Source organism: Idiotropiscis lumnitzeri, chromosome 3, assembly GCF_059441095.1.
Source record: "Idiotropiscis lumnitzeri isolate Australia: NSW breed Sydney's pygmy pipehorse chromosome 3, RoL_Ilum_1.0, whole genome shotgun sequence".
NCBI classification, from domain to species: Eukaryota; Metazoa; Chordata; class Actinopteri; order Syngnathiformes; family Syngnathidae; genus Idiotropiscis; species Idiotropiscis lumnitzeri.
Window position 1 is genome coordinate 18,912,689 of NC_142393.1, and position 219,124 is coordinate 19,131,812.

General features: G+C 40.0%; 3 protein-coding genes across 12 annotated transcripts; 1 reads left to right on the forward strand and 2 right to left on the reverse strand.

The window, feature by feature from the left end:
- Nucleotides 1-60,061: 60,061 nt before the first annotated feature.
- On the forward strand, nt 60,062-134,446 carry cntn3a.1 (contactin 3a, tandem duplicate 1). Of its 4 annotated transcripts, XR_015842509.1 has the most exons (24): nt 60,062-60,492; nt 73,855-73,998; nt 80,274-80,406; nt 85,406-85,581; nt 91,876-91,971; nt 101,404-101,607; nt 101,902-102,004; nt 102,603-102,787; nt 104,898-105,037; nt 109,630-109,762; nt 112,308-112,458; nt 118,347-118,474; nt 121,192-121,367; nt 123,255-123,372; nt 124,522-124,680; nt 124,800-124,949; nt 125,351-125,421; nt 125,698-125,932; nt 127,739-127,854; nt 128,097-128,283; nt 129,345-129,457; nt 130,784-130,952; nt 132,465-133,055; nt 133,142-134,446. XR_015842509.1 is itself a non-coding variant. In XM_088290233.1 (23 exons), the coding sequence occupies exons 2-23, from the start codon at nt 73,944-73,946 to the stop codon at nt 132,557-132,559; spliced, it is 3,093 nt and encodes a 1,030-aa protein (XP_088146359.1). In that variant the 5' UTR covers nt 60,062-60,492; nt 73,855-73,943; the 3' UTR covers nt 132,560-134,446. The 4 variants fall into 4 exon arrangements, 3 of the variants coding, with proteins under 3 accessions (XP_088146359.1, XP_088146360.1, XP_088146362.1); XM_088290233.1 differs by having other exon boundaries at nt 132,465-134,446; XM_088290234.1 differs by having other exon boundaries at nt 109,633-109,762; nt 132,465-134,446.
- A 979-nt stretch (nt 134,447-135,425) lies between these two features.
- Nucleotides 135,426-176,989, reverse strand: LOC148340228 (band 4.1-like protein 1). Of its 7 annotated transcripts, none has more exons than XM_088290538.1 (24): nt 176,773-176,989; nt 164,271-164,359; nt 163,928-164,077; nt 155,463-155,567; nt 154,380-154,422; nt 152,669-152,744; nt 149,490-149,708; nt 149,320-149,407; nt 149,096-149,248; nt 148,411-148,508; nt 147,856-148,031; nt 147,079-147,326; nt 146,541-146,579; nt 145,707-145,736; nt 144,541-144,696; nt 143,368-144,273; nt 142,404-142,454; nt 140,901-141,305; nt 140,525-140,740; nt 139,869-139,928; nt 138,935-139,024; nt 138,779-138,859; nt 138,555-138,668; nt 135,426-137,295 (listed from the first exon to the last, which is right to left on the reverse strand). In XM_088290538.1, the coding sequence occupies exons 2-24, from the start codon at nt 164,340-164,342 to the stop codon at nt 137,290-137,292; spliced, it is 3,582 nt and encodes a 1,193-aa protein (XP_088146664.1). In that variant the 5' UTR covers nt 164,343-164,359; nt 176,773-176,989; the 3' UTR covers nt 135,426-137,289. The 7 variants fall into 7 exon arrangements, with proteins under 7 accessions (XP_088146664.1, XP_088146663.1, XP_088146665.1 ...); XM_088290537.1 differs by having other exon boundaries at nt 149,087-149,248; XM_088290539.1 differs by lacking the exon at nt 145,707-145,736 and having other exon boundaries at nt 144,541-144,699; nt 149,087-149,248.
- An 18,719-nt stretch (nt 176,990-195,708) lies between these two features.
- Nucleotides 195,709-215,094, reverse strand: edn3b (endothelin 3b). The gene is made up of 4 exons (XM_088291067.1): nt 214,647-215,094; nt 214,337-214,553; nt 206,556-206,714; nt 195,709-197,403 (listed from the first exon to the last, which is right to left on the reverse strand). The coding sequence occupies exons 1-4, from the start codon at nt 214,696-214,698 to the stop codon at nt 197,349-197,351; spliced, it is 483 nt and encodes a 160-aa protein (XP_088147193.1). The 5' UTR covers nt 214,699-215,094; the 3' UTR covers nt 195,709-197,348.
- Between the last annotated feature and the right edge of the window lie 4,030 nt (nt 215,095-219,124).

Consider the following 219,124-nt stretch of genomic DNA (forward strand, 5'->3'; position numbering starts at 1 on the left):
TTAATCAAGGATATACTTTACATGATTCCAATGAAATAAGTGCTGAATATTTTATTAGCTTGAAACTCTTTTTCTTTAGTTGTTCAGGACTGTAGAGAGCGATATTTTAAAATGAAGTCGAGTTGCCGTTGTTGTTGTTTTGGGCCTATCATGTGGTGCACGGCAGATGCATATTTGATTTTTTTTTAAACTGACTTGATTAAACATAACCTTAAGGGAAGAAGAGAACTGTGAAATTGTTGTCAGTCTTTACTGAAGCGTCTCCCATGGCACCAATTATTGCAATACCTTTGCTCTCAGGGAATATACATTAGCTTTTGATTCAGGACTACAAAAACAGAAAAATATCCAACTAGCAAAGATTGCGGATGATTGACTGAACAGCCTGTCTAGAATGCAAAACATTTACGTGAGCTCCCTGATTAACTCTGTTATTTCTGAACCTTTCTGAATCCAAACTTAACTATCACACCAGGATGGCCGAGTGGTCTAAGGCGCTGCGTTCAGGACCCAGTCTCCCCAGGAGGCTTGGGTTCGAATCTTGAATTTCCCCATTGTGGGACTAATAAAGGGAATATTTTTATTATTATTTGTTATGACATACCTGTGTAGCTCAAAGTTTTCTGCTTTAGGTTTTTCCTTGTCACTTGTTACGAGGCAGAGTTTGTGTGCTCAATTGTTAAAAAAAAAGTCGGAAATATAATCACACCTAGTAGGGGCTTAAGGTGTCAATACAACCGAAATAGGTTAAGGAAATTGCCTCAAAAACAACACACATTTTGCACTGTATTACATTCTTTCTCAGTCGCATTGGTATATTTCTCAGATCATTGAAATTTGCTTGCTCTAAAATAAGTGCATTTTGAAAAAAATATTCGAACAAATATCAAAACACGGTCCCACACAAAAGCTCGTGAGACGGACTGGGGCCACGTGGGCCGGCCTGAAATACTGACAAGAACTTAGTGACGGTCTGACGAAGCCCAACTCTGCATAATACACAGTACACACTGCATCTGTTAAAAATCCAGAGCAAATGTACATGCACTGAAAATAAAATAGAGTGATATTTATGTGAAAAAAATGTGGCGAGAGTCACAATTCAACTGGCAAAAAAAAGGACAACTTACACAAACATTTTGCACGCTTATGCAATCATCAAATAATTATCAAATAAAATTCTACAGGGACAACCAACATATTCTGATCAATATTATCTAAGCGGAAACTGCAGAGAATTGTACATAATCATTTGCAATCTTTTTTATTTTGCAAATTACTCACTATTGGGGCTTATGTGATGAGAATTGAGTCGCGGTAATGAATCATTTTATTGAGCCCGCAACATCTTCCATGTTCATGTTGGATGGTTTTCCGTGTCCGTTTTGAGCAAACAGCCTCTCAGAGTTAAGTCCGTCTATTGTCTGCTGATTCAAAAATACCCAAAGCAGACCTGGCATAAAGCAGTCTGGAAAGCACTCGCTGGCTCATGGCAAGATAAAGGTCATATAAAGCGATAATCCCGCTATTGTCAGGGATGACGCCCTCATCCGTTTCAAAATTGCTTTCTACCCGCCAGATGCCAAAACCCCAGAACAACAACAACAAACCATTACGCTGGTCAAAGCTGCCATGCGGGTCACACAAAAGTGGCCTTTTTTTACGTGAGGACATGCAGGAGACCTTTTCACAAGCCCTAGTTGAGAATCAGCTCAGGTCGCGATGTTAACATCAGTTTGATTGCTGTGCGTTTGCATACGAGAGCAGAAGTAGTTTTAGTCATACTTATCTGTTTAACAGTCAATTACAACAAACTGTGAGCCATGAAGTCAGATGGATGGACGGACGGATAGATAGGTAGAACTATAATTTTTGGGTTAGAAATGCTGTACAATCGCAAATTACAGTATAATCAATGATCATGATATGTCTAATTTTCAAGTATTGTGATTTGAATCGAATCGGGAGGAGTGTGAATCGATCCCACCCCTACTAAATATTGATATTAATGTTTCTGAATATTATTGTTTAGCATCATCTTAGCCAAGGGTAAAAAAACTCCAGTTGCTCGAGAGCCATATCCGGCCTAATTTAGAGCTCTCCCTACTCCACCACACCTGATTCTAATGACCAGTACTTCGACAAACTCTGTAGAAGCCTGAGACGATCCTGATCATTTGAATCAGGTGGGCAAGTGGGGAGACCGTTAAAAGGGGCAGCATATGGCTCTGCAGGAACCGGACTTCCCTACCCATGGTCTAATCTAAACAGTGTGAATCGAAAAAGTATGAAAATTTGCTGATTTGATGGTCTAGGTAATGTCTTTCAAATCCTTGAGTGAAGGATTTCAACACTTTTTACAGTATGATTAGTAAAAATATTATGCAACATTGTTGGTAAATAGCGTCATTCAAGTCATATATTTTGTATTGTAAAATAGTAAATATTGAAGCCATAATTCATTTAAAATGATTCATATTACAGAATTCCCATTTACAATTGAAGTCAATTTAGGTCGATTCATGACAAAGAGTGGCATAAAATCCAGAATCCTTGACGGGTTTTATGTGGTACAAATTTCTATCCGATGATATCTTCAGTTTAGAGACTGCAAGGTTTGAATTTTTGTCGTAAATTACCTCCATCATGTAACTCAGGTTTTAGACAGGTATGATACTGGTTTGCTGCCATGTGCATGTCTGATGTTGCTCACCGTGGTCGAAAGAATTCTCAGGGAGTTTGTGTGAATGATCTGACGTATGAAAAGTTAGAGGGAACATTGCTTATAAAAGAAAAAGGAAATGAGCAGCTTACCTGCTGTTGCAAATTTTTTTTTCTTTGATAAGTCCCCAAGATATGAACACAATTCTGAGAGGCTTTTCGTGAGATGAATTGTTCATAAGTCATTATACAGTATATAAAATTTCATTCTTCAAGGGTTTAGTTGATTTACTTTTTTCCAAATCCAACACTGCGTATCCAAAAATGACACAATCGAAGCGGCCACATATGACTGGAGAGTCGGTCCCCTGGCTGGAGCTCCGAATTTTTGAAAGTCCATCCATCCATTTTCTGCACCGCAAATCCTCACAAGGGTCGCGGGTGTGTCCACCTTTGAAATTTCACCAAGCCAACCTCTGGGGGTTCTCACTCCGCTTCCCATCCGACATTGGCTCTCAGTGCCCACATCAACAAGTGCACGCCCCACCGGCCTACGATTTATTTTACTTGCAGGATGAAACTCACTGCTCTCGGGACACAGAGCTCCATCTCTGGCATTGATGTCCGAACTGGCTGCTTGCCTATGGAGTCTAAAAAAAGTTTGCGTTCCCAAATGTCTCCAAATTTTTCTGCACATCCCAACTCTTCTACACTTTAACCTGTAAACATAAAAAATCGATAATCACAGTATTTACGATTTTGTGGAGGTGATATTGGCTTTTCCTCAAAGGACTGCTCATGCAATGTTAAGAAAATCCCAAATGTCGCTTTTAATATTTCCGCAGATTGAACCGTTTTCAGACTTTTCAGGCTCATAGTCCGGAAAATACGGTAACCTGAATTTCTGTGTAGGTCAGAATTAACCCTTTAATACTCCCCAAATCTTTAAAGAAAAAAACGAATATGCGTCATTGCCGTGCGTAAAGAATTATTGGCTGAATTATCACTGTCACCATAAATTCAATGTCCACTTCATCCTTCATGTTTCAATTGGGATTCAATATTATTAAAATCTAAAGTCATGACAGTCGATTCAATCTCCCAGCTGCTAGCACTCTCCCTCCGCCCATCGTGGTTGTGGAGTGAGGACTGGCACAAATAATTGGTCTCACCCCAGGCGCTGGCAATCCATGCCATCCCATGCCACTTTTTGCACGCACAGACACACAAACCCATCTATCTCGGTTTAAAGCAGATCACCCCCTCTCTTAACAGTCAATATGATCAGTGCCGATATTTCGGCTAAGTGCCTTGGAAATTGCCTGGTGCGAGGAAATCAATAACCTGTTCGCCCCAACACCCTGAGGCAAAAAGCACTCATCGGCTTTAAACTTTCCGCGTCATACGTGCACACGAATGCAACATTTGCAAATGTTGCTTCACAATCGGACTGTCCAGTGTAGAATGATGGCGAGTGAACGTTACACACATGAACATCTCACCCATAATGTACGCGGTTGGGTTCACAGCAAGGGTAAGTGTGTGTGACAGGTGTTTGCCGAGGTGCTCTCTTAAGCAGCCGGTGAAGAATCGGTACGCAAAAGCAACACTATGACGAGTTATCGCAATGTCACCACTCTGTCTTCTGAAATGGACCACCAAAAATCTAGTGGGAGAACGGCCTCAAGGACACACTCGCAACACTCTCACCAGTAAAGAAAAAAAAAAAAAGAATTGAGCGCTTAATGTTGTTTCATGTTCTGCACTTTACTACTCTGACTACATTTTGGGATGAAGAAAAGGAAGTCAGACTCAAAGGATGTGACCTTGACAGCGAATCGGAATGCTACTGTAGTCTTTTTTTTTTTTTTTCCAGTGGCCTTTACTTGCCCATAGCGTTTGAAGTCAATATGGGCTTCTCATTAAAAGAAAAAGACAAAAAGGTAAAGATGTTGGTTTTCAAGAAGGTGTTCTTCACAGTTTCAGAGCCTTTCATTTATTGAAAAAAGACCAATCAACGTGCGAAAAAAAAAACGGATCTAGTTTTCGTGTTTTATATATATATATATATATATATATATATATTTATATATATATATATATGTATATATATATATATATATATATATATATATATTGCTAGTTACCGATGCATTTTGTCTTCCAATCACTTATTTTCATAAACTTCAACGACAATTTTAACCTTTGGACTGCTGGGAAACAAATCCTAACTAAACTCAACTAAGACTTTTGTAGCACACCACATCACTCACTCAGTGCTCAGACATGTCAGACTCGGCGCCAAAATAATTGGAAGAACACCCCCGACCGACTCGGCATCCCATGGGTCCACCTCGCCTGTTTGTATCATTCCTCTGTCACCCAAACAAAGCACGCCACTCACCTTCTGCTCAAATTGAATTTGTCTCACTCAAATGCAAATGTAACGGGACGACTCTGCAGAGACAGAATCCTTTTAGAGGGCTATTATTTCCACGCTAAACTGCTTTACATGCAAGCCCAGACATTTTAAAATGCCAGAAAACATTTAAGAGTGTGTGTATGAGTGCGTGCGTGTGCATGGGCATGAGTGTATACGCGTGTCTGCGTAGGGGTGTGTGCGTACGTGTAGGTGTGTGTGCGAGTGTGTCAGAGCAGGAGTAGGCAGGAACATTCAGCCATGTCAGAAACTAATGAGACATGCATTGATAATATAATTGCAAAGTCAGGTTGCCAATGTCAGAGAACAGATTTAGTGAAGACACGGGCAAGACAAAGTGGACGCAGGGATGTTCACTTGCACAATGCCAAATTGTGCTTCCATTGATAAATCACTGAACAAAAAAAAAAAAGCCCAGACGCTGATGTGAGACAGTTTTTTAAGGATACTGTCCGGCTTCTTTTAGCTTCAAGTTTGATTTGATGAGATCGACTGCAAGCGGGATGAGATAAGAGACATTGAAGTGATGTGTGGGTGTTGAATAATTCTCACCTTTCTTCCTTTAGCCCAGAGTTGTCAGAGCAACAGCATGGCACGGCGAAATTCATACAAAAAAAATATATTTACCTTCTTACAGTTTGTGAAAAATGGCATCCTAAACTTGATGACAAATGACTTCGATTTGTTTGTGTTCACAGCAGCGACGCGTTTCTCAAATGATAATTTGAGTACGTGAAATATTTTCGAACAACCATTCAGAAAATGTCAAACAACCTTGTCTTTTCGCGTTTTCATTGTGGAGCAGAAAAATAAGACCAATTGGATTTGTTACATCAACCACAACGCATGAGACGTAAGAACAAGATCAATGCAACTAACAGGATTCCCTTTTCTCGTATACGCAACAGCAAGAACGCTACTGGATTCTCTTCGATAGCTAAGGCAGCATTTATCAATTTATTCATCAATCTCCCTCAAACAAAGCACGAGCCATGATGAAGATGTCAGAGGCAGTGGGGAAGAGTGTTTTGCACCTTAAGATGTATTTTAGCTCAGGCCTTTCTGTGTGTGGGGGTGTGTCCAGCCTCCGTCACAAACCTCGCTGGGAAAGGTCCCAGTTTTCCCGCATTCCTAAAACGCGGGAATATTCTAAAATAGCGTTTGGTTGCACTCTAATAGGTGCCTTGTCTCATTTATGTGCCAGATATGTCATCTACGTCAATCAAACGCTCCAAAAATGGGTGCCTCTTCAGTTCCTCAGGGGATTAAAGTGGTAGTAACTGTTATTACGGTATATCAGTTGATAAATACTATATTGTTCACACACAGACACAAAAGAGTTAATTGTGGAGACGGTTTGAACTTTGTTGCTAACCAAAATCCCCCCCCCCCCCAAAAAAAAAAAATCCAGTCGATGAATTAACACAGTGGTTCTGAAACATGCTAAGCTCTCCCATTCCCACCATCATGACCGACAATAAAATAGAGTACATGAGCATAAAAGACCCAAGTGTTCACGAAAAACAAGAAACTTTATGAATGTACCAATATGTAGTGGTACATTCGCTTGACTTTAGTGAAGGCAGTCCACCATTTTCTCAGAGTCAGCCAGGATACGCTCCAGCTGAGTTATTAGTGTGAAGCGCTTTGAGTACCAAAGTTAATAAAAGCAACAAAACGTGATGGCCCATTTTATTCCGAGCAACCCTGAATAGTCTAAAGTGTACAGAAGAGGATGGACAACAAAACAAAAAGCATAGTTGAGCATTAAAACTATACTTTGATTAAAGCAGTTGTTGGCAAACTACGGCCCGAGGACCACATGCGGCCCGTTAAACGTTTTAATCTGGCCCGCCGAACTTGAAAAAAGTTAAATGAATAAACCTTGTAAATGTTTTATTTTCTAAATACTGTGGTTTTTCAAAGACATTTATATTGTTGTAATGCTTTTGTTGACTTTCATTTAAAATTAAAAGTATTTTTTTTTTTATCCGATGAGGTGAGGTTACCAAAACATTCCATCCATCTGCTTCTGGTCCAGCCCCTCTGTCAAATTTTAGAACCCATTGTGTCCCGCCGATCAAAAAGTATGCAATCCGGGTCTATTCATGATTGCAGAAGCTTACAACAATTTTGGTAACGAACTATATTGTTAATGTAGGACTACTGTGGCATAAACTCACTGTCGCATGCTCTTCCAATCAATTTGTTAATCACCCAATTAATCTCTAAAGGTTGGCGAGCAGTATCTGATCGAATATGCTTGAGGTAACTGGGATCCAGTTTTCTTGTCAACAAATTAAAAGTATTTTTCTTCGCTGCCTACCAGTAATCGGTCGTCTGGCATGCTGTCCTCGTTAAACCGGGTTATTAAAGCCGCGTAAGGAACGGACGAGCAAGCCAGGTTATTAGACGTTCTCAAAAAATACTGCATTGTCAATTTTTATCTCTGCAAAACAACTATTTTAAGCTCGTTTGTTCCTGCATTGTACTTTGAAGGAACACAGTACCTGAATTATTCATTGCGCCTTTATTAAAACACAGAGATTTGCATAACACACGGGGCGGTGGAAAATACATTTGGGCTTTTGATCCTCGTGTAAATGTCAAATGATTTAGCCCGCCACTGGACCGTCAAGCAACTAGGGAGCATCTCAAAATCTTGAAGTAAACTGATTACACCTTAGATTTTAGCGAATAATGAAGAAACGTTCTGCTTCGTAACACATAACTCTCGCACTTTGAAAAAGGATAAGTGAGCAAATAAAGCATGACAAGTCAAGTCAATTTAGATGTACTTGAATAATTTTCCAATAAGATGCAGGAAATAGCATTTACAAAGCTGCCAAGACAGCAAAGAGTCAATAGAATTCGTTCTAATCTCGGCCAACTAAAAAAAGTTTTGTAAACTAAGAAGACATCCACTTAGCTAGGCCACACCCACAAAACACTGGCTGTATGTACTGTAATAATAAGTTTTTTTTTTCTTTCTTTCCTCTGATTGGACTAGCACAAAATCCTGATGTCACTTTCTGAAAATTGACGTGGTCACCATGTCACCCTAGGTTTTTATTATTGTACTCGCCTCCTCGTGCAAAACACATTTTTCCTTTGTTCTGTGCACAGAAAGTATGCGTTGCCTTGTGGGTGTGAATACTTTTGTAACACAACATGAAACTTCTTAATTGAAGCCACACCCTGCAGTTGAAAATCCAGTCATGGAAGAAATCATTGGACAATACTAGTTTCTTGTTCATTTTAAAAGCAATAAAAAGTGCATTTGTTTAAACAAATATAATGATGACAACAAACAGAGTTTAATTCAAGAGCTCAATTTCTCCGTTTTTTTTTTAATATGTGTGTTTGTGGACTTTTGCATTCTTTTGAAGATAGTTTTGGTTCATGTTTGTCTTGTTTCCCTCTTTCTTGATCTCGTTGACTCATTACGGTCGGTTTTCGTGATCGCTTGTTCTTGTCAGCTTTGTTATTTGTGCCTTTCAATCATGTCTTGTCCATGTGTACCTCTTTGTCATCCGCTGTCTTCTTTCAGTTTTTTTTCTCAGCTCATTAATTTGTGGTGTTTTTGGTAACTGATGTTGGGTTAATTTTATGTATTTATTTTTTTAGGACCTTGTTTGTTTAGTGTATATTTTTTCCAGTGCTTTGTTTGCCTTTTTTTGGCAAGTACATCCTGCTCTATTGCTTCCCTGTTTTTGGGTTCAACTTTGGCCTCCACACTCAGCCCCACAAATAAACCCAGCTTTAGCAGTTTTCTTAATAATAACGTAAATAACTTGTTTTTACATCAATATCTCTGGTATTGCCGCCAAAAACAGTGATTTTAGGCATTCCGTGTTGTCGTTTGTTTGTTATGTTTTCGGGCAGTACACCCTGAACCGGTTGCCACACAAAGATGAACAACCACCCGCTTTCACACTCTCACCAAGGGACATTTGAGAGTGTTCAATCAACCTGCCATGCATGTTTTGGGAATGTGGGAGGAAACCCACGCAGAACATGCAAAACCCCAAGCAAACTCCACACAGGAAGACCGGAGCCAGAATCGAGCCCACGACGCCTGCACAGTGAGGCCATCGTGCTAACCAGTCACGACCGTGCCGCCCTGAAGAGAACATTGTGATCTAATATTTTTTCCATGACTATATAAATGTCCCTTGGCAGTTGCCACTATATGTGGAAATACACTAAAAGCCACATTTCAAATTGTCCAATTTTTCTTCTTATTGTGTTGCTGACACAAACAAAAGCAAGGCATATTGTCTGTTCATACTTATTTGATTATGCCAATTTAGTTGTCCCGTTGTTGCAAAAAGTGAACTAGTGAGATGGCGGGTAATGGCGAGTGCAAAAAGCATCAGCCCGAGTCAAATAATCACGCTGTCAAATCTAAAAACCAAACGGGACACAGGGATGAAAGCCCACATATTTTCCTCTTTTCACTTCCATTCAGCTCAGACTGATTGCTGTGATTATATACCGGCTTTGCCCTTCGCTCCTCCGTGGAAATTCTTGATCCTTTCACAAGCTCTGCACATTAAGGCTGTACGCTAACAAGCACTCACACGCACACGCTGGAACAATGAGCACAGATGGGTATTATGTGTTTAGTGAGCTTTTCTGTCTAACTGTCTTCCTTTATTACTCTCTTTTGTTAAAGTAGTGTGCCAAGCCCTCAAGGCACACTTGAACTACCTCGGTATTTGTGCTGACAACAGCAATCACAAGCGGCGTTGGTCGTCTTAGTCGAGTATGTTTTTCTGACTCCTCTGTAAATCGCTGCTAATTGTGAAGAAGCATTTGTTTTATTTAGGAAGACAAAAGAGCAGCAAATAACCGTAGCACATTTAGAGAGCATACGCCTGATGTCTTTGATGATTCTTTTTTTTTTTTCAGCGAGCACTTTTGGAACCCAGACGACACGAGCCAGGCTCCTGAGTAACTGTTCGGGATTGTGTGTTCAATTCTAATCAGTGAATTGCAGCAGTTTATTAATTGGCAAGAGCTTTTCAAATGATAATACAAACATGACTGAGGCGGTGAGCTAAAATTGAGTGATTTGCATAGAAAAGGAAAGTAAAATGAAGCTTTTGTGGCGGCAGTGACAATTAAAATGGTCCTCAGATATGTTGTGTGACGTCTAGGGTGTCCTTTTTTATGTTACAGTCACAAGAGATTCTTCTCGCCTTCGTTGTCTAATAAAATACAAATGTTAAGCCCTGTTTACATTTTAACAGTTCTACGTTCCGGTTAATGATGTGCTTCTCCTGTCCTGTTGGTGGCTATAATGTGTTTTATACCAGCAGAAGTCGCCGCCTCAATTGATTTTGCGTGATGTCATGTGTGGGTCCACATAAATTAGCCGTCCAGGCCGAACCAGCGGCCACTTTTCGGTTTCCCTTGAATAAATGCGCTCAGTACTTATATGGAGCTCTGGACACCATGTGACTATTATACACCACATGCAATTGTTTAAAGCAGTCACATTGGAAGTATAGTAGCACCGGCCAGCATGCCAAGGACTAACATTTCCGTCCAGTCTATTCACATCTTACTTGGATGAAAAGCACACAATGAGATACGCAAGCTTGACGGGTGAGATATTACTGATCTACAAAACACCAGGGGTGCTTTTTTTCTACTATGAGGGCAGATTGGGGGAATTCTCCAGCCGGATCCCAGATATCTGCAATTATACTGTTGAGTTTCCCTCTCGCGATGCAGGTGAGTTCTTGCAATCATACAAAGGCTTGAAAAATGACAAGTGTAAAATTCGAGTTTGTTATGCCCCTTAATGTGTGATTAATATGCCATCAAAGCGAGCAGCTTCATGGAGGTCGTACTGTTTTACGTTTGTTAGCATCTGCTGATTCGATCATTGGTGCAGCAACAGGGTTGTGTGTGCGACCACTGTTGGTGAGTTATTAAATTTAACTGTGGAATATCTATAAAACCATAGCAGCACGAGCAAACGTGTTTACAGCATGAATACATTTCCCCCCAAAATGTTGCGTGTGGTATGAGGTTAGCTTCTCGCTGGTCTTACACCTGTCATGATCTGTTTTGTTGATTTAGGTTTTTGACTTGTTTTTCATGTTTTGCCTTGTGTTCTTGTGTCTTCTGTCTCGTCATGCCTATTGTGTCCACCTGGGTTCGTTTACCCAAGCCCAAGTGTTAACCAATCAGCTCCCTCCAACCCCTTGTGTCTTGTCCAGGTGTTCCTTGTTGTCTCGTTAAATTGTTTGTATTTAATTCCCTGTTTGCTGTTGGTTCATTGTTCATGTCGGTTGTCAATGTCTCCTTTCAAATGTCGTGTTTCAGTAGTCATGGTCGTTTTTGTTTTGCTACTTTCTTAGTTTTGTTGCTTTATCCTTATATTTTTTTGTACTGTTATTTTTTAATGTGTTTCTCAGTGACTTATTTTCCTTTTTGTTTACATTAAAATACACTGTTGAGTCACCCCTACCTGGCTTCCCTGTATTTGGGTCTTCCGCCACGCAAAACCTGACAGAACTATTGTAATTAGCGCTATTAGCATCTGCTGATTCAGCCGCCGAGGGCCAACACTGGATCACATCTTTCGCCATGATTTATAAATGAAAATACAATCAAGTTCCAAACTGATTCTATCATTGAGTCACCTTATATGAAACCACTTTTCATAACTGTTCACCTTTTAAAGTCAAGTAAAAACCAAAGCATACAAACTCAACATGATGAACATGGCAAATCATTTTTGCTGTGCATATTTTGTTGTGGCAACAGCAGTATTTTTGCTTCTGAATTAGTTTCTGTGGTTTACATCAATTTATTACTTTCAGTTTGGTAAATTTAGTTGCCTCTTGTATTTGTGTGCATGCTGTCCTTCCCTGAACATTGAGTGCTCAGTTCAGCAGATTAGCTAACAGTTCTCCTAATGAGAGGCAAAATGTTCTTGCTTCAAGCTGTTTATTTTTCATAATTGTTCATTCAAAGTAGCTTCAATGCAGCAACACTGCTGTTATCATTACTCTAACATAAGTCTATTAGCTTAATGCTGACATAAAAACGGAAACACAAAAGACAAGCTAGCGCATATTAGCACGTCTATTACGATCATTGTAAATGATCACATGACAGCTGTTGTGAAATGCGCCATATAAATAAAGTTGTATTGTATTTCTAGAACTGTAATGTAGTAGTATTTATTTGTATTGTGCGAGGTAGAAGTTACCATGACTAATGCGTTATGCTAATAGTATAACACTCACTGACATGCATAAATGTCATAAAAAAGCACCTTGTGATAAATGTAAAACAAAATAGACACCATTTTGAAGACTATTGACAGACAGTAGGTGGAACAAGCAGATATTTACAGTCACAGTCATTTGCTGTGACATCGTGACATTTTATACATAATGCTGAAGGTAGGTGTTTGTACAATATGTGTCTTGTTTGCAAGGAACATAATATTTTGTAATGGTTCTTCCTGAATAACTTGTGTCTGTGCGCATTGATTGCTTGTATTGGCTGCTATGTCAAGCTTCACCTGTAATGTTAATGTTGACATCTCAACATGTCCAGGAAAAGAAGTTCGGGCCACAAAACTCGACTTGTCTGGGCTCATAATGCCTAACTTCTCCAAACTTCTTCGCACTCCAGTGCTTGTTCACTGCATCTTTCTGGCCAAATCACCTCATTTCATTTGCTTCCATTATACCTTATCACGCCTCATATCTTCCGTATGACTTCACCAAACGTAATTTGCCCTCTGTCTATGCGCAAAATGCGGAGCGACACAACGGGGGTACCGCATCCTCAATTAGTGGCCACTCATCCTCCTCAGGAATCCATCAACTTTTGCCTACCTTGGCTTATTCGCACTTCACCCTTCTTCTTAACTTCACATTTTCTGCTTGAGAGACATCTTTTGACACGCGCAATTACTGGAGAGCCTTATGCTGCCCTTTACCATCATACTTATGCAGCTTTGATGGTGCCTAATTCAGCTCTTGAGAAAATGTCTTGTCAACTGCAGTTATGCCCACATGCTATTTGATGTGCTACAGACTCTTTACTGTAGAATAAATAAAAATCTTTGTAAACATGAGATTCAGTAGCGCTGAAGAAAAATGAATCAACATTATGGTTAAAAACACGCGCTGAGCAGAAGATGATGGCATATTTATGAAACACGTCATAAAAATTTTTTTATTTCATTATATTTCTTCATTATATTTGGATTAGCTTTTTAAATTTTACAACACAGTGCTATTTTCTTCATGCTTCAAAATCACGAAACAAAAAAAAAAAGTGTGCTTTTTTTGGGGGCCTGAAGCGCAAGACATTTCAATTTATTTCACGGAGAAAAAGAATTGAGTTACAAGTTGAGCACGGACTGCATTACATTAAGGCAAATGTTTTGATTTTTCTTTGCTTATGATTCCTACGAGTCTGAATCAGAGGGCAAATATGCAAAGAATAGGAAATTCAGCACATATTACCAATTATTTAAAATTTTTCTTGAAATGTATTGGTTTTCGAGGGGGACGTTCTGTCTCATGCAAATGAGCCATTGCTCTCGCACCGTTCTTTACCATAATGACCTGGGGTGAAGCTATTGTGATTTGCTACTAGGCAAAAGCTTACTTTTGCTCAAACAGTCAGTGTCTGAAGAGACAGGCGAGCAGGAAAAGAGCGGAGAAATTAGGAGCAGCTGGTTTTTGGAAGATTATATGATTAAAATGATGTGTTTTGTAATTTACATTTGCTCCAGTAGCCCAACTATTACACGCTACATAAGCCATTAAAAAAAAAAAACAAATTTTCAACAATATGTTTTCTTGAATGCTGGTTGACTTAATTGTGTATTTGTTTGGTCCAGGTAGAAATTATTTCTAGTCGCAATACAATTGTTTCAAGATCTGAACAAACTAGTGGACCCGGAACAGTTTATGTCTGAACTTCTTCCAAAACAATTTATTAAATAATCCAAACAATGCAACATCCTCGTCTTACTAGGCAAAATTCAAAGGGCACAAGGACTTCCCAGTGAATGTTCCTCTGAACCCATTATATGCCGTTTCCTTGGCAACTTGGGGCAGAGGGCTCACTTTCACCACATCGCAAAGAAAAGAAATGGTGAGGTGGCCAACAGAAAGACTCACATGCACACGCACTCCATAAACTGTCTAAACATGCTCTATCATCTGAAAAGGATGTGGAAAGAACAGACGACATTTCTTGACGGCATAGCGCACTGATGGGCCAAAAGCAGTTTGCAAATGCATGGAAGCACATTTATGTGTTTTATTGAGTCTAGTGGAGTTATCATACCACAGCTGCAGATGTGCATTTCTTCACAGGTTTTCTTGCGGATAATTTTGCCACAGAGGAGTACATTTTATTACTCTTATCAAAGACTCAATATGTAGAAGCCCTGAAGCACAACTGCAGTGTAACATCCCATTAAATGTAATGAATTACCTTCTGCCGTGCATACCCAGTATTCCAGTCAACCAGGTGGGCTTGTCAGCCTTTTGGGTTGGTTTATTCCCACTATTGCAAAGATCAGTCACGAACAAGATGGATGAAGATGGTAAATCTTATTGTCATTTCTATTATCTTTTATTGAAAGGCCATGCGTTTGTCTCTCCCCGGACACGGGCAGCTGAGTAGTTTAAGGTTTTTGGGAGGGCCTGCGTGCCACTGAGTGGAGTGTAATCAGAAAACAACACAGAGGGTCATAAAACTGTTCAGCACTCGCTCTGAGAAATTTGGTGGCTTGCGTCTCTTTTTGCAGAGTAGAGGGAAAACTTTCCTGGGGGTTGAACACAATTATGTTTGGTCACAGGGGTAATGTACAATACATCCAAAACTGACCCGGATATCATATTAGCCGAGTTACCTAATAACACACACACAATGTGTTTTCTGAGAAAAAATGTGTGCAATAACATGAGAGGTGGGGAACTTCTACTGACATTTTCGACTGCTTATCCTGTTTGAGGTCATTGTTGAGCTTGAGGCAATTGGCTGAATTTTCAGTTTCATTCAGAAGATGGTGAACAGCTGCAATTGAATAGAATTTATTATCGGCCCCTGATTTTATGTACATAACTATCTTACTATTAGAATCAACAGGATATAATCAGCTTGGCTGTCGCCTAGTGATGTGTTACTGTTAAGATTTCCAGATTGCATTGTGAGTGATGTCCAGCTGTACTCAACTTGCCTCAAGGTTCTAACTAGAACAAAATGTTTTGTTTGTGAAAATATTGCAGGTGTTCTAAATATTTAACAAAATGAAAATGAGCATTGACATGGGGTCATGGTCTGACATTGTGCTCGCGTTTTCCAAACGCCCCCCTTGCAGACGGCATGGTGAAGTGTTGCAATATCCGCCTGCAGTCTGGTCAGAGATACGAGCACCTTCCTCCTCGCAAGGGTGACAAAGCAGAATCTCTTATCGTCCTGTCGTCTTTGTGACATCTGGCTTTTTAGAAGGGGAATTATGGGGCCACGAGCCGAGAGAGCAGAGATGCATGGATACAACGGCGGCCGCTATCACAGCAGCTGTAATTTGGTGCATGCATTATTCAATAGTGCTTTAAGATCTGTGAGGCTTGGAGATTATTTACACTTTGAAAAGTGGAGGCAGGGCAATTGCAGACATGTCCTGCAGAGCCCAATGGTAATATGTCACCATGTGAGAACAGATATAAGTGTGGTAAATTTTGACATGTGTCAAAATGTAGAGCATTACAGTTTTTTTTCTAGCTTTGTACACGTACCCATAAATATTTTTTTACCAGACTGAAAAAAAACCGTCTGTTTGTTTTTTTATCATTATCATTATCATCCATCCCTATTCACAGTATATCACCGCACTCTTGCTTATAGCAACACTATTCTCACATTGCAGTCCATCTAAAATCACTTCACTGTAACTTTTACATCTCTTGTGTGCACTGTGATGCTAATCCAAACACGATGGCAAACTTGTTGGTACTCATTGCATCAGCGATGTGGCACAGCTCCTTCGCAACAGCATACAAAGGCTTCGCTAGTTAATGGTGAAAGCTGCCTTGTTGGGTGTCTACCTCAAGAAGACAGCAGTCACTTTTGTTTTGTCGAGCTGTACAGGGTGACTTATCAGACTATTTTTGTAATTGTGTCAGTGTGTCCAGAGTCGACTTACGTTCATTATAGTAATTGTCATGGCAGGCAGCGATGACTCCCATCCACGATGTCCACTGAGCTTGGCCCACGCACTGTGGCCGCTGCTCAAGTGCACACTGTGTTGTCTACGTGTGTGTGCCTGGATCTATTTGTGCCCCAACGAAAGGCCTTCCTTACTCATATTACTCAAGTTCTGGCTGTCCTTCTTTAGCTAAATCCTCCTCTTGCTGTCTACATCATTTTCGCCTCCGTCTGTGTCAGAGTGCAGGATGTGCCGATCGGGCCGTGGCGCTGTAAGCATAAACATCTCTCCATCTCCACATGAAGACAAAGCCGGGGGGGTGGGGGGGGCATTATCAAACGGAGGGATAAACCCTGCATTCAGTTCTCAACTATAAATAACTCCTAGCACCTCCTCATTGGCATTCATGCGGTGAAATGGCAGCATATGGAAAATGAAGTGCTGTCTGTTTGGAGTCTTATTTGCTTAATAAAACATGACAAAATAGGATTTTTTACACTTTTTCTTCTGCTTTGTTCCCGTTGGTATTTTCTGGAGGAAGCAAGCAGAGCATTGCCATCAGCTTCAATTAGCTTTCAAAATAATAATAATACCTAGCACGCTCGCTACCTATCTAGCAAGCTAGATGGCTAGCTAACTGACCCGCAGTTCAACTTGTATTCATATGGTGCCGAGTAAAATCCTTGCCTGTTGTTGGAATAATAAAATAATGTATGACCAATATTAATAATAATACGCTTTCTTCACACCTGCGTCCAACTGCAGCGTGGTGTGTGGTAGGGATTTAACATGTTCAAATTTTTTGTAGTTGCTATGGTGATGTTGAGTCAAAGTTTTACTGAAACGTCATAACGGTAAAATACAACACATGCTAAAATCCAAAACAAAGCATGAAAATAAAAAAGAAAAAGTTTGCTAAATCACCATCAAAACTACATTTAAAGACGCATAAACCAATTTCATTTTAAAATTTGCTGTTGACCAGAGCAATTTTGGGGAAGCGAGCAACTGCATAAGAGTTCTGTTCTCTGCGATTTAATGGCTCCCAATCTACCCATCCAATCCAACATTACATTTAAACTAACATTGCAATTTTTTTTCCATATCCAGCTTTCTTTTTACCGATGTATGTGGATATAATGTATATAATGTTCAATGTTGGCGGTGTTTAAGTGTGTGCAAGAGACCCCGTTACAGTAGTTGCTTATGTAATACCATACCAATCATTTATTACTATGTATAGTGCAGTCGTCCTCAAGGCATGGACGCTTCAGTTGCTATGGTTTCAATAAAGTGACTCAAATGAATTAAAGACAAAAATACGTTTATGTATCCACATTCTTATCGAAAACCTCACATACATGTTACCGGTTTTTCCTTTTCTCATGCTCCTGATCACTCTTGTGTTCTAATATAAAATGTTTTCAAAATGAAATTACTATCTACTTTTTTTTCTAAAATGTTACCAGTGGTGCAAGTTGTTAACATGTGTGCCTCAATGTCTGTTTGCATTGTCTTTCTTCGGGTACTCCCTCTTTTCTTCCATGTTCATTGATGGCTCAGAATTGACCATATTCTTGGTTGTACAGTCGCTTAATAAGAACCAGCCCTTTAGAAAATAGATGGTTGGATGAGTTCTTCTGGCATACTTTTGCCTTGTAATATAATAAATGAATCTAAAAGTAAAAAAAACAAACAAAAAAACCCTGCCGTTCACTGAAAAAATGTGTGTTGAATTTATTCCATTTTAATTTGTCAAGTGGCTACACATCGAAACTGGATTTAGATGTATTTTTAAGTAGATATATAGTCTAGTTCAAAAACATTTCTGGATCCAGATGTTTTTATTCCGTGCAACTGCTCAATGAAAGAAAAATTAGCAAATTGAACTCACGGTTCTTTTCAGTGCTATTGCTCACTGAGCTGAAGTCTTTGCTGAAGTGACATCTCATTTGTCCTCAGAACGTACCAAATTTCCGATGTCTGTAAAAATCTTGTGACTTCTTGTGTCAGCATATGATGCTCACAGAAGGGATATTGGCTGTCGGCCTGCATGTATCTGTCAATACTCATCTTCTTTCCGCAACTGTTAAGTGGATCCGCACCGCTTTCCCAAAACAAAGAGTGACCCAAAGACCCTCGAAAGTCAGCGCATATTAGCATGATCAACCTTAGTTTACCCGAGAGAAGCTCGCATGTCCTCGGAGGGTTTGCGTTTCAGCCGAGCTGCAACTTGAAACACAATCTTTGCGAGGCTGAGCCATGAAATGTGCTGCCTGTGAAACCTCTCCTCATGAAAAATTAATTGAGTACTCGAGTGTGCAACATACAGTTGAAACACATCGCCCAGTGGGCAACATTGGATTCAGAAAAAAAATGAGTAAATACAACTACCTTTAAACCCATCTGTTGTGTTTTCTCTTCTGACATATTCATTTTCAATATTTGAATATCCTCAGCACAAAGTTACGTGCTCTAATAAATAAGAAATACGATGCCTTCCATCTATTATGAATACTCTTGTTTCCCTCTATGGCGTGGAAATAAATGAGGAAACTGGGCTGAAAACGGACAAAAGAGGCATTTGGATATGAGCAAACTGCCTTCGCTCTGGCTGCTTTTGAATCGACAATCAGTCACTTTGTTGGTTTGATATTCTGGGATGCAAGGTCAGAGATTTGTCTCCTCCATTTCATCGTTTGTATTTTTGTCAGGTCTTTGAGAGCCGATGACGAATGACGCCGACAGATCGACAAGCCGCAGCCTCAAGGCGCAAGAAAGATATGATTTATCCCCCATTATTAACCCATGCCATTTCCTTCCATTCAAATTCTTGGGAAAAAAAAAAATCCAACCTATTTTCTCCGTGCCATTTCTTCCCCGAGTGCCATTTTGGATTGTGCCCTGTTTTGATCTATAACCAAGCAAAGGATAGATTTGCTGTTCGCACAAAAGATGGCACCTGCATAGTGTGAAGAGTGAGATGAAATTTTTTGTTCAAGTAAAAGCAGCTGGCACTGCACGATGTACATGGACTGACTGCGGACTGTCGGTCGCAAGCATGGAAGACATCACATGAGTACAAGAGGTCCATGAAGGGGCAAGTTAAAGGGTGAGTGACATGTTATTTTAAGCTTTCCACTGTTAATTAGAAGTATATATATGACTATATAATGCCTTTGGCGCAATGGTGCTCTAATTTCTAAGAAAGTCACCAGGCAGACGATCAGACACACAGCTGTTGAATGGTCCGTTGCCTCAGCAGCCGATGTGAGCGCTCATAGCGCTAACTTTCCCAGATAATCTTGTCGGGCATCCTGCTGGAAAGTTTCCATGTCTTTAGTCTGCTGGGGCGGTACAGGGGTGGCTCCTCAATCTGCTGTCGTCGTTTTGTTGGGTTGGGTGGGGCTGGTTTTTGGAAAGTACAAATGCTCAGAGATGAGTGAATGACAGAAAACAACACTTTGGGAATTAACATTTTAACGTGGCTAAAAGCTAAAAAAATATATTTTGCAGGATACGGACCTTTTAAGTATGTGTATCCTTGTTGTTGTTTTAAATTGAACTTTTTTTTTTCTGCTAAGTTTCAAAGCAAACCAATTTCCTCAATGTCTGTTATTTGTCAAGTCTCAAAATATAATACAGGGATAATAGATTCATGCAGCAACAAACCTGTATTTGCCCAATTCCAGCTGCCTTTGAATAATTGAATGTTTACTCCAGAGTTCCCCCTGCAATAGTAATACATTTTCAAACCAGCATTTCAGAAAGAGATGGTAGCAAACAAAGTACTTTTTCTGGGTAAGCTGATCGCATAAAATAAACACAGAATTCACATTTTCGAGTGGATACAATAAGTGTAGCATCATTGCCAGTGGCAATACAGCATAGGAGGGGTCATGGCTGCTCTTGCAATAGTAGTCCATGAAGAAGTGCCGGGGTACACATAGCAATATCAGATAGACTATTTGCATTATTACTAGTCAGTGTAGCATCCTGATTCTATGAAATTATTTTAAATCCTGGTTTTCAATTGGTTAAAACCGTAAGTGAACAGTACGTCTACTTACAATCACCACACAGTATGAAAAAGCTATTTACAGTAGTTCAGCCAAAAAATAAAAAAAGTAAATAAATGGCGCAAAAACACCCCCGTCCACTATACGCTTCACAAAGTGCGTGGGTGTTTTATACTTGTCTGGCTTCAGACAGCTGCATGAAAGAATTCCAGAAGCTACTACGAAACAGGAAAGCACATTACTGGAGGATGCTGCAGGTCGACCACCTCTATTTCTCTTTGGCAGCCCGAGCGTGTTCTTAGTGAAGGTAACAACCAGAAACATCCATTGCAGCCATGAACATTCAGAGCACCTACAAGCGAAACTTTGTGGTTTTGGAATTCATTATTTGATCTCATTTTTGTCTGGACTTTACTGATCGCCACACACCACCAACCAATTGTAACAGGTTAGGATTTGTTATAGTGTGGTACCTGGTTCGACCACAATGAGTTCAATGATGCTCGTTGAACTTCACCGTCGGTCGACTCAAAACAACATGCACCCATCCATCCATTATCCAAGCCTCTTCTCTTCATAAGGGTCGTGGGGTGCTGGAGCCTATCCCATCTATCTTTGGGCAGTAGGCGGGGTACACCCTGAACTGATTGCCCGTCAATTGCAGGGCACACAAAGACAAACAACTATCCGCGCTCACAATCATAGCTACGGACAATTTACAGGGTTCCATTAAGCTACCATGCATGTTTTTGGAATGTGGGAGGAAACTGGATTACCCTCAGAAAACCCACGCAGGCAGGGGAAGAACATGTGTTCGACAGATAAGAATGATGGGCCAAGTCATGTAAATGTGAACTCACTCACTTCACAATACCCTTTGATGGGTATTTTTTTTTGCTCGTCTCTCATCACAGTTCCTTTCAGAAAAAGTGTTTCAGAAAAATTGGGAAAAAGCAGAGTTCATCATTTTATGATGGCTGAAATTAGTTCTGTTGAGGTGATTTTTGCTGTCTTTATTAAATATAATAGGTTCAGCAGACCCAAGGAAACAAAAGTAGAATAAACAAACTGGTCTGCCGACTGTGGTTCATTAATGACTTATGATATGTTTACATCTGATTAGAAAATGACCTGATTCCTGGCATACAACTGCCAGGTGTACTTCACTCTCTCCCAATAATTTCTCCCCTATGAAACATGATTCTCACACAATACAAAATTAAATGAGAAAACAAGAAATGAATAGAAAGCCCCCTTTATACTATGACATCCTCTCAGTCAGAGTGAACACAGCCGTTCTAAAATGACCCATCTGGGGTCTGTAATTCCATGTTAAGTATGGAAATAAAAAAAGAATGCTGCAAAAACGCCCTCAAAATCAACCATAAAAAAACATGTCCTTGACACAGTTATTTTTTATAAACAATTGTGCCTCTCAATGGGAACCACTGCGTTTCAAATCACTATCCACACGCACAAAAAGCTTCCTCAGTTGGGCATTTTAATAAGAGCGCAGAAAGCAGGCTAATTGCTGTGCAACTTGCTTGTTACCAAAGCCCGAGGACACAGTTGAACATTCCGAATATGTGTCTCCAGAGTGAAGGTAGGTTCACTACAGGAGATGTGGCGAGATGAGATACGGCTCACAGCAGGAGTTTCCTCCAAATCCATGAATGTGTATCTAAATAAGATAGGCAGGTGTATATCTTATATCCATCTGCATGATTATTCTAAACTCAGCAGCAAGGAATCACATTTTCCTTCTCAATCTTTTCTTGGTGTGCTGTGGCATGGACGGATCATTCTTCAGTCCTGTATTATAAACAGATTGGGGATGTGCATCTCCATCAGTGAGGCAAATTAGAATTAGAATTAGAATTAGAAATATATTTATATATATATATAAGTAAAAATGTTGGAATTCTTTAATTAAAAAACAAAAAACTGTTTTAAGGGTGCCTTCTCCACCATTATTTTCTCCGTAACCATTTAGGGGTGTTGTGACCTGCAACTGAGACCTAGCGTTAGGACACTAGGCACATTTCACTCCAAAATGGCTAAATAATCTTGAGAATTCATTGTACCTCACAGATTAAAGGCCCTGGGCCAGATACAGAAAATCAGTCCAAAACAACCGATCGCTCTCCATGTTTGATGCCCGATGCCCTCTGGCAGGCGCTACAGGTGCATCAAATCAAGGACCAATAGACTGAGAAACAGTTTCTTTCCAAGAGCCATCTCCATTCTAAACTCTCACACACACACACACGACCACCCTTACCTTGCAGAACAGCAACGTGATGTGTTTTTATATACCCTATTCAGTATTATTTTCCATTGCATTCACTATTCTCTTATTTATCTAATTTATATATTTATCTGAATTATTGTTGTATTGCACTGGAGAGGGGAGCTCTCTAATCTCGTTGCACACTTGAGTACAATGACAATAAAGGGATTTCTGATTCTGATGTTTTATAGTGCAAAGTAATATTAGCCTGCAGGCCTGTTTTAAAAATAGGTCACCAATGATGGGACATTGTGATTTCCTAGGAATTCGGCCGAAATTATCATTTGAAAATCTAAATACTTGCATGAATTTATAGAAATACCTCTATTATGGAAAAGAAGACTCACGTGATTTTGGTGTATTCGAAGAAGGTGCAAGCATATGAATCACCAACGCCGGCATCAACGCCATCAAGGAGACTGTGAAAAACTAAACATAGCAGGACAGGCAGATTTCGAGGAATATGATAATTCGAAACATTTACAAAATTTGTTTTTTATTTGTTTATTGTTTCCATTTTAATTTGTTACCTTTTCGTTTAAAAAAAAAATCTTTTGACAAGCTGTTGACTGCTGACTGTTCAGGATCCATTTTGAACACCTAGTAAACTCATTACCAAATATGGCCCCTTGGCTTATTAGGCAGTATGATTTGTTTTTGTTTTGATACTTCCATTATATCAATTCTCTTTATTTATTTATTTATTTCTAATTTGGAGGTTTGAAGGCTTCTGTGGCCAGCACATGGTGCTTTGAGCAGACACTAATTGATTTAAAGACACTAATTAATTTTAAAGTTCCAAGGCTGTGGTTTGAATGATAAATAATGTCAAAACTCGTTAACAATTAACACCATGTGTAAAAATAGACAGGTGCTATGCTTTGGCAGATGTGAAAGCAGATGGTGATAACGCTTCAGATTGTACGTAGGTGGGACGTCGCTTTCACTGTGTCAAGAAATCAATGTATTGCCGTGCACCTTATATAATTACTTCTGTTTAATGATAATAAAGCAGTTTATATAAAGGGTATGTTATTGGGAAAGAATTCTCACATGGTACTATCAACCTCTTTTATATGACAATGGGCTTATGACATGAGTCTGTGCACACTGGTGGAGTTTTAGTTCTTTTGGTATTTTGCTGGTGCAGCACAGATACAAGAGGGCGTGTACCACATTGTGAGCCATTGTGGGAGGGAACACGGCCAACTCACAACCAATCGACGCATATCCCAGGGCATTTCCTTTAAATTCAATGCTGAGAGAGGCGCACGGTCTGCATGGCGGAAGGACTTCAGGAGTCCATGCCGGAGATCAGCTAAACAAGTGCATTTACAGTCAAAGGAATTGCAAGAAAGTTTGCACTTGCGGAGGATGTAAAGTTGGCTACTATTTGAGTGGGCACTTGGAGACTGCCTTCCACCCACGATCATACGTCCGTGTGTGACAATCACCACTGCTCCCCGTATTTGTTCCGCATGCTCTGTGCAGTTTTCCTTCTAATTTTCCACGTGTCTGAGCATTGGCACAAACTCTCTGAGCGTTCCTTGGACCGCAGTGAGCACCATCCACTTGACCTATACGTATATGAATGGACTCACAATGACGTTTACTCGGCGCAGCGAGAAGTGAAGCCACTGGTGCCACTTGCTAAGAGCACTCTAATCCATTGATTTCTCCACGGGGTTTTCACGTTTTTGTCTGTCTCAATGTCGGAAATGCCACAGTGTGTGGTGTACTGTTGTACAAATAAGTCGGGACGAAGCACCACATGCACATTCCATTGGTAAGAATGCAATTATGCAAAATAAATAAATAAATTCCAACTCCAAACGCATAGAATTTCCGCTCACAAGACACAGACAGACAGACATGGCATAAAAACATTTATGTCTAGGCTCAGGCACAATGACAAGCAATGACAGCACAGAACGCCCCTGGACTGAATGAGGTTGTGTTTGCTGTAATGTTTGGCGTCAAGTCTTTGTTTCCCCGCCGTATGCCCTCTCATTGTCTCATGATCATCCATTTTTGTTCATGGTGGCCCAAAACAGGGCTGTGTTGGGTGTCGGGAACATTGTGTTAACATAGGCTTAGCCACTCACGTTACCAAACCGTTGCACTAAATTAAAGACTTGAAACCTCCATCTGACGGGAATTTATTGTCAACTTGACAAGCAGTAGGTGGGTAGACCTCGAACTTTGCTTGTAATAACACCGCGCTGCGCTTGGACTATGTCGAGCTGTAATTCAAAGTGTCAAAAGGAGCTGGTAGCTCGTGTCAGTGTCAGGGCCAAAATATCAGTTGCAAGATTTTCTCCACATAGCTTGACGTCCGTACATCACTAGGATGGACAATGGCGCCAAAGAAATGCTTGATTATACGTTTGACTTGATCTCAGAAAATCGTGAAAAATGTGTTACTATTACGTGAATTTCCTAAATATTTTGAGCACATTAGTATCGAATGAATTCATGGACTTGATGAACCTCCGCATCGTTTGCACACTTGTCATCGGTCAGCAATACATCTCGAATGGTACGCATACATTCCATAAAGAATCTTTACATATTTGTCTCGTGTTATTTGGTTGTAGTTGCTTGTTACAGCAATACTAGAGCAGCTCATGCTACCCAAGACAAACTTCTTGTAAGTAACAGACTAATGACATACACTGTGCGCTGCCATATTGGACATTTTTGACCGGTTAACGTAATAACTGTGACGTGTTCCGTGCTGTGACACGCTACTGTGGGCTTGTTTCCTGGTACTGTACAAAAAAAAAAAAAACAACGAAGGATGGCCATAAATAGCCCTTCCAATCATCTCAGGTTTCATATTCTGACTCAGAGAAAGAAAGAAAAAAAAGACATTTATTGCAGAAGTGACAGGCCAACCCATGTACTGTACGTCAGCGTTCAACTGGTTTATTACGGTGGCAGAAAAAAAATGCAATGGATCCATTCACTTATAGGCATGTGATAATCATAGTTTCAAAATATAATAGAAATGAAACTCGCAATATTTTTAATTTTATTCACGTTATAAGGTTGGCACGTTATAAGGCCTTTTCTAGTGGCTGCATAAACAAAATACATTATGCCAATTAATGTCCAAAAAACGTGGCTCATTATCGCCAAAATGTATGTTTATGTGTAGGCATGTGATAACCATAGTCTCAAAATATTAGAAGAAATCTCTCAATATTTTGGATCATATTAACATCGCTCACGTATATGCATATAAATGGCGCTACGTTTATGGCCTCGCACAAGTAGCATCATCTCTTCTTTTTATGCTGCCAATCAGCTCATGGAACCAATGTGGGTGAGAAAATATTTTCTGGCTGTCGAAACATTTGCTTTTTTTCCCAACCGCTGCTCCGCTTCATATACGGTAGTTATTGTTTGCCAGTCACCAGCCACCAGTTTTATTCCTTTTATCTTCGTTAACTTCATGTTTTTCCCTTTTCTTCGGTTAGGCGGGGCAGCACAAAATAGAAGAACCTGTGGTTTGTTTGATCCAGCATTGACCCCATTTGTTTTTTTTAATTGGCAGCAGGATAGTTGCCTTTTATGTCTGGGTTAGCCACAAAAAAAAACAAAAAAAAAAACATCGCTAATGTCATTCTTCCATTTACTCAATTTGATACTCTGAAAAATGTTAAGTTATTTCCAAATAGAATTACAAACTCTATCAACAAGCAGAATGTTACCAAAGCGTCTAAGACAATCGTATAAAAAATTAAAAATCATTCCCTCTCAAAGCATTTAACTTCCTACTCCCAAAAATAAAGATACATTTGCAAAAGCTAAATCTGTCTTTTATTGTAAAACCAAGGCCATAAAACGAACTGTTTTGTCTTCAGTAAAAAAAATAGATCATCCATTATTGTTAAATTCCTGCAAACCCAAAACCCTGCTAACATAAAAAACTAATGGCCACTCTGCCCATGTCTGTGAAAAGCGGCTTGGACGCATACATCTTTTTCATTATGAAAGGTTTTCTCATCCTGTCAGATAGAGATCCCAAAGTGCCTGTTACCATCTTGACGGACAGTGCGAGCATCTCAGTCGGTTATCCTTGAGGGGGTTCACCCACTCCTGGGAAAATTCTCAATCCACGCTAAGTCTTTGGTGAGAGGGTTTGTGATGGAGTTTGTTGGAGTTCCACTGCATGTCCTTAAGAGTCTGACCGCATAAAGGAATGAGTTTTTGTTAGTCCACAATTTTCCATTAAATGAGTGTTCCTTTGCCGAAGCACTCAGACGTTCTGGAGCCAAAGTATGTGGAGGTATTTGCAATCGGCGCTGTAACATGTCCAATGCCAACGAAGCAGGAGCAGAATTTTATTTGTAACAAGGTGACTCCTTCCTGGTTCTCCACCATGATTTCCTCACCACATTGCTCCCATTTTTCCATTAAAGAGCCAGTTTGTGACATTACATTGCAATAATATATTAATATATCTCATGAGCCGTTTATAATCGAGAAAAAAAAGTCATTGGTCTCTTTGTCCCCTTTTCAAAAACTGCTCCAGTTGACAAAACACCTTCTATTAAATTCATGAAAAAGGGCATGCTCGCAAGTGGATGAGTGGCGCTGAACGACACAAATTGTGGTGCCACAATTGGATTACTTTGAAATCCTTAAATTAGAACGCAACAGTCCACTACCTGGCCACTTGGGTGTTAATAAAACATTTGACCATGTGCTGAGTATTTTTTTTTTCTGGCCTAGTTTGAAGAGAGATGCGCGAGGTTACTGCTAAAACGCACCATTTATCAGATCTCTGGGAACCATAATCTAATTATCCCTCCACATCTTTTTTACACAATCCCAGTTGTAGGGTCGCCGTCCAAACAAGTCACTCTGGACAGTGTGGAACTTTTTCCCAAAACGAAGTCTGGGAATAGGTTCTGTGATCTGCAGCATGGTTTCCACGAGCCACCCCGTTGCACAAGATCACTACTGTGACTTTTGTGACAATGCTAGGCCTGTAGGGGGAGCTAGTGAGGACGATATGCTGAGCGCATCTGATATTGGCCTGTTGGTGGGTGTAGTGAGATTATTATTTTAGTGGTTAGCGGTAGAATTAGAAGCTGGAACACATGTTGAGTGATTAGTAAAATGATTGACGATTCCAGAATAGGTTAAAATTGTCAATAAATAAATACATTTGAGTTTCATTTGACTTTGGAATGTAAGGATCTTGGGATGGCTGATGGACCTGACCCCCCTTTAGACAAAATTTTCTGGCCCCATTTTCGGCACACCCATGTCATCGCAATGATGATGACTGGAGCTTTTTGAGGCTTGTAAAGGTGTTCAGTTTGGCAATATTCGTTACTCATACATAAATCAAATTTATTATTATTATTATTATTGTTATTATTATTATTGTTTTTATTATTATTATTATTATTATATGACACCAGCATGGGACATTCCCTCTGAATCGTTGTAGAAATCAAATCACCTGTCATTATTGCGGGGGCGGATGTGTGTCTCACATTGATGCCCGATGTGGATTCAATGCAAATCCAATTGCCCACACCACATGCGTAGCCGACCACATCATACTAAAGAGGAGATGTTGCAGTTTACCTCCCAATATCATGCACGAACCCAAGCAAGTCTAATTTGTGTTTCGGCAATTTCAAGCACGGCGTACTCGAGTGTACTGCGCCTCTGATCGCCCTCATTTTGATGTAAATGAGGGATTCCGCGGGGATTGGCTGGAAAAAGACGTTTTGCATCCCACAGAGGCGCACAAAGGCCCAAACACCCCGTTATGTCCAATTCTACCAGCGCAAATTCGGGCAAAATACCAAAATGAAGAAAATTCCGTCCATACGCACAGGTAGACTGCGCTAAACTTGCACTCAGCGCAAAAATAGGGCTCAGAGAATCAAGGGGCTTTTGAGCGATGTCACCAAACGCCTAAGTCTCTGCGACGTACTTAGCGTCTTGAGACTATCAAGGCCTGGGATGAAGGGGTACACCTTCTCCTCTTTGCAAGTTAGGTGGTAGTTTTGGAGTCTTTGGGCGGAGCTGGTGTTTGCGCACGTTGGGTGAGTGCTCATAAACTCTTAAGAGAGCAATGGCTGGATGGTGATCAACTTAAAAACCTGTAACACAATGTCTGCATCTCTGACTGTGGAAAAACGATTAAAAAGAAAAAAACAAATAAAACAATTAAAAGAAACTGCTTCACACAAATGGATTTTTTCTCTCTCTAGCCAAAATCCCTATTAATGGTTTAAAGGGACAGTTTGGCTTTTTGTGGTTGACCATGCAGCAAAGTGGATCTAAATGGCACGTCAATGTAAGTAGTCGATGTGGTATTTGTCTCGCTCTGTGGCAGAATAAATTCCTAAAGATTTTTTTTTTAATCACAATTATGCCTATTAGCAAGCTTTTTAAATCCAACAGATAAATTACGGGTGTTTAAAAGAAACAGTGTTCCTTGTCTTTGTCTTGGTTAACATATCTGCACAGAAAACCTCGAGAGGCATTTTAGCTCAGTCATGTTTCCCTGAGCTTGAACATATTCTTTAATTATGTGCTGTCCCCTTTGGCAGACACAAATCATTTGTGAGCAATGGAGCTATGACATTTTAAAATGAGAGAAAGCAGGACGAGTAAGCCTTACAGTGGGATTACCTCCTTATGAATGATTTTAACTTACATGAAGGGATGGTAAGTGATGCTTAGGAAATAATACACTTAATTCTTGCCACATGTTTTTTTTTTGTAATCTTTTTATTAATCTTTTATTTTGGTGCATTCCAAATGTCACATCAGATGGGGGATTACATTTTGTCACAATGGTCGGGTGAAAGCTTCATGCACATTCCGTTTAACCCAAGGTTAACACTGTAAAATGTCACAATTTCTTGGTCATGTTAAAAAACATACCTTCTAATTTATGCTTAAATAATTTGTGCCTAATCTTTGGAAATGTGGAAAAATGAAACATTTTACAACAGCTTAATGACAAAAAATCTCCTACAAGATCCGTTTCGTTGAAGATAATATCTGTCGACAAAAACAGGGACACTTTATCAGCCCATCCTGAAAGCATATCAGAAGACAACACCCACCAACTGCTCCCCCCCACCCCCACCCCCTCAGTGGAGGCATAAATAGCAGCCGAGGTTGCTGATTGATAATTATCCTTATCTCCAAATGTCTCCCGTTACGGGGAAACAAATAAGGCCAGCGGCGCGTTGGCAGACAGAGGTCAATGGGAGGACTTCTACGTTTCACACGCCACACGCTGAGAGATAGAGGTGCCACCGAGTCAGCGTCTACGACCCCTAGGTGAGATCTGAATGGGATGATAAAGGCAACTGACGGAGAGAAAATTGGCAGATAATTACAAAGGCTAGAGGGGCACATTTTGTCCCCCCCTTGTCGCTTTCTCTTTGTCATATAACACACATTCATCACCCCCCCCCCAACATCACCGCCATCACCACACTCGAATAATGCAACAGCTCAGTCAAGTCAGTGCGGCATGCAACCTCCACTGAAATGACCCGTCAGCCTTCGTCTAATGACCATTTTCACAGATGGAAGGATTATACCACATACAGGGCTCAAAACATTTAAAAGACCACCAACTAGTGAGGGGCTCACAAATTTGCAATTACCAAAACCATCTCTGTGTTTCTGTAGTTGTTAATGCTCCTGTATGTATGAGATATTTAAATGAAGCACAGTGGTAAGTTATCATACTTTCTCGATTGTGTTTATTTTGCTGAAACTTATTTGGAATTTGTCATCCACACGTTGGGTATTAATCCTGACATGTATCTCTCATTGGACACCATCGCCTCCATCCCCTCGGGTGTGCTGGAGGAGGATCCGCATTTGAGCTCGAAAGAATGCAACCAAAATAAGTTATGACTGAAGAAAACGATGTGTGTGTGTGTGTGAGTGCGCTGTTGTTCTACCGACTCTATGGTAAAGCAGACACTGACGTTATTCCCTCAGAAGTGTTTTCTTAATCCCAAACTTTGTTTTGTGTTTGCGCTTCTCACTGATTCAACTTGACAGAAGTAAGCTGGACACAAATCAAGTCAGTCGTGTTCTGTTTCACAAGTCAATGTCGGTTTCCTCTTCACCCCAAAAGGCTTCTTGGGAGTCACATGGATCCTTGATAATGTTGGTTTCAAGCTTAAACTTGATGTTACATTTCTCTACATTGTTTTTTTTTTAATTGTCCCATTAAAACTTTGCATATTTTGCATATTAATGCAAGGCAAGATCCCGTCTCTCATTGAAGCGCATGCATGGTTGCTACCAAATAAAACAGGAAACCGACAATGCAGCCCCAACCACACACGGAGTCCCCCACTCCTCATTATTTTATTTACTTATTTATCTTTTTGCAATTTTGAAATGGCATGCAGGACAAACATACCGAATAATAGTCACAGAATTGTTTTTGTGGAAAAATGTGTTTTTGCACATAATGTTGATTTGCTGTTCAGCAGTTTTGTGCCATCCTTGAATGGAAATTTTGATGCATGAGAGCTCTTTATTTGCAGTATGTGGTTATTTTTTTATTGTTCAAGACCATTGTTGTTGAAGGCTGGATCATTTATACATGTTTTGAAAATTGAAATAAGAAAAACTTAAATATATTATGATACCTTCTGTACATTATTTTTTTTTTAAAATGGACATATGGACAAATTTTCTCCGGATTTGGCAATTTTTACATACATCTGATTAAGAAGTGTGCTCTCTTAAGTGCCCCCTCATTAGCGCTGGTGAAAAATGGTAACTCCATCATTTACTGTAAATTGAGTCCCTGACCTAAAAGCTCATTCAGGTAAATGCACCGTAATCCAAAAAATCAGCCAACAACCTTTATGAGCAAATGCATGAAAAACAATCAAGATTAGGCCCGAAGTTTTGACTTAGTTGACTTATATGTGGAAACAACCCCCTTTTGTAGCACACCCAGTGTTACAGCTTGGTTGTGAATATGAAAAAGAGAGAATGGCAGAGGCGGATTTACCAAAACGCCGACAATACAACAAACTGCCAAGAAAATACTTTATTTTAAATCACAAAGAAAATCGCCAGAGGCAAAGTCAATGGAAAAAACAAACACACACAACAGTGAGCACTAGAGACTTACGTACACTGGGGGAGACGCAAATGAAAGGAGTTCCTTGACTGGCAGACAGGAACCAAATGAAACCGATTAGAAAATAAGCATGCATAAAATGTTTGCAGGAAACCGACCAATCTGATAAATGCAGTTTTTCAATGTTTTACTGGTGCAGTGACAATTTGAGACTGTACAGTGGAAAAGCATCTGCTGTGTTGCTAGGCAGATTTCATATTACTCAATAATAACTTCCCCAACCAGGACTTGACTGTGAAATGGCAAATTGGCACTATTGTATTTATGGGTTTATTCAAACGCAATCATTTGTTGGGTAATGTCCCTAATGCAAAATACTGAGCACACTCCTGAGAAGCGTTTATTACTCTGCTGTCGTCAATTATTGTATTGGTGCAGTAATTGCAGCTATTTACTGCTGGATTTTATACCATTATACTTCAAGCCTTCGCAAATCTCATGCGGCATGCCTCATGTTACTTGTTGCCTTGACGCAACTTTGTAAATGTCCTTAAACTGGAATTAAAAGGGGATTAAATTAATCTTATTTTAACACTTTTTGTGGCTATTTCAGAGTTTCTTTTTTGTAGCATCTGGCAAATAAACTGCAAAAGAAAACTCTTGGACAACCTTGGCAACACTTCTTTGTTTTTCCTTTGAGTTCCATTGTTAAGACGAATGTACCGGCCTCAGGTGGCCTTACAAGATATAGTCAATTAAAATGATCTATCTCTCTTATTTGAATCTGGGCAAGGCGTTATTGACAAACAATATTGATTGTTGCTTAATCGAATATTGTAAAATGCACCAATGGACAAAAGCAAAGTGCAGCTCTTGATCTTTTTCCTCTCGGCCGCTCTGCAATTTCTTGTTAACAGTCACCAGTATCTCCTTGATTTTGATGCCATTTAAAAGCGTCCCTAACATGATCGTGGACCATAAAAATTCCAACATGCCTCTGCCTGCTACTGATTCTACCTGAATTCACAGGATGCAAGTCAGAGCACCTGATACATAATTCAACATGAGCAGACAGTGAGTGACACTGATCCATTGCTTCGATCGATAGCTTTGTTGACAGAGAATCCAGATGAGGCAGAAGTGCTGGTAATGATAGGTGGCTCACTCCATTATGCTAAGGTTGAGAGTGCAGCCTTAATTGTACAAGCAACACTCACCGCCTTCTTATGGGAAGCTGTATTGACATCCAACATATTGGATTCCATGGTGCAGCAATCAGAGCCGGCCGGACTTCGGTGTGAAGCACGACGGGGAGCGAGCACAATTAACATTTATTGATACATGACTGCTGTAAGCCTGTTTACCTAGTGAATTAAACCCACTCATTCCAGACTTAATGGTGAGTATGAGAGATAAATAATGGATGCCCGGCCATTCACTCGCACTTTAGCATGCATCAGGAGAGCCCTTCACCACCAATTTCCACAATTTCTGACATCACTTTGACCCAAATGAAGTCATGACATTCTCCCTCGAAACCAAAACTCATTCCGATCAAGTACTTTCCAGTGGCCATTTTAAAGGCTGTATTAGTGAAATGTAATGAATTTGAAATGGGTAAATTTAAAATGATTTACACATAAGAACATATTTTTAATACTGTTTAATTAATGTCTGGATAATGTTTGTCCTACAGGTTATGGCATACTGTACTCTTCCTCCCTCAAAGAACATGTGAATGTTATACAAATGTTGCCAATACAGACCTCCACCCAAGATTAGGATTATGCCACCACTGCCCCAAATAGAAAATACACTAGTACTTACCAAGTAGTAGTTTATTTTGATTTGATGGTTAATACAGTATTTAAAATCCAAATAATTCATACGAGAGATGAGCATTTCTTCAATACCGATGGAAGGTTATTGCTACTTTGTGTTTTACTCTGAGTTAAGCGCTTTGTTATAGGTGCAACTGTTATGAGATGCACGATTCAAATAAAGTATTGTATTGTGTCTTGTGTCTGTTTGCAAAGGCGACTCAAGGATAAAAGCGTAGAATTTTCCCCCATTCTGCCACAGGGTATTGACTTGCGCAAGAAAAAAAAAGTTTTTTAGTATTTTGGTCTACATTATACCAATATGTTCTAAAAAAATATTTGTAAATTTAATGTTTATTTTTGTTTATTTTATTTTTTTTTTGCATCTACGGTGCACTGGGGCTATTGACTTGCACATACAAGTCCATGTTTTTGGCATTTATTCTATATTTTATCAGTATGTTTGAACAAGTTTGCCAGTACGTACAATTGCGGAATTGTGGTTAAAATAACAATGACGTAGTGATAGACTGACAATGACGGACTGACGATTGACTGACTGGTGAACGTTTCTTTAAAATTATGGGTTTTTTTCTTTGTTTTTTTGTGCCTCGACTTGTCTAACTACGGCATTAATATTGCGTTTGTGGAATACGAAATAAGCAGAAAAATCCATCTGTTGTTTTCCATCTCAGGGGGCATCCATCTGGCCATTTGATGTCAACTAAAATGTTTTAAGGAACATAAAGGTCAATTTATGGTGAAAGGTTGAGACGTCAATGAAATTCCACATTAAAGTGCTCGAATGATGTTTGTCTTTTTTTTTTTAAGCAAGGAAAACAAAGTTTTGTCCTTTTGACAACTCCAAATTGGTAGCTACTGACAATCTCCAATTTTTTCTAGTACATTTAAAGATGTTTAAAGGGAAGCAAAGTAGTGTCTTGGTTTTCCCATATAATTGTCGGCATGCAATTCTCTTTGCTTACACTCAAGCTCCTCCCGCCTCAGATCCAGTCAAATACTGTACTTAAATAAACAATAGTGCGCTCGTGTGTTGTATTTTATTTAGATCACAGCTGCCGTAATATAAATAGACACTTTCTTGAGTCACCTCGACTACAGAACAGGAAAATGAGTAAACAGAATTTTTGTACTACAGTCATCTTGCTGACACAGACAAGATTCAGTAGCTCAGTTCTCATAAAAGTACTCTCGCTGTCCTCATTATGTCATTTCTGACATCATGAAGCTTTCCTTGTTCTGGCTTGTCAAAAGCACTCCATCCATGAGGGGCCACTGCTATCAAAGTGTCATGTCTGAAACACTAGCACAGCCTTGCCGTGGAAGAAAAAGCCATCTTTAACATGTACGTATAGACACAATGAAGTACAACGGATATAAAAAATCTACATGGCCTTGCCAGGTTAAAAATGAGCCCCGAATAAATCGTTTCAAAACATTTTTCACCAAAAATAAGAGCCATTACCTGTGCAACTAAACTGTGAGTAAAGAGCAGAAGTAAAAAGAAACAAGTCTGACAAAATGGTTGCACAAGTGTGCACACCCTCTTTTATCTGCACATGACGATGTTTCAGAATTCAAACGTACGTTTAATGGGAGTCACCTCACCTGTCTTCCCTCTAAGCTACCCGCACGAGCCGTTGTATATTGCTCTCACCCTCACTGTGCACAGCAAATGTATCCAGTGCATAAAAAAATTCTAGTATGTATATTTTATTTCTTTGAAAGTCTATTGATGATGTACCTCAGGATGGTTGCAGCAGAAGGAGTTCTGAAGTCTACAAAAGCATTTTGTCTAGCCATTGACGAGAAAAATGGATCCAAACTTAATCTTCATCACGTAACAAGATAATCAGCCAAAACACACTGCCAATACAACTAAGGACTTCAACGGGGAGAAAAATGGAAGGTCTTAGACTGTCCAAATCACTCACCGGACCTTAACAGAATAGAGCATGAATTTCACCTGCTGAAGAGGAGACTGTAGGGAGAAACCCCTAGAAACAAACAGTACATGAAATATGCCGCAGTAAAAATCATTTCAATTCTGCGATTGGCTGGCAAGCAGTTCAGGGTGTACCCCGCCTACTGCCCAAAGACAGCCGGGATTGGCTCCAGCACCCCGCCGCAACCATTGTGAGAAGAAGTGGCTCGGTTCATGGATGGATGGGTCATTTCAACTTACGAATGCAACAGTCTGGTGAAGTCAGTGGGTCACGGGCTTGATGCAGTTATTTCATGTGATGATTTTTTATTCACTTCAAGTTAATTTAATACAGTGCATTCCAAGACGTTTGCTCACTTGCAAAGTGGGGGGCTTCAAACAAATGCTTCTCTGTCCTGAGCTGCTTAACACAGTGGTCCCCAATCGGTACGCGACCGCGACACAGTTGGTACAGGGTCGCACAGAGACAGCCCAAAAATATATAAATAAATAAATACATTTTAGTGATGTCCCCAGCCTTTTTTTGCATCACTGGTCGGTTCAGACAAGTCCTTCCTGAATGAAAACCATAGAAATGTCCAAAGGGAAAAATGGAAAATCAATTAGATCCTCTGCATAAACAGCCTAAGCCAACACAATTATTTGGAATATAATGAAATGTAAAACAAAAAAAAAAAAAGTGTTTTTATACCAAAACTTTTACATGTTTTAAGTCTGTTGTATTGGCCAACTTTTGTAAACCTCAAAAGGTTGCAATTGTAATAAGAAGAGTTGAAACTCAATGTCATCTTGTTTAAAAAATATTCCAGGTATTAAAAATGTATTAACTGTATAAAATTTCACTTAAGGATTTCCTGAGATAGCCTGCTGTGACATGCCATGCTTTGAAATTTGGTGTTAAAATCATGTGACATCACTGGGAATTATTCAAATACTCCAAGCTTCTATTGGGCGTCACATTGGTGGTGGATGCCTGCCTGAATAATGTTTCTCTCTTCAGCTCTTTCGTTTTGCTGCTGCTGTTTTCCCCGTGACCTACTATCTGTCTGTGAAAACAAGCCCCTCCCTCTACCTTTTCACTGCAGCTTTTTGCCACAAAATCTGCCAGGCTTTATTTTTACATGGAAGAGCTTCATTTTCATTCAACGCGCACCACTTCAAAATTTGATTCTAAATCATCAGTTATTCATTTATTTATTTATTTTTTTCATTATCTGCACGCACGACAACGTTTTAGATGCCTGGATTACAGGCAATATTTTCAATTCAAGATTTTCCTGGAACGTAAAAGGCAAAACAGCATGTATAGTACATGAGGGCGCCATGCTCTTCAAATATGCACATTAGTTATTGATGTTGAGTAGAAACTGTCAAAGTAAATGCTGGAGCTCATCTGACATCCTCAGACTGCTGAAAGTAAGGTCCATGGGTCATGATTATCGATGGTAATATGCATTTGTCTCATAATAATCAAAGGAGGTTTGAATTTCTAAATGATGAACAATATTTATTCTTATCGGTTGACTATATTTACATTTTTTTGATACTGATTCTGTTGAAATCATTATGCAGGTACTCCCGTTATTAAAGAATGCACCTAGACTGTATATACTGTAGCCTACAAATCAAAAATAATTATTTTGAAATATGTTATGCTAACTTAAATCATTGTGGTGAACCTCTGACTTTCTCAGGTTTGTCTTAATGTGCTCTTAATTGGTTGAGACCTCTTCCAAAATGTTTGTGAAAGTTTTCAGTGGTTTGCCGGGCGAGCTTTTTTATTTAATTAAATGAATGTCTTGAAAACATAACTTGACATTTAGCAACAAAGCATGCAGCTATTCTGCAAAAGAAGAACAGAATTGAAAAAAAAAAAGGAATAATAATGTGCTTTGGTTCGCCTAACCCTGAACCAGATAAGCGGTATAGAAAATGGATGGATAAGTCTCAGTGTAGTTGTTATGAGCAGAAGGTGACATGAACTTTTTTTGCTCACCAACCACCGTGTCTTGTGGTTTCCGAGAGTTACTAAACACTCAGTGCTGTCGCGAGCCGCAATTGTGTTTTGGGATAATAAGGGTTGCAACCAACTTCCACATTCAGTAAAATATCTCAAAGCAGTTCCATCCGGTTCAAGTGACAAAACAACGGTAGAAATACTTGAGGTCTCCACTGTTATTTTGTTTTGCACAAGATGCTTTCAAGCGCGACCAAAGATGACCATATTTGATGTGTATGCTTCATATTTTACACCTGCAATATAGAAAACAAAATATCTAAACCATCATGTATCCAAGAAGTGTCCGCTAATCTGTTTGCTCACACAAGCATGCATAAATCAGGCGATGTTAAATATGATTTATCTTACTATGGAATGTTAAAGTTAACTTCAACTTGATTTACAACCTTTTGGAAAATAAATGACCCCTGTGCACACTCAAAACAAGACGACATAAATGTTTAACGCTACAAGTCCTTATCAAGTATTCAGTTCTAATAAGGTTGGGTGTGTGGTTGTGCGCCTTCTATACCTGGGGTATTAAATTAAAATTCACCGAGTGTGCACAGATCAGACAGAAAGATGAGAGATGAAGCAAGTGAAAGCTGGACGCGGCGTGGAATTTGATTCAAAGACAGAGTAAAAATGTAAATATCCAGATCGAGAAAATTTCTTAAGGCAAAAGTACGGAAGATCATTCAGGCTGCGTTCAGACGGATTCCCGCTCAAATCCGATTTTTAGGGCTGACTGTCCACACTGGTTTTAGCAAGTGCAGCTGACAGGTTGCTGTAGTCACGACGTCGGAACGGAAGCATCATCCGGGATGTCGTGTTCGACGTCATCTAATTGTAACGACAACAAATAAATGCCCTCGAGCTTTGCTTGTATGGCACCTCCATTTTTCCACCTTGGATGGCGCTCTCTGGTCTGGCGAATTGGGTCTTGCGTCGCGTAGCGCGACGTCACGCACAGTCAAACCCGATTGTAGTGTTTGGAGCCATTCAGACTGAGATGCATCTTGTCTAAATCCGATATGAAGCTACCTCCCAAATGTGGTTTCTATCTGTCTTGTCAATGTACTTTTGTGACTGCTCAGACTATAAAAGAGCCGTGCTGTTTCAATCTGGAAGGGCTAAAAATCTTTGTTTTTGGCAGGCAGTCTGAACAAGGACATCGTGTCTGTTCCTTTTGATAGATATTTATAGGGTAGGCTAACCCCAAGAATGTCTTTACAATAATATCCTCTACAGCCCCACTAGTCGAATCACATTATTTTTTATTTTGCATTTGTGTGAAATGAATTAAGCAGCAAAATCGAACAAACAACCGAGGGGGCGGCCATTTTGCCACCTGCTGTCGACTGAAAATGACATCACAGTTGCTCAGCAAACGACCAATCATGGCTCACCTGTTCCATGAAGACTTTTGACCTTATTATTTCGGTACAGAGACTTATACAACAATGTATAATTGCTGATACAGGAACTACAGTTTATCATAAGTTTACATACCCTGTAAAACTGAAAAATATTTTTATAGTTTTTTTCGGGTTTTTTTTAAAATTTTTTTTTACAAGATTAATGAGGGCTCAAGGACCATCTCATTATTTTCTTTATGTTTTGTTTAATGAAATGGTTTATATTTTAGTGTGAATCCCATTAAAATAAAATTTTATGTTTTTTATTATTATTTAAAGAGTTTTTAACATGTCCCGAATTTTGCTCGTTTAATAAAACTTGTGAACACTCTTGTTTAATGTTCTCACAGTAACTAAATAAAAGTAGGGCTGCATTTCAAATTAAGACTAATAAGTCAATAAAAAGTGGAAATTGTTAATTTCCGCTTTTGTTGAGCAGCTCATCTCAACAGCGAAGTCTCCTACAATTTTCCACATTTTAATGTTAACAAATCTTAACTAGAGAACAGTTTTAGAGGTTTAGTTTGTTCATAACCTTTACGTTTGTCTCATAATTGCGATTCATGAATATGCACTCTTAATAAGCACACCCAGTGGCAACTTAATGCAAACTATAAACAAAAATGACTTTTTCATTTAAATTTTTTTGGAGCGCACCATTTGTTCCAGATGTTGTCTTCCTTTATTGGTCATTTTCATCTGAGTGTTTAATTCAACTTCCACGCTGAGTCTCTTTCTGGGCGTGCAGTCGGTGATTATTGTTATGAGATCCAGACTTGATCGGCGGAGTCAGGTCACATGTGCTGGCGTAACCACATGGACCAACATAAATGTTAATTTCTTTAAAATTTTGCGTAACATTTGCTCTAACTTCTGTCACCACTTTGCGTTTTATTAAATAACACATTGCGAATTGCTGCAAAAAAAAATAAATAAAAAATACAGCGGCAGCTCCTTGCTTCTGACGCTTCTTAATTGATTGTTTTTAATTAATTGTGACAATCAATCCCTTGGTAGGATATTGTGCACCAGAGAGCGTAACAAAGTCAAACAGTGCAGCGTCCGCATTAATACTGGCACAGGCTTTTCTTACTGACCTTAACAATGCATAAGTGGACACAAGTGGCTTAATTTGGCTGCATGGGCTGATTGGGCTTGCTCGTAAGAGCAGGAGGGCTAAGAACTCCATCTCTTTGCATCAAAGTTGTTCTGCCTATCTAAACATGCTGTTGACACTTGGTCCATAGGGTTTAAATGTAATACCTTTTAATGATCTTCAGCTTTGTATGTGACTCTGAAGAGGTCAAACAATGTAGAAAATTGATGGCTGTGTGGCAGGAAGTTTCAACCCTCAGTTGACTTTACAAAATTGTGTTACCATTTTGTTATGTTAGGTTCGATCAGTTTTTGTTAAGTCAACATCATAGGCGCCGATGAGGTACCAAGCACCTTCATGGTGACTACACACGTGACTTGAAAGGGTCACTCGTGGATACCGCAGGGCGGCAGTGATGATGTCAAGATTCCGGATTTGACGTCAGGATTCCCTGCTCGTCCAATCAGAGGACAGAATGCCGAATTCACATTCAGTGCCGTTTTTAACCAGAAGAAAGCTCCACACAGACAGTGCCCCAAACTCAAACTTTCAACAAACATGCTCTAAAATGTCAAAAGAATGTCCAGGACAACATTAGTCGACACCCGTTTATACAGTTTATCAGCAAGAAAAAGTTGATTTGGGGGTGAGTATCCCTTTAGGCACAATACTTAGTCATGGTGCTGAATTAAACACTCCAGCTGTGAGTGAATAATATTTCAATAAAAGAGGTGGATGAACTCAAGTCTGATACTACTACCATGGAATAATTACCGTCTACAGATGACAATAAAAATATTATTCTTACTTTGTACTCAGGGATCGGTTCTTAATCCTCTATTGTTTAGCATCTACATGGTTCGGCTTGGTGACATTTTATGCAAATGCAAATATAACGTTAGTTTTCACTGTTATGCCAATGATACCTTTTTATATATGCCGCTTGAATAATAAACCCGCACAATTACTGTAATCTAGAGGCATGCCTTGCTTCGAATAAACTGGATGCCTTTCAGTTTTTTTTCTTCTTTACTCCGCTAAAAGCAAGACGTTAATATTGGCCCTGCTTGTCATCGGCACCGATTTCAGGACCCCACTGTGAGTCTTGATAAATGAACAATAACGCAAAGTGATTCAGCAAAAAACCTTTGTCTTATATTTGTTTAAACTCTCTCTTTTCAAAAGCACATTAAGAATAATACAAGAACTGCATTTTTTTCCCACATCTACAATTTCACTAAAATCCATCCCATTCTTTCTGCTTGTGATGCATAAATGTCATAATTCACGCGCTTGTTATGTCTCGCCTGGATTATTGTTGTCGCTCTCTGGATTCTGCAAGTGACAAGATTAGAGGTTCGCCATCTCCTTAGAGGTGCTGCTACGGAGATTTTTTGCAGTAACTAATTGGGCCTTCACCGAAGACATCTTCCTCTGACTGAAAGAGGGATTCCTCCATTTGCAGCCCTTTCTCAAGATTTCACATTTTTTTACCCAGATGTTTATTTCCTGAGTATTTCCTTGTTTCATGGGGATTAAGATAAGAGGACCTCAATATTATTGGTCAACTGTGGGCATGTGAAGCCCTTTGAGACTTTTCTGTGATTAAGGGCTATATAAATAAATTTGACTTGACTTGACATTTATCTGTTGAGAGGAGCTCTGGCGCTATTTTATTGGGCGCATTTGTGAGCTTGTCGACCACAGCAAACAGTATGCGTGTAATGTTTAGGGTCTTATTAATCATTTCATAAAAGTGTTGTTGTCTAGCTTTTACTCGCACTTTGTTAAAATTACAAATATAAGTTTCTGTTCAGGTCAAAACTGAACTTGGAGGTTATTTTTTTTTCCACATACGCTCTGCTTTTCTGCACTTTGATTTCAAAGTCATGTTTGTAGTGCACCTCCAGGGTGTTTTAAGTCGACATGAAATGGTCTTAGTTTTAATAGGGACACCAGCCAGGATAATTGGAGATATTCCAGGTTGATTTATCCAGCAGTTGCTGGAGACACAGCCATGAATTAAATTAACATATTGCATGTGTTCTCGTTTATATATTTTTTATTTATGAACCCAATGGTTGCCTGAACATTTATTTGTAGTTCAAAGAACACACTGATATGATCTGAAATTGTCAGATCTTGAACATCAACCGATGAAATGTCAACACTATTAAAGATATTGATGTAAAAAAATGTTGAGTATGTATTAGACTTTTTTTTTAATAAAGAGCAGAAGTATCTCCTTTAAAGTTCTTTGGCATATTTTTCCAAATTGTTGAATGTTAAAGTCTCCATTTATGATCATGTTATCATAGTCAGTTCCAGTTACTGACAACATTTCTTCAAATTCATTTTTGTCTTGGAGATCTATAAATGATTAAAATGATAATCTTTGTCTCACATTTGACTAAGAGACAGGTATTTTCAGATGAATTCCAATCACCCCATAAAATTAATTTACATTGAAATCAGGATTTTAATATGGCACTGCCACCTTTTTGCCACTGCAATATTTGTTCATGAAACTAAAATTTTTTGGTGTTGCCTCCTTGAAAATGCTGTTTTGGCAAAATTCTGTTAGCCATATTTTGCTGGGGAGAATAATCTCTGGTGGTCTGGGTAGCACTTAGTTTTTATCTATAGCTATTATACAGTTCCTGGTGCGGACTCTTCAAATGTTCATCCCACTTTAGATTTTTGTGTAGTTCTTCTCCAATCTGCCACCTTTATTCTGCAATATTAAAAAAAATAAAATCAGATTTCTTTTTCCTGACACCTCCATCTCGGTACGTGTTTCTAGTTTATCTGTTGGAATAATGAACCGCTTTTCTTGTAGCTTCACATTCCAACCCCCCCGTCTACCATGAGAGGGGAAGATAAGAAAATGAAAGGCATTCAATTAATATTTCAATGAGAGTGGGAGGGATGGACTTTGGTCCTTGGAGGCCAGCAGAAAAGTGGTTGACCACAGGAAACAAGTCTGATGAATTAGGCGCTTCTGATAAGAGAAGCAACTCCGCCTTGGAGCCTAAGACAATGCGGAATGTTGCTGAAGGTGACAATGTGTTGATGAGGAAACTCAAGAGTGGAATGGAAATGTAGATGAGGTGATGATGTTGCAATGACATGTCTGAATTTTAAAATTTTTTGAATGACTGCTGAAAGAAAGTGTACAATGAAATTGATATGTCCCTGAGAGAATGCAAGAAACGTGCTGTGATTGACTATGCCTGTGGATTGTCTATTCAGATAGAAATTTATTCTTCCAGTTAAGCTGTGGTGTAAAGGTCTCAGCACACATCGTGGCCGACTTTTGGCTGACTGTCGCGTTCCTAAAGTGACGGTAGACACAATTAAAAAGCTCAACCCCGATGACGACTACTGCGTACCTTCTGAGCATATTTGAAAAGTAATACAGCTCCATACCGTCGTGTCGGTTTATAGGCCGTAGTAGTCAGTGTTCCTCATTCCAAAAAAAGCGTTAACAGGAACTTCAAGTCGAGCATCAGAAATCAGAAATCCCTTTATTGTCATTGTGCACTCAAGTGTGCAACGAGATTAGAGAGCTCCCCTCTCCAGTGCAATACAAGAATAATTCAGATAAATATATAAATTAGATAAATAAGAGGATAGTTAGTGCAATGGAAAATAATACTTGATAGGATATATAAAAACACATCACGTTGCTGTTCTGCAAGGTAAGGGTGGTCATGTGTGTGTGTGAGAGTTTAGAATGGAGATGACTCTTGGAAAGAAACTGTTTCTCAGTCTATTGGTCCTTGATGGTGCATGGTGGCCTCTCGATAATCATGTTGATGAGCTTCGCTTTCTTCTGTCAAGGTAGCTATATGCAAGCAATGAGAGATCAATTAAGCGCAAAAGGAGCAAATCCTACGCATCCCTTCTTTGGATACCTTCTACTTTGCTATTTGGTTGCTTCATCACTTCTGTTTCACGTCGTGGGCTCTGATTCACGAGAGTAACCAATCAGAGTGAACAAATGTCACCAACGGCTTCAACATGTTGAATCAGGCGAAAATTGCACGCCGAGAGCCTGCCGAGGGCTCATTGTTCCGACGGTCCGAGTCACACTAACGAAAAGCAATTACCTGACGGTCAACGTCTGCTTGGTATGTTGCGCTCTTAAGAGGCAAGCACGTTCATCCATTCATTTTCTGTATCACTTAATCTGTTGAAGGCACAAGTCCACTTGGACTGACGAGTCAATCAAGTTTGTACTTGCCTTCATTTTGTTTTGTTTTATTTTGTTTTACTCAGATCTCTTTAGGCAGGTCGGCATTGCAAACAAGAATCTGTTCTTCCCTGGATAAATAAAGATGAAATAAATGATTTGGATGGAGTTAGGTATTTTGTTCTAACTCAAACACTACCAGACCGAATGGCGCCTAAGAAAGAAAAAAAATGTTCTCGTGACACTCTACCAACATTTTCGTCCAGTTTCTTCTCATCTCTTCAACAAAAGCTTGCAGACGTCTTGAGGTTACAGACGTTGCAAGAATGGTTTTAATGTGGTACAAGAAGCCATGCTCAGTTAGCAATTTATTTATTGCTTTGGGAATGTTTTATATCCGAGAAATAATACCAAGAATTGATTTTCATTCAGATATTTACAATAATTATCACTATATACTACTGCATAAGTGCCGGTAAGTGATGGGCAACGGAGCATTTTCCACATGCATACATGTTTGTTATTTTTTGTTTGTTTCCCCTTTGTTGGAGGATAGAATTTGTTTTGGGTGCATTAAGTCAGACTTTCTTTATATTTGAAAAATAACATTTTGACAGGCACGTATCACAAACGCTATTACCTGGGGCATAAACACAACTTTCAATGGTATTTAAACAGCCTCTCAGGGTTAGAGTCATATTCCAACAAACTGGTGATGTTGCAAGATCTTAAAAATGAAGTCCCGAGATATTTTTGCACAATACATGCAGTTGTCATGCACATTCACAGTTAATAAAGTTCTCGGAAAAGTACTAAGTTTTAAGAATAAAAATATGATGCTGTACACTTTTTCATGTTTCTTCAAAAGTGGGTCATTACTTAGCCATAATGGATTGTAAATTCCAGGATGACAACAGACGAGAATGTTTTTGTGATCAAAGAGCCACGTTTAGCTCGTTACCGTCATGTTGGTGGTATTTCATGGTGAGAATCATGAAAAAAATAAAAGGTGCAACAACAAAATCACATGGACAATCGGGGTGGATGGTGCTCTCCACATGCTCACTTCACACCGGCATGCAGATCTTGCATTTTTTTTAAAAATGTACTTGGAGCATGCCAGTGTCCTACATGGACTGCAGCGAATCTGTTATGATTCCGCCATGTAAACTGTGTGCCTATCATGCGCTGAATTTAAAAAGAAATGTGGGGGGAGCCTTTTACACTAACCTGGAAGAAAGCCAGCTGTGTTCACGCCCACATTGGCGCAAATGCCCCGTTGTACCTGCGCCCAGCTACGAAAATCGCCCAAAAAAAGAAAATTGCACACATTTAGACTGCACAATTCACTCACCTTGTGCTGGGCACAAAAAATAGGGCCCCTAACATAAATCGGGCATTGGCTTTTAATCCAAAATGTAGTCAGAAAACAAATCAGAGTATTGTTTGCCTTTACGCTGCATGATCCACCCAATGAGTTCCACAAAGTCCCCTTGGGGCATCTCATCCCCAAGTCTTAGGTAGTGAACAGTTGATTGGATTGAATGGGGTCACAAATAGTGAGACGATTGAGACATCGACAGCAAATCAAAAAAATAAGCATGAGGCCTCATACACTCAATTAAATAAAAACCTTCAGCAAACTTTTAAAAGAGCTCTGTCTAACATGCCGAGTAACAACATACATTGTACAAAGTTCCAACATATTTTCCAATAACGTGCATCTACTGGTAAAGTTTGAAAATCAAGACTGGCTGCTGGTGAAGCGCAAATACGCTTACCAATTAGTGCCTCTCTGGCAGCTTGCCTGGGCGCATGTCCCAAGGTTTTTACTGTATGTGCATATTTCAGGCTTGTGTAGGCATTTATTGCACATATCTGCGCTATGAGACACACTTATGATTCACAATTTCTTTTCACCAACTCGCAAGCAGCTCAGCTCATTCGAACAAATTATCCTGGCAATTAGAGCAGATAAGATAAGACGAAATTAAAAACAATATTTCTGTGTAGTACCAAACAGAATGCTAATATTTGCATTTGTAGAATCAAATTATGTCAAATAGAATTGTGTCGGTATCACAGCATTCATTTTTTAACCTTAATGTTTATTGCCTCTCTGGCACGGTATCGAGGCATGCATTGCAGTGTTGGACGAGGGCATTAATAGGACGAGCATGATAGATAATGCTTGTTGGATTGCATTCAAATAAATACTTGTCCAACATTTCTTTTCTCTGATCAGCAGCGATGTTAGTGTGCAATCCACATCTTTTTTTCAGTACACAGTGACTGCTTCCTTAACCCCTATCAGCCGGGCCGGCCCCTCCCCTCCCCTTCCAACACGACTCTCCCTCTCCCCATTATTCTGCTCCATTGAGTAGAAATCTACTTGCACCCCTCTTGTTCTCTACTCAAGCAGAATGGTTGGGAGTGACAAACCTCATTATAATGTTCCTCAATGAGCGCTCCACCTTTAGCTGCATGTTGTAGCCCGCGGGGTGGCTCTTCTCCTGAGTGTTCTGACCCACGTTTGCATGCTCTCAGTTTGACTGTCCACTCCAATGAATCAGATGCCCAAGTCACGTTTTGTCCTCTTTGCTTTCAGACTGTTCCGCATGAGCTGAACGTCTTCAGGGGGGAACTAAAGTGACATCATGTACTGTAGCCGTTTCATTAGCGAGCAGCCTCCGTCGTACATATACGTTATTAAATTCAAGGTGTGTTCTGTGAAACAGTGAGCTGTGAACTTTGGTTTCATGTCCCACATGTGCCGATTGTCTCAGAAAATGTGTGAAAAATAATTGAGTGGAATTCGCAGAGTAGTTTATTTAGACTGATTAGTGCAGCTGTAGCAAGTTAGTAGCAAGCAGTCCGGGTGTTATTCGAAATAAATCAAACAACATGTGCCTATAAATTAAGTCTAATGCATAAAAATGACAATTTGGGTGAATAATGCCTTATTATGCAGAAACAAGACTCTTGCACAAGCCGCAGTCCACTGCAGTCTATATATTCTCAGTATCCTCCCAAGTGTGTCTATGTGAATTAGAGGTGATTTACATTTTAAACTTGCAATAAGCATTAAGTATTAATCCATAAAGAAGCGTGCTTCAGTCAGTCGAGGGCTGTTTATTATGACAGAGCACTGCTTGGAGAACGCCTCCCGCAGATTCATTCAAGCCATATTAACATTTAAAATCCTCCGCGAAATGTCATAATACTGAGCTCATAAAAACAATCATGTGCTTTTTATATCATAAAGCTATTATAATGTTGATTGCTTAGAACAACTTATCATGAATCTTTGTTTGTGACCATTAAAGCCAAACTACAGTGCCATTAATGTCAATGGAATTCAAGACGTGCAATTCATATTGAGCGTGTGTCTCGACAACATACAAAACATTGTCAGCAGCTCATCCGATTTGGACTTTTGGATGCACATCGGTGATATGATGCTGTTTGGAAAGCATGTGGTGACTTTGACCTTTCCTAACCTTGGCAACACGACGATGTAACCAACTGGGAGGCAAGCTGTCTGTCTCTCACTAATCCCTTTTATATAAGTGGCAAGGCCACAAATGTTACCGCAATATTTTTTTTTTTAAGATGGAATGAGTCATTATGTTATTCTGTCACTGTCAATGTTGCACATTTAAAAATCAGTGCTTTGTCATGCCCTTCAGTCTTAGATTCCACAAAACGACCTCAGTTTAGAGGACGCGTGTGCAATGGGCACCATCGCTATTGAGGACACCGGGTAATCCTGCCGACACTCATTCGTGCTGCACAATGTAGTTCTGCTGTTCCCAAATGATGACGCCCCTTCCGGGCATCCCTTGGTTTGTCCTCTGGGATCAAGTGTCCACTCTACTCGTGAGCATGTGAGGAGTGTGGCACATTGGTGACAGGTGGATTGCTGAGTGTCCCAGGTGGGACGGGATGTACACTGGAGCTGTCACATAGTTTCGAGGGATTAGTCAAATGACTTTGCAGATCTTAGAATAGCGAGCTAAACTAGCATATTTGCGCATTTTGCCTAAAGTTGTGGTTCAACATCAACTTTCATGCAGCTAAAACAATTATATAAAGGGCTGTAACGCGAGTTAATCGTCGAGATCTTAGCATTGCCATGCTTTGATCTTGCTGTGACCTTTTCACATAAAAGCCCATTTTGCAGTCAAAAACTTTCAACAAGGTAAATAATAGCACACTTGTCCTGATTATGCAGCGCAATTTGTTTTTGTTTTTTTGGGGGTTTAATTTGACATTGTGAACTAAAGATTCTGCTATTAAGATGAAAAAAAAAACCTCTTTCAAGCGCTAATGGGTGATTTTGAATAGTCCCATTGTGATCAATAGTTCAACAAGAACAAGAACAATCAATTTCCATCCAGTGGGGCAGGGGCATAACTTGGGTTGCCAGCAGGGGAAACAGTTTGTGCCATCCAACACACAAATATTTTGCCATATTAGCTTGCTCACCACATTGGATCCATTAAAGCACTGTTTTTGAAGTACACATACCGCAAGCTTTTATAGGTCAAACTGAAAAAAAACAAAAAGGGAAATATCTCAAAAATCTGACATGCTAAAAAAAAAGTAATTAGTACATGTTTAAATTCAGCGTCACAAATATGTTAAGGGACACATAAATTCACCTCTGATTTAAAATTTGTTTTTGACAAGCAAAAAGAAAGGGAACATATATTATATTATTTAAAAAAATGTAAATGTGAAATATAAAATTGTTTATTTGAATACTAAAATAACGTCACGATCATCACTGAAAATCAACATTTTAGTTCATTTAATTTCCAAAAATATAGAATAATTGTAATAATTTTATAGTACAGTGAACCCTCGGTTATCGCGGTTAATGGGGACAGAGACCACCCGCGAAAACTGAAAATCCGCCAAGTAGCGGCGCACCTTCAAAAATGCTTAAAAAAAAAATATATATATATATATATATATATATATATATATATATTTTTTTTTATTTTTTTTTTTTTTCACTCTCTCTCTCTACCCGTATATATATAATGCTTGGAACTGGCGATAGAAGTTTGTATGCTTTTGTGCATGTGCTACTACCTGTAAAATCCGCATTCACTGAAGCTAAACCCATGAGAACTAGACATGCCCATGAGTCTGTGAAGTGTATACACACACACGCACGCACACACACGCCTACATTTGCCATCTAAGGCATAGAAGACAATTGCAGAATGAATTAGCATGTTGATCATACCCACAGCCGTCGAAGTGTCAAGCAAGCGCATTGTTCTATCTAACGTGCGAGTCACCTTCAACAAGACAGCAAGTGCATGTCGTCGGGGCATTTATGCTGTCTGCAACTATGATTCTTTGTTCTCGCCGCAAAAACAAAGTACTTGGTCCTTGGAAATGCAAATGTCTGTGCCTGCTGAAAAGAGGATTAAAGGGTTGAGAGAGCTCGCCGACCATTCGCGTTCAAAATTGTGATGCTTTTCCACGCATGAAATCGCGAAACATTCCTAAAAGCTTAGTCATCCGCTGACAGCAACACACTGTGTCTAGCATCGAATATCTTGAGATTTCTTTGTGCATTGTCCAATATTTGGTGCTGATTAAATATTGATCTCTATACATTTTTGAACATGGTGAAAAATGTTCCCTTGAGTTAGATTATATGGGGCGTTACTGGAGGCCACTCATCATTTTTCTGATACCAACAGTTTGACTCAAGAGGCGAGATTACCACATTCATTTCTCTTGTAGCCTCTCAATATTCAAGCTGAGTAATCAGCAAGCTTTTCTCTGATGACCTTTCACTACATTTATTTTTCCGCTGTGCTAAAAGCCATCAAGGTTGAAGGGAGAATATCTCATGCCAGTTACATTATCCCGTTTAATCAAATAGTCTGTCTCCTTATCATGTTGGAATGGTTTATTTAAATGAAAATGGTTAATCATATCTGAAAACTGCCAAAAGTAATAGAGGGGTGTTTCGTGTCTGCTCATACTTGTAGTATATATATGGTAAGACCTATTGTCTCAAAATTGCTTCAACACTTTAAAATTCAACATTTACCGCAGGCGTTTCAAAGCTCCGTGCTCAAAGTGACATTTCCAGGCAGAATACAATACCCAAATTTAACATGTGAATACTGTACTCGTTTTTGTCCTATCCTTAATATTTCTGAAATCAATAAAGCGAAGCTGCTTTCATTCTCGACATTATGCCGCCTTGATTACAATAGATGTTGCGTTTAATCATTTCTCTTGGGTGAGGGATTTTACTGATTGTGAAAAATGAGAATTGGGTTCAACTATAGAACGGCAGCTTCATCAGCATCCTTAACCCCGGTTCATTAAAAGCTCTTTTATTCTTCACTAAAAATGATAAAGGATCTCCTACCATGTGCCTTGTTGCCAAAGTCATTTACGTGTGAGGGCATGACTCATGATCGTCTCTGAGTTTCATTTATTTGAAAAAACTGGACCGAGGGACTGAGTTTGTTGTTGCTTTAACAACTAAAAAGAAAAAAAATCTAATATTTAGTGACTGATATGGCGAAAGTTCAAAGAAATTGTCTTCTTCAGAGTTTCTCAGCCTCGCACACCAGCTCGGCTCCTTAATTTGTAGTAATATTTGTTTTGCCCTCATAATTAAGCACCAACATTTGCAAATCGTGATGAGTCTTTGCTGGTGAAGTCGCTTACCTCAATTAGGCTGTATATTTACTTCTACATGACATGTTGGAAGATGCCCCCAAATAAACAATGAAGGGGAAAGTGAGGTTTCGTTATTAACAACCGAATAGTAATATTAAATCTCAGGCGGAGGAGTGCGCCAGTGCAGCAGTTTGTCAAAGTGTGCGATCAATAGACCTCAGTCCAATTCTCACAAGTGAGCGATCCCACTGCAAGGATTTAAAGCTGCTGACCTAATAGCCCTAGTGGTGCGAGATTGACTGAGGAAAGTGGACAGGAGCATGGACATATACAATCATGGCAAACGCAGAAGAGATGCTAGTGATTGCTGCTTCACTGATGCATACGCCTCAACCTTTAATTTAATATTACTACTCTGGTTAAGAATAAAACACCATCAATCCCAATTTAGCTTTCTTTATTGATTTTGTTCTCGCGTTCATCGCTAACATAGATTGTAAAAGTAAAGATATATCCAGGAATTGTCTGAGCAGAAGTCTTCTTTTGTAAAATGAGCCTTAAACATTCAATGTGCCTCACTTGGTGTTGTACGTTGTCTTTAGCTTTTTTAAATACCCTGTTCAACACGAATTACAGGTTTACTATTTTTTTTTTTAATCAGATATGCAAGTAAATAATTTCTAGATACTTTTTGGTGCAAGTTTATCTGGTTTTAATAATCTAAATAATAATAATAATAATAATAATAATAATAATAATAATAATAATTGATCATTTCTGTTTTAATGGTTAGGTTAAGCAACAGTGTTTGGGCATTTGTCAGGCAATACTGCACCTTTCTGGGCGTTCCTGGACATTAGACCAGATAAAAACAGGTCTAAGTTGTGGCACAGATTCTGAGCTCTGTGAACATATGTGGTGGATTTAATCTTATTCAATGCACATTTATATGACAACAGCATGCATCAATCCCTCTTATTATCATCTTCAATACATTTTTAAGCGCACAAACCCTGACCATGGCTCAATTACCATGGCCGAATACAAAAATAGGAGATAAGTATAAGAATTTTCTTTTGTCTACTTATAAACATATATACTGTACACCTCCAGTTTGAACAAGTCAACAAGACCACGCAACTTTTCTTTGATGTTATTTCATGCAATGTTGCATTCAAAGATTGTACTGTGTTGAGGTTGATATCAGTCATCTCTGTACTATAATGCCACAGACATCCACACAGAAGATGTCAAGACTTTTTTTTTTTATGTTCCAGACCTATTAAATTGTGTTTGTTTGTAGTGCACCTCTAAAGTGCCCTTCTAGTTTGATACGTTGTTGTTGTTGTTCATTTATCCTCCCACACATGCACACATATAGCATAATGTCAGAGCAGGCTTCAAGTCTCCTTTAAGCAGATGCTGGAGAGGTGTAACAAATCAATGCACCCAGACTGGGAAAAGAGAGACTCGTTTTGGATGACTTTGCGTGCATTATTCATTTGAGAACATAGAAAAAGTCACAATTGCTGCCGCAGCATAGCTAACCCGGGGGCAAATAACGTTAAAGCCAAAGAAGTCAGTAAACATCAGCGCAGAAGTATATGGTGACTGCTGGTGTTTTAGATTCTATTGAACAAATTGAGACCAAGCTGGCCTTGAAGGTCCTGTAAATTAACAAGCTGGAAGACATTACTTAAGTAATAAACATGTATTCCAGTCTTAATACCTAAGGTGTGCTGACTGAACAAGTGAGCAAAACAAAGGGCGGCAATTGGCTTGCTCAGGAGACCACTTCATCAAAATTCTTACAAAACGTATCCAAATCATCCTCATAATAGTAAATTCACAAAATTTTCAAATCGACGATCTCACATGTTCTGCATGTTTGTGCTCTTTAATCAAATAGTGTGTGTTCACATAAACACAACCTGAACGCATTGCACTCATTTCTGTCAACTACAAATGAATGAAAACACCTCCAGGCTGTGTTTGAAATACAGTACTATGTGCTGCTGCAGATATTTTTTTACAGCAGCATTGTCAGAGATGATGGTCTTCAAAGATTGAAGTCGTCATTACTGTACAGAGCTTCCCAGTACGGCCACAATTGGCAACATTGATCAGAATTCGATGTGGACGTTTTCTTAAACAAAACATCCCCTTGAGATCACTTGGAATACAGTATTTTGTTTAAAGGGCCAACCTGTCACAGAAGTCACTGTGCTGGCGATGTTTAAAGTAACTTTTAATATGATTAACATCCATACACATACGAGTAGAAGTTAACCCTTAAATTACCATTATCTTAGAAAAAACAAAAAACATTTTGACATTAACTATAATGGTGAATGGGTTGGGGTTGCAAACGTAAAATTGCCGATGCACCTCAGTGACCTAATTTCTTTACATCAGCGGTCCCCAACCACCCTTCCACCACCGCCCGCACCCGCGTTGCTGTATGCTGAAATCGAGCATTTATTTCTCTCCTATTACAGTTAATTTATTATTGTGTTAGCGAAAAAAATTTTGAATTCCATGGTATATTTTTGAACATTTTGGTCAAACTTTAAATCGTACGACTTTTGGGGAGGTCAAACTTCCGCGTGGTGATGTGTGGCGACGAGTCCACAAACTGTTATTATTTTCGCGATTGTCCACTTCAATCATGTTCGGTCACGTCACAAGGTGTGTGGCGGGACTTACAGACAACATTTCCTTCCCATCTGCCTGGGGTACATTGAGACAGCTGCTTACACTGCAAGGCACAACCCTTCGCAATTTCTTCCCAATGTGTCAAATGCGGCAGCTGGACCTGGATACGTGTGACAATAATGAACGCACCTGATGCTTCTGCTGTAATGTATTCGATCCGGTACTCAACCGACCTGCAATCATATTAGTTTTAATAACAAGCGTGTCGATAATGATTACAAATTAGCCATACACCAACAAAAGCTACCCAGGTCCGACTGTTGAGTTTCTTTCCTCTGATCGTAGTCTATGTGTTCATAGATCCCAGGCAATGAGTTCATGCCATTTGAAATAGCATGAACTGATTAATCTTCAAGTAGTCTGGGTTGTAGCCTTCTGTTAGCGGAACATCTACTTCGATTTCATGGTTCAAGTGCTCAGCTTTTTTGCTATAAGAAGACAGATTGGCTCAAGGTTAAATGCTTTGGCAGGGCAGTCATTAGTGTGCAGCAAGTGAAGGCTGGTGGTAAGAGGAAAAGAGAAGAAAAAAAAAAAAAAAACAACGTCTTGATTTTCTTTTAGATATCTCACAATCACACCACTTGGCCTGTGGAGCAAACGGTCTCAAGTCAATAGCAACGTTCTCCTACCAGAGCAAGATAAAAAAGAATAAACTTTTCTTTCATGTCAATTATGGGCATTGCATCATGATAATCTTCTCGCAGTCTATAGAGACGAGACAAGTATGAGAGATAAAGTTTTATAGAAATGGTTGCCAATTTAATGCATCAATGAAAGCATCAGGCCCTACAGCATTAATCCAGCATATCATTAATTTCATGATCTCTTTTATTGATGTTGACTTCTTTTGGGCAAGGCGATGCTTAGATAAAGGAGTTATGCTCTCCAAGAAAATCATTGAATATGTTTTATAGTGAAAAATGCAATATCAATAAAACTTTTATAAAGCAAAGATGCAATGCATCAAATGTGTGGCTGCAGCAGAATGAAAATGCAAGAGGCTTGAATTTCACATGATGTTTACAAGGTCATTTTGTACTTCACAAAAAGAATAGAGTGTTCAAGAATTAAAGCTTTCAAGCTATCTCGTGAGCAAACGTGCTTCCCCATGCCGGAGACTTGTGATGTTGTCCTCCAAAACGTAACATGCGACAGATAAGAGAGCAGAAACCAGAGCTTGTTTGGGACTCACTTTCTGCCCTGGAGTTTCATGGGTCAGACCAGCCTCTTTAGTTCACAACCGTTTAATGAAGTTCAAGAATTTTACCCTTATTAGCAGAGCTGGGCACTTGACCCTTTTTTTTGCTAGTAAGTCCCCCGCCCTGCGGCCGCTTTCGCGCGACGGTTCCCGCCTCGACCCTCCAGCCGTATTCCAAAAAAATGCTGTGCCTGGTTTCAGTAAAAATTGTGTTTAATTACTCAATTGCAGACAGTAGCTGGAGTCTATTTATTTTTTTAAACAAGGCATCTATTTCAAAGACGCTCTTTATTTGTACAAATGCTTGCTTAAAGATGGCGGTAGACACGCCAATGTGTTGATCACTGCTGATTATAATGGCAATGGAGTGTGTCACTGCCTCACATTAGCTGCTCGTTGTTGGATTCTTGCTTCCTATCAATACTGCAGTGCAATTACAGTGCGAACTCATTTAAAAAATATTTGTGTTCCTTGTTTGTTTCGTTGATGAATTCACTGACGTGTCACACGTTGCCCTGTGGCCATTATGTCAGGCTATTTCGAGAGCACATCTGCAATGCTTATATCTCATTGAATGTTAACCAAACCTTGTTGTAGTAATTTAGTAACCTGTACCGCTAGAGAAGAGGTTTGATTGAGTTTGAGGGGTGTCGATTTGTGGCTAGGTTTTTAATTGTAAAGTGAATGACACATCACACAGAATTACTGCGACGAGTTTCAGTTACATTTGATACCTTATATATATATATATATATATATATATATATATATATATATATATATATATATGTATTGTCTTCCATGCAAAATCTCACAAAAAAAGCATATTTTGTACCCGCCATACTTGATATATGGTGGTTGCAAATATTTTCATTTCTGCTATAACTGCAGCTTTAAGTACTTTTTGTGCATAATTTAAAAAGGCATCTGGCCCTATTCAAAGTCCTGCTCTCAGCAGAAAGTTGCTGTTACTTTGCACAAGGACATTCTTATCGGCCATGACTTCAGGCTGCTGGCACGCGCCAAAGTCACAATGAAGCCTGCCATTACTTTTTTTCTTTCATTTTACTTTTTTTTTTTTTTTTTTTTACATATCTGCTCTCCGAAACCCTTTGTTTCAAGCATTCATGCATGTACACATTACAAGAAGTACAAGCAGTTGTACACTTCTACAGTTGCCAAACTCTGTGTGCATTTCATGTCAGTGCTGCTCGACAGCATCATTGTGGATACGCTCCTGCAACAGGACATTGTTCTCATGAAGATTGGTTTGATATAAGACACCCTGACAGGTCTATAGTCGCTTGTTGTCAATCAAAGGCAGAAAGCAAAGGTGTAGTGGAGAGATGAGTTTTCCTGACTTGTCTTGTAAGAACAGTGCTTGAATGAACAGCCTCTTTCACACGGGATCCTGCAATATTAGCGCATCAGAGCCATAAAAGGAGATCCAGAATTAATCATTAGTTTGTGTCTTTTCATACAGAATCCTGCCTTACAGTCGGATCATCAAATGCTTGACCGTGTCAATGTGAGATTTAATGTATACAATCACGTTCATCACATTAGAAGGGAAACGTTGAGTGTCAGGTGTTAATCCGCATATCACCGTCCCGGGAATTTTGCTTACTCGCAGGTGCTGGTATTGTTGTGATTCTTCGTACAAATGTAGAACATAATTACATCATTCCAGTATCTCTCTGCATGAGATAATGAGCTTTTTTTTTTTTTTTAGTAATGATGCCGCTGCCCCACACAATCACACTGCCGGCAACAAACAGTGTTGCTCTTGCTGTGCAGCAATCAGCGCAGCTTCCTCCCCATCTACACCCTGACCCAACCATTCACTTTTCGTACGCAGAACCTAGACTCATAGCTGAACATCATGCTTCTCAACATTTTCAGGTGCTGATTGTCAGCACCCCGATGGAGGGACTGAAATCTAAAAACAGAGAGGAGCAATAGAATAAGAAGCTTGCTTGGCATATGCTGTGAAGATCAGACACATTTTACAATGTATTCGATTTTGCTGTCCTGAATATCTGAACAGCGTGTGGTCTCAGCAGTTAGTATCAAATTCAGATGATAACAGATAAGATCAATTTAAAGCAAGTGCAGGCTTGTTATACGCATCATTTAATCGAGTGATATAGCCTGGTATTAGACATCTTTTCAGGTCCGCGTCCTCCTGACTTCATATGCACCGATGTGAATGTATCACAAAGGTAATTTAGCTGTTGGCTGTCCTTTCACTTCATTAAAAAGGAATGGTATCACACAGGGACAGATGTATGGTGGGCCGACGTAACTCTGCCAATGCCCATTTGGGCCATGTGACAAGTATTGTGCTCACACAAATAAAGATGGCTCAGAATAAAATCCTCATTTGCTCATAAATTGCACTTGTTTTAAAAATGTAGGTGGATATGCAGATGCGGTGTTGTGATCTGAAATGAAACATGTTTTCATTACAATTGTGCAAGAAGAGTCGCCGTTTGAACTGTGCAAAAAATAAGGTGTATTTTCATGTTCGGAGAGAGGGAGCCTTTCAAATGCATGTCTGTCTGACTCTGACACCCATTTTAACACGTCAATTATTGCCTCAGGAGAAATCTAATACAAGTAAGAAAATGACAGCCTCCAAACATGAAAGCAAAGTGAAATAAGTAAACTTCTTTTTCTAGAAAGCATGATATTTCGGTGCGAACAAATATTCCTGCCAAATTTGTGCATGGAAATCAATATTCAAGCGGTTTTGTTTAAGGCTGCCTATACGATCAATTGTTGCTTGGCGTGCCATAAGTAGCGACGTGCATGGCTGCTTAAAAAATGCTGTACACGTATGGTAGGTTAATCCAAATGTTTTTTTTCCCCTTTCTTTCTTCTTTCTAAGGCTCAGCAGGACATTAATTAATTTCTGCTGTAATTATCATCTCCCGTTGGCTGGAGCAAAAGTTGATTCTCTTAAATCCCACTCAACATGGAAGAATTATAGGCCAGAGGCACGGCACATAAGACAGTTCTGTCTACTTAAACATAACAGGTTGTTAGTCTGCAAAAATGTGTTCAAGAGTAGAAAAATACCTAGCTTGACTGGTATCAACTAATCGGCACTCATTTCAAACACTCCCGTATTTTATTTCTCGCTGGCATGTCTAAAAGATTGGTTTCTCTGAGCGTCTTGACACATTTTTTAAAACCATGTTTATGTTTAATAAGTCTTGAGGATGAGTGGATCAGATCATGATTGGATGAAAACAAAATACTTGAGAACAGCAAAAAACAAAAAGTAGTGTTAAAAAGATTTTAAAAAAAAATCAACAGTAACGTGGTACAATTTTCCTGATTACCTGATCATGTAGAAAAGGAGCAAAGAAAAAAGCATAACCTTACCCATTCCTACCCTAAAACTCTATTTCATTATTGATATATTTTATCAACAATACCCAACATCATTCACACAAATTTGATACCATTGATTGTAGTGTGATGTAGAAATGCTATTGGACTCGTTTATGATCTCAATGATAGAAAATGATCAAAGCCTTCATGTCACCATCCCCAACTGCTGTTGTGTGGTGTCTCTCAGGGGTTCAATCCCGGGTCCTCTACTTTTTTTTTTTCTTTGTATACATATTGAATTTTTATTTTGGATAATCATTGCACGCATATTTAATTTGGGTGACGGATAAAGGTATATGATAAGTATTAAAAGAAATAGGACCAATGAAGACTGTGGAATCCTATCAGGGCTCGTAGATTTGAAAACTGAAGCTTTTATTGTTGTACCATACCTTAAACAAAATGTAAACCGAATCTGAATGAAGAGGTGTGACTGTGAGTGTGAATGGTTATTGTACATGTCCTGCTCATAACTGGTGACCAGTACCCCACCGCTCTGCCAATGTCAGCTGGGATGGACCCCCCATCACCCTGAACAAGCAGTAGAAAATTAATGAAGTAATCAGGAACCTTGGCTTTGTGTTACTGTTTGCATCTTTGACTATTCTACTCACAGTAGCTGCAAAGCTCTGTGATAATTACTGTATCTGTGAAAGGTGTGAAATAAATAAAATGTACTCACTGTCAAACGTAAAAGCACTAGAGGGTTATCAGAGGTTGACTGCCATAGTCATCACATGAGTGACACCCAAAAAAGATCTAAAGAAAGAAAAAGACCATCTGCCGGGTGTTGCAAATTGATTAGGTCAGTCAGTACACGCACAAACTGTCATATCAAACAAATCCCAAGCAGCAGTGCAACAAGTAAAAGAAGCATCCAAGAGAATAATTATAAGGTATGAAAATAATATAGAAAGGAACACATTGGATTACAGCATTGTCTTGTTTTCTATTTCCACTAAAATTTTAGTTTTGAGGGGTCCTGTCTACTGCAGCTTGAAATATCTTTGGAAACATCAGCAAACACAAACCAACCCCCCACATGATTGTTGAATTATGTTAAAACTAATAATGCTGTTAGCTAATTGCAATTCTGACTACCTTTTGGATTCGACATGATAATGCATTGAAGACTGTGACCCAGTCTCACTGCCAAGCTAGCTATGGGCGGAGAAAAAGAAAGTGCTTTCTCCTCATCTTACATTTTATCTTCAGTTTATGCAATAGGCAAATCATAATATGTAACACGAAAAAAATAATAAACACATTACCCTGATAATGCAAAATAGTGTGAATATTTAAAGTGTCTGCAAACATTACACCGGATATGTGAACAGGAACACGACCTCCTCTGATGTAATGTAGTAATTTATCCAATAGATGGCGGTGTTGCTCAGTGTTTTTACTGCTTTTTCGTGAAGATTGCGCAATTTAGTTAGGCTGCTGTCTGGCCCATATATTTGAACGCAAAATGAGCAAATTCAGAATTTATTTTCACTGTGACATTAATATTGAATTAAAAAAACATATAGTGATGACAATTCTGAAAATTTAACTTGTTTATACATTTCAGTATTCTTCTTCTTATTGTTGTTGTACTAGTCATGATGTAGGTGATGAAGACTCCCCCGCACATCCATTATGTGGTTTAACTGTTATAACCTGCCACCCGAGGGCAACTAAAACTTCGAAACGCTGACCTAAATTGTCGGAATTTAAATAATGAATAATATGGTGTTGGGAGAAACCCTTTCCAGAAACTTCAGATAGTTTATAATCTGAGGTAAGAGGATTAAGACTCAGCCTTGGGCAGAAAAATGGATACTGTACATCAAAATAATGTCAAATGCTATACGACTTCCTGCTCCTTGTCCCGTGTGGAAGGAAGTGACAGTCGTCCCGCACTCCACGCGCTTGGTCGCTGGTGCCCGACGTCAGACGTCTAGCGAGCCCACCCACCCCAACTAGTGTCAAACCTCAAACAGCCGCACGCGACACGCGCTCGATCCGTGGGAAGAGTGGAGGACCCACCTCCGACAACCACTGCTGGGCTCCGTCACGTCACGTTACGTCGCGTCACGGACGAGTCCGGCGCTTCGCAGTGCCGAGGCGGCAAGAAGAAGACGAAGACGAGGACGAGGGAGCGTGCATTCGTTGGGGTCTCGAGGATCAGGAAAAGACGCCTGAGAAGAGTTTGGTTGCACGCTCGGTGCTGCTGCGAGGCTGAAAGGAGATGTGCGGCGCAACATGGATATCCGAGGAGGGATAAAACTCGACAAACATCATCCACTCGGACTCGCGCGGGTAAGTACTATATTTGATTTAATTAAGCCACCATTACTTTATGTTCACTGACTGCATGCTATCCATCGTTTTATTTCCCCATCTGCCTCATTAGGGTAGCGGGGGGTTCAGCAGCCTATCCCAACTGTCTTTGGGCGAAGGGGTGGGTGTGGGTGGTTTACCCTGGACTGGTCGCCAACCAATCCAAGGCACATAAAGACAAACAGACAAACATTCATTCTCTCCTAAGGGCATTTTAAAGTCTAATTTAAGACAAGTGCTTATCACCATGCTTCGTAGACGTACAAAGTTTCACCTCTGTACACAAAAGAAAACATGTTACAATTAAAAAAAAAAAAACGAGGAGTGGGGTTGCAATAGTTAGTGTTTTTGAGAATTATTTTTATTTCCCATGGGGAATACTGACAAACTGAGCGCACACGCTGCATATTTGTATTAATGCATGCATCTTTAATTGCATGGCTTTGCAACCAAGCATCATCAGACAAAAATAGGTAAACTCATAGAGGTTGGGCATATGTTAATATATATCTTTGTTTATGTATCACGCTTTCTGTGAACGGTCACAAATCCACTTATTGCTCTAAAGAACTGCTGGCAGAACTCATTTGCTGTCAGTAATCAGACAGGGATTGAACTGAGTCGGTGCTCATCATCTCTCGCAGTCTTTAATTGAACTGAGCTCCAAGCTTGACTGCAGTTAAGATTGTCCAAAACCCGTATGTCAGCAATTTCATTGCAAGTTATTCTCATGAAATCCTCGAGAATGCCTGCACATCCAAATTGTGCCTTTAAGTGTATTCGATGTAGCTCAGAATTGATCACTGAGAAAAAATATCATCCCTGTGGCAATGTTTTTTTGTGTGTGTTTTTTTTTTTGGTCAGGCTTTTTGCAGTCTATAAATACTGAGGTTTAAATCCACTTTTTTTTTAGGATGCATTCGTTAGTCATCCCACGGTTTTCAGAAAATTAGAGCATTCTAACATCTTGGAAATCTCCTTCATTGCCACACTTGTAATGATGCCACCATGTCTGAAATAGGAGGATGAAACAACAGCGTAGCATCCAGAAAAGAGCATGAAAAGTGGAAAAAACAGCATTGTTAAATAGTGCTAGTCAGATTAAGTTGCCGCTAATCACCCTGTTCTGTGGCAGAGAGAAACATTTGGAGTACCACTCATGTTCGGACGGCGGGGATTATCGTCTAAATTTAGATAAGGTCATTTACTACCCCACGGAGTGTTTTTGCTCTGGGTTAGTACTTTTGGTTATTTTGGGCAGGCTCTGTTGCTTTGGCTATATCTTACATGAGTACTACTCGTTTAGTTTTATTTCACATTGCCATTTGCACGGCTGTTTGCATAAACTAACACACACTCACAACACGCACACATGTTTGTCACGCAATAAGATACGGGGTAAGGAACTCTATAAGTGATTGACGCAACTGGAAAACAAAAATAAAAGAACCAGAAAATACTTTCCAAAATTAAAAAAAAAAAAAAATTAAAGATCTGGTTTGTTCTGACAGCGGGAGATATAGCACATGGTGAAGCAAGCTTAGGACTGCAGAATTTCCTACAAGATCAATAAAGCATCTACTCGGGCTGGGCAATATGGCCCTTAGGCCATATCTCAGTATTTTTTTTTTTGTCTGAATAGCGATAAACAATATATATCTTGGTATTTTCTCAAAGTTAAAGTCATAACAACCCTGTGTCAGGTGGTGCTTGCAGGACATGCGTCTTAAATACAAAGATAAAGGGAGAAAGTGTTTGGGGCTGGAATCTGTGATGGAAAGCATATATGGAACATGTGTCACAGACGCTTCCAGGACCGGACCAGTACAAATTTGACCACTTAAATTGATCAAGCCATTTCACCGCATTGTCCTTTGCACGTCAGGTTCAATCGTTTCCGTAAGGAATATCTTTACGCAATAAATGAATATCCACGTCTGAATGTGAACTCTGCCATGTTCACAGCCATCCAACTAACTAGTAATTTGCTTTTCTTAGAACATAGTGTAAGCACATTTTGAGCATGCATCATCAATCAACCACATTCATTGACGCCCGGCGAGTGCTATGTACCCACTCAATGCATTTTGGCGACGGAGTGGGCGCTTATCCATTCATTCAGTTATGAATACTGTTACGTACTAATGCAAGACACAAAACGGCCAGTTGGGTCTCCAACTATCAAGCAATTGCTAGCGTAAAACGCAAAAAGGTATTTATTATACATGTAGAACCGAGTCTGGTGTGAAGCGCAGTCTAAATGTGTGCAGGGGTTGGCTCGACTAAGTTTTGGTATTTTCACAGACGCTTGGAAGCATGGTGATTTTAAAAAAGGGGGGTCTGCACTGTTGTGGGTATGAACACAACCCACTTGATTTTCTGCCATTCAAAGCAGCTCCTCTCATTCCCTTTAAACAAAGTCGTACTGATAGTCCTTAACCAGCACCAACACCATTAGGGTAACCACAACTCATTAATATTGTCGCTATGGTAACGTAACAGACGCCAGAGAACAAATTTAAAGCCCATGAATAATTCCGGCCACTATAAAACTGAGGTATTGTGTAACAACAAACGTGAAGCCACACCTTTTTGTAATTATATTAGCTCCTTATGAAATGCGTCAACATGAGGCACCACAGAACAAATGTAAAGTGCATGAAAATATATAACTCAACATCACGCTAAATCAAGAGCCAGTCACTTCATATTGTGCAGAGCGGGCTTCGTGCGTGGTCTGATTTTTACTCATTTTGCTGTCTTTTAGTTTTAAGATGAGCTTTACGTGTACGAGACAATTGGCATCTTGACATGTGCCTAGCGTCTCTCATAGACGGTCACTTTTAAAATTAAAAAGTTTTTCAGTCTTAGATATTAAACAAACTGGAAGTACTCTACGTTTTTGTATTCTTTAATCTGTGGGGCCCGATGACATGAATCATAAAGTGGTCCACCCTTGTAATGCCAATTCCAAAGATGCTCTTAACATTAAATATTAAACATTCAACAGTCATCTTTGTAACATTTCAGTCTGAAATTCTTGATCTCGATAATATGAAACAATGACAGAAGCAAAACATGGCACAATCATTCCTCGTCCCATATCTGTAACCCACACAGGCTTCAGAATAAATCATGTTGTCTTTGATAACATCACGCATGTGATTGACATGATATAAACACAGCTCGGCACCGTTTTTTTCCTAACCAGCTGCCTTCCTGAGCCCAGTGGCGCATATCCTTCTCAGGCAGTTCCTTGTGGAGCCCTGCATTGGGATTAAAATCCTTCTTTTGCTTTGAAGTCCAACGTTGAAGGTCTCTCTTGGATGTGCTTCATTGCAAGAAGTAAAAATGTCCGTGTCCTTTCAAGCATTGACTCCATGAATTTGTTCACTATTTAATAAAGCATGCCCAAGAACCACACAAGCAGAATATCATCCGTGACTGGCAAAATAGCAAGCAGTAGTCTCTGACTGCAAACAATGTCGTAGTTGTCTTTTTTGTACAGACTATAGCAGTTACATCTGTTGCTTAACCCTGCATTAAAACGTTTCTCAGATCATGGGTGGCCTTGCATTCTAACCACCCCCATTAAGTCCTCTGTACTAAAAGTACCTATAAATCAGGGTTGAGCAATATGGCTGAAAAGTCTATCAAAATACCAGTATTTGTCAATAGCCATATATATATATATATATATATATATATATATATATATATAGTTATATAATTACATTTTTATTTTATATTAATTGAATTATTATTATATTTTTATATCCATTTATTTCTTTTTTTTATATTGAAAATAAGAAGTACCTGGCAAAAAAACGAGGGAATTCAGGTAACGCAGCAGTGAAAAAGTCAAATAAACTGGTCAATATAAAGATGAATTACATGCCTTTTTAAAAATAATGTGCTTAGTAAGGCTGGATTTTACGGTTGAGAGGTTTTTCTCAACATAAGTATTTTATTTCAGTCAATATTGATAATTACTGATTTTTTGGGGGGGTGACTGATTTTTTTTTTGGGGCGGGGGGTGAATATTAATTTGATTAAAGATAAAATTAAAAATAATTCATTTGATGAAATTAAATTAAGCACAACAATCAAGAGGAAAACTATTATTATATTATAATATCTATCCATTATCTATACCGCTTCTCCTTACAAGGGTCGCGGGAGGGCTGGAGCCTATCCCAGCTATCTTCGGGCAGTAGGTGGGGGGGACACCCTGAACTGGTCGCCAGCCAATTGCAGCACACACAGAGACGAACAACCATCCGCGCTGACACTCAAACCTAGTGGCAATTTAGAGAGTCCATTCAACCTGCCATGCATGATTTTGGAATGTGGGAGGAAACCAGAGTTATATTATAATATCTGGTAGTAAAACATTTTCAAGGAACAATGATGTGTTCATTATAATGTTGTGCAAAGTGCAATGTTGTTAACATCCATTTAGCTTAGTCAGTGCACCGTAAATGTTTCTTTTTGGGGGACGCTATACACCAAAGCAGCATTGTTATGCAGTTACATTAACCTTCATTTGTTCTTCATGCAATGTAATCAAAGCCAACTAATACTCGACTTCCTATTTTTAGCTTTTTAATTTTTTTTTACACATTTTTTACTTGCCTGAGAGATCAGGACAAGCAAGATCTTTACTTCGACATCAAGTATCCATCTGAAGGAGTGATCTTCTATTGAGTTGCAGTGCGGTGGCTGCTCATTTGTTTGAATGAAGTTAAGGTTAAGCCACACTTTCACTCAGTCTACGTATGCCACACGCTCATGCGCGCTGGTGTGCCTGCTCGCACTCACTTCTTAGGTGGTCTGGCACATCTTCGCACTGAAATCACACTTTTATGCCCCAAATTTTCTCATAGGTGCTTGTTGTGGCACAAATCTTGCGTCACAAAATAACACAAAACATGAAACATCATTGGAAGATCTTGCGAATTTTTCATTTTCTAACAAGACACATGCATAAATGTAGTGCATTTCAATCCATGTTTGGGGAAAATATCAGCACATTTCCTGTCTTGTAACTTCCAATACAACAATTTCATTGGAGGGAAAATGGAAATGGAAAACACTTCCACAGTCCTGGAACAACATCAAAGAAACATATTTCCATTTGAATAGGAATAGAGCGTAATTGGCCCCTTTTTCAGTATTTGGTGAGAAAGTGAGGTCTGATCCGATGCTGCACATGGCTCCTGTGAGTGTGCCAGCAGGACTCAGTGAAAGGAGCTGCTTCCCTCACTGAGACGTTGAAGTTGCAGCCTGTCTCCTGCAGCTTTTCATCTAAACGCTCACTGTGCCTGCTCCCTCTTGCTACATTCCTCCCCTGCAACATTTCAAACTGAACTTTGAACTGTCAAAAAAAAAAAAAAAAAAATCCCAAATATGGCTTATATAGGGAATGATGGCAGGCAGCACTCAGCTCACTAACAAGCACATTGAATTTCCTATGATTTTTGTATGACAAAATATTATTGCTTCAGCAGCTCAACACTTTGACGCAGCAGTCGGAGAAAATGGTTTCATGAGGAGTAGCAGCTAACCTTTGGTTAAAACTACCAATCTAGAACTGTAATGTTCTGGCTTCAAATCCACACCCTTTGCATTGTCATGTAGACATTCTAACCAGTCGGCTACCATGCCCCTTTATCTCAACCAACAATACAATGCAATATATAAAATAATAAAACTAAATTGTGACGTTTCACAACTTGGGGTCACGGGTTCATTGTTGAATTAAATTAAATGTATGAATTAAAATTGCCAGTAAATAATTTATTCCATCCATGCATTATTCAAGATGCTTATCCTCAAATTCATAAAATTAATTGTAAATTAATATACACATTCTCGATGTCTATTCTTCGCACTGTACATGGAAACAGCCAAACAGTTGGTCTAGTGAAGCGTCCTCTCTGTAACCAATTTCATTGGTTGTTTGAATAACCAATAAAATTGCTAGTCCCATAACCAACCAAATTGGTCAAGTTCCGACCAATTTAGTGCATAATGGAACCAATATGATTTTTACAAACTCGATTGGTATTTTTATTTAATTTTTTTTAACCAAACTGTTTTTAGAGTGTGGCAATCTTCAAAATTCTGACTTTAAGAAGCTTCCAGAAGACTGCCCCCCAAAAGTGCAAGAATTCCAAGCCTATTTGGAACGTGTCAAACGACAGTGCCAATTTTTTGTGACTATTTACAAGGCAATTATAAAGTCTCTTGAAGACCTATAATTACATGGATTGACGAAGCTGCAGCAACCCCATGAAGTTTATGCCAAATAAAATAACTATCAAGTCACCCGGAATATAAATTTATTGTGTACACACACATCCTTTCTCCTGGCCAACCGGTAAACTTTTTCATGCTCAAATAAAGGGCGTCCATAAATGTCATAATGGAATTACCCAGCTTTATCATAATAGAAGATAATTGTTTTACATTTCATACTCAGCCACAGCTTTTTATGTTTAAATGTGGACATGCAGATGCAAGCTGCCTCACCACACACATACACACACAAAGTAATTTCAACATTTAAATAAGATATAACCAGAACAATTCAATTGAAAAAAAAGCAGGAGAAGAAATCCAGATCTGTTCAGCGGGATATGCGTGTGGTGTGAATGCTAAAAGATGGGCACGATTTAAAAAGACTGCAGCTATTGAATATTTTGGTATTCATATATCCAACAGCGGCACAGTGGTCGACTGGTTAGCACGATGACCTCACAGGTTGTGGGATCGGATCAGTTCTGGCCCCAGCCTTCCTGTGTGGAGTTTGCATGTTCACCCCGTGCCGGCGTGGGTTTTCTCCGGGTACTTTAGTTTCCTCACACATTCCAAAAACATGCGTGGCGCTCTAAATTGCCCCTAGGTGTGAGTGTGAGATTTGACATCACGTCACTTAAAGTAAAAACACCTTGATTGATTGTCTCCAAAAGTTATTTGCACATGTGGAGGAATGCGCTTATCTGTAAGCTGAAAATATTAGAATAAAAAGCACAATATTTTTTTCATTTTATTCAAGTTGTAAACCGCTGCTTATAAAGAAAGCAATGTTGAGCCGGCTCTCACGTATAAAAATAAAAAATATTGTGAGTTTTATTAACACATTCCTTACACACGTCCTCATATATTTTGGTGAGGATCTATCATTGTTTTTTGTACATTACGCAACCCTAATGGAACGGTTGTACACCGTTGCACACACACTGGCTGGCTGCGTTCGCCAGTCCCTCCTGCAATACATATCTTTTTTTTTTTTCTTGAAGAAAGAATATGTTACCAGACATGGGTAAGAATTCTATTCAAATTATCGAAATATGCGATGGCGCCATATGGGATATTTAGAGTAAAATAGACCTGGAAACAAGGCCAAAATGAACAGTTACATCACACGACCACTAGTATAAACATTCTGATCAATATTGCGTTTGTGGAATATGAGTTAAAGTGCAGAATTCACCCTTTTTTAGACATCTCAGCGGGTGGCCATTTTGTCACTTCTGTCAACTGAAAATGACATGCTAAGTTTCTCAGGGCTCAGGTAATAACCACTCATGGCTCAGCTTCAGAAAACAGGCAGCGAGCGAGAGACGAGGCACTTTCGAGAGAAAACACAAAGCGTCAAATAAATGAATTCATAAATAAAGGACTTGTCGAATATTAAATAAATTGTTGGCAAATTTGACCAAATAAATGGTGACTACTCTTCAGGTCACAGCAAAAATGTACTATTTGATTTAGGTGGGAAAATTGGCCGCTGTTTGGAACTTAGCACCTTGACTGAAACACCAATTCCATCTGATGAAAATCAAGCCCAAAGCGTGATGCTGTCGCCACCGATCTTAGCCATGTGTCTGGTGTTCTTCTGAGGATTTGTGACGGTACGTTGTTATTTGTTCAGAATTTTCTTCGAAGGACAGATCCAGGTTGACTGAACGCATGTGGGTGGCCAAATATGTGGTGGCCTGACTCAATGTGTGTTGTGATCTGTAAATCTTCTTCTGCTGTCTACACAAAGTTGATATTGTCTTTGCGTATCTTGTCCTCTATGTGCTCCTGCACCAACATGAATTTCCCTTCAAGTGACAACATTGTCTGATTCTGATACAGATCTGGTAAAGGATCTGACGAAATCCTGAAGGGAAAGTGTATCTAATGGCAGTGAGAGTGCAGCCATATCATTACGTGGCTGTCTTGTGATCACAAATATTGAAAGACAAATGAAGCTGAAGCGCTGTCATTTTTGGACATTTGCTTTCACAGCATCTCACAACTGCGAGACACAATCTGATCGGATGCCGCTATCTGGACCGGTCTGTCACGGAGCTGCTGCTGTAGCGCTTTTGATTCATGTGTGTGGGGTCAGGAAGGGAAATTTCACGATTACTAGCAATCTCAATGGGAGCGGGGGCAGAAAATGAATTTTAAATAACCTGCAGGCACTCAGAGCTGTGGGATGGAGGAAAACACTGTTGAAGCGGGTGTCTGCAGATCAAGTGAAGTCACAGCTCAGGTGATAAAAGATGCAGCATCTTGTGCCATTTTTACTAGTCTTGTCTCGTTTCTGCAGCGAGTGGGTGTCTGGTCTCATTCATGATTCAGTGCTTGAGGGTGTGCGCTAGACTGAGAGTGTCTGTACGTCGGCCCGGTATTTCAGTGTGAATTTTTATCTTCATCTGGACGAGGAGCACCTTTCTATTAACACACTTTTGAGCCCTGAAAATTTGATAGCAGCAGAGTGATCAGTTGTAGTGGAGAGGGTTAAATCAACTGGCATCACTGTCTGACTCAACTACAATTTGCGGTTTGTCAGCTCCAGCTGCTGCCGTCAGATGAGAGGAAGAAAAGAGGTCGTGGTCTGACAATGCTCAAAATCCTGTGTGCTTTTGTCTCTGGAAATTGGAGGCTTTTCATCAACTGGAAAGAATGTATTACAATGTCAAGTAAAAGATGTTTAAATTTTAGCTTCAGGGTGTGGAGGGGCGGTGGCTCCGTATGGAGGCCGTCATGTGCCAAAACGTAATCGTAGTCGGAGGGTAGGGGGAAGGTTGTACAAACAGCCCTGAAATTGATCGGCTGCTCTTCGGATGAATCTTCCAAAATTCTAGGCTAAACACGCCATTCTGATTAATATTGCATTTGTGGAATATGTTTTTATCCATCTGAGAGGGCATCCATTTTGCCACTTGTTGGTGACTGAAAATGACGTCACAGTTTCTCAGGGCTCAGGTAATGACCAATCACAGCTCACATTTAGACAATAGGTCAAATATTGTCAGCTTAGCCATGTTTTACTCATCAGTCAGAACAGCTGTGTGTGCACCACATTAATTGCTACACTGCGCAACTGTGCTGAATTCCATCTCTGGTCTGTGGCTATCATAAAGTATGAAGAGCAAAAAAAAAAAAAAAAAAAGCAACAAATAACCCGTGGCCAACCAAGGACTGGGGGCTTTGAAATCTGAGGGTCACAGCCTGAGTCCGGTTGCAGACAAAACAAACTATGTAACTCATTGTTGAAGAGATGCTAATCTCTTTCCTTGAGCATCCCCAGACTCAGCTCAGGGACGCTGCCACTGTTTCATTCTTACATCTGACCTTGCATGCGCGCATGAATGTCCTCTAATCTTCTGTATTTCTTTCATTTTAATTACAGTGTATGTAATTTTTTATTTTTCTTGCGGTATTATGTGTATATTACTCAAAGTATTTGGCAAAGCAATAAAAACAAAACCAAGACATTTAAATCGGATAATCAGTTTTGCTTTAGAAGATATTTGTGGATTCAATTTAACTCAATCAAATTGTTCCAATTTATTCGTTGAGATACTTATTAAATTGTCTTTTACATATTTGAAGGTAATGCCACGTTTACAACAGCCTACAAACTGTTCAGTTCATTCAAATTGTAAAATGACAACTAGAAACTCATTGTATAATACCCACTCGAACGCAGCCGTATCGAATCGTAATCCCGCTGAATTGAACCGAATCAAGTCTTTACAGTTTCAAATAAACTTTCCTTGAATCGTCTCACACCTCATATATCGAGAAACATATCGAATCATCTTTTATTGGAGAGAGGAAAACCCCTAATGTCCGAGTTACCACAGCCACAACCGTCTGGCCACAGTATTAGATATGGATACAGTCTCTAAAACATCCATTTGTGATCGTATTGTGACGCTCCACATTTGTAATAAATAGGTCTTTTAGAGCATCATGTTGTTGTACTGTATATGTTTCTTTTAGTAATTTTAGTAAACTATGTTTCGTTTTGCAAAAAAAAAAAAAAAATATATATATATATATATATATATATATATATATGAATGTAGCCTTTAATTGTTATTTTGTATTTATGTGAAGAGCATTGAGTTACCTTGAAATGTGCCGTATAAATAATGCTGTATTACTTTGCCTTGCCTTTATTGATGCCCTGCACATTTTTACCATTCATTCTTTTTTTTTTTTCTTTTTTTTTTACTATTATTTAAAAATGCTTCTATTGAGGTTAGTGAGTGAATAAATTGTAAAAGATGGATTCTACTACCTATAGAAACCATGACCAAACTTTTACTCTCTATTTAATGAGCACTTCATTTCTCACTCATATGTCACTTTATCGAAGGGCGAGTGAATGAACGAGTTGAGGAGGCCATAATAGGGTCAGAAAATATTTAGCAGTCACACAGCAGGAATCATATTCCATTGTAAAATCATCGGTGTCATAAATCATTGGAAAGGGACTGAAACTTGTTTGAATGTCGATTCTTTCACTAACTAGCATCTGATGAAGCAATCACACACACGCATGCGCAAGCACACATATCACGAATAATCAATTTCTAGATTAAAGTAAATCATTGCTCTTATGACTAAATCATTAACGATGATGTTAAGCAACTGCTGTGGACCTGCCATCCGCCACTGGGCAGCATCTTTGGATTTGTTGGTGACTTTTATCCACTAACTAACATTTGCCTCATAGCTGCCACCCTGATGAGTAATGGGGATCAAAAGGTTGCTGTTAAAAATTAGAACAAATGTGATCATTGTACCTTCCAAGCTGAAAGATCGGCAAACGCAAGTTTATGTATTCAAGCGGACTCTTGTACACGTGTGGTTAAGCACCCACGGATTTGCTTATTGGCTGATGTTTTCAATAGCGGCTGGACAGCGGACAGCCACGTTACATCACGAACATGTCCGGAACAGTTCGTGTAAGGATCTAAGTAGCTTACTGTAGATACAAGGGTCACCCCGCCTCTAGGCCAAAAGTCCGCCGGGGTTGGCTCCAGCTCTTCCACCACCCTAATGAGGACAAGTTGTATTGAAAATGGATGAGGTTCCAGTGGCGGCTTCTGTTGAATTTCAAGTCCTTCTCCCCTTTATTCCTATACGTGGAAGATGTATTCAGCGAAGCGCTTGCAATTATTCCCCCTCGAAGGAGAAGCGCTGCAAAAATAACCAAGAACATGAAAAGGTGATTTAAATTCTCAGTGTTTTATTATTTAAAGCTAACATTTACTCATGACATTGGCATTGTAATAACCGCGGGATATGTTGGAGCAAAGATGACACTCTGGAGCTAATCTCCATCGTGAGATTTATGGACTAAATGTTTTACCTTTTAATGGCTTTGTAGACTCCGAAGTGAGTGTATTATATGTGAATGTGACAGGAATGCAGTGGATGTATTCACACTCGAATCAGTATGCTCTCATGATTTTCAAAGATACTTCTGAAAGTGTAATATTTCAGTCATCTTTTTTTTGGACTGCTTTGCTTCTTGATAGACTTGACACAATATTATTGTTTTCACCTCTCTCGTTATTTCCGTGTGTGTGCAGTCAAAGAAAACGGGGCAATCACTCTGTTCAACGTCGCGGCGAAAGTCACTTTTGCTCATTTTCTCACGCTATTTCATCTTTTCTCACTTTATCACCAGCCTGTCTCACACAAATATTTAATCTGCCGCTTTATCAGAAATTATCATACTGGAGCTGTCAACATGGTTGGGGTGTGTTCGACTAAAAATAAATAAAACTGTTATTGGCGACAGCAGGAATGTGTCTCATTATCATGGCAATTTCTTTTGTGCCTTTGCATCAGAAATTAGTCCCCAAGAAAATGTGACTCTTCTAAGGAAATGGGAATAGTTTTGTGCTGTCAGCAATTTGTAGCCGAAATGTAATCTCTGCATCTAAGAGGAATTTGAGGAGACGTCCAGTGCTTCGTTACATGTTTGACAACCATTCTCCTTTTTGTTTTGTCTCAGCAGGTTTCTGCATAAGCCCGAAATCCCTTTCATTTTTATTTTGCAGACATGATCCCTGCTATGCAACGTTAAGCACACTTGAGCCTTGATTCTGCCTTTGTAGTCTCTGCCCGGACAAATCGTTTTTGTTTTTCACACCTCAATGCTGAAATTGCGTCTAGAGCGACTAATTGTCATATTATTTATCTTGAAATGCCTTGTCAGAGAGTTTTGAGAAAAAAACAATCAAGTCCTTTTTGAAAATCGTTGGTCTTTAAATGCATCAGTAGGAGCAGGGCTGCTTGATTATAAATAAATATATATATATATATATATATATATATATATATATATATATATATATATATATATATATATATATATATATATATATTCATTGCGATTATTTTGTAATAATTGAAACAATTTTTCAAATGATTTTTTGGGGGGTACAACCATATTTATAAATGGAAACAGACAAGTCAAATTTATTTTATCTTCTCAATTAGTAGATTATTATGCCCAACCAAATTCAAATACTGTTTAGATCGGGGGTGGGCAAACATTTTGATTGGCGGGCCACAATGGGTTCTAAAATTTGACAGAGGGGCCGGACCAGGAGCAGGTGGATGTGTGTTTGGGTAACCTCACCTCATTGGAGAAAAAAAAATACTTTTAATTTGAAATGAAAGTGAACAAAAGCATTACAATAATATATGTGTCTTAGAAAAACCACAGTATTTAGAAAATAAAACATTAACAAGGTTTATTCATTTAATTTTTTTCAAATTTGGCGGGCCGGATTTAAACGTTTAATGGGCCGCATGTGGCCCCCGGGCCGTAGTTTTCCCACGCTGGTTTAGATCAATCTCATTCGATGCATTTTTTTCAAGGCAATTAGTGAGTCCTAAAACAAAGAAACTTTGTTGATTTTATTGATTAATTGATCTTCTTCACAAGCAATTAGGGAAATTTAGTCCAATGCCCATCTGTATTTTTAATTAACTTCTAATGTCTCCTCTTCCTTTTCTTCTTTTTAACAGGGGACAAGTGTAAGTGCTCGAAAGGACAAAGAAAGATTTTCATACATTTAGGATTGGATTTAAGATTGCCTTGGCCTGAGACCATAAAAATGGAGTTGCTGTGGAAACTGGCACTGCTGCTGTCGCTGCCGGACTGCCTGACAGGTAAGCCTCCCATGAACGACCTATTTATATTTTGTATGTGTGTTTGGATATTAACTATGAATAGTTATATATTGATTGGTAGCTCTTGAAACTGCTGAATAGATGGCACTTGAAAGTACGCGGAAACTCGCGCCTTTCTAGTAATCCCTCTAATTTGAGGACAATGTGAATGTCTTTTCACTGGCCTCTTCAAGCAGTGTCACTTCAGTTTTGGGGCTTTGCTGAGAAATAGGCAGAGTACCCTCCCTGCAAATTTCTCCTCCCATTCTTGCAAGTTGAACATGTGGCCACTCATTTTAAAGGGCACTTCAATTATTACCCTAATTGTGATTGCATGGCTAGTAGCACAGAAATCCTTCTACTGATCTTGCTTTTAATGAGAGACCTAATTTGCGTCGCTTACAAAATGTTCAGGGTCAAATGTGAGTTCTCCTAATGCCAGAGTTTGAGGATGAGAGCAAGATAAATTAGAGCTTTGCAGCACGAGCATGGTGTAGCAAAGAGTGACTAATCTTTCGTGTTGTCTTGTTCCAGATTACCCGTTCCCCCCTAGCAGCTGGGCTGTAAAATAATTAGCATCTGTGTGTTTTACTCCATCACTTTGTCTCTGTGCTGCATTTTCACACCTACGTTTGCCATTTTGGCAATTAGCACGGTGTGTCTGTAAATCCAACGCGCATCAGACGATGCGTCGTTAAGTGTCTTCAAGGAACAGCGAGTCAGTAGCGGATTAGAATCTGCCCCGTAAATTTGCCTATCTTTATTATAGATCCTCAGGCATGAAGTCCAGTGCAAAAAAAACGGGATACGGTCAAGAACTAAGAGATTTGACAACTGAATGAGAGCATTCATGACAGTGCTGCATAATACACAAGTAGCAGTCTTGCAAAGTGCAAGTTCTAGATATATATTTGTTTTCTTATTAAAGGCAAATGACTTCTTTTGAAAGAGTTTTCATGTCCAAGCTGTGCTGTTGTTTGCAAACATTGACTATATACAGTTTACGATCAATACCTGTGACTTTTTTTGTAATAGCAAATTACACAAAAAGGTTTAGATCACTGAAGCAAACACATTCACACATTTAATTTGCATACATCTAAATTGGCTCTTCTAAAAAGTGCTTATGATGGTATATGGAAGGAAATGTGTGGAACTGCCTTTCACTTTTAATTCTAATTCTACTTTAAGGACATTTTCAAAGGGAAAAAAAATAATTCTCTTCTTACTAATGACAAAAGACCCGTGATAATGATTGATGTGGTTTCTGTTCCGACAGTATATGAGAAAAGGTTGGGCGGTTGGCCATGGCGAAAGCCTGCTGATAGCAGAATATATTAAAGCCCTCAAAGCCTTGGTGTTCTAAGAAATACATTAATAGTATTTTAGAATGCATGAGCACAATACTGAGTAGAGAAAGCACAGTGTCATGATGTCAGGTATCTGCTTGGAGGGAGGTTATCCACCAGGCAACCGGCTATGTGGGCGAGCAGATGAGCCAGGAGGAAGTTGTTCCCATAGAAAGTTCATCGGGAGTTAACCAGATCCCTCCCCATTCTTTCCCTCCGGGGGCTCTTGCTGGATATGTGTTTGTGTGTGTAAAGGAGCAGGGAGGTGACGTTGGAGTAGGTCAGAAGATGCATTTTGACCCATATAGTGAGGGCTAGCTTGCATAGCTTTCGCCTTCTTTAACCAGTCATCAAGTGAAAGATGCTTCAGCATTATGTTCACAACCGTTTAGAGGAAAATGACTGGCAATTTCCGTGTATTCTTTACTTTACTCTTTAAATACTTTCAACCACAAAAATAAAAATGAGAGATGAATTGAATGATGCACCAACTGTTAAATGTTCAAAAGTGAGTGTTCTAAACTTCTGTTTCCATGCCGGTGTTATATTGAGCCAAAGTTTTAGCAAGAATTTAGCTCAACTTTCAACTTGGATGTCATGTTAGTTTTTGGGCTGCGTCTTGTGGAGACTCAATCAACAAACACGTCTGCTGGTTGCACACACTGCACTCAATCATTGCACTCACTAATTGATTCATTGATTAAGGAGCAGAGCCGCTGCTTCTTATGACCAAAGAGAATTGCAGCTCAGTCTATAAACCTATCACCTGTATTACCGTAATTTCCGGACCACAAAGAAAATTTGATTGAAAGCCATAACAGCTGAATTCCGCCGTAAAAACAAACATGTACATTATATATTCGGTGCTTTGCTTTAATAGCCCCAGGGTTGCCACGTCAACATGGGATATTTGCAAAGAAAAATAAATTCCAAATACAGCTTATGTTTTAAACCAGGAGTGTCCAATACAGCCCGTCACAATTCTCATCAGCCCACGGAGGGTGTTGCAGTCGATCACGTCATTAACTCAATCTCTGCCATCCCTCTTTGTTTTATTTTATTAATTCTGGTGCTTGTCAATGGAAGTTAATAAGTTTAAGTGTAGACTCTCTGCACCTGTTGCATGCACATATAAGGAGCCAAACTGGCAAAACTAGCAGTTTCCGTTTTCTACTGTCTACTCTAAACTTAATAATAAGTATCAAAATAATTTCGGGAACAAGCGAGCCAAATATTTCTATACATAGTGAAAAGGGGATTTTGTGGTGGGCCCGGGAAGCGAGCAATGCGCTCGTGTATAAGTTTGCACAATGAACCGCGGGATGATCATTTGGACTTGGTCATTTTATAAGCACCTTGGATGCTGAGAAAATGTGGCCTGTTCTAAATCAATCAGCAACTCGCGCTTGAATTGTTAAGTGTACTGCCTGATTCACTGGGCTCTGGCACTCCTTTTTTGGGGCACTCTGTAGAACTGAACCGCACATTTCAACAACGCTTTGAATTACGAAACAGTCGGAGTGATGCAGTGCACGCTCGGGAGATTATTTCCAAATGCGCCCTTGGTAAGGGAACAGGGGTCCTCTTTGCAGTGTTGTTCTTTGTCACAGTTTTTGTAAAATAAAGGTCCCCCAAAAATGTTCTCAACAATAAAAAAAAAACAAAAAATCTCAGATTTCTGTGGTCTTCCAAGACAACTTTTACTTTGAACAACAATGATCATTTTTCTTCAAAATCTATTTATATTTGTGCAATTGATGCTCTGTCAGTGTGAAATAATGTGCCGTTTTTGATTGAAGGAATGGAATGGAAAAAATAAACTAAAAAATTGATTATTATAATAATTGTTAGTTGCCGTCTTAAATACCAATGCTGCTAAACTTTTCTTTAAGATTTTTCATTTGATTTTTTTTTACTAGGTTTTTGTGAGAGCAAGTTAATTTAATGGCGTTTGGATCTGAGTTACAGCAATTAACTCCTTAGAGTTAATTGACTATTGTAATACAACCTTTATGCAACCCCGTGGTTACCCATGATGTGTATATTGTTCATCTTGACCAAGTTAGAAAACGGTTGAGCCTGATTGTTTATCACCTGAGCTCTGAGCAACTGTGATGTCAACTCAACCTGTCTCAGGATGGAGAAATCCGCAGTCCATTGTCAACTAGGAAGGGATTCCTGATTCATCTCACAAACGGGCTTTTGTGACAAATTTGTCACATGGAAAAGATTCCAAAACTCAACAAAGTACCCAAAATAATGATAGTGGATTAAAAAAAAAGAGGTTTTAACCCTTTGATTGATGGTTCAATTAAAGTCGCCCCAAGTTGCTTGTACCTGACAGCTAATAACCTCCTCACCATTGTTGAGGGAGTAAAAGAAAGGTATATTGCTTTAATCCGATGACAAATGGTCCTTGCTGAAGCAGCATGTTTTTCTGCTTATGTACACGGTCAATGGAAATAACAAGAACCAAGAAATAGCTTTAATCTTCGTGTCCCACATACAGAGTTAAACAAAATCAATGATATGTTTCCCCAATGAATCTGCAGTTGGCGACCCTTCATAAAATGGCTGTTATTGCATTTGGTATGTACTCGCTTTGATTTGCGCTAACATGGTGCGGCATTCTTGGATATTGCCTGAGAATATTGATCCAATTTCTCTTTTTACAGACAATATCGTAAGTAATGCTGAAAATCCAAATCCAAAGTTTTCACTCTTGGGCATTGCCTTTTTTTTTTTTTTTACCAATAATGCTGTTATGACCTTAATAAATTGAAGAAAAATAAAGTTGCCGTAAGTATTTCAAATATTTTGATTAGATGGGCTTCAACCTACCGTATATCGCTCAAAGTAACTTAATCCTTAAAATAATATTTGTCCCTCAACGAGAGATCCCAAAGGTGTCTGTTATCGGTCCGAACATGGGGGAAAGATGCTTCTTAAAAGTAAGATTGGAATTTTTTTATTTGATGCATAAAACCTTGAGCTGAAACGAATGGATTTGGGACCTCTCAAACGGCCGATAACTCCCCCACAGCTGACTCCCCGTGTGCCTGTTTATTCATGCTGAGGTAAGCTCGAGGTATTCATTTGCTGTCAGCTACTATTGAATTTGAGATTAGTTTTTATTTCAGACTCCAAAACGGCTCCTGCCTTCCACCCACTATCGCAAGCTGAGTTTTTCCTTCCTTATGGAATGCCTGCATATTATCGCAATCTGGCAGCAGGTGACTGATAAGAATGGAGGCGACCTATTTCCTTTAAGGGATCTTTCATAATGACCTCCGTCTTCATCCTGCTCTCGTGTGTGGGGAACTTTCTGTCAGGATTTTGGATCAGTGCACTAGCCAGATCGATTTTGCTTTCTCAGCCCGGAGGTGCTCATGGCTAGTCTCGCCATGTGATTCTGGGTTAACCCCGATTTACATCTTCAAATAGGTGACAATCTGTCAACTCTGGTTACTCGTCAGATAGATTACCACAATACACCTCGCTGCCAAAATGAAATTCTCTTGGTTAAAAAAAAAAAAGATTCTTTAGCTTGTTGATTTCAGACTGATCTACCGCTTGCAGCAGATAGATATTTAAAGTTTGAATGCAGGTAAGCTAGCTTTTCTGAACCTCACTATCGCATCCCAGGAGGGAAAAAAAAAATGGGTTTCAGGGTGTTTGCATCAGTACTGTGAACAGAATCTTCAACCACAGCCCCAGAGCTCAATTTCTTCATATTTGTTCAACCCTTGTTCAATATTATGTCAAAAGTTGCAAGTTGGTGCTCCCAACAGACACTTCACAGGCGCGTGGTGGTATGACCAAATAACTAAATTGGATGCTTTGGAGTTCATTTTATTGATGACTTAAAGGAGGAAACAGTTTAATCTTGTATCCGAAGCTGGAGCACTTTCTGACTGACTTTGGGCAACCCACTGCGGACTAGTCGCTAGTCACTCACAGGGCACTTATAAACAACCAACCATTCATAATTTCGACTCACACATACCGTATGGGCAATTTAAAGTGTTCGGTTAACCTTACATGAACATTTTTGGAATGCGGGAGGAAGCGGGCGCACCCTGAGATAAACCACACAAGTACACAAGCATCTCCTTGTTAAACTGTCCTCTCTCGAGGTACTTTGACTGACATGTTTCATGGAACAAAAACCATAGTGAGCAGGCTTTTAATGTAACTTTCTGAAAGGCTTTTCCTTGCGGGGGTGAACAATCGGCACACAAGGCCCCTTTGTCAAACATCTCCACCTTCTCAGAGTTATTTTTGTGGATAAGCCTTGTATTCTGGGTGCTCCAGAGATTTAAAGGAAACTTGTTTTTCATACAAATAAGTTGTCTTACCTACACGGCTTTCTCATTTTTGTAGCATCACATAAATGCAAATGCATTCTCCAAACGTCTAATGAATTCCCTTTACAATTATCCCAAGCTACTATTGTTTGCGATGCAATTACCATGAGCCTTGTTGACTATTGTATTCACTGTTGCACCTGTCTAATTAAGAAGGAAGAGAACTTTGCATGAAAAAAATGACGCAGCTTTTTTTCCCCCCTGGATTTAATCAACATTTCCTCAAAAATATTGGACTTGATGTTGTGACTTAGACAGTTTACACTTTGGCTTAATCTGGACAAGCGAGGGAAGTGAAAGTGTCAAAATATGCATTTGCAGCAATAAAAGCGTCCACCGCTCTTGAAAATATGTGAAAGAAATGCACTAATGTAACCTTCTGGTATTTTAAATAGTTAATTTGATTTTAGCAGATGCAACTTCATTAGAATTTTTCCTTGTGGATGCTCAAAATGATCTTTTCTTGCACAGCATCATTTTGCATACTTGCACAACTCTTTTTTTTTTTAGCTTACTCGAGGCATCCGTACTGATATATTTGTGTTGTGTCTCCGCATAGGTAACAGACTTTTGTTCAGGCCTGTGTTCACCAAACAACCCGGCAGCGTGGTGTTTCCCCTTCAGCCTGGAGAGAATCAGAGAGAGGTGGTGTTTAGCTGCGAGGCCCAGGGCCATCCCCCGCCCTCCTACAGGTAAAGCCTACAGGCATCGCTTCATGTTCTGGTTAGCAGCAACCGCTCGGAAAGGACTCGTGTTGTAGAACAAAGCGTTGTATGTTGAAGGCGTGCTGCAGGACAAAATTAAGGACATTGTGCTTGGTTATTAGAGAGAAATTCTGAACACCGTCAAGTGAGGCACTCAGGGCCATATTCTCCAAGATGCGGAAAAGAGAACCGGCACGCAGCTGCGCTCTTTTCTGGCTCGACTTAAGCCGGTTATTTACTCAGCTTCGTGCCTGATGACTCACTTTGGGTTGAGCAACCATAAAATGTAGGGATTCCCGGTCAAATCTGTCCGCGTGCGTCTTCTCCTAACGACTTGATTACATGTCCTCTTTTGCACTTCCGAGAGGCTGTCGTAAGTCCGTGCCCTGGCAAGAAAAACAAAAAGTCTGCGCTCCGGCAAGGTGAAAGATTTTATATCATTTGAAGGTCAGATGTAGTAACAAAATAAGCATCACATAAAAATAATATTGTAACAGAGATTTCGAGAAAATTATCAAATGTATTATTGTTTTTACTTTGTTTTTCTGGTCTTTTTTTTTTTAATGCAGTTTCATGCCGTATGCCAAGTCTGGCACTTTGACTTAAAGGCTCAGCTTTCCGGCCGGACCAATCACCCACATGCCTTACTTACAAAAGCAACAAGCAAAGGCTATGCCTGTGAAGTGACATTCTTACACAGAAACCTCAACCAACGTCGAGAGACACACATTCGCACAAAACACAACATCACATGGTGCATTATTTACAGAAGCAAACATGGCTTGTGTGGAGGGCCTCATCTCATTTTCTTTCTAACTTTGATTCAACTTTAAAAAAAATTTTTATGTGGGCTTGTAAGAGCCCCCCCTACCACAGCCCGATGAACGCGTCGTGTGTAGCATGCATCGTGACGACGGCTCGGTGAAATGTTTGTGAGTGAATGTTGAATCAACTGCTTTCATTCACTGTGATTAGCTCCACTGATTCACTCTTTGAAAATATGCGTGTTCTCAAAATGTTCCACAATTTTCTCCGAGTGAAATGAATATGTAACGTTGAAGGAACCTTACATGTTACCTTCTTATTGAAATAATTACGAAAACCTGTTGTTGTCAAGGAGAAAAAAGATGACAATGAAACAAAATGGGAGGAGGTAGAAATGTTTTGGGGGAATGCGACGATGGCGCCGCGATGCGCTCATTAGACGGAAACTTCTGTTACAGATTACATCACGTCTTTCATTGTCAGAAATGCATCGACTGTGTGTCAGATTCACCACTAATGTCCGCTTTATGCTTTATGTCTCAAGTGGGATGACTGCTAGCGCTCGTATTACTTGGTTACCATCACAACAGAAAACTTTGAAGTACGGATTATTTTGATGCGTAACGATTTGGTTCGATACAGAGGGATTGCGATTCGATTCAATATGGTATGGCTTCGATTGATGTCTATGATGCTCGTTGTCATTTCACGATACGAATATGGTTACCGTAAATGAGGCATTTGTTTCAAAGATATATCCCTCCAATGAAAGACGATCTGATAACTATCTTGATATATTTCAAAGTGAAACGATTCAATTTGGTTCGAATCGATGCATCTCTTCAATCAAAAATATTTTTCCGATTCAAATTGATTTCCCGAATACAATTTTCTGATACATTGTTTTCTGATCCATGCCCAACACACACACACACACACGCACTCACCCCCACACACGCAAATAATAAAACTGATTATTAGGCAAGGTTATTGATCAATTTAATACTGACGGGTGGACATTGATCTAATGGCGTATTACCCTTAACTTACTGTGGTCTCTCTTTGTAATGACCATTTAACTCTAGAGAATCCTGCATCACACCTTGACTGTTAGGAAGAAAAATGTTGCGTCAATTTCTTCCCATTTCTTACAAGAAATTGAATGTCAACCATCCAAGAAAGGGAGTATTATTTTTATTTTTTTTTACCTGTTATTCATTTTCACCCCGTGGTCTTGAGTCTCAGCATTTTAGTTTGACAGCGATCAATGTGCAGTACCTCTTTTACGAGAAATGATGACGAATGAAAACAAACCAAAATATGTTTGTGTCAAGCCCACAAACCATCCTTTGGGACCACATCGCTTTGGCAGTTCTGCACATTGTAGTTAAATGCAAATAGGCAAGCTTATAATGTGTAATAGATTGAAACGATCTCCCTTTTACAACAACTTGTTTAGTCAGTAATATCCACGTCTGCATCCTGGTTGTTATGTTTAATTGAAATGATTGTGGGAAATCTCATTACGTTTTTCAAATGCGGTACGCATTGAACATTTTATTTACTTATTTTGTGTGGGCAGTCAAAATCAAACTCATCTTAGATATAACTAGAGTCTATTTTTTTTTCTGCCAAAGTGCATGCCCAGCTCTACCGTCACATTAAATGTAGCTTTAATTACAGCAAGTGCCAGGTGGCAACTGATATACTCCATTTAGATTGCTCACCAGCGGATGTGCTTTGATGCTTCCCTTTCATGGAGGTGACTTTTATGGATATTCAAGTGATCGTTCAGGGTTAAATGAACAAAACATATTGCTATCTTGACTTTGGCAGCTTTTTGCTTTTTAAAGGTCACTATTGTGAGTGTTGAAAACGGCTTCTGGATTTTGTAGGTTTTGAGTCCCTCTGTGGATCGCCAGGAGGAAAACAAATGTAGGTAGGTCTATTTTTAGCGGCACTAAGGACAAATTAATTTGTCTAAACCTCCCCGATGAAGACTGCTACAGTGCATGTAAAAAGTATAAACAAATGCCAAGGGAAATCATTTCCCAAAAAAATTCCATCATTACTGCCCTTTAACCCTTATTACACATTTACTACACACTTAGAACTAGGGATGACAATTAACCAATCACTTTTAAACGTTTATTATGCGGGAGTCACCTCCCATCATTTAAAGTGCCTCTGATTAACGGCAAATTAATTTCAGTTGTTTTTATATTTTTTTTCTGACATTTTTGTAGTCATCTTACAGCACAAGTTGTGCAGGGAGATTCCACACAATCGGATGGCACTCATTATTCAGAGGTATGAATAATTTGAAATATACCATTGGAAACTATGAAGAGAATCCAAATGAAGTAGAGAAGATATGGCACCACCGTGATGTTACCAAAAACTGAACATTCCTCCAAAATTGGTGAAAGATGAGAAGAAAACTCCCCAGAGAGACTGGCATGAGGCTGATCCAACATTGAGGGAGCTGCAGGAATTTCTGGCAAGCACTGGTTGTTTAGTACGCGTGGCAACAATTTCACATCTTCTTCATATGCCTGGGCTGTGAGTTAGGGTGTCAAGACAGAGGTCTCATCGCACGAAGAAAACGCACACGCACACACACAGTCTTAAAATTGCCCGAACACATGTGGGGAAACGTGTTATGGTCCAGTGAAGGTAAGTTTGACTTTTTGGCTTTATTCCAAAATGTTAGTAATTATAGTGAAGCATGGGGGTGGCAGCATCCTGCTTGCAGCATCTTTTTTTTCCTGCTGGTAGTGGGGGCTTAGTGGAAAATTGTGATGAGCCAAAATACCAGCACAAAACTTTCTGACTTCTGCAAAAAGACAAAAATCAAATAAAATCAGTAAATTCAAATGCACGCTAGTTTCCATTTAACATACATTTGTGAATGTATGCAGACTTACGCAATAACATTACCACAGTTGTTTATTTTTGCTACTTGGGATTTGAGTCTGGTAAAGATGTATTTTTTTTAATTGAGTTTTACAAGTTACTAAAAAAAATTATTTATTGATTTTGTACGTCACAAAAATTTGGCATTTGAACTGATGGAATTTTTTTATCCACCGTATATCGAGCCCTGGCTTGCCTCAAGTCGTCATCGCCTCCTGACGATTTGTCTCATATGGAGGTGCTCCAGCTGCAACAGCAAATCACTAAATCTAATCACCTAATCTGCTGTTGAGCACTGGTCTGTTGCATATGTCTCTTTATCCCTTCCCTTTTTCGCTCCTGCGCTCAGCTCTTTTTCATAAACCATTTCAATTGGAAAATAGAGGGAGATTAAAATAGAAGCCTGTCTTGGAGAGCCAATCAAGACAGTAGTAATCATGGTAATATTGCTGTAACTGTCTCGTTTTTCTCTCTCTCTCTTAGTTGTAATTCAGAATAAAAACTTTTTTTCCACAATTAGTTGGACACGGAGAGGAGTGACTGAAATGAATAAAAACATTGCAATAACACTTTGGCGGTATAATTTGTCTACTTTATAAGACATTTCACGATGAGAAGAACCCCAAATTTATTGTGGAATCAGTTCAACTTTTTTTTTTTTTTTTTAGGTCTTAGAAATAATCAGTAAGCATTAAATTTCCCACACGCCCACACATTTGCACACATTTGCCGCACTCGAAAAGCTAGCATTGTGGGACGGTGGAAGGACACGTGCACATGAAAGAAAAAGAACATGAAATGTCAGACAGGTTTAGAGCTTTTCATTTTGAAGGACGGCCTCTCGCTAAAAGCCTAAATACACCGGAACAATCTTTAGTAAGCTGTTTTGTTGGTCATTTCAGGTGAATGCACTTTGGTTTGATGGCGGAATCCCAAATGAAAATGTGCTATTATTTCTGCCATGTCGAGGTTTTGTTCGTTGCTTTCTTTGTGTGCAACTTTCCGTTTATGTTTTTTTACTTATGAGCATGCAATTTTTTGTAATGGTAGGTAGCGTTCAATGTTCTAGAAGATTGGATTTTGATGAGAACCCATGCAAGGATATTATCAGTTTTTACACAATTCAATCGAATTTCTTCAGCTTTTAAAGCGGTCAGAAGTTGTTGAAGCTAAAATCTCTTTCAAATTGCATATTGGGAAGCAATTAAAAAAAAACAAAAAAAAACAGTTACAGCGTTTCTTCATTCTTTTCAAAAATCTACTTTATTTTGACTCATTCGGTCTTTCCTGTTTCTTATGTTCACAGGTGGAGACTGAATGACTCTTTCATCTTGCCGACACCGGGGTCACGATATTCTCTCATGGGAGGAAACTTGCACATCACCCATCTGAGTAAGGCAGACGATGCTGGCATATTTCAGTGTCTGGCATCAAACTCCTTCGGCACAATCGTCAGCAGAGAGGCCAGTCTTCACATTGCATGTAAGTTCATATGGGGAAACTTTATTTGGGAAAACAAGTGAAATTAAAACATCTTGCCATTATTAAGAGAAAAACAACACAACCTCATGAGAATTTTCAGAATGAAAGTTCATAATGTGATACATTCAAACGAGACCATTTTCCAGCTTCACTGCCTTTTTTGCAGTGTGCTTGGCAAGAACTCTACCAAAAGAGGCTCTGGAAATGTATTTTTCTGCTGAAGGCTAAAAGGGGCTTGGATGAAGTATATTCGGTATCTTTCATCAAATTCATGAATTGAGAAAAGAGGTTTCAAGTTGGGCTGCTCAATTATGAAACTAATATGAATCACTATTATTTTAATAATAATGGAAATCACGATTCTTCAACTGATTATTTTTATGTGATACAAAAAAAAAGAAATGTATAAATGTAAAGACTATTCAGACAAATCAAATGTATGTTACCTTAAAAAATGGCACAAATGTTTAAATTTGAGTATGGTTTTCTTGTATAAAGAAACTGCATTGGAGTTGGACTTGTTTTACACTTAGAAATTGCCTTAGAATAGAACTGTTCAAACATCGATATAAAAAATTCAATGGAACACTCAAATATATATATATATATATATATAATAACATACACTGTGCATAGTCGATTTTTAACAATTACAACAATTTTGTAATCGTTGAATGTAATAATCAGCAATTGTAATCGAATTTTGATTAATTGCACAGCCCCATTTTCAAGTTACCCTTAATTATTGGGTGATCACACAAATCATCTTGAGACAAGATGAGAATTTTTGCTAAGTCTATCTATGTTGTTTGTTTGTTTTTCTTTTAATTTTGCATATTTCAAATTTGGCTCTCCTCAATTGAACTTCAGATGTTTTAAGTTGGGGCTGTTGTTTGCCTGAGTAAAAGTTTCATTGGAACAGATGTAGCATTTTGCTGAAAATAGAATGACCCAGCGGGATTCTCTAGGAAATGTCAGATGTGATCTTCCCGCAATAACAACATTCTCCATTGAGTTAATAACGGGAAAACACAAATCAGCTTTTCATGTTTATATAATTCACGTTAGTGCTCCAGCACTTCACTTGAGTGTCTGCTTTTTCTTAACTTGAGATCCCATCGATGAAGCTTGTGTGATTGCGCGACGGGGCCTTGACAGAGCCCATATAGATGCTGCTTTACAGGCCTCATCCGTCACATTTTATAAAGGTCTGAGGCATCTCTGATGGCAAGGAGTGCTCGGGGCCTGCTCTCTTGATGGGCGATCGGTATCAAATGATATCGATTAATAGATGGCACATCGTGACGCAATACTAATGTCTGTCTGTCTGTCTGTCTGCCATAAACAGTAGAAGATGCATCGATGATCTCTGGGTGAACGTGGGGTACCTCATGTACCCATCTTGGCTAGGTTTGGTGTCCCCAGTGAATAGTACAGATTAGTGCGCTGATGTTCAATCTGGTTGTCGGTCAAATTCGTACCTCCTGTCAATTTTCAGACATGACCTGAACTGCATTTCATTGTGATGGTTCTCATCCATCTCCTGGGCCAGACCAGGGACTCGCTGCTTTTTCAACAGATGGGGATAAGTTTCAGTGCTGATATGTCATACATCATATCTATTGGTCCTGGTTTAACTTAATTAAGTGTGTTGTGTGATTGAGCATGTCTCCGGCCAAGGAAATAACTCACAGGGCTGCAGCCTGTTATGAGAGTCAGTCTCGGGTCATTTGTAACACACTGTGAGTCCGAGTAGGGCAATATGCGTTTTTCAAACACCTCGAGGCTGACGATTCCCTCGGTTACATGTTGTGTTAGACAAAGCCGACGCTTTCCAGCCCCCCCCAAGTGAAGCAAGGGCTTGGATCTTTGTCCGTATCTGATAATATAATCAAGGCTGGTTTCTTGATATCACAAGAGGGAACTTATTTCTCAAACCAACACTACATCCTCTTTAACAATGTCTTTGTGTTATGTGACTCCCCGCAGACACTATCAATGTCTAAGATTTGCCTCGCCCAATGATATATTTGCAAATCCAATCCCATGGATGTGCAGCTCATATGTACGAGTTAAGAACATTTGTAATCCTCTGCCAGATGGATGACATAACAGTTTCGCTTTACCATCTGCTACAGCCTTAAACCTTGGCAAATATAACCATTCTTGATCCAGATGACAACAATGACTTAATTGTTGTTGTTTTTTTTTTTTAATAGAGTCTATATTTTTGTTACAAATCTCTGGATTGAAGAATCTTGGCGATTGTCTCGTCCGATTGCGTTTCCTAATCTGCCTTAGTTATTTTGGCGCTAAATGGAAGACAAGAGCAAAATGACATCAACAATTGCAGTTTGTGCAATCCAGGCATACCGCATTGGGTCACTGTCCTGATAAGGAGAAATGCACAGCCGAGTTAGTGAGCTGCGTATAAATCCACAAGGGTATAACACTTTGTTTAATGAAGGGTGAAATGGCTGCATATATGAAAGCAAAGCAGGATGTGACTCGCTTGTATCTAGCTGCCCGTGATTTCTTCGATCAAATTTAGTCCAGTAATTACTCCTGCTTTGCATTCTTCCCGTCTTACCCCGACTATCTTACCTGTGTAAGATATTTGTTACTTCTTTTTCCTGACCTGAATGGCATCAGCTGTGCACTGATTAGACAATGCTTCATCCATAAAATCAGGCCTCTTTTTAAGTACAGTTTCTATGAGGGAGCCAGTGTTTCTTTAAATCAAATGAAAGTAAAAGGCCTGAATTTTTAGTCCAGATTCGCAGAAAGAAGCAGCATTGTAAAAAAAAAAAATGTTTTGTGTTGAAAGACCATTTGGTTAGCATCTTACAAAGAAAGGAAGAAATAAACAATCAGACATAAATTATACAGTATGAAAATGATGAGCTCCTTTCAATCAATCTAATTTCTTAAAATGTTATCCTTTCGGGCTTTGTACTTTTTAGTTTCACACCATAGCAGTTGGAAGATTGTATGTTTTGGTCCTTCATGTCAGTGTTCCCCAAATTTAAGAGAGACTCACTCGCCAACCATCACCTAACATTGATTTTCACGTCAAGTGTGCTGTGTGAAATGATCTACTTCATTGAATTTATTTCATCAGATACAGATATATTAATTTATTACAATTAACACATTTTGTTCATCTACATTTAATATTTAAAAAAGTCCAAACAAAAACTTTACCTTTGTCCTATCTATTGATTGAATTGTTATATTGCGAAAACAACCCAAATGAGTTTACCCTCTAACAGAATAACTTTGATTTTTCTTTTGTGCGAGCTCATTCATTACATCGGGTCACATTGCCCAAAACAGCTAATTCACATTCAATTTCATGGATCTGAAGGCACTCAAAATAGCCCAAGCAGTGCTATGGAGAAGCACATGGAGGTGCAGAGCTGTGATAGGCTTGATAAGATGATCCAAGGGTGCAGAACAGCTTGGCTTGTCAGGCATTGTTGGCTTTTAGTGTGTCGAGCTCATTTGCACCCCAGCATATGTGACATGAATGTTGATTAGGGGGGGGAGTTGCACTCTCAGACTTTAGGAAGTTTGATATTTTTCTTTTTTGAAAAGCAAAACCGGTAATCAAGACACATGTGATCATGTCTATGTTATTGTGAAGAGGGGTTGTTACTTACTGGTGCAGTTCACGGTGAACTGTTGACGGAAACATTAAAAATGAACTATACAATTATAAGCATGCATTGGCAAAAATGGAAGTTTTGCTTATTTTTTTAATGGCATACAAACATATTTTGTAAATATTTACAGAGACATATTCCCGGAAAAATGATTGCTTACAAAAAGTCATTTTGACTCAAAGGGATCATCCGACCTGGATGGTCCATTTTTCAATAACAAGCTCAATTACGTAAAATTAAATTACGTATTTAGATTTTCAATTTTGCCAATTTATTTTGGAGAAATCAATAAAAAAAATTAAAAAAAACAAAGGCCTTTAGCACCGCCTGATGAAATATGGCCACGCCCCCCATTCCCCTTCCTCTATGACTTGGTTTGAGTCAAAGAAAGGACAAAAGTATTTTTCCAGTCAAGCTCATTGGAAATACGTTGCTAATTTTGTCAATTGGGATCAATCGACCCCAAAATGTATGTGGACATCTCTACTTTGGCCCACTTCAATCAAGACAACGAGACAGCTGGGCGCAGACAAGACAAAAATACAGTGTATATGACGCACATATTTCATGTCTTAAAATATTCAATCATATTTACGATTTCGTATGCACCCTGGACCAAATAGTGTTGTAGTGATTTCCCGAGTGGCACGCAAAGCTCGCCGTCAGTGCTCATTCATTCCGGAGAGCTCAGTCTCATTCATTTGGTAGCCCCTCCAAGTTCACGACTCCTCGTTCACACTGCGGCATTTGAAGCCCTCCGGCGGCCACCCAAAGCTGCCACCCCCGAGGGCGGGGCTACGATTGGTCGGGCGAGCTTCGACTTTGCTCCTGGAGACCTCTCAAAAATAAGTGACCTGTTTTGCCAGCAGCTGCTTATTGCATTTATTTTCCTTTTTTTTATTACAGAAAACTATTTAGCAAATATATATTGAGTCGGTGCCAATCTTTCCATGATACAAAGCTGCAGTATGCCAAGTCAGGTCATGCTGTACCTCCCTAAAACGGTGCAACCAAATCCAACTGAAAAAGTTGATCGCACCCACGCTAGCGGTGCAAAAGTTAATGTCGAGCCCTGCATCATTGAATGTAAGCTTTAACTTTAAAAACGTAGGTTACACGCTCGACATAGACTTCACTTTTCAGGAGGTGAGAGATGAAGACTTGTAAGACTTTTAAGCCCCAGTTTTAGCACATTAAGTAGATTGGAAAATGTAGAACACAAACGATATTAACTGATGAGGGTTGGAGAGAGGAAAAAAAAACCTAATGAATGAAAATGAGCAGGAGTCGGTCTATTAGTCTTTCTGTTTCAAGCATGGTTTATCCCCTCTGATCTCGACCTCAAATGCAGCAGGCAAGTTAATGATGATCATGTGATCAACATTTATTTGCCAGCTTAACTGTGAATAATATATATTTGTTATTAAATCAAATGACTTTGTCTACCTTGTATAATTTTAATTTAGTTTGTTTTCAATTTATTCCATCCATTCAATAACCTCCCACTACCTGACATTGTGCGTTGTCGTGTCTTATTAGTGCAGAGTATGCGTCAGTCTAAAGTTGCTTTGCTCTTCATTTGAGGTTCATGTTTGTCAGTTTTCTTCCCTGCGATTCTTGTGTTTCGCTTCTTCACAATCATTTCTGGCTCAGTTTATACTTTGCTGTCGGCCCGATTCTTTCGTTCTATCAATTCCTTGTCTGCCTTGTGCTGCTAATGGCTTGCATCGACTTTCTCCCCGTCTCTGCGACGTTGTCACTTTCCAAAGCAATTGTGTCATTACAGCAAGAAAGGACAAAATAAATACCACATATTCTCTTGAGCTTCAGCCCAGATGGAGGGATCTACAGTTGATGCCACTTGAGTGGGTGTATGTGTTCCTATAAATAATTTCTCTCAAAGAATATCATCATGGGTCAGCCATGCTGGAAATGTTCCGTTTGCCATGCATGCATCTAAAACAACATGCCAGTGCAAAATAGGAAAACAACTTTAAGAAAGTGTTAGAAATGCAGAGACCCATTTATTTTCTCATTTCACAATTTTTCAATTCAGAGAAGATTTTGTCATTTTATGGCAGCCGCATCATAATTTTTGGTCTGCGCTACCTGCAATATGGCCGAGATACAGGCAAAGGGGCAAATTGTTCAAAGATTGCTGCCTCAATAATGTTCTTCGTCCCAGCAGGTTGTCAACATGTAATTGGTCTTTCAGTCGTAGTCATTTAATTGCCGCTGGTCTTTGTGCAGTCAGTGTATGAAACACGGAAAGTGATAACAATGTGCAATTGCAATTAAATTCACTCATGTGTGACTTATACAAGAGGAATTGCTTTCTGCCCCGGTCAGAAGTATTTAAACACTTTTCAGGGCCGTGTCCGCTTCTGCGCAAACATTTGTGTCTCGCGAAAGGATTCAAGTGCTCTGCGTCCAATCACAGCCTTAAACGATGGGCTTAGAAACAGATAGAAATTCATGGAAAACGACGGATATGACTGACAGGGCTCCCCCCCCCTGCTCTATCCATAAACAACTTGGTATTTCTTGTTTGCCTCATATGCGTTTTATAGCTTCTGCAAGAAATGAAATGATTATTCCTCTTTATTGCTTTTTCTCTCTGCGTAAACAGACTTGGAGAATTTCAAGACTCAAAGACGAAATCCAGTGAGGGTTCGTGAAGGTCAAGGAGTGGTCTTACTGTGCGGCACACCCCTCCACTCTGGAGGTAAGATGTTTTTTTTGTGTGTGTGTGTTACCAATAAACACTATGCAGAACTGTAATTAATCAGTAATTAAATTTATTACTACCATTTGTCATGATTTGGCAATCTGCGGTAGAAATCTTTCTTCGGGAGAAAAAGAAAAAAGACGAAGCGAGGGTTTTGAGAAAAGACATTTTTCAAATAAAACTTCAACTTTGACATCAATATTTTTTGTTGTTATGACAGTTGAAATAGAAACGGACAGAAATTTGCCAAAACTGTGTGAACATTGTGTACAATACAGGCGCGTGCGTGTGCTCGAAGCATATTTTGTTTCTAGGGTGGTAGTAGCACACGACAGGATACACACCATATTGTTCGACACCCCGATGCAAGGTGATATATATATATTTTTTTTTATACAAATCAAGTGATAAAAGTCAGGGGCAAAAATGTTCTAAGTTCATTCACTGAGACGCCAACCAGAATCATCCAGAAATCTGCTCTCTGCATGACCTGTACAATATAGAAATCAAAAAAAATATTAAATGTCTTTCGTCGTTGCAAAGTAAAGCAAATAATATATTTTTTCACCTTTGCTTGCCCTGCCAGCAGGAGGAATAGGAGTTTTTGTTGTTGTTGTTGCAATCACACACACGACATATTTCTGCACATTCATTTACACTGGTTTACACCAACCATTTGTTCCTTATTGCACGGCATCCAATCTATCTCCGCTAATTTTATTTACTCACTGGTTTTAGTTTTATTGTGCATTGCTATCTGTAACTCCACATTTACATAATTCATATTTACTGGCAACAGATGTTCTAGAAGGGCTGTGTATTAATTCATATTTCAAAATTGATTTGATTCAATTCACAGGAGCCCAATTCGATTGGACTCATGGTTCACCGTTCATTTTGATTGATTTTGTATTCAGTTAAGAAATTATTTCACGCAGTACCAATTTTAGTTTAATATGGAAGACATTCTAGAGAAATCAATGCTGCAAATAGCAGAAACATCTCGCTCTAACTTGGTGCGTGAGTAAAAATTTTAACATTTTCATTAAGATTGTAACCCAATGCAGTTACATACATGTTTTATTGAACATGATCCAATCAAAACAACAAATATTTAATTCACATCAATTCCAACCATAGGGCAGCATATGTAAATAAAGTGACATAAACACACTTTGTGCATGACATTCACATTGTTATGACTGTCTCACCAAGTTTCAGTTCATTGCTGTCTTTTTTTTAAAAGCCCCAAATCTGCCTTCAAGCTTGTTGGACGCTGATCTCAGTGCTTCTGCCATGTTGTTTTGATATGCTACTCTTGCGTAGTGACAAGATCTTGCGTAACCCCAGAAGTCACACAAATTTATGAGGAAAAGATTGATTTAAGGTTTGATGAATCGATATGGGGCTATGAAAAGAAAAAAAATGATATATAGATTTTTTTAAACCAATATCACAGTGGATTCAGTGAAAATTAAGTTTTTTTTATTACTATTTTTTGATTAGAATTTACTTACAGCCATCCACATTAAGTCGACATGAGTACTTTATTGCTAAAATGCATTATTTTGCAAACATTGGACTTGTGCATTTCACTGTGAAGAGGCATTTATCTGAGCCGCAGGCTATTTAATATCTCCAGGAACACAGATTTACAATTTTATGCTCTCTAGTTTGTTAGCCTAACCTACTGATTAGGCTCTGGGCTATGTTCAGGACATGCAGAGAACATATGTCCAAAGTTGATTGGTCATTACTGTTTTTCAAAAGGTAAAGTCTGCAATGTTCAAGGTGCTAGCAAGATTAGAATGTAGCCACGGTTCGCTCCATCCCCACTTTACCCGTTTCCCAGACTAAAGCTTTGCCCCTAACAATACGTGGTTCCACTTAAAATATGCACTTTTTATAAGCCAACATTAACCAAAGCTGCTTTGTTGGTACCATATTCTTGTTGGAAAGTTGCCAATGGACTCAATGTTGGTAGCCAGAGCAGCTGTGCTCTAGCGTAAAAACTGGCATATTCTGATTTAAGTGCCAGCGGAACCCCTTGATGCTGTTGTTTGGGAATTTGATTCATCTCTCTGCGCCAAACTGAGCTTTTTAGCTTATCGAGGGTATTTCATATGACATGTGCCTTGCATTTGTGACAATTTGGTGGAAATACATCGTTTGAACCTTAAACTTTAGTGTCATTAAATTTGGGTGAATTTGATCGAAGGCATAGATTGGATTGAAGATGTGTGGTGGATGTCATTGTATTTGACTTATATGATTTCCATTGCACCCTCTGAATAATTATTATTTTTCATTATTATCATTCATTCATTCATTGTCTGAATGACAATTTTTATTATATTTTTAAATAGGTTTGCAAAATATATATCGTCATCGCAATAATGGCCCATGCAATATGCGCATAGCAAAGGCATGCAATAAATTCCAAATGGAATTACATGCTTTTCTCTGACTTTGACTAATCAGATGCAAGCTTAAATGTGCCTCACCATCCATTAGGTGAACGGTAACTTGGGAGCATAGGCGCTGATGATAGTTGCTTGTTGGTCTTTTCCAATCCTGATGGGCAGTGTCATAAGACGATCACTGATGATCTGAATGTCTCCTTATTATTCACATAAATACAGCCAAGATTTTTCAGATCCACAAATATAATTGTGATTTTCACGTGCTTTTAATATTTTGTGTGTATTTATTATGATTTAGTATTTGGAAATATTCACTATTGCTTGTCGAATTTGTGTTTGTGGATCAGAAGGCACACACGTTTATTTTTTAGTCAAAAGTCACACAGTGACAACATTCACACGTCGTTTTAAACGTTCATTCCTTCAAAGGCTAACCCTCCTCCGTCCACAAGAAGGCAGTGTGGCTGTCTCCATTCACCAAGCAACGGCTCGTTTTTCATTTAAAAATTGAAAATTGACAAACGGGAAATGAGCCTTGATCTCATCTTCTGTCGTGTGTTGGGAAACAAAATATGTCAAGGTAAAACAGGCTTGAGGGAAACAAATTCGTCGTAGTTTGTATTCCTTGAGCTTGTTTCGTCTTGACACGGAAGACGTTCTTCCAACGGTGCCATGTTTCGTTTCGGAAGCACGGCTTTCTAAGCTGTGACTGTCTGGAAATGGAAGTGTTGGCGATTTTCCATGGCGCACTTAAACGCAGCAGTGCACGCACACCAGCGTAATAACGTTACCTCCCCATCCAGAACTTCACAGACGCGCAAAATACATTTCAAGGTTTGGAAACAAGCAGGACTCGCGTGCCCCTAATTCAAACAAATGCAGGTTATGAATTATATTGTAGATATAGTGAAGCCTCATCTCTGAGCGTGGGGGGACGGACTTCTCAGCTTTTGGCGCCAGGTCTGATGTCCCCGGGTCCCTGCAATCGATGCGGGGCTGAAAGGCAGGACACCACTGGCACCTCCCTCTCCGCCATCCATGCGGGGATGGATCCCGCCTCGCCATTTAACACTTTCTTCGCCTCCTAAATCAGCAGGCAGGTTTTTCAGTTACACCACTGTGAAATTGGGTGCACCATAAAGCCCCGATGTTTATTATTTTGTATGTTTGCTGTCAAAATGTAGCGAGCATTAGGATCCACGTCGGGCACATTCAAAAGATGAATTGTATCCCGATTATTCTCTTTGTTCTCGTTCACGTCCTTTTGCAAATGTCATTTCTTTGAGACTTTACGATCCAGGCTGGGTTCGAAGTCATAGCACGGCGTGCCGCAGTCCTTACGTTCTTGCAAAACAACTGCACGGAAGGAGCCATGATAACATTTACACAGAGTATTATTTCTTTTTGTTCCTTGTATTTGCATACTGTTTATTTCAACTCAACAAAATGAAAAACATGGAGGAATGTTAATCACATGGAAAAAGTGGTATCAATCGCTGTCTTTAATTAAAAGCCTGTACTACAAAAAAATAGATGGATTACGTGCGTTTCATTTTTTTTTGTTTATATTTTACTTTCGTTTTTGGTTCACATATTTTACTGTCACAATATTATTGTCACTCAGTCTGTCAAGTATTATTTTGCATACTGAATAAATATTCATTAAATGTAAATATCATTGCATAAAAGATCCCTTCCTTTTGGCCACTGATTTCATCATCTTGCATAAATTTTGCCCCAGCCTGCTTTTCGACAAGCAAGTAGACTGCTTTTATTTACCTCATAAGTCCTTCATGCCTTGTTGTGACGGATCGTAGCTTTTCTCTTGAGACCCAGCACAGAAATTGAAATGATCCATTTTCTTCCAACATTTTCAGCTGCCATCAAAGATTATGACAAGTGATGGAAAGGTTTCCTATCAGTCAGGATTTAGGTCTTCAATTTTCAGCGTCATTTCTGAAAGCCTGCTAATACTGGCAATCATAATGATGCACCTGAGAGTTTTTTTTCCCTTTGTTTCACCCCCACCACCACCTCCACACACACACGCACACACGCACACACGCACACACACACCCCCACACACAGGAAAGGGGAAAGAAGTATAAATTGAATTGTTCATGTGTATTGTGGTAAGGCATCATAAAAATATAATTTGATATTTAAATCGTTTCGGTTTTTCAGAGGAAGACCTAAAATTGAGAATCGCAGCAATTGACAACATGTGTCAAATGCATGCTCCTTCAAGGTACGATGGGAGAACAATGCTCATCACAAATGTGATCACGTGTGTATGAAAGACAGAAAAGACATTTGACTATAATCTCAAAGTTCCGTAAAAAGTGAGAAACAAGCTCTCATAAAGGCTGAAAGGACATAATTCATAAGCACCAAACTGGGTCTTAAACAGGGATCTGCCTCATTTCCCCTTTAAAAGATTTCCGTATCCCATGCATGATTCAGGGAGCCATTACTTCACTTTCACGACGTCTCAAAGCCCTTCTGACAGCTCTAGAAAGTAGTTAGATGCGGTCAGAATGCTGTAAATCTGTGAGCTGTATGTATTGAATTTAAAAGATGTTCACAATTCTATAAAATAGTAAACTACTATTTGTCAAACATGCTTTTCTGCATTTAGGTTAAATGTTATTTGTGCCATCTTTTGCTTTTTAGAAGCTCTGAATATGTGTGGTCGGACAGAACCTAATGCATCCGACCTCTTTTCACTAATGGAAGGAGTCCTTTTATATCTACTCAAGGCTGAAATCACTTGTTCTCTTTTGGGATTGCAGCTACCTTCAAACAGGATGTTTGCTGGCAACTAACAACACATATAGCTTGCAGGGATTTTTATGTGCGTGACCTAAGCCATTTCATGGAGGAAACGTGTGTGTTGCGAATACAGATAGCTATGGGAACCAAATTGTGAGTACAGTGAGTCCAAGACCTGCAGAAGTAGCGTTTGAATTAAGGATAGGGTTGAGATGTAGGACGTCAAACTCGTGTTAGGGTTTAGAAATAGGGTTTGAAATAATGGTTTGGGTTTAAACGGTACGGTTGCAAATCACGATTAGGCTTTATATGTAGAGTTTCAAACTAGGTTAAGATTTCAATGTAGGATTTCAAACTAGGTTCAGGGTTGAGAAGTATGGTTTCAAATTAGCGATAAATTTGAGAAGTCGGATGGCAAACTAAGGTTAGTGTTTAGCGCTAGTGTTTCAAAATATGCTTAGGGTTTAGAACAAGGATACAAACTAGGGTCAGGCTTAAAGGCCTCAACACAGCAATCCAACGTCGGTTGTCGGAATATCAGTACACGGCGTCTGTTTGGTGTAGTCTTCATAAAGTCGGCGCCGTTGTTGGGGCGTCGAGGGGGCGTGTTCGGCCGATTCAACATGTACATTTGGGTCGGGCGATCGGTTTAAATGAGCACTGTGATTGGCTGTTAGCTAGCCAATCACTGCACTGGACAAGAACAATGAGAGACGAAAGCGGAAAAACAGTGAAAATTGAAGCTGTTTCTGAAGAACTAAATGAACTCTGCTCATTTTCACTTTTGTTCTACGGACAAAAGTCACAATATTCACAAGCCTTTAGACGTCGCGTTTCAAACTAGGTTTCACATTTAGAAATTGAGTTCCAATCAATGATTAGGTTATATACACTGATACAACACACACTAGTGTAAAACCAGTCTTGATTCATGGTGTCCTTGGCCTGTCATGTTCTATTTTCTTTCTTTCTCTCATGCCATTACAGGCGAATTGATGCTGCGTGTTCATTATACACAAGCTAAATGGAATGGCAATAAAAATATGTCAGTCCCTGTCATGTATTTTTGTGTTATTCCATTAAAGCTCTTTCACCGAATGAAAAACCCTCAGGTCCCACAGTCTTTTAATTTTTTTCTTTTCATTTTGTTTTTCAAAAAATCTTTAACCAATCAATTAGGGACTCCTTATTTGTTTTTGTTGTTGTTGCTCTTGGTGTTCTTTGCACCTTTTGGAAGATGTTTCAAAAGTGGCATTAAATATGAAAGATCTTGTTAGAATGAGCGCTACGATGTATTATTTAGACATCGGGAGGATTTTATAACTGCTCCCGCTGTGAAACCAATGCATCAAGTGAGGACGTTATATTGATAAATACTCGTTGACAAGGGTGGACATCAAGATAAAGGAGACTGTCATTTATATATAATTTCACATCATAATAATCAACATAAATGCTTGACTCTCTTTTTGCATGAATTCAGATGCCTGGTAACGTTCATTTCCAAATGGCTTTGACACTGTTTACTAGGACAGCGTTAAAGAGCAGAGAATGACAGATGACAATGGTTATTGTCCTGCTCTGGCTCAGCTTGTCTCGTACCTTGACCTTCTCCCTATGCACCCTCTCTCTTACAATATCGTCTGAGATCCATAAACGGTCAATGATGTAGGCCTTGTTGCGTGCATTTTGCTATGATCATAATTATTGCATAACGAAAATGCATAGTTGGCTGTGTAAGGTACAGAGACAGGATAACTGCAAAAACACGGGCACCACGAACGGCATGGCTGGTAGGCCGACGACAATAGATTCTATTGTATTGTTAGAAGTGACACCATACTGATGAGGGACTCTGAATAAGAGATATAGTTAAGTAGAGCACAATGGAAGGCAAGCATCTGAAAGACAACAGCACGAGAAACAACGAATGACAGTGAGTGAATACGACCGAGACAGCATGGGCGCTGGCCGAGGTTGATCGGTCTGACACAAAAGGGTGAGGCTGATGTCACTAGGACAATGTTATAAAGGGGACTATGAAGAATGCAGGAGGACACTACCCCTGGACCAGAATAGTCCACCGAATAACATATTGTGCACAATATTTAATCATATATCTACGGTACAAGAAAATAATGCAAAATGGCCAAAATATCACACGTTATAAGTTGCTGGCTCAGAAATTGCCTGTGAGAGGAAAAGAAACTGTCACCACTATTAACTTAAATCACTATGCTGTGCCTTCTTCTGCTCCTGAAAAAAAAGGGAATCCAGCATGCATCAGTAAAATTTCTGTCAGTTTTTAATTTTAAAAGAAATTTGTTTGCATGCTGGACGATGTTGTACTTTTACACAAATTCTGGATACACAAGAATGCTAAGCAGGTTATGCTTCTGTATTATATTGGAAGCTGAGAGACAAGTGTTTGAACACAGTGTGTTGTGTGTTTCAGTAACAAGTCAAAGCCCACATGTCCTCTTTCCCCTAAAGGAAAAATGTGAGAAAATATTTATCTGGTGTAGGCGTGTCTAAATCACAATGCAATTATTCCCTCTACTACTCTTTGTTTTGAAAGGGTTATACTAAGGCTGCCTTCGGGAGAAGGATATAATGTGGTGCCGGGCAGTCCATCTGGGTGTCAATGTGCCGACACATCATCTTTGTTTTTTGTAATGTAATGTTGCTGTTGCAAAGCCTCTCTTCTACTTGGTTCGAATTGCGGGGAGGAACTCCATTTAACGAAACATGAATAGTTGGATGTGGTGGCACCCTAATTTCATCTAAAATACATTGTAGTCTAAAAAGCATCTACTTCCTTCCTCATATTTATCCCACTCAAAGTAAATCTTTCAGATCATCAAACCAATTTTAATATCTTGCAAGGACAACCCATCCAAATACTGTATAGAGTGCAGTTTCTTAAAGATTATATCAATTAAGGTGAGAAATCTGTTGCTCCCTGCACCTATAACTTTTGTTGTTGGCGTTTTCCACATGATCCAAGAGTACTTCAGGGCGCGTCCTGATTGCCGGATGTCTGCCTGCAGAATTTCTTGGTTGACAGCAGAATTCATTGTTGCTCATTGTCGTCAAGTTCTTGACGTATAGCAACCCCAGACCATCACGCTACCACGTTTAACTGTTGGCATGATGTTCTTTTAAATAACTGTAACGGGCTGCAGCCCTTTAAAAAAATATATATATACTTTTGTTTGTCTCCAAAATAGCTCTTCACAAGTCTTGTGGATGATCGAGATTTACTTGGCAAATGTCAGATGAATCATCTCTGTGCTCCTTTGCTAGTCTCCCCTCATTTCCCATTTTTTTAAATTTTTTATTTATTTATTTATTTTTTTGCCAAATATCTTTCTCATTAGTTGAGTCGCAAACACCGATCTTAACTGAGGCCTTTAGTTCTTCGAATGCCGTGTGTTCTGTTGCTTCCTCCTAGATGAGTCGCGGTTGCACTCTTGGAGTCATTTTGTTTGGCCAACCACTTCTGGGAAGTTGTTTTCTTCATTTGTGGATAATGGTTTTCTGGAGTCTCAAAACCTCGCAAATGCCTTTGTAACCTTCACCAGACTGATTTATATTGACTTTATTTTTCATTTTTTCTTGATTTTTTTTGGGGTGAGAAATCATACATGTTTCACTTTTTCACCAAGGTCCTGATTGGTTTCTAATTACATTTTGTATTTAATTATTGGGCTGTCTTTGTGAGCTTGATTATAATTGACTCGATGATCTGAAACGTGTTACCTTTGATAAATATGCACTTTATTCATAAAACAGGAAGGGGTCATTTTATGGGGCATCATCCAATTTTTAATAAAGCATCAGTAGTTCAAAAGTGAATTTATTGTCCACTGTGGGTACTTGGCTGCTACAAAATGCAACAGGTTTTATTGCTGTAAAATATACTCTAATCATTACTGTAAGCAACATAATGAAAAAGATGCCATGGTTAGTATTGCGGTGTAAATATTGCGACGACTTCAAACATCCACAATTATCACCATAACAGTGAATCCAACGCATTAAATCATGCATTCAGGATTAGGAGAGTAATTGCTTCTTGGTTATTCATTTCACTTTCAAATCACGGTAGGCTGGCGCTGTTTGATCCACTAATTGCTTTATCACCAAAGGCATGCGTTCAACCTGAAATGGCTGCCGATGAATCACATTCTCTCTGCACTATTCAAATTGTGCACCTCACAACTGTTTCCAGGTCTCACCTTCACATGGATCTTCAACGAGTACCCGTCGTTTGTCATCCAGGACACGCGGCGATTCGTGTCCCAGAAGACAGGCAACCTCTACATTGCCAAAGTTGAACCCTCCGACGTGGGCAACTACACTTGTGTGGTCACCAACACAGTCACCAGAAGCAGTGTTCAAGGACCACCCACACCCCTCGTGCTTCGAGTAGATGGTAAGAGCAACGTCACACGCAGAGGACCTTGCATACATTCAGATTCTGATTACTTTACCGTTATAGCTCTGTAATGTTACATATCATCATGCTGATAACATTACTGCCTAACTAGAGTGTGTCTCCGAATTAATTACTTTTCAATCAATTCTTCAATATGGGACGAGTGCCATTGAGATTTCATCTCAGTACATTATCAACCATCGGGGCATTTTGTTTTGATGCTTTTTACTTGACATTTTCAGGCTTTAAAATTGAGTGACATAAGGTCTCAATTTGTCTTTGAAACACCAGGTGTAATGGGTGAATACGAGCCGAAGATTGAGGTACAGTTCCCTGAACTTGTTCCAGTCGCCAAGAGCTCAACTGTCAAGCTGGAATGTTTTGCACTTGGAAAGTACGTCCCCCTGCGCGTTTTTACTGTAGTGATGATGACTCAAAATAAGTCGTTTTACTGCAACAATAGAATGTGTCCGCTAATATATGGGAAACCCTGTGAAATTGATTGTATGGTGTCAAAATTGGTCACAAATTTGACACGTTATGATTAATTTATTGGAGTTACCGCAATAGAAGTGTATGGAAGAGAGCGTCCGGGACTCCCCGGTTAAACATGGCGGCTAAGGTCTGCATGTCCTCAGTCAGCCGAAGCAAGGTACTTCAGCAGTTAATGGATGCGTAGCCTCTAGTGGCACTGAAAGTGCATTGCCTCTGTTCCTTTCTCGACCATGTATTTGACAAGGAAAGATGCAAATTCAGCTAATCTGTTCATTTTATTAGTGAATCATTGACATTGGATTGAAAAGGAAAATCAAAGTAAAGCACGGACCAGATAACTAAAATGGATTTTTTTTTAACTCCACACATGCAAGGGAAGCGACAATGTGGCTCTCTATCCTACTATGACAAATAACACTGCAATATATTGTGATGACAATAGTTTGACGGACCCCCGCTAAAAACCCCAAAATGTCCTGTTGCTTACGTCAACATAGCCCAGTGCCAACCATCAGTTGGAGAAGAGTCGATGGGGCTTCTTCAGGAAGAAAAGTGGACATCAATAAAGCCCATGGAGTCTTAGAGATCCCTTACTTCCAGCAGGAGGATGCGGGGATGTATGAATGTTTGGCTGAAAACAGCAGAGGAAGAAACTCTGTAAAAGGAAAGCTGTCCTTCTATGGTAAGTTCAAGTTACGGGAACTACTGGCTTTAGTGTAAATCGTTACCTCTTTCCTTCCTTGCACTTGTCGTCCAAAAATATGTACGGTTATAGTCTTTTTTTTTTTATTCAAAAACTCGACCCAATGACGTATAGAAGGTGTTAAAAACCTCAAGGATTCACCGATACTGAGCAAGATTGAAATATGTTGTCATGAAACATGTCACTTTTATTAGAACCTATAAAGAACTGCATCACATATTGGTATGTGGCAGTAAATTAACATATTCCCGATAGCTCATTTCCGACAAGCTGTTTATTGTATCGGCTTCTAACATTGAGCGCAGCATGCACAGATTCATATCACCATTCAGGGAGAGGTGATTTGCCCCTCACCAACACTGCACTTCAGGTCATATAAGGAGTAAGCTTTTAATGACCCTTGATGAAAGATTTTATAGTTTTCCTCCCCATTATCCTGCCATTTCTGCTTTGATGATGTCTGCTTATGAAGAAGCTCAGTTGGGATTTGCTTGAATGAAATCATCATATCCATATCTTGTTCCTGTACGAGGGGTGCTTCTGATATGATAATAGAGGACTTTCTGGCACATGTGGGTGCTCAGAAAATCTGAAGTGAGCATTAAAAATGCTGTCCTGACGACAAAAATTTGCAGGGTGAAGTCGTGTCTCATTTAATTTGCGGTTCTAAATCGAGACGTAATGATGTGTTGTATTGCTCTTAGATTAGCGACTTTTCTGCGGCGTGTGTGCCTGAACACCTAGTTAATTTTGTCACCAGCTGGGTAGGGACAATATGTATTCAATAGAGGAATGGGATCTTTGAAAAATTCCAGCTAATCATGGAACAGAACCAATCAGAGCGACCCTCTCTGTTTGTATGCAAGCCAATTTTCTTTTCGGAATTGAAAAAATTAGACCATATATTAGAGGTTAAATCTATCTAAAATGGCGCAGAGTCAATGATATCTTGAGTTTGGGTAAAAGACGTGCCATTGCATCTTTCTTTCTACTTATTTACATTTCTTCCATTTGTAAGTGATTGTGTGTATTTTGTGTTTTTTTGCCAAAATAATGACAAGTTTCAGGTGCAAAAGCATCACTCCAAATATTTTGCGCTGCAAAGGTACAACACACTGGGAAAATACATGGACTTCTCAGCAAAGTTGGCATTGATTAGACAGCAAGTAATGGCAAAGAACTTCATTGAGCTCTCTATACGACACATCATGTCAAGGAGATGGACTGACTTAGATTCCTCTCTCCCCTTGACCCTGGCAGGGTGTCCTGTATTAATGTGTCTTCGCCAAAAGCGCCATCAATCTTTTTATTCTGTCACCAGAGATTAGCTGCAAATTATTTATGTGACATCGGCATAAATACAGAGGCATTCTTGGAATTTTAGATGACTCAAATAGTAAAAAAGGGAATAAAATGAACTTGAAGTTTGACCATTTGTGGTTTCTTTCAAAGTAAAATTTCGAATTAAATAAATTACATTTGGAATATATTGTCTAAACTGTCACATCATACAATGCCAACTGATCAGCCAATATTTAAGTAACATTTTAATGTTAATTATCATATAACTATAAGCAGAACCAACTAGTGCGATATCAGACGATTGGAAGCAATAAAGACAATTTTCGGGAAATAGCATTTGACTCACACAAAGTTAACGATTTAGCTACTCACTACTGAGCGCAAGTGTAAATGGTTGTCTGACTTTTTGTACACATCACATGTGTTGCAAATTCTTACAAAGATTTTTGTTGAACTTCAAATTGTATGTCTTTGAGGTCCTATAATTTCAAGGCACCGCTGCACTTTTACCTTGCTAAAACTAATTTCATTAACGTCAATTAACTACCCCTAGCACTAGAACTAAGACATTTCATCTTTTTAACATTTGAGCTGCAAATTGCTTCTTTCAGTGATTTTTTTTAATTCATTTATCTGTGTTGTCAAGTAAATGTAAACTTTGGGTTAATTGGAAATGGATTAATATTTTTTTGTCCTTGGATGAGGAGGCTGAAGAATGAAGTGCCTGCTTTGTCAGTTAAACTGTTTGTGGTTAGTTTGCATATTTATTATATTTGGTTTGTGACAGCTGCTCCTCATTTGACTGAGAAGCCCCCAGATGCTCAGAAGACTATTGATGAAACTCTGGTCTGGGAGTGCAAAGCCAGCGCTAAGCCGAAGCCCTCGTACCGTTGGCTAAAGAATGGAGAGCCTCTGGACCTGACAGAGGTAAGGAACTTCTCCAGAGTACTGATTTGGATGCTTTAATTGCTTAGTTCTGCACACCCAACAGTGCCACAAAGATGAAACGAAAGAAGGATGAAGTAGTCAAGGAGACCAGATGCAGCCGCAAAATGAGTCCAAATATGCGCACTGTTTGGCAAACAAAAATTGCAATGATTCAAAACAAGACGTATTCCAAGTTTTGCTGTGTACCAACTGCTGTGATTCACAGTTCCAGCTTTGAGTATTTCATTAGTACAGAGTTGGAAAAAAGTAGTACCACACTGAAGCCACATATATAGCACTCTATCTATACCACAGATAATATATATATATATATATATATATATATATATTTTTTTTTTTTTTTAAATATATATATTTTAAATATATATATTTTAAATATATATATATATATGTAAGACATAGGTCTTTATCTCTTCCTACTCATTAAACTATAAACATATAATATAAACATAAAAAAACAAAATAAGAATAATAATCCATTGAGGCATTTTTAATCCACCAATGACAACAATAATAGATTTTTTAGTTGCCCAAGTGAATCCAGGTAACCTCCGGGTGATTAGCCAATGTTTCTGTCTTTAATGACCGATGTTTACTTGGATTGAGAACTGAGATGAAATTTGGAAAGCAGAGGGATTTTAATTAGAACTTAATCACAATGATCACACAAAGTACAAGAATGTTCTGCATCAATTATTTTCACCAATGGGCTATTAACTGGGAATGGTAATTCCTTCCACTTCTGCAACTTGCTATATAATATGTATGCGATCCTTGAATCAAGGCATTAGCATATTTGCTCTCGACTAAAATGCATATTTTGCCCCCGCAAAAAAAGACATCCAAATTCAAGGTACCTTAGGGTTGTGAAAAAGCTGTACTTTTATTCCAATATGAAATGTCATATCTATCCATCCATTTCGGCTTCAGCTGGAGCCTATCCCAGCTATCTTCGGGCTGTAGGTGGGGGGACACTCTGAACTGGTTGCCAGCCAATCGCAGGGCACACATAGACAAACAATCATCCACGCTCACACTCATACCTGGGGGCAATTTAGGGTGTCCAATCAACCTGCTATGGATATTTTAGGTACGTGGGAGGAAACCGGAGTAAGCGGAGAAAACTCGCACAGGCACAGGGAGGACATGTCATATGTGATATTATATATTTATAGATGATAACATAGTGCTAAAGAAATAAGAGACGTGTCACAGACCATTTTACTCAACACACTTCTTGAAACGACATCAAGGTCAGAGGAAAAACAAAAATCTCAAAGTCCAGCACACCAAAAATGCCCGTGGAGAACATATTAATCAGTCCTTATTTTTGTGGGGAGTTTCATCACACCACCTCACCACAATAACATCATTTTCGTGACATTCATGACAGCCTGAGTGTATTTGTCCCAAAAATGTTCAAGGCGAGGAACGAGGAAACGGCTTGAAATAAAAACAAAAGTGTCTTGCTTGATGATTTTGTATAAAAGTAGGTCCCCCTGACGTCGTCAAGTATTTTCGACGCCCAAGTCTTTTTTTGCCACTTCATCCACACTGCTGTAGCCACTCTGTAAACATCGGCATATCCGGGACATTCTTCTGTGCTTTGATGTCGTGAGATCACGTGGGAGGGCTTTGTGTGACAATTGGACTTGAAATGCTTCTTGCGGTCAAGAGATTTCCTCTTGTTTAGCACTCACTTCAGATGTCCATCACTTCTTTGGAATCTGTGCCCAATATCAAGAACTGTCTTTGTATTTCAAGCAAATTTCAAAGTAATTCAACACACCCATGGGTGAAAATGCTGCATCTTTGTTGCTTTTGTTTACCTGGAAGATGACCCGGAAGTACGTAATAGCAAATTTAAAAATAAGCGTTCCCTTGCAAAAAAAAAAAAAAAAATATGTTATTTAGCAATCTTTGCAAGGGAATGCAAAGTTGTTCTTTTTTATACTTCATTGTCACCCAACGAAACTCTTAGCAAGGTAAAATAACTAGCTTCTCTTTACACAAAAAATAAGAAATCCCAAATTTTTAAGTCCTATGTGGATAACACTTGCATTCTTTATTGTGAATATCAGCAAATCAGAGGAGCGTATTATACAAAAAGAAATTAATTTTGAAATTAAATTCTCTACATGTGTGGAATATACGACTCTGTGTTACTCTCGAAAAGTTACAGTTAATGGCTGCTAATACTTAATCCCAATTTCCAGTTGTCTTCTCTGTGGATTTGAATAGTGCGTGTAAGAACAAGTTGCGGTAATCAAAACCTGCTCGAAACCCCATTTGGAAATAATGTTCAGCCAACACACGTTTATTAGGCGATTAAATCCATTGTCTGGGACTGTATTGAATATTTACCACTGAGTTCATTATTATAAATTGTTTTGTCAGTCTTATCAAAGGTCATTTCTCTGTTTGGAACTCTTAATCAAAAGAATCCCTCATGATTGATTTGTAAACACGTTTGTAAATCTTCCTCTGACAGTCTGCCCAGGTAACATATTTTCTGTACATGTGACTGTATTAATGAGTGGAGGTGTTACCATTTTCAAAATGCCACCGTCAACAGCCGCTGCATTAAATCAATTTCCAAGCCCAAAGGTCGGTGGTGTCGAGCGAGCGAGAGTGAGAGGGAAAAGTGCTTTGGGGCCAAGGCGAGCATTTGTTATTTCTCATTAGAATGAATAAGTCTTCCTACCCCTCTTTTTCTGTCTTTTATCTCCCTCTTATGGTGTTCACTTTCTCTGTGGTTCTCTATCAAGACCAACGTATTGGCTCTGTTTTTTTGTGCCCGACTCCATTAGAGTAAAATGACTCCAAGGAGGGCTGTCAGTTGAAAATGTCACCTTGGCGATACGAGGACCCACTCACTGTACTCGATTGTATTTTGCTTAACCACAGACTTACTGACTTGAGTATAAGCGTGGACCTTGAGTCCGAAAATGTCTGAGTGCGCATTCAGTTCGCTTTCCAAAGTCAGGTGGGCCAGTGCCCCCGCTGTTTGCTTTTTCAGAGCAAAACGTTCACCAGTGTTGTTCTCAGAAGACAGTTGGCCGTAATTGATGTTGCCTGAGAAACAAACGAATGTCAGTTTTGTCGCTGCCGTTAGAGATTGCTGAGTCTCAGAGCTATGTTTTTTTTTTCATTTCATTTTTTTTAATCAGGGCAGGGAGTGCAGAATGGCAGAGTGACACCAGTGCTGCACTTACACAGATCTTTTTAATCTCTGTCACCCCCTGGGCACTTACAATACGTAAGCTCAAAAGGACCATCTTTCATCTATTCAAAGTCACAGTGACACTCTGTCTCCCATGAACACACATAGATGCATCCTTCCTTTGCCCCAAACCATGCATATTGTTGTGTTTTATTTGGAAACTGCGGCTTATCCAGCCTCCCCCAGGCACCAGGTCACCAGCATGTCCATCATGTGACTGAGCTTTAGATCTGGCACCGGTTTGAAGCTCCTCAGCTGTGTCGCTGGCAGACTTCAAGCAACTAACTTTTCAAGTGTCAGATCTGGAGTGATTCAAGATGACAGACTCAGACATTTGCCACACAGTCATTGGTACTACTGTGGGACCTCAGAGGTCATACACAATTGAGTTTTGTTGTATATTTGCTGTTATAGCTGGGTTTTACATGAAGCCATGTTTTCTGATTAGAAAGGATCCGTTTGACCAAACAGAATGAAAATGCTCCAAAAAACCAAACACCTCAATCGGAATCAAAAGGCCAAATCCGAATGGAATTTCATTCAGATTGATAGAGGTGATATATATTCTTTTTGTCAATCAGAACGAACGGCATGAAAACAGTTAACAGGCAGACTGCGTCCGTTCTGCGCATGCTCTCTCTTGACGTAAATGTGTAGTGACGTCGTCATATACGCGACGTGGGAACTTGTTTGAAAGTACTGCTAACTTGGTTTTATCAAGACGCTTCTTTAATAAGTGTATTTAAATTCAGGAGTAAAAAAACACTATTTGATAATGTCAGCAAAATATTTGGTAATGGAGTGGGGAGGGGCGGGGTTTCCATTAATTTACCATGGCTATTAAGAATAAAGAAAATGAGCATTCTATTCAATTATTACCCACCCCAGGTGTGGGAAATATGTGGCTAAGACCTGAATGAAATCAGGCTATTCATCAGAAAGAACCTAAACTGTCCAAATATAGCGCTAATTACCTACCTTGCGGGAACGTGTGCTCTCGTATGAGCAACTACTTCATTTTGTGATGCCACTGTGGCACTAATTGGGCTGTTTATAAGTTTCCTCTCTGGATGGTTTACATAAATTCAAAGGTCAGTTCAGCAAAGCAGTATATCATCTGCATAGCTAATTGCCTTTGTGTCTGTGTCTCCATTAAAGATGTCCAATTACAAAAAAAGGTAGTTGGACAATGTCTCTACCAGAGCAGAAGACTGTGTTTGACACTATATCTTGGGCATTGGCAAAGTTCCAGGCTAAAGATTTAGATCAAGACCTACTAATTCTAATAATGTAGCAAATGTATTATCTGCACAGTGATTGTAAATGCCTTCTGTGTATCTGTCTTAAGCAGGACCGGATTCAGGTGAATAACGGAGTGTTGACCATCAGTAGTTTAAATCTGGCAGACATCGGCAGCTACCAATGTGTGGCTGAGAACAAGCATGGAAGAGTGTTCACCAACGCTGAGCTTCGAGTCATAGGTAAGATGACTTTGTTGATCGCTCAGAATCTTTTCAGATGAGTTGTGTCTCATACTGTCAAACTAACTGAGACTGACCTCGTTCGGAATTTTATACACTTCATTAGCATTTAATGTTAGTTATGACAGCTTAAATCAATCACCTGTTCTTCTAAAGCTTTTTTTCTTAGGAACACGGATAGTGGCATACTCTGTCATTTTGGAGACCAAAGATTGCACTGAAACAAACATTTGTGATGTGTTTGAAGGTGTGGCACAAAAGTTCTAGGACTGGTGTCAAAAAAGTCATATTCTGAATCCAAAAGTTTTCCCTTATCAAAATGACAATCCCCTTGGATCGTTTCCCAGCTTGCTCTGCTACACCATCATACACTCTTGGAAGGATTCTTCGGAGATCCTCTGCAGTGCTGTTGTCACAGCCATCTTGATTTCATACAGTGTTCATAACAGGTTCCCATGATGACAGTTTGGACTTGAAATCACCCAGGTTTCGGTCGGACGAGCTACAGCACGGCAATGTTCTTTTTGGAGAACTGTTGGATGTTGAGAACATTATGTGTGCAGGTGAATGATCCTGCCTCAACTCTCGCCTCTCACCTTGAGCTCCTTGTCTGGCCCACATGGAAAGCCAAAACTCGTATTTTGAAATATATATTTAGTGACACCATTCCTGGAACTTTTCTGTCACACCTTGTCTGTCTCCAGCGCCAGATTGTGTGCAGACTAGGAAGAGCTTTGCGCTGAGCGTGAACGCATACAAAACGGCGAGGGACGCCATCATTTCAGTAATTGAGGCCTTAAGGAGCAGCATGGAACCCTCCCTCTCATTCTGCACTCTTTCATTTTGCCTCACAGCCCTCATTCTTCATGCATAATGTCCACTTTCAAGGAAATGCATGGAATTGGAAAACCCACTTTCTTTCACATTAAATGTCCTCTTAAAATGATTGTCGGTGGCTTTATGAGCACGTGTGAATGTGTCTTTCTTAACGTATTTCACTAGGGGCTGTGAGAGCCGGCCTACATAATAGATGAAGTGACCTACATGTTTTCAGATGCCCATTCACTCGAATGTCCATAGTAGCTCGCTCACCTTCATTGCCACCGAATTTCAGACCATCCTACTAAGTCTGAACAAAATTGAAATCCTAATCTCAGACAATGTGAAATGCTGCGATTAATTAAAGTGTCCTCTAAGTTCACTAATCAGAAACGGCATGATAGTCGTTGACAGGTCTCGCGAACCGTTTAGCTCCGAGCTGGTCGTGTCGCGTCCACATCACACAGTCAACCATCCTCCCAGAGTCACTGCTTTCTCGGATGCTAAGCTAACTTCAGTTGCGCAATATGTATGGATAGCAGCTACGAGCTGCACGGAGCAGATGCTCTCCTCCGCAAAACTAATCCTCACCTCTGCGCTGTCAAATAAGATATACACTTGTAACAAGTAGTGCTATGATTAAAGGCTGACGAGGAGTCGCATGCAATAAAGCGCCGAAGAAGAAAGAACGCGGGAAGTTGGAGGAGCTAATACTGATTGCTAAACTAATGTAAATTGCAGAGGCGTGAAAAAATAGAATAAGTGCTTAGGTCAACAGTTCACTATTCCCCGGGGGTCTGGCTATAAATTCAGAGCGCTAGCTGTGAACAGTAAATTAGTATTACAAATAAGTATATAGAGATAAAATGAGACAACAGCTACATAGTAAGTGCACGCTCGAAAACCGGAAATGAATCGATTATGAGGCGCTGAGAAGTTCAAAAGTATATTAACTATTTATATCAGCCATGTTGTTTGCATTTGTTTTGCATCACAATGTACTGACTTCTGCGCTTTACACAGTAACAGGTGTCAAAATGACTTTCAATTAAGATTTTCACAATATCAAAATCTTTTTTGATCATAAATTTAGCTTTGCTGAATAATTAGTCTGTGTGTTTATTTGGGCAATTGATGTGATCATATTTTAAGTAAATGTTTACATGAAAATACAAAATTTGTACAGGATATAGTTGCCTTTCACTTTTAAATAGCCCATTTACTTCCATTATTCCATACAAGTTTAGTATGAAGGGATTCATTTTAGAGCATATTGTCATATTGCTAAGCCATCAATCTTTGTTTGAAGCAGCGGAAAAAAAGTATTTACACCTAATCTTAAATGTAAGCACAAAGAATGAGGTTAAAATATTTTTACATACACCATGACACAGAAATGCATATTTACAAATGTATTATGCAAGTGTTTGGTCTTTATTGAACCATTTTAAAAACCTTGAAAAACAACTCTCACACATCCTCTTTTCGAACTGTGCATTAATTACATTAATATATTTTAAGGATTGGTTGATATGATATGATGTCATTTTCAGTCATGGTTGGAATTGTTATTTTACACAATGAATAATTGAAACTTGATTTGTAGAAAATCTTAAATGAATTGAATTGAATCTTTTCCTAAAATTGCTCAGCTCAACTTGCTCCTCTTTCTTGCTCTTTTTTTTTGCTTTACTATTAACTCCTTTGTTTTGACTTTCTCTTTTAGCCATTGCCCCAGACTTCTCCCAGAATTTGATGAAGGCCCAAACTCTGGCCCGACAAAGTGGCGATGTCCTGATTGAATGCAAGCCCAAGATGTCTCCATGGGGTGTGATTTCATGGAGGAAAGGAAAAGAAGCCTTAAGAGAAAACCACAGGTATTGAGTTTCCTTGGGAATGCGTGCTGAACAATCAACTGCTCTCTCTGCCGAAGCAAATTCCATCAACATGTTATTTTGGTTCGATCTACTTCATATTCACGTAGACAAACTACAAAACACTGAAGCGCCGCAAACACAGAACAATTTGAATATCCTCCCAAATTCAGCAAGCTACCCCTTCCCCTTTTGCATTCCACATTTTCTCTTTAACTTGATTGTTCTAAGGCCTCCTGGCCGTACTCCGGGCTGGCTTCGACAGTTTACAAAAGGTAATTGACCATTCTTGGATCCATCAGCTCATTAGCAGCATGCAAGTTCTGCAGGGTTATTCGAACACGAAGCAGATGATGATGCAGGCAATCAGTGAGACATGTACGAAAGCCCAAGAGGGCCAATCGATGACAAACTGCGGAATAACATACCTTTTTCTGCGGAAGTGAAAGTGGCACCAAGGGAGCCTGCTGGATACCTTGCTTTATTAGAAATCAGGTCGTGCGGATCAACCTCATTGAGCAGGGAAAGGCAGGAAGTAAAAGGACTCTATATTCATTGACAAAGCACATGCGCTCGGGCATAAAAACTGCCGCATCTTGATAGTCGTGCTGGTGCAAGCCTCTTTAGCATGTTTGGGAGTTTGGCAGACAGTGCAGCTTCATGGTAGGTGTTCCGGCGGACTAAGCGCTTTTTGTTTTACACGCCCTCAGCGTACTTGACAGTTTGGTGGTCCACTAATTGTTAGAGCAGCTAAAAGCAGGTCTATGTTGAAGTTCAGATGGCACAACATCATTTTGTTGGGTTTAGTCCAGGTTCAGGCAGACAGATTTGGAGCGTCGGGGATTTGTGTAGTGAATCTCTTCAAATATGTATTTCATTCATGAGTGGTCTTGTAAAAAATTTCATAAATGTACATTTTTTTTATCAATTTTGGTAAGAAACTTTTGACTTTGTTTCTGAACCGCAGCTGTCGCGTTTGCCTCGTATTGGAAGCTGGCTGTGTTGTGCAATTTAAACAAGTCCACAGAATGAATATATTGTTTTTCCACTTTTATATCTGCATTGGACCCAGCATGAGACGTAGTCGGCATTTTTTTCTTGAAGCTGTTTGGCTCCAGTGTAGCTGTACCGATGGAATTGTCTTTCATATGTCACATTATTTTGTGATGCCTGCCAATACAGTATATGCCGTTGCCATCAATAGAAAAACAAAACAATATTATCATTAAAATAGTAATACAAGGAATACAGTAATAGTAATAAATAATCATGTAAACATATACTTTAAATTTTAACTATTCAAGACATAATTGATTTTCCTATGAGTCAGCGCTTACCAAACCAAAAACCTTGAGCACAAAACTGAGCTAAGAACTTAACTGTCGATTTTGTAAACCGTTCCTAGGGGTGAAACGGTTCACAAAATCTACGGTTCGGTTCATGTTTTGGATTATCTAGGATTTATAAAATAATGAAAATGATAATAATAATTCCTTAAGGGTTTTCTTTTTGCGCCTCCAAGGGACCAAAGGATGCTTATTGGTCTTATCCTATCATATTGTTCTCCCTGGAATGGTGTCATACACAGGTCGAAACCTCATTTATCAAAAAGTGTGCAAATCAGTCAGTGATGCATTTCCATGTTTATGAAATATTGTTGAATGTGCAGGAACGTACCAGCAAGAGGCAAAGAACACCTGCTGCAACCTACACTGATACCCATTTTTGTCATTCCACACGGGATTAATTGCTGGGCTGCCTCAGCAGCTTTTCTTTACTCAGATAGCCATTCTCACCACAGTGTGAGTTCAGTTGTAGTCATATCTCACCTCCCCCAGCTAGACAGTTTGTTGGGAAAACTGAAAGGCTGATCTGATAGTAAATGCCGATGCCAGCCCAAACGACGCAGCGGCTACAGCTATAAGATGTTTTATTTGAGGCCGAGCGGCAACATCAGCACCGAGATTATTTGTTGTGCTGTGAAATGATCGACCCAGCTTGCAGCTTTATCATCCTCTTAAACATTAAAAGGAAAATGCAGCCATAAGGCTGTGTGCATTGGCACCCAAATGGCCAGATTTCCCATTCGGGTTTCTAGTGGGTGAGTTGCATACCAAATGTAGACTTTGACATTATTGAAGCATCTCTTGCAAGCCTATTCCCTACTTCCTTGCTCGTTAGAATTGAGTTTCCTCCGCACAGAAATGAGGCTGCTACCAACGCTATTACAGCGGTAGCGCAGCAGTAATCCATCCCACTGGCTGAACTAAAATACCCATAATTCCTTCTTAATCTTCCAGGGATAATGTTTTCAAGGATGTGGAGCAGCAAGGTACAAACTAGCTAAGAACAAGGGAGAATCTGATGTGTAAATAAAATCTTGCAGCAGCAGCAATTCCTTTCCTCGTATGGCATGCATGTATAACAAGATAGCCTTCGCATTTAGCGCTATTGTGTGTGGAGAGCTGTGCGGTTAATGTATGCCTAATTTAATTTCACCACTGATCACTGACACTATTTGTGGAACAATATTGGCAATAGCGCTCAGAAATATTACATCATAAATTGCTGCCGTATATTTATATTTGTTGTGGTTAATTTCGTGTAATTCATCAGATATAACAGAGCAGCAGGTTCTCACATGCCAAGCCTGTAATAAAGCTGAAATCATGCTGTTGCAATAAACAGATTGCCGGAATATCCTAGTAGTAAATTGTTTAACTCTGCCATCTTCCTTAAGTGCTTCAAATTTAGTTTTTTTTTTGTAATTTATTTTTTTTATTTACAGCCTGATAGTTTTTTCTTGCACCATGGAGAGACACACTGTGCTTTAAGATTACACCCAATGGCTCACTTTAACACCCATCAATAAGGTCGAAAAGTGCCTATTTACTGTATCACACCACTCAATCTTTTATGTGCCTCGCAAATTCCCCCACTCCTGTTAATTGTGTCAGGGCAATATTTGACAGGAGGAAGAACAATGTGAAAGCTTTCCAGATAATGCTCTTCACATCTTTATCTTGGATAATCCCTTTCAAGATTGCTGAGGAGAAAACCTGACATAAGAGTGTGACATCTCATATCCATAACTCTTTGTTACTGTCCATTGCAAAAGAAGCCCTCGCTTTCACCTGCGAGATTAAACTGACTGTCCCTCAGGGATTGGGTTCTGTTCAAGTGGATAATGTGTTTTAATTTCCTTTGCCTTTAAGCAATAGTGGTCATTTGCCTCAGTTTGGAGGGCTTCAAATTTTCTTCAAGGTATCAAAGAGGCATGTTCAGCTTCTTCTCTTTTAAGCGAGTTCTGTTTGACATATCGGCTTAACCCCATCACTGCATCATGTGCAGTTCAGAGCGTAAAATGTCAGCTTGAGCCGGGTAATTAATTTCTAAGGATCCAAATGTGTTGAGGAAATTGCTGTACAATCAGGGCTGAGAGGCGCGATCAAAAAAAATGATGGGATGGAATTTGATTAAATTGGCACGACCTCTCTTACTGAAGAAATGACTTGTAGACAAAAAGCCAACTTTGTCTGCTGCCGTCGAACATGCCAGTGGCGCTCGAGTGTTGTTTAGCTCCCTGATAACTTACTCACTATAGAACACAATAATTATTATTATTATTATTTCGGCTCAAATCTGTGCTCAGAGGGAGCAGCTACTTTGGAATAACTGAGATAAAACTCATTTCCCAAAACATGGATAATTAAATAAATAATTCAAAGCCATGCCATTATTTGCCTGAGGCAATTCATCTTGAACAAGGTTGTGATATTAATGCCGGCGATATTTTTTTGCTATTCTTTGAAGGTCAGAGTTTAGGGACCATCCATCGTTTTTTCATTATTATTATTCTCTGGAGATTTTATTATCAGTTATAATGTTACATGATATAAGCGAATATTATCATTTCCTTTGTGTGTTTTTTTTTTTTTTTTTTTTTTGCTTTCTCTGCAGGAGACAGTATGAGTGAGTCAAACAAAATGATTTTGCCATGACTTTCAATAGAACTATTCAAACCATTCATTTTCAACCAATTTATCTTCCTTTGAAATTTTTGGAGCGAACCAAACAAATCCTACTCAAGTATTTTTTTAATGAATTTTCAGCGAACATAAACGCGTTTTGAGGTTTTTTTTTCCAAAAGGTGTTTGCAGCACACACAGAATTCAAGGCCATGTTGACACCAAAATTCTTTTGAAAGATGCTCTCAATGCAAGCTAGGTTACTAGAGGACGCATATCAGTGATTGTATCCTACAATGAAAAATTGAATATCTAGTTCACTTCATCTGCCTTTTTATGTGTACGGAACAGTCGAATTTATTTGGAACAACAAAGGGTCAATTTATACAGAATTTTTCAAAAATACCATAACTGATTTTACCGTTTACATTTACTGAACAATTGGGAATGCAGCATCACAGAATAAACTTCCATACACAAAATAACGTAGCGCCGAGTATGTCAGTGAGTGTCACCCCTCTGTGTGTACTCTGTAATTCTCCTTCCCCGACATCCCACATCCCTCCCACATGTGCGAGTCTTTCAAATCTGTTGTTCTGTTTTGATGCCGCCATGCCCTGACGTGTGTTTTACAGAGCCCTCACGGACTCCAACCTCCCAGCCTGCAATTGGAGAATAAAGTTTGCCCCCCCCCCACCCCACCCTCGCTTAGTCAAGTCTTAAAAATATGCAATGGGATTGCGGTACATTTACAGCCGTGCCAGTGTGCCCATTCACATTCTTACATTGAAAACAAGCAAGAAAGTAGTGCATTCAATTGAGTCATCGTGATTTACATATGGGCTGTCATTAGCCAGAGATAAACTGACACACCTTCGAATTTTCGGTGACATCAAACTGTACTTCAACTCTCTGGGAATTGGAAGCATCTGGCACGACATTGCATAAGTGCTATCTTGCTGACTTTTCATCTGTCATATCAGGTTATATTTCACTACAGCAGCTCGTTGACAGGTAAAGCGGCACAAGCACACTCTCTGCGTCAGATGAAATCTGCCAGGCTTGACTGATGACGCCGACAGTTGAAATGAGAATCTTTGTTGTTGTGGCTTGCTGGGACAATCTGTTGTAGAGGCTCAACCTTCTTTTATTGTCACGCAGCCAAGCAGGTCGACTTTGTTCCTCCTGAGATTTCACTGACATTTATGAGGAATAATTGAATCGATTTCAGTAACTGGTGAAGGCGATCTTTATCTTTTGTCTCTGTGTTTTTCTCAGCTTTAAGTCGTTAATATTCATAAATGCAACGGCAATACAATAAACACGGTTATTGAGTGAATTTTACTGGAGAAATTTTTATTCATGACATAGTACAATGAGGTTTGACAATTTATTTTTCTGCTTTACGGTAGAGTGAGATATATAATACCAGTATACAGTTGAACTGTTAGACCGGAACAAGTTTAATTTATGATTATCATCCTGCATGCAGGTTGAGATCACACATTTGGCATCGGTTTGTGTACATATGACTTTGGGTGCAAACATTTACATATTAGCAATTGAAGTACGGTTGCACAGGATGTGCAGATCTTCCCCTAAAGTGCACTGTTCTTATCAAGTCAGTGCAGCAAAATCAAACTGTAACACTTAGTGCTGAAGTCCTGCTTATGTCACACTGCAGCACAAGGAGCCAATTAAAATTTGCTGAGATAAACTCCAGGCTCAATTTAAAACGCTTTAGGATGGTGGGCTTGTTCATTTCAGCGGCATGACCATGCACGTTAACACGAGCTGGCTACATTTCAGTTTAATTTCCTTAAACCAACACTGATGCTGTCAACGGTCTTAATGAGATGCGCCTTATAAACTTTGTATAAACTGTATGACTATGTGTCTGTGTGTGTGTATTATTTCCCACAGAGTTACTGTGTTGGATAACGGAGGCCTTCGAATATCCAATGTCTCCAAAATGGATGCTGGTCTGTACACATGCGTAGCCAGAAACCAGTTTGGCGTGGCGAGCAGCACCGGCAGCCTTTTGGTTAAAGGTAAGAGCGTCTGTTTTGTCCGAGCCATCTTTACTCGCTGAGTGACTCACAACCAGTCCGGGGTGTTCTCTAGAAAGTCCAGCTCTGCTGACCCTAATGACAACAAGTGCAATAGAAATGGGATGGATGGACTGGCCAGGTTGATCTTCCTTATTAACATTAAATTTGGTGATAATTAAGAATAAAAATACATAAACCATCTCAACAAATTATAGGACTATGCTCTTACATGCTGTGGTTGTCATCTTTTGCTCATGCTCCATTACTAGAACACACCTTAGTCTGTCTCACTAAACTATGTTAATGCAGGAGTTAAGTCATATTACAACAAAAATTTGTATGTAAGTTAAGTTAAGCTAAAATCTACACCGGTCGAATGAAAAACTGAAGCAAAAAATAGGACAAATCCTTGCCGTTAGTTCAGCTTTTGGCGTCACATTTCTTTGCACCAGATCTTGTCTACAAGACGCTATGGTCGAAGTCGACTTGACAGTCTAATTAAAAGAGACAAGCACGAGATTTCATGATGTGTTTCTGTTTCCCTCTTGAAAAGCTGCACCTCAACATATGAAATATCAGTGAAGTACCGTTAAAATAATCAAACGTTTATGCAGTACAGTTAAAAAAAAAATGAAACCAAAGTAGCTGGTCATGTCCAGGTGCTCCAACCATCAGCCATGGCCTCTTAAATAACGGTCCAATTAGTTGATTGGCAAAGGCTGCAATCAAGCCAAAGGCTGATTGCATTTATTTGCTTTAATGTTTCATTTATTTTTCTGGACAATGGCTTTTTTTCCCCCCACCCTTCTAAATAACACTCCTCTGCTGTGCAATAAGATGTCTGGGTCATTTTAAAGAGCCGAGTTGACAACAGTGCTCCATTAGAGTGCCCTTTGGTGATTCCTCTTCGCATCTACTTTGAATTGCAAATAAGTTAGCACAGAAGGCCAGCTATTCATTCTTGCACCCCCAGTTCCTTTCTCTACTTGTAGAGAAAGGAAAATAAATTAACAAAAACATAATCTGTATGTGTTGATATTTATAAAATGTTATGATTAGCTTTTATTTTTGCAATGGTCATTAAAACTGAGGCTAAGGACGGATTAGGTGAGGTTATTATCAATTTATCTAAGCCGCTACTCCGCAGGCAGCTGTCAGGGCACACCCCAAACTGGTTGCCCGCCAATTGCAGTTATCTAAACATGGTATTCTGATTAATATTGTGTTTTCGGAATCTGAATTATGCAACAAAACGCACCTGTTCTTATCCATCTCAGGGGTGGCCATTTTGCCGCTCGCTGTCAACTGAAAATAACATCACAGTTGCATGGCTCAACTTGAAATGTCACATGACCAACTTCAGAAAACAGGTAAGGCGTGACTGGCTGAGCGCTGAGCAACTGTGATGTCATTTTCAGAAAGTGGCAAAATGAGATGGGATAAAAAAATAAATAAAAAATTTAAAAAAAAAACTGCTTCTTAGTTCCTATTTAAATTTTAAACAGAATGTTGTGTTTGGACGAGTGGGGACACATTTTGAAATTACAACTTTTTTCTCATCAGATTACGACTTTTTGATATGATCATTGAAATTAGTAAAGAGACCATCACAACAAATAACCTAAACTGTCCAACTTTCTTCTGGGCTCAATCCTCCTTTAATATAGGTAATTGTTTGGTACCTTGCGTTGCAGAGTGTAAATTATTCTTTCATCTAGCGTTCATGTCATACTTTGTGTTTCTGCCAAATGAGAAATTAAACTGCACACATAGCATTTAGGCTTTACTTTCAGTACGAGCATACTGAGGCAGAACCTCCAAATTTGCAGCAATTTCTATGCTAATTCTGATGCAAATATTAAAATCTAGGTTGTAAAAGAAGTGGCTTCAGAGCTGCAAAAACAGAACTGTACCGAATGCGGATTATCGTGTGCGGAGGAATACTGTATGTTGTGAATGAGGAAGCCAATTTGTAATTTCCCCTGCAGTCATAACAAGAAACGAGCGTGACAGCTCTGCTATCAGCGGCAGAAAGTTTCTCTCGTTTTGCATCTAGTGTTGAAACTTTGCCCAGACTCACCTAGAATGCACCGCCACGACCAGCCAGTTCTCCTTAGCCGCTACCGGATAAACAACTCGCCTTGTTTTGACAGAGCTGAGTATAGACCTTTACTCCCCCTGACATGCTGCATTGGCTCCTCTGTCTATTAGATACTTATGACATGCATGTATAATTCACTGCTCACCGGACTCTCACCCTTTGCTCTGTTATCTCCTTGGCGCAGTAAAACGAGAAGCCCATACGAGACAGAATAAAGATGATGTTGATGGAAAAATAAATACCAAAACTGAAATGCAAACACAAAAAGACAAAGAAAGTGTTGACACAGACCTAAATTGCAATGCCTGCCGAGGTTTGTTTTTTTTCCTTGCACCTTAATGTATGTAACTCACATAAGAGGTACAATATTTGCTCACTGACAGAGCAAATATAATTTATTCTGAGTTTTTTGAATATCTGGGACAGGGCTAAACAAGAAAAAAAAACAGGAGAATCTTTTTTTTTTTTTTTCAGTTACAGTTAAATGTTTCTGCAGCATAAAGAAGCGTGGCACATCAGATAGAGGACAATGTACGTCCATGCTTGAAAAGTCCTGAAAAAAGGGTGTGAATCATATTTTGTAGCATTTTTCTGAACCAGTGCTCCATGATTCCAGAACCAACTGTGATCACAAGCCCCGCTGGTCATCTGGACGTGACAGTCGGGGAGAGCATTGTGCTGCCATGCCAGGTGTATCATGACCCCTCGCTGGATCTCAAGTTCACCTGGTTCTTCAATGAGCAGCTCATCCACTTTGGCAGCGCCGGGGCTTATTTTGAAAGAGTTGGCGGGGTAAGTGTAAGTCCTTTGTGTGTCTGAAAGTAACAAAGCCACATACAAAGGAAATCACTCACACATAAATACAGTCGAGTATCTTTGACCTGATAATTCTTACTTAACTGTAGTTTAAAGTGTCTCTTGAGAGAGCCGGTCTTCATCATAAAAAAAAAAGCACTACTAATTCCATCACTTATCAGTTTACAGATTAATTTATCCTTTACATCAGGGAGCAATGTATTCATTGTTTGCTTATTAGAAGCATACAGATAAGTGTTTAGGGCTCTGCGGTTGCCTGTTCAGCTGGTAATAACACCCCCAACATCGACAAGAGCAACAACCAGTTAATTTGTTAGGCAGTGTGCAGCCAAGCAAAACACTTGATCATCTATAACAATGTTTGTTTCCGGAAGAAGACAAGCAATTATAATTATTATGTCCTTTTTTTTTTTTTTTTTTTTTTTTCCTTTTCTTTGGGCATTTAACATGATCATGGGCAATAGTGTCTTAATAATGTGTGCTGCCCTGCAGATCATTTACACCCTTGACCCTCCTGAATTTAGCTCGGTAACACGCTGTGGGAAATAGTGAGGATAAAAGGCAAGCTCACTGACAATAATTGTTCAGTCAAGAATATAATAATGAATGAAACCACATGTATAATGTGTCCATTTTCTAGGATGATATTTTTAAAACTGTACTGGTAAATGCTGCCACTTGTAATAGGTCAATGCCGTACATGATATACCCGTACAATACACTTCCATTTTTCTGTGTGAGGGCTTATTATCGTGGTGCTTTGAGATGTGACTGATTATTTCAAGTAGGGCTACAACTAACAATTATTTTTAATAATCGATTATTCGGTTGATTAATCGACAACATTTGATAAAGAAACATGTTCAAGTTCATACTGTATATCCTTTATCTTTTGATATGAGCAACTAATATAAGTGCCGTACTGATGAGCTCAGCGAGGAATCAAGGCGTTATTAAGAATCACACTTGCCAGTGTGATTGGCTTCTGCATCCAAGCAGGATTGCGGGCAGCAACATATTTTATTGAAGCTGGTCTTGTCTCAAGTGGGATTAAGGACATCACATGTTTAATTCTTTTAAATTGTATTTAGCTATATTAGCTATGTACATATTATAAAATGCAATATTGTAGAGCGCTATTTTTCCTCATTAAAATACACATTAGAAACTTTTTTTTTCGGTTTTGTTTTGTTTTATTGGGGAATGCAGGAACAGATTAATGGCATTTCAATTAATGTCAATGGCAAAAGATGATTTGAGAAATGAGTGTTGAACGTTACGAGTGTGGTCCTGGAACGAAATTGATTCATATCTCAAAGCACCACTGTACAGTATTTACAATAAGAGAATTCAATATGTTTTGTAGAAATGTCTCTCTTTTTTTTAAAATACGTATGTGGCTCATTGTAGAGTCTAAATTGTTTCCTAAATTTTGCCTCTCACCTGAAGTCATCTGATATTAGCAGGATACAAGACAGATGCATCGGTGAATATAGATTTAAATGATCTATTCCTTCCAAAAATTAAATGCATCATGTAAGAAACATTTCAAAACAACCCTTTATTTAAGTATTACTGTCGCTCTGATGGTTTTAAATGCAGAATGCATTTGGCATTGAAGCACATTTGTGCAGAAAAAACGAGTTGCACAAAATAGATGTATAGATATTCTGAGAGGAAAAAAAGCGTTTAACATCCAAACAAAAAAAAATGAAATAACTGCAAACGGATCACACGGTGTGTCCCTGAGGTTAAGCCATTGATGTCACTTCCAAAATCTCTCACTCATGAATTGAATACCATTAAAAAAAAAAAAAAAGCATCAATTTTATTTTAAGTAATTAACCTGAAATGTTTTGACAGCGCTCCGCCGGGGACATAATGATCCGCAATATTCAGCTAAGGCATGCTGGGAAATACACATGTGCGGTTCAGACCAAAGTGGACAGTGTTTCTATTGCCACTGATGTCGTGGTCAGAGGTAAGCTGAGATCAATCTCATGTTCCATGCCAATATATTTGTGTTGTCTAGAATTTAGAAGCACACGCACTATTTTACAAGAGAGAAAACTTTTGCATAATAGAAAATCTGGTCGTCACTGAGCTGGAGTGATGTTAGGCTGCTTTTACATGTTGGCATGCTCATATTTCACAAAATTACTATCTTTCACATTTGAATTGGTTTTCCTCCTCTTTTCCATGCCACTTGTTTCCCTTTATTTTAACAAGGCAGTTACTGTACAATTGATAAGCGGGCTCTAGGAAAATAATTGCTTCTTAGAATAAAGATGAAGATCATTGCAGGGAGGAAGTGAGAAAACACTCTCTTTAGTATTTGCTGCCATCTAAGGTTAGTATTCAAAGTTTATTACATTATTGTTAATTCTTAACTTAGTCGGCACCACCTGAATCGGACATCGTTGGGTTAGAACTGATTCATGTACCGGAAAGCATTGACGTGGAAAAAGGCATGATTACACAATTGCTCTCTGTAATTATCAGTCTCGGACTTAGGCAAATTACACCCAGTGGGCCACAGCTGGCTCATCCGCAGTCTCTGCGCAGTCTTCATGAAGGCAAAATTGGAAAAAAGAAAAAAAAAAAAGTAAAATATTGTCTGCTTTTATTTTGATGTGCAAATGTGCGGGCAGTACAATGACTTGTGTCTTGGGCTGACTTCAGTGTCGCTTCTAGCAATTATTTTTTTCCAAAAACTAACCAGCAGCAATGCCAACAGTGGTCCTCAAGCTAACAACATTCTTATGTACTGCTCGATGAAGAGAAGAGGGGAGATTTGAACTGGTACTAATTTGTGAGTTCCAACTCGGGACGGCTTATATGAGTTAGCCGTTGGTCCTCATAATGTCAGCGCAATTTAGAATTATAGAAAAATAATAATGCACACTGCAAACATTTTTGGTGTAAATGATGATTTACTTGTGATCTAATATTAATGACTGCTTACAATGACTTATTTATTGTCTTATTGTCTTAATTACAACATATGTGACGGAACAGCTTATTGAAACAATACAATTTAATGCTTTATTTCGATACCTAAAAAATGTCGGCCCTCCCCAATGACTCCAGTTTCTCACTTTGCAAAATCATTTTGCACCCTTGCGTCAAGGTCCTCCGGGACCCCCCGTGGACTGTCAAGTGACTGAGATGACAGAGACCACAGCACTTTTGACCTGGGGACCCGGGATGGACAACCACAGCCCCGTTCTCGGCTATAGCATCCAAGCCAGGTCGCCTTTCTCCCTCGGGTGGCAAGCAATTACCACTGGTGGGTTGCTTTCATCTGGCTGATTAAAAAAAAAAAAAAAGAGTAAATACCACGCTGACAGCTCAGGGGTGGATCCTTCAGGGTTTTGATGAAAGGTAATTTGGTGTAATGTTTCTTAGTTCCTGAGCTGCTCGGGGGAAAGCAGCTGTCAGCCACTGTCATCGACTTGAATCCCTGGGTGGAGTACGAGTTCCGAGTTCTGGCAACCAACAGCATCGGAACAGGAGAGCCCAGCAAAGCCTCTAGAAAGGCCCGCACCAAGGACACACGTATGTACCGCAACATACTCATACTCAATCAATTTCTCCTAACAGCAACAACAGTCAATTTATCCAGTCGCTACCGTTTGCTGATTCAAAGTGGAGCGACACCTTAAGACCAGCATTAGATATCCTGAAAGAACTCTATTGTAACACTTGCTCATAAAAGTTCACTGCTGCTGATGTCGGACACATTTGGCATCTTCGCTCCCTTTATGGAGAGAAAATGTCAAGTAGAAAGAGATGAATACTTTGAAATTTCAGTTGGTGATTATATTGTATGAATTTCCCATACATGCATTAACTGTGTGTCTGTTTGCTTGAAGTGTCTAACTCTGACTGCGCTGGTGAAAACCTTACATTGATTAAAGTGTGTGAAGATGTTTTTTTCTCTGTTCAAATATTTTTAGTTCCCAGGGTGACTCCGGCTCGAGTGAATGGTGGTGGAGGGGGACGTTCGGAACTCGTCATCACTTGGGAGGTAAACTGAATATCTTTGACATTTCTGCACACACTGTCATTTTTTTAAACATTTTTTTTCTTCAGTGAATTACAATACAAAGATTAATGCTCAAGGCCTGTTGGAATAGTCACATTTTTTTTCTCCTCAATTTAAAGCTACTTATGCTGGGTGATAAGTACTTGCAATTTCAGCATCACCCTCAACCGAATTCCTCTGCATTCTCATGGTGCATTTCATTTGGTATTAATAACTTTTTCTTGAGTCATCCCTGCGACTCATCTTATCCTTCCCCAGCCTGTTCCCGAGGAGTTGCAGAGCGGCCCCGGTTTCGGCTATGTGGTGGCTTTCCGCCCATTGGGCACACAGGGCTGGATGCAGGCTGCCGTCACATCCCCGGACGCCTCCAGATATGTCTTCAAGAATGAGAGCATCCCCCCTTATTCGTCTTACCAAATCAAAGTCGGGGTTTACAACAACAATGGAGAAGGGCCTTTTAGTGCAGTGGCTACCATCTACTCAGCGGAGGAAGGTGTGTACAACAAGTGTAGTGAGACGAACACGCACCCGCACACACACACACACACACAACGCACCACTACACTGTATGTAGCATCAGATTAGTGGTGCGTAGTGCGTGACAGTGTGCCTCGCTTCAGAGAAAATAACACAGCTGCAGCCTCCCCTTCTACTCATGAAATACACACACTAAATGTTTCCTGATAGGTTTGTTGCTTCTGTATTCTTGTTTTCTCTCTTTTTTTTTCTTTCTTTTGATAAACGTCTTTAATTTTCTATATCACATATTAGATTTGGGCAATATGTAATAAAAATTTTCATAATATGATATCGATACGATATCATGTATCCTGTTCAGGCAGCTGAATTTTAGCCCATTTGGGTGAAAGGTAGACTAGACCCTGAACTGATTCCAAGTCAACCGCAGAACATCATATATCGTATCAACAACTAACTATTCACGCTCACATTCACACCGTCACCAAATTGGAATCAAAAATTCGCTGCTTGCAAGGTCAGGTTAGTGAACCACTAACATCTTCAAATAATTTGTTATACGGGGTTTCCCAACCCCAATCCGCCCCCCCCCAAAAAAAGCGTTTTACTAGCATTTTTTTTTTTGTTACAATATGCGCTTACTGAATTCAGAGAAACAGTAAAACACCCAAACTCGATGACGTCACACTCCACACCACCAGGCCCCGTCTCCTAAACACTCATATCTAGTCCACGGACAAAACAATTCATATCGTAATTTCTGAACATATTTATGCTCACTTTTTTTTTTTTATTCAAATACATTTACAATTTGCTGTGTTCATGTTTAAATGTATTTAAATCATCAAAACTACATTTAAAAAAAGTTATTGTGTATTTTCACCCATTAGCAGGGATGCGCGTAAGTGGTGTGCAGGTGCGCATGCAAACTTAAAAACTGAAATATTTAATGCGCACTAGTTTCTAGTGCGCCACTGCACACTTTGTTCTCTGTACTCGGACAAAGTGTAAGGGGAGCCAAGATGTGTGCTTCTTTCATTTCACTTCCACAATACTCTTTACCCCCTCACATCCCCATCATAGCGCTGCAATGTTAGAAACAGCTAGCGCTACTGTGAAGTCGAACAAATTAGCCCATGACATGACATTATTTTTCCAAGGTAGGCTGGCGCTATAGATAGGGGTGCGTTGGGAAATAAGCTCCGAGCGTGCTCGGAAACCAAAAAACACTGTTGGAATGTGCCGTTCATTTATTCAGAGTGCCACAAAATAGAAGTGCCGGAGTGCGCTCTGGCCGCTCCGACATGGTGTGGACAGAGCATCAGGCAGGACGAATGGAAACTGTAGAAGAAAAATGCGAGGGCTGTGGGCTAACCTTATCATTAGTCGTGTCCCATGAATACAACTCAAAAAGGTTAGCGAGTCACTCTTTCTGAAGGTGGTGGTTCTTTAGCGGCGCTAGGTCTGGAGCTGCTCTGAAGTTGGCGGTTGTATTCATGGCATTACTGAAACAGAGTTGTTCATGTTTACTGTTGTTTATATGAAACTTATGTTTTTTAATTCATCGGAAGGGACTACACTCTACCTCTTGCAACACGCCCACTCAGAATCGTATTAGTGCCTCAGATGGAATTTCTGAATGCACCCTAGGTAGATACGGCAAAGCGAAGCTAAGCGACTGGGGGCTAAAGACCAGGCACATTTTTTTTTAATGATTATTTTTTTGCATAATAAAAATATTAATGGTGATAATAAAGTGGTTAAAGACAGTCAAAATGGGGCAAAGCAAGTATATGTCTGGACCGTCTTGTTAACATTTCAGAGCCCAGCAGAGCGCCAGGGAGGCTGAGGGCGAAGAGCATCTCAGCATCTGCCGTGGAGGTCACCTGGAAGCCTCTGGCCTGGAGCAACAACCGCAGACGCATCTTGGGCTATGAGGTCAAACCAGCACATGCCCACACAATAACAATTGTATACACAAAATTAACAACTTGAAGCGTTTTCTGCCTTTTTTGTTGACTTCAATTAAACACACACTATTTGTTTATTGATATACTGATGACAGCCATCCTTTATCTTTTCCGGATACAATTCAGTATGTAGCTGTTAGCTATACTGCCTATATGTGAGTTAGAGTTGTAGGGCAATAACGTGTAGTTTTTGTCGTTGTGTGTTTTTAGTTGCAGTACTGGGGGGTAAAGGAGAAGCAAGAGGCAGCCAGTGTGATTAGGACGGTGGGGAATAAGACTTCAGTGCACATCAGGGATCTGGAGGGCAGCAGCACCTATTTGATATCTCTGCGGGCTTATAACAGCGCTGGAGTGGGCCCACAGAGCAACATTGTCAATGTCACCACCAAGAAACCTCGTAAGAATTCCTTTTATAACAAAACTGGGAAAACATTGCGTCCAATGGAGAGTGTGGGTTTTCTTTGTATTTTTTTTTCTCCTGGGCACGACCTGTCATGTTTTATGTGGAGAGTAGGAAAAAATGTGGGTTGGAAAAATGTTATTGGTTACAACTATGTCTTATATTGTTATTTTAGATGACAGACAAGTATCTCCTTCCAAAATAAAATACAGTTATTCGAAGAGCCATTTGGGAAGTTGAAACAAACATCGAGTCTGAGACCCTGCACACAACCTTTAAAAAAAAAAAAATAGAAAAATAAATTTTATATATATACATATATATATATATATATAATTTATTTTTCTATTTATCTCTCTCTCTATATATATATATATATACACACAACAACAAAACAATATTGAAGGTGTTACACAATTGATAAATCGGTAGTTCATACAGTTGAATTTTACATTGATTTGTTATGTTCCCTTTGATTCATTACTACCTCATGTTTAACTGTATTAATCTTGCAGCTAGCAGAAGTGAAAATCATCCACCACCTTCTGTTCTATTTTGTCAGTTTATTATGTAGCTAATTTAATGGCCCGTCTCCTCCATAATGCAAATTATGCTTGAAGAGGATTTGGCAGTCAGTGTTGGGACACACTGTGCATGTTGTTTTGACAAGATTTTGCATGTCACAAAATGACTACATTACATTGGAGCTATCACTGTTCACCCTGATGTGTTTAACAGCTGGTTATCTTATACGTTACATTTGGACTGGGCAGTTGCTTGATAATGTATGTGTATTTCTATCAAAAAAAGCAAATAATAATCACAGTGTTTTTTGACACTTTTTAACTAAAGAGTCTCGTCACGTCATCCCTCTCTAAAGCAAACAAAGCCTACTACTTCTCCACCACCTGAGTCACTGTTCAACTGTTAATGAGAAATATCCTTCAAGCTGAGTTGCTTCTTGACTTTAATGTTTATTGATTGGCTGCCTTGTTGTTTTTATCCCCTCACTACCGCCTCTTCTCTTCTCCTCTCCAACATGCTCCCTCCCACTCCAGCGCCCAGTCAGGCCCCCGTCAAAATCATGTGGAACACTTCCAACTCCAAGGTCATCCTGCACTGGGACCAAGTACACGCTCTGGATAATGAGTCTGAAGTTACGGGTTATAAGGTAATGAGTGGAAAGCCGTGCGCTTTACCAACAAGGGAATGAACTCAACACTACTTCAATGGCAATTCAATGCAGGCAGAAGCGTAAAAAAAAAATGCAATCGACACAGTCTGATTGATCTCAGTGGAATTTACGGGCATGAAAAGAGCTGATTGAATGAGGGAGAACCCAGCAGCAGGTGAACCCAAAGACAGACAGGAAGTAAAACGCAAACAAGGGGGGGAAATATATCATTCGAAGATGATAGGAAAGACACTTGAGTGTTCTGTTGACTCATTCTGCCAAATGCACTATACTGCATTGACTTTTTTTTTTTGTTATTGCGGTTGTCGTTTTCTGTGGTGTAAAAATGCAATGCATTATAATGAGAATTTGCAAAGGGCACTTCTGCCAATACCTCAATAATATAATCAGTGAATACCTGTCGGACAAAATTGCTTTGTCTTTGTCTTTTTGATACAGCTCCTGTATTGAGCCACATTAGAAAATTGATTTTTGTTGTGATATTTATGGTAGTTTTATATTGTGACAGGCAGAACTATTAAATGTTCATCCACTAGATGGCAAAAGGTACGTTTAACCCGTGTATCTACCTTTTACAATTCATGCAAATACAGTAATCCCTGGGGAATATGAACAAGCCCTGCTGCAGCAAAAAAAAAAAAAAAAACAGGACTAATTCATATCCTAATTTTTTTATTTTCATTATTTTTTACAATAGCCTATATTAATAATTTACATTGTAAATACATAACTAACTACAATTCCAAAATTGGTCATCATAATTTCAAACACATTTGACATAATTTCCCGTTAAAAATAAATGGCTGACTGATGATTTTATTAAAGAAGTTGTAGGCAAATGCTCAATGACTATATGTACTTTCCACTATCAACCCAGGTTTAACCGACCTCCTGACGTACTCAACAAAACATACTTCTTTGACACTAAGCTATTTTCATATTTAGACAGGACTTTGGCTGCATCTGGTCACGTTTTAGGATGTTTCAGAAAGAGTACAAACTACTGTCAATGAGTAGGTGAATTTTTCAAAATCTAATTGTGTTCAACTGACAAGCTATGAGAATCTGTGACAAAATCATTATTATTTCTGTTTATACATTTCTTTATCTATTTTTTGGCTAATTTTGTTTGGGGGTGTGCCTTGACATTTTTGCAATGTCACTTTTCTGCCGTGACTCAAAACGTTGGGTAACATTAGATTCTGCAGGTGTTCCTAATGAGTTGTCATTATAGCCTTGTCATCAGTCCATGTGTTTCATTCTACAGGAAGGAAGGTATCTGACATTGTGCTCATCCCATAGGTGATGTACAGCCAGGACAAACACAGCCGTCCCAGTGTGGTGGAGACCAACACAACGTCCTTAGAGTTGTCGCTGCCCGTCAACGAGGACTACGTCATCCAGATTAAACCTTTCAGCGAAGGCGGAGAGGGCATCAGCAGTCGCCAGATTACAATCCCCAAAATAGCAGGTTGAACAGTCTCCTGATACATGACACATTAAACATGCAAACAGAACATTTACCGTCACTGTTGCTACATCAGATGGAATCGTATAACCGGAAATGTACAAATGTTAAGTGCATGGGCAGATTTTTTTTTTTTCAAACAAAACATGATAACTGCCCTTAAAAGCAGCGCTTCAGGCTTTTGATTTCCCTGCAAATCTAGATACAGTATTGATCACTCAGAATATTCCGGTGTCTAGTATTATCAGGGAATCTTAGACATCCAATTGGTTCTTGAACTGTTTCTTTTTGAAAGATTCTTTAAGCAAGAGTGTAATCAAGCTGATCTATTTACAATTTCAAAGGCAGCAGTACAAAAAGTATTCGCTAACGTACATTGAAGGACGCCATGTAAATAATGTGCTGCACCTGTTAAGTGTTTTTGTTTTTTTTAACTAATTCTTTGAACGTCTGGTGTCTCTACAATTATGCTTGGCACAATAGTGCCACCTACTGGCTCAAGTAACACACACATATGCTTGGTTATACTTGCACCATTGAATGAGATCCACGACAGAAGATGGATTAAAAAAAATAAATTAAGCAAAATTTCCCTTTACAAAGATGCTAATGTTCAGGTCCATTCGTCATGGAGGCGTAGTATGTTTAGAATTGAAAGGGGTGCGCTTCTGGTAAATTTCTACTGGAAGCTGAGATGGCTAATTTTGGAAAGGTAACATAGGTTACATTTTGACACTTGGCATTGTGCTATTGTTTTATAGTGTCTGCTGTATTGCGTTAGTATTAATTGATGATAAATTGTTAGTAATTAAATTATATATATATATATATATATATATATATATATATATTTTTTTTTTTTTTTTTATTCCAGGTACTGCACTTTGTATGCAGCAATTATTGTTTTTAAAGTGCTTTACAAACAAAGTTGAGATAAGATGAGAAAGTTTCCAACTCTGAAAGTCCGCACAATTTTCTTACCTTTCTAATATTTCAATTTTTTTTAATATTACTTATTTACATGAAAGGGGCAAACTTCCAGAAGCATCTCTCAGTTTAATGTAAACTCCAACCAAGAAACTAAGCACAACCTCTCTGAAGGTGTCAACCAAAACTCAGGGTTCTGTTCTTTGAACTTCTATAGAATTAGAAATTAGAAATCCCTTTATTGTCATTGTACTCAAGTGTGCAACGAGATTAGAGGGCTCCCCTCTCCAGTGCAATACAACAATAATACAGACAAATATATAAATTAGATAAATAAATAAGAGAGTGCAATGGAATTTAGTACTGAATAGTGTATATAAAAACACATCACAATGCTGTTCTGCAAGGTAGGGCTGTTCTCGTGTGTGTGTGAGAGTTCAGAATGGAGATGGCTCTCGGAAAGAAACTGTTTGATGACCTTTATACAACACCTGCATTATATGTTATACAATGTTCAGTTGTGCCAGATGTGGAGTAGCAAAAGTCCCATCATCCATGTGTTTGTGTTTTTTTTTTTTTTTTTCCAAGACTCCATCGCCACGGGAGTCGCCTCCTCAGTGTCCTCATCGCTTCCTTTGGCCAACCTTGCCGCTGTCATCCTCACAGCAAGGACGGTGCTATGACCAACGTTTGCTGAAAGTCAGCGGCGCTGCCTAACATGAAGACAATGAGCAGGTTCAAGATAAAAGGCCAGGGAGCCTCGTCTCCACTTTCACCTGCTTCCCACCCGAATGTGTCTTTTGTCCTCTTCTAGTTGCAAAAAATGGATTTGTGAAGAGCGCGCTTCATCCTTTGTTAAGGAGTCATTTAAAGAGACTGGCCCTTCAAGAAAGCACTTACAGGACAGGAATTGACCTGCAGCCTTTCTGGATGTTTTTTTGTTCTTTCCTCACTTCTAATATATGGATAGTGTCATGTATTGGAGGGTTGTGTGTCGTGGACCTTTCCTGGATTTTCTTTCTGGCATATGGGGACAAGAAGAACTTTTAGATGCAAAACGGAAACGAGTGACATTCTAGTTAAGGGTGCTTAATGATAAAATTCCTCTTGCTCCATTTAGACTGTGTTTTGGAACAAAAAAAAAAAAAAAGAATAGTTGCTGATCCCGGGCAAAACAAGGTAGCCCGAACTTTGACAAACTCCAATTTGGGACCTCCGTGACTTTACCTGGATCTTATTGATGCTTTTTTTTTGTTTGTTTTCAGGCTGCATCCCATCAGCCATAAAACAAAACTGGAACCAAAGTTTTGATTCATAGACATGACAAGACCAAACCTGCTGACGGTGCGAGCGCTGATGAATCGATGTCTTACCTTCCTCCTTCATACAGTATTCCCTCCTCACCAAGTGCATAATAACGGCACGCTGAGAGTTGTACACTCGATGTATGGAATCCTCAGGTCCCAATTGAGCCTTAAGTCTTCTAATTAGGATCCATGTTGTTGTTGTTATTCGGCAATTCCGTTCATTTCTGCTCCTAATTTGTTTCTCCATGTTGTATTGTGTGTTCTATGTACTTTGGGCAATGCAAAGTTATTTACTAAAAATTGATTATTTGTCGTTTGCTTTTATCAGATTGGGATTAGCAAATTTGCTGACTGCTCGGATGGTTCAACAAGCTTTTAATAAACATGATGCCCTTTTCCTCCTTAGTCCCTTGCTCTTAACTAACGAAAGTTGTCTTGGAATGTAAAGACATGCTTTCCTGGTTTTCATACAGCCAAAACTGACTTGAAGCTGCGTTCAACTCTTTTCTTTACACAGGAATTTCACAATATTAAGAAAATGTTAAGAAAACACCATTGGAACAAAAAAAGAAATTGAGCGATACAGTATGCTGTGCTATGTCCCTGCCCTTATGTGCAGTCATTTTAGGATGTTTGCTAAAAAAACAATTCTGAATAGAAATAAAAGTTTCCCAAATGTCCCCAAAATGTGTTTTCTAGCGATACTGTACATTTCTTCTCATACAACATCCAACAGGCCAGCCAGAGTAGTTCTAATCATTTGAGGCAATCTCTCATATTTAAATCATGTCATTGGGATATTTCTCTCATGATGGATTTCATTTTAATATGTTATTCCATTTCTGTATACAGAATATATTTTCTTTGTTTAATGGAAATGTTTTTTTTTTATTCAGTTACTTGTTCATCTTAATCCTTTATTTATTTTTTTAATATTTTATTGAATTATTTGATTTGGAGTGTTTTATATTAATTTATACATTAACATGTCAAATTTAGTCAGTGTTTTGTGCCATTTCTGAATGTAAATTGAATTGCTATTTACTCATGCAGTGTTGTTTTGAATCAATGATCATATTTTCATAAATGGCCTCAAGTGATGCATGTACATGATCACGAATCATTTGGATTTACGTTTCTCCAGCCCCTAAATTTTCTAAATTAGGGCTGTCACGATTGAGTATTTTTAGAATCAATTATTCTATTAATTACTCGAATAATCGGATAAAGTTTCATTTTGTATTAAAGCGTATTGCAAAACCATTTTATTCCCCCATTACTGTTTATTAACCATTTTTGTTGTTTATTTGGCATTGTTTAGTGAAAAAACATTGAAATTGATTCAGTAGCTGGTTTTGTCAATGTTTTACAAAGTAATAGCAGAAGGACGACAGAAATCTGAATGATTTAAACAAATTTACATTGAACAATGCCTCTGAATGATCATGAGATGATTAAAATAGTTGGTGATTAATTTGCCAATTGATTGGTTGTCAATTCAGTCATAGATTTTGAATCATCAAGGTCATGGGTTATATAATGGCTGTAAGAGTAGTTGATTCAACCTGCGATGCAATTCTAAAAACAAATGAAACCTCAGAGGAAGTCAAAATGAGGGAAACACCCTCAAAGGAAAATGGAATGGAATTCAAATGGCCCCTCTTCAGAAAAACTTTGCTGTGAAGTAGGAGTCATCATTATAGTCATGAAAGGGCATGTAACGGTACACCCACAATTTTGTATGAACATGAACACATTTGCTAACATTCAAAAAGAAAGATAAATATAAATATTTTATTTTTACAGAACAACATCAATAGGTTCTCTTTTATTTTCAGTAGAATTTTAATTGTGTAAGTTTTGACAAGACATAAACCCTAATTATAAGTCATACAACCTTCTAAAATGTTATGTTCCTCATTAGACCGAAGTGCAAATGGTATCAGTAAATTTTGTGTACAAATTTGCAGTTGAATTTAATCTCTCGCCTGACTAAGTGGTGCAGGCAGCGTTGGTTCAGGTCCCATGTGAGCGTGAACGAGTAGTCTGAACACAACTGACTTACTTTTTGACAAAGGAAAGCTGCTTTACTCATTGCCTTCAAATTCAGCGCAGGAGAAGCAAGTTTTTGAGCAAAAGTCAAGCTAAATTTGCAGGAGAATTTCAGAGGCCACTTAAAATTATGCTGGAGGGCCACGAGTTTGACGTGTGCTCTAAATCCCGATAGTAAAGCAAAGTGCAGTCAAGTTCTTGTCTTGTTTATTTGTTTGAGAGGAATGCAAGTACAGTGTTCAGCAAAGACACGGCACGACTTGACGAACTAGTAGAGATGAAGCTGCGGAGGATGGAGGAGTGCAGAGGGTCCCAAATTCCAAAGGTCCACAACATCTGCAGTTGCTCGCAGGTGGAAGAAGCACGTTTCAGACTCGTGTGCTGGAAGATCGAATATGATTGACGGTAAGGTGACAAACTCACGTGCACAAGGCTCTCTTGCTTTAGGTGGCCGGCGCCCATCGAAACCATGGCAACTAGTTAAGGTCTTCACTGACCTCGGCCGGATACAGTAACTACAAGGTACATAACTGCTTTGTTTTTGGTCTATCTTCCATTCCGTTAACGACACACAACGGAGCTACACCACACATGTAAATGTTTAATACCGCCCTTACCTCTTTACAAAAAAAAAAAAAAAAACTTTTTATCAGTCACAAGATACAACCCTTTGCACAACTTCTGGATATGAGGACGCATGTCTTGAGGCCTTGTCATCACTCTGGCACTTCAGTTATTATATTTCTAGTTGATACAAAAAAAAGGTTTCACAAACCTCATCCCATTTTACCGATAAGTGGCACATTGCACGTCTGTGGGGTCGAAATAAATTATAATCAGTGCTGCACGTTGCAAGATAAATAGCAACAATCTTGTTGAAATGAAATGATGCATAAATAAACCGTGGAACTGCAACAGAGTTTACTCTGTTTTGTTTTGCATTTTGTAGGGGAGAAAAATGCATATTTTTCTGAATCATATTAATTGTAAAAGCATACAGGGCAGGGTCAGTCGTGATAGGGACTATATATTATATTAGATCTGAAATCTCTGTGTTTTAGGATTACATACCACATGTAAAGCCACACTTTATTTCAGTGTGCACTTTTCATTTCCCGTCAGGAAGTTTTATACGACACAACTCTGATTCGAATTGCGATTAATTTGACCGCTGTTGTTTCTGTCGTCACAATCTGCAATTACAACCTGTTGCCTTGGTTTAAATGCATTACTCATTTAAAGCCAAATAATGCAAAGATATGCATGCAAAGATGATCTCACTGCTGCAGAAGCCCAGTAATGATGTTAATCTACTCACAAATATGCAGTTGAGCTCCTTAGGCTGGGAAAAATGGAAGAAAGTGGACCTTTTTTTAAACATGGTGGACCACTATGTGAAAAGGGAGTGCTTTAGCAACTCCTGATTTCTATACCCAAAGGCAGAACTAGTTTTAAATGTACAATCCATCAAGTTGCAGCTCGTCACATTCATACACACCACACTACAGTACAACCCAAAACTCCAATAAAACGTTGGGTATTGAACGCACCACGAGAGGGCGGTGTTGTTCTTTTCCATTCAAAGCTCTCCTCAATCAGTGCAATGCCGATCGGATAGTAACTATTTCTCCATTCCGGTATTCATGGAAGTTATTAAATGCATTACTAATTAAGAATCGTATACATTAGGGGTTAGGGAACAAGGTGTTCTACTATGACATTACCATCTCTTGATTCCTTTTGTAAAATGACAGACAGTGGACAATGGTGCCACCATGGCACAAAAATGAACAGTCCCTTTGAAGCAGATGATGGAACATTGTTGGATTCTTCTAGGGCAAGTTAACCACTAATCTTTTCCTTTTTTTTTCTTTGCAACCATACCCTGAAAGCATTCTGGGTCGCATGAATGAAAATGCGTTTCAACAGAAATCCGAAAAGCAGAAATTGGATTAAAAAAAAGAGTCCTGTTTCCACTGAGGGCAGGGGCACGGACGGGGGTGCGTGGTTGCTGTCAACTGGGATGATGGGTCACAGCTTCTCATCTCAGGAAATCAAGACTGCAGGGGAGGTAGAAGAGAAGTACAATTTTAAAGATAAAACTAAACTAGCTTGTGCAAAAGACAATAGCATATCTGTTATTGCCATGGCCCGTCAGGACACATCATGCTTTATTTTAGCGCTAGCTTGCGATGGTACATATAGCGGTACCTTGGTTTAGAAACATACCAACGAATGAATTTTCTACATTACTCGATTGTTTTTGCTTTGTGCTGTGAAGTCAAATTTGAGATACTAGCGAGCTGGCGGTCAAGTCTGCCCAGTTCTTTCCACGGGGGAAATTAAATTACAGTTACTTAAGAGCTCGGCCACTAAATGAATTAAATACATTGAGCAGAGAAGGACATTCCGTGCCGTGGACGGAACAATTTGTCTGCCTGTCTCTTTTGTATATGTATTGTAAATGTCTATAATCATACCTACATGCTGTTGTTATAAAGGACGCCATTCAAGAGTAATAACTAGTAGTGGCAGTACAACACAAATGAAGCAAAATATCTGCTGCTGTTTTTTTCTGACTAAGGAATAAGGACGGAGGGACGAAGACGGACGTGTGCCCAAGTCACGGACAGAGGGCGGACCAGCAAAATAGGGCAATGTACCCATCTATGACAATTAGGTACGACTGTATTTAAAAAAGAAAAATGTAGTTATAACGATTGTATGTGACAAATTTGATCTAACAACCCCAATGTTGTAGAGTCTGACATATTTTTATCGCATATTTATTGCCATTGTGAAACTGGCTTGATTTAGGGGCACATAAGTGGTCTCCCACCGCTACCTAAAACACACACACAAACACATACTTAAAGCCATTGCCCAGAGACTCAAATATATTGGTCACTTGTGAAGTTTGCATTTCATCATCAAGCCGCTACCTGCCACCTCACAGTCGACATCAGAAGCAAATGAAGGTAACTCTGGTAGCCAATGCTGTTATCGGTAACAATGTTGCAGCTATGCTTACCTTTAGCCTTTGACATAATAGTGCTTCGGTTGCTGTGTCAAAGCAGTTGTTTCGCTCTCGAATTTTGTCCAGCTTCAATGTTTTTGAACTTCAGTGATGGAGTGGTCGTTATGTAATTAACAGAAATACTTGCAGAATTGGGCAGATTACTCAAGCTTTACTTGGTTGTGTAATTTCACATTTAATGAGTAGGCAGGGACTCGACAGACTTCCTTGATCAGATGTCAATTTCTTTTCGGACTATCGTCTTGCATGCAAGTTTTAAAGAGTCAAGATGGCTTCTTGTACCTCTGCTCCATGCCGTTCCTCAGTGGATGATTCTGTTTCCCTGACAACCACCGCCTTGGTCACTTGCATGTCTGGATGCTGCTGCTTGGCCTCCTGGATTGCGATGGCCAGAGCCTGCCAGATCAAATCAGATGCAATGTTTTTAAAGAATCACATCCCTGACTTCAATCTTCTGACAGCCGAGGCTTGCAGTGCCTTCTTTGCATTGCGCTTGTGCACTTTACCTGTTCCTGGTCTACATCATCATCTCCTGTGATAATGATCCTCTTCTCAATCCTGGTCTCTGAGTAGCCCCCTTTAACCGTCTGCAGTGAATTAGACAGCATATTACACAGAATGTGACACATGAAAGGATACGCTTTGTACATTTTTATTCTTACCTTGGTAACCTGGGTGGTCGCTGATGTAACATTTTCGGTGACAAGGATGGGAGACCCCGTTGACTCTCTTCCAAGACTGCCCATATGCACCTGTCGGGGGGAAAGCAGTTGTACATGTTGTAGACACGTTCCACTGCAATATATATGTATGCGTATACTAGCATGCACTTTGTCTCGACTGTCTTGCAAGTAGTTTTTTTCCACTGCTAGTGCCACCTTTGGGATTTAGCGGCATCACCATTGGGAAACCTCCACACATACAGAGTTTCAAAGTCAAGTCAAATTTGTTTACATAGCCCTGAAGCACAAATAATAATAATAATAATAATAATAATAATAATTCCCTTTATTAGTCCCACAATGGGGAAATTCGAGATTCGAACCCAGGCCTCCTGGGGAGACTGGGTCCTGAACACGGCGCCTTAGACCACTCGGCCATCCTGGCAGCCAAAAATGAGTCTCAAAGGGCTTCACAGGCTCACAGTTGACAATATTAGCGACATTCACCGATTTGAACCCCACAGGAAGGCAAGGACAATTTTGGGACTGTTATGATGTGTTTTTCAGCAAAAAAAAAAATAATTCATTAACCATTTGCACTGATTTGGGAAATGGGTGGTTAAATGGTCAACCAATATCCGAACACAGATTTGAAAGTCCTGCCTCTAATGTGTGTATACATTAAGTTGTTAAACAATCAAGTACCAAAATACACATCCTCAAACTATAAGAAAATGTTAACACCTTTTTTTCTTTGTTTTTTTTTTTTTTAATGATCAATTAACAATGCAGCGTTTATTGCCCTCGTAATAAATTTCATTGAAATGTGCAAGTGTACTTGTTGGCTGGTGCACATATTTTGATACAGTAAGTAGTTATAAACTAAGGAGAAGAGGCACGGTAAAGTTGGAGACGTCTTGCTCTTCATACTCACAGGTGACACGCTCTGTCTTGTGGAGTAAGAGAGGTCGCTCAGGCCAGTCATACTGTGATCCTGCAACAACATGTTTCACTTAAGATCCAAATTACAAAACCAATTCCTCCTCGGGGTTCAAACGTAAAATATACATAAACAGTCTGGAAATGCTTTGCACTACCTTTACAATAGAGGGCGGTATGCACTTGGGCTGGGCGATATATTTCAGATTTGGATATTTTTGACAGAAATCTCAACAATATGATAATGATATCACTGGGGGTTCAGTGAAAATTATTTTTTTTTACAGAGAAAAAAAAATATCAATCCAATAGGATGTGGAAATGTAGGTTTTGTTTATTGGAACTTTCTGACAGCCATCAACATTAACAAACTCAATAATAAATTAAAAATAATAAAATTTACATTGTAATGCAACTGTGCTTTAATGATGAAAGAAATATATGCTCCAACAGAAGTGTTTGTTGTGTTTGTGTGTGTGCGTGTGTTATCTGCATCAACGTGTGTGGATAAAGTAAGCCCTAAGAAACTTTAAATTAAAACTTTTTGGTGTTTTAGGAGCTAAATTAATTATCCTATCTATTTTTGTTGCATCCCAGGAAGCTTAAAGGCTAAGAAGGATTAGGGAGCCATGCAAACCAGCTCCAACCAACCTGATCTGTGAACTCCACTATGGTCGTTGTGACCTCTGACCCATTGGGCTGGGTCTCCGTCCTGATGTCTGTCTTCCTCACTGCGCCAATGAGATCACTGGCTTCCCGACTCAGAGGTGTGGCACTAGTAACCCGACTGGCTTCCTTTTGTGACTGCTCCCTGTCCACTGAAGATGACACCGGTACCGACCTCTTGGGCTTTTTAGGCACTACAGGCTTGGGAAGAGGAAAAAAAGCAAAATGTTGTGACAGAATACAAAATGTGCCACAACCTACTTTTTGGTTCTGAGCTCTATTTTGAAAATCACTAATTATAAAGGAGAAACCAAAAACAGGCTGACCAAATGTGAAAGAAAACAAAACAGATGTGATGTACCTGCACATCTGACCGCTTAGGTTCTGTCCGTACTTCTTCAGCTTGGACGTGCTTAACTGGAGGACTGCTGCTCGCTCCTCTGGACACAGGCGGCGCAGACACCAAAGGAGGCGACGACTCGGAGGGGCATTGCTGCTGGAGGAAGTCGATCCCGAAGCGCAGCCCCCCGTCGGGCGACAAGTCCCGCTCGCCCAGCTCGGTCATGCCCCGCGAGAACTCCTCCATGCCCGTGTGTAGGTCCGTAAGGACGGTGAAGTCCACCTCGGCCTCCAGGCTGGAAGTGGAGCTGACTGTGATGCTGGAACATTTGCGCTCGATGCCCAGGTGGGTTTCCTTCAAGTACGAGATCTCGTGGTCTTGATCGTCCTCGGAAACAGACCCCAGACGTCTCTCCCAAGGCTCCCGCTGCAGAGAGAGACCGCGTTATCTCGTGATGCAGGTCAGTGCGGGTAGTTTTTTTTTTTTAAACACAAATTTTTATTTCATTTCTGGCAGAGTGTGTTTTTCGAGAGCACTGTTGCGGTTCTTTGGGACTTTTGCATCCCCACACTTTCTTTCTTCAGGGAAGCTTTTGAGGCTCACATTGCTTTATTTATTCTCCTATGTTGAAAATTACAGTGCACCCGAAATCCACGCACTGTGGCATTTTGACTCCTTTTCATGCTCGTAGGAGTTTTGCTCAGGAGGGGCCCAGGGGAGGCAACCATTCCACGTGAGCATCTCAAAATGCATTGTGCACGCAAACAATATGTAAATAACGTTTCTACTAAATGTATTACACTAGAAATTATTTTTGACTTGATATGACTCATAAAAAAATACTTTTTGTGTAAAGATAATTTTTATGGATTAAAATATAATATATAAATATACAACAACATTGGAACAATTAACATAACTGAAACGCATTGTGTTTTCGTCTCAGGGTGACTTATTAAAGAAAACAAAACAGGTGTTGCCCCTAATCTGCTCATTTTACTCATTCTCTTTTCCAGCTGCCGTGAAAAAGCGAATGGTTTTGTGACATTTTCAGAGATTCAAGTGGGCCTTAATAGAGACGTCCACATATATTTTGGGGCAAGTTGGTTCCGTTATCTTGACATTGTTGCAGACGTATTTACGATGACTGAATGGACAAATTGTGATCGGTCCATCCCGTGACTCCCATCCAGACATGGATTGAGCAGAGCGGGCGTGGCCACATCCCTTATTTTTTTAATCATTATTTATTCATTGATTTCTCCAAAACAAATTGATAAAATTGAAAATGTAAGCTAATATCAGTTTCCTGATAAAAAATATTAAAAGATGGACCATCCCAGCTGGATGATCCATTTAACTTTTTTTTATACTTTCATAAAAATAAGTACAGTTCGTAAATGTTTTCTGATTATAACAATTAACCATATAGAAATGAAATTTAATTTTGAAAGACTCTGGACAGAACTAAAAGGTAACACTATAATAGAAATACCATCTGGATGATACACAGTGACTACTCACAGAGGAATCGCTGAGAGGTTCCTCATGAATGGCAGGTGTTGGAGGCGTCTCCTACAGAAGAACAAACAAAGCATAAGCAGAAATTAATATACAGCCAAAAATGTATCAAATCCCCAAATTCATTCACGTCATTGTACCCACCAGTACTAAAATGATGGGATTTCATTACAAAAATGATCACAAACGTTAGTAGTGACATTTAAAAAAGACTTTGCAATGCTCTGTGCTGAGTATTTGTATAATGCATAAGTTATCCATTGTTGTTTCTTACTCAGGCTGGGAAAAAAATGCACAAGAAAATTTTTCACTAAAGCAATTGTCCGAAGCATGCTATATTTCACTTCAAAATGAACTGTAATGCCATGCGCTCAACCGTTCCATTTACAAAATAATACCAATAATAATAACCATTTTCAGGAGAAAAGTATTCATTGGAAATGGGATGTGTGAATGCCTAAACCCAGAACGATTTGGCAGCTCTGCAGCCTCTGACTGTGTCTAATTGATGTTTTGAGATTGTCTCGTGTTGCTACAGAGGTGCCAAGGCAGGACATTTAGTTTCACAGCCTTACTCGGCCATTTATGAATAGATTTCGACATAGGAATGGTTGGAAAAGGCCTTGTGCTCCTTGCAACAGCAGCCACCTTTGTCATGTGAGGATGTTGGAAGGATAGAGGGGACCTTAGCAGAAAGGTCCGTGACGTTCTGAAATGACCAAGCAGATGTCAAGCTTTGCAGAGGGCAAAAAAGGAAAGCAAAAAGCTCGCTGGACCGTGGAGAGGAATTAAGTTGATCAATGGCTTTTGCTTTCTCAGTCACATGAGTTGTAAAGGATGAGGGTGTGATTCTGTGTGACTTTTGAGATGGCAAACAAGATTTGCATGTCACTGCGTCAAGCTCATGCAATGTTTTACTTCTCCATGATGGACAGACAGGTTTTGGCGGGACGCGTAGGTGGATTACCGCTTGCTTCCTCTTGGTGGCGTCTTGGTTGCTTCTGTAGTGGATGTGGCTGCAGTCAGTGATGCTGTGGCGGTCTCTGGACCACTGCTTTTTCAGAGGAAGTGTTCGTGGGGGAACTGTTGGTAACCTGCATAGGAGCCTCTCCGAATTAAAATCGGAAATATTTGGACCATATTCCAATTTCTCGCCTCTTCGTAGCATTTGACTTTCTGCATCCCTAAATTCTCTCAAGTCAGGTCGTTGATGCAAAGGTCCAGGGCCGCTGTGGTATTTTCGAGCTGCTGAGTTATCACTGACTCTATCTGTGTCAGAATGTAGTCTATCGTTATCCTCCACATGGTTGAGAGACTCCCCACAAACTGTGGTGTCTTTGTTCAATGATTTTTTGGATCTCTGCGGCTTGTGAGGAATGACTTTGGTGACTTCACCGTGATCGGAGCTCAAATCTTCAGAAGTCAGGCCTTCGATTTTCTTTGTGTCTCCCGCCGTCTTGTCCCCTTTTCCCTTTCCGATCAAATCCAGAGTCTCCGAGGTGAAAGGAAAGTTATTTGTTCGCACTTGAGGTATGTTTGGTTCATATTGGCAAAGCTTAACATCTCTGCTCTGTGTTCCGTTCCCTTGTTTTGCCTTTGGGGAACTGAATCCATTTTCATGAATGTAACTACTTGCTAATACAGAGTTATGGCCGTTGTTAGTGGCCAAAGGAGCATCCAGGGGGCTTCTAACTGTTAGTCCCTTTGCTCTTAAGTCAGTTTGAGGTGAGATCCCAGTTGGAGAGTTCCACGTTCCCCCATTTTCCTCAGCCCAAGGTCTGACCGTCAGAGTGTCTCTAGCCACTTTAGAGTCACAATCCAGCACTCGTCCATTAGCATCCTGCTTGTCAATCAAATTGGCTTCACCAGTCGCCTATGTTGACATAGAGTAAATAGTTAGCCTAGTGTAGCACTCCGATGTTTCCTTACATAACACTAAAAGAGATTTTTCAAGACAAATCAAGGGGAAATGTAAATCACTTCATTCCTCTGTTATATATCATCATCGTTTTTTCTCACTTGTTTATTGAGTCTCGGTATGTAGAATTTGGAATGTCTGCACAAGACATTACAGGACACCTGGCCAAGCCAAACAGATCAGACAATGGAAAAATCCCCAAGAAACAAATCACATTCTTACTAGTTTCCGCTCTGGCGTTCCTCCTGGAGGAGTAGCAGAACAAGCACGTTTCTCCCTCTGGGTCATCTTGCTGTTGGGCTGCCTCAAGGCCCTCTTCAGCTCATTAATGCTGGCCTGGTGCTTCTGTAGAACATCTTCAGGCTTGTCCAAGAACTGCTGCTGACACAGTGGAAGTGAAGGCTGAGTTACAAACACTAAAGAGATACTCTCCAGATATGTCAGCTTAAAAAAAATGTAAACAGGTGTTCACATTGTACTCTCTTCAGTATTATAATTTTTCACGTGCTAGGTTACATTGGTCTCTTTTTACTTTGTTTATACACTCTCATCACCACAATAACAAACCTGCAGTTGAAACATTGAACAAAAAGTTTGGAAATCTGTGGTCATCTGTTGAAGAGTTGTCGAACTGCTTCTCGCCAATAATATTCTTATAATTTCTAACATGCATTTGTGAGACAGCACACAGCTGAGTATGTGCATTGTTCCCATGTAAAATGGAACGCATCATCACTGCCGAGGCCAAACACCTTATGTTCTTGTTGACTGTTGTTTGATGTTCTTTGGAGGGTTGAATTCTTATCAGTGACATATTATAACACTATAACAAGACATTTGGGCAGATTTACAATGTATTATTCCAATGAACATTCAGGATCATGTGGAAGAATTCCACACTGCAAAAATAGCCTAGCAACGTACCTGATACTCAATCTGGTCACGAACCAGGTGTCACACTACTGTGGGATGATTTTGCATTCCACAGCCAGGAATCCTAACAAGTCAGTCACTGTGGTTGTGGTGTTTATTCTAGCATAAACTGCACACTATGACAACCACAAGTGCTCACTTGGGCTTAGGTTAGGAGTGTTGGCAGTCCACTCCAGTTTTTATACTCCCAAAGAGGTAGTATGATGCACACTACTCTGTGGTGGTGAACACCACCATCTTGGAGGATTTGAATTCAATCCCAGACTATGGAGATATAGATATATATTTTCTGATAAAGACACTGATCGACAGAGTCAGTTGCACCCGCAAAATAAGCTATTTGACACATTGTACAATAGAATGCGGCACACTGAAATCAAACCAAACAATTTTCATGATATGTTCTTGCAGGACAATAATTGATGGATGCCAAAGTAGAGAAGATAGGCAAATACCTCCTGCTTGGGCCGAGCCGCGGCCAGATCCTTGTCCAAGTGGGGAGCGAGCCAAGTGAGATGAGGCAAATGATGGTGTGATTTTTATTTCATTAGTTTGGTTAATTTGCATGCAAAGATGTAAAAGCGTGGGCAAAAAAAAGAAGACAAACAGACAAACACTCACACTGTCATCAAACAATCTTTTTCAACATTGGCCATTTGAATATTAATGTACTGATTTCCAGACTCTACACGAGCAGCGCGGTCTACTGTCCCTTAATGCCGTGTAATAACTCATTACGAACCGACTGCATAAGGCCTTTTGAGTAAGTGTATCTTGTGGAGAGGGTACCAATTAAAATACATGTTGATGATTAAAAAATTGTGATTTTTAACACTTGGCTGTTGGAGAGTGGAGCGTCAGGAGATTAGTCCACTTGGGGGGGGGGGGACACTGGCTAATCAGCAGTGATTGAGAAGCATCTGTTTGTAATGTAATATAATAATCATTTTGAAAATTAATAATAGCTCCCTTTAAAATAAGCAAATGTGTGCACCTGTTCTCCACAGCAGTGATTCTCAGTATTGTATTTACGGAGAGAATTGGAATTGAACATAACACAACTATTTGCCGACAGGTTTTCCTTCTTCATTTTCTGTCTATTCATCTGTTAACAACTCATGGTGTCGCCACAAATTATGAGCATTGGAATTCTGGAAAATCGCCAGCTGAATAGAAACAACAATCCTTTCAGGAAAAACAATCATAAAAGGACACAGGGTGCAGACACGAGGTGCGGTGCTAGACCAACAACAACCACAACCACACGCACACACAAGTGGCCAAAATACCTCTGGTTTCGAGTCTACAGGCGAGGCTGCATCCTCGGCCTTCAGGGCAAGACAAGCCAGAGGGGGACAAAAGGTCAGAAAAGAGCAAAAGGTGTAGTTAGCGAGAAGGGATGATGACATTAGAGCAGGGCGACGAGAGTATATTTGTTGAAGCGCTTAAAACAAGGAGCATGCGAAGGGTCTCGTAAAGAAGCAGCTGAAAACGGATAAGATTAGGTAAAACGACTGGGAAAATAAAGATGGTGAATACCAGTGTCCCATGCAAAGGAAGCAGAAGAGGAGAAATGGTTTCATGGATTTTATCATTTTGGATGTCATGTCATTATCCACACCGCTTATCCTGTACAGGGTCGCGGGAGGGTGCTGGAGCCTATCCCAGCTGACTACGGGCGAAAGGCGCACTACACCCTGAACAGGTCGGCAGTCATTCACAGGGCATTTGGGATGTTTGTAGTACAAGACCCAAACTATTGTATTGTTTTCGTTAGCAGTCATTCATGCAAGAGAGCAAATGTTAGCATTGCCTCTTTACCCGTACCTTGAGCTCCAAAGTTTTGCTGCATGTTGAGATGCTCATGCCACGAATGTGCTCTGGACCTTGGTGCAGCTCTAAGTCCTCCTGATCTGTGTCATGGTCCTGGTCTTGGTCCTGGTCCGGATAGTGGTAGTGATCATGGTCAAGGTCCAGGCTGCCTTCTTGGTCCAGGTCTTCCCTGGACATGAACTGTGTTCGTTCACTCAAGCTTCGCTGGGACAACTGGTCCATACTGTTACCTAAAGCTGATGCTGGTTTGGTGCCAGTGGAGGGAAAGTGCAGTATTTAGGTTTATTAAGACACATAAATACACTTTACAAAATCCATTGGATGTGAGCAGGAAAAAGATGGTTGGTTGGTCTATTTGATTAAAATTGGCTCCAAGTTTTTTACTTTGTCACAAATGACCTTTCTCGTTGGTGTAACGTACATTGTAGTTGAAGGAACAGCACCGCTACATTATGGCTTTGTTTCTGGGCAAGCATGACTGTGCACGTTAGCTACAATGGTTTCCGCTATTAACATCTTGCTTTAATACAACAATTGTAACCAAAATGGGTTCAGATGCAGTTTTTCTGGATAAGCCACATCTTTTTGTCCTCAAAGGTACACTTTAAATGATGGAATCACAATCGAAAATGCCAGTACAAGAGCTAGAGCAAAGCCGTCTACAACTTTTAACCCTATTCACCAGTCGGGATGAAGCCTTTCCAAAAAAGACTCCTTCCTTCATAACATGGGTACACACAGGAGCAATTGAAGACTAACTTGAGCTCTTACCGCCATCAATACTTCGGGACAGCAGGTATCTCTTGCTAATCGAGCGGTCAAAGAGAGGAGCAGGCCTGTCAATCAGAGCACTGGCCTGTCTGGTTTGGGCTTGAGTTCGACCACTGTAGCGGAACTTGGAGCCAATCACCAGGAATCCCTTTGGAGGTGGCTCCGGAGATACCAACCTGTAAAAGCAGTTCATGGAACATGTTAGAATTTTTTAGAGAATAAAGAAGTGATTCTTAGTCATTTTGTCCTGGATTACAGAGGATAAAATTAGCTCCCTAATCCATACTGCCAAGATGAGTCTTCGTTGGAGCCAATTGAAAAAATAGCAGTGTCCGTTAAAGAACAGAGGCAGCAAGTATGCTTTGACACTGAATCAACAGCACCTCCGCTCGCTGCAGCCAAGGTGCAATCTATTTTTTACCTCAGTTGCTTCAAGACATAATCAACAATCAATTCCACACAATCAGCAGGATTCTTAATCAATGAACAGGCAAATCCCGAGTGGTTGTACTGTGCCGTGCATCAGTGCAGAATAGGAGAGTAACCAAGTCCTACCTGAAGAAGGTGTGGTGCTCAATGCAAACCTTCCACAGGCGCTTCGAGGCCCGATGGTTGGGCAACTTGAAGCCAATGGTGCTCTCAAACTGTTCATACTGAGCCGTGAGGGAGAAGGAGTGATGGATGGTGGAGGGTGAGAAAAGAAAGGGAGGGTAAGAGGAGCCAGTGCAGGGAAAGATGAAGGGACAGTGTGAGGGTGAGCTGTGGTTACTCCAATCAATATCTTTTCTTTTCCCTCAGACATTTTCTTTGGTGACACGTACGGTACAAATCCAGCCGACCTATAAATAAACACTCACTCCATCAGATGTTCAGTGATGTGCACTGAAGTAGCATCTGTCCAATCAATAGGTTATTAGCAATATCACAGGTCCTCAAACACATCGACAGATGTCTTTTAAAAAACGCAACGCTTACTCCCACTGACTTGAGGATAGAGAGGAAGAAAGTTCACAAGATGGCTTTGGTATTCACTAGGAAGATAGAAAGAAATCTGCGTTCAAGCAAGCAAGGAAGGAACAACTGTGAGGCCGACTATTGCACCGTGCTGCCAACAGTGAAGCCATTAAATGAACTAGTGCGCCTCCTTCCACTTGCTTTGGGTTTGCTATTCTCTATTTAGTATCGTTGGACAACATTTGCAAAATTTAGCATCCTGCAAAACGCCACGCACACAATCTACCTCTCCCGGACGGATCTTGATGTAGAAGTTGCTCCGCTTGTAGGAGATCTTGAGGATCTTTGGCCAGGCGAAGCGATTGATCCTTAGACGGTCTCGGTAAATGAGCAGACCATTGGCACTCACACCAAGCATAATGTCAATTCCCTCGGAATCCTAAAAACCAACGGTAACTAGTTTAGGAGTATGTAGCTACTCTGTACAGACGTCATGGTTTGTCTCTGTACCTTAGCGTGATGTAGGTCCACTCCATACATTGAAAGCTTCTTGGCATTTTCTAGAAAATTCACTTCTGCCTCTGCTGGACTCATTCCTCTACGGTGGGATAATCACAATTCATTGAATCGGCCAGACCTCACAAAGCATCATTGGAAATTTGGTGAATGTGTGTGCCAACCTATAGTTACGATGCAGCTCCATCACCCTTTCCTCCAGCTCCCTCGTCTGATTCGGGGCAAAGCGAAAGTCAGCCACATAATCCGGCCCGTGTTCTTCAGGCTCATAGTCGCCCAGTTCAGCTTGAACAGTGTACGAGCCCAAGAGGGCATGCGTTACAAAAGAACAGGGCAGACGGCCGGACAGGATGTCATCCCTCAACTGCAGGCACAGGTAGTACCTGTCGAGTAAAACATACGGAGAACTGATAGGTTTAGCATTCCGTCTTTTTGTTTTTGGGCCTAACTACATGACTAGAGTTTCAGACAGGCAGTGCCAAGACATCCAATGCTGCCATTGTAGCAAACCTCGATAGACTTTTGCACATCTTGTGAGACTTTAGCTCAACCGATAAATTTTTTAATAACTCAATAAAATTAAATTTTTGGGACTTGTAATTCCACCAAAAAAATAAGGCAAATAAGGAAAGTGTGATAACACTAACCATATAACTTTTTACATATATATTTTTTTCTTTATGTTTGTTTAGGTTCAGAGAGGGCAGCGATTCATAACACACACAGTACATCCAGAAATAAAAACTGTCCCGACAGGCCAAAAAATAAATGTCAAAATTTATTTTTCATTTGTTTTGTTTTTTCTTTTTTTACCTAATGTGCCAAAAATCCTACATTACTATGCAGACAAAAATAGAGAAAATAACTAAAAAGAACAGAAAAGAAAAAATAAGGGAAACAAAAAACTGAAAAAGAAAAAAAGATAAGAACAAATCAGAACAGTTCTTTGTCCAGGCTGCTCAGCGCAATATGAGTTACACATTTAATTAGATGTCTATTGCATGTAAAAAATAATTTTATAAAGACGTTATCGCTTGCAGACAGAAATTTGAATAATGTCTTGCTAGCCCACCTCTCTCTCATAAAAGTCATAGGTCTGTCACGCATCAAAGAACAAGTAATATTATTTTATTACATACAGAGGCGAACTTATTTTTACACTTTTCAAAAAAATAAAAATGTGAAATGGTAATTTAATACCATTGGCTGTTTCTGGTATTGGCAATGTTTGATTCATGATTATATGTGACTTTTTTTGTTTTGTTTGTGTTGTTTGTTTAAATGAATTGACATTACATCAAAATAAGAGTATATTAGTATTTGGTCATTTTAATGTGTACGGGAGGTTTCCTGAAAGTCTACCAATGAAAGTCCTAAATGTTCGCATTTAAATTGGCCCTGTTTTACTGATTATTAATATATTGATAGCTGCATTAATAACACAAAATAGCGTGTTATTTTCCAATCCTCATCCATGTAAAAAAAATGAGGAGTGATATTTACTAGAAAATGTTTTTTTTTCACTCAGAAATTCCAAGTAAATTTTACAAGAAGAGTTTTTAAAATAAATTTTAAATTCAAAAAGTCACTCAAGGGTTGAAGAAATTATTTATATATTTATTTAATTTTTACACAGCACATTTCATACAAAGGGGAACTCAATGTGGTGAATGATCGAGCTCATAACCTCAAGGTTGGGCGACACTACACGTATGCCATGCCACTGCTACTGGACATCAGTATATTCTAGGTGTCAGGTTGCAACCTCGGAATCCTTCCGCCAAAGCAATGGTCTTTTTGGCCTCCATTTGGAGATATCAGCAATATACTCACCCTCAGGCACAGAGCTATACCTCAGGTGTGAAGTGCTCCATATCTGGAGGTGTTGGTTCTATCCTCCATCACATTGAGTAACCTTGTGTATGCAATGGGCTGTGTGAAAAAGTAAAAGCTAACTTCCTTTGAGTGGCTTTTTTTTAATTCATAAACTGGATAAATGTACTCAATAACTTTTTTTGTTGATTTTCTCAGAATATCTGAGTGAAAAAACTGTTGCAGTTTTTTTCACGTTAAATATCACTCCCCATTTTTTACAGTGCATGCATGTTTCAAGTCAAAATTATTTTGTTCTTATATGCAACATCCGGAACACTGAATTAGTTTTGGAGCATATTCTGTGGCGTTAAAATCCTGCCCAAACACACAAATCAGGATTTTATTTGAGATTATTCTGGAGGGATATTTTTTTTTTTACTTTTATTTTTACAGTAAGTTTAACTGAAGAATTTTACATCACTTATCTGTCACACAACAAAACAGCCAGTGTGTGGCTTAGTCCTTCAAGTATTTAACAAAATATCTGTCCAGAAACAATTTCACAGTTATCCATACTGATTGTCTTGGACACTAGAATACGTTCAGATGAGGAGAAAAAGGTCATAAGTGATGCCAAAAGTTACAACCGACAATTGCTTTGCGATTGAAACCAACTCCAGTGAGGTTCCCTGCGTGTTCAAATAACCAGTGGGCTCACTGGGTCCCATGGAAAAAATATCTTCTGTAAACATAGTAATTCAAGCAGCATGGTGTTTGAGCTTTGCACAAACGTTTCACATATTCTCTTTTTAAATAACCACTCAGCCGTTCATCTATTTTTGCAAATTATTCGGATATTTTATGCCTTGTTTGCCGTTTTGATTCAATCCTGAAATTGAAAAAAAAATAAATAAAACATTGCTGTCAAATGTGCCGCTTTTTAGTTATGTCAATAGATTGTGGAATTTAGTCTTGAGGATTTTATTCCAAAAAGTTGTTCTTATTGGGGCCTTGATGATTTATAACCAGAGACAGGCTGATCTGATTTTTAGCCTTCCGACCTTCGATGTTTTTAGATTTGTGCAAAACTCTTCAACTGGACTGTATATTCAATGTGTGGCATACACCTGCCAGACACACACACACACACATGAAGAAATGTTAAAGAGGAATGCGAAATTCATCCACAAATGCTATTGTGCATCTGCAGAGGAATATAATAATATTTCCACAAGTTTCAAGACCAAACGAGGTCATGTCTCAATCAAGCTTTGGCTCGATCGTGCATTTGATTTGCCGCATCAGGCGAGAATTGGCTTCTGGAGAAACTGTAACAAATTGAACAATTAGCTTTGTTTATCTATGTTTTGAATTTACTGTAATATTTTTCATTAGATGTGGTCCCACATTTTGAGATGTGTCATTCTCTCCATACCCTGTCCAAGCTGTATTATTCAACAGTCCTACACGACTGTTGTTGATGGACCAAGACATACAGTAAAAGACTTGCTTTAGAATTTAGACCAACCTGGTGATGTCTTCAATGAGTACTGACGGGTCTGGGGGGTAGAATTTGACAGAGAATCCTAAAATCCAGGAGCCAACTATAAACGGATTAGCAACATTCACAGTTAAGCACATGTCCAACAAAGACTCTTAATGCAAAAAATATTGCATGGCTAACTTTTGAGCAAATTGCCTTTCCCACTGGGTTTTGCTGAAATCTGCAGCGTGCCTGTACAGTAATTTAGGTACTGTATATGTAGGATGTCATGGCAAAGTAGAAATCTAAATAAATACTCACTAGGCCAAAGGTCACCAACATGGTGGACCTGTTTTATAAATAACACAGCAGTGATGTAACAGTGTGATATTCTAGGAATGTGTTTGACGTTATAATTTGAATTTCAACACTTGCAGACGTTTATAGAAATTAAGTGTTGGCTACTGATGTTCATCGGTTTTCCGCCTCATTAAATCATTGTTGATAATTAGTGCGCAGAAATCTTTAACATGATTAGTGTCACTACACTCTAGTGACTAGAGGCATCAAAATAATTTTGATTATTAAATTAATTGGCAACCATTTTGGTAATCGATTAATCATTTAGAGCCACTTAAAACAATGATGAAGGTTTTTCCCTATGTTCTGGCATGGTATGGACCAAACCAGTAACTGAACAGTGCTTAATTAATAATAATTAAAAAAAAATAATAATAATAATAATAATATTCCCTTTATTAGTCCCACAATGGGGAAATTCGAGATTCGAACCCAGGCCTCCTGGGGAGACTGGGTCCTGAACGCGGCGCCTTAGACCACTCGGCCATCCTGGCAGCCAAGATTCGAACCCAGGCCTCCTGGGGAGTCCGGGTCCTGAACGCGGCGCCTTCGACCACTCGGCCATCCTGGCAGCCTTTTTTTTTTAATAATAAAAAAAAATAAATTCGAGATTCGAACCCAGGCCTCCTGGGGAGACTGGGACCGAAACGCGGCGCCTTAGACCACTCGGCCATCCTGGCAGCCACTCGGCCATCCTGGCATCAGTCAATAAAAAGTAATCTGAAAAAAATATATTTTGTGTTACATTTCAATGGAAAATGTATCAGTTGTCCAATTATTCCATTAATTCAATAATTGATAGAATAATCGGCTAAAAAAATAATTCAATAGTGACAGCCCTGGTCATCACAGTGATGAATTCCATTAATTTTTATCAATAACATATAAAGAAAAGTCACATGAACAAATTTGTGATTTCATTCACATTCATTGAAGTTAGTTTTCAGTTTCAAAATGGTTGCAGACCCTTGATCTACACAGTCCTCCACTGGCGCACACTTCCTCCGCGCATGGAACATAAAAAGTGGCATAGAAACAGTTCAGAACATTTACAAGCATCCCCATTCTACAGTCTACCCCTAATAAAAAAAAAAACACAACTTTACTACTTGGTAAAAACTCTATCTTGCATGCTAAGCTATCTGTTCACCTCCACTTAAATGAATTGACCCTGGCACCGCTCATCTTCCTCTAAGTCCTGTGTTGTCTTTGCCAGGTAAGTCTGTGAAGTCTGATAATGAAGCCCAAGTCAGATAGTTGTGAAAAATCCTTTCGTGACCTGCTGCAAGCATGCTGTCTGGTTCAATAATCAGTTGCATAAACACACACACCCCCATGCACACACACACGCACACGTAGATAGTATGAGTGCATACAGTCTGTCTCGTGCACTTACCCCGAATTTGCTTTTTAATCTCCTTGGAAGGATCCAACCAATGCTATTAAAGATGAAAAAAGAGACAATGTCTTTTTGAGAGATTTGACCTCATCAAAATTCTTCACAGCCATATTTTCACGAGTTCCTTCCAGACTGCTTATGCCTCCCTTAGTTGAAGAGCACAACATGGCCTCCACAAATGACATAAAACATAAACATTGGGGCAATGAAGGCTAATCAAATGCAGGGCCTTCTGTTTAATGTCACCAGCGAGTCGCCATAATCCTATTTTATGTCTGATGCCAACACGTTTTGCAGTCGGTTGTTCATCAGGACAGACATCTTGATTGAAGGTTTACATGAACAGCGTGAATCTGGCTATTGATCTTGTTCTAATAATCCACTTGCAGATCTCTGTACATGAATCAAGGCGACAAAAAAAAAAGAGAGGCGACCAAACAACAAGCGGTTTTGTATGACAGTCCATAGTGGTATGCCGAACTGTACACCTTCAAGCTGGCAGGCATTGATTAAAAGGCTTTAAGCATCAAGTGACAAAAATGCAGGTGCACTCGGTGCCATGTTTAGCTGTACTTATTGAATTTAGCGCTTTGAACGTTGGTATACAAAAGAAAAACAATAATAACGTAATTAAAAAAAAAAAAACACCAATGCAAAGCGTTCCAAACCTCAGTTCATTCTACGCAATTTCCAGACAGAAAAAAATCCAGACGAACGAATGGACTAAAACTGTAAATTTCTTGAACAGATTTATTTTGTCAATATCTCGAAACTGATTGGGAACAGACAGACGCAAGGCAAGCAAGCAACTGGACATCGGAATTAATGAGAAACATACCGTGATCAGCCAGGTGGAATTTTTTCAAATCAATGTCACTATTCAACACACCTGATTCAAATGATCATCAGCAGGCGTTGGAGGAGCCTAATAACGATTCGGATCATTTGAATCAAGTGTGTTGAAGGGACTAAAACAGGCTGATCGAGACTTCCGAGGATGGATCGCACGTGGGCAGCCGGAATTGGAACAAGTCATCACAAATGTTTCTAAAAAAAAATGTGTGAATGTGTTATGGAGACCTTGGCATTGTCGGGGTCGTGAAACGTCAAGCCGAAGTAGTCCCTCTCCAGCAGGTTCAGATGGCCACACACCATGTCCAGCAGTGTTTGGCCCTTGGCAAATTTCTGTCAAACACACACACACACACACACACGCACACACCAACAATCACATAGCTATAAATAAACAATACACAGTGAGTGGGTAGGTGACGCAATGCAGATGCAAGTGTCGAACAAGATCAAATATATGCCACCCATAAAATTATATGGCCATCCCTAATTTGTCAAATGGTTATTTGTCAACATCTTAATTTAAAGACTGTTATGTACTAATTTCATCAGTCATCGTTGACATTTCACAACACGAAGGGGCACGAACCAATGCGTAATGTCATGACGTCCCAAGCAAAGACTGCCCCCTGTTGAGTGGGAGGGCTGATGCTGGGCGCGTCCACACACACCTCAGTAGCTTAACAACAGACCACCCATTTCACTAATGCAGCCCGTTGGGATGAAAACAAGCATGCACTTTGGTTACACGCACACACATGCACAATGCACGCTCACACACGCATCTCCTTGGGCAATCCAGCTCCTATGGCGACAAAGCAACCAAGCAGCTGTTACCATAGAAACAGAAGTAATAGGTCCCTTCTGCCCCTTCCCACTACATCCAGTTTGCTTTGGTACGAAAAGACTAAAGCAGAAAACATAACGAAAAGGAAGCCAAGCCTTTTTTTTTTTTTTTTTAAATCACAGCAGTAGTGAAGAAGAAGAATTGTAATTTATTGCTCTTGGTTTCACACAGAAGTTTTTTTTAAATTGTTATCATTGTTGTGAAGTAACAATTTGACATCTATTCAAGGAGCTGTTAATGAGCATTAAAGTGCTATTGACTGACTCGAAATAGACAGATGCGCATTACTGTGATAATTACTTTTGATTCTCTTTGTCATTAGTTAATACGAAAAATCAGTCCAAAATAAAAGTCCAAAATATGCACTCACACCCATAACTGTAATAAAAACTGGATGGAAAAACAATTACATTCAATTAGAGGAAAAATAACCCAGTGGGCATCTAATATCAATTCTACATCAATAGGAGATCAAAATCATTCAATTGATGTTTAATATCCTCGTTGGCTGCCAGGATGGCCGAGTGGTCTAAGGTGCTGCGTTCAGGACCCAGTCTCCCCAGGAGGCCTGGGTTCGAATCTCGAATTTCCCCATTGTGGGACTAATAAAGGGCAAATTATTATTATTATTATTATTATTAAAATGCCAGATCATCCAACACCAAAAACGTGCTAACGCATTAGAGGGGCCCTGGCTGGTCCACCAATATTAAAGACCACTAAACTAGGAGGATACAAAGTCACCATGGTAACAGTAGTGGATCAGCAGTGTCCCACTAAACATGGATCTTTTTTTTTTTTTTTGCAAAAAAGAAAACATACGCTACTTCTAAGTGCCTTTTGTTCCAGTATTTTTTCTACTTGTGAATATGTGGCTGTTCATCTGAAATCCCTTCCTCCGAGCATATTGCTAAATGTTTACAGGCCATCTAAATACGGAGCAGACTTTTTGAATGGTTTCAAAAAACTGTTGTCTATAATCTGTATTGAATATGACTGCATAATCATTGTTGGTGATTTTAACATCCTGTTGACAACCCGCAGGACAGAACGGCAAAAGAAATGCACAGCACCCTTGACATCGTATTATCGTATCTAAAGGTGTTAATATAGATAAGGTTATGTGTGTGTATGTATATCTCCACACTGTCTCCCTGTCTCTCAGAATTCTACTGTTAGGATGTAAAGTAAAAATGATTTAAGCCCAAAATACATTTGAGATCTAATAGTCTGAAATATCCAGACTGGTCATCTGGTCTGCTCTGTGTTTCTAAAGTCAGAGCTCAACATAGAGAATTGGCCTTTTGTTTTTATTCACCTGGCTTGAACATAATATTAATAAATATTAATAATCATAAAAGTGAAATAATTGTGGACACTCATGTCAATTGGCTCATGTCTACAAAGTGGCCGATAATAAACTGATTTGAAGTAAACAGTTTTTTTTTTTGTTTTTTGTGGGGGTTTTTGTGTGTGTGTTCCACATATTTCAGCCACAAAATCCACCCGACAAAGAAGGGACATCCAAAACAGCATGAAAGACTTATGGTGATGCGTGGTTAACCATGAGAAGTGAGAAAATGACCCTTTAGCATTTTGTGAGTTGAACCGACTATTAAGTTCAGCCAAAGTTTTCTTCATCCAAAGTAGAGCACGGGTGAGAATTTGGCTCAAAAGGTTGAGATTGAAATACATTTTATTGTGAAATTCATGCGTGATTGACAAACAACAAAAACAAATAGTTCCTGTGGAAGGTTGAAGGCAGCACAAAGGTAATGGAATCGCTGCTTTTATTATGTGGCGCAATCAATATCTTGTTTATCAGTTAAACATTTTTTTTTTTATTGACTGAACACATAGTATATCTTAAAACACATCATTAGACATTAGAAGTAAAACAATGAGAAATAAAAATATAAAATAAAAATAATAAATCAATACATATCTGAGTTCAAAACGTTTCATATGTTCAACGGGAGTAGGAAGAAGTAAAGATGGTAGACTTAGACTTCTCTGCGTTTTCAGGACTTCTTGTCCGTTGCGCTTGACGGCTGGCATTCCAGTTGAGAATTCACAGCATTCCTCATTGTGTCCGAACTGTAGACTCACTTCCAATTTATATGCCTCTCCCCCTTCTGCCATCCCGCATCTCTTTATGGTTTCCTCCTCCTCGCTCACGCTCACTTTCTATTTACTCCCTGGTCAAACAACAGCGTTTTCATCTGTCAAACGCAATGTATGGATTTCCTGTCAGAGTGCAAATACCTCTTGTGTCGTGGGCCAGGAGACGTGAAAGGATGGATGAGTGCGCGCATGTCATAGACAGGGTGAAATTCTGTAATCGGTTGAGCCATCAGCGAAAACAACGCACTGATATAATAGCGCTTGGGAAAAAAATGAATATTATTTTTGAAACGTACAAGAATGAGGTAGGGGCTTCAACTGCAAGATTTGAACGTAGCCTCACTTCAATTCCAAATTCAAGTCTGACTAAAGCAACGACGCTCACCCATGTGAGCAAGCATGAGAAGTGCGTTATGAGAACGTGCGCATAAACAAGCTGTTTTTAGCCTCGACTGCTACATTGCTAACATGATTTATTCATGATGGACTGTTACTCTTGTTTTCAGCTGATCAGTTCCTACTGGAACAACCTCCCCTCTTTGCATCAATGGCGTTTTTATTTAAATATCGCCATCTATAATTTGTTTGCTTCCGCTGGATGTTGCGCTTGTTGGAGAGAATTTAAATGGTGCAATTAAATGGACGCCATCATACACCACATCTGAGTCCTCATTCAAATAGCTCGATTTTGGTGCGCTCAGCCTAAAAATGGGACCCTCTTCAATTCTAGTCTAACTTGTTTGGTCAGAGTTGCCGTTGCCGCAACGCACCAACTAATTTGATAATAGAAACTGGACCGCACTCGGTGTAATATCAGGCGCAGCTCCGTTATCGTTTGGGGGAAACTACTTGGAGCATATACTGATTAAATAATAAATAATTAGCAAATACTTATAAATAATAGTTCATTGAATCAGTCAAGTAAGAAATTAGATGCCAAAAGTTCGAAAATCTCTACTAAAATTTCAAATTGTCATGTGTAGTCAATAAAAACCTAGCATTATTGCAAGATTTTTTTTTTGTTCCCAAATGCATAACATATTTTTCGATAACCATAAGTCTCACTTGAAATCCTTTAATTCTCTAAAAATAATTATGAAAAAAAATCAACCGTGTGGCTTGTAATCCAGCACACTTTATGTATGCATGTCTACTATTGAGGTGGTCGTCTTGAATTCAAATCCCATTCTTTTTACATTTGTTCTTTTTCTCATCCACATTTAATTGCTAGCAGGCGTCCATGTTTTCATTGTACAGCAGGGGTGGCCAACCACTCCGAGACTGAGAGTCATCATTTTTACACATATACATAAATTGCCTCCGTCCCATCCCCTCCTCAGCATGGAGTGAACTGAAGATTTGAAGCTTTGAAATGCTCTCACAATGCCCATGCAGAACGGCTTACCATTACGCTCAACAAAAACTGTTAAAACATCCGGTGTTTGTCTTCATATTTTTGTTTTGCATTTTCTCTCTTCCATTTTGCGAGTCGACCAACACTAATCAGCATTTTTTCTCCCCCATATTTGCCTCAAAGCGTGATGCACATATTTGGTCGCTTGACTCGCAAACGTAACATGTTCCAGCGCCGCGCTCAAACAAGCCCTCACACACCCTGCACTCAGCATTAAAGGTGCGTGCAACAGCGGGCCCATATTTCGAAGTGCTGACGTGGCAGCCTAGAAGGTAGTAAAAAGTTAGGCTTCCCACTGGTTTTGACGAGAAGACCATCTTTCATTGTTACGTAAGAAAAACCACTTTTCGCTAATTATAAGACGGGAGAGGATGAGGCAAGATCCATCTTTAATTGTTGACAAATGTGCTGCATTTGTCGAGGCTTCCTCCATTGTCCTCACGCCGACCTGTAATTGAGTCCAGTCCCCACTTTTAAAAACGCCGCTCCTTTTAAATGCTCAAAATTTCTTGACCAAGAAATTGAAAGTGTTTTCATTGTTCATAATTTCTTGACGACAATAAAAACTGTTTGAAACCTTTGGAACTGTTTGCGAATGTTTGCCGAAATTCTTTGTGAACGTTTGCGAACTTGTACGAACCCCGAAGAATACTCAACAACGGTACTTTCGCAAACTTTCACAAACCGTCATCTCTCAGTGGGATACAGGCTTTAGTAAAGATTCCTCGTGTGACAAGGAAAGACAGAGAAAGATTATGTTACTGCGTTGTCACTGTTTAATAAAAAGTTTGACATTTTTTGAGGGGAAAAAAAAGCATCTTTGGCCAATGTATTTAGAAATGTTTATTTTAATGGCTAAATTTAGCTAATCAGGTGTGTTTTGTAGTCCAGATATTACAGGCGTAGGGCTACTTATTCCTTATTTAAGATGAAAATTCTATGCAGGGACGGGCATTCCATCCCAGATGGATGCCTATTTTGTGGACAGAGGACAGAGAACAAGAAGTTGTTTTTTTTAAAGGACTCAGGAAGGACAAAAGTGGGTTTTCGTCTGTCCCTTTAATCGTCCCAAACTGGGTCAAGTAACACTGCTATAGAATTCAAATATTTACAGTTAGAGCAGAATTAACTCTTGTTATGCTTTTCTGTGTATTGGCTGGGACGCACTGGTGAAACGCAAGGATGGAAGCACTTTAAAAGGACGAGGGCAGACGGAGAATTATTTTACGGAGGGATGATGACGGAAGGGTGCCCAGGTCGACGATGGAGGACCGACCGGCAAAATTGGGTAAAGAGTCCATCTCTGCAATTTACAAAAAGCTGAGCAGTTAAGTTAAAGTTGCTTATCTGAGCAGCGGTATCCCCCCCCCCCCACAGTGACAGCTCGTGCTTTGTTTCCTGACTCCGTCACATTTAGTTCCAAGGCACTTGCATTCTCTCGCCGAGATGCAATGTAGTGTGGTATGCTGAGTCAAGGACCGTTCAAGTGTAGAAGAATTCTCTCTTTCTCGCACAGTGTGACAACAATTTATAGCGTGTGTAAATTTTTAGACGGCTGCAATTCCTACAATTTAACAATCTTTAAAAATAAAAGCCTAATCTGATTATAAGTTTGCACTTTTGTAGCATGGTAAAACAATTGTAAAATAAAATCCCTTTAGAGAATGAGTCTGTTGTTAAGTTTGAAGTATCCCTGTCTCTTGATGTTATAAGCCTCAATGGGACGGTGCAACGTTGAGACCCTCAATCCTCCGGGTATTTTTTACATTGCTTTAGCTGTACAATAAAGATTGTTGACTCATAAAAAGAGTGTCTGCTTTTCATTATAATGGACTCCAAATTGGTGGGAGTACTGTATTTGAATGATTCCAGAAAGAGGCCCTGTGTTGGGTTAACTTGACCTGAAGCTTCTCTGTTAATGAGCTGCTTTTAGTTTTCCCAAATTGCTGCTGACTGTTTTATCTACAATCTTTTGGTGGTCATTTGAACAAAATTAACTGAAATCCCCCCTGTGAAAAGCTTCTTGGACACACTACCAAGGCAATTAGCCGGCTACTTTGTGATCCATGGACGACAATATAAAAAAGAATAAATAAATAAATATGAGGGATAGAATTTGTATCCCGCTGTGTGTGTGTGTGTGTTGGAGGGGGGCAGCTCCATTGCCACGTTTTTATTGCCTTTCCACCTGTGTTTACTTCAGACCTGGCCAAAGTATGGCCCGAGGGCCACATTCATCCCACCTACAGTCTCTGACCGGCCCTCACAGTGACCGTGAAGTCAAAGTAAAACGTAAAACATGTTATGCTTTTAATTTTTAAAGTTGTGCTTTTTTCGTGCTCCCGTGTGAACACTACAAGCAAGGTTGCGAGCAAGAGCTTCAACTTGTGTCTGAAGTGTTGCACACTTAGCAACTTTTTTGTTATATTTAGCAACTTTTCTGCCCACTCTAACACTATAAAGTGTATAAAGTGGTAAATATGAAAATCATGTCAAATGTACCTAAACATTTTAGGCAGGGAATTCTGAAATAAAGGTTCACTTGTAGATACATTACCTATTTTGTGTCCGTAACAAGCATTGCCTAGAAAGCAAATCATAAAATATTCCTATTAAAATAAAACAACTACAGAATATAATCAAATGTGCACTACAAAAAAAAAAAACACCTCTACAATATATCCAATAAATTTAGTGTAACGGATAGGCTGACATGTTGTGTGATTATATTGCAGTAAATATACGAATGTGACCACTAATGTGAGGTAAACTTGACTCAATTTACGTATTTTATAGATTTCTAGTTCAGGTATTCTTCGCCCAAAATATAGGATTAAAATTTACACAATTAAAGTGGCTGCAAATTGTTACGTTATATATTTGGGCTGGATTCTGTAGGTTCTTTTTCACAGCGTAGCAACTATTAAAAAAAAAAAAAAGAAATTAACAAAAAATTGTATGCAAATATACAGAGAGAGAGCCAATGTTTCATAGTCCAACAAATGAAAGCCGTTCAACATTCCTCCATGACGCGACATATCTATGACCTGTTCTGACCTGAATGGGAAAATTCAGTTGTTTTTTTTCCCACAAACGTTCTGGTCAATTCAAGTCATCTCTTAGTCATGTATAGCACTAGTAAATACAAAAAAAAATTCTCTGCTTTGCAAAAATTTTCCTATCGCAGGGTGTCGTGGAACAAATAACCTGCAAAAAGCGTAATAAAAATCCTAGACATGAGCACCATGAGCTCCAATCTCGAAAGCTGACTGGAGCATACTGTACCTGAATGACTTGACGTAAATCGAGTATTTAATGAACCAGAGGGAAAAGATGCCAAAATTTGTCTTCAAGCGGTTGGTTAGTGTTTAAAGAGTGTGATGGTGCTTATTTATGTCTCTCAGTATGCACTGCAAATCTAGCAGTACATTTAGTTTGGCAAAGTAAATCGGATCTGATGCAGGGTGCGCATGCGGAATGGTTACATCTGTTAGCAATTTGACATGAGAGTAGCACAACACACCATCCAATATAGTAGCAACAAATATAGCAAAGAAGAGCAACATGGACATGGTAAACAAAAGAAAACAATGGGGCACATTCAGAGGGGGCTCGCATTCCCCTTAGACTGAAGGGACAATTAAATGTCAACTAATCAACAGACTGCAATGCAGCTGATGAGCCAACAACTGTGCTTTGTTCTACATGGTAAACAGTTCCTATATTGGTTGTCGTCATGCAACGTAAATTTAATGTTGAGCACACACAAAAAAAAATAACTACAAACTAACGAGTTACAACACTGATGCAAAATGGTCTAAGGGTGTATAATGTCTCATTTGGTAAATGGTAAATGTTTTGTAAGCTATAAATTACAATGTATGGTCCAAGCTGTTAAAAGTCAAACTTACAAACAGTAAATGAAAACCTGATGTGCAAGGAAAAAAAAAGTAACCCATTTTGAAATCAGCATTATAGAAATATGTTTAGGCAGTTTAGCAGCCTGCCATCACCAGCGCAGGAGCCACAATGATGGAGTCGTGAAAAACAAATCTGAAGATTATCAAGCTGCCGCGTCATTAAATATTGACCTGATGTGAAGCAAACATATTCCCATAAAACTCAGAAAAACAAAGTTGTTCACCAGTGGGTCTCGTTTGCAATAGTCAACTCTGATCGATGAATTTATGGCCCAGGTGGCAAAATTTGACAGTTTACCTCTGAAAAGTTCCCCTTTTACCTCACTTCAGCATGTAATTTCAGTCTCGTATGTGAATGGCTCCTTGGCCACAGAAAAGAAGAATGTACCTCAACGGCGGTCTCGTAGTCTGAGCCGTCAAGCAAGCTGACTTTAACAGGGACAGTCTTGGGCCTCTTGTTGCTCTTCTGGGGGGATTTGGAAGCCTTGCTTGGAGTCTTGTCTGAGTTTTCGTCCGCATCTCGCTGGTCCTCTGGAACCTGGACAGACCAAATAAAAATGTTTCTTCGTCCTACGATTCTCATTCAGATGCGTTTCCTTGTCTCGTTATGTGATTAATCGTCCAATGGGTTGAAGCACTGTAGTCAGATCTAAAGATTCTTCGTCGAAGTGGGTGGAATGATTGCGAGGCCTGCGTAAAATGAGCTGCTGTTAGCTCCCCAGTACACCCACCTGATTAGTTCTCTTGCAGTCACCCTCCATTGCACTTTTCATTTCCTCCGCCAAAGCCTTCTCTGTTGTCATAGAAATAGATTGAAGACCTGCAAGCACACATAAACACAGTCGGATCTTATTCCGCTTGCTCAAAGGAACAACGTGGCTGGGATGATTACTGGCCCTAAATGTCCAATATGGCAGTATAGTCCTGAGTGATTTCACAAAACGCTCTCCCTCTGTAGCTATCCCACCATTAATTGAGTCATGCTGGCATACTGCATTAGCCTCAGCTACCATTCACCTCCAGTAGGCTTTTCTTTCATGGACCAAAAGGATGTTGGAACAGAGAAAGAGGAGTGCAGAGGGCAGGTTCCAGCATCCTGTCTTCTCAAAAAGTTATGCAGCGTCAATTTTATCAGCCGCCTAGCCTCGCAGCAGGCAACCCAGATAGAGGAAAGGAGGTAGTCATCTGAAGATGTGGAGGGCGGTTATGAAGAGAAATGATAGAACACAAGTAAAAGGGGTTATGAAGGGAATGACAGCAAGGTGGAGAGACGGACATAAAAGCAATAACGCAATCTGCCGGTGACGGATGAGACTTGTCATTTGAAGGTTACCATTGCACTATGGTCAAACCCTATCTGTGGCAAAAGAGCTGCAATTCAGATTCAGCGTCATGGTAAAGAGGAAGGAATTATCTGAGATAAAACCCTAAGTCAGTCAATGACTTTGCGATAAAAAGATCACAGGATCAAAGGTTTAACATTTTCTTCAAATGTCAGCTGAACTCGCCCAAGATAACGCTGGAAATAGTCTTTTGAACTACAAAGTGCAAATTCATCCACTAAGTAGAAATATTGCATTGTGATAGAAACAGAGGCCTTGCAATTCTGTGCAACATTGCACACTCAGGTGAGAATTATCAGCAATTATTTCTTTTCTCGGGTAGACTTATTTCCATTTTTTTTTTTGATTGAGCTGTTTAAATTGCCAGAAACACTTCAATAGAACCCATCCCTAAGAGGCAGTAGAATCACTGATTGATCCCGCTCTCCTCAAGACCAATCGATGATTTTATTTTGGTGGCTTGGGTATTCAGACTGTGCCACTTCTGGACTCTACTTCCCTAATCATCTGTTCAAGGTGAAAGATGGAGATAAAGGCCCAAAAGACCTTTTATCCTATCTATTTTGATTTCTCATTGTGTGGAGCGCTGTGGTTCAAGAATCATAAAATAAAATAAGTTTATGAAGTACTTAAAAGATGTAGGTCAGAAAAACACAAAGAATAGTGTGGAAAAAAGGGGATCTTTCAAATTCAAGAATTTCCAAATACTCAAAACAGACATTTACCATTTCTACTTAAGATCTTTTGTCACCACAAGACATTGATGGTAGAGCTAATGTTGCTCTTGACAGATAAACGGGATGCTTTTCAGTCCATTGGCCTCCTATAGAAAATGCCCTGCCCAGAATGCCTCAAAATTGTTTATTTTCACACAGCGCTTGTGTCATGTGCCAGATACGTGGGAAACTGCAAACGGGCGGGTTTCACAATGCGCTTTTCCGCATCAACCGCATTGAAAGTGCTTTCCCATGTTGCCTCATTCACACACAAATGAATAAACATCACTGAGATTGTAGTTTCTGCGGTTCAAATTTGAAGACTGATGTGAACTTGGATTACATGAAGACTGAATATTTCAAAAGGCGAGATATTTAGTGTCAAAAAAAGCTTCTGAAGATCTCCAGTACTGACCCCAAGCCCAGAACAGCAAGTTTTGCACCGCAAAGGTGGTCCATTGTGGTGACCCCTGATGGGAGAAAAATGCTTTGAGGGGAAAAAGACTCATAACGTTATTCAAATATGACACTCTATACGACTGTAGGTTGACCGTTTTCCCAAGTCCTTAGCAGCCATATTAAAAGGTACCAAAAATGTGATGTAACAATTACAGAAGCGAATATTAAATATTTTTTCAGCTTTTGAGCCTTAAATGTTTTGGGATATTCTATAACAGTTCATCTGCGGGTTGATCTGCTTTGGTGGACTGAACCAAACGCAATTGCCACTGGACTCTCGGTTATCTGGTGTAGGTTACTGCCCTACGCAAACATAAGAATCGGACACCAGGGCTGCCGATTGAAGGCGGATGCGAAGCTCGAGTGTACTGGTACTGGCCATTATAACTTCATATGTTCTGGAGATAATTACCACAAGATGCTGCGTTGCATTTGGTTACGAGAGGAAGCCAGTGTCACGTTCTGCTGTCAGTAACTCAGACTGAGAATTCCTGTTGAGTGTCACTCGGGATTCTGTTAGGCCTTCCAAGTGACCTTGGCTTTGCGCTCCACCTCAGTCATATCTGCTCAGGGATCATTACACTAAGCGCCACGGGCTGGTGTGAGTCCAACTGCAAGACTCTGAAACCCAACTCACTTAAGTGAAAACATATGTCAAACTCTCTTCCAACAAAGGAAGCAAAACGTGCCCCCCCAAAAAACATGTTATCCCCAGATGATTCTTTTACCAAAATGCAGCACACTTACGATAAAGACAATGGGGAGTCAAATTACCCTGCTTGCGCTCATTATGTCGGTCTCCATAGTATCTCCCTACGATTAAGTTTCGTAGAGCCCTCTTTATGGACATATCCAAAAGAAATGACGGTACCTAAAAGGATAACAGCTGTTTGCATAGGGCACACAACTTGAGAATTTTACTCACTGCTTCAGCGCAGGCTGCTCTGCATGTGCTGACAGCAACAAGTGCTTTGTTTTTTTTTTCTTCAACCAATCAAGTCCAAAAAAATAAAGACTGGATGAATAAACAGTGTGTCATTTTGGACTGTCTGGATAACTGAGGGAAGCTATGGGGATGTTCTTAAGCCCCGACACCGAATATTGTCCCTCCAAACCTGCCAAGGGAAACTTAAAAATAAGCACGCCACATTCTGCATCCTGATTCAGCTGATTGTTCTATTTCACATCTCTCAGCTCATGACACAGCTTCCTTCCTTCCTTCCCAGTTGCTCCTGACTGCATGTCGGTAGATGAGGTAACAGTGTGAAGCGCTTTGAGTACTGAAGGCAGAAAAGCGCAACATACGTAGCAGCCCATTTCCCATGAATGTAATATTAATCCTGGTGTTTTCAAACAACGATTGCTACTTATGGGCACAGTCCTTGCTGCAAGACATATTAACAACCTTTGTTTTGCATCCCAAAAGAGTGCTAATACTGTAATTGTGGTTTTGGGGCGAGTCTCTAACTTGGGGGACTTACTGTTGGGTTTCCCGCCAACACCACAGGCTTGTTTTGTCCTGACTAGCCTGTTTCATGAAATGATGAAGTCTTCACAGATGTGAAGCGAAACCGTTTCCACGACAAGCACAACATTCCAGTTACGGTCGTTCACTGTTCTGAGAATGAAAGGTGGTTGAAGGAGAATATTTCCAGGCATACGTGCTGCATAATCTAATGATATCTCAAACTGTGCAAGAACTGAATGGAAAAAATTTACTTGTTAAAGTATTTAAGAGAGGTCCCGGAGGTTTATTGTTGTGGTTAACGTTTACAGTGTTGTGGAACTGGAATGCATCATACATCAGACAACTGTTTCTAAAATGTTACCTCATGAGATGGGGGATCTTCCCCAGACTATGACTGGTAAAATGTTAAATTAATGTACTGGAGGTCATTAGATTGTGCAGTTTAATGACATTCTCTAACATAACTTTTTTTTTTCTTCAAGCAAAACTATCGCGGATGGGGTGTAATCACTTGAATATATAAACGTTTCTTCAGGATTAAAATGTACGAGCGAAAGCCGAAAGTGAATTGTGGCAGCATGAGTTACAATTATATGATGTAAAAGGCTTCAAAAGTGTTACATGTTATTTTCACTTACATTACATACTCCTTTGAATTAGTTGTGGCTCAATTTAAAAAAATGGTTTTCATCTGAGGCTTATTTTGTATTGTTAATTAATTAATCAAATAATCTTGCATTATTTTAACATTTCCTAAACTTAGAAAATGTATTAGTTGGCTCCATTGAGGAATCCTCATGAATTGGGGGATGGAAAAAAAGTGAATGTAGAAATGTGTGATTTGAATTTTTCCTGTAATTAATTTACCAAAGTGAGAGTGATTAATGGTCTGAAACACTGAAAGCAACGCTTGCAGAGCGTGCAATGAACACCGCGGCAGCCTTACAATAATTTCCGAGGTTAATCCCACACTAAATAGGCTTTGACTTGCAACAATTTGTTCTCATCATTAGATGTAATCAGCGTGCAGGAACCAGTGGCCACTGTCTCCTGACATCAATATAGAGAGTTACTATTGATTTGTGTGCCTTGATTCAAAAGTGCTCATTTCAGATGTAATTTTATTGTGTCGACTATGGTGGTGTATTTTGACTTGTTCATGAAAATCAAGCTGCGTTTTCTTAAATGTTCCCACGCGGAAAAGGTTAGCATTGATGTTCTATTTATAGTGCTCCTCTTACTGCAATTGTCACCTGGAGAAAGGAGCAAGGAATGACTGAGGAAAAGAAAGTCAATAAATACAGGCTGTTGTGATAAACACTCCTTTGTGTATTTGGCGAGCCACTCGAGCATCCTGAAAGACAGATTTATCAAAGGTGAGCAGGGAAAAATTCACCTCTCTAGAAATCGATCCACTCATTTTTTTTTCTCCAGGGTCATATTAACGACAGTATGAAGCATCACTACAACCAGCCAATCAAGAACCTGAAGTCCATTCAACTCAGTCATTTTTTTCTATAGCGCTTTTCCTCATTAGACTTGAGCTGGAGGCTATCACAGCTGACAATAAATGAGCGGCGGAGTACGAGAATGGTCACCAGCCAATCACATGGCACAAACAAACATTCACACCATTTGTTTTTTTTTTTTATTTTCGCTGATGAAAAATATAACATTGGGCCACTGGGTATCTGTTATTTGCTTTAACTGCAACCACATTTGGTTTATTACACTACATGCTGAACTGGTTAGCATTTACCCAGTGCTTTAAATGTTAAGTGGTACTCCCATATTCAACTCTTGTCAGATAAATTAGGCGGTGGGTAGCAGATCATTATGTTAATTCATTAATAGGTAATAATATGTTAATAAACACCTTATTTGGTCATTTGATCAGCAGTCTGGTCATTCTTGTTCTGTGCAATTATTGCTAGCAACAAGTGAATCAGAAGCGCTAACGCTACTGTTAGCTTGCTGCTCTGAACGTGCAATATTAACATGTGACATCATCATCAGTCTAGGTTCTCTTTGGACCCTTTTGGAGCCACACCAGCATTTATTGGTTGAACTGTTTTCAACCCTTTTTCTGACACACACTCGACTCGTGAGACTGCCGCGCAAGGGACAGGAGTGTGGAGCCTATCAGTCATTGTGCAAGCGAGCCAGTAAAATGACGGTTTGGATCGGATCACGGCTTTGAGTCGGATTTAAACACAGAAAGTGAATGATGTCTATATCATTGAAAAGAAGAAAAGACAAAAAAGACAAGCATCTGATCTATGATTTTGCAACGCTGCCCGAGGTGCATAAGATTATTTAGCCCTGTCCACGGTGAAGTGCTTATATTTTCGATTCCTATTTTGAACCAATCTACAGACAGCAGCGAGTTTTGCCACACCTTTCAGTAATAGTGATATCAATAAAATACACTACATAAAGAAACATTATGCCTTGTCATAATAATAATAATAATAATAATAATAATATTCCCTTTATTAGTCCCACAATGGGGAAATTCGAGATTCGAACCCAGGCCTCCTGGGGAGACTGGGTCCTGAACGCGGCGCCTTAGACCACTCGGCCATCCTGGCATCATGCTCTTCCTCCAATCTTTTAATTTTGCAATCAGCGCTATCAGTGCAGCCTAGCCATCAATTCTAACTGGGCTGAGAGTGGCTTTGGGAAACCAATACAAGACCGTGGTGGGGGTTGGGTGAAAGGGAGTGGCAAGATGTCCTTGTCCAAGGGAGAAACACACACACACACATTTGCTTCCGACTCTTGGCACTATGCATTGTTGGAGACAGATTGCATAGCACAGCTTCAGTCTGCTGCAATTCACATCCCAAAGCAACAGAGATAAATGATTCATCTACTGAAGCAGTGAGGCTGCAACATCATCCTCCCTGGGAGAACGCAACTAGGAGGAAGCTGTGCGCTGTGGATCAAGTAGTAGAAAAATAGTAGTCATGGAAGCCTTCACACAAGGGGGGGTGAACACATGGAGTCAGTTAATAGTCTTCTTTTGGGGATGAACTGGACAGACTGTTGACTGTGATTTAAATACATTTCCCTTTTTTGTGTGCTTTATATTCTGATTCTCTAGCAGCATTCCGGTTTTCCCTACCGTCGTATCCCTCCCTAGTATCCCCTTTTTTGCCAGTCAGTCATCTCTATGCGTGCTTCCCAGCTGTCTCATCTTGATGTATTTGAATATTTACTGTACAATTTATTATACAATGGCACCTACCTCATGCAACACCAGCACTTCCGCGCAAAGCATTTTGGTGAGTCAACGGCAATCAACGGATGTGCAGTCCAGTGCAAAAAGGACGTAGACTCTACTTTTTTGCAAACAGCAACTGTTACAATTCAATTTGAAGTCATAACAAATTGAATATAAACTTACAAAGAATCGACATCAGGATAAACTTTATGAAGTGTTTTTTTGTTTTAGGTGTATTTTGACTCTCCTCCAATTATTCTTAAGAACAAATGAAGCACAATAATGTAACAACAGCAATTAGATTATGTTTAACTTCACATGCCACCCTCACAAATTAAAAAAAAGCACATCTGGTGAAGAGAAATCAGAAACTGTTAGCAATGGTGAATGCAAAAATGAAAAAGAACCTGCAAGGTGATCAGACGCACCTCCATCCATTCAAATCAGATCAAAATAAATATTAAGAATGCCGAAGCTGTGCTTGTCTCATTCTGATAAAATTCTTCCACTGGCAACATCACTTTTGTCACATTTCACTTAATATTGGACTCAATACGGTCGCCTCGATCGTCTCGATAATAAGTGTATCAGCTCAGAACCTCAGACATCTTGGCATTGGTTCTTCTCCAAATGAAGTTACCTTGCAAACTCATAATTATCCGGTCAAATTGTTGCGCAAGATGTGATTCAGCCATGAACATATTATTAATTGAATAACAATTCATCACATTTGTGATAGTCAGACCGATTTCAAGACCGCGTCATCTTCATCCTCGCTCCATCCATCTGAGAAATCTCCATAGCAGATGTCATTCCCTATGTCCCATTTGTTTGGCTGGCAAAAGGGAAAATGTTAACTTTTATGATAATGAACACAACAAAGTCATCAGGCGGGCCTTTTTAATATGCAGTTGCTGTGGAAACTCCAGGCTAATATCTTCTGCCAAGCATATCAAAATAAGATAAAGAAGAGAAGAAAACACAAGAGAACAGCCTCCAGGCACTATTTTGCCTGTTGACACACTTGAGAGGTGAAGCGTCGCCTGGTGCTATAGTGAAGGCAGTGACAGCTCCTGTAGAAGTGCGAATACAGAAGTGGTGGAGACCGAGGCAGTGGGTGGAAGAGGGTCGACGACAGTTTTACGCGTGTCATCAGCCATCACGCTGACACGTGACAAAATCATGCAGTTATTTGACCTTCAAATAACACCATTTGGATGCTGCAGCAATTTGGATGATAGTAGGAGACCCAAGAATACTTATTTTAGTGTTCTATGTGGGTGGATATATTAACAGGAAAGGTCAGAACAAAATGGCAACTTTCACTCTTGCTCTTGTTAGTTTCATAAAAATATGGCTCACTTGTAACAAAAGCACTTCAGCTGTACACCAGTGCAAACAACAACCTCACAACTAATTGTTAAAGTTCCTCTAAAGTGAAAATATATCGCTTCAAAATTTGACAAATCAAAGATCAACCCTGACAAAAATTGGGATGATAAAAAATATGACCAAGGATCCAAAATGAGGCTTCACACATCCGAGTTGCCAATTGAAGTGGCGACTCTTATTCGCATTAAAGATTCGGCGCGGTAGAGGCACACAGACTTGACAGTGGGGAAGCCGAAAACGACTCGCTGGAGCCCATGCAGAAGATCCAAGCGTGAAAAGTATGTTGATGAGGAACTGCAACAACACCCCCACGGGTGTATGGTATAAAACAGTGCAGGGCGCTCACAGCTCACTGCTGTGAAGTGAGCACTTTGAGACCTCCTTCCAGCCTGTATGTGTGTGTGTGAATCCTATTCCAAATTCCAATCCACCACCCATAGCTGTGTCGCAGACAGCTGTTGTCAAATTTATGAATGAACCACAATGAGATCCACCAGAACACATACTGCGCATGGTGCTCGGAATCTATCTGCCTGCATTGTGATCATATCTATATCTTTGCTGCTGTAACACCTCAAATTTCCCCATTGTGGGACTAATAAAGGACATCTTATCTTATCTTATCTTATCTTATATTCACCAAACAAATTCGCCTAACAGCACCAGCACCACAACTCAAGATGGTCATAAATTTTGTGTACTTTCAGCCAGCCAAATTGTCAGGTGTGCTGTGGAGGTGAAAAAAAAAACCACTCTAGGCAGCATGGTCTGCCAAATTCCTAAACACGCTAAACTGAGCTTGCGCAGGCACGAAAATCAAGACACATGTGGAAATAGAGCCCTTTGACTCAATGCTCATCAGTCAAAACCGAGGGATTACCGTAAAGTCATAACTTTAAAGGTGTGTCACAAGAGAGATACACCAGAACACTCAATGTCACGCGTAGGTTTGGCCGTTTATCCATGTGGGGGGAAGAGAAGACAGTTCATTACATGCTCCAACATTTAATGCACCTTTTAAAAGGTGCTGTCACTTCTATTCCACATGTTCATCTTGTGGTTGGCTGCGGCCACACCACTTGGTTCCGCAACAGTTTGCTGCTATGAATCAATCAAAGGACGATTCTTCAATACGACTCCACGGGGAAATTGTTCATGAATGCTGCACGCAGCTGCATGTGACCTAAGTGTTACCATTGGCGCGGTTCTCAGAGATCGCACTGACCCAAGGTTATATTGACAGAGTGACTGCATGTCTACATCTACAGCTGCTGGTTAACCGTGTTTTAACTCGGGAGTCCGAGGCATTTTTCCTGTCATGATATGAGACTCCTACAGAACACAATTGCAATATTGTAAATTAAGCCTTAGCCTACAGCCTTTAAATAAAGCAACTGAGTTCTGTTTCCGTTTCCAAAAACTAAACAGAATGTCTGAAGAACATTTTGCGAGCGATTCGTTACTAAAATGCACACCAGACAGCCTCGGATGGGAGGAGATGATTTGAGAATGAGAGTCGTTGATGCACGAATGGACAGATGGATGGACTGTGGATCTAATTTGCCCACTTCCTAACTTGGCCTCTATGTAATCAGAGTCTGAGACGGGCTGCTTGGTGCTTTTGGCATGACCGCTGGCCACAAGAACATCTACAGTGTGCACACAATGAGCAAAAACCGACAAACACACACTTGTGACTTTGATAGTGCAATAGAAGTGAGGTGTTGATAAAAAACTTGTTGGATCGCACAATTCTCTAATGTTGTCCTACAGGAAATAGAGGCTTTGATGGCTATACTTAGATTTATGTTTTCATTTTATTTTTAGTAATGTCTCTTCCTCCAAATCTATTTGCCATTTGATTTGCTTCTACTGCCAGCATGACTGCAAAGAAATGCAGATTCCAGTTGATAACAGATAGCTGCTCAAGGTAAAGAAGTGTCAAACTAAAGAGAAAGTTATTTTTGATATACAATGTGTATTTTTAAAATGAGAGTATTCAAGTATTATTGAGTTAAAAACTCAGAAAATGGCTAAGAGGAAATTAATTATCGGTATAAGTCGGACCAACACCCAAAGGACGGACTAAGCAAGGCCGGAAATGGGTTTTTGTCCGTCTGTATCTTGTGCAAAGAATTCTCTCTGTCTCCCTCTCTCTCTCGCACGAGGGAAGAAGCAATTGAGAGTCATAATAAGCATCTAAAGTTGGCTTTTATTTGCGCAAAGGGATAAAGTTCAATAAATACAGCCATCGCTACAGTGCAACAGCGGTCTGAGCTCATCTCTCTGTGACTTTGCCTCATGTGACAAGAGTCTGATAAAGGTTCCGGTACAGCATGCTCCCAGCATGCTTTGCGGCACTAAGGATGTGAATAATAGCATTTTAAGTGCACATTTTGTGTCAATTAAAGTAGTAAGCCAGTATGCTATTCAGTTTGCTGTTGTGTTATAAAATAATTTTAGTTTTGATGTGACACCGTGATCACGACTGACGTGTTGACTAATGACTTTCGTACATCTTGTTATTGTAGGACTGTAAGTCACTGAAAACGTGTTCTGTTGCTTACAATAATAAAAGTGCAATTGTCTCTGACTTCTTCGTGGGCGCCACAATATAGATAATATCCCGTGAAGACCCGCGGCTTGTCCAAAGCGGCCAAGGTATAAATCCCTTTTTATGGTTAATTTAGCTATTGTGGCTTTTATTCAGTTGTGTTTTGCAGTCCAGAAATTACAGTCAGTCAATGTGAAAAGGAAATTAGCCATCGAATGAGTTTTAATTATTTTAATTTAATTATTTGAATTATGAAACCTCTGGCGTTAGCCTCGTCGTGCACAGTTGTTTTTTTAGGAGTTAGGACGGAAGGGTACTATGCAAATGAAAATGATAAAAACTACCTTTGGATAACGAGGAAATTGCTCTTGCAATAGAATTTAGAAATAAAACAGAATTCCATCTAGAATAGAACTGCAGTCTCTCACAATATCATTCAACACAAATGTACGGAGTTGATTGCATTACAGTATCGAAATAAACTCCACTCAAATGTGTTGCTTAACTATAAACCAGTGAGTCCCAACAATTGTGATTAACATGTTTCTGTGCCACGCGAGATCATCAGGATTGCTCTGGGGAAATGATCTTATTCCATTTTCACTAAAAGTGCATAAAAAAGAAAAAAAAATCACCTATTTACTACAAATAGAGTATCTTATGTCATTTATATATGCCAGTGATGTATTTTCGCAAGCAGAACACTTAAGTGCTCTCCACTAGATAGCAGAATGTACAATTAACCTTAGGGGTCATCAACCTTTTTGAAAGTGAGAGCTACTTCTTGGGTAGTGATTATTATGCACTATCGATGTGATAAACACTTCAAAAATATCCAATTTGCTCAAAATATCTTCAGTAATATTTTCATACTGTTAATAATGAATGATATTCATTCACGTTGTGTTTGGATTTACTCTCTGCACTTTATCATAAGTTTGCTATTTTTTTTAGTGCTGTTCAAATTTACAGTGAATGTAATTTATGCCCTAGAGTATATAGTGTCCTTAATGTACCTCACCATGCATTTGGAAAAGTAGCGAACGACCGAGGGTCACTAGAAAAAAATTATAATCCTTGATGCAATGTGCGGGCACCAAAAGGCTTACAGTGCTTGTTTGAATTGATTTAGCTAAAATAGTCATCTGAAACCTATATTTATCAGAGGCGGTCCATAAGCTAAATTTGATCTGGTACATTATGTGACAGTAAAGACGCAATTAACAGCATGCCCTTCCATTGTTCAACTTTGTATTTTTATATATATTTGACAGATGAGTGAATTATATTGCCCGGTGTCCATTAAATAGATTTGTGAGCAAATTGAGTCAATATCATTATTACAATATACCGGCCACTATATTTTTCTTTGGTGGTGTCATGCCGTGAGATTTTTCTAATGCAAAATTATAAGCCCTGGGTCCATACGTAAAGTGGGAAACAATGAAATCTAGTCTATAACTACAACATTCAACACAAATGTACTACAAATGTATTTTCAGCTTGCTTCCATTTCAGACACTGTTCACCTTTTATCTGCAATAAACGTGTTGCTTCAGCTGCCCACCACTTCTCCGGCTTCCACTTGCACACAATGCACAGCGTGCACAGACCTCCTGATGCCTGTGAGGCGCCCACGTCAGCCCCCTCTGCCACACCCGCGAAAATACACACACACCATCTTCAATGAGCTCATTACATGATCATCTTCGGCTTCAAAGTCTAAAGGGGCACGGTAGAGAAATAAATGATTCATCGCGGCAAGGTGATGGAGATGGAGGAGAGCAGAGATGCTACGATTAGAAAGGTGCACCTGCTGACATGCGGCTTCTGCACACTGGGCCTAATATGCATGAAATATAAAGATGTGCTGGTTACATCAACGCCGTGATGCACAACATAGTGGGCGCATTAAACGTGTCAACGCCCTCTGTCCCTTTGCAAGGGAGACAAAGCGGTGCCTGTGCAAACCAGGGCTGCAGCTGGCCCTGAAATGCCATTTGGAGGCGGCCAAACGCGGCGTGCACCTGTTCAGCTAGCGCACAAAACAAATGCAGTCAGCTCGCAAGTCGTACCTGTGGTGGTGCCAGGTTCGGGTGCCAAGCGTCAGTGCCGGATGCGGAACATGGAGATAGCGGCGAGTATGCAGAATGCCGCCCGGTACAGCGCCTTCTTCTGCCCGGGGGAGATGATGCCCTGCAGGCGGGGACAGCAAGCAACCACGAGCCGGCGAGAAAGGTTTCGCCGAACCGAGGAGGGGGAGGAGGAGCGGGGAACTCCTAACGTCGTGCGTGATGTGCGTGAGCGCCACTCAGCATTTGCCACGCAGCATCTCGTCGTCTTGTCACCTTTACTTTTTTTTTTTTTTTTTACCGGACTAGTTTTACATTTCGCGCCCAAATGCTGGAAATATAATATCCATAGCAACAAACAAAACATGTATACAAATTGTAAAATATATTTTTGATTTTATTATTTTTTAATAGGGAAATTTAAACACATATAAGATAAGATGTCCTTTATTAGTCCCACAATGGGGAAATTTGAGGTGTTACAGCAGCAAAGATATAGATCACACAGAGTCGGCGGCGTAATGTAGCCGTAAATGTATAACATTAGCAGCAGACATTCAGAAAAAGCATGCAAATATACACAGTATAAAGGTATTTAAGTGTAAGGAAACACTCCTAATGTTTGTCCATTATACGGAGGGGGAAACGCTGTAATGATAAAAACTACTGAATGATTGAAAATACTGCAATCATAAAAATATTGCAATGATAAAAGTACTGTAATGGTAAGAGTACTGAAATGATAGAAAAGTACTGCATGATAGAAAATACTGCAATGGTAAAAGTACTGTAATAGTAAAAGTACTGCAACGATAGAAAAATACTGCAATGATGAAAGTACTGCAATGGTAAAAGTACTGCAATGGTAAAAGTACTGTAATAGTAAAAGTACCGCAATGATAGAAAAATACTGCAATGATAAAAGTACTGCAATGATAAAAGTACTGTAATAGTGAACATCCTGCAGTGGTAGAAATACTACAGTGATAGAAGTATTGTAATAAGAATACTGTAATGGTAAACAAAATACATCATTGGTCAATATTTAAGTACACCCTTGGCTGAAAGTACAGTAGTAGTTAATATTGCATCCTAGGACTGCACAATTGCACTAATGTCCTCCCGTTTGTAGGCCTGACCCAATGTTCTTGTTAAAAAGTCTGACAGCAGTCGGCAGGAAGGAGCGGCGAAATCTCTCTTTGGTACAGCGAGGGTGTAAAAGTCTGTCACTGAAGGAGCTGTAAAGTGTTCTCAGAGTGTCATTGAATGGGTGGGCTGGTTTGTCCAGCATTGATGACAGTTTTGCCGTCATCCTTCTGCCCCCCACTGAGTCCACAGAGTCCAGGGAGCAGCCCAGGACAGAGCTGGCCCTCCTCACCAGTTTGTCCAGTCTCTTTTTGTCTCGGCCCGAGATGCCTCCTGCCCAGGAGACCACTCCATAGAAGATGACTGATGAAACCACCGAGTCATAGAAGTTCCTGAGGAGTGTTCCCCGAACGCCAAAGGACCTCAGCCGCCTGAGTAGGAAGAGTCTGCTCTGACCCTTCCTATAGAGAGCGTCTGTGTTGTCGCTCCAGTCCAGTTTATTGTTCAGATGAACACCCAGGTACTTGTAAGTTGAGACCCTCTCAACGTCTGTTCCCTGGATATTTACTGGTGCAGGTGGAGAGTGCAGACGCTTGCGGAAATCCACCACCAGCTCTTTGGATTTCCCAGCGTTGATTTGGAGGCGGTTCTGCTGACACCAGTCCACGAACCCCTGCGTAACCCCTCTGTACTCCCGATCGTCATCGTCAGTGATGAGGCCGACAATCGCAGAGTCATCAGAGAACTTCTGCAGGTGACAGGTTGTGGAATTGTATTTGTAGTCCGAGGTGTAGAGGGTGAACAGGAAGGGAGCCAGCACAGTTCCCTGCGGCGCTCCCGTGCTGCAGAGGAGCACGTCAGACACACAGTCCTGTGTTCTCACGTACTGTGGCCGGTTTGTGAGGTAGTTGTGAATCCATGTGATGAGGTGGTGGGCCACTCCCGCCTGCTCCAGCTTGTCTCCCAATAAGGCGGGCTGGATGGTGTTGAAAGCACTTGAGAAATCAAAGAACATGATCCTCACCGTGCCCCCCGCCTTCTCCAGGTGATATCCTCACGTAGCGACCAAAATCTTATGTATCTTAAATATATTGCATAAATGAACGAAACACATGCAATTATTTTAATATGAACTACACATAATATTCACCGTTGTGACTGTTCCACAGCTGATTTGTATAAAATGAACAAAGCATTTTTAACCAATCCTAAAGAATCAGGCATTATGTTTGCAGATATAAGCTACATTTAGCGTTAAACAGAAGCGATTATGTTTACTGAGTGGTAGTGTCAAAAACATCTACATATCTGCAAATGGCATCTCAGTTTGTTGTTTTTTGCATGTTTACTATGATAACAAGAGTGACTCTGTTTGCATGGACGAATATGCTCTTACTGCAGCTGGGATGGAGTCGGCCGAGTCTCCAAAAGTTGCCACTTATACCAGTGAAGGTTACTCGAGTCCCTCTAATTTCTTTCACTTTTTTTGGAGGAGTTGTAGCCAGAGGGTTTAAGACTGGTGTCAGCACGTTCGCAGTTGTGGGAGTGAGCAGTGGGTCATTTGCATATAAGACATTAACGCCCCAGGAAATAATAGGCTGGTTTAATCGAGGGTCTATCTTGATCCTATTTCGATGCAAATGTGTCACTGGTTTGTTAGAAATACAACTAGAAACTGTTACAAAAATATATTGTGGAAAAAAAATAACATTGTAATATGATATCTATAGGATTGCTGGTTGCACATCCACCCATTATCTGAGCTGCTTATCTTCACCAGGGTCAATTGCTTGCTGGAGCCTATTCCGGCTGTCTATGGGCAGAAGCCGGCGTACACCCTGGACTGGTTTCCAAGCAATCGCAGGACACACAAAGTCAAACAACCACTCGTGCTCACAATCAGACTATTGAAAGTGTCCAATCAACCTGCCATGCATGTTTTTGGAATACGGGAGGAAACCACTCCACTCAGGAAGGCCGGATCCCGGATCTGAACCCACAACCCCTACACTGTCATGCAGTTGTGCTTACCAGTTAACCAGCGAGCTGCCCAGTCAAAATGATATATATACTTTAAATCTAGCCTGTCTGCCTTACGCTACGAATAAATATAGTTCACGCTTCCTTTCATTCACAAAAATTGTTGAATGTTGTGGTACTCAATTGCTTTATTTCGGAGCGCTTGGTGCCTGAGCACAATTAATTAACTTTTTTAAAAGTTGAACAGCTTCAGACAAAAAAATTATCAGTTGAAAAACTGGTATACTATTGACAAATTGTACATTGAAAATGAACTTTAGGTGGTGGCGGTGAACAATGGCCGTCATTTATGTAAGCATTGCTTTGTAAGCACGGTACTTCTAATGATCAGCGTTTGTTCACAAAATATGTAATGCCTGCAGTGAGATTGTGCTCCGTTAAAATCCTGGTGACTTGAATGCGCAACACAAGAAACATTGCATGCAACGAGCGTGAAAAAAAAAATCTATTTTATTGGCCATGCATGACCCATTAAAAAGACCCCCAACTTGACACGAAAAAAAAAAAAGTTTACTTGTATTTTGCTGCAAAACTACTAAACTTCTAATTCAACTTACTAAAAGCATTCTGGTGGGAAAAAAAACAGTTATAGATCATAAATACCAACTTATGAAAACAATAGAATAACGAGTATAACTATTTTTCTGGCAATCTATTATCAAAATACGGAAAATGTGGGATATAATGCCAGTTTATTGGTAACTGATTTTGAAGCTGATGCTTTTTAAGGGTAGAAAGCACTCTTAATTCCATGGGTGTGTGGGCATGTCATGAAGACAAAGCGGCCGCGACTCAAAATACATTCCAACACAAACGACAGTCACTTGTTTGTTTTATCTTTGCTGGATGTCTGCAATATTGTTGGCAGCGAAATCTGTTGACTGGTAATAATGGGAAGAAAATAAAGACTGAGCCAACGTGTGACCATTCAGTTAGGCCACACTTTCTGAGAACCACGTATATGAGAAAATTAGCTGCAAAATGTTAGTCCTGTGCTTTGTCTCAAAGTTATGCTTTGAGGTTGCGACTGCACATGTTTTTTTTCTGCACAAATATAAAATATTAAGTGTTAGATGCGGACAATTCTTTACTGAATAAATATTTTAAAGCAGACTAACCAAATATTGCTTTTTTTTTTCATTTTTTGGACAACAAAAACAGCCATTCTATTCAAATTTATTTTGGACATTTTTTTTCCCATCAATTACTCACTTGACTTTGATAACTACCAACATTCAAGGGTTTTGTTTCTTCCATGATCCTTTTTTTTTTTTTTTAAATTTTATTGAATTTGATCGATCGATAATACAAATGTTTCTTGTTTCTATATCAGCTTCATAACTTTTCTTTTTTTGGGGGGAAATCACCAAAAGGCTTTAACAAAGGAATGCCATCTGGCAAAGTTTGAGCCCAAATCACTTCCTGTTCATGCTTCAGTGGATGAGGCTGACAGTTCCAAAGTGATTTTACTATACCATCATATTAGTAAGCGTTTTGAAACGTAACTCACTGCTACTGGAAGTGTTTGTTTTCACCACTCCTGTGTGGATTGACTAACTCGTGAAGCATGCATTTGGCAACAGCTCCATGATTCATCAATATCGTTTAATTGTTGCCAGATCAAACAGGAGTGGGGTCACTTTTGAAGAAATGTGTCCACATGGTGGCAGTCACACGCCACCACCATCACACTGTTAGATTAGGGCTCTTTAGAGGAAATTAGTAGATAAACTTGTGTTTGTTGTAAATTCACTTGTCTCCTGTCATCAAAAATAAGCAAACAAAGTTTTCCCTTTTGCAGTGCCAAATCTTTGTCCTGGTGAAGGAAACCAAATGGTCTTCAGCAGGGACGGGCAACTTAAATGTAGGCCTTGATTTTTCATCAGCTGGAGGGCCACATAAGACCACGAACTTCCTAACCAGATGTACATCCATCCATTATCTGAGCCGCTCCTTCTCGCAAAAACCCGGACATGCTGGAGCCCATCCCAGCTAACTTTGGGCAATATAGGTGGAGTACACACTGAACTGGTCCCAGCCAATCGCAGGGCACACAGAGACGAACAACCATCCATTCTCACACTCACACCTAGGGATAATTTAGGGTGTCCAATTAGCCAACCATATGTTTTTGGAATGTAGGACGCAACGGGAGTACCCAGAGAAAACCCACACAGACTCAGGAGAAAATACTGAGGTGGATGTGCTCACCAGTCAACCACCGTGCCGCCCACATGTGTTACAAAAATACGATTTTAAATTTGGACAAAGTACCTGGTAGCGTTCTTTATTTATTTTATTTTTTTACATTTTCATAACGCATTTTCAATGTATGTAAAAAAACATCCACTATCCAAACCCAACGTATTGAAGCAAACAAAATTATTTTGGGAGGGTTGGGGTCTTTTGAACAGCCGAAGAGTGATGGAAGCACAGAACCCAGTGCTTCAACACTTGCTTAGAAGAAGAATCCTCCAGAAGGAACTTTTGTTTCATCCACTCATGATGTTCCAGACCACGTTAAAAGGATCGAAGCAGAAATCACTAGGTATTGAAGTGAAGACCGTGCACCTCTCAAAAGCTGCCCACTGAACTTATGGAAAGATCATGGTCAGACATACCCACAACTTTCTCACTTCTGTACCAACTGAACGCATCTTCTGAACAGCAGGGGACATTATTACTTTGCAAAGATCTCAGCTTTTGCCTGAGTAATGTTGATATTTTGTTATACCAAAAAAAATAAAGGTCGGCATTTTAAGAGAAGTAAATTTAGGTTGACACAACATATTTTGTAAATGCAGATGTTCAAAGAAAAATTTTCATCACAAAGGCTTTGCAATGATACCTATCAAATCTATTGAACATTTGTTACATTTTGTTCTGGCACCAACAAAACACAAATAAAAATGAATAAAGTATATTACTATATTAATAAATAATAAATATAATAATAGATATAAAATATGTATATGTTATATCAAATTAATATATATATATATCTGTCTGAGTGTGTGGGGGTGTGCATGCGCGTGTGTGTGTGTGTGTATATATGTCTCCAGTTGCCCATGCTTGGTCCACGGGATAGGATTAATGCTCTCGGCAGATGAAATCATTGAACCCAAAACACTATTATGACATATATCAGGAAACATAGCTGCGGGACATAGTCACCTTACATTTGATGCACAGAAAAAAAACTACAAAGGATCCACCCAAGCGCTTGGCTTCATTATGTAACATGAATCCAGGGGAGGAATGTAATCGCTTCTTTTCAAGTAGTGTCCCAGAAGAGTTCAAACTCAAATGACTCAGAGGAATGTAAGGCCCATTCATGTAGGAATCATAAAGAATAGGATAAAGCAATCTATAAATGAAATGCAGTCATTATTTTTAACATGAAGTCATCAGTGACTATATTTTTTTATAAACTATCAAGTAAAAAAATTTTTTTTTCGTGTTTTATTAACAAAAAGAAACTCCACCACAGACATGCTAACCCGTAACCACCAAACTTTAACTGTACAGTCGGATGTTTTGATGAAGCAAATGTAGGCCTTCGTATGAAATTCTCAGCATTGACAGAGCTGGCTTGCTTTTTAGACAATATTGCCAAATGCCTCCAAACGGCGCCAGAAAATTCGTGAGGAAAAAAAAATCACAGGCAAAATGATGGAAGTGTTTTTCTGCCACACAAAAGTAATTTTAAAAAGTTCAAAATCATTCAATGTGATAAAAATCATGTTTTAATGTTCTATGTTTCACATTTTAATGAGACACGTTATCAACGTCTTAAGTTTGACTTTCACATTGTTCTTCTTCGGTGGTGTTTAACTGCAGTTGGCCTCCGTTACGTTGCATTACACCCATCCGTTATTTCCTCGGAGCTCTTTATTCAAATTTCGATCTACACTTATCTAGTTATAAAATTCTTGACACAGGTCCATGCCCATTTAAAGATATATTATGATATCTCATTCCATTCCCCTTTATTCCATTGTGTAACATGCTCTTTACATTTTTTTCACTCCTAAACAAAACAAATCCGAGCAGTTTCTTGAAATCAAGTTTGCCCGCAGAGTGTCTTCTTTCTAAATCTGTGAATCATGGGAATTATTCAGCTCTATTTTTTGCAAAAGGAAGACTAGTCTTTATTCATTCATCCATTCCATTTGGTCAGCATTGGTTTTCGCCTTGGAACTCGGCCATAGATGACGTTTTTTTTTTCCTTACTGTTGATTCATGAACATGAACCTTAAGTGAGGCGAGGAATCCCTGCAGTTGTTTAGATGTTGCCCTGGGTTCCTTTGTGACCTCCTGGGTGAGTCCACACTGTGCTCGGGGTAATTTTTGCAAGACGGCTATTCACCACAGTCCCATGTTTTCTCCTTGTCAATTACTTAATTTTTCATCTGTTCTTGAATTTTTGGGGATGTTGGCCTTTTTTTCAGCTTTTTGCAAACTTTTGGCAAACTTCACTCTATTGGACAGATTCTCTTGATTGAACAGGTCTCAGGCTTGGTTATGGTCAGTGAAAACCAAATCAGGTTTTCCAAAAATGTGATTAATCATATTTAATTCATGATTTAACAAAGGGGTCGGTGATTGCATTGAATTTTTTCCCCTGAATAAATAAAATCTATGTTTAGTTGGGTTATTTTTTTTGTCTGATATTGACCTGTTTTTGATGATTCTAAGAATCAAAGTGCAAGACAATTCTTCGTACGTTATTGAGAGTAATCGGAGCTACTGTGCATATGCAACACATGCTACTTTTTTTGTAACTACTTTTCTTTGGTTGATTGGTTCGGACCAAAAAAGATGAAAGTGAGGATTATTGTGGCACCTTCTTTTGAGGCTCTGGTTAAAGCATTTTTTCCCTTTTTTATTGTTTTTATTGATTCTTATGAGTCATGTCTGACAGTTATTGCATATAACAAAGGACGATGACAAACCCCTTGGTGGAATGTATTAATAATGAAAATGGCAAACATGGAAAGCTATTAGTTTCTTCTATTAGTCATGCAGACGCTGTTGTCCCGAGGCATCTTCTGAAATTCATGTGTTGGATGAACTCCCAACATTCAGTCTATTGTGCAGACAAGTTGATAATTCCATTGACTGGCTTGCATCTCGGATTACTTCAGTTTATTCAGACATCGGATCTATGTTCTTAAATGGACATTTTTACCTATGGGTTAATACAATTATCTGCTGGATCTCTGTATTGAGTTACATAAAAATCGCTACTCAATCTGGTTGTGTTGTCTGCTAAATCTCATTTCCCATTGTCAAAGCATTCTCCTGTTTTCGTTGTCCTGTCCGGTGAAGGAAGATGACTCTGTCGTGTACAGTTTTTCTCTCTCTTTTTTCTTTTTTTACCGTATTTGTCTGTGTCTGCTAGTGAAGTGGCTTGCGTGTGACGTAAAAAGGACATTCTCGAAGCCGACTGACTGTCGCTAACATTCACTTCATTCTATCGAGACGAAATGGGTGGCGGAGCTAAATTGACGACTGACGGACCGGTGGGCTGGCCGCTGGCGAATGACGGAGCGGTGACAAACTCTAATTTAGTGATGACAGAAGTGCTAATAATGATGGAGTGTTGTGACTTGAAATGATGACGGACTGGCAGGCCAGCACCTGGCGAATGACGGACTGGCCAAATTGACTGACTCATTATATACTCGTGTCATGCTTTTTAAAGCAAAGAGTGAGTAAAAGGCATAGTTATTTCGGTGTACAGATGTTCGAATTACTGGTCACAATTAGTGGTTGTACAATCTGGCAGATGTATGTGATCTTTGGATGCATTTGTTTCCATTGTGGTTTTCCTTGCCTTTAGGTCGTAGTTTGCCCACGCTTGACTTAGTCTCACAAATAGGGAAATTGATGGTTACACATTTAAACGGATTGGTCAAGGCAAACTCAAAAGTATGTCACATTTTAGATTTTTTATTGTTATTTTAGGTCTCTTCCATGTTGTTTGCTTCCCAATTGCAGTTGAATGTTAGTTCATATTTGCTCCATTTGCATGCCGGTTGTTTAAGGTGTTCAGTAAATGTGAACACTGTCACACCAGCGAATGAGTCCGATATGTAATTCGGCGTCACTAGTTTTCACGACAGTCTTGCGTGTCTTATCCAATCAGCACTCTCCCTAATTCCCTGAGACGCCCCTAATTTGTCAGGTTGCTACATTTCGACACCTGCTGCATCCCATTTTCCCAAATGGAATGAGGAATTTCTGACTTTTCGATGCAAAATCAAGCATTAAAGTGAACACAGTTTTCAAAAATGCAGACAAATAACTACAAATTGATATAGCTTCAATGGCTTTTTTTGTAATACTGCTAAATAACAAATCGAGAAGACCAGAACCCACCTCACCAATATTTTTCGCATGAAAAATATGTTGAAGAAAGCATTTACTGGTGTATAAACCATTAGACTACAGTGAAAAAAGTTTACTGGAGTGTGTTATGGTAAATAAAGTCTGACTTTGAAGTCAGATTTTTGATCCATCACATACATCCAGTTCAACTTTGAATCCCATATCAGTTTTCGGAATGCGTTGTGCAGGAAACGCAAATGCCTCATGCACTCAAAATGTATGCGCAACAAAACCTCAACCACAGAAATGCTTTCCTAATTGGAGAGTGAAAAACAAGTGAAGTAATCATCAAATGTTTGCACTCGCTTGTTTGTGTTGCAGCTGTTGGATTCACACCTATCTGAACAGGCTTGTCTGCCCTCTTTATGACATGCCCGCAGGGACGCGTCTTCAGTGCATGTAGCATCACATATACTGCATCATGTGCATGTCAAGTAACTGATGAGCTCCCAAAGAATGTGAATTCATTTATTTGCCTTTAAACTAGGGGCCTGACACCTGCGCTACTTTGGATCATTTCATTATGATAAAAATGTCATATTCGTGAGGGGCAGATCGGGTCCACCTTATTAATCTATGTCGCACGTACACACACAAAAATGCACAAATAAGGAAAAAAAATAAATTCAAAGCGGCAGTAATATCACAGAACAGAGTCTGAATTCATGTATTGACAATACAAAAATTTGGATTTAAGGTGTGCTGTCAAGGCCTTCAAAGCCTTCTCGGCCAGCATACACACTATCAGAATCTCATACCTTCTTTTACAACTTCAATAAAGTGATAGTTATTTTCAAAAGTCTTTTGTCTTCTATTCATAGTGTGTTTCTTGGCCGCGTGTCTTCCAGTTTTTTTGGCCGATCATATTTCAGCGTCGATGAGTTGCCATGTACATCTTTCAGAATTGCTGGTTCTACAATTTGCCGATCAGATTGTAGATTTACCGCTCTGCTGCGTAGTGACAAGTTAGTTTCTCCGTCCACTCTTTGTTTCAGCTGCGTATCACTTTCAGAACGGTTTGGTTCTAAGGCTTTATTCAAGCGGCCTGCACATTATATTTTTTAAGACCATCCAGATTGAAAATGGATGGCTCTTTTCGAGTATGAACAGTCACAAAGCACATCAAATCCGATTTTTGAAAAATGAAGTGTTACCACATTCGGGAGGTAGTTTCACATTGTACTTGGACAGGATCCGTCTGATTGGAATTGCCTGTCGGTGACGTCACTCTACGCGACGCAATGCCACAGATGTGCTCCCACGTGAGTTAGGTTAGGGCGATGTTAGGGTTAAGGTTTAAGGTTTTGGCTGTCTAATCAGCCTTTGGCACGACATTTCGCCCAGGTAGGAAATTTTGGCAGAACACTGGACCATAAATTGACCAGCCATTTGGGAAAAACAACATATTTTCCAGATAGCCAGTCCGCCTTAGGCGCCAATCGAAATGCTGACGTTGTTGCTTCAGCCAGATCCGATTTGGATACTTGCTAAAAACAGTGTGGATTGTCAGCCCTAAAAATCAGTTGGAGGGGGAACCTGATTGGCATCAGACTTGTCTGCAGTTACAAACGCAGTCTGTGCATCAAAGCTTGATTTAAGACTGGACTTTATGACGCTAGATCAACCAACACTTGCACTTGAGTGGAGCAGTTGGGATACGGAGGCAGGCAGGAGCCTCTGCATTACCATCTCTGGTGAGCATGATGTGATTTATTTGACGTTTTTTTGGTGATAAAAATGGATTTTGAACTAAGTTATTGGGGCGATGCATTGGAAAATGGAAAAAGGTGACTGTTTTTTGCTTTAGTAAGAATGTTATTCATCCTCAAATATGTGAGATTCTCTTTTTTAGTGCCACACGTTGGCCTCTTACGGTAGAAATCGGATATGCATGCCAAGCGTGCAGGGAAGAGTGTTTTGGAGTGAGACTTTTGACAATCTTCCGTGAATCTGCAAAGGTTTTTTTTAGCAACAGTCCAGTAACACGCACTGCAGCGTGAACATAGCCATAGTTATCCATTTTTGACGTGATGGGGTTTATTATTAAGAGGTGAATTAGGTTACTCAATATCCACTAAAGGCTCGGGTCTGAAACTCACCTCCCGCCACAGATGCCCGTAGTACCTTTGTAACATTAATGGAACAATACTATGAAAAAAAACGTAAAAGTAAAACACAGTGGAATAACAGCTCACAGTTGCATAAGAAACAACTGGAAATTTGTGTTGTTCAGAAAATTAGAGGGATGATAATTAGAATACTGTTGATAAATGAAATACATCAATTTGGGCATTCTTTTTGTGCTCAGCGTAAGTTTCGCGCAATTTTTTGTTGGGTTGGGACTTGTGTGTAACTAACTAGTTACTATCTTCTTTTTTTTTTTTTTTTACATCTAATGCTGTAGGAGCTAGAGTGCAAAATCTTACGTTCCTGGCCTATGGCCCTCAAATTATCCGCACCACAACAATTATCTTAACTTGCTATGGGTGATATAAGAGAACTAGTTGATTATTGGTTGAACTATTGCTTCGCACATTTCAATATTCACCTGGGGGGAAAAAAGTCTATTGGAAATGTATTGTTTAGGAACATGCTTGACATATTATGACAAATATTATGACTGGTCGAACCACTTTGCATGTAAAGACTTAGACTGTAATGACAACAAACCTCAGTCTTGTAATAGTAGCACAGGAAACCATGGAGGGAAGGACTGCGATTAGAATATAAATAATAATTTCCAGAAATGATGGCTCATAATTGAAGCAATTTAACCAGACATGAATTGGTGTGTTTATTGGTGTAATTGGATGCTCCAAATGGGGGTAGAAGATCTCTGTTTGGAATTCTAAAGAGGGTTGCTCTGACTTGTGAGATAATCTCTCTTTCCTTTCAGGTCTGAAATACGACACACAGACTCTGGCAGGTTGACCTTGGGCATTAGTTTTGATTTCATAGTGCGACAACGTTGTTTGCTTCCTTACCTGTTTTAGCCTTCTTGATAAGAACTAAACAAACACTTTTAATGAAGGCATCTTAAGGTATAACAAAGAGAGCACAAAAATTAGATTTTTTTATTTTTTTATTGCTATCTCTGAAGATTGGCTCCACAAGAAAAGTAATACTGATGAATAGGTGGGCGTTAACTGTACAGCCAAAGTTATGTAAGTTACGTTGTCTCATTTCACGTGTGTTCTAATGGAGTGTCCAGTAATACGTAGGATTTCAGCGTCTTGCTTGCTGGAGTAGCGATGGGCATCGATAAGATTTTTATGAAAGTACGATGGTTAACGACACTGCTCATTGATCCGGTACTTAACGGCTTTCTTATCTGAAGTTTTTTTTTGTTAATAAAAAAAAACACCAAAAATAAAAATAGTAGAATTAACACAACTTTTAAAAAAAAAAAAATACACTTAATTGGCTTGCTACTACGACAATATTAATCTAAACTATACTAAGAAACTTCATATTTTACTGAAAAATAAACCGTTTGAACAAATCGCTATCATACAGTGAAACATCACGCAAACAATTCTTTAGTTTAAAAGAAATCTGGTGAAGAGCAACAAGGCTGATTCATGTAGTTTTCAATGATTGATTGCACTAGTGTCAACGTACATTGAGCCACGTACAAATATAGAAATGGACTATCAATAGGTCGCTCACGGCTACAGCGAGAGGGCTTTCATCTTACGATGCCGCTGTTCACTGAAAACACCTTTCGAGTTTTAGGATCGGATCCTTGTGTGGCGTAATAGTTCCAAACAAATTGTAACTGAGTGATAATGGAAGCGGCCTGACAGACTGACGATGACAGATTTGGTCGGTTTAAAATAATGACGTACTGATGGGTTCCCAGGTCACTGGCGAATGACAAATGACAGACCGGCAAAATTTATGCCTGTAGTTATGTCCCTTTTTTTTCGCATTCAGCTCCATCTGTATTTGTTTTAAGTGTCGTAAAACTTTGGGCATTTCAACAAGACATTTTTGCAGCCAATAGTAGTGATTCATGCACTTTTGTGCTTCAGTCCAATGTGCATCCGTCAAATTGCCTCACTCAAATTGCATTTTGACAGGCCATTAATCATGCATGTTAACCACAATGCAGCCGTCGCGGTTGTCCTGATTTACCGTACTTAGTACATGGGTTTCATGACCACCAGGCACACTTGCTTGAATTGATAGTTAAACTATATGCAGCCAATTTTTGTCTTTAAATGGTTTGGTTAATAACAAGAGGTTTGACAGAAAACAGCAACAACCACAAAAAACTAACATACTACATCCAGTTCCTCCTACATGTGGATCGGGATTTAGTATTTATAGATTCATTGTCAACAAGAGTGGCACCTGGAGTGGCTAGGTATTAGATGAAGGTGGCCTCCAGGTATTGCCACCCTGCAAAATCGCCTATGCGTTGATCCACATACAGTGTCAGCATTCGCTTATTGTTAGCCAATTGTATGAAATTAAATGTAGACACGATGGAGTCATTATCACGCGACAAAAAAACCTGTCAGATACTGATACAATTTTGACATGATGCCTCAAAATTACAATGCTATGCCACATGGAAAAATGTAGTCACGAACTTGATAAGCGTATGACAATCGCAAGAAAGTCATTTGTGGGAGTGGCTCAACAACAATACCAAATTGAACAATAAATGTGGACTGAATTAAAACTGCAAAAGAAAATGTGAAAAAACATGAGGGAAAAAGCAATAACTCCTGTCTACACACAATCCCCTGAAAATATATAAGCATATACGTATATTTTTAAATCATTTTTCAGAGACCTCTACTAGAACTTGATGGGTGGCCAAGTGGCCAAAGCAGCAAAGAAAAGTCTCTGTTTTCAAACGGAACAAATTATATATCGGGTAAACCGAAGCTGTTAAAAGGAAAATATTGACGTCTTGGGAAATAATTACCACAGGTGCATTCCTCGTCCCGTTTCAATTAATGTTGAATGTATGAGGTCAAATGAAGCAGAACATGAACAACAAACTATAAAGTGGGGTTGGGTTCTATGAACATGGCTTGTTAGGCTGTGTGGACAAATATTTCCCAGGACTGTGGGAATAGGGTGGATGATATTATTGATGTTCTCTGAACAGGCCTTCGACTGAAGCTCCGGGGTAGAGCTTCGCTAGACTTAGCGTGACATTCCAAGGAAGATAGGTTATACAGTGGTTGAGCCTCAAAGGATGCAGACAGCCTCGCACTCTTTCAGGGGCGAAAAACATGTGCGAGGCTTGACCTCAAGGTTATTTTGTAAAAATAAATTGGCATGATATTGTATTAAACCAATATGTGATACACAAAGGGCTATTTTTTTATCCTATCAGATTTCAACTTTTGTTTTATTTTAACCCCCTGCCGTCATAGTACAATTTATAATTGATGGTGTTTACTGTGTTGTGTTCTTTCTGGTGCCTTGTTCTGCCACTTGTTTCATGTAATCGTTGCATAGAAGTTGACGGTAACAACATCATTATACAATGGAGGGGAAATTTTCACAGCCACAGCCGTTGGTGGTTCCTGACAAAACGTGCACGCACACATTTGGATGTGATCATTGCACGTTTTAAGTCCCAGGGCTCTATTTTTGTGATTGGCGTCTATGAAAATAGAGCACTGAGGCTTAGATGAGTAATAAAAAAAAATGGTACCTCGACACAAAATTGTAACTCAAGGTAGAAGCAGTCATTTTTTTTTTTAAAGCAAAAATTTCACTTATGAATGATGATTCTGTCCTGTGTGAAAATGACCTGGACATATGGCCGAATGCGACAGTTCTTATTTTTCAAAAATGGGTACATTTACGTCAACAATTAATTTCAACTGGGAACGTTGATTTGATATCCAACTTATATACGTTACGAGCACGGTGATGGGATGGAATCAACTCCTAAGTTAAAGTACGATATACAACCTCTTAGTACAATACAGAACACTTGAATTTTCTGGGAAAATATGGCTCCAATACGACCAGTCATTTTAGAGCATTTTGACTTTTTCGAGACTGACAGGATGTTGTGTTAAATAATTATGCAGTATATTCACCAAAGATTACACTCTCTCCTTTCGCCATGGAAAAAACGAACTAAAGTCTGATTCAGCCTTTTTCTGTACTTTTATAATCAACAGTAGAAAAAAGTTAAGTTTAAGAAAATGCACCTGTCTCCCCCAGTGGACTCACAAACTGGGCTGATTTCACATCTAAAAGGGTGCATCACTGCCATCTACAGGTGGTTTTGAGTCAGTTCCCAAGCTCGAAATTTGCATTGGAACTGCATCAGACCCTCACCTGTCAATCACCAAGTCAATTTTGTTGAAAAATGGAATTGAGTATGGAAGAATGATGGCAGAGATTGGGTATAAATAAAAGTCCTTTACGGTTGTCTTTCAAGTTCAAACTGAGGATGATGTTTTTGTAGACAAGCGCACGAGCACTTTGAGAAAAACTGGTGCACCTTCATTTTTGTGCTGAGGCAACTTTGGTTTGGGATGCAGGTTGTGGAACATAATGCTGGTGGATTTGATCCAGGCACAGGCACCGCTGATGTGTGTATTGGACGTCATGGTATTCTATTCATAAATATGACATCAGCGTGCATCATTTGTCACACACGGACAATTGGGTGTGGAAGGCGATCTCTAAATCTCCACCTCACAGCAGAACAACTTTACTTTTGCAAGTCGAGATCTTGCAGTTCGGAAACGTGCATTGCACGCATAAACTTCAGTCTTTGGCTCCAGCGAGTCTGTTATGCTTCTGCTGCTGTATGTCGTCTGCCCATTTCGATTGGCTGGGAATCAAGTCAGCTGTATACAGTCCCAAGCACCCGTTTCTAACTGTGCTTGTCCGAAAAAAAATCCAAAAGAAAGAAAACTCCAACCATGCACAGTGAGACAGCATTTGACTCGAGTCTTGACTTTGCATGAAAAAAAGGCCTGAGTGCTTTTGTTTGTAGAGTTCACTATAACCATTCTGAGATTGTTTCAACAATTGTATGTTTATCTGTCACTTGCCCGTTAAAGGCTTTAGGATGACGACTGATTGATGTTCGATTTCCATAGTTACCACAATTACAAATTTTTCAGAATTCAAACACATCAGGGGTTGTCAAATCAAAGCGTGGATCTTTGTGTTTGAACTTGAAGGGTCGATCTATCGCACTGGATATTTGTTCAGGTTTCATGTTCAGTCTGTTAAACATGATGTTCTGATTTTCATGTTGCTGCTTTTGTTGAGCATTAAAATGTTTGCGGCATTGCCAACACTTGAGCATTCAATTTGTTTCATTCCTTCATCATTTCCCATGTCCCATAGATGTTCATTTATTTTCAGAGAATAATGTTTTACATTAGCATGAGAATTGTTTATGGCTGCAGGTGCAGGCACATTAGGGAGCTCAGCATACTAAAGATTGTCATCTGAGAATGCCAAGAGGCTAAGTTAAAGGCCTGCAGAGGAAAAAAAATAAAAAGAACGAAAAAAGAGAGACAAAACACCTGGTTAGCTTGCTGCGCCCCACACAGGGCTTTCCCTAGTGAAGGTACTTATTTTTTTAATCTTCCAGACAGGAAGATCAAATCACCATTATAGAATTATACCTCACAGGGCTTGGTTTGTAGTTATATTATTTCTGACGCACACAACTTCATAACAGATGACAGTAAGATACCGTGTAATCGCAATGAGCGATTCATGCATGCAAAAACAAAAACATATTTATTAGTTTCGACTGTCTTGAGTTCACTAAGCCTTCCCCTACAAAGATAAAAATTTGATTAGTTTGTCCCGTGGTTGTCGTAAAACAGATTTTTAGATGGATTTCCATTGCAACTCTTCATAATATTCTTTTACCTACGGTGTAGCGGACATTTTACATGGAAATAGTCAAGTGAGCCACATCCACATCCACAGTGCTTACGTTTACTTACCACCTCTAACAACCTTTCCTGACTTGTCATTATATATGACATGAGCTACTGCTTAGCAGGGGAATCACAAGGTTTCATGGACAGGGGAGGTTTGGCCCACAGGCAATGCACAGATTTAAAATCAATAACATACTGTGTAAAAGTTTTATTTTTGTTACTATCTTTTTTTTTTTTTATTTAGTACACACACGCGCGTAAGAAAACTCAATTTGCAGAAACACTACACTTTGGTAGAGATTGTGACAACAAGAGGGGAGAAAAGAAGGGGGCAAGCATTGTACATCAAAAGCAGAACCAAGACGTAGCATTGGTGTTGCTGGCCTCTCTCCAAGGCTGCAAGCGAGCGAGCGAACGCCTCCGGTGCGCCTACCTGGAAGACAGCCTCCGGCAGGCAGGAGTGCCCCCTCTGCGACACCGCTTGGAGTTCTACGTTTTACTGCTGCTCAGTATGGCCTGTCAGCAGCGACAGGAGGGTCAAACCAGACAATCTCTTTCATTTTAATAAATATATTTTTATGGCTTTTTTTTAATTTTTGTTTGTTTTTTTTTAACCTGTGGTATTGAAAATTTTATTGTTTATTTTTCTGGGTATCAATATCGAGTTTTTTTTTGTTTTTTTTTAGTATCGTGACATCTCTACTCGCCATTGTACTCCAATGTGGCCTTGCGATATTTGTTGATAGTCAATTGTAAATCCTTGGCCTTCCACTGCTACCTTCCCACTGGCATGACTGCGTAATCAAATCAAGGATCAGTCACATGATGTCCTGGAGTTCTACAGGGCACTTCCTCGACATCAGGATTGGCTCGGAATTGTCATAGCATATCGTAAAGGTGTGTGATTTGTCCGTGACTGCGGCAAGAGTGTAATTGACCGACAAATAAACAAATAAAAGAATCATGTGAAATTTAATGCCTTCCGATTGTTCCCCTATACGGTCACTGCGCTCCGCAGAATCGCCTGCGGGTTGGTCAACTTAAGCCAAGAATGTAAAGTTAATGACAGAAATATCAACACTTTTTTTTTTAATTCTTAAAATTTCTGTGCCATCAAATGCTGCAGTCACTGCCCAGTATCATCTTTATGACTCTCCAAAAGCTATAGAAAATTAAAAAAAATAAAAATCATGCGGACGCTAGCCATCGTTTCATTTCACTCTTGATACACTTGAGCATGGAGAAGTGCATATGCCAGGTTTTTGTGCGTACGTGCACATTTTGTACATTACGCCCCTAGGCCACACCATTGAAACGGGACAGGTGGAATTTGAATGATTTGTGTAGAGTGAATTGAGCATGGCTAAAGAATGAGAGTGTGTTCTTGTGGGTCTTAATCACAGAGTAGATTGTTTTTTCTTTTGATTGTTGCCACTTCAGATTATTTTGAACATTTTCTAAGATCCACTTTCAGATCCAAGTTGAAGGACGTACAAAAATGCAACCAGTTTAATGGCTCCTTTTTTATTATAACTCTCTTTGCATGACACCGAATGCCTCAACAACTGTTACAATGGTACCTTGAAAAAGACATTTGTAAATTATCATAAATACACAACACTGTACCCCCGGTATACATAAGTATCAGGACCCACAAAAAAAGTGTTCCTTTCCTCTCTCCAATAGAGCACATCATAACGCAATAATCGTACTCAGCACAAATATAGTAACAACATAAAGATGTGTCAGCACTAAAGTGTGGAAGACAAAGAAGCAAATAGGGTTTGCTTTTTATTTGTCGAGGGCTCACCTGTAAACATGGACAAGGGGTACCTAGTAGGAAGGCGCAGTAAAGGAAGGGTTTAATTATTGGTCGGTGAGAGAGAAATTCTTGCCCCGGAGGCTAACGGAAACGTTGCCACTTGACTTTCACTGTGTGTTACTGTTTTCGCTTTGAGGATAAGCGCCATGCTAAAGTCCAACCACAGTCTGTTGAGGCCTTGGGCAACACATTCTTTTACCAGCCTCAGAGTAAGATTCAATCTCAACTGAGGTGTTTTGTGATTTATTAATAATGCCCTCCAGTAAATCAACCAACATTGCACGTACAAGCTCTCACTGGTGTTATTCCATGGTTTTTTTTTCATTATAAAAAAAAACCAAAAAACTCCATCCTAAAATTTCAACTGGTATCTGATTCTCGGATCACCTCCCAATCGATGGCAATTAATCGATTCATTTCTCATGAAAAGATTCATGCAGTAGCTTGCTATAGTAATCGTACGTCATTTTGGAAGGGGAAAAATAAATAAATTGTCTCCTCCAGACATGACATAGGCATGACCCTGATCCATGTTACGTTAAATTATACATCGCCAATGATCCAGTCACTTTTCTCAGTGTTATTGTGATTGCCCAGTTAGAGCCCAAATGAATTCTTAATGATCATATGTAGAAGGGTAAAATAACATCACATTTCTCTTGGGTTAGGGTTAGTGTTATAGAGCAGAACTGAACAGAGCAGAGCTTACATAATTCATATTATTCATATACTTTTATATTATTTCTATTAAAAAAATTATGTACAAAATGAGTCCTTAAAGTTGTCATTATAGGTAAGATCAGAAAACACAGCAATATAGAAGGGCCATTACCTATTTATTATCATGTATTATGTGTTCTAAAGATTGATTCAGTATTTTCATCCGCAACTCATAATTTGTTTTCCACCATCTAAGTAGAAAAGCCGTCCATGGTTTCTTCAGCATTTACTGCTCACCACAATGTTTTGAAAGAAACTCTAGTTCACAATAAGTTTGCATATAGGAATTCAAAAAGGGGCGGCATAAGGTCACTCGATATTTTCAAGGTGAACCTACGTTCATAATCCTTATGACGATCACGAGAGAACAAAAAAAAGAGAGAATAGCCTCCGGAGAACTGTATCAAATTTGCTGAAGTGTTCTTAAAACCACCCGGCCTGATGGAACTTGCTTCCAGAGTTATGATGCTCAGGAATGTCGGCAGTGTCAATCTCCAAAGTTCTTTCCTTGAATGGGAGTGTACCTGTGGAAGCAAGTGTGCCAAACAGAGAATGATGGGATGAAGATGAGGGATGGATCCACTCCCTGAAGAAAACAGCGGGAGATGAGGGGCGTCCAACTGTCAGCCGGGCCTCGGGACTCTGGGAAAACTTGCTTTCGGCCCAGTCTGCAGAGGACTTGAATGGGAAAACACAAATTAGATTTCGCTTGGCCACGCAGTGAGTTCAACATCTCTATGGACAGAAAATCAATAATGAATCACAATGCTTCAAATCTCTGAAGGCGTGCCGGATTGCTCTGACGTTTGTGAGTGATGGGAATGATAAACGCCAAGCATTATTCTTCGCACTTTGACCCAGACATGAAAACAGAAGTTTCGAAGATTTAGAGAAATCCCATTTCTCATCCGGCGACATTCACATAAACAGTGAAAAGAATGAGTTGTTCCATGTTAGCACACAAGAGAGAAGATAGCAAATCAGTATCTCTTTTGCAAAAGCAAAAATATGATTCTTTATTTTAGGGCTTGAGTGTTTAATGTGAACTGGGCCTCAAATGCAAATCTTTCAGTATCTTGCTTATGCTTCAGTGTGAAAAAAATTTAAACAATTTACAATTTAAATCATTTTAGAATCGATTAACCTAACGACTCTTCCATCCAATAAGTTTGTCTTAAACTAGCGTCAAATTTTAGCCAAAGGTATAATCACAATGCGCATTCTACGTCCTTATTGATGTTATCGTGCAAAGCGAAAACAAGTTGCCATGGCTACTTCCGGCGGCATCCCTTATTCTTTGTGGTCTTAAAAGAAGAGCGAATAAGAAGACAACTGCAAAGTCGTAGAAGAAGGTGACGAAGAAAAAGAAGTCATCTTTCGCTTTGCACAATAACGTCACGGGTTAAAAGGTGCATTAATTCACTAGGATTGTAGGTTTGTCTTAAATGCACCTCAGGATTCTAATGAAGGTAAGTCAATTTTAGGGCAAAAATAAAAAACTGCACGTATCTCCCGCGAAAAGTGAGTGAACTATTTGGTTTTGGCAATATGTCTGTTGCATGCACCACATGGAAGGATCTTCAGACTAAGAGTAGACTTGAGGATGAAGTGAATCCTATATAATCAATAATATAATAAATTTTCTAATATTGGGAGTTGACCAGTAGCTAATTTGCATTTGACAGAACCAGAGACGGAAAAAAATGAGCATAATTTTTAAAAAGTCATTATGACTCGACAGTAATACGTGAAGAGGTATGTTGATCCATTCTAATACAGCACCCGAGAAAAAAATGATTAAGATCCAATTAGAGACAGAAGGCATGACTTGTGAGGTGTCAATCATTTCTTGCACACTCACAGATAAACTCATTCCCGGCACTGCAGGCTGAAAAAAAAAAAATAAAACTTCAAACCGATGAATGAGTTGCTTTTTCTGGGCTAACAAGGTAATAGGTCAGGACAAGGCTGAAGTTCAAGGGCGGGGCTGCAGACTAACATTTTAATTTAATTTGAGGTTAATGTTTTCAAATCACATTTTATTGTACACGTTTTGACACACCCTAAACCCCAAATATATGCTATATATAATTAATATCATGAAATTGTTTGAGTGATTCATTCACATTCAGCATGTTTATAATTGCAGTCATCTCACTAAAATCAAGGCAATGCATTTGCAGTTGCATATATTAATAATACAGATTTTCACTGCAGGTTTGGCTCAGAGAATAACTATCTTAAAACTAAATCATCATTTGGCAAAAGAGTTTTTCAGCGCTGCGCTATAATATAGCTCACGATCAAAAGCTCAAACCTCTCTCAAAACTGTTCCCACAACTAATTCCCTTCCTCATATATAGCGTGAGTACCACAAAAATTGCAAAGATCCTTCTCAATTGCTTTGGCTCATTTGTATCCACTTTGTGTTTTTGCCAAAAACAACCTGGATGGCAAATTGGATCACAGGCAAAAAAAAAAAGATCATATCTCTTCCAGTTTACGTGTCTTAAGCTTAATTCATAAGGCCAATTAAATTGTAATAATTTTTATTCACACATAAAATAGCTTCCATACGTTACTGTAGAGTAAAAAAATATATACATTTTTCAGTACATGTAAGAAATAAAAACACCCCAAAAAATACCTATCTAGGGTACAGTGATGTAAATAAAGTTTCATAACTCCAGTAAAACTTTCAGTGGTTATTTTTGGTCACCTTCCCTCTCCTGGCCAGCATCCTCTTCCTCCTTGCCATGGAAGCGCTATTCTCAGTTTGGCCATAGATTTTAGTCCACATCGCAGCGGCTATTTTCTGTTGCCAAGTAGCGTGGAAAGTGGGCTCAATGTTCTGTCTATAAGCTACTTGTACATCACCAATTGCAAAGAGACATTTGCAATTTGATGAAATCGATGAGAAATGATATTCAGTCGTGAATGATTGCAAGGTGGTTTCTGGATTTGTTTATGTTATTTTGAGAATGTCATTTCTGTTCCAAGAATTGAGCCAAATCAACAGCGAAACACTGCAATGCTCCAAACAATAAATCAATGACAAAATTAGTTAACGTTCATATGTTGCACTGACAGTCCAACAAAACACAAGCACAACATGCAACAGTCGTCTCCAAACAGTGCAACTAATCATGTGAAGACATTGGATCCCATTTTTGTCAAGTGCAAAGTGCAGCATAACTCTGCACAAAGGTGGAGTTCGCTTTGCTTTGGTATTTTACTCGACGTTCCTCCATGACACATGGTGTTTCTCAGCCCGTCCTCACGGTATAACTCATTTGCATCCAATCAGGGTGGTACGGAGCGCACACCCGAGTATGTCGTGCTTGAACATTGTGGAAACAGAAACTAGACTTGCTGCAGTTCGTGCATGACATTGGCAGGTAAACTGTAAAACCTCCCCTTTCAGATGATTCAGTCAGCCATGTGTGTGACAAGCAATTGGAGACCGCTTTGTACCTGCCATTCATGCGTCCGTGTGTGTGACGGGGAAACTATTCAAATAATTTCAAGATGATAATCATTTTTTTGTTTGATTTTCACAATGAATCAGAGGGATCGTCCCACGCTGGTGTTATATTATAAATGACATACCATGAGGTCCATTATGAGGTCACATTCAAATGAATCATACACTAATTATTTCTATTACGGATACGAATCCCGCTCTATCACACACTATTCTTTCAAGCATGATTGTAACAGCAGTAGCCTAGTTTTCTGATTAACGTTGCAAAAAAGCTTAATCGTATGAATAATATGTACAGTATTGATTTTATTGGAGCGTCGCTGAAAGAGAAAAAAACAAACAGGGCATAACGAAAGAGCATACCTCGTACTGTGAATTTATTTTAATGTAATGCAAGTTAATCTTTAAGCATATGAAGGCTTTTCAAGAAGAGCATTCAGCAGAGGGAGTAGATACTAATCACGCTCTATCACACACTATTCTTTTAAACGTATATATTGTTCAAAGGGAGAGATCTCCCACCATTGAGACAAAATAATAAATATTATAGTCCACACTATATACAGATAAATATTTTCATTACGAGTTAACTTCACCAGTGTCAGGTTTCAGTCGGCGAGGAGGAGGTGGACCCAAAGGTGCGAGGAAGCAGGGAAAAGGGTAAACTAAAGGGAATTTATTAAATTAATCAAATGAGGACAAACAACATGGCGTGGACAAACAAACGTGGCAGGGTGCAAAAAGACTAAGACGAACTAAACGTGACTAAACAGAACAAAAGCCGAGGAACAAGACAGTGACAAAAACCAGGGACATGAGAGGGAGCAAGAGCAAGAACATGGCCGTGAAGGAGATCAGGGAGCGGTCGTGACAGTCCAAACGGAGTAGCAGGAGTAATGTTCCGACAATGAGTTGTTGGGATGAGGTGTTTATATAGTCCAGTCAATAGGGGAGCAGATGGGAATCAGGTGTGTTGATCGTTAATGGGGAGCAGGTGCGTGGCTGGTGAGGGCGAGGTGCTGAGGGGAAACGCCCCTACTCGGCTGATCAAAACAAAAACAAAGTGCACATGGCAGGGAGGTGACGAAAACAATAAAAACACATGCAGACGAAAACAATGACAAAAACCCCTGTCATGCCCGACGCGGATCATGACAGTACCCCCCCCTCAAGGGACGGATTCCAGACGTCCCACAAAAAGAAAACCATGTCCAAAAACGAGGGTGGGCGGAAGGGGTCGGGCGGTGGGTCAACGACCCGTGATCGAAACCGGTCTGGCGGATGTCCGGGAGGCCAGACCAGCGAGTCCTTTCGTGGCCATTCAGGCGGCCGTCCGGGTGGCCGAACCCGCAAGTCCAGTCGTGGCCATTCGGGCGGGCGTCCGGGAGGCCAAACCAGGGAGTCCGACTGTGGCCATTCAGGCGGGCGTCCGGGAGGCCCAGATCGCCACATCGAGTGCGCCGCCGAGGCTGAGACGTGAAGCGGCGGTGGGTCGAGGGGCTCAGCCGAGGCAGAGGCTTGGAGCGGCGGCGGACCGGACGCAGCCGAGACAGGAACTTGGCGCGACGGCTGGTCGTCCAGCCCCGCCGAGTCAGGAACGTGGAGCGGCGGCGGGTCGTCGAATCCCGCCGAGGCAGGAACGTGGAGCGGCGGCGGGTCCTCGAGCCCCGCCGAGGCAGGAACGTGGAGCGGCGGCTGGTCCTCGAGCCCCGCCGAGGCAGGAACGTGGAGCGGCGGCGGACCGTCGGACGCCGCGACGAGAAGCGGCGGCGCATCGTCGAAGGCCGCCGAGGCAGAGTCGAGAGGCGGCGGCGTGTCGTCGTCCACCACCGAGGCAGGAGCCAGGAGCGACCGTGGGTCGTCGAGCGCTGCCGGGGCAGGCCCTTGCAACGGGCGCAGGACAGGCGCCGTCGGGTCCTTGACCGGAAGCGGACGCGGGACAGGCTCCGCCGGAACGTGAGCTTGGGGCGGACGCACAACGTGCTCCGCCGGAACGTGAGCTTGGGGCGGACGCACAACGTGCTCCGCCGGAACGTGAGCCTGGGGCGGACGCACAACGTGCTCCGCCGGAACGTGAGCCTGGGGCGGACGCACAACGTGCTCCGCCGGAACGTGAACCTGGGGCGGACGCACAACGTGCTCCGCCGGAACGTGAACCTGGGGCGGACGCACAACGTGCTCCGCCGGAACGTGAACCTGGGGCGGACGCACAACGTGCTCCGCCTGAACGTGAACCTGGGGCGGACGCACAACGTGCTCCGCCTGAACGTGAACCTGGGGCGGACGCACAACGTGCTCCGCCTGAACGTGAACCTGGGACGGACGCACAACGTGCTCCGCCTGAACGTGAACCTGGGACGGACGCACAACGTGCTCCGCCTGAACGTGAACCTGGGACGGACGCACAACGTGCTCCGCCTGAACGTGAACCTGGGACGGACGCACAACGTGCTCCGCCGGGACATGGACTTGGGGCAGACGCGAAACGTGCTCCGCCTGAACGTGAACCTGGGGCGGACGCACAACGTGCTCCGCCTGAACGTGAACCTGGGACGGACGCACAACGTGCTCCGCCTGAACGTGAACCTGGGACGGACGCACAACGTGCTCCGCCTGAACGTGAACCTGGGACGGACGCACAACGTGCTCCGCCTGAACGTGAACCTGGGACGGACGCACAACGTGCTCCGCCTGAACGTGAACCTGGGACGGACGCACGACGTGCTCCGCCTGAACGTGAACCTGGGACGGACGCACGACGTGCTCCGCCGGAACGTGAACTTGGGACGGACGCAGGGTCTGCTCCGCCTGAACGTGGACTTGGGGCGGACGCAGGGTCTGCTCCGCCTGAACGTGGACTTGGGGCGGACGCAGGGTCTGCGCCGCCGGAACAGGGACTTGAAGCGCCGGGACGGGGCTCAGCAGCTGGCGGGGAGCCGGAACGGGGCTCAGCAGCTGGCGGGGAGCCGGGACGGGGCTCAGCAGCCGGCGGGGAGCCGGGACGGGGCTCAGCAGCCGGCGGGGAGCCGGGACGGGGCTCAGCAGCCGGCGGGGAGCCGGGACGGAGCTCAGCAGCCGGCGGGGAGCCGGGACGGGGCTCAGCAGCCGGCGGGGAGCCGGGACGGGGCTCAGCAGCCGGCGGGGAGCCGGGACGGGGCTCAGCAGCCGGCGGGGAGCCGGGACGGGGCTCAGCAGCCGGCGGGGAGCCGGGACGGGGCTCAGCAGCCGGCGGGGAGCCGGGACGGGGCTCAGCAGCCGGCGGGGAGCCGGGACGGGGCTCAGCAGCCGGCGGGGAGCCGGGACGGGGCTCAGCAGCCGGCGGGAAGCCGGGACGGGGCTCAGCAGCCGGCGGGAAGCCGGGACGGGGCTCAGCAGCCGGCGGGGAGCCGGGACGGGGCTCAGCAGCCGGCGGGGAGCCGGGACGGGGCTCAGCAGCCGGCGGGGAGCCGGGACGGGGCTCAGCAGCCGGCGGGGAGCCGGGACGGGGCTCAGCAGCCGGCGGGGAGCCGGGACGGGGCTCAGCAGCTGACGTGGAGGCGGCGTGGGTGGCAGCAGCTGACGTGGAGGCGGCGTGGGTTGCTGCAGCTGACGTGGAGGCGGCATGGTCTGTGCCGCTGACGGGGAGGCTGCGGCGGGCCGGGCGCAGCAGGCGGGCCGGGCGCAGCCGAGACGGGGGAACTGATCCCTATCAGCCTGCCGCCATAGGGAATCAGGGGAATGGGAGACACGAGGGACCGAGACTATGGGTGCTGGTGAACGTGAGCTATGATGCGCAAGGGGAACGTGATCAGGTGCGGAAAGCGACGGTGGACGAGGGGAGCGACGGGACCGTGACTTACGTGACTTTGGACGTGGTGAACAACGCGAGGTAACGTGGGAGGTGGTCTCAAAAAACTCAAATGACGAAGGTGACAGAAATGGTTGGGGGGAAGGAAGGTGACGGCTCAAAAACAACTCAGCGTTGCGCTGGGCGACTAAGAGAGTGGCAATATATGCAAAATCATAGTCGTGATCGGGATCGGAAAAAATGTGAGGGGCAAGGTGCTCAAAATCATACTCGTAACCGGACTTACTTGAATCGTGAGGGGGTGAAAAGGCTTGGTGCTCAAAATCATCGTCATAATCGGAATCAATAATCAGGTGAGGGGGTATGACAGGGAGGCCGTCGATTTTAATACCGTGAGACGCAGAGGAAGCAACAGACGAGGTACGGGGCTGGTCGGCAGGCTGATGAGGGCGGTTGTCCGATCGGCGACGACGATGACGTCGCCGAGAGCTTCCCGCAGGGTCCGTAGTTGGTCGGAACATTCTGTCAGGTTTCAGTCGGCGAGGAGGAGGTGGACCCAAAGGTGCGAGGAAGCAGGGAAAAGGGTAAACTAAAGGGAATTTATTAAATTAATCAAATGAGGACAAACAACATGGCGTGGACAAACAAACGTGGCAGGGTGCAAAAAGACTAAGACGAACTAAACGTGACTAAACAGAACAAAAGCCGAGGAACAAGACAGTGACAAAAACCAGGGACATGAGAGGGAGCAAGAGCAAGAACATGGCCGTGAAGGAGATCAGGGAGCGGTCGTGACAGTCCAAACGGAGTAGCAGGAGTAATGTTCCGACAATGAGTTGTTGGGATGAGGTGTTTATATAGTCCAGTCAATAGGGGAGCAGATGGGAATCAGGTGTGTTGATCGTTAATGGGGAGCAGGTGCGTGGCTGGTGAGGGCGAGGTGCTGAGGGGAAACGCCCCTACTCGGCTGATCAAAACAAAAACAAAGTGCACATGGCAGGGAGGTGACGAAAACAATAACAAAAACACATGCAGACGAAAACAATGACAAAAACCCCTGTCATGCCCGACGCGGATCATGACAACCAGCTACAGTTTGGTAGAAAATTTTGCAATTTCCTTTCAAAGTGTCAAAATAATTATTAAATACATTCATCTCGGATTTAAGAGGAAAAAAAAGGAACTTAAAGGTAGCTTAAACTTGAGTAAGACATTTCTCTCCCAAGACAGTAAAATGTTATTATTACTTTCAGATGCAAGGAACATGAAATATTACATTTTGGAAGTAACTTGCCCAACACGGTATATAACACAAAATGTCAAAAATAATTTGGGGGCTGGTGAGGATTGATCCCATTTCCATTTCATTTAAAGTTTCCTCGATTAACTAACGTTTCGAGTTACTAACGGTCATGGAACAAATGGAACTTTGTAACTTGAGGTACCACTGTACTCTCAAAATATCAACTTCATGTGATATTTGTTTGATCGCAGCCCCTAGAAAGTATAATGATATGTTGTCTGGAGATTGCTATGATGAATAGACAAACATTTGAGCGCTTATTTAATTGGTATTTCATTCCAAAAAGGCCGACTCATGGGAATGTGTCATATAATTTAAAATTTAAAATGCACCAATGAAAATATATGAAGTCACTCTATAGAATGTTTGTAAATAAGTACAATCTTTCTAAAACAATTACAAATTGTATTATGATGTCACTGTGACTTTTAAAGAAATTAACATAACATTTACATTTCTGTGCACTTTATTTTCGTGCCAGGTCAAATCACAATGCAAACTTGTCCAAAGGTATGTTCCACTGAGGAACTCGACACCTAATTTTTGTCTAAGTATCATTCTTGACCACAGTTGGATGCCAAACAATTTTTCTTGCAAAAAAAAAAAAAAAATCATACAAGTTGGTGAACATGAGGGCTGTAAAAACATTCCCCCTTGAGCAGATCAAAGACGATCCCTGCTGCCAGACCTTTCATACATATTTACTTTAAATCTATATGACTATTTGGATTTTTAATGGATTTGTAGTCATTTTTTTTTTCTTAAAATAATTTACGTTTGGGTTCAAATCCCAAGTCTAATGTCATTCAGTTACTTGAAAAGGTCAGCCAGTCCCAGTAGTGGCATCCAATTTGACTTTTAGGGCTCTATTTTCATAGGCAAGCACAGGGGGTTGGGGGGTTGGGTAGGGTGCGGTGGAATATAGGAGGGGGGGTTGTCTTAAGTGGAGATCTTCTTGCAGTTCCTTATATACAATTTGCACCCACCAATCTCAGGCATGGGGTCCAGTGAGTCTGTTCCGCCATGCAGACCACACGCCTCTCATTCACTCACTTTAAAGTAAATGAGAGCGGCTTTAATTAGCCAGGATTCAAGTGGGCCGTGTTCACTCCCACAACAGTGCAAACGCCCATTTGTACTGCGGATGTCCACAAATATACCAAAAGAAAGAAAACTCCACCCATGTGCACAGTTAGACTACACTTGTAATGGGGCCCTTACACTTCCTTCCATGAAAACAAAAAAATGGAACTGACCTTGACTGACAAAAGTGATGGCACTCTGGGTCTTGATCCAGAGAAGCACACATGCAGCGCTGAGTGTCTCTTCGCTCATGCTCACTCGGTCGTCCAGCAAGAGCACGTCGGAGTCGCTGGGCTCCTTGGTAGCTTGACATTCCATAGGGTACTGTGCGTCTGCAAGTTTCCACAAAAGAAAGGCTGTTTTATTCAACGGTAGCGAAACATGCCCAAACAAATGTCTTCATATTTGATGGTATATCACAAGATAAATGACAGAGCATGTCAATGAACCTCACATGGTAAAGGCTGCATTATCTGTGCGGAAACATGTCTCTGTATGCTAAAATACGCTTTATTATATGTGAATGACATCTTTTAGATAAGGAATAATAAAAAAGGAATCCAAATAACTGGAAATCAAAGATGAATTAAATAAACCTGGAGTGGCCAAACTGAAAAAAAACAAACCTTGTGCCTATATTACTCTGTCACAGTGTATGAATTACTTCCTTCATTTGTAATTTCCATCCATATGAAAATAAATTAAGATATACAATGCATCCGTTCATACCTTAATTTTTTTATTTAATGACTGGCATGTCAATGTCATTCACGGACCCCAGAAAGTCTATTTCTGTTTCCGCCAAGTCAAGTACAGTGTGCACTCTGACAGCCCAGATTTGGAGGGATGCCGCCACGACGAGCTGGGAAAAGGTCATGTTTCATCCCACTAAAGTCATGTTACACGCAATTCTACCTATGTAAGGTTTAGCAAAACATCAAAAGAAAGAAAACTCCACCTATCACCGGCTCTACATTCCCATCCGTATTTCAGGCCAACCCATTTGGGCCCTATCCATCCTTCATTGGCGACGGAATTTAATTTCCATGTCACACGCAGACGCCACACAAGTGGACAAACAGCCAAATAAAGTTTCCGGTCTGTGGGACTGAAAAATATACTGTACAACCAAATTGTATTTTTTATTTTGTATTTATTTCATTGCACGTGCCATGGGTGCGACACATGCGTGTGACGTGGTACCGTTCTTAACGCCATTTGGCTCACTCGGACCGATTGGGCGTGCCTGAAATACTGATGAGAACAAACAGACGGACTAAAGCACTGACGAATGCCCGTTTATGTATGCTTCGTTTTTATCGGACAAAAAATGAACTGTGGCGTCACATGCCTCATGTGAGTTTGGGAATCGCTTGCGCATTCGTGCATCAACTCACACAGGGATAGGCGAAGAGGCGGGACTTTAGCTAAGTAAGAAATAAGTGAAGAAGAACCACTTTCTTCATTTTCAAGCAACAATGGACAACCACCGCTGCTTTATTCTTGTTGTCACGCAAGTCCCACCAACTATGACCACCAAGAAGCGCACTGCTGCTTGTGAATTTTGGCACTTGCAGTGCGACGTGAGACTGTCTTTGCGGTGCCCATTTTCTGATCTCTTAGCTGGGATTGCTGCCTGGATTGTAAGGATGGACAAAAACCACAGGCAATTTGTCCCAGCTATGGTACGCCCGTAGCTTATACAGCTGAACTGCAGTGACTGTTTTATATCATTGATGGTTTGTCACAACTGATAAATAATAACCGCCTCTACGGTCACATTCAGCTAAATATCAAAGGATTTGAACGTGCTATCGTAACAAAATGCATCCATTATCTGAGCCGCTTGTCCTCATGAGGGTCGCGGGCGGCTGGAGCCTATCCCAGCTGTCTTCGGGCAATAGGCGGGGGACACCCGAAATTGGATGCCAGACAATTGCAAAGCCCACAAAGACGAACAACCACTTGTGCACACACTCACACGTAGGGCCAATTTAGAATGTTCAATTAACCTACGATGAATGTAGGAGGAAACTGGACATGCAAACAGCACACAGTAAGCCCGAAGCCGGAATCGAACCCTGCACCTCTGAACTGTGAGGCGTGCTAACCAGTTGTCCACCGTGCCGCCGGTCGTCAAAATAATGTTTAAAAAATATTGTTAAATTAAGTAGTTCATGATGCTGCCACCCCGTCAAAAGATAATGTTTGTGTTGTTCACATGACTTTGGGTCGTTCAAGACTATATGCATTATTTTTGTCTGCTCTTTGTTTCACACGCGCACACACACATGCACACACAAACACCTACATTTATTTAGACACTGTTTTGCATTGTCTTGAGTCAATTTATTTTTATTACTGTACAGCTGTATCGATAAAGTAGTATAGGCTAACTACATATATCACATATTTAACGGCAATGACCAATAAGTTATTTTTTGTTGCGCTGCAGACGCATTTTCGAACAAGCCTGTGAGTAGAGGGCCCCATTAGCGAGTACTCCGACAGGCAACTTGTCATCGCAATGACAGTTTAGAGGTCTCATTGATATCAAGCAATATTTGCCGTCGGTCAGACGTGGGGCTCAGCAGCCAGCTCTGGCAGAACGGAGCTCCTTTGCAGGTATTGCTGACAGCCACATGTTGCTGTTGCACTGCCTTTTTTTTCTTTTAAATGATTTGGCTCTACGTCAGCAGAATCATGTGACACCCCTTCAAATTGGGGCCCATGGAGGTTTTCGAGCCTTCGCTATCTTGCTGCGACACATCGGGTAGATTGGTTGGTACCTGAGTCTTGAGCAACAGTGATGTCAGTTTCAGTCAACAGCAAGAGGAAAATAGCCGCGCCGTCTGATTAATTCATATACCATAAATGCAATTTCAATCAGATTGCCGTGTTTAGACAATGGAGCTGCGTAGAACATATTACTGTAAAGAAAATGTTGCGGTTGAGGACATGGAAATGCAGTCAGTAGCAGTTTTGCCTGCCCCGATTTACGTTTGTGTACAGGCAGGTCAAATTTCACATCCAGGAATTTTAAAAGAATCTTTCATACCACCGAGAGTGCAAGCAAGACGAACGATCAACATTTCACGTTGTAACATGAGCCCATTTACAGGTTCACGTGCTTGACACTATATATGAAACTTTAGTGGAATTTCATGCGCTGTGATTTTCTACTTCCCACGAGCAGGGGTGCCCAACAGATCTACTTTAGATGCAGGCAACCTCCCGGTGTCGCCCAGTTCAGTGTCAACATCGCACATCCACACAGCTTTTCGAGCCTGCAACACCTTTTCAACACTGCAACTCTTTATCTGGTCATAAAAGTCACTTGTGCGCACACAGGAAATCACTGCCTACCTTCGTGGGAGACCTGACACTGGAATGGGGGCCAAGGTGGCTGTGGCCTCAGGCATTTACCTGTTGTACCTACATTTTAGGATATAGGCTACATATCTACCCATTCATTCATTACCCACTTCTCCTCACAAGGCTATGCTGGAATCTACCTCACTTTTCTTAGGGCAGTAGGCTGTATATGAAATTTTCCTAATTTTAATTGGTGTGGGTTGAAAATAACTATAGTACAAAAAAATAACAGCGAAAAAACAAGTGCTTATTGTGCATTAGTTTAAATAAGGAGAGGAGAAGCTCCTCCATTGAAAGAGTCCCCTACCAAAATAGCTTAACGTTTTTATTCAGATATTTTTCTTTTGTCTATTTTCATTTTTTACAACACAAAAAAATGATCAATGCTAACTTGGCTTTTTTTTTTTGCAACGTTAATGACATTAAGGCATAAACATATTTATTGCCCGTTGAGCTCCTGCATGGAACCACTAAGTCAGTTTATGCTACACCCATGAAGATCATGTGTCTCTCCAGTGCTGAATTTAAAGAGAATGAGAGGAGCCGCTTCCATTGGCCGGGAAGCACGTAGGCGCACACACACACACACACACCCCCACGCACACACACACGCACAGGTGGAAGTGAAAAGTACGCAACAGTTTTTAAATTTGGTTTATTCAACCACAAAGACGCCATGTGTAAAACAAAAAAGACACTGCACGTCGAGACAATGTCAAACTAACAAAATAAATCCAGGTAAGCTAATGTTAATTCTCCATAATACTTACATGAAAGGTACTTGAAAGGACTTTTTTTTTCTTTTACATAAATGACTGAAGGAAAAAAAATCTAAATGTTTGAGATTTTTGCATTTTACGCTTTGAAAGTACAGCGGGCACTGCGTTTTTGGCAACAAAATACATTTTAAAGAAACATCGAATTAAAGGAAGAATGCTCCATTAAATCGATTTTTATGGTCTTGGTCTTGTCACGGTCTGTTGTGACCTGGTCTCAACTCCCAAAAGCCTTGGTATCTGGCAAGTCTTGGTCTTGGGTAAATGGGTCTTCAGCACAACAATATCAAATGTCACGTCTTATGTTTCCAGTGTGCCTTAATGTCAGCACTAGACACCAAGTCTAATGATCCATTTCCTCAAACTGAGTAGTAAATCTTAAAATAGCAAGGGGCCTATTAAGAAATAATACAAGGTCTGGGTGGATTAAAGACTTTACTTGAAGAGAACTTTTTTTTTGTTTACTTTATACTCCTTTTTGGTGCAAAGATTTTACACTCATTGACTTTAATATGCTACTGATGGATCAGGCATATCAGGATACAAAGACATTAAAATATGTCAATGTGCCCTGACTTGCTAGGTGGTAAGAGGGAGTGCTGTTAAGATGAAATAGCCGACAGCAGTCTTGGCAAAAGAAAACAGAGCACACAAAAACAACTGTCTTACTGAATTAAGTTATTCAAAATGGACGACAAGAAGTAACAACCATGGAGATAAGCTGTTGTCGCTACTCAAATGTGGTACGCCACCTGCGACCTGCATTAAGGGACAAACAGTCTACGTGCTTCCTGAGCACGCCCAGCGGACAACTTCTTGTGATCGTTACCACTTGGGAATCAGCCTCTACCAATTCATGTTTCGTTCCAAAGTCATTTTAATGGTCATGACAGCTGCATACCAGCAAATGATTATGGCCCAATGGTGACTTTAGTACCTCTATAAAGGAAGGCAGGAACTCGTTTTTATAAAGTGTTCATGACAAAACTTGGTGGACCTATCTTTCATCCCAAATACCACCTATTTGCATTCTGACTGAGTTTACTAACGTTGCCTCACAGTTAAAAATGATAAAAATGAATTTTAGGGAAAATGAACACTAACTTTTGTGCATGATGTCAGCATATCAGACCTCGCAATGCTGCCCCAAAGAAAAACGGTCTGCTTGGATAGAGGTCATTGTCTCATCGGTCAGGCCATGTTGTACTTTTGTTGACAGCTAACTCATTTAGATTGATTCAACAGCTCCTCTGCTGGTTTACACCCAGTCAATAGATCTATCAAACATCAACTAATTGATTCATTATTATGTCCATTCCTACTGGCCACAGATTGGCTGTGGAATGGATTATTTCTTCTGTCATAATTTTTGAAGAAGAACAAAAGTGGGGCGCAACCCGTTTCCAGGAACATAAAGTTTAATTACTGAGTTTCTTTTGTCTTATGCAATCTTAATGGGTAGCGCAGCCGTTAAGCAGTGGTGCCAAATGGCTCGCTTCAATCCTCTGCTGTGAGCATGAACTCTGGCTTCCTTGCATAGCAGTAATGCCTCCTAGTCTACCAGGAGCCATGAAATATGTATTACCTCCGCCAAGCTGTATTGCTTTCACTCCTGGTAATTAGCTAGTTAGCCGTCTTACGCAAATAAAAATAGCACTGTTTTCATGACATGTCAGTTTGGGACGTCAGTATAAAAGCAGACATGGATTTATTTTCTTTCATTTTCATTTGTTAAATGACGGGCCTATAGCATATTTATGACCATCTTTAACTCTTCCTTGCCAGTATGTTAAAATTAAGACTACATTATTTCCACCTCAGCAGAGGACTGCATACTGCTGAGGGGCCATTCAAAGTACTCTTGTGTAAGTGCAGCAAAAGACAACATTTCAGTTCACTACCAAAACATGCAGACACTAGAGTAATAAAAGCACAGGCAGCAACTGATCTAAAGGTATACTATTCTGTACTTCTCAATCAAGATGCATATTCTTGTCATCCTTTTCTTAATTTATTTGTGACTTGAGGTTTAACAATGAACTTCAATTCATCCCTGCGTCATCCTCCCATGCATTGGAGTGAGCCAAACCCTGTCACAGTATTTCCTGTAAAACCCATACAACAATTCAAGTATGTGAAGGCCAAAGTTTAGATCACTTTCTCAAACGTGACTACTGTGTAAGCCTTGGGGGAATAATGCATTTTTTTTGGGAAGGAAAGATATATTCATTTTCATGCCACACTCATGGAAGACCTTCCACAATCTAGTTTGACTGAGTGATTAATGAAGCGTTATGAACTGATCATCAAGACGAAAAAGACTTGGCTGACTCCCTCTTAACCCTTAATTCAATATAATTTTTTGCTATACGTTTTGCGTTTTTTTTTCTCTTCCCTGCTGCAAACCACAGATGTACAGTTTGACGTTTCAATAAATTGAGCGCTTGACCATTTGTCTGCTCATGCCTATTTTTTGCGAGCTGTTTTGCGCAGTCCTGCCAACATTTTGAACAGTTCAGTTTTATTATCTGTGTTTCACAAATGTTTGCCGAGTTGACACACACCTCTCCCTCACACACATCCTCAAAATAAATAATAACAAACACAACAAAGCCATCATGTTTACTCATGCACACATGGCAAAATCACAAAAAAAAAAAAAAAATGCTCTCTCTTTCTGTACTGTATTGAATCTTGGGGAAATTAAAACCATGTGGCTAATTTTATGAAATTCATGAAGCTATACTGATTTTCCATCATAAAAAAAGACAGGACAACTACAGTAACTGCAGTGCATTTTGGGCACTATTTCTGTCTGTATTTGAGTTTAAAGAAACAACAGTAATTATATAGTCGAACTTAACTTTTGTGTTTCTGAACCACTGCTTTTTCACCTTGCATTAAGTGTCTGTGATTCTGAAATATTGTATTGTTTGACTTGAATATGTTCATTAAATTAATCTGAAATCATCTTGATGGGGGTAATGACAAAGTCACCACTAGAAATTAGGAGACATGTATTAAAGTTTTGGACATATTTGAAATAATTGCTTCTGTATCTTGTGTCAAACCATGACATTTAGGCATTTTTCTTGTGCTTGTCATCACTTGAAAACTGACCTGTTGTGGTACCTGAGGCGTTCTGGTGTGGTAAGATAAAACGTTTGCCTTGCAGGCTGGACAGCTATTTATGTGCCGTAAAAAGAACGTTTCACAAATATGTGCGTTCAGCAATAAACTTTAGTAGTACAAAGTAACTTTATTTATCAAGGCTGAGTGTGGCATTCACTTAAGCCTTAAAGGAAACAATCCAGAGTAAAAAGCTGGTACCGGGCTCAACAGTCACTCACGAACCAATTTTCTCTCCAACTTGGGCCACAACCTGCATCTGCCCCCAACCAAGCCATTTAAATCCCATCAGTGCACAACTACTTCCGAGACCATATCACCGAAGCTGAACAGCTTTGTTTATCTTAAACACAGAAGTTGATTAAATATTGTGTACCATCACACCCAAAACATACCACAACGTGCAAAAAAAACAATCAGCTACACCCTGAGAAAAAAAGGATGTAAATCTTGTGTCGTTGTGCATAAATGCCTGAATAGACGTTTTCTGTTTCTGCCAATCAACTCAACCTAAGTATCTTCATTCCGGATATACTAATATGTCCTGAGTAATTAAGAGCTATGGGCTGGGTATATACTACAGATGTATTTATGTTTGTTTCTTTTTTCATGTTGTATAAGGCAATAAATAGTGACAATTAATGCAATTAAACAATTAACAAAGGATGTCTTACTCGGGAGTATTGATCCAGATGATGTCCAAATGGCAGTAATAGATGCACTCTTTATCCTTGTAGGAATAACAGGTGCAGCGCTTCGATCTGGACTTTGGTTCCGTCGCATCAGAATTCTTTCGAGCCGCGACTCCGCCGGAGTTCAACTCCGTGCTGGGCCCCGAGACACCTCCGGGGCTGACCTCCGATATGACCCAAGCATCACACCTCAACACACCTTGTATTGCACAGGAAACACATTACAGTATTAGGGGAAAAAAGGGAAAGTTTGCCGCGATGAAAAGCTTGCATGACGACGAGAGCCACGTACCTTGTAAGAGAATTAAAGCAAGGATTTTATAAAGCATGATTCTCGCCTGCATGGGATAAAATCCCTATTTCGTGTGTTAAATATTCCGAAAATGTGAGAGAGCCTGGTAGTAATGCGGCGACGCGGTCATATTAATCCAACACGTGTGAAAATCCACTGATGTCCATGTGCAGATCCTGGCATGAACAAAACAAAAAGAAAAAGGAAAAAATTGTTTATTCCTCCTTTGCGTTCATATTTGTACCTTCATGTCATAAATCCTGCAGCCAATGCTGTGTCGACCTGTCCTTACTATTCCCTGCAACACCAATGCATATGCCCAAACTCTCTCCGCGTCGCAGTCTCACAGCATCGCGAGTAAAGAACAGCGGAGTTCTTGTCCGCCCCCTAAAAATCTCAAATAAAGATCGATGGGGTTTGGATTGGCTGGGGTACACCCCCGCGACACCACCCACCACCCCCTATCAAATATGCGCGAAAGGGAGGGCTCCACTTGAGCAGCTGTCGAAGCAAGGCATAGCAAGGAGGGTAGCGCATGTTTCCTTAGTTTAGCGGTAGACCCAGGGGCGTTACTAGGCATACAGCTTTACTGGGGTACAGGCCCCTTTCTACAGTGATCACCCAACCACTGGTCCACAGGCCAGTATATAGCTTGAAGCAATAAATAAAATATTTTGTAGTGGTGCATATAAACCCCAACTGTACATTATCACCATGGCAACAATGTAATAGACGGTTGGCGGTCCACAAAATTAAACTTGAAATCATTGCCCTAGTATATTCACCTTTATGCCACACACACACACACACACACACACACACACAGCCCCACTACTGCACTCTTACAAAAACTAATACTTGATATCTAAAGGAATGTGCTAATATATATGTTGTGTTCTAAAATTATTTTAACAATTACAAACACTGTAAGCAAAACAACAAAGGCATAGCAAAGCAGTGCTAGCACCGAGTCCTATTTGGATTTGAATAGAGTTGCTGTTGTTCCAAAAACTTAAAAAAAGAAAGAAAGAAAGAAAACTCTTCCTAGAAAAGAGACGAGTGTGTTATATTTGGTCAGCTAGCATTAATGTTTTCTTTAAAGTGAGCAACTGTATTTTCCAATTAAAGCTGTTTGAAATAATGAATGAACAGCCATTTGCAGTAACAACTGCAATTATTCATGATAACATTTTGTTTCATGTAACATTTAGTCTCTATCAATATAATTCAGGAGATATATAAGCTCTTTCTATCCCAAGCTAAAATGAAACATTTGGGCAGGCCAAGCAGACAGAAAAAATAAGGTTGGTATGAATGTTAGCATTTGACTAAAAAATTCAGCTAAGAGGAGAAATGATCGCATTCAGAACAGGACAAACGTTGTGCTGCATGGCTCATAATGGCACATAACTGTGTTAACAAATTCACACAGTAACTTAATGTTTTGTTTCATTGTGATCTGGCAGTCTTCTGCTTAATGTAAGATAGTAATGTGCAGTCAACTGGTGATGCTTGGTGAGACTGGTGCAAACAATCAGCATTACTCCGGTAAACAACTCTTTGTTCTAATCTTCAACCTCTTTTCGTTTCATCTTTCTCTTCCTTCTGCGTGCTGAGTAGGGGAGAGGGAAGGATTCAGCATTCTCTCTCTCTCTCTCTCTCTTCTCTCTCTCTCTCTCTCTCTCTCTCTCTCTCTCTCTCTCTCTCTGGTCAGTCCAATGGCAGTCCGCACCAGATGCTGACCCACAAAAAGGGGTCTGGCGCCGCCTCTGATTAGAGCTATAAGTAATCAATACACTGCATGATCTCTGTAACATCCCACCATGCTGCAAATGAGTCCAACTGTGTGATGAGGGGCTTTTTCCTGTATTGATAACTACCTGAGCACCATCACAGGGTACAGTCTCAGTTCTCAGGGTTCAATTCACTCCAGGTGCACCTAGTGAGCAGGTTTAAGCGACCACATGGAACATTCGCAATGTAACTGCATGCTGGGTTATACAAGAGGCTTCCTGGAAATAACGCAGGGTGCCTGAAGGCAAACATGAGGTGTTGCCGCTTTTGTTTAAAAACAGAGTCGTCGCCTTGATGATGAACATAAGACGAGATATGATCACAAGTGGAAATACTAATCCCAGGATTTTTTTTTTAACATAATCTTGAGTCTTTCTTAAAAGATTTCCAGAAGAGTCATTTAAAACACCCTGAGTCAAAAAATGTTTCTTTACAGTTTATCCTCACTAACAATGTGGTAAGCAGCTGCCTATCCCAACTAACTTTGATCAAGACGAGGGGTACACGAGCGGCCTGGCTTCACCCTGTGTGGTTACATTTCCATTATGAAAAAGGTTCTGATCAAATTTCGTTGTCAGGTTTTAGACCTATTTCCAGGCAGTGTTTTCTGGAAAAAGTGGCGCACATACAGTTAAGTTCTTTCTTGGATGAACATAATTTAATGGACGTTTTCCAGTCAGGTTTCAAAATTGAGCATAGAGCAGCGTCAGCTCTGCTACGAGTTTTTTGATGATATCCTCCTGGCAAATGACACTGGAGACAACGTGTGTCTTGTTTTGTAGGATCGAACTGCAGCGTTCGATATGGTGATCCACTGTACAGAAGTCCTCAGGTTACGACATACTCGACATACGACGTTTTGACTTTACGACGGCCGTGCCTTGTCTGACATTCATGTCTACTATTCACATCCTTGTCTACAATTCACACTGCAGGAAAACAGATTTTCTATTTCTATCTGCTGTGGAGTCAATCCTCGCAAAACCTTGTACCACCCAACGATATCCTGGGACATTTAAACATTCATGGTGATCAGCCCTCGTCCTCGCAGTTGATTTTCTTAAACTACTGGATTCCCTCAACTTAAAAGAAGATGTTGATGTCCCCACAGAGTCAAGGGGGACACACACAGTTTGTGCCCTGATTACCGGCTTACAGAATTGTGATCTTGATGTCTCAGATCACAAGGAGGCGTCAATGCGACTGCCTTTCTTCTTCCCCAAATCCAAGCCACAGATCTATTTCAGAGACTTAAAAGTGATCCAGATGGATGCCCTGCTGCTGGACCCTCAACATCTCCTCAAGCTCTACTGACTTCCTTGTTGTGTCTGACGCAGTCATGTGCCACATTTAAAGGGATGGAAAGAAGCGTTTAGATTAATTGGACGCAGTAGGCGCAGACAGCCTTTGACGAACTGCGGCAGTCGAGTACAATTGTTGGACAATGTGCCTGTAAGGAAACAGTCTAAAGTTGTTGACTTCAACATTTTGAAAATAAATCCAAATCAGAAAAATTATTTTCTGGCTGTGTTTGTCGGAACTTGACATGCTTCTCCTCCCTTTTGCCGCTCACCTCCCACTTCATGTCATGATCCGTTCTGTCATGCCTTTGTTTATGTTTTGTTTTCCCAGCTGAGTGGGCGTTTCCCCCAGCACTCGTTCCGGACTCATGTCGTCATGGCTGAGAGGCGCGCTCACCCGCTGCGCACCTGACTCTGCTTAATGCGATGATTACCGCTCTACATAAGCCAACGACTCTGACTACTCAGCGTCTGAATATTTTCCCGCCTCGCTCACGTTCATGATTCCAAGCTCCGTATTTGTATTGTTCTCTCGCCCTGCACTTCGCAGTATACGTTTATGTGTTCTCCCGTTTTTTGACCAGCTAAGGCTTTGCTCGTTTCTGTTCTCGTTTTTCTAATTGGTTACTCCTTGCCCTTTGTCGGTAAGCAATTTATGTTTTGTTATTCCTTGCCTTTTGCAAGCGCGTTTTGTTCCGCCGACAGTTTTTGTGCTCTCCTGGTGTGCGATCGGCCACCAGCGTTTTTCGTTCGATAGTTGTCGGCGCGCTATAGTTCATGATTGTATATTGATATCTAATTATAATAATAAATACCGTTGGTAACACAAAATCTGTCTGTGTCTGCGATTTTGGAGTCCAGCCAGTATTTCCCAGCGATCGCTGGGAAATACATTGTGACACTTCACCTCCATCTTCTTCGGCATCACCAGTGATTTGGGGCTTAAAAAATGATTTGGGGAATATGGTGCACTACTCTCAAGCCTTTTTTTACCATGGCATAGTTGTCTCTTCATCACCAGTGACTATATTGAGAGTAAAAAGCAAAACACCCGATACATCGAACTTTCTCTACATCGGGACTGGGTGAAAATTGTTGTAGTCTTTCGTATGGGTGAGTGATTGGTCCATGGATGCCAAAGTTTTTGTTTAATTCTTTTTGTTTCTTTCTTTCTCCCTTTCTTTGTTCCTTTCTTTCTTTCATTCTTGACTCCGCATCGTATTGATGAGCTGAAACCCAAACTTAAATGATCCAGCTGCAGCGAATCAAAAAATGCCATCTGTGCTCCTTCATTTATACTTAGTGGCATTCAAAGGTGAGTTGATGCCCAAAGTAAATAAGTGGTTGTAGACAGACTTCAACCCTTCGTATACCAATCATCAA

Excerpts from the sequence above, each read along its gene's own strand:
- edn3b (XM_088291067.1), bottom strand. The coding sequence starts at position 214,698 with ATGCAGGCGAGAATCATGCTTTATAAAATCCTTGCTTTAATTCTCTTA. Across the intron at positions 214,554-214,646 it reads TGCTTTAATTCTCTTACAAG|GTGTGTTGAGGTGTGATGCT; the intron begins GTACGTGGCTCT and ends GTGCAATACAAG. Across the intron at positions 206,715-214,336 it reads ATCTGGATCAATACTCCCGA|ACGCACAGTACCCTATGGAA; the intron begins GTAAGACATCCT and ends GGAAACTTGCAG.
- LOC148340228 (XM_088290537.1), bottom strand. The coding sequence starts at position 164,342 with ATGACAACAGAGAAGGCTTTGGCGGAGGAAATGAAAAGTGCAATGGAG. Across the intron at positions 146,580-147,078 it reads GCAAAACTTTGGAGCTCAAG|GCCGAGGATGCAGCCTCGCC; the intron begins GTACGGGTAAAG and ends CTTGCCCTGAAG. Across the intron at positions 142,455-143,367 it reads CCACCAAGAGGAAGCAAGCG|GAGACGCCTCCAACACCTGC; the intron begins GTAATCCACCTA and ends GTTCTTCTGTAG.
- cntn3a.1 (XM_088290233.1), top strand. The coding sequence starts at position 73,944 with ATGGAGTTGCTGTGGAAACTGGCACTGCTGCTGTCGCTGCCGGACTGC. Across the intron at positions 102,005-102,602 it reads GAATGTTTTGCACTTGGAAA|CCCAGTGCCAACCATCAGTT; the intron begins GTACGTCCCCCT and ends ACGTCAACATAG. Across the intron at positions 125,422-125,697 it reads AACTCGTCATCACTTGGGAG|CCTGTTCCCGAGGAGTTGCA; the intron begins GTAAACTGAATA and ends ATCCTTCCCCAG.